Below are 242,765 nucleotides of genomic sequence, written 5' to 3'. Positions count from 1 at the left end.
CAGGGAGGTTTCTCATTGGGCAGAGAGGGAGGACCAGGCTTCCCTTCATAGCCCTGGCTTCCATCTGCCATGACTGCCCTGAGCTGTGTCCACTGAGGTCTGGATTCTGACCTCCTGTGCGGAGAATGAAGCTGAGCTATACCACCAGAGACTGTTGCTGGTCCCCAGATGGCCTGGCCTCTCCCCGGGAGGGAGCCCACTTCATTGTCCTTTTCGTGCATGGATACCCCAGCTGGACCTTCCTGTAAGTGGGGACACAGATTCCTGACTCTTGTCAGTTTGAACATCATCAGGGCAGACCCCCTGCCTGTGGGCTCTGCAGGGCACTTCTTACTCTCAGATGCCCAGGTCTTTTTCCACTGCCCGTCCAATGCCCATCTCCTCAACCAGCAGGTAGGGCTCCATTTCCATATTTCACATGATTTTAAGTTGGCTGCATGAAGAATTCCAGCCACACATGAATATTTGTCTCCTGAAGGGACAGGTGAGGGGGATTCATCTCTAACAAGGGAACTTGGCGTTCTGCTGTTCTTGTCATCTGAGGACCTGCTGAGAGGACATTTCAGAGCCAGGGCTGCCCTGGTTCAACTGAGGTCCATGTGTGTTCATTTCTTGCCATCTTGTGCCCTGAGGTGGGATGAAGAACCAGCATCCATCACAGCCTGACCTGAGCCCACCCCTGTGCTCCTATTGAACTTCGTTCCTTTGGAGTCCACAGTTTCCCTCTGTGTTAGCTCTGAGCACCCACAGGCTCTCCACATGGCCTGATCACACTCTTTTTTTTTTTTTTTCGGTAAATGATGCAAAAAGCACCACGACCCCATGTGCCAACCTGTGTTCTGAATTCATGATGTCTGCCCTGGCTTCAGGCCTTAGCCCAGCTTCCTTCCCAGTAGGAACTGTGCCTTCCACTCCTCACTCTGTAGTTCCTGAACTTGGCCACCTGCCCTGAAACCTAGAAGGTCAGGTCTGAAGAAGGATTTCATTTCCTGTGTGGCTGTCTACACTGTATGCTGGTCCCACAATGGCATCTCTGTGCCTGTCTGGACCAAAGGTGGACGGGCTCAAGTATCCACAAACAATCTTAATGAGCACCCTCTTACTCCCCCTGTCTTGTGCTGAGGAGCTGGCAAGGCCCAGGTCTTGAGCTCACTATAGAAGGTGTTGATCAGGAGGCCTGACTTTCTGGGTGCGAGTGGGCGGAGCTGGTGCTCTTTAGGACAAGAGATTAGAAAATTGGCTATCATTTCAAAATCATGGGAAAAGTGCCAGCCTCTCCTTTATTAATTCATTCTTCTGAGCACCTCACCACACAGGCACCCGTGTCTGATTCCCTGAACCTGCGGAGAACAACGTGCCCGTATGATTGACAGAGCCAGGGCCACTGTCAGTCTGCTGCTGACTTAGTCCGTGACTGGAAATGCTGAACACCAACCCCACAGCCCCCCATAAGCTATGGTACACATTACAGCCTCACAGCTTCCCAATCTATTGTGCCTGCATCTGCTTCCACGTTTTCCTAACACACATACTTGAAGAGCAGAGGTGAAATAAATTACCACGCTGTCATGTTTGGACCCAAAGCATCCATCCCAGGCCCATGTGGTGAAGACTTATTTCTGGCTAGGGGCTCTATTTGTGGGCATTCTGCAGACTGAAGATATAGGGCTGGTAGACATGAGTCACTGGGAATAGTCCTTCCCTAAATCTTGGCCTGGCTTATTCTTAACAGATTCAGAAAGACAAATTTTGCTTGTTTTCTTTCATTTGCAGAATGCACAAGTAAATATGTGCACAAATACACATGTATGTCTGGTGTGGAAGCACAAGGGGGGCCGTGTGCGGGCACGGTAAAGTCTGAGGGAAGTACAAGGGAAGAGAACAGGCAGAAAAACAAACATCACTGTCTTTCTCGTGGAGAATATGTATTTATCTCATTTGGGCACTTGTTCAGGTCGACTTCAGAGCTCTGTCTTTTGTCTATCCCACGGAGCTCTGAACACATCAGGCCATCCAGGGCGTTCAGTCCCACCAGCCTCTGCGAGCCCCAAATGGCCTTCTATGAAGATGCAGACCTGCCAGAAAAGACAAGCTTCCTGCTTGCTAGGAAGCACGTGAGCCTTTCTCTGTTCGCTCTCCTCTTTCCTGATTATCCCCATCCCTGACCCAGGCAGACACCCTGGGCTGCAGCCACACTTTTTTCCCACCAAGTGTGAACCAGGCCTTGTGGAGGGGATCCCCCCAAAACCACATCCTGCAGCCTCAACCTATTCTTTAGAGCTGTCTATACATTTGTATTGTTGATTGTTCATTACGTCAACCATTCGTATTCTATCTGTTGTGCCATTCTTTCTCCTGGTTGACCTGTTTCATGTAATTATAAATTATCTGAAAGGTCATAAATGTTACGGGGAAAATCAAACGGAACAAGTTATACAGAGAGTGTTGATACAGGGGGCGGGGGAGGGCGTTAGTTTAAGTTGAATTGTCTGAGCCAACCTCACCAAGCTGACATTTGAACTACAGTAAAGGAAACGGTTTAGGAACAACATGGAAGAACACAGGGTACAGACCTGGGGGAGAGAGCTGGGCTGGTTCCAAAAGCAGACTGGAGAGCAGGGCATCTACAGAAGATGATACCCGAGAAGACTAGCCTGAGACCAGGCAGCAAGAGGGCAGCAGCAAGGGTGGCTACGGTCATTGTAAGGGCATTGGCTTTCTCTCAGACAGACCTGGAAGGTTTTGACACAGGCCATCTGTGGCACATACTTAGCATCCTTCCAGGTGTTATATTAAGACTAGATTGGATGTAGCAAGTGTAGCATCAGGGAAAACAGCTGGAAATGCAATGATCCAGACAAAATGATGGAGTGATGTTGCCTACTTGGACAGAAGGGAAGACAAGGCATGGACGTATACACACACCACAAAGAAAGAACAACTGGGTGGGAAAGAATCTGCAAAATCTTTTGTATACATTGGGCCACAAACAGTGAAGGCTTTGAGTCCACGGACTGATTTACAATCTGAGGCCAGCCTTTGCCACAGCATCTTTAAGCCTGCAGGGAATTTGAGCACCAAAGAGAACGTACCCAACGGGTCAAGGTGTCTGACTGAGTGGAGGAAGAGACAGTGGTGGAACCTTGGGACAGGAGCAATGATCGCTATGTGTGAGACTCAAGCAGGAAATCCCCACATGCAAGAAGAGCCTGGAAATATGCCAAGGGTTCTGTGAACAGCCAAGAAAGTGCCAGATGACAGGGAAGAGGGGACAGCTCCTCGCATCAGGGAGGACAAACTCTAGTAGGAAATAATTCTAAGAACTATCAGGAGAACATCCAGCAACGAGAGAACAGATTCCTGAAGGCGTCAAGACAATTTGAGAGGGAGAGGACAGCTTCAATATATCCCTGAGACAGTTGACATCCACCCAGACTTCACACCACCATGTCGATTCCCTTGAAATGGTCCTGGCCTGAATGTGGGGGCTAAAACCAAAGCTTACACAGAAAGCACAAACCTCTGACCACGGCTTTGACAATACAGAAAACCAAAGGAGTGAGAGGCAGATTGGACTTCATCAATGTGCAGTGTGCAAAGCTGGTAGTCCTCAAGGGACTCTGTGAAGGAGCTGGAGAGATGACTCAGTAGTTCAGAGCACTCGCTTCTCTTACAGAGGACCCCAGTTAGGCTCTCAGCTCCACCAGATGCCTCACACCCACCTATAGCTCCTGCTCGGGGGAAATAGGACATGCTCTTCCGGCCTCCTCGGGCAACCACACTTATACGTTCTTATCCACTCACACAGATGCACGCATGCATACAAATAAATACTAATAAATACTTAAAAGAAAACCTCTGTGAATGAAATTAAATAACAGACTATAGACTGTGAGAAATATTCGCAAATTACACATCTGGTGAGGATCTAATGTCAGTAACATGTAAGGCAGTGGTAACTCATGGATAAACCTGATTAATAATGGACGGTGATGCCTGGCAGTGGTGGCGCATGCCTTTAATCCCAGCACTCGGGAGGCAGAGGCAGGCGGATCTCTGTGAGTTCGAGGCCAGCCTGGTCTACAAGAGGTAGTTCCAGGATAGGCTCCAAAACCAGAGAAACCCTGTCTTGAAAAACCAAAAAAAAAATAATAATAATAATAATAATGGACGGTGGTTTTGAGTAGACTTTCTCCAGAGGAGATATAAAAAGACCAATGAGAACACATCAGCAATTAGGGGAATGGAAAGCAGCACTACACGGGCATAGCTATTTCCTCCCAAACTAAGACTCTCTCTCATGTACAGGAAGGTTAAGACTCCTGGTGTTAAAGGGGAAGTGAAACAAAGATGCTTTCAGGGAGATGAAGCTTTCCATCCTGCAGGGAAGCTCCAAGATCAGGAAATAAACAACTTAAAGAGTTCAGGAAATCCCTGAAACTGACCAGACACATTAGTCTCCTCCTTCCCGGAGCATATGTATGGACTGATGAAAGATGAAAGACACCCACTGCCAACCTGGGCTCTTGGGATGAAGCTCGTCAACTGACCTGCCTAAAAGAACACTCTCCAGTCCATTGAGTTGTCTGCAAGTTATGCAGTGTGCTCTAGGTTTTCCGCTCCCCTCCCCCCATGAGACAGTGTTTCTCTGTAGCTTTGGTGCCTGTCTTGGAACTTACTTTGTAGACCAGGCTGGTCTTGAACCCACAGAGATCCACCTGCCTCTGCCTCCCAATTAAAAGCGTTCACCACCACCGCCTGGCTGGTTTTCTGCCAAGCACCGCGCCCCCGTGTCTGTGCTCTATGTGCTGGCACCCAGTTCGCGAGCTGCAGGCAAGGGGGCTGGAGGTTAAAATACACAAACACACACAAACAGAGAGACAGCGACACGGGTCATCCTTGAATGCCCCTTTTATTGTGTTCAGGGACAGATTATATAGAGATAGCCACACCCTAGCCAAACTTACCAGAAACCACTCTCCTGCCATCAGGAACTCCTGAAGGTCTCGTGCTCAGAGCAGCTGTAGGCACTCAGATCAGGGGATTACAAGAAATTCAGGATCTGGAGTCTCACTGCTCCGAACAGTTTTCAGTTTTTGTGAGCTTGTCACTCACGCTGGGGTGGACTTTGGTGATTCAGCCATCTCTGAGTCATTTCTGATCCTGTGAGTAACCCCTCACCCTTATTCCTGTAAGTAACCCCAATAAAACTCACTGGTTCACCAAGTTGGACTTCGAGGCTATCCTTGCTTTCCCTGTCTGGGAGGAGGAGGCATTTGTTCATGTCCTCTCAGGAACAGTGCCACACAGCAGCATGAAATGTCACCTCAGTCCACTGTGGTGGTTAAAATCAAAGTCATACCATAACCACTAACTGCTGGCACCATGCTTCCCACCCTAATAGACAGTATCCCTCCCTAAACTGTCAGTCACCATAAGCCCTTCCTCCATTAAATGACTTTTTGTCCAGTCTTTTCTCACAGCCACCAGAGAACTAACTAGTACAGGTACATCTGTTGTCCAGACGTAGCCACAATGGAGTAGACTCTGCCTCCATTTGGTAGATGACCGACAAGCATGTACAAAGCTTTGGGTTCAGTCCTCAGAACTGCACAAATCCAATGTGATGGTGCACGTCTATAATCCCAGAACTGGGAAGACAGAGGTAGGGAGGTCAGAAGTTCAAAGTCATCCTTGGCTACATAACAAGTTCAAGGTCAGCCTGAACTATGTAAGATCCTGTCTGGAAAAAAGTGGCAGGGTGTGGTGATTTTGATCTTAACACTCAAGAGGCAGATGCAGGCGGATCTATGAATTCAAGGCCAGCTTGATCTATGTGGCGAACCTTCAAAGGTTTGAGTCTGGTTACTCAGGTTCCTGCTCTCAGAACTAGTACCAGGCCAGCTCACTGAATTCTGTCTCTGTTTAAATCAGCCAGAATTCACTCCTGGCGTTTGGAGTCAACAACCCTGATAGCTCTAGGAGCTTATGAAGAAAAAAAAAAAAAAAAAAAAAAAAAACCCAAGCTGGAGAGATGGTTCAACGATCGCGAGCATCTGCTGCTCTTTCTAGAGGACTCAGTGTTGATTCCCAGCACCCACAATGCATCTCAGAACTGTCTGCAACTCCAGTCCCAGGGGTCTGACGCACTCTTCTGGTCTTGGTAGGTACCAGGCATATACATAGTTCACAGGCATATATGCAGGCAAAAGCCCCACACAACGTAGAAATAAATAAATAAAAATTCGAAAATCACAAAATAAGTAAATCCTTAAAAAGAAAAAGAAAACAGGTCTCCCACAGGGCTGCTAGCAGTTCATGAGGGCAGAATGTTGTGACTCTGCCAAGGTGAGACTCTACCTGCAGCACACGGGGAGAATCTGCCTGCAGCACACAGACTCTACCTGCAGCACACGGGGAGACTCTGACTGCAGCACATGGGGAAAATCTGCCTGCAGCACACGGGAGAATCTTCCTGCAGCACACGGGGAGAATCTGCCTGCAGCACACGGGAGAATCTTCCTGCAGCACACGGGGAGAATCTGCCTGCAGCACACGGGAGAATCTTCCTGCAGCACACGGGAGAATCTTCCTGCAGCACACGGGGAGAATCTGCCTGCAGCACACGGGAGAATCTTCCTGCAGCACACGGGGAGAATCTGCCTGCAGCACACGGGAGAATCTTCCTGCAGCACACGGGAGAATCTGCCTGCAGCACACGGGGAGAATCTGCCTGCAGCACACGGGAGAATCTGCCTGCAGCACACGGGAGAATCTTCCTGCAGCACACGGGGAGAATCTGCCAGCAGCACACGGGGAGAATCTGCTTGCAGCACACGGAGAGACTCTGCCTGCAGCACACGGGGAGAGTCTGCCAGCAGCACGCTATGCCAGCCACCACAGCGGAACATTCTGAGGGTGGGAGAGTTCATTCATGAGGCAGCCAGGCTAGAGGAGGAGGGATAAGGCCTCTAGACTGAAGAGATTAGAGGTGGACACTGTGATGTGGGGGGAGGGGCTGGAAATGAGAGAAGCAGTGGCGAGCCAGCTGTGCACAATAGAAAGGGTCTGGACTGAACGAGGCCCTCAGTAGGTGGGCGACAGTTTGTAGCTTGGTCTGTTTGAGGGGCCCCTGGCAGTGGAACCAGGATCCATCCCCAATATATGAGCTGACTTTTTGGACCCCATTCCCTATGGTGGAATACCTTATTCAGCCTTAATGCAGTGGTCCTGCCTCAACTCAATGTGCCAGGCTTTGTTGACTCCCCTAGGGCCTTCCCCTTTTGGAAGGAGGGGGTTGGGGATGGGTTGAGAAGGTGGGTGAGAGGGGTGAGGGGGAACTGTGGTTGGTATGTAAAATAGATAAAAAAAAATTAAAATTAAAAAATGAAAGGAATGGATAAAAATAAAAATAAAAAATAAAAGGGATGGATAAAAAATGAAATTAAAAATAAAAGAAATGAATAAAAATTAAAATTAAAAAAATAGAAGGAAAGGAAGGGAAAGAAATGATCAAATGTGGAAAGTGTCTTTTCAGCAACCTACAATTTTCGATGAGAAATAAGTGTTTGTTTTGTTTTTAAATAAACTGTCAAGAAAGAAAGAAAGGAGGGAGGGAGGAAGGGAGGGAGAGAAAGGAGGGAGGGAGGAAGGAAGGAAGGAAGGAAGGAAGGAAGGAAGGAAGGAAGGGTGGGTCATGATTCGTTGTGTGACTCACAATCAGAAGAGAGTGGCAGTGCCACAGGCTAAACAGGAGGGTGTCAAGCACCTGACGTCATCCATCAGACGACACCTGACGTCACCCATCAGACACCTGACGTCACCCATCAGACACCTGACGTCACCCATCAGACACCTGACGTCACCCATCAGACACCTGACGTCATCCATCAGACACCTGACGTCATCCATCAGACACCTGACGTCACCCATCAGACACCTGACGTCACCCATCAGACACCTGACGTCACCCATCAGACACCTGACGTCACCCATCAGACACCTGACGTCACCCATCAGACACCTGACGTCACCCATCAGACACCTGACGTCACCCATCAGACACCTGACGTCATCCATCAGACACCTGACGTCATCCATCAGACACCTGACGTCACCCATCAGACACCTGACGTCACCCATCAGACACCTGACGTCACCCATCAGACACCTGACGTCATCCATCAGACACCCACACAGGCAAAAGAGAGGAACAAGTGATTTCACAGAGGGCTGCCAAGTCCCTAGGAAGTAATCTTTGCCTGGGTGGTCAGAGGCGTTATCTCCAGCAGAACTGTCTAACTGTATAGAGACTAATAACACGCTTCTCGGCTGTGTGCTCTCCTAAATTAGTATTACTAAATCAACGAAAAGCAAGTAAAACTACAGAGTTTATTCAAGACTCCCTCAGTGTCAGGAACAGCTCCTCAGAGTGTGGTTCCCTCTGTGCAGTAGGAAAGGATCTAGTCATGAAAGGAAGGAACCTCTGAGCCACACTAAAGGGGGAACGACCTGCAGGGAATAGGCACACAGACAAGTTGCAGGACCCCAACTATACAACTGTCAGCTGGCAGGCGATGCTGGCACACACCTTTAACCCCAGTACTCAGGAGGCAGAGGTAGGCAGATCTCTATGAGGCCAGCCTGGTCTACAGAGAGAGTGTTCCAGGAGAGTCAGGGCTGCTACACAGAGAAACCCTATCTCAAAAACAAAACTATACTGTCAGGAGACACATGGCTTTAATCCCAGCCTTCAGGAAGCTGAAGCAGATAGATCTCTGTGAATCTGAGGCCAGTCTGGTCTACAGATCAAGTTCCAGGACAGCCCAAGATACATAATGAGACCCTAGAGACCCTATCTCTAAATAGACAGGCAGACAGATAAAATTGCTCACGGGACAGAAAGCAGACTGTCAGTTTCTAGAGCAGTGATGGAAGGACTGCTCACAGGCGAGGGTCTATTGTGGGGGTTGGATGGTGTGGAACCAGCTGTTGGTGGTGATTGCACACTCCTGAGCACAGCTAATATCATGGAATTGTTAATGTTAAGTCTGGAGCATCGCCCCAGCCCCTGGCATCTATCCCAGCCCCCCTGACCTGGGAGTATATTAGTCTGGACTCCAAATCCCAGCATGCCAGGTCCTGACCCCTCCCTGGGGGAAGGTCAGAACCACTCCCACGGGGTATTTAAGTGGGCTCCCGGAGGAGAAGCATGTGGTCCGGGTTTGCACGCACTCCCCGCGTTCCTTTCTCCCCGCCACGCACTCGGCCACCCGAGAGCGCCGTACTTAATAAAACGATGGGCATTTTCATTTCGTTTGATCTGACCTAATTGGATTTCTTAGCGCCGGCAAGGCTGCACCTTCTTAGGATTTTTTCTTAACAGTAAACATGGGGCTTTGTGAATTCCCTGCAACCATCTGATGGGATTCTGGAGGAAGCAACAAATCTGCCATTTGTTGAGTGAGGAATGGACGTTTGCGAAGGGAACAAATCCTCTAGTGTGCAGTTGAGCCTAGTGGGAGGACCCAGTGTGAGGAACCGGGCCTGCTCATTCCCCGGACGGGGCGGGGCGGCGGCGGGGGGGGGGGGCAGAATTTGGAGACCTGTGGTTCTGAGGAGAGAGGGAAGGTGCACAGGGCTGGGATGTGGAAAGAGCCGAGGCCAGCAGGGGCTGTGTGACATAGGCTTGAAGTCAGAAGGAGTGGAAAGTAGCCTCTTGGGCCAGGACCAGTCCCAGATGGTCCTCTGTGCAGAGGCGGCCACACCGAGGGAAAGGTTGAATTTACCACCTTGTTTTCTCCTTCAGTTTCTCCCAGGCCCTTGCTTACCTGGATACAAGGACACTTTGTAGGACAGCTTGTGTCCTGTCACAGCAAATATCACAAACACAGAAACGTGATTGGAAGCCAGGCGGTGGTGGCGCACGCCTTTAATCCCAGCACTCGGGAGGCAGAGGCAGGCGGATCTCTGTGAGTTCGAGGCCAGCCTGGTCTACAAAGGGAGTTCCAGGATAGGCTCCAAAGCTACAGAGAAACCCTGCCTCGAAAAACAAAAAAAAACAAAAAAAAAGAAAAAAAGAAACGTGATTGGAAGTTGCCCAACCTGGGTAGCATTTGGATGCTAAGTGATGTCCTTGGTCATGGTCTGGCTGAAGCTTTGCCAGCCTCACCCTGAGACACCTCACAGCCATTCCACACCCTTGTTCTAGAAAGCTGCTCCCAAGAAGGGAAGGTGCAGGATCAGAAAGCCATGGTCAGGCTCCCCAAGGAGTCAGTCTGGGCTATCCCAGGCCCCATGAGCCAATGGGGAGGAAGAGGCTTCACTTAATGATAAATCCACACTATGAGCCCAGATCTCCTCCCTGGGGTTCCCACTGTCCTCACTCTAAAGATGGGGTGGGTGAGCAGGAGGCTGGAACTCCAGCCTAACAGTATAAGAGGGCTGTGTGAGGCTCTTCTCACACGTTCTGTGTGCTCTGTTAGGTTTCCCAAACACTGTGTAGACCTGTGAGTCAAATACACACAGAAGGACTGGGCAGTTGTGAACGTTGAGACGAAATGGGTGCAGGAAAGCAGAGTTCATTGTGGCCGAAGGTGACACTGACTGTGGCTTTGTTGATGGTATCACACATCTGTTCCTCCTCCATCCTCTACCTCAGACCAGGGTCCACGCTGGTAATAACAGCCACCCCACTCCCAGCTCCAAGCATTCTCTGACTGATATACAGTGACTTGCCCCTCTGTCTATGCTGTTGGGGCTGGCCAGAGAAGCAGGATGTCTGAGAACTCCACGGGAAGACCCGTGAGAGAAGCCCAACAGTGAACCCTTGAATCCAGTCAGGAAACATTCAAGTCCCGCAAGACACCACGAAAGCTGGACCAATACCTAGATTCCAGTCCAGAGAGCAGAGGCTCAGGCTGTGGGCTAAGCTTGCGAGGCAAGCGGTGCCCGGTATGGAGGCTGTGTGTCAGAGGACAGCTGTACCATAGGAACAATTAGAGTGATGTGGATGACAGGGACAGGGAAGTGCAGGATAGTGAGGAGTCGGGAGATGGAGCTCAGAGTGGCCCCCTGAACCGTCATAAGCAGCCCTGAGTAAGGAGCCGTGACGGGCAACAGGATGTGTCTTTAAAGCGTAGCGACTGACCTTTCAAACGTCAGCAAAAGACACGCTCATCAATGATACTGTGGAAGTCCTCACCCCACACACCTATACAGTGCTTTTCGTGAGCACATCATTCCAACTTCAGCTGGCTTGGCCCTTCCACAGAGCAGTGAGTCTCCATTACACAGTTATCTGTACCTGTGGAGAGCCAGTCTCATACCCGGGCCATGCTGGCTTCAGATGGCTTGGCTCTTCCACGGGGAAGTGGGTATCAGACAATTATTCCATTTTATGCATCACTGCAGAGCCAACTTCATATCTGTGTCATGCTGGCTTAACTTCTTGTGAAGAAAAGCCCGGAGCTGGTTCACAGCTTCCAGCTCTAGTTGCCAGGTGCCTCCAGCTATTGTGTGCCCTGTCACAGAGATGGAAGCCAGAGGCTGTGGCTTCTGCCCTGAGCATTTTCCAGACCTACAAGTGTTTAGCATGTGTCAGAGGTCAGAGCTCTATCCTTACGCTTGCCAAAGAGTAGACCATGTATGCTCATCTCCTCTTCAGTGGACAAGCATAGATTCCACCAAGAGATTATTGGGAAATGTGCTACTATGGATGTAATGGATTAATTAAAAAATGCTGCAGGATCCCTGGCAGCTGCAGCGGCAGAAATGCTGCAGGTCCCTGAGTGATGGCAGTGGGCCATGTGGCAGCAGGCAGCAAACAGAAGGTTCTGAGAGCAGCCAGTCCCAGGCAGGGACGGCGCAGTTCCCCAAGTGGCTGCAGCAGGCCACGAGGAAAGACACACAGATGGGCTCGCCAAGAGACCACACCACAGATCTCCAGAGGCAGCTGTTCCCTGGTAGGGAGCCACGCGGTGGCAGGAGAAAGAGAGAGAGAGAGAGAGAGAGAGAGAGAGAGAGAGAGAGAGAGAGATCCAGTCTTTCTGGAAAGGGCGGGGGCATTGAACAACCCCTCCTCCATTGCAAACTAATACAGCAGACTCTGCCCTGAGCTAGAGATGGGGTGAGCAGGAGTGTATGTGAACTTGTATGCAGAATTTTATGTGCATGGATGAATATGTACGCACGTGAATGAATGTGTGTACTGTATATGCACATATTGTGTATGCATGATGGCTGTGTAAATACATGTGCCTGTGTAAGTGTCCAGGTGTACATATGTACACTCTGCACATATGCATATATCTAGAGGTTGTATGCAGGTGTGTGATCCACGGTGAGTGTGCTCTGTGAGTGTGTTCTGTGCACAAGATGGGGTATGTGCATTACATGTGCCTGTGTTGACATGAGGCTCTGCATTCTCTGCCTATACATCATATGTGCTAATGGAGTTGTTTGTCAGCGTGCAATGCACACATGAACATGGGTGTGCACTGCTGTATGTGTGTGTGTGCAAACTTGTCAGTGGCTGTCTGCGGCCACTGACTTTTAGAGCTGTCCCCACAGAATAAAGTCACTGAGACCTGCTCCTGCCCTGTGGCTTAGCGATGAGAAGAAACACAGAAACCCCAGCCCTGAGAGTAGCAGTCAGGGCTTGCAGGAAGCTGACACTTGTCTGCCTTGCTTCTCACTCAGAAATGCAGACATCCCAGATCACAGCGGGGGTGGGAATCAGGGGTCACGTTGATCTAGGAAGTGGGAAGAGATCCCGGAGGCTCTGGACCTGTGGGCTGAGCTCAAAGTAATGTGTCTTTCACCACAGAGTCTTTATGCCTCCTTCATCAGAACACGGTGTCCAGTCCTGTGACTGAGGCTCCCTCTGTCATCCCACGTCTCTCCTCCTCCCGACAGGAAGGGCTGTCATCACCCACACACACTGAGAACAGGAAGTGGGATGATGCCATCCAAGAGGGTTTTCCCCTCAGAGTCTGAGTCCCCAGGAAAAGCTGAGAGCTCATAGATTTAAGGTGGGCTCGTGGGTGTGGATTTGTCAGCTGGGAATGCCATAGCCTAGGACCCTAGACAGAGGCCTAAACAGCATTTAAGGCTCAGAGTTCTGGAGGTGATGGTCCAAGAGGGCTCCCATAGGAGAGAGTTCTAAAGAAAGTCTTTTCCCAGTTGGTAGGGGTCACCTCATTGTGTCCTCATGCGACTGGGCACTGATTCATTCCCATCACAAGAACCCACCTTCGCCGGGCGGTGGTGGCGCACGCCTTTAATCCCAGCACTTGGGAGGCAGAGGTAGGCGGATCTCTGGGAGTTCGAGACCAGCCTGGTCTACAAGAGCTAGTTCCAGGACAGGCTCCAAAGCCACAGAGAAACCCTATCTCGAAAAAAAAAAAAAAAAAAAAAAAAAAGAACCCACCTTCCCAGCCTCATCTAACACAAACCTTCCACAGGGTCCCTCTCCCCATCATCCCACTGCAAGCCAGAGCTCCACACGGACACTGAGGGAACACCTGTGAGACACCTGTGTCCTCCCGTCTGTCATGTTACACACAAGCATAGGTTCACCTACATGTGTCTCCGGAATGCAGTAATTCCTGCTGTCTGTCACTGCAGACGCAACGAGCAGAGACCAGAATGGATTCTTTGCATCGTGCTTTACCCGAGAGCTGGCAATCCGGGAAGCCAGGGGAGACAGCTTTGTCTGGGCTATCTCTCAATGGTTTACTTTATAGGAAACCAGGACACGGGCAATACTCATTCCAAAATCTTGTCCTTCTGGCTAGATGCTCAGCCTTGTCTCTGAGCTTTGTGTTGTTGCTGTTTTCCCCTGTCTTTTCCCTCGAGGCCTGGGGACACACATGCACCTGGGGGCACACACGCACCTGGGGGCACACATGCACCTGGGAGCACACACGCACCCAGGGGCCCACACGCACCTGGGGGCACACATGTACCTGGGAGCACACACGTCACCTGGGAGCACATACACACACACCTGGGGATGCACACGCACCTGGGGCACACACACATGCACCTTGGGGCACACACGCACCTGGGGGCACACACACATCCAGTCCACTGCCCCTAGCATTTCTCCAGAACGCTCCTTTCATTTACATTGCCTCTAGGTTCTCCGAATAAACACGGCTTGAGGATTCAATTCTGTCTCCATAGCAACCAGCATCCTGGGGCTGGTATTATAATTATATATGACTCATCAGTGATCTTACTGCGGATGGCTCTCTCTCCAGCTCCCCAGCTCTGCCACTGCCTCTGTGAAATGAGTCAGGGAAAGAGCATCTAAAGCGCTCCTGAGGCCACAATGGCCCTGGGTGGATCTAACCTTACCAGGGTCTTATGAGATCCAGGTCAGGCTGTGGCAAACAGCACGAAGATTTGCAAGACTGGTTCTATGTGACTTGAGATCAACTCTGTCCCCATCCAGCTCGTTGCTTCAAAAGAGGCTACCTTCAAGGACAGAGGGATAGATTCTGTGAGTCTACCCTGTGGGGCTTACCTAGGCACCCAGATCTACTACTGACTCATGTTCTGCCCTCTGGACCTTCCATGGCTCCCTCTTCCCAATGTCTCCCCCGCTTCTCCTCCTCTTGTTCCCCACTTCTCCTCCTCCGCCTTCTCCTCCTCTCCCCCTTTTCCTCTTCCCCCTTCTCTTCCTCCTCTCCTCTCATCCCCTCCTCTTCCCTCCTCCCCCCTTATCCTCCTTCTCCCCCATCACTGGTAGAGCCCAGCAGTAGAAAGCATCTGTCCTTACAACCCAAGAAAACAAGGCGTCCGAGGCCCCTGGAACAGGGTGGTCTCACCCACCCTAATGAAACAACAATCTAGAGATTGCTAAGGTCAGATGGCAGGGCATAGCTGTCTTTGGCTCTGCAGTGACCACCATCTGTCATTAAGAACCAAAGATATCAGAGGAAGAGACGGGAACCCCAAGCTCAGGTCCTTATGACATTCCTGGACCTTAAGGCTTAGAGGGGTGCTCAGGACCCCACCATATTTAACTTCTGGCTCCTCCCCAGAAGGCTGTAGGGCCATGCCTAATGTCAGCTGCCATCCTCCCACCACACATTGAGCTTTAGATTCTTCCCAGGAAGATGTGGAGTCGGGTCTGACATCCATTGCCGCTTTCTGAATCCGGGCTCCCGGGATCCTGTTTTCATTCATAAGCCAAAAGTCACATACAAATAAATGCCCACAACCTAAAAGTCTGGTAACACAGCACACAGGTAATGAATTGAAAAGCACAGAGGGTAAGCATCTTACAAGAGATAAGCCTTGTCGACACTGAACAGCACGATAGAATCCTGTGCCAATCGACATGGTTGGTCACATCTAAAAGAACATAGATCACCCAAAACTGCTGAAGTAAACCCAATCCACCAGCAGAGAAAGCCTTGGGACCATTGGAGACAGAAGGATTCTGTGCCGATGCTCACGCCTGGGTGAAAGGGGGTTCAGCGAGAAGTCAGTCTTCTGAAGTGAACCCTAAATGCAGCTCTGCTCTGCAGCACCTCAATGGAAGATCTGAAGGCATCAGGCTGGCTCCGTGGGACTGCGTGTGAAGGATATTCTCAAAGTCCAGCCCGTTAACACTCAGCAGCCAGCACTAAAAAGGAAACTGGTCATGTGCTCATCAGCATGGGGCCTCAGAACATCACAGCGAAATGAAAGAGGCCCGGCTTCTCTAAGCAGTGGACCCCAGAGGGCCTGGCATGTCCCATTCCAACAAACTGAAGCCAATTGTAATGGCTATGATCTTTGGGTACAGGTGGCAAGACCTAGGGGCACATCTGAGAACCTCCTGGATGATGGAGCTGGTATGTGCCAATATTAGAAGACCAGAGGAGGCTCTGAAAATAAGGGTGCTTGCTGCTAAGCCAGATGGCCTGAGTTAACACCCTAGGACCCACATCGTGAAAGGATAAACCTGAGCCGTATGACGGCATTTTGCTCACACGGTGACACAGTAGGTTTGAAGTGAAGATTGAGTGCTCAAGACTGCTCAGCATTGGTGGCACCTGTGGCGGAATTTCACTCTGGTACTGGAAGCCTGCTGCTGGTGAGAAGGCCACAGGAGAAGAAGATGCTCTTGCCTGGGACTGGAGGAGAGAGACCCACGTGGAGAAGAAAGCAAGTGATGCCGCTATCAGGCGAAGGCAAAGCTGACCCAGCCAGCAGGTGAGCCAGCCCAGGAGGCCTCTGAAGGAGGAGCTCCTGCTGCTACGGCTCCTGTAGCAGAACACAGGTGAGTGACCAGAGGCCAAAGAAGAGTACTGCAGCCACTGTGGAAGTCAGCGTGGAAACTCCTAAAAACAGAAGCTAGAGCTACCCCAGGGCCACTCCTGAGGTCACTTGGGAAAGCCTCTAAGTCAGCACGCCACAACGACATGTGCACATCTCAGCTCACTGGTACAGGCTTAGCCTAGATGCCCATCAAGAGATGAAGACAGAGAAAATACAGCATGGGACACCCAAAATGGAATTCTATTCAACCCTAAACAAGAGTGAAATGATGATATTTACAGAAAACCAGATGAAACTAGAGATCATTATATTAAGTCGAATAAACAAAATCAGAAAGAGAAATGGAGCATTTTGACCCTCATCAGTAGAGTCCAGTTCTCTTGTGTGTGTGTGTGTGTTTATGACTTGTGTTACCTATTGTAGGTCTGTGTGAGAGTGTGCACATGTATGTGCAGCTACCCATGTGGCCAGAGCATGGCATCAGATCCCCTGAGCTGAGGTTACAGGCAGCTGTGAGCCTGACATGGTTTCTGAGAACTGAATTTGGATGCTCTGGAAGAGTAGCATGTGCTCTTTGTGAGCTATCTCCCCAGCCCCAAGGTCTGATTTTAGTGTGTGTGTGTCATGAAAGTAGAAAACCAGGAAAACGTAAGAAGAGGAAATGTAGGAAGGTTGAAACATGAAAGCAAAGTGGGAACCAGTTGATAGGGACGGAAAGCAAGAGGGAGGCGGGGGAAGGAGAATGAATGAGAGCGAAGAATGATTAATAATATGCACAGAGCTTGGCATGATGGTGCACATCCTTAATCCCATCCCTAGGGAGGCAAAAAAGTACATATGAAAATAAAAACTTTTAAAAGATTTTTATTTTTAATTGTATGTATATGTGGGCAGGTGGTATGTGTGTGTGCAGTGCCCACAAAGGCCAGAAGAGGCTGTTGGATCCCCTGGAGCTGCAGGTAACAGGTGTTTGTGAGCCCCTCAATATGGACACTGGAGGTTAGACTTGAGTTCTCTGCAGTATGCACTGTTAACCACTGAGCCATCTCTCTAGTTCCCAAAATAAAGAAGCCCAGTTTCAAAGAAAGGAAGAAAATGGGAGTGTGATGAGCCTGTGGTCTATGCTCAGCCTCCCCAGGGTGAAGTGTGGGTGAGCGTCAGACTCGGCCGGGCAGGTGGACCAAAGGGAGCCATGAGCACAGCCAGTGGGAGTTTGCTGGGACTGGAGGATGCAAAGGCAGTAGTCACAGCTCGGGCTCTGTGCAGTCAGTCACTGGTCTGCAGTCACCCAACACCCACTGAATGCCACAGCCACCACCTGGAACAGCATTCCAGCATCTGGAAGACTCTCAAGGCAAGGGGGTGAGCAGAGGATGACTGGTTCTCACGGCAGGATTGTGTGTGCACAGGAATCTGTGGGCAAGAACACGGTGCTGAGAGGCCTGGCTGCCACCTCTGTCATGAATTCATATGAGGCTCTTTGCCCTGGTTGCCCGGGACTCTAAAGAGGGTAGAGCTGTGTTGTCTCCATTCGGAGTGTCGACTGGAGTCTGTATGCTCTGGGAGCCGCCTCGGACTGCTGGGGACGCTGCACACCCAATGCTGGCAGGAAGCCCACAGATACGGGGGGGATGAGGACATCTAGGCATCTTCACAGTTGACTTTGCAGACCACGTGGCCACATACGGGTATGCACACACACGCACAGGCACACACATATGCACATGAACACACATGCACGCACACACGCATGCATGCACGCACACATACACACACATATGCACATGTACACACACATACGCACATGCACACACATGCACGCACATTTCCTACGTGAACCAGCTGTCTCATGGGGCAGAATGGGGGACAGGACAATAAGAGCCGGAGGCTGTGTAGTACCGTCTTTCGGAAGGATGGTGGCCTGCTTGGTGAGCCGCAGGATATGGCACGTGTCCAGGAACTCTCGCAGACTCAGGAAGCTGGAGATGTTCTGTCTGTCTGAGTTGGGGACAGAATCACAGCAGCAGGGGTGCCCATAAGACATTTGGAGGGTTGTATCCTAATCTTTCATGCTCTCCTTCACTGACATTCTGTGCCTGGGCCCCATTTCCAAGACTAGGAGATAGGGTCACTCTGCAGTCTGTCCCTACAAACAGCCCTCCCCCGGGCATGTCCAGGTCAGCTACATTCAAAACATGCCTCTCCTCTGCTCTTTCTACAGACCCCCTCTGCATCCCAGGCCACCTCACTTCCGACACCCTCCCCAATGCCTTCCCTGACACTCCCCCTTGTTCACACTGGATCCAGCCACCTCGTCCTAAGCCTCCACTTCCCAGAGCTCAGCACTCACAGCCCGCATCTCAACCTCCTCTGGGGCAGCATCCCAACACTACACACAGGATTGTTCTATCCTGCAGCCCCTGAATCTAGACCCTCCTGGTGAGGGTCTCCCCTTGACTCTGCAGCTGCCACCTCCAACCCTACACACAGCCCTTCTCAGACTGTCCTTCACCAACTGCCCTCCCTCCCCATTGGCCAACCTTCCCTCCCCTTCACCCTCCCTTACCTCTGTGTCTCTGGTCCCTGCGCCCTCCCCCACCATGGTGCTGACACCCACAGGTGACTACACACCATACTCACTGAAGAGCAGCAGGCTCTTGTAGTTGTTGCCTGTGCGGCCCAAGCGGAGGTAGACCAGGCCATACGTGTAGTCAGTGGACAGCACATGGAAACCCTTTATCCCCTTCACTGAAAGAGAAGCACAGCAGCCACTGGTGTCTGGACAGCCACACACATCCACAGTACAGAATCTGGTGCCTGGGCACCCATGCCCACCTACAGTACAGAGTCTGGTGCCTGGACACCCATGTCCACCCACAGTACAGAGTCTGGTGCCTGGACACCCACGTACACCCACAGTACAGAATCTGGTGCCTGGGCACCCACACCCACCCACAGTACAGAATCTTGTGCCTGGACACCCACACCCACCCACAGTACAGAATCTGGTGCCCAACACATCAGCCGGTCCGGCACGGTCTTTCCTCACTGGTCTCACCTCCCAGGTCAGGTCATTCAGCCAGTTGTGGGACCTCAGCCACCCTGCTCACCCATCCTGGGTGTCCGACCACAGGCTCAGTTTCCCATGGCCCAGGCATCTTACTCACAGGTGTTCCTGAACACAGGCTTCTTTCTATCCTTCTTCAGGGTCGTCTCCATGGACTGACACCCCTGAGGCCTGGGGGACAGGTGTGAGGAGCTGCAGCCAGAAGGCCACCTTCCACCACCTTCCACCACCCACTTCTCCAGCTCTACTCAACTGCCCCCGGAGTCTAGGGGTGGGGGTCAGGGGCCAAGGTGGCCAGTTTGGGTGGGGTCCACTCCCAGTACTGCATCTCCCATGCCATGTATTTCCCCCCAAATCAGCCTTTAGGTCTCAGGGAAGGAAGAGGTAGTGAAACCATCTGTCTGGGGACTCTGCTCTGCTTCCTGTCGGCCCCTTCTTCCCAGAGAGAAGCTGTCCCTGGCCAATCTGCAAAGGCGTACCAGGACCACTGCCACATCATGTCCCCTCACCGGCTGAAGGCGATGACCACCTTGAGCTGTCCTGTTTTGTGCACCTTCACCACAGACGCCCCCAGCTTCCTCTTGTCTCTAGCCGGCAAGAATCCCCGGGTGTCCGTGGCGATGGCAATAATGTACCAGAAACCTGAAAACTGCAGGGGCATCAGGGGAGGACGTTGTTGGAGCTGCCACACCACGCTGCCTGTCCAGGCTCCCAGCTAGAGAACAGACCCAGCAAGTGGCCCTTTCCCAAGACCCAGACCACACCTGTATCTGCAGGTGGACACTACCCTGTCCCAGGCTGAAGAGAAGCTGGCGCTTAGCTGGCCAGGTGCCCAGGAGTCTGAAGCCTGGGCTGTGTCTACCCTATCCACCCCAGCGGTTCCTTCCCTCTTCCCTCCCTGTAACACTCAGCCACTTTCTTTCCTACTTGTCCCTGGGCCGCTAGCTGCCAGCTTTCCCCTGATGCATACTCCTTGATCCTAATAACTCTGTGTGTGCTTCTTACATTGTCCACCTCGCTTCTGCTCCCACAGCCACCCCGCTGGCAATCTTCCGCTTCAGGGCACCTCTAATGCTTTGTCCCTCCACCCTACTGTTTTTGCAGCAGAGGTATCTCCAAGAGGTCCCAGGGCTGGAGCAGGGGCGGGAGAGGACAGGTAACCAACACAGTTGGGCTCAACAGATGCCATGTTCTGCCCTCCTGCTGAGGACGTTATCCCAGATCACCCCACAGTTGGAGCTCTGGTCTTAAATGGTCTTTGTACCCTGTAACCCTAGTACCTAATGAAGGTACCAGGGGGCATGAGGCTTACCTTGCCCCAGTTGAGAGTGTGGGCCTCCTTAGGGAAAAACTCCTCTGTCCAGGACACCACAGCCAGAGCTAGGACTGTGGCCAGGGCCATTTCCAGCTTCATCCTTAGCAGCTCTGAGTTTAAAGCTGTATCTTGCCGTGCCTGCCCTGCTGTGGTGTCAGACTTACCCTGGAGACTCAGGCTGCTGGGATGGGAAGGCGTGACTTCAAGCTCTGCCCCTCCTTCTGAGAACGTCACCCTGGTCGTGGTTGGTTACAACAGACTTTGCCTGCCTGGGAGGTCCCTGAAGATGGACACCATCCTGTTCTCAGAGGCCATATGGAGGCTGGTTCTCACATCCCTCACTCCTGAAGGGTTAGAACTACACACATCTGCATACCATTGCAGTCTGGGCTGCCTCACCTAGCACCGGGTCCTTGGGACTCTCATAACCCTAGCCAAAGAGGGGAGGCGGAAGCCTAGGGTGTCTCTGCGACTAGACTCTTGGGCAAGTGTGCAGACAAGAGGGATGGAAACAGTGGCCTCTAGGCATAAACTTTGGAACTCCCTATGGAAGGCTGCTGATGACAGGGCCAGGAGAGAGAGAGAGAGAGAGAGAGAGAGAGAGAGAGAGAGAGAGAGAGAGAGAGAACTGATGTGTGCCCAAGCTTTGACCCTTCCCCTCATGTTACTTTCCAATAGATGACCTTGTTTCACCATTTCCTGACCAGATACCCCATTTGCAATGAGGGCCCATAGACTCAGGCCTTTGGGAATTCCATACACCACCATGTCCACCCCCAACCAACAGCCAGAGCCTAGGTATAGAGGAGCTGGGGCCCTGGGGGCACCTCCCTGCTGGGAAGCTCACGCATACTGACCTAACTCCCCTGCCAGCCAGTCTGTGAATTCTGTGTCCTCCTGCCAGGTGGCCTGTGGATGCTAACCCCCAGTAAGTTGTTGGCGGATGCTATCTGTGCTTTCCTACTGTACAACGCTCGGTGTTTCTTCCTACTAGGTAGTGCATAGGTGTTTGGACCCCGTCCTTGGATTCTGGTGGTCCAGGGCTGTCTTGATAGTGTCCTGACATACTCATATAGCTCTTGTCTAGCCCAGGCACCTCAGCTTTTGCCATTCTTGGTGGCTACATCCTATCCCCAGTGAAAAGTCAGCATCCCTGTCTTCAGGCTCAAGAATTCTCACAAGGGATATTAGTGCATCAAATTCTTTTGTCCCTGAGCTGGCTCTGTGGTTCCATGGTCTGATCTCTGGTGACGTCCTCTTCCACAGCACAGGAACCATCCCACCACCAGAGAAGACACATTGTGGCAGGTTTACTTGTGAAGTTGCTTTATTTTCAACCCAAGCCTGAGCCTAGGGGAGCAGAGAGCCAACACCAGCACCGCTCATCGCTGAGTAAAGACAGTGCCTGTCCACCTCCACCCAGGATGCTGTGGTGCTATCTCCGGCGCATGGTGTCACTGAAAACCAGGGCAAAAGTTGGCAAGGGGCTTATAACATCCTTCATCCTCACCTTCAGTGACCTTCCCACTTGCAGAGCCGTGGGCTTTGAAGAGGGTCCACCCAAAGCCCCAGGCGCTATCTGCTCCCCAGGGAGTCAAGAGTGGTGCAGAAAAGGTGGCCTACCTGGAGGATCTTGTGTGCACACGTGACTGAAAAACAAAAACAAAAACAAAAAAAAAAACAAGCCAGTTGTGAGAGCAGGGCTGCAGCAGCTCCCAGGATCCTACCCACAAGCCTCTTCCAAGGAGGCTGTCCCTACAGACTTGAGGATGTATGACAGGCGTAGGTGATCCCCTGAAACACCCACAAACCAGTCGAAGCTGAAGACGAACCACCTCCACCACCCCAGCCACTCCATGTGTATCAGACCTGCCTGCGCCCCCCTGTGGCCAGTACTAGTAACACTCACGGTCCTTCCGCAACTGGGCCTGCTGTTGGGACCGGAAACCCAGACCCTGGCTCCATTTGGTGAACAGCTTCATGGCCTCGTAGCTAGCCACCTCTGTCCGACCTGGGCATGAAGGAGCAGCCTCTGAGAGACGGTCAGAGTGTGGAGAGCGTGACTGTGTCCCCTGACCCTTTCTTTACCCCAATCCCTAGCAAACTTCAGGGTAGCTGGGGCTTGTCCCTGTATGTTCCCTACTGGGGGCTGTGGACACAGAGTACCTATGTCTGGGGCACCAGGGACCCTGAGCAACCTTGCCTGTCCCCACTTACTGTACAGCTCCACTGTGTTGAAGGCCTCATCCCCAAACTCCAGCTGTGTGAAGACGACGGCGTAGTCCTTGAAGTTAGTGCCCAGCACCCGATAATCCAGTACGCCAATAGCTAGAGAGCAAATGCAAGATCCAGGGCAGCAGGGGGAATGGGAGCATCATGCCAAAGAGGCACGAAACCGGGATTGGAAGTCAAGATGGGGAGAACCAAACCCTATTCACTTCAGCAGAGGTCTCAAGCTGTCCCCTGGTCTCTGACCCCTACACTGTACCAGCAAGAAGCAGTTCTCAAATGCTGGTGGACAGACAGACAGAAGAGCGCTTGCCCCAGCTCAGCCCGGGGTGACTGAGAGCAAGCGGGTCACCCACTCCCAGTCCGATCCTTTGCGGGTAGAGCACTACTAACCAGCACTCTGCCCTCTTAACTCATGAAGAAGCCCAGGGATTGAGACTAGGACCCCCCAAACATGTGTATCTGGGCACACAGGGGTGGGGAAATGAGGCCTAAGACCTCTGTTCAGGGGCCTCTCTCCCCTGAGGATTGACCCCAGGGCCCTGACTGTCAGATCCTTTATTGGCCCACAGAACGGTGCCAAGGGCTCTGGAGCAGAGTGATTTCCTTCCTGCCAGGCCTGGCCCTGCCAACTGTAGCCTGGGAATACACAGGAGCCGGCCTTGACGGTGATCGGGCAAGGAGGTCCCAGGGGCATCACACTCACAGGGGTTCTCAAACACCCATCGAGAATCCTGCTTCAGCAGCTCCACCATGCTCTGACGACACCCATCTGGCCTAGGAAGCAATGGCAGGAAGGCCTCTGAGATGCACACAGGCCCGCCAGCGGGGAAGGCCAAAAAGGGGGTTCACATTTCATGATGCCTGGGTTACCCAGAAAACCCACCCTGGGGCCCGAGAGACACTCATCATTCCTTTTCTTTCCCAAGGGATCCACACTGTTGGGTGCTTGAGGGCTCAAGAGACATCAACCTATATGGTTCAAGCTAGAAGACACTATCCAGACATCCCCTGAGGCGTCCCCCTCTGAGGTGAGAAAACACAAAAGGAGCACAGCAGGATCTGCTAGACAAAACATGACTGCAGAGGTGGGAATAAGACACCTTCAGTGAGCAATGCCCAGGAGGTTCTGGAGGAAAACAGCATAAGCTGGTCCAGCAGACCAGGAGGTGAACCTCACACCCACAGCAAAGTCTGGGTCAGTCACAGGAACAGAAGAGAAAGTTAAAAGCAAAGAAAATTTACCCAGACGTGTACCTCTGACAACGGTCAGAAACTAAGTCATAATTCAGCAATGTAGGCTGCGCAGCCACCTGAGTGTACCTCACACTTTCTCACCAGGCCAAGTCCTAGATGTACCAAAGATTCAAGACTTTCAGGACGGAAAGGGGAAGGAACCTCCCACCCCCACCCGATGTCCTGGCACCCAGAGCCCTCAGACGCAAAGGCCGGTGTGTACACGATGCAGAACTAAAAAGCACTTCATAGACACAAAGTCCCCCTCGAACCTGGAGAAACGGTCAGGCAGTTCAGAGCACTGGCTGGTCTCGCAGAAGACCCGGCTTGGTTCCCAATGCTCACACAGTAGCTCACCACCATTCCTAACTCCAATGTCAGGGGATCTGATGCTCCTTTCTGCCCTCTATGGCATCAGGCATGCACATGGTACACAAACATGCATGCGGACAGAATATTCACACACATAAGCCTTTTTAAAAGCCTCCCAACGTCAGAAAACAAACTGGGAAGTAGTTCTGTAGCTAGTTTGGTTTTTTGTTTTGTTTTGTTTTTGTGTTTGTAACTCAGTATCAGAAACATGAGTCAGATGTGCAGAAATAGCTACACCTGCCATCCCAGCACTGAGGGGTGGAGGTGGGGGGATCATGAGTTCAAAGTCATCCTTGTCTGCAGCCTGTCTCAGTGGCTCAGGTCCTCACTAAGCAGCCAGCCTGGCACACCAAATGAGGCACATTTAAGAGACATTCATTTCCATACAACTCCCACCAGGTGCCTCAGGGACTGCTCTGTGTTACTTCACTAGACAAGGCCAGCCTGACCCTACAGGCTAGACTGGCCTGAGGCTTTGGTGGCCTCCTTCTAAAGAGATCAATGCTTGCAACTAAGCCGGTGACCCTGAGGACCAAATGCTCCACAAGACTCACAGAGAAAAAAAACAAAAAAGTATCAAGTCATGCCGTCAGAGGCCAGGGACAGAGATTCACAGGCTGGTAGAAAGTGAATAAGTCAGGCAGGGTCCACCAGGGAAAGAAAGATAGGGCAACAGAGGCAGGGAGCGTTCTACTGCGGGGACCTCAGGAACAGAAGAGATTAACCCGAGGAGCACAAGGGAGCACGGAGAGCCAACCATGCAGTCAAGAGCTGGTCTGCAGAATCCAATCCTCTCTCTGAAGGAGGGAGACAAAGCCCGCAGCCCCTCTGGGGAAGGTGCTCCTGCTGAGGAAGCTGAAAGGGAGTCCCCAGCTGGGGGTTGCCAACTCACCCATGCCGGGAAGACAGAACTCTCAGCTTGTTATCCGGAGTGAGAGTCACCAGGACGCCTTCTACATTCTTCATGTCCTTCTCCACCATGAAGTCCTTGGCACGGGAGGCCATTGCCAGGATGTACCAGGGCCCAAGGAACTAGGGGAAGCATTGGCTGAGATACTGGGCCCTCCTCCTTCAAAGCAGTTAAACAACTCCCGCACCCTTCACACAGTCTAACTCCCTCGACCCATACTTATCCAGATTGGCTCTTGGGGATGCAAATGCTATGTAGCCTCAAAGGTAGGGCCTGGCCCTAGGACCTGCCGCCCAAGAAGGCTGTTACCTGCTTAGGATCCAGCCTTCCCAGCCACAGGGCCTGGACGCAGGACATAGAGACCAAAGCCAGAAGACTGGCAGCCAGAAACACCACCTTCATTCTTCTGGAGGCCCGGGCACACCATGCAGTAGGCCGGGATGTGACATCTCCCACCAGGAAACAGTTTATACGACTCTAAGTGCCTCAGTGTGGGTGGCCACTAACTGCCAGGATAGCATTCCGACCTCTCACAAAGCAAAATCACTCGGGTGGGGAGGGCGGTGTTAAACTGTGCTGGTCTTGGTGTCTAGCAGAGGCAAGAGAGGCCCAGGAACCTGTTCTAATCAACCACACAGTGCCGACTCCCCAGAAGTTCCAGAGTGAGCCTCCTAAAGCTGTCCACCCTGTCTTCTCCCCTCCTCGGGACCAGTATTCTCCCAAGCTTCTCTTCTCCTGATCCGTGCAGGTCCAAGCTGAGGTCAGGTCGGCCAAGTAAAAGGAGTCTGTCCAGAAACGGTAATTTCAGACATCTTTTGTCTCGATCATTAAAAAAACAAAACGCCACCCCCAAAGGCTTCCTTTTAAGGTCCATTCCCACCCTCACTGGCCACACAGCCTTCTGCTTTGCTGGCCTGTGACCTCCCACTGGCTCTAACAGCCAGCCCTGCAACCAAGCTAGGACAGCTTAGTTGTCGCTCTGTCCCCTCTGTCCCCCTATCTGGACATATTCATTTTCCATCCATCTCCAGCTGGGCCACATCTACCTGTCTGCACTCTAAGGCCAAATCCTGACTGACTTCAGTCAGACCCTGTTAAGTATTTTCTCTTAGACGAACCTCTCCCTCAATGGAAATAATCCCAATCAATCTGAATCACACCAAATTAAAAGATGCTCATGTTTAATAGATGAGAAAACTCCCAGGTAGCCCCGGGAAAATATGCAAAGGGGAAGAGAGAGAAAAGGGGAGACCACACAAAACACAGAGACCACGTGTTCATTCTCTGGGGGGGCAGTTTCAATAGTCTGTGGAAGTGAGCTCGACTTTCCCTGAGGAGGGGTTACCCTTTGGCAGGCTTTCTTGACCCTCCTGGGGAGGCACCACCTTTTGGCAGACTTTCTTGGAGGAGGAGTTTGGACTGAGGCAACTCCCAGAGGAGGGAGCTTATGACAGGAGCTGGGGTGAAGCCCCAAGCCAAACAATCCTTTATACAAACCCTTTTGTATAGAGAGTTGTTAGGGAGCTGAAGGTGATGCTTTAGACCAAAAATACCCTAAACCCCCTCAAACACTGTCTGCAGCCTGGTCCCAAAGGCCCCTCGATTGCTGTACACAGCCTGGTCCCAAAGGCTGCCCTGATTGCTGTCTGCAGCTTGAACTATCCAACATCAAGTCATGGGAGCTACTAACAGGAGCAGAAGTTTTGGGTGGGGTTTATCAGGCCCACCATACTCAAGAGGTGGGGAGGTGGTAGGCAGATCCTCCTGCCTCCAGCCAACACCATAGCCATCCACCCTGAGACTGGCTCATCATCACAGATGCCCTGCGCACTTCTGCACAAGGCTGCAGGTCTTCAGGACCCAGAACAGGGTAGACTGAAGCTCACGCTTCGCCTCCCAGCCCCCTCACCATCCCCATCCTCAATCCAAGCCAGCCTTGAGGACCCACGGGTGCAGTGTGTCCACAGCTTGAGTCTCTGCAGAAAAGACATCCTAATAAAGCTCCCTGCTGGCCCCCGCTGTGGATGGGTAAAGGTGCACGCACCAGACCCTGGGTAAACGTCAGCTAAATGTTCTTCCATCCAGCTCAGTGACCCAGAGTCAGACCTTGAACCTGGATTAGGATGGTTCCTAGCTGCTGACCTCCCAGACACCTGACAGAAAAAAGTAAGATTTCTCTTAGGAGACAATTGCTCCAAATCTCCCATCCTAATCTTCAGATCAATGCTGTCAATCATTTTTAAACATATATTCCAGCCAAAACACACAGGCCTAAGACAACCGAATGAGAAGCAGCAGGGAGAAAACAGACAGGAAAAGCAGTGACTATGCCTGGGTCTTCCACGGCAGACTGGAGAGAGACTGGACAGTACTCACGGGCGAAGCCACCTTCGGAAGGTCTCAGAGGAACAGGAAAGGAGAGAAGGTTGTATGGGAAAGTCGGGTTAGGTGGGTTACTGTGCCTGCATTTCTTCACCACCCTGCAAAAGTTATGCTGCCCCTAAAGAAGAAAACTGCAGCCATACATACCATGTAAAATACTGCCAGGCAGTGTTAGCAAACTCCTTTAATCCCAGTACTCAGGAGACAGAAGCAAGGGGATCTCTGAGTTTTCAACGCCATCCTGGTCTAGAGAGTGAGTTCAATGACAGCCAAGGCTATACCGAGAAACCTTGTTTCAAAAATCAAAAAGAAAAGAAAAGAAAGAACAAAGATTTTACTACAGTCTTATGTTTTGATAATACGATGTATTATCAATAAACTTTAAATTTTAACCTACAGCAATCTTTCCCAGGGGCTGGAGAGATGGCCCAACTTGCTGCTCTTCCAGAGGATCAGAACTCAATTCTCAGTACCCTGTTTTGACTTCTGAGGGCGCCCACACAGACATGACATCCACACGCACACATGCACACACACCTACACACTCACACATACAAATAGAATAAAATAAATCTTCAAAATAAAAAGAATCCTCTTTCAGGAGTCTAGAGCTTCATGGAGTCCTGTGGGGGCAAGTCCAACTTTGCGCAGAGGAGAGAAGACCCAAGGCAGAGCTAAAAGACCCCACAAAAGAAGCTGAAAGAACAGGCACCAACTTCAGGGAGAGCACATGACTTACATGAATGTTCCAGAAAGGCAGAGTTTAACTGCTGGTAGGATGCAAAAAGCAAAGGATCGGATGAGAGTCCCAGGAATATGAGTGTCCTAAACCACCAAAGAGATAAGAACCAGACGCTGCACTATTGCCACTATACCCTCACAGTTCAACAAGATGGTGTGAGGAGGTGGCCAAGTTAGGAGAAGTTATGAGGCTAGAGCCAAAATAGGACTAATGTGCTGATAAGAACATGAAGGAGAAGGAGCTGTTCATTCTGTCTGTCTGTCTTACTTTGTTTGTATCTGACTTTTTGTATCTCTCTCTATCTCACACACACACACACACACGCACACACTTATGCACACACACAGACAGAGTTAACCCTCCCCTGGAACTAATAGGACCTTGACCCAAATCATGAGAAATACGTTTCTGTTGTTTAAATGCTCAGCCTACAGCATTCTGTGGTGGTATACAGAGCTGACTCCCGACAGCTACAGTAAAGAAGCTGAGCACACACATGCGCAGAAACGCTCACGGATCAGGTGTGACTCTGCTGAACCACCTGCCAACCGGGTCCATGAAATGAACACAAACTGTCCTATAAAGATAATGATATCTTTATCTTTATCTCTACTTAGCTACTATAAAAAGATACCAAAAAAGAATTAAAACATTTATAATAACACTCATAACAACACTCTAAGCTGAATTGAATGTACTAACATATTACACAGTGAAAGGACCAGTATTGGCACAAGCCACCCCAAGACCAAGTTCTCAGCACAAAGAGATTTATTTGTCCCAGAGGAACAAAGGGCAGGGAATAAGAGATGAAGGCAGGAGGTAGAAGAGGGGGAAGGGGAGGGAGAAAGGGACAAGACATTTGTCCCAGAGCGACAAGGACAGCCTCTAGATGGAGAAGAGACAGAAATGGCCACAGACAAATGGCAGTTTATAAAGGGAAGGGGGAATCCTGTGTTAGGATGTGGTGTTTCATTTTAGTTGGGCATGTTAATTTGGTGAGCCAAAGGAGGCCTCTGATTGCTGAACTCAATACTTTGAGAGCTGGAACTTGGTGGTCAGCCTCAGGAGGAGGGATTGACCAAACTGGGGAATGGACCTTGGTGGCTAGCTTAGGAATGTAACCTAACAACTTTATAAGGCAGAAGGAAGAGGGATGAGCAAGGCCTACCAGAGCCATGATCACCATGCTCTGGCCTGTTAAAGCCCTTTACGCGGCGATTATCCCTAGACATCCAGGAAGAGGGAATCTTATTGAGAAAATATCTCCATCCAGATCACCTGAGGATGTCCATAGAACATGTCCTTGATTAATGGTGGATGCAGGAGGGCCCAGTCCGATACAGACACTCCCACCCTGGGCAGATGCTCCTGGGTTGTGTAAGGAAGCAAGCTGAACAAGCCAGGGAGACAAGCCAGTCAGCAGTGGTCCTTCAGAATTCCTGCTTCAGTTCTTGCCTCCTGGTTTCTGTCTTGAGTTCCTGCTCTGACTTCCCGCAGCAGAGTGGGACCTGAGAGTTAGGAACCAAAATAAACCTGTTCCTCCCAATGCTGCTTTTGGTCATGGTTTTTTATCCCAGCACCAGAAGCCTAGCTAAGAAAAGTAGTAAAGAAAATAGGGGCTGGAGAAATTGCTCGGTGTTTTAGAATACCTACTGCTCTTAGAGAGAACCTGGGTTCAGTTCCCAGCTCCCATATCAGGCAGCTCTCTACTGCCTATAACTCCAGCTCCAGGGACTCTGACACCCTCTGGCCTCTGGATACCTGAAAACACCCGGTGCACACAAACTCATGTAGCCACATACACAAACACAAACAAAATAAGCAAATCTCTTTTTTATTGATAAAGAGATGTCTCTCAGGGTCATCAAGTAAAATGAACAAATCAGTCTCAGGAGTGACTGAGACCCCCCAAGAGTGAATGAGACCCCCAAGAGTGACTGAGACCCTCAAGAATGACTTTCACAAGCATGAAAGAGGTCAGGCACGCAAGCCAGTGCACTATAGAGATGCAGGAACAGGTTGTCTTTACAAGGGCAATGACTGGAATCTGACCTGATTTTTGTTTCTTTCCACCATGTAAGAATGTCCTTTTGTCTTCTCCTGGATTGCCCTGCCTATCACGGAACACAAGGCCCCTCATCCCTGTCTGCTCACACTCCTGACTTTTCCTATTGCTACAAGCACTGACTCTGCCTCCCAAGTGCTGGGATTAAAAGTGTGTGCGCCACCACCGTCCAACTGCTTCTTTATTTTATTCTACTCATTTCCCCTAAACTTTGGAAGTCTCTAAGTTGATATTTTCATCAAGTTTAAAAATAACTTTGTACTTACAACTTTATAAAATATTTTTATCTATATAAAATTTGTAACTTGGTAATATCCAAAACTTGCTTCTTAAGATAATGCGGTGATTAACTTTGTCAATGAATTAGATCAATAAGCACCTTGGACCTCAGTGAGGTACGCCTTTGAGGTGCATCTCTGAGGGTGTTTCCACAGAGGTGTAACCTGGAATGGAGGTCACCGTCCCATGTGCTGAGGCCTCCTGGACTGCACACAAAGAGAGGAAGAAAGAAGCTGTTGTTGGCATTTCAGTGTCTCTGCCTGACCGCCTGTCAAGATGCAAGGAGTCCCTGCTGCAGACCCCACTGCCCTGAAATCTGCCACACCTTTCCCAGCATGATGGACAGGAGCCTCACAGATTGGGGGTCGACATCAACCCTTTCTTTCATAAGTTGCTTTTGTAAGGTATTTGGTCACACACAGTAAGAAAAGCCACTGACACAGACACTAGAGTCTAATGTGTTTCCGCACATTTCTTGCTCTAGTCTATTCCTCTGGCAGCTTTGCCAGTGTACATGAATGGAGAAGCCAGAGGGTGTCATTCTGTCTTAATCACTCTTTACCTTTGTGTGTGTGTGTGTGTGTGTGTGTGTGTGTGTGTGTGTGTGTATGTGGCGAGGGGTACATAGGCTCTCATTGAACCTGGAACTCAACAGTGTGGCTAAACGGTTGACCAGCTCTTCTCCAGGAAACCTCTGAGGGACCTCAGTCCCTCTCTCCTCTTTTCCTCAGACTGGGACATTGACGTTCATCTGTCCAATCTGATGTAAGCCCATGCAATGAGTTTCTGCTCTCGGGTTCCTTTCCTGCTCCCTTTTGCGGTCCTGCTGAGCTTCCCTCTCGGGTCTCTCACTGGTTATTTATTCATGAATTCCACTGTTCCTTTAACATGCTTATGATGTCTCATTAGACATTTCTCTTCTGAATCCAGCTTTGGTTCTTCTCAGGAGTGGGTTTTACTAAACCATTCTTTTCTTCTCCCATAGACCTTGCTTTTCTGCTTGTGTATCTACTCACCTTTCTGTGAAGCATCACTAATAATACATTATAAAATCCCATCTGGGCAGTGATGGTGCATGCCTTTAAGCCCAGCTCTTGAGAGGCAGAGAAAGGCAGATCTCTGTGAGTTCAAGGCCAACCTGGTCTACAAAGTGAGTTTCCAGGACAGACAAAACTGTTATACAGAGAAACCTTGTCTCAAAAAACTAAGCAAATAAATAAATAAATAAATAAATAAATAAATAAAATTTCAACCACATTCAACATTGGAGAGATGGCTCCATGGTTAAGAGCATTGGGTATTGTTCCAGAGGACCCAGATTCAATTCCAAGAACCCACATGACATCTTATAAGTGTCTACATCTCCAGTTCCAGGAGATCCAGCTCCCTTTTCCTACCTTCTTGGGCACTGTATGCACATGTACAGAGACATACATGCAGGCAAAAAACCCATACACATACAAATACTATATATATATATATATATATATATATGTATGTATATATGTATGTATATATTTATACATATACATATACATGTCCTATTATAAAGAAATAGATAATATAAAAGCCCTAAGTTCTGTAGTCTTTGCAAGGTATACTTTATTAGAGTCTAGGTTGTGTGCTCCTCAGTTCTGACCCCCGTGTTACTGTGTTGGGGGTCTCAGGAGACAAGTAAGGCTCCAATGAAGCCAGTCGCTGTGAGTCTAAGCAAGGAGGTGAAAATCCTTCTGAGGACAGGAAGACTGACCATACTGTCAGTCTCTGTGCCCCACTTCCATGTCCACCGCACGGGAAGAGAGCGCTTACCTTATAGTGGACTTTCTTGTGCTTGTGTATGTGTGAGTGCATGTGTACATGTGTGTGTGCATTCATGTGGAGGCCAAAGGTCAATATCAGGTGTCATTCACTCCCCAATGTTTTTGATTCAGGGTCTCTAATTGGACATGGAACCCAATAACTTGGACAAAAAGGTTAGGCAACAAGCCTCAAGGATCCTACTGTCTCCACCGCCCCAACACTGAAACCACAGGTATGTACCATGCTTTCTGGTACATTTTTACATAAGCTACAATTCTAAATGTTTACATGGTATGCGCTTTACTAACAAAACCATGTCCCTAGTCCTGAAAACAAACTTGCTGACCCATGATGGTGGACTGAAGGTCACATGATCATGGACTGGAGGTCACATGATCGTGGACTGGAGATCAAGCTCCAGAACTGTGCAGTAATGAACTGTGGCTGGAGTCCACAGTCTGGAGCATCTGTCATGAGCAGGAAGTGCGATCTCACACTAAGCTTCTGGGACTTGGTGCAGGTGTGGACCAGATATGTAAAAAATGACAGCGCTCCCCATGCCCTTAGCATGTCAGAAGCTCACCTGAGAATGCCTCCTCAAAGGTTTCTCTGGCAGAATTTGAGATGGACAAGCGGGCGTAGATCACCCCACATTCCTGTCTTTTCTGCTCTCCAGCTGCGGCAGCAATGTAAGAAGGTGAGCAGACAGTGGCTGTAGGCCATGACATGAGAGACACCATGATGGGCACTCGGGCACTGAATTTAAGTGGGTGAAGAGTCAGAACTGCATGGGAGGGGCCGAGCAGGGGGACAGTAGAGAACAGCCACCTCCAGGTGACACCATGAAAACAACAGCCAGGGATTTGATCTCCACACAGCAGGGAGTCTTAGGAAAACAGGGGCAGCAAAGGGGCTGTTCCACTTCCCTTCCATTTGAGAGACCTACTGAGACCACAAGGGAAGGCCTTGTCTCTGCTTGTGGCTGCTTCCAGATTTTAAAAGGACAGGAAACTGCTCCAGAATGAAGATGGGGCTGGGTGCCTGAATCGATCAGTCGATGGAACCTGCCCAGCTCTGTGAGTTGGGTCGTTAAAGAGTATTCACAGAAAGAGTGCAGTGCATTGCACTCACGTGGGTCACTGTGGACAGAAGGCAATCAGTGGTGCACGGGTGCACACCCATCCCCAGAAAAGATGCTAGGCAACATGTTGCAGCAAGGTTTATTTGGCACAGATGCAAGGAACACCTTGGGTAGGGGCAAAAGAGGTCAGGTGCACAGAGTCACGGCTTTCTCCTCACATCAGTTCCTGCAAGCAAAACAATCTGGCTCAGAGCCATGTGTGGCTTCCAGAGACCCTGAGACTCTGGTCAGGGTCACAGGCTAGGGGCCTGGTATCCTAGCTACCTGGCTTCAGCAAAGCACTGGTTCCCTGAGCCTTGATCTCTCTATCTGCAAAATGAGTCATATTGTCAATATCTGTGAGCTAGGTTATGGTAATGAGGTCATGCTGGTGGTAGACCAGCTGGATACAGGAAACCCTAAGACATCGAACAGGGTCTATATCCATCTTGACCGAGCTCCTGATAGCATCTGAAGAGACAGAGTCAATCAGCAATCCTGAGCATCCCTGATGGGCAGAATATTGAGGACAAGGAGCCTGGCACCCAGCTCTGTTCCAATATCCACAATGACACCTATCCAGGCACCCACTTCCTTCCTAGGACTTAGCCTGACAGCTTGGGCTCACATTCCTGACTGCATCTCTCTCCAAACAACAAAACAGATACCTCTCTGGACCTGTCTAGCAATGCTATTGAGAGGTAAAGAAGGGGTACACACACCCACTACCACCACCACCACCACCACCAGGGCCAGGATCTAGTACCAGAACACAAGGGCTGTGGTGTAGAATAAAGGATGTGGGCTCACCTCCTTCAGGACCTGGGATCACTTCCCTGCAGAACAGGGCAGCATGAGATGGGGGCAGGAGAGCATCAGACCCCACCACAGAGGCCTCCTCCAGCTGCTGAGGCCAGAGGACAAATGAGCTCAGAGAGGACAACTAAGCCCTGTTGATCTTTGGGCTGCCTGCATTTCATAACATATAACTGCTTGCTCCAAAGTGTGAACAAACACACTACCCAACTGCCCACACATACCAGGCCAGTGTAAGCGCCTACCATTACCGATGTGCTGAGAAGGCCATGGGAAAGGAGCTCACCAAACCCTTGGTGCCCAGCACAGCCTCAGCTTAGTCCAGAGACTCACCTATTGCTGTCTGTGAGCTCACACACGACGCTGTAGACAAAAAGACCAAATGAAGATACAAGAAAGAGACAGGGCAGACCCAGGTCTTCACCCGTTCCTGGGAGGCCCTGACCCGAGTCAGGCCTACTCACCGTCATGCTTGTAAACGTGTATGCTTCCTTCTGGAAACCCTCGTGCCAAGACCTCACGCTTGAACCTTCTCAGGGCATGATCAGTGTTGTCCAGGCTCCGGGCTGTCAGGGAGTATGGTACTGGGTTTCTGTAATTACAGACTTTCTCCCCCCAATCCTGACACAGCCCTGGGATGCTCTCCTATCCCCACGCCAGGTGGGGTGAGGTATACAAGGTGAGGTATATGAGGGTTGACACCCATCCCACCCCCAGATGAGTCCAGGCTGGACTTACTGTACAGTGTCAAGGTCTTATAGAATGGCTTTTTTGCTGGAATGCCAACAAAGGTGATGTAGAAGGTTTTGTAGTCTGTATACACAATATGAGGGTATGTGTTGTCTGTGAACAGAGCAAAATTTTAGACACCCTCCCACCTTCTCAGCCATTGTTCTCAGTTCCTAGCTGAGCTTCTGTCTGGCACATATGCACATACAAGCATGTACCCGAAACACATGAGCAGCCTTGAGAATTCAGAAGACTCTGAAGAGGAGGGCATGGTCCCCACTGACCCAGATAAAGGAATGCTGAATCAAACCTAGGATTTCAGAGAGGAAGCTGCCAAAGTCCTGGCAAAGACAGAAGCCAGCCAGGGACAGAGGCTGCAGGGGCATCCACCCAGGCTCCTGACATCTGGGCATGGCATCTTGATACTGAGCAGCCGTGCACTGAGACCTCAGTCAGGATACACCGAACAACACCTCCAGTGAGGCGGGGGATCCCCACATCCAGAGCAGTAATAAGTTCACACTGAGAGTAAACCACAATGCCCCAGATAGGCCACCACACCCACCAAACCTGGGACAGCATCCTTGCCTGCTGCTCTGCTGACCCTGAACTTCCCTGGACCGTCTTCTGCAAGGGCCGGCACCTTCTTTAGCACACAGCGTTTGTTTCTAAGAAGACAAGAAGGTTGGCCAGCCTGTAATCCCAACTCTGGGAGGGGAACTGAGTCAAGAAGATTACAGTTTGCAGCCAAGTTGGACAATATGCCCCTCAGGACAGTCTAGGCTAGACAGACAAAGGCGGAAAACACTGGGTCCCTCAGTGGCAGGGAGTGGGTCTCTTAGGTATATCCCTGGGCATATACATCCCGCATCAGCCCGGGGAAGCCTGGCCTAGACAGACAGACAAAAGGGTAAAAACTGAAGGAGAATAAAGGAAACAAGGAGACTCCTAGCCTCCTGCCTACCAGGCCTTACACAGTATGCTCTGAGGTGGTGTGCATGGTGGACAACCCAGGAGTTCAGAAACCAAGCAGATACAGGTGTCCTAATGTCTGCTGAGTCTATGACCCCAGAGAATAGGACCTCTACAGAGTGGCTACCCAGTGAGAAGGAGATGGTGTAGCAAGAGTACTGGCTGTAAAAAGATGCACCAAGTGACTCCTGAGGAACCACTCACCTGTGCTCACAGACACACAGAGACCACAGACACACCCTGAGGATCAGGAATGTACACGCAACTAAGGGAAACAAATGTCATGCTTGCCTCTGAAGGACACAGTCTTTGGAACAAGAACAAACAGACCTAAGACAGCCACTCCCCACCACTGAGGGGCACAGCCTGAGAAAGATGAGCAGACTGCAGTGAGTGACACATTCAGTAGCAGGGAAACGCATATGTGAATGACAGACTTCCTGAAGTAAAGGGTCACGTATTTGGGGGAGAAGCTCTTAAGAAACGGGGAGATGTTCGTGACTGACAAACACACTTGGAGGTACAGGGACACACATATTAGAGACACAAGGAGCAAAGACACACACGTGTGTGAGGTACATAGTCTCTGAGGAACAGGGTCGCACATGTCTGAAGAACACAATCTTCATGGGAAGAGGCTTGATTGTGCCTGAAAGACTTATTCTCTGAGAATCAGCGACACACTCAGAGCTGAGGGACACATTCTGGATGATGTACACACATTTAGGGACACACGGAGAGGTGAAAGGACACACATTTGAATGTCTACCCTGAGAAGCATGGTAACATACATCTGAAGACACACTCCCTGGGAATCAAATACATGCATGACTGAGGGAAACAGCCTCTGAGGAGCAGAAGCACACATAGAGTTGAGTGTCACTCTGGGAAGAAATGACACTTTAAAGGGGCAACTCTGAGAATAAGGACATGCACGTGTTTTTATGGACGTAATCTGGCTTCACATGTGCAGCCTGAATGTATCTACTGGTCAGTGGAGACATGGGGACGTTGGCACTGCTGGTCTGTGAGTCAGGAGGAAGAGATAGCCCGGGTCAGCCTTGCCTCAATTCTCCTCAGGTCTCATGACCTTAGAGCTAGGAAACTGGACCTTAAAGCTGTCTGGTCAGTTACTTGCTTTGCTCAGCATCCAGGGTGGCAGTCCTGGAGACCAGACTCCTATCACGACCGCAGAGTTGTATGTCACTCCATAAACTGTCTTGGTAGACTGTGGGACACCCAGGATGTCAAAGATGTCTGGTCCCATCTGAAATAGTTGACCCGCCCCATCCCTTTCTACAGCTGAGGCTGAGGTGCAGACTCGGGTAAATATTTCTCCGATGAAGCAGAGAGCACCGTAGAGGCTAGCCCACACTGTACAGGACAGCCCAACTTTCTCCCAGGGCCACAGGCAAGGCCTTAACTCACTTGTAATAGGCGGTGGTCTCGATCAGAAGGTACCTTTCCAGTCTGGCTTTCAAAGGTCCCAGTTTCTCGTTGTTCTCTGAGTCTTCGTCGTCAATTGTGGAAGCAAAGGCAATCTCATACCAGAAGCCTTTATTAGACTGGGGGATAGGGATCAGAGAAAGGAACCACCCAGATGGACCAGCATCCAGGATTTGGGACCCTGACACCATTCTACATCCCTCCCTTCCAAGGGACGCAGCAGTCTGGAAAGTTCTACGGGTAAAGGGTACCCAAAACGATAGAGTATTGAAGGCTGACTGTGGATAGGGCCGACCCCCATGGAAAAGCACTGAACTTGGCTCACTATACCTGGGATTACCTGCTTTGCATCAAAGGGGCTCAGTCCTTGAGCCCCTGTGTCAGAGGCCAGTCCCACATACAGCCCCAGCAGGGTGAAGAGCATGCTGCTTTCCATGTGCCTAGCAGGTGGGTATCTGGGTTCAGTTCTCCAACCACAGGAAGCCACAGCCCTTGGCTCAGAGTCTCTGAACTTTATATCCTTCCTAGTGGGTGCTTAACATACGCATAGATGATTTTCATTGGGTTCAGTTGGAAGCACACTGTAAACCAGACAGGTGACTCAGCCCCCTGCTGGATGGTGGGGATGCAGGGGACCGCCTCAGGGGACACAGATCTTGCCTCTGGGTGTCCACTCAGGTATGCACCAATCCATTCAGCAATTGCACTCTTCCACTCCAGCTGTGTGCAGGTGACAGAGCAGGCACCACCAAGGTCCCTTGGCAGACTTTGGTCATAGACACAGAGAAGAAGACAACTAGCTAGGGACAGAACTCTGCCAACCAGAATGAGTGGCCCAGGCAACAGAAGCCTGGGAATGGTGGGGGCAGGACTGAGGACACTGGAACCATGGATGGTGGAATCTGGCAGGTTAAGGGACTGAGCATGTTAAGGAGTGGGCCATAGACCCGTGACCCCTCCAGCCCTGCGACTGTCTTCCTGGGGACTTTGAAGAAGCCACAGCAGTCAGGCAAGGGCCACCAGATGAGCAGGCAACATGCCTAGGTAAAAGCTAGCCCTACTTCCCTGGCATTAGCTTTACCCACCACTTGTTTTTGTAAGCAGAGACCACAACCTCCAGGTTTCAGGTAAAGAGCAAAACCCATAGGGCCCGGGGTACCTGTGCAGGTGCCACAGCAAAGAGACAGCCACTGTGACATCACTCCCTAGGGAAACACCCAGGCCCTGACCCTGCAGGGCACAGGCAAGGATAGAGGAGTATTGGCAATAACAGCCAGTGTACAAATTATAAGAAGTGGGAACGAGGAGACAGGGAGAAGAAGACTGGGAGAACAGTTAAGGAACATAAAGTTGACACAGGGCTCAGAGTCCTGCAGGAAGGGACAGCTACTGCACACAGAGGCGATGGCCAGTTGGATCTTCTGGTGACCCAGCTAGTGACCTGATAAACCCTCTTTCTTTCTGACAGAAGCCACAAGCCAGTGTTCCCAACTCATGACTAGCAGTCACCAGCTATTCTGGATTCTAGACAAAGTCAGGCAGCCACTAACATTGTACCCAGAGCTCTTTGCATCTCAGCAAACCCCAGATTAGCAGTCACTGAGCAGGCCAGTCCTTCCCGACCCCTCCAACTCCGAAGAACATTGGGTCCGTTTAGAACTGAGCTATCCTGATGCTAATAATCTCGTCCTACAAACTAAGTTGTATTCGATCCCCGAAGGCCAATGAAACAAGCTGGAGGAAGCTCCAGCACCAGAACTTTTGAGTGGGTGGGGTATATGCCCATCAGTAACTGTAAGGATCTGTTCTTAGATAATCTGTGTTTAACCAGTGTTCAAGAGAGATGAAGAGCATTTTTCTTACCTTTCAAATAAATAAAAGAGTCCTCCAGGATCCTGCTAAATTGCACGCTGCCCCACTTATTCTCCAACAAGACACACACAGTGACCACTGCAATACCTTTGCCATCTCCAGAATGTGGCAAGGAACCTAGCACTGGCCTCAGGAAAGGGGTCCCGGTATGGACTCAATTCTGTCCACTGAGGGTGAGCTGCCCATCTGTCCAGTGGGGTCAGACACCTCCCAGGGATGTGTCAAGGGTAGGTGTAGAGGTACACAGCCAACAGAGTGGGCGCTGGGAGGGTCAGAGGGTCCTTCATAGCCAGAGACACACATTTCTGCATGTCTTCCCTGGAGGCTCTGCCTCCGGCATGGCCTGGACCATGTGACAACCTTTTTGAAAAGCACGACTCTGCTACCCCACTGCCCAGAGGCCCAGAAAGCTCCAGGCCTGCTCTCATGTTTCTTCAGAGCATCCTGAGGTGCCACCAGCACTCGAGAACAGGACGGACACTGTCCCAGATTACAGAAGGGACTGTGGGACCCACTACCCAGGAGAGCATGAATGGAGCAGGGCAGGGCAGAGCAGGACCTTTTCACTAGGGCAACTAGAACTGGCTGCCCTGTGTGTGAGGTGCATTCTTCACCACGTATTAGCAGAAATCGCAGGCTTGTTTCCTCCACCTGGGACACAGGAACCTTCCTGCCACCCCTCTCCCTGACCCCAGGAAAAAGGACGGGCAGCCTTTGGCAGCAGGGTTTATTTGAAGCAGGTGCAGGAGGCCCTTCGGGCAGGAGCAAAAGAGGCCAGGTGTGTGGGGCTGCAGCTGCAGTTCTGGACAGAAGCTATTCAGACCAGTCCCTGTAGGCAGAATGGCAGAGCTTAGGGCCATGTGTGGCCTTCAGGGACCCTGAGGTGCTGGTCAAGTGTCACAAGCTAGGTACCTGGCATCCCTGTTGCCTGATTTTGGCAAAGCACTGGTTCCCTGAGCCTCGGAGTCTCTATCTGCAAAGTGGGTTATAGTGTCAACCTCTGGGGTGTGGGCTGTGATAGTGAGGTTGTGTAGGTAGTGGATTCGCATGGTGTTAGACACAGGAAACCCCAAGATTTCCAACAGAGCTAAATGCCATCTCACCAGCTGGCAGGACATGAAGGGACTGAGCTGACCCAGAGCCCTGCACAGCCCTGCTGAACAGAACAATACAAAAAGGGACCTCTCTTGTCCAACCTAATTCTGTCCCGCACCCAAAGGCATAACACCCAAGCATGACAGCTTGGGGTCACACAGCAGACCGTTCTTTCCAGACTACAAAACAGATGCATCTGAAGCTGCCCATCAGGGCTGCTGGCTGTCCTGATCAGAGGACAGATGGGGACCCCTCCTCTCCTGGACCAGGACCTAGGAGTGCCAGCAGGGACTCCATGATTGTTGGGCTGCAATGTAGATCAAGGGTAGTGGGCTCACCTCTCTCAGGAGCTCAGCACACCTCCCTGTGGGATGGGACAAGTGGTTCAGTCAGGAGGGCAGCCGACCCCATAACAGGGCATGGTCCAGCATCCTCCTCAAGGTGCTATGCTCACCATGTCGGGTCAGCATGTAAAGGCCTTGGTCGGCCGTCATTTCCCGAAACCTCCAGAAGCCTGGCTCATCCTCAGTCTCAAGGCTCCGAGCTGTGGGGCACAGCAGAGCTGGGCTGGCAGCCTGAAGGAAGGCAGCCACAGAGCTCTGCCCCAACCCAGGCTCAACTTACTGAAGTACTTGAGTACATGGAAGTTTCTACCCTGCCAGAGCAGGGACAACTTGAGGATGGTGTAGTGCTCATAGTCCGTGTCCAGCACATAGATCTTCCTTTGGCCTTCAGGAGTCAGTGGTTGGGTTAGGGAGCCTTGCTCAGACCTGAACACTCTGGGGGAAGGTGTGGGGGGAGGGCTGACCTCGGAGACTGGATCTGCAGAACCTAATTTCCTTGTGTTTCTGCCTAGTGCTGGGACCTGCCTCTGACATCCGGGGAAGACAACTTTTGAAGGCCAACCCAGGACACTAGTAGAGATGAGGGGCCTGGGGTCCAGGGCCTGAGGATCCCACGGATGGCACAGAGAGCCTCAGGGCCAGGCGGAGATAGGATACAGGGCCAGGCAGCTGCAACGTTACCAACAAGGCAGGACTTACCAGGAAAAGCAAATTCCCCAACAGTGTCTCTTCCTGAACCCACTGATGTTTCTGTCATGCAGCTTCCTGAGCTGGAAAGCATCACATTGTTTGTTAACCTAGCCAGGCAGTGGTGGCACACGCCTTTCATCCCACCACTCAGGAAGAAAACAAAGGCAGAGTTTGAAAGGTGAGTTGGAGGCCAGCCTGGTCTACAGAGCAAGTTCCAGGACAGGCTCCAAAGTTACAGAGAGAAACCCTGTCTCAAAAACAAAACAAAACAAAACAGAACAGAACGGGACAGAACGGGACAGGACGGGACGGAACGGAACGGAACAGAACAGAACAGAACAGAACAGAACAATAAGAACCTACCAGCCTGCATTCTACCCGATGAGCACATTCTTGAATGGGGCATACCTTCAGAAAGAGGGCTGATAAGCTGGGGAGCATCCTAAAGCCCAGAATTCATGGAAAGGGGGCTTGCATGGAGCAGGGACCCCTAGCCTCTCACTTTCAGGAGCCAGCCAGCTACTAGCCACACATTTTTATCAACCAACAGGGCTTTATCTTAAGCCCTCGCTTATATTTTGGCAGAAATGCAGTTCTAGGAGCTGGATCTAGTTTTCTCTGTGGTGGGAGTGCCCAATAAGGTGAACTCAGGGAAGGTTAGCCTGCACGCTGATGATCTCATCAAGAGGGACAGCCGGACTGTGTTCAACTACAGACATGTCTCCTTCTTCCCAGCAGGTCACATCCCCAAATGCCCCAGACTTCTTACCTGTTGTACACAGCCTTCACAGTGATGTTCCTTCCACTGAAGGTGAGGAACAAGCCCTCTACCCTCCTCTGAGTATTCAGCACCAGGTTCTGCTCAGAAGTCACAGCCACTTCCTTCCAGAACCCTGCAATCTAGAGAACGGCACTAGAGTTAGCCTTAGCTCTGAGCGGTCAAGTCACACTAGGTCTCCCACTCCTGGGCTACAGAGGATATTTCAGGGTCCCTCCAGCAGGTCTGAGGGGTCAACAGATCATCATGACACTGGGTGGTCACTTGTCCTTAGCCAAGTTTTCCTTCCCAGGGGAACTTTCAGGACACCAGAAAGAAATGTCCCTTCCGGAAGATCCTGACCCAAGGCTAGTCTGCCAGGAGACCTTTCCAACAGGTGTGTGGAGAGGAAGCATTCAGGCATACAGCCAGCACACTGAATCAAGCATGCTTCTACCAATCTCAACTTCCCTGGGGTCATGCTTTCCTATTATAGCAATGTTCCCAGAGCACAGGATATCACCTGAAATTTTTAGAAACTGGTTACTGTTACAAGAGAAAAGAATCTGTGTCCCGCAAAGCCTGACCCCTCTGAGTTTACAATGTGAGGCTGCTGATCTCAGGATGGATCCCGGACACAGAGAGTGGAATCCAGGCAGACAAGCTGTCCACTCTGGAGAAATCCTCTTCTGGCTCCACAGTGCACAGGGAGGGGGTCATAGGAACCCCACGAACCAGGGAGCCGGAAAGGACTCTAAATCTATAAATCAACAAGAACCCAGAGGTGACTGGCCTCTACTCTCTTGACACAGGAGGCACATGAGAAAACTCAGGGAGGGGAGAGGTCCACGGAGCTCAGCGTCTCTCAAGGGTCCTATGCTGCCTGCCGTGGGGACAGGGACCTCAAGAGTGAGTCCTGTCTCTGCCAGCTATGCTGTAGCTAACTAGGAGTTGGGTGGAAGGGGAAGAGACTCCCAGTGGCTAGACACTCCCTTTCTCCCTGTCCAACTTCCCATCAAGACCCAGTAGCACCTCCAAGCTAAGAAGAAAGAGGCACCTTCTCTGGCACTAAGTCCACCCTTGCAGACTCTGCCTGCAGCAGGTACAGCAGGAAGAGTCCCCAGATGGTCCTCAGCAGCCTGGCTTCCATCTCAGGGCCTGGATTGTGGCTTCTGGTTATGGAGAGTGAGGGCTTATATTTGGAGAGAGGGCAAGCATGAACCACCCAGAGAATGTCATTGGGCAAAGCTAGCTACCAGCTGCTCAGAGACTCAATTTCTGCTCATTCTGCATCAACCCACATCCAGAGAGGGGTTGGACCAAGCTAAGGCGGCGGTCAAGCTGCCTCCATCCTGGTGTTTGGACAAGGATAGACCACACACTGAGACTGCACCATCTCAGTTTCCCCATTTGTAACAATATATTTAAAAACATCAGCAAAATTTCATCCAAAATTATTGTTGGTTTGGTTTTGTTTTGACTTAGCAAAACTATAGAATTAAAGTTACCTATCTTTAAAATATTTGAGCACCAGGCACAATTGAAAGAGCTCCAAATGGAGATAAACTGTATAGAATTTAAAAAAAAAAAAAACACAGCAAAATATTGACCTCAACATGGAGCCTTGGGTCCCCTACCAGAAACTTCACTTCGTGCAACATCCTGCCCTCCAGGAAAATCCTGCACTCTGCCTGTGGCTATGACTCTCAAGTGACACAACTTTGGGGTGTGGTGGTATATGTATGCATGTTTGTGTATGGTGTGTGTGTGTGGTATACGTATGCATGTTTGTATATGGTGTGTGTGGTGTATATATGCATGTTTGTATATGGTGTGGGGGGGTGTTTTATGCATATTTGTATAGGGTGTGTTCTTGTTGAATGAAAGGCGTGCACATATTCACATGGGTATAGAAGCCAGAGGTCAACCTTGGGTGTTGCTCCTCGGGTGCCAGTCACTTTGTTTTGATTTGCTTGGTTTATTAGTTAGTTAGTTAGTTAGTTAGTTAGTTAGTTGGGTCATTAGTTGGTAGGGTACATAGTCTTTGAGACAGTCTCTCTCACTAACCCTGACCTGCTGAGGAGACCAGGCTGCCTAGCCAGTGACCCCCCAAGATCTACATGTCTCCCTCTCCCCAGGACTGCACCACGTGGTTTCAGACACACACCACCATGCCTTGCCTTTTCCTCGGGGTCTAACGAAAGCACTTTACTAACTGAGCCATCTTCCCAGCCCCAATGACACAGTTTTCAAATACATAAAACAAACATCTCTCAGGCAACTGAGAATTTTTTTTAAGGCAGGCAACTTTTATTTTCAAAATTCACTTTATTTGCGGTCTTTATTAAAACTAAGTCTCTCACTCTCTGGAGGAAAAGCTAAAACTGGCACCCCCAAAAGGGCTTGGTCACCTTGGGACCCAATTCTCTAGCTCACAGACTGTAGAGCAGAGGGGTAGGAGCTGTTAGGCTGGTAGGGGCCCCAGGCTACCCAAAACGACTCAACCAAGGTAAGCATCCCTCATCCTGCAGGAGGGGCCTCCAATCTTCAGGACCCACATGGAGCTGCTTCAGACTGGGACAGCTCACAGGAAGGTCGCAGCCACTGAAGCCCACCCTCCACGAAGAACCAGGCTAGAGAAGACCCTAGGCTGGGCTGCCACAGTGGTGTAAGGAATGAGTTAGGAGAGGAAGCACACTGGGTAACACAAGGAACCATCCAAAGTCCTTGAGAAATCCGGAGGGAAGCTGGGCACCCACTGGTTCCAGCAACAGGCTGACAACCAGGGGCCTTGGGGACACAGAGATGGATTTGGCTGGCAGGAGTGAGAGAAAGGGAAGTGGAGTGGGTGGCATCTGGTTTTCTGGGTGACCAGGACAGGATGAGGGCAGCACCTGTGAGGGCTGACTGCTTCTGGTTCTGGTTGTCTGAGGACCACACACTGAGGAGTAATGGACCAGAACTGCAGCACCTTCCGCACCCCATCCTGGCCCTTTGCATATGAGAAGGAGACCCAGTAAAAGAATGGGGGTTCCGTGCCATGAAGACAACATCAGTGATGCTCCCTACACAGGGACCCCTGCATCCCACACCTTATTCCAGAGCAACAGAGAGCCTACACCATGGGACCTGACCACGCACCTGGATTGGCTGTCATGTGACCTTGAATGACTTGCCCAGGCTCTGTGCCTCAGTGCCTTAATCTGAGAAGAAAGACTGAAAGGAGCTACTTCCATGAGCCCAGAAGGTCTGTCATGGAACACACGTGACAGCTAGCCAAGCAAGGCCTAGGAGCACACTGCTCACTGTCCTGACGCACTGTTTAGGTTCCCAGAGATCCAAACCATTTACCCAAGATCACGACAGTAGTGGGAAGCCAAACCCAGACAAGAAACTCCATGGCTTTCCTGCTGTTCCAACTCCAGCTCCAGTTCCTGCATCCAAAGGAGCCTGGACCCATCTTCACAAGGCACCCCAGTTTCACCAAAGACACTGAGAACCCACATAAGCTATCCTCATTTTTCCCTGTGATTGCAGCAACCTTCTGGCACCAAATTTAAATGAAACCTGCTCCTCTCCTGGAGGGAGCCTCTAGGTCGCCAGAGTTCACTTCAGTCTCCCCAGGAGGGTTGGAATCAAGACAGGGCCCACTGTGCCCTGCCCAAGGGCATCTCCAAAGAGTCAAGTAGCCATGGGGATACAGAATCTGTTTATTGGGTAGAAGAAGAGCCAGGGTAGGGACATATTAGGGAGTAAGGTGGGGCCCAGAGTGGCCCCAAGAGGGCATCACTTGGATCCTGAGGTCATGGTGAGATTGACTGCTCCTGAGGTTGGATGCTCCTACACAAAATAAACACAATCACTCCATCATCAGCCCCTTGACAAATGTCCTTGCTACTCCACACAAGCCCAGCACTGCCCCCAAGGTTGTCAACCCACAAAGACAAGGAAAGATAATTCTGTCACCATAACTTCCACAAACCCATTAACACTTCATACACACACTGCTGCTGCTGCCTCGGACCACACACTAGAGATGCCTCTCCATGGCACCTGCCCAGAGACCTTACAGAACCCATCACACTTCTGTGTCCCTCACTCTCACAGGACTAGGAATCTAAACAGCCCTGCAGAACACACTTAAGCCCAACCCTGTAGTGGGGCAGTAAATGGGAAGTTGGCAGTTCTGCCTTCATGGGGTCTTGGGAACAGAAGAATATGGTGCGAGCCCTGGAGAGGAAGCCCAAAGGCTAAGAAGACATGGGGTACCCTGGACTGAACAGTATTCCCCATCCAGGATGTCTGATTGATAGCTGGGTGGTGGCGGCCCATGCCTGTAATCCCAGCACTCGGGAGGCAGAGGCAGACAGATCTCTGTGAGTTCAAAGCCAGCCTGGTCTACAAAGCAAGTTCAAGGCAACAACAAAAAACAAAAACAAACAAAGAACCACTGAATGAGATCTGCTACAAGCCGCAACATTATACAGTAAATGCTCAGCCATCATTTCACAAGCGACTCATCAGAACCAAGGGATCTGGCTAAGGCTAAACCAAAAGGCAAGGCTTTTTGGCGTTATTGCTTTGTGAGTAGAGTTGCTGTCCTTTGCTGAAGATTTTTCGTCGTAGCTAACTTCCTGTCTGTTACATACTTGGGGGTTAATTCCCACAGTTCAGAACCATTTAGTGAGAACAGTTTCCCACTGGCCAGACCTTGTTCCTCTCTCCTAGGTAAGCGCAGAGATCTGCGCCTGCAATTATCTTTATCAGCAGGCATTGGTCAGAGTTCAGGGTCCAGACAAAGAACTTCCCAACTAAGATATTCACAGATCTCCAGGGACGCAGAATCACTCCCTGCCCAAGCTGCTGCTCCGGTTTTACCCTACAAGACCCACGATCAGAACAGCTGATAACAGCATAGCTCAGAACTGACCTTCCAGAGGCCTGGGTCCCTTCTTTGTTCCTACCGCCTAGATCAGGGAGTCTAACTCCACACTTAGGCTCTTAGAAACTGCAGCGTCTGATGTAGGTGCTATCTGATCAAGAGCCATCAGCTTCTATCTGACTGTTTACACAGGTTGCTTGGTTGTTTGATTCCATGCATACTGGGAGAAAAGAAGAGGCATGCTGATTTAAAACACAATCCGTGCCCTATTCATAACATTATTGAAAATAAACCCTTTAGCTTTTACTAACCACCTAAAGCTGTAATATACCAACTAACCTTCCCTTCCCCTTAGAATGCCCTGATGATTTAATTCCTTTCTTAACTGAATTTCTCCATTAAGTTCATCAGACATGAACTAGCCACTTCCATGGATCTGTGTGTGTCAGTGAAAACCCTTATCTGATTTTCTATGGGGCAAAAGAATTCCAGCCAGGGGGCCTGATTTAAGGATATATGTGACTAGGAACATTTGTAATGGGTAGAACGAGGGACAGTGTAGAACTGGCCCAGCCCTACACCTGCTCTTCAACCCTGACACCCAAGTCACCCAGCCGCAGTGGCCCTGGCTTTATAGACCAGCGTAGCCCTGGGTTTGGGGCTGGGGAATGAGCACCTTAGAAGCCCAGGTCCTTTTGTCCACTGTATGGCATAATCACTTGTGTGTCTCCTCTGGCCCCAGGGATAGCTTCCTAGAGGGCTCGAGGCAGGCAGGCTCTCATGTGATACACCACCAGAGGATTTGTCCCCACACCTCTGGGCATGTCACCAGTCGCAGCCCCTGGACACAGAGTATGGTAGAGTCCCTCATGCTGTCTGGACTTACATCCTACACGCCTCTGTCCATCCCCTAGCCTGGTTAGACACAGGGTGTTGCTGGGAAACCCTGGCAATGCTCCCACATACATCTCTAGGATGTGGTGCGCCATCTGGTCCTCCCTCTCTCTCTCATATCTAACCCATTACTAGGTCAGTCCTGGGCTTGTTTCTGGAGCTCATTCTGGGGCACAGCTAGTGACAGCAGAACAGTGAGACAGCCCTGGGCACCCTCCCTCCAGATGCCCCAAGTCAGGCTTCCTACAAGCAGGCCTGGGACAGGAATAGCAGCACCTAAAGTGGATGACGGTATCAATGGCCGTCTTCTCACTAGTTTCAGAAGTGGTCATGTGGAAACAGATGTCAGAGGGGCACCGGGGCTGGTGAAGCCCGGAACCTGGCAAGGTCTCTCCAAGTGACCTTTGTCTCCACAGAGGACCTATGGACCCCTGCCTCCAAACACACCACCCAGACCCCCTAATCAGGATCCAGGGCCCACTAGGGTGGCCAGAGCCGTGCCATTCAGAACAAATTAGGTACTGAATCAGAGAAAGACCCTGACTGTCCCTCAGAGAGTGAGGGACAGGGCCAAGGGCTTGAAACTTCTGAGACGTTTCAGAGGAAACAGCTCACCACTGTCACAGGATAGAGCAGAGGAAGCCTTCCAGGAAAGGGTAACAAGGGACTGAAGTCAGACTTGATGATGAACTCTTTTTATTCAACCCAGCACTCCACCCCAAGGAACAGAGCCACAGACAGTGAAGTTTGACCTCCTCAGTAAAGTCAGTAGAAACCCCATCCCAGACATGTCCGGGGGTCTGTCTACATGGCAGCCTTAAATGCCATCAAGTTGACAAGATTAGACACAACACAAAGCCAACCAATATTGACCGTAACCTCATCCTCAAATATTAAAAGACATTACAGAGTTAAGCAATGTATCGGGGTTAAACAGAGAACAGTTCTGAGTAGCAGGATAAAATCCCATGAGGCCTCACTCTGTCTGACCCAGCGTGAGCGTCTCCCTCTCTCAGACGTATGTATGTGGTTGGCCTGATCACCACTGCGTTGTGGTACTTATCTCCCAGTAGCTCCCATTTTACTTCATAACGTTCCCAGTTTCAGGAGTAGTGTTGCCATCAGATTTGTTGTAGCCTGGGGCCAGCCTCCAGCAGCACGGGACTTAAAGGGAGAGCCACAGAGTCAGTGTATACTAAGACATTTTTATCTCAGGGGGCAGGGAGAAAAGGCACTCACACCCTCTCTTGATGGCTCCCTTCTTCATTCTTCTGTTTTCTTCTACTGTATACTTTTCCTCTACAGCTTATATACCCCAGCAAAGTTTCTCAAGCAATATCGGAATTACAAGGTGGTCACATTCCGTTTCTCAAGCAAATGATTACAATGAACACAAGTGAAAAACAGCATGTTTTCCATATCCCTTACATGATTAAACATTTTATATACTACAGGTGAAAAACAAATTATCCCCAAGAATCCACGTACATTCATACCCAAGCAACTTGTTCTAGATTAACAGAGTGTAAGCAAGCAAGGTATTTTTCTGAGTCAGGTTGTTTATTGACAGGCTGTGTTTTTCAGTTAAACAGAATGGACCAATCACTTTACTACTTATCTTAAAAGAAATCTTGTGCCCGCTTCGGCAGCGCATATACTAAAATTGGAATGACACAGAGAAGATTAGCGTAGCCCCTGCACGAGGCTGACACGCAAATCCGTGAAGTGAGAAGAAGAAGAAGAAGAAGAAGAAGAAGAAGAAGAAGAAGAAGAAGAAGAAGAAGAAGAAGAAGAAGAAGAAGAAGAAGAAGAAGAAGAAGAAGAGGAAACCTTAAAGGAATCACAAACTAAACTCTTATCATGAGAAAAATTAGTCAGCTCTACTTTATTTTTTTTTAAAGATTTATTTATTTATTATGTATACAATATTCTGCCTTGATGTATGCCCACATGCCAGAGGAAGGCACCAGATCTCAGTACAGATGGTTGTGAGCCACCATGTGGTTGCTGGGAATTGAACTCAGGACCTCTGGAAGCACAGCCAGTGCTCTTAACCTCTGAGCCATCTCTCCAGCCCCATAAATTCTTTTTTTAGAGTTTATAATTATATTTATGCACAGAAAAGTAGCAGTGTTTATTTAACCCAGTTTAGTGGCAAGTTCTTTGGCCTTTGCCTTTTCCAGCTTGGCAGTTCAAGCCACAGATTTAGAGACCAGGATGTTGCCTCCCCAGTGACAACAGGAGATCATATCTGTCATGGTCATTGGTCCTAATAACTTCCACCGGCTTAGCAAGAGCATCCTTGTCTTCCGAGTTAATCTGTGTAAAGGCAACAGTGGCACAGGTCTTCCTGTGGACCAGCCACCCCAGCCTGGCCTTTCCCTTGATGGTGCAGTAGGGGACCCCCATCTTCCAAAACAGGGCAGGCAGGAAGACCGCCAGCTCAATGCGGGTACATCCTGGTCAATCACGACCAGCTGAGCCTTCTCATTCGCCAAGGTGGTGACTGTATGACCCCTGCTCGAAGGACAGGTGGTCTCAAAGTTGGGCCATCCCCTTTGCCAACAGCTTTCTTCTCAGCAGGGGCCAGCAGCTTTATCTTCTTCTCCAGCTTTGTCTCTGGCCTGTCCTTGTGGGCAAGCAGCTGGGTAGCTGTTTGCTATCCAGGGCCTGGGGGAACTGGTTAATGGCAGGAGATACCTTGAGCCGCAGCAGGTGAATCTTTGTGAGCTTGAGACCAGCCTGGTCTACAAAGTGAGTTTCAGGACAGGACAAAGCTACACAGAAAAATCCTGTATTGAAACCACGCCCCCCCCCAAAAAAATAGTTAAGTCTCACTACAGAAAAATGCACTCAACACAAGATAAAAAAAAATTATCTCGCACTCCTCCAGTCAAGCAAAGACCCCAAAAGAAAGAAGGCCAAGGGGAAGGAGGTAGGAGATCCGGCACCCACCGTCATGAAGGGACAGGAAACCAAAAAGGTGGTGAATCCTTTGTTTGAGAAAAGGCCTTGAGATCAACATTGGGCAGGACATCCAGACCAAGAGAGATCTCAGAGGCTTCACCAAATGCCCTCCCTCCCAGCATTAGTCAGCTCTACTTTAAATCTTTAGGGTCAAACCCACTCATCAATAGTTTTTTATGTCAGGAAATTGAGGGCAGAAATGGGAACAAGGAATTAATCCTCATCCACCTTTGATCACCAACCCACCCTAGCGAGGAAAGCATGTCAACTAATGATAACTGGGATGCTTTGTTCTTGTTCCCTGACCTTAATGAGTTCCCCACTCAGCCATGTGCCTTTCTCAAACTTTATAATGTCTTCTTGGGTTTTTCACCTCAAAGATATTTAACAAAAACATCTTTGTCTAACTTTTAAGCTGTTTTCAAAGCTTTGTTTTAGCTTTGATATGCTCCAAAATCTGTGAACACATCTCCCAACGTTAAGATTAGAAGAGTTGAAACTAACTGAGCTACTGGGACTCAGCTGTTTTTCTTAACCATTAACCTAAGCCACAGTCTATGTGGCCCCTGAATAGCCACGCATGTGTTCTAGCTGTGTGACACTTGTTTTATCATTAAAACTCTAGTTAAACTAACATTATTATTATCAATTACACATACAGCTTAAGAAGAAATTATCTTCATAATAATCCACAGGTAAAGCCGTCCAGTACAATGGGATGTTCCCATGAAATAAACGCACCATTACAGGCAGTGGGATGCCCCACACCCATCCACACCACGCCAGATGCCGGAGAAAGATGGCAGCAGTAAACGTGTGAAGGCTCAGCAGAAGTAAAGAACATTCTGGGGTCTGTGGTCCTGGGCCTTACCTATTCGTGATCCACCCACCAGGGATTCATCTCCTGGTGGGCCGACACCCTGAAGTCAGCTGCTTTCTGCTGCTCCTCTGGCATGACCACTGGCACAAATTTATTCTAGTGCACTGTTCTAATTGCTTTATATCATCATTAGTGGTTAATGTCTCATTTCTTACTGTACCTGGTTTATAAGTTAAATTTATCATAGATACATAAGTAAAGAAGAAACCACAGTTTATACAGCACTCAGTGCTATCCATGGTTTCAAGCATCCGTGAGGAAGGGGTCTTGTTACATGCCTCCCTATGCATTCTGTATACTCTTTCTCTGCCTCTCTCTGTGTCTCTTTCTCTGTCTCTCTCTCTTTCTGTTGGAGAATTTGCTCAGTGGTTTGGGGAGCACTTGTGGAAGTCTGACTCCCAGCACACACATGGAGTCTCACCACCTCCTCAGGCTCCAAGCACATGCATGTGGAGCACAGGCGCTCGCGCGTGTGGAGCACAGACGCACACGCGTGCGGAGCACAGGCGCACGCGCGTGTGGAGCACAGATGCACATGCAGGTAAAACACTCTTACACATAAAATAACATAAATTTAAGAAATTAAAAATCTCTCTCTACACACGTGCGTGAGTGTGCACACACACACAAATACACACACAGAGCGAGTTGAAAATGAATTTCATGTCCCCAGTCCCTAATTCAGGATATGACATATGAAGATAATAAATGAACGACAGATGGATGGAGTCACCGTGACCTGCCAGTGCTGAACTACGAGAAGTGTGAACAGAAGCAATAATGGGACTGCGGTGGGTAGGGACCCTCTGTAACTCCCCAACCTCCCTTTGTGGGAGGAAGGACCCAGAAAGCCCTCCCCAGATTTTATCCATGCCTGTGGAGTCCCAGTGGTGAGGAAATAGGCTGGATGGAGTACCACACACCATGGTACTCTGAAAGCCAGGTAGTATGGCACTCCACGAGGCACAAGCTTCAGGGTACTGCTTGCCACCAGTGGAGCCCTTGATTGCACAGGAGCAAGAGGAAAATGCTTAGCCTAAAGAATACTTTCCTCCTCCGGGTACTAGCGCCCTCTACTGGCATGGAGGAGAAAGGCAGTGCCTGCTACAGGCCTCCTCTGGTGGCCCTCTCTTTCCGGATCCCCACTCCTCCCACCCACCACTAACTCAACTCTCCTTGCCTCCCATCACTGATCACAGACAGAAAGAATCTAGTATAAACTGTGCCTTGGATCTTTGGAATGCACCATAATTGTGATTGTTTGAGCCACAGTGGGAATTCTGCCACTCCTCCCCTAGCGGAAGGTCCATATCCTTAAAAGACAAATCACTGTCCTGTGATTGCTCCACAACAGAGGGGTAGACCCCAAGGCCAGATCATAAAGCATTTGGTCACCACTTACTGGTGGCAGGAATCATGAAAACAGGAAAGCACTATAGATCTTGGCCATGTCCAGGGCCTTGGGCAAACTGTCTCACAGTCGGCCCTCTCCACTCTCTGCACTGCTGGACTGGACCATCCCCCACCAGTGCCTCTATGCCTAGGCTGAAAGATAGTGTTACAAACTGTGTCCTCCCAGTTCCTTGGCTGGGCCTTAGCACCCTGCCTGCATGTGGGGATGCAGAGAGGTGAGCATCCTGAGAGGACCACAAGGGTAGGCCAGCAGAACTGGAGTCCGTAGCAACAGGCAGGCTCAGGCTAGGCTCCACCGAGGACTGGCTATGTGAGGCCACACTGGAGAGGTACCCAGGCAACCTCTGAGCTTGCCTCTGCCTCCTCTAGAACCAGAAACAACAGAGGCCAGTTGCTGAATGTGCCTAACGGTCAGATTCCATTGTGGCCTCGTAAGGAGACTGTAAGATTATCTGCTAAGGGCTGCAGTGATGTTCTGTCAATAAAGTGCTTGTTTGCAGCACGAGAATTTGACTGTGGGAACAGGAGAGGACAGAAACCTCAATCAACACATATGTCTGCAATTCCAGTGCCTTTATGGAGAGCTGGGAGGTGGAAAATTGGCCAGAAGCTCCACAATCCAGCCTGCAGTGTACAACACTGCAGTAACAAATGACCCTGCTTCAACACAGCAGAAGGCAAAAAATGACCTCCAAACGTTGTCCTCTAACCACACATGCCTGCACCCTCACAAATACACACCCACACAATAATAAATAGTAATATACACAATAAATAATAATACTAGTAAACTTTATTTTAAAAATGTATAGCTGCCAGGCATGGCAGCACGCTCCTTTAATCCTAGCATTCAGGAGGCAGAAGCAGGAGGATCTCTGAGTTCGAGGCCAGCCTTATTTACATAGCAAGTTCCAGGATAGACAGGAATACACATTAGAGAAATCATGCCTCAAAAAACAAAAACAAGGGCTGGAGAGATGGCTCAGTGGTTAAGAGCATTGCCTGCTCTTCCAAAGGTCCTGAGTTCAATTCCTGGCAACCACATGGTGGTTCACAACCATCTGTAATGGGGTCTGGTGCCCTCTTCTGGCCTGCAGACATATACACAGACAGAATATTGTATCCATAATGAATAAATAAGTATTTTTTTAAAAAATGGATAGCACCCAAAGGAATAACACCCAAGGTTGTCCTCCGGCCTCCATACCCCACACTCAAGGGGAAAGGAAGGAATTCTAACAGGTTTCCAGTTAAGCTTTTAATTCTGTTTTTGTTCATTTTGTTTAATTTTGTCTTAGAAGTAAAGGGGAGCAAAGCCAGTGCCCCCCATGTAAGGTAAACATCCACTCACTGAGCTACACCCCAGCCCAATTAAAAAGATTTTTTAAAGATAGGGTCTCATTATTTAGCTCTGACTGGTTTGAAACTCACTACGTAGACCAGGCTAGCCTTAAACTTGTATAGCTCTTCCTGCCTCTGCTTTCCTAGTGCTAGGATCACAGACATGTGACACCATTCCTGGTCAAATCTAAAAATGGAGGAAGAAAAATAACTGTGTAGTGTAGAAAAGTGATTGGCGGGGCTGAAAAGATGGCTCAGAGTTTAAGCACATATACTGTCCTTGCTGAGGTCCCAGCACCCAAGTCAGGTAGCTGATGACCGCCTGGAACCCCAGCTCACACAGACACACAGACACACAGACACACACACACACACACACACACAATTAAAAGTAAAATTTATAGGCAGGAGAGACGGCTCAGCCGTTAAGACACTGGCTGCTCTTCCAGAGGAACTGGATTCAATTCCCAGCACCCACATGGAGGTTCAGGCCTTATGCTGGCCTGTCACCTGGCAGGATGCACCAGGCAGTATCTTGGCCAGCACAGGGTCCTATGACCGCTATGCCACTACACAGTCTGTAGGCAGGTGCAAAAGATTCCTTTAAGAGATAAGCTCCCAGCTGGGGAGGTGGCTCAGCCATTAAAGGCCAGGCTCACAACCAAAATATAAGAGATAAGCTCTGCCCATTTCAAGCTCTTTCTGAAGAGGCAGCAGGTCTTTGCCTCTGTCTGTTTCTCTCTCTCTCTCTCTCTCTCTCTCTCTCTCTCTCTCTCTCTCTCTCTCTCTCCTCTCTCCTCTCTCCTCTTCTCTTCTCCACCACTCCTATCCCCAGAGGCTGGTCTCTTCCCTTCCCTTCCCTTCCCCCTTCTCTCAATAAACTCTCCACTTAAGTTCCGTCTGCACGGCATTATTTGTCTCTCGCCTGCCATGTCCTTCCCTCCAAGGTCCCTCTCTCACAGAAACACAACAACCATCAATAACTCCAGTTCTAAGAGATCTAACATCCTCTTCTGGTCTCCATGGACACCAGACATGCAATGGTACACAGACAGACATACATGCAGGCAAAACAGCCATAGGCATAAAATTACTTTTAAACAGAAATAAAATCTAAAAAATTGATTGAGGTGTGAAGTTGGCTAAAAAGGGGTAACTCTGGAAAATGTTCTCCATGTTAACTTTTAGTTTTAAAACATCCAGGGGCTGGGCTGTACCCAACCAGAGCCTCAGCTTCCTGGAGGTGGTGACCCAGGGGAAGCTACGAAGCTTGCAGTTCTGATGATGCTCAGGGGTCAGGCTGGAGACAGGAAAGAACACATTCAGCAAGAATTGGTGCCAGGGAGGACAGAGAAGAGGGAAGTCGGTGGCTGAAGGCAGGGTGGGAAGGGATGAGGCAGAGCACAGCTGGCCTAATCTGACCTGCAGGCAGCGAGACCCAGGAAGCTGCTTATGGGCCACTCAGGGAAAGGAGAAGAAATGGCCCCCTAGGCAAAAAGGAGCCTCAGAGCCCCCACCTTTCTCTGTCGTACAGAATAACTTCTGTGCTTTGATGCATTTTCTAACTCATCCACGTGGGAATGTCTTGCTCTTGAAAAAATAACTTCTTTTATAAAGTAACGGTGTTTGAAAAGACCTTGAAGTTGGTGCAAGGCACCCCAAGACCAAATTCTCAGCACAAAGGAGATTTATTTGTCCCAGAGGGACAAAGGGCAGGAAATAAGAGACAGAGGCCAGAGATAGAGGACCTGGGAGAAGGGGAAAGAGGCAAGGGAGAGGGGGGGAAGGGGTATTTGCCCCAGAGGGACAAAGGACTGCATCTGGATAGAGGAGACAGAGTGGCCCATAGGCAAATGTCAGTTTATAAAGGGGAACAGGGAAATCCAGCATTAGAATGAGCTGGCTTGATTGGGTATGTTAATTAGCAGAGCCAAAAGGGGGCTTTTGATTACAGACTTTAATACTTTGACAGCTGGACCTTGGTGGTCACTCTCAGGAAAAGAAATATTAGGCCATATTAGGGAATAGACCTTGGTGGCTAGCTTTAGGAATATAATCTAACAGTTTAGCAAGACAGAGGAAACAGGGGAAGGGCAAGGCCTCTCCGAGCCATGTTTGTAATGCTGGGGCCCTACAAGAGCTCGTCAGTGTCGGCCATGGGAACTCTGTCCAGGATTCTGAGTCAGTCCACAGATGATGGACAGGGGAAATGCACGGACAAGCGGAGAGTACAGAGTCAGCAGTTTTTTGTTGCTTTCTTTAGTGGTTACAGAAGCAAGATACAGACAGAGGCATCTGGACACTGGACATCACACAGCTAGGGAGGTGTGAGAGACCATGAGAGAGGTCAAGACTCAGCCTGACTGGTTCTAACCGGGTGACAATCAAGTGGGAGGAGACCAGTGCTCTCACTAACCTTCAGGCTCCTCCCTAGGTAGTAACAGCAAACAGACTCCTCTGGTGGCTGGGACACAGAACCAGAGACAGAAAGAAAGGAGCCCTCCGAGTCGCCAGATGTTAATACAGGGCTTCCTAGAGACCTCTGGACACACCACTGCCCAGAAACCAAGAGAAGGAAGATCAGCTAGAGGTCAGGACAACCAGAGCGGCCTCAGCGAGTACTCTGCACCTGAGCTGTCTTCTTCAGTCACCAGCTCCTGACCACTCCAGCCACGCAGGTCCCTGTCGGCACCCTGCTCGCTGGCTGCAGCGACTCTGGCTTGCTATACCCAGCCGTAGCCAGGCCAATGCCAGACTTGGCAGTAGGTCAGCATTAAGGTGCTCAGGGCAATTCAGAATAAGGGTTCTGCTGGCCTGGAGGGGCCAAGCCCAACTCCCTGTAGGCCCAGTTGCCAGCTAGTGCCTCACACCTTCTCTCAGCAAGGCTACTTCTGTCTGCTGTACACATGAATGGGAGGCCGAGGAGCACTCAGTGCAGCCTGCGGCTCTTAAGGGGCTCAGCAGCAGCAACACCCATCAAGCTGCCTCTCGAGCTTCTGAGGAGCCTGTTGTCCGACCCTGCCTTTCGGAGCTAGTTTTTCAGGAATCTTCTCTTCAATTGTCTCCATGTCTGTCAAGGACTAATGTCTTCACTAACGATGAAAAACAGAAGAGGAAGGTGGAGGAGGACGAGAAGGAGGTGGCGGTGTCCTCACGCCCACAAATCCCCAGCGCTGGTCAGGCAAGTGTGCTGAGCACAGCACCATCTGCATGAGATTCCTGGAAAGCTGAGTTTGTGAGGAGCACACTCGTGCGCTACAGGGTACCTCTGGGTGTGGAGCTGGTCATCTGGCGACACACAGGAAGTGTACCTGCCTTTAATTTGGGCTCCTTGTGGGGAAAAAAAGCTGAGCTCTGAAAAATCCAGGCAGGGAATGCCTTCACCTCATCCGTCATTCACTGGTGTCTTAGCTTTGGAGCCAGGGAGCCAAGGAGCAGCTACTGGACCCAGAGAAATGGGGTGGCCTACCCTGTGTGACTCTCTTGGCACTACCCTGTCTTGGCCCTTCCCAGGCCCTGGGCCAGGAGGGAGGTGCCTGTCCAGGTGAGAGGTGTCTGCTCTGCCATGTGGGGACACCCATACTTGTATATGTCTGCATGTGTGGCAGCAGGAAATAGGATGTATGAGAAGGGCAGTTTGGGAACACTTCCAAGGGCAGGCTGTCACTCAGCCTCCTGGGGGGACAGTGGGTACAGAAAGCTGTGACTCTTCAGTGCTGAACTAAAGCGACCCTCACAGAGACCCGCCTGCCTCTGCATCCCGAGTGCTGGGTGCCCGGCCGCGACCCTTCTTTTATCTTTTATTCTGTGCAGATGTCAAAATTGTAGGGGGCCCAGGACAAGGTGGCTGTCATCCGAGGTTGCCCTGGTTTTCCTGGCCCACCCGGAGCCCAAAGGGGATCGTGGAGCACTGCTGAGAAAGGTAGGTAGAGACCTGGATAGGGACATTCCCCTCTCATCGCCCTGGCCAATCCTTCTCCAGTCCCACCTAGGGCATGGGATCCAGTTTAGTCCTTGTGTTTCCAGGAGAGCGGTCCAGGGAAGACGGGACCCGCTGGCAGCAAAGGTAAGGAGGAACTCTCCTGTGGGTCGATATGCCCAAGATCCTGGCAGGACTTGGGAGCAGTATCAGTGGCACTTTCCCCACTCCCCCTCCTCCCCTATGCCCTGCCCAGCTGCACGATGCCCACCCTCTTCCTAGCAAGCTGGGTATTCAAGTCTCCCTCCTATACGCTCTGCTCACATGGACGCCTAGGTGTGTACACATACACACACACATACACACACACATACACACACACATACACACACACATACACGCACACATACACACACATACACACATACACATACACACAAATACACACATACACATACACACATACATACACACACATACACACATACACACACATACACACATACACATACATACACACACACATACACACACACACACACACACACACACACTGCAATAAAGAGGAGCCTCTTCCCTTGTGGAAGCCAAAACTGTAAGAACATCCCTTCTGTCTACAGGAGAGCCAGGATCCGGGGGGGGCCCCAGGAGTCAAAGGCGAGCCTGGTAACCAAAGTTTCTCAGGAAGGGACCAAGAAGGGCAGTTCTACATGAAGCAATCTCGGGTTAGGGTCTTGTTGGTTAAAGGGAGACCTTGAGGACAAAGAGGGGAGGATGTTCCAGCGGCACCATTCCAGGACTCCCCCAAAGTCTCCCTGGCTCATTATGCATACCAAGATGTTGGGGCTCACAGACCCGAGGAGGGGCTGGATGCTGGGGGTGGTGCAGGACAGAGGATCTGGAAGGATTCCAGCTCTGGGACCAGGCTGCTATGCTGTATTCCTCCAGGGCAGAAAGGCGATCCCAGAGCCTCACCATCACTGGGTGAGTACATCCTGAAGTCTCTTAAAACTTCCAGCATCGTTGCCCTGTGGTTGTGAGTAAAGGAGAACAAGCCCTGGCCGGGGCCCAAGGAACCCTGAAGGATAGCAAAGGAGCAGCAGAAAGGCATGGAGGCCCAAGGACACAGGAGGAAGGACTCAGCACCCAGCATCAGGGATTGATGTAGCCTGAAGCATCACTAGGCAAAGCCAGCCTCCCAGCTAGCCCTCCACCCTACCCCAACTCTAGACATAATCACAGAGGGCAGCCAAACACATAAAGAAGCCTGCGGCCAGCAGGGGCCGCCAGGATGGGTGTGCAGGGGCTCTTCAGCAAGAGGGGTCCAGCACCAGCTATGCCAAGTAGAATATGGGGCACTAGGGGATATGTTTATGCTGGGAAGGGACCAAGGAAGAGAATGACACTCATGTCTCCTGACCAGGTGAGAAGGAGCTAGGAGATGCCCTGTGCCAGAGAGGTAAGTGACCTCCCAGCTGGCCACTCCCACCTCCTGCCAGCAAGAATACAGTGCAGGAACCCACATTACTGGATCCTTTTGCTTGACCTGAAGCACACCCCAGGTACAGGTCAATGCTGCCTGCTTCCTCATGGTACAGGTCCGCGGAGCTGCAAAGACTTGCTGACCCAGGGGACCTTCCTGACTGACTGGTACACCATCTGTCTTCCTGACTGCTGGCCACTGACTGTGCTCTGTGACACGGATGTGGATGGCGAGGGCTGGACTCTGAGTAAGAAGCCTCAAGGTGGAGCATACGAGGTTAGCACACAGCAGCCACCCTCAGGAGAGCCAAAGGCAGAAGCCGGAGACGGCAAAGTAACACACACACACAAAAAAAATGTGGCGTACTACAAAGGAGACCCCAAGCACTGATGGACCAGAATCTAGAATTCTGTGGAGTGAGTTAAGTGGACAATAGGACCCCAGCCATGACAGCTGTATCAAAACATCTGGCAACCCTGCCTTTTGCACTGGGTCACTGGAATCCGCCAATCACATTTGTATCCACCTGTACCCCCTGCTTTCTGAAACCTTGTCCTCATCTGCTTCCTGAAGGGGGTACAAGAAAGGGGGTGGCCTAGATGTATCCCTCGTCCCTACTCCTCAGAGCCCCACACCCACAGGATACCCCGCCCACCCCACAGGTTTTTTCAAAGACGAGTGGACGGCTCTGTCGACTTCTTCCGAGACTGAGACTCCTACAAAAGGGGCTTTGGCAACCTGGGCACAGAGTTCTGGTTGGGCAATGACTACCTGCACCTGCTCACAGCCAATGGTGAGGAAGCAGCCCCTCAGCCAGAGCCTGCCTTCCCAGGCTCTTCCTTGGCTCAGTCTTCTTCCTTCTACCCACATCCCAGAGAGCCAAGACCTCCAGGTCGACTTACAAGATTTCCAAGGTCAAACTTCCTATGCCAAGTGCAGCTCCTTCCGGGTGTCTGGAAAACAGGAGAAATACAAGCTGACCCTAGGGCAGTTTCTTGGGGGCACTACAGGTAAATCATGCAGAAAACTTGAGGCTGTTGTTATTGGGGGCACAGAAGGGGACCTGCAAGCTGCCCCTGCCCATCTGGGATGGGCTCCGCCTAGACCCTGAGGGCAGATGGGTGTGAATCTTTCCAGAAGACTCCCTGACAAGACACAGCAGGGTGCCATTCACAAGCCATGATCAGGATAACGATGATGCAAACGACCTGAATTGTACAACTTTTGCACATGGGGCCTGGTGGTACATGGACTGTCACTACTCCAACCTCAATGGTCGTTACTTGCCCGGCTCCCATGAGAGCTAGGCAGATGGCATCAAATGGATGACAGGCAAAGGCTACCACTACTCCTACAAGGTCACTGAGATGAAGATCCGGGCATCCTAAGGTGTCCCTGCTTCCACCCCTATAGCTTTGCCCAGGCCAGGTGTGGACCCTGAAGGAAGGGATCATGAGAAGATGGTGTCAGTGTGCTGTCTTTTGTGTGTTCCCTACACTCCCCTCTGAACACCGTCCAGCATGTGACCCATGAGCACTAATAAAAGTCAAAGAAGCCGAAATGGCAGCTTGAACTCTGGGAGGGTCTGCAGCTGTAAGAGGAGCGGGCAAAGGAGGCCCCCAAACATCCATGGCGACCTTGAGACTGAGACCCAGAGAGTCACCAAGACAACAGCACTGGGGAGGTAGTCAGCGCAGCCTTCCGAGAACAAACCCATGAATGAGTGGACAGGCCAAAGGGAGCCAACTCAGAGACTGCTGCTGCAAGGGTCCCATGGGGCTTGGAGTTCTTTCCACAGTCTCTGCCACCACAGCAACTCCGTGGCCACTCTAGGTACAGGGGACATAGATCAAAGTGGCCAATGCTGAGTATAGCCCCAGAAACAAAATGCCATGCCAGCGCAGCTTGGATGCTGAGACTGGGTGAGGGGAGGGGGTAATGGGTGGGGGGTAATCAAGACGTGGAGGCTTTGATGCAGGAGGAAGAACAGCCTTTATTTTCCCCAAGCTTAAGCCTTTTATATCTTTAGGCAGCTGGCCCTAGCCACGCTGAGCAGTCAGAACCTGAGGTCAAGGTCAGGGCACCGTGTAGGAAGAACACCTCTGCAAAACACCACACACCAGAAAGAACACAAACATCCTTGTCAAATACAGGGTACAAGGAAGTTCAGCTATTGGTCAGGGGAGTGAGGGTGGCCAAGCCATCTGGGTGCAGCCAGATCACAACACAAAAAGGCAGATAGATGGGAGATGGTGACCTCAGGACCTCTGGGAAGACAGCCAGCTGAACAGAACCCTGATGGTGGGCACAAGGAAGCTTTAGATGTCTGAGACTCAGCCGGAAGGAGCCCAGAGGCCACTGGGCAGATATTTATGCTAAGAGCAAACTGAGGCCCAAAGGACTGAGTAGTGCTGAGAGGCTGGTTCATTCTCAAGAGGCAAGAGTCTCTCTCTCAGAAGGTTCAGAGGGTGAGGCCTACAGTGCAGCCCCGTAGCAATGGGGCAAGAGGTTACAGTTCTATGACCAGGACCAGGCCTGCCCCAGGAGTACAAAGCCAGGACCCACCATGGGAAAAAAAATACTACCTGTCAGGTCAGGAACTCCCTGACCATTGATGATCACACACGTGGCCTTGCCAAGGCTTCAGGATCTCAAAGCTCATTCAGCAGAGAAAAGTGGGTAGCAAGTACAGGAGGCAGAGATAGAAACTTGAGTGAGGCCTACTGGCATGAGCCTTCAGAAAGAAGAGTACCAAAGCATTCAAACCTACAGAGAAGGGGTAGGATGGATGCCAGTATCAGGGGATGCAAACGGTACTTTCATCCAAATAGACACACAAAGCCATAACAACAACCTAAAGTGACTGTTTGGGGCAGATCTGGGGACACCAGAGACAGCCATCGTTACCAAGATAGGGAAGCTGCATCTTATCCCTCAGCTGGGAATACAAACCCGATCATTGTCCTCCAAAGAAGAGCAGGAGCGAGGGACAGGTGCGGAACCTGATGGGAGGAGGGAGGCGACAGAGGTCTGAGTGAGAGGCTGGGGTGGGGATGTGAAGACAGAGGGATCCCCACTCAGGGGCCTTCTTCTGGCTATGCAGGGCCCCCAGGAGTCCTGGAGGGAAGAGGCATGGTAACACGGTCCGCCAACCTTCATTCTCTTTCACCGTTAGGTACCAGCTAATGCTGGTTGGTGGGACTTGGGGTGCATTTTTATTCTTAGAAGCATCTCCATTTCTCCAGACTCCATACAAAATATTACTTTAATTAATAACCAATAATCAATTTTTTATTGATATTTATTGAGCTCTACATTTTTCTCTGCTCCCCTCCCTGCCTCTCCCCTCCCCCCTTCTGCTCTCCCCCAATGTCCCCATGCTCCCAATTTACTCAGGAGATCTTGTCTTTTTCTACTTTCTACTTCCCATGTAGATTAGATCTATGTTAGCCTCTCTTAGTGTCCACATTGTTGTCTAAGTTCTCCAGGATTATGGTTTGTAGGCTGGCTTTCTTTGCTTTATGTTTAGAAACCACTTATGAGTGAGTACATGTGATAATTGTATTTCTGTGTCTGGGTTACCTCACTCAAAATAATGTTTTCTAGCTCCATCCATTTGCCTGCAAAATTCAAGCTGTCGTTATTTTTTTCTGCTGTATAGTACTCCATTGTGTAAATGTACCACATTTTTCTTACCCATTCTTTGATCGAGGGGCATTTAGGTTGTTTCCAGGTTCTGGTTATGACGAACAAAGCTTCTATGAACATAGTTGAGCAGATGTCCTTGTGGCACAACTGAGCATCCTTTGGATATATACCCAAAAGTGGTATTACTGTGCTTTGAGGAAGGTTGTTTCCTAATTTTCTGAGAAATCGCCATACTGACATCCAAAGGCGTTGTACCAGCTTGCATTCCCCCAATAATCAATTTAAAAAAAAAACTTTCCATTTTATGTATATGCATGTTTTGCCTGTATATATGTCTGTGTAACACACGTGTGCCTGGTACCTATGGAAGCTGAATGAGGACACTCAATTCTCGTAGACTGAAGTCACAGATGGTTGTGAACTGCATGCGAGTGCTGGGAATGGAATCCAGGTTCTCTGCAAGAACAGCCAGTGCACTTGACTGCTGAGTCTTCTCTCTAGCACTCAATTATCAGTCTTTTGCCTGGTGGTGGGGGCACACACCTTTAATCCCAGCATTCAGGAGGCAGAGGCAAGGAGACCTCGAGTGAGGCCAGCATGGTCTACAAGAGCAAATTCCAGGACAGAGACCCTTGTTTGGGGAGGGGGAGGAGGAGTGAAGGAAAAAAAAGAAGAAGAGGGGGCTGGAGAGATGGCTCAGAGGTTAAGAGCACTGGTTGCTCTTCCAGAGGTCCTGAGTTCAATTCCCAACAACCACATGGTGGCTCACAGCCATCTGTAATGAGATCTGGCGCCCTCTTCTGGCGTGCGGGCATACATGGAGGCAGAATGTTGTATACATAATAAATAAATCTTAAAAAAAAAAAAAAGAAGAAGAAGAGGAGGAGAAAGAGGTAAGGAGAAAGAAATGGGGGGGGTGCTGAAGCAATGGCTCAGTAGCTAAGAGCAGTTACTACTCTTATAGAGGACTGGAGTTCAGTTCCCAGCACCCATATCAGGCCTCTCCTAGATGCCTGTAACTTGGATTCAGGGGATCCAATGCTCTCTTCTGACCTATGCAGGCACCTACATACATGCACACACACCCATACAGACATATTACCTACATACATGCATGCACATCCACACAGACATATCACCTATATATATGCATGCACGCCCACACAGACATATCACCTACACACATGCGCACACACCCACACAGACATCACCTACACACATGCGCACACACCCACACAGACATATCACCTACATACATGCTCGCACACCCACACACAGAGACATATCACCTACATACATGCACACACACTTACACACAGGCATATCACCTACCCACAGGCGCACATACCCACACACAGACATATCACCTACATACATGCTCGCACACCCACACACAGACATACATAGCTGAATCTTTAAAGTGCTTGCCACACAACCACAAAGGCCTGAGTCCAGCCCCTCTCCCCTCCCGTCTCCCTGAAATAGGCCCACAAGTTTAGCCCAGGCTGACCTCAAACTCACAATCATCCTGCCCTCACCTCCTCCACGCTACGATGACTTGGGTACACACCACAGCCAGATCCTCAACACACTTTTCACCCAGGCATAAACACCTGGCAAACCCCAACCCCACCCAAACCTGCTGTCCACAGTCTCTGAGCCCAACCCATACTGATGCACGATTAATAAAAACTCAGAGAAACTGAGGTTCAGTCTGAAGATCTGAGAAGCAAATTAGCTGGCCACTGGCTCGCACCTTAACCTCAGTCCCAAATGGCCATCCTGCCTCCAGAAATTTCAGAATGAGACTGTGTCTGAGAGCTGTCTCTCCCATTGTATAATCCTCTCTATTTCTGGGATTAAAGGCATGCACCGCCCGGCTTCTATGGCAAATTACTGTGGCTACTGGAATTAAAGCTGTGCACTACCAATGCCTGGTCTGTAAGGCTGACCGGGGGGAGGGGGAGAAAGAGGTGCTGTTTTACTCTGTGATCTTCAGGCAAACTTTATTTATTAAAATACAAATGAAATGCCACTACACCATACAGCTGAGTCCTGCCAGACAATCAGCCTCTGCCACCGACAGGGCTTCCAATCTGGGCTGAGGGATCTGCTGGGACACTCCACGGTAAGTCACACAACCCGTTGCTTTTCCTGAAACGTACCTACTGCCCCTCTCTGTCCCTAGTTCTGTCCCTAGTTCTTGGTTGGCAAGGTCAGTATCAGGCAGTTCACCCACCGATCATCCCATCCGATCATCCTCTACTCTGGCTCTACTTTCCAGGAGGCTCAGCCCACCAACTCCCTTCTGGGAGCCTCCTGGATGTCCTGACCTCTCCCTGTCCAGTCAGTACCTTCTGACCTGTGGGCAACCAACCTAGCTCTATGGACTCCTCCGTAAGACTCCAGCCCCTGACAGTGAACAAGCACCAAAAGTGGGCTCAATTGAATTTCTGCAATTCCAAGTCTCTACTCCATTGTTACTTTAACCCTCAATTGTAGTCTTAAAGCAAAGCCCCGGCTCGTGTAATTAAAACGACCACTGCGCTCTTGAAGGAGTGACGAAAGCCAGGGCTGCTTTCAGGGTCACAAAACCCCAAGCTCAACTCCAAGACCCGTACCAGCCGGTACCAGACCTACAGCCTCCCCGCTCCGCCCACGTGGTGAGCTCATCTAGGTTCCTCCCCTTAGACCCGGGATTCGGGGACCTGTCCCTCTCTGCTACGTTCTGCGCAGGCCCGAGTCTTAGACTCCACCCCGCCCCCAGTCTGACTGTTCTTTCTGGTGGAACCTGACCAACCATGGTGAATTTGGGCCTGTCCCGAGTGGATGACGCAGTGGCCGCCAAGCACCCGGTGAGAAGGCTGGCCTGGGGTGCTGGATCTAGTTCTCAGAAGCTGACCTGAAGCAGTCTACAGGCAGGGGGAGCTCCTTCATGGAGTGGCGGAGCGGGGACCCTCCTGCCTTGGGGATAGAGACGCTGAAGGAGTTTAGGAGAGGGTGGGATATATCCGGTCCCCAGTGCCCCTCTCCAAACCAGGTCACGCCCAAAGGAGGAGCAGGAGGGGAGGAAAGGGAACTGAGCCATGAACACCAACCACCACCTCCATCCCAGGGGCTCGAGGAATATGCCGCGTGCCAGTCGAACGCCTTCATGAAGGGCGTTTTCACCTTTGTCACAGGTAGGCTGGTTCCAGGGATCTTGGGACACAATAAAAGAACACACCTTAAAGGGAAAAAACTGTAACCTACTGTCCCGCCCTGTCTCTGCACAAGGTGGCGCCACGTCATCTTGCCTGCGGCTGCAGGTGCAGTGGACACTAAGACCATCACCTTGCAGGCTGATCAATGATTTCTTGGCTCTCGGCAGGCACTGGTGTGACTTTCGGCCTGCAGCTGTTCATTAAGCGGAGGTTTGCATACCCGGTGCAGTGGAGCTTGCTGGTGTCTGCTAGTGAGTACTCCGTAGTGGGTACCATCCTGGGCCCTGAAATGCATCCATTGCCAGGGACTCGTCAATGTTAGTGTGTTTCCGATTAAAGACTTAACTGTGATCCAGCTCCAGTTTTGGCTGGAGCCCTACCCACCCTGTCTGCCCAGAAGTAGTTGTGCCGAGTCCCCTTGTAAAAAGTGCAGGGGCTAAGGTCCCCCAACTCACCACCCTCCTGCTTCCCGCTCTCCAGTTGTAGGATCTGTGGCCAGCTACAAAGTGACAAAAACGGAGTCTCAGAAATGCAGAGATCTCTGGATCTTCCTGGAGACAGGTCAACTCCCCAAAGACATGAACACAGGTGAGAGGGCCCCAAAGGGGCAGCAAGACATTTCAGGAAGATGAGCTCACGGGGACTCAAGTGATAGACTGGTCCCTTCCCTCTGGCTAGTCTTGCTTCCCCCTTGAGGGGCTGAGGCTCGAAGCCTCAAGAACAACAAAGACTGAGCAGTGTGTTCCCTGGAGGAGGAGCTAGGAAACTAGGGTGACCCTGAGACAGAGTGAAGGGCCTTGTAAGGTGTGGGACAGGGCACAGCAGTTAGCCCAACAACTCAGAAGAGTGTCTAGGACTGAGACCCTGAATCTGATACCAAGTTGGTGGGCCTCAAGCTTGCTTGTCCTTGTTACAGAAGTCAGGTGTTTTTGGTTTTTGTTCTTCTGAGAAAGGGTCCATCACCCAGGCTGGCCTTGAATCCCTGCTTCCACCTCCTAGGCTTGGGATTATAAGTCTGTTTAACCACATCTGACAGGAGCTCTGTTTTTCTCATGATAGAACAGAATCAGGATCCCTCAAAAACCAGACATAGGCCAGGCTGTGGTGGTGCACACCTTTAATCCCAGCACTTGGGAGGCAGAGGCAGGTGAATCTCTGTGAGTTTGAGGCCAGCCTGGTCTACAAAGCAAGTTCTAGGACAGCTAGGACTGTTACACAGAGAAACCCTGTCTCAAAAAAAAAAAAAAAAAATCAAAAACAAAAACAAAACAAAACAGAAACAGAAAAACCCACAGACGTGAATCCAGCTGTCTCCTTTTGCCTCTTACAGATCATCACAACTAGAAGAGCTCTGGCTGCTTAGGGTGTGGAGGATCTGAAGAGAGGAATCCTGGAACACTGACTGCGACACTAACTCCAGGCTGGTCCTTCCTACCTCGCCAAACACACACACACGCACACACGCACACACACGCCCTGTCCCCGCACGTGTGTTTAGGCAGGCCTGCCTGACAACCAATTCTAGGACTCGCCCAGGAGTTCAGCTCAGAAAAGGACTTGGAAGACAAGGGGTGGGGGTGGGGTGGGGGGGTGTATCCTCCAGAGCAGCAAGAAGTCGGGGTCTCAGAGAGGGTTGTATCCTGTTGCTCACAGCTGTGGGGGCAGCAGCCTGCGAGTGGCGAGAGAGACTTCTCTATTTTCTCTAGTACTTTGGGGTCCCTCTTCTGACCTCTAGGCCCCGAGTCCAAGGAGAATTGCGGAGGGTTGTAACTAATAAACGGCTTGTCCTTTTCCTACCTGAGCTCTGAAGCAATTAAACCAGTTGGTGAGGTTGTTCCATGGGTAGAGTGCCTGCTGCTAAGCCTGCTGACTGAGTTTAATCCCCAAGAACCACGTGGTGGGAAGAGTAACAACTAATCTCTACTGTGGTGTGTGGGTTCCCGTTACACATGCACAGGCCCACACAAAAGAAATACAGGTGTAGGGGCTGGAGAGATGGCTCAGTGGTTAAGAGCACTGACTGCTCTTCCATAGGTCGTGAGTTCAATTCCCAGCAACCACATGGTGGCTCACAGCCATCTATAATGAGACCTGGCGCCCCCTTCTGGCTTGCGGGCACACATGGAAGGAATGCTGTACACATAATCAATAAATATTTTTAAAAAAGAGAAAGAAATACAGGTGTAATATTAAAAAGAAAGCCCAGGCAGTGGTGGCACACGCCTTTAATCCCTGAACTGGGGAGGCAGACGCAGGCAGATCTCTGAGTTTGAGGCCAGCCTGATCTACAGAGCAAGTTCTAGGACAGCCAGGGCTACACAGAGAAACCCTGTCTCAAGAAAAACAAACAGGCAGTTCGAGGCCAGCCTGGTTTACAGAGCAAGTTCCAGGACAGCTAAAGCTACAGAGAAACCCTGTCTCCAGAAAACAAAAACAAACAGAATGTGAGGGGTGAGAAGATGTGATCATGCCCCTTTGTGGCTGCACGGCTGATCTTGGAGGATATGCAGAAGTTGCAAATGTAGAGCCCCAGAACTGGATGTTCCTTCCAGCCATCTGGGCCATGTAGTTACACCAGTGCCTATCCTCTGGAAGTCTACCAGAGGAGAACAACAGAGGTAGGAGCAGTCAGAGCCCAGGCAGGGGCATGAGTCCTGCCCACCTGCTTGGCATCAGTGAAGCCCCTTCTCCAAGAAGGAACAAGCAGCAGAGCTCCAAAGGAAATGTCTTGGGGAGAAAGGAGACCACCCACACCAACGAGCCCTCTTTAAAAAAACAAACAGAGATTGTCCCAACCTTGGTATCCCAGAGCACAAAGACTTGGTCTTGACCAGCTACACCTCTACTGAGCTTGTCAATTGGATGTCTGTGGGAAAAAATAGTGGGCAGGGTGGCAGCAGGCCTCACACAGTCGAAGCTTGAGCCAAGTTAGTTTTCTTGTAGAAACTGAGGTAGATGGTCTATCAGTGTCTGTGCTGTTGCCAACAACATACCACAGACTTGGGCAGATTATAATTTAAAAAAAAAAATGGTTTTTTTTTTTCCAGACAGGGTTTCTCTGTGTAACAATCCTAGCTGTCCTGGAACTCTCTTTGTAGACCAGGTTAGCTATCCTGGAACTTGTTTTGTAGACCATGCTGGCCTTGAACTCACAAAGATCTGCCAGCCTCTGCCTGCCCAACTAAAAAAACAAAAACAAAGAAACCACAAAAACAAAACTTGTTTTAACCCACGGTTCTAAAGGCCAAAGGTCCAGCCACCCAGTGGTGGCTGTCATTCTGGCAGAGTCCAGAAACATCACAGGTCATCACACGGTCAGAAACAGAGCATACATGTCGCTTCCTCCTTTCTATAAAGCCATCGAGGTTTGACCATGGTGGCTCTACCCTGGTAACTTAAATTCTAATAATCTCTCAAAAGCCCTACCTAAAGGACACAGTCCTGTTTCCTACCCTCTTAAAACTTCACACTGGGGGTGGGGTATAAACTCCAGCATGAGCTTCAGCTTTGGAGGACACGCCATCTTCAATCCCTGGCATTGTTTTAAGAGCTCTTCTGGGGGTCAGGGACCCAGGCGTCCTTCAGTCTCTTTCCTGTTGTAATGGCCCCCACTTCTCAATCTAGCTCATCATGCCAGGTGGCTCCACCAGCTCCAGACACTGCGTCATCATCCCATTTAACAGAAGGAAAAAGGGGGGAAGAGGACAGTTCATCTGCCATGTCTGTATACGCAGCACTGGCCAGAACTAAGTCACATGGTACATCAACCGAAAGGAAACCCAGGAAGGCAGCTTTACTCTGGACAGCCATTTATTTGCTCCACTAAAATTCAGGAGTTCTGTATCTGAGGGAAAAGAAAGAGTCAATCCTAGGGGCTATAATTTGACTCTGCCTCAGCTGGACACCAAGCTGGGCCACCAAAAGCCGTGGCCATGTCAGGTCCTTCCAGCCCTCTTGAGAATGAGGCGTTGACCAGAAGGGAGGCAAGGGGTGACCGCAGAGTTTAGACTGGACAGCAAAGTGGCTGAAAGGCAAAGGATCCATGTGAGAGGACATGGGGAGAGAACACAAATGTGTCCTGTGTTAGACATATGTGCTGACTCCATAACCTCCAAAATCCATCCACTGAAGTCCTAACCCACAGGACCTCAGAAGGCAACCATTGGAGATCAGCCCTTTAATGAAGTGATTAGGGCCGACTGATGCCATAGGGACCAATCCAGTCTTTCTGGCATCCTTACAAGAGGAGATTAGGACACAGACTGGTACAGAGGGACAACCTCACAGGAGCAAAAAGCATCTACAGCCGAGGGGAGACATAGCAGAAGAAGTAGCCATGCAACACCCTGACCGGGCCTTCTATTCCCAGACTGAAGAACAGACGCCTGAAGAAGAGTAAGCTCCCCACTGGTACTGAGTTATGCAGCCCCATGCACATCAGGATGCAGAAAGTGTCTGTCTCACAGACCCCACGGTGTGCTGGGCTGCTGCCGACTGCTAGCACACTGCTCTAAGGGAAGGGGTATGGTGTAGATGTGTGGTCTTGTTCCTGCCAATAATTGGGGACCCAAGATCCAGGGGGCTGAGGGAGGCAGGAGTCAAGCAGGGTGGTACCAGACAGGGCCAGCACAGGTCTGGAAAAGTTGGAAGACATGGAACAGTGCTGGCCAGAAGCTGGGGTGGGGTGCTAGGTCACCCAGTGCCTGGGCTTTGAACTAGGAGTATGGGTTGGAGAGAGGTCTCCCCAAGCACTGACACTGAGGTTAGATGTAGGAGGCACAGTCGAGCGCTCTGTGGCCCCTAGAGTAGGGGAGAGAACAAAAAGGTGGGGTGCTGGGTACACAGATTGCTCACCACCAAGAGGACTCTGGTGTCCAGTGGAACCCCTGAAGCAGCAGCCTCGGGACTCATTGCCCTTAGAGCAAGCACCCAGAGGTGATCTTGAGAATGAAATTCTGAAAGGATGGAATTCCAGGGTTCTCTGGGTATTGAGAACCTTAGTCCCATCACAATGACCTGAAATTCCGAGGACAATCTCAACTTAGGCTCAGTTGTGAGCCGGGAGGCTGAGAGGCACACAGGACCCTTGGAGGACCTTTAGGGCCCCACCATGAAGATTCACAATGAAGCAGCTGTAGAAGCACAGATACAGGAGCTAAGGACCATCACTCGGCTCCAGGGTGAGCCACACTGGGGATTGCCACTCTGGCCTGCTATTAGGCAGCTTGTCATCTTACAACCCGCCCAGGTCCCCTTGGGCAAAAGTTCCAGAAGGGCCTGCCATGTGAGGGGGCGGGGAGCTTTTGTGAGATTTGTGCATTTACCACAATCTTGTTCCAAAGTTGGAGGGACTGAGGAGGGATCGATCTGATTCTAGGCGCAGGGGCTGTGAAAGAGACAAGGGTTCCCCATCCCTGGTCTTGGCCTCACCCTCTTTACTGCCCCGCATCCATCCCTGGAGAGCCTTGTAGATTACCATTTGAGCAGGGAAGCCCGTGTCTTCCAGGGAAGGGGAAAGATTATGGTTGTGGAGGCAATGCCGCATTCCACTAGCCTCTCTGGATGCTTTGCTGGAATTCTCAGCCAGTCCTTCAGCCTACCGTCTGGTAATCTTGTTCCCTCCATCACCTACAGAACAATGTCGGGCGCTCCAGATCCAGGGCGTGAAGGAGAAGACGGCACAGAACAAGGCTACACTAGGCCTCCTGCGCAGCAACCTCCGTCGAGGGGCCCAGGAGTGGGCTTTGGCTAAGAAGGTGAAAAAGCCCCACCCCCTTCGCAGTCTGGGGATAAGAGGTGGCGGTTCACTTAACACGTGCACACACCCTACCCCTTTCTCTGGCCCAGAAGGGCTGCAGGGATGGGTACTTTTGTGACTGGCGTCCAGGGCAGGTTCCCCAACACCCACCCGGAGTGCTTAGTACCTGCAGGTACTCCATAGTACCACGGGACTCCTTGGGCTCTCTGACCTGCTTTCCGGACCCCAGCACACTGGAGCAGGGATGGCCCTGGAGGGGTCCTGTGCGCTCTGCTCAGGGGTCCCAGGACCAACGGTCTCCTTGCTGGATTAGCGGCGAGTAAGAGGTGCAGGGGGATATGTCTGAGTACATCAGTGCCCAGGGAAATGCAAAAGGGCCAGGCTCCTGGCTCAGTCACCGCCGCTCCACAGTATGATCAGCGGACCATCTCCAAAGCCTGCGGGAAGGACGTGTCTATGAGGCTGGCACACCGCCGTTGTTCTATGGAGGTAACGAGGCAGAAAGGATCCCTCGCCCCTTTCCGTCCCAGTCCCCGAGGCCCGCCTACAGTAAATGTAATGAGGCCGGCGGCGGGAAGGCATAGCGGGTTCCCACCTCCTGCTCCCCGTTGGGCAGCCGCGGGTCCCTGACTCGCAGTCTTCCTGGGGTCCCCGCGGCGCTCCCTCTCGCACACACGCGCGGGTGCCCTCCCTGACCCAGGTGGCTCGGGAGAAGCTGCGCAAGTACGTCTTCGACCGTGTGAATGCACACAACGTACTGATCCATCTGGCTCGGCGACGGGGACAGAAGCTGGAGAGCTTGCAGCTGGAGCTGGCCAGTCTGCGGAACCAGCCTGATGCCACAAAAGAGGAGCTAAAGCTGCTGCAGGTGCCAGGGGACCCGGCGGGGGCAGCGGAGAGCATCCGACTTTGCACTGGAGCTTTCCAGGAGAGGCATGATTCCGAAAGGGTGGTTCTATGCCAGAGGATGTGGAAATGTCTGTGAAGGGAACGAAGTCCCACCTTCAGACAGGGCCTCTGTGTCAGGGCTGGATCGCTAATTAGGCGGGGTTCTGCAGGAAGGGCATCTCCTTTGTAAGGGTGACGGTCTTTGTAAAAGAAAAAAAAAAAAACTTTAACAGGTGAGATTGGCCCCCAACAGAAGGGTGGGACTACATCAGAAGGGTGGGATCTGCGGATGGGCAGGACCTTTTGGTTAGTTTGTGCCCTTACATGGCTGTGTACAAACAGGAAAATTTACTAACAAGAAGCAGGAAACCGATGTCTTGAGGTAATGTTTTATCATACAGCTGTAAACAGAAAGTGGGATTCAAAGCCATTTTATACATGGTGACTGGGTGTATAAGATGTACAATAATAACTTCACCTGCAGGACCTGGTGCCAGGGGTAGAACTAAGGGAGCCCGACACCCTTGTGTGAAAGCCCAGCCCCCCCCCCACTCCCATCCCCCAGCCAGTGCCCTCCTCATCAGGATTCTGCCCCTTCACAGCTGATCTAAGGTTCTGGGGAGGTGGGTCTTGTTACCAAGCCTTTTCAGTGATCCAACTCCACCACTGCCATCAGATTATCCGCCAGCTGGAGAACAACATTGAAAAGACTACGCTCAAGATCACCACCAGCCGGAACATCCACATGCTGTACTCAGACCTGCTGGACTACCTTAAGAAGGTGAGCCCCGCCCCCAGGGAGCCCCGCCTCCAATCTCTTCCAGGCAGCCTGCAAAGTGGCTCGAAAAAGTGTATGGGAACATTCCTTAGAGAACTTCATTTTTGTCGTTCCACACAAACATATTATGGGGTGCGCCTATTATTTTGGCTTAAGCCTGGGCATGGTACCACAGGTCTGTGATCTCAGAACTCAAGAGGCTAAAACAGGAAGATTACATATCCCAGGGCAGTCTGGGCTACATGGCGAGACCCTGTCTCAAAAACAGATGCAAATCATCACACACACACACACATCACATCACAAAAACCACAGAATTGTTTCACATACTAACTAGTTTAGTTTGGGTCTTTGAGGGTCAGAGATGAGTGATACTCCCTTCCCAGGGAGTCCCTTAACATGGTTCAGGACAGATTCCTTTTCCACCTCCAAAAATATGCTGGACTCACATCTCCCTGCCCTCTTTGGATCTGGCTACCCTGATTTCTGTATTGGAAGCCAGAAGGAAGCAGATTCTGGCCCCTGTACATCCCAGGGAACCATGACCGTGAATCTCACTGAGCACACTCCACGGAGTGGCTCCCATAGAGCAAAGATCTGCAGTGGAAGTGGGGGAGAAAGGACTTCAGGGCAGCAGGGTACAGAAAGCAGCACGGTGGACAGGCCTGGAAATCCCTAATGCTTTAGCCCTTGAAAGGGAGGTGAATGAGCGGCGTGGCTCGCTGGAGAAAGGGTTGGAATGTGGGCAAATGCAGAAGCTTTTCCCTGCTGGGGTAATGTCCCTGAGCCAAGGTCTCGGCGTCATGCTCTGGTCTGTCCCTCTTACCTGACCCTAGTGCTGGAGGCCCAACTGGAGGCCCTGCCCACCTTTCCTTCCTGTGTCCAGCCCTCGCCACACTCCTTCACCTGGGTATTCTTGTAGGACTTTCTCTCCAGAACAAACACACCTGAAACAAATCCCAATATCAACATTTTTTTTAAAATCAGCAAAGATTCGGCATGTGCCGGTTTTAACAGCAAAATATCAAAAGCTAAGCTTCCCTGGCCATCGATGCACCTAGCCTTGTGCTAAATATGCTATCTTCTCCATCCACCCTGACAGAAACCTTCCAAAAAAGTCAGGATCACCCTAGAAAGGCTAGATGTGATCCCAAGATCACATCGCTAGCTGGTCAGAGTGAACTTCACTTTGAGCCCTGTCTCCAAGCCCATCTTTCAAGTCCCTCTGTTCCACTTCAGACCAAAGATGCCCGCAAGCAAACCCTCCTGGGTTTCAGAGTGCTGGGGTACAGCACTGAGTCATCACATCCTCTTGTCCTAGGTAGTGAGTGTCCATAGGCCACCAATGACTATCCACACTAGAACACTTCTTTCTCCTGGTTGCTCTGTGCCTTGCCCAGAGGCTAGGCCACAGACAGAACCCCTATCCTGTCTCCAGGGCTCACACAGTCTGGGAATGAAGGATGGAGGGGAATCGGAAGTCTCAGGAAAGCCAGCAATAGGGTATGATGGCATCAGAGGAATCCATGGCTTCATGACCATGCTGCCTTTGCCCATCCTGATAGGTGCTGGCGGGCTACCCCACGGAGCTAGACAAGCTTCAGAACCTGGTAACCAACTACTGCTCGGAGCTGTCAGATATGACCGTCATGTCCCAAGATGCCATGATGATTACTGATGAGGTCAAGGTGAGTCCAAGGATTGAGGAACCATCAGTAGCTGGCTTACCTGATCCTGTCTTGTTCGGGACCTATCTGGACATCCTGTGCCTACTACACTACCCATCCTCACTGGAGAAATCCACTGTTAGCCCTACCGACTGCTCTGCTCACCCATGGGACAGAGAAAGCCAATTTGGGCACAGAGGCCATAATAGAGGTGGCCAGGAAAGTGGGCATCTATTCACCTTGTCACTACCAAGATCCCTGTCTCAGGGCTGGAGAGATGGCTTAGCGGCTAAGAGCACTGGCTGCTCTTCCAGAGAGGTCCTGAGTTCAATTCTCAGCAACCATATGGTGGCTCACAACCATCTGTAATGATATCCGGTGCCCTCTACTGGCCTGCAGGCAAACATGCAGACACACTGTATACATAATAAACAAATAAATCTTTAAAAAAAAAAATCACTGTCTTTAGGGAGACAGGACTAGGGAAGCCAGCAACTCCCATCCTCCTGAAGTGGGCAATTCACCTAGTAGTCCACCACATCACATCTAGGTCAGTATGGCCAACAGAGGCAAAGGATTTCAGAAGTCTCCAGAGTGGCTTTCCAAGGAAGTATGTTTGAATGGGCTCTGAAGGACCAGCAAAGTCCAGGGATAATCAGAGCTCAAAAGGAGAAAGGACAGAAAAACCAAGGCTGTTGCCACATATTAGTGCACAGAAATTTACGTGACTTCCCTGCAGGAATCACTGGGGGCTATAGGGTCTTACAGCCTCAGAGAAGATAAAGGACACATGAACAGATTGTGCTTTATGCTGAGTGTGGTGCCACAGGCCTTTGATCCCAACACTTGGGAGGCAGAGTTGGGTCGATCCATGAGTTCGAGGCCAGCCTGGTCTACAGAGTGAGTTTCAGGACAGCCACGGGCTACACAGAGAAACCCTGTCTTGGGAAACAAACAGAAAGATATCACAGATTGTGTTTTATAATGGCACACATTAACTGCAGGTGCCAGAAGGTGCGGGAGCAGAACTACTGGCTGTGTGACCCGGCCAGCAGCAGAGTGGGGGTGGCCAGAAGCCATTCCCATGACCGACAGGGGATGGGAATCTTTAAGGGGTGACCACAGTGAGCTTTGATGATAGGAGCAGTGTGAGAGCAGGAGGGACGGAGAGAGGGAGGGGGGATAGCAGTTTTCAGCCTCAAAAGCAGAATGGGGGAGAGACTAGGGTTGAGAATAAAGGGAATGAATTACTTTTAGATACGTTAAATCTTAAATCCAGTTTAATGGATTCCAAGTGGAATAGACCAGGAAGCAACTAAAGAAAGGTAAGGGCCTAGGGGAAAGGGGGAGAGGGAGAGAGAGAGAGAGAGAGAGAGGAGAGAGGGGAGAGGGGAGAGAGGAGAGAGGAGAGAGGGGAGAGAGAGAGCTCCTGGGCTAGAGAGAAAAGTCAGTAGGCATGTGTTCACCACGAGTGTCTGCACTACAGAGGCAAAGGGGCACCCAAGAGGACAGTGGGAGTCAGTAAGAAGAAAAGAATGGCCAGCTTTCTTCCATAGTCCAATAATATAAAGACTAAAATCTGGCCACTGGCTTTAGAACCCTGGGAGGACCCTTGGTGTGACGGTATCCCCACTGACTTTCTATGTCCCCAGAGGAACATGAGGCAAGGGGAGGCGACCTTCATCGAGGAGCGAAGGGCACGGGAAAATCGGCTGAACCAGCAAAAGAAGCTTATTGACAAGATCCACACCAAGGAGACCAGCGAGAAGTACCGCCGTGTACATCTTGAGCCACGCCCCATGGCACCCACCACTCCTTGGGGGAAGAGCCGGGAGGACCCTTCATTTCTCATTCTCACCTGGTTCTTTCTTCCATCAGGGCCGAAGGGACTTGGATTTCCCCTCCAATCTGATGAGTATCGATACCATGAAGGGTGAGCTTCAGTTCCTAGCCTTGTCCAGCCAAGGTCACCAGTAGCCAGCAATGACTGGGACTGCCCAGCCATGTCATTATGAGACCAGTGGTCACTAGGGTGAGGAAGACAGACAGCCCCTGCCTCTCCCTGACTGTCCCTGAAGAATCTATGGCACAAGGTGGCTACAGAGATGCTATCTCTAGCAACTAGAACTCAGGTGCCCAGTGACATCAGAACCACTTCCCAGAGCCACATGATGCCATGTTGCTCCTGGTCCTTGACTGTCCTTGAGTTTCCCAAGGTACTCTGAAGGGTCAGGCTAAAGAGGGCAGGTACAGGTACAGGTCACACGAGGGCACCTAACATCCTGGGTGTCTTCTCCGAAGCCAGAGTGTCTAAAGCCACCAGGTAGCCATTCCTGCATGCTGACTAGGCCCTCCCTTTCTGCTCTGCCCAGTGAGGAAAAAAGAAACTTCCATAGCAGATATGGAATACCAGACAGAAGTGACCACTTTGGTAGAGAGGGTCAAGTCTGCTGTACAGTGCTCCCACCTCTGGGTAAGTCTCCCTGACACCTGAAGGGTGACTAAGCTAGGCCAGGACCTGGGGTACTCTGCAGAAAGCTCACAAAGCTTAACCTTCTCTTGGAGGCCCCCAAACACGATGCTCCCAAGCCTGGAACAAGTTTGGGCTTTTCTGAGGCATGTGGATGGCATGTCCTCACCATATTCTAGGCACAAGACAGAAATGGAAAAGAAACGAATGAAATGTATGTCCCGGCAATGCTGAAGCATGCACAGGCAGCCCGTATATGGCGCTTCTGTTGAACTTGTCCATATTGGGTTTCACGGTCTAAGTTGATGAAGACGATGACCAGCCTCTTCCTCAAGAGGGCACCAGATCTTATTACAGGCAGTTAGGAGTCACCATGTAGTTGCTGGGAATTGAACTCAGGGCCTTTGGAAGAGCAGGCAGTGCTCTTAATCTCTGAGTCATCTCTCTAGCCCCATGCATGGGACAGAGTCTGCTAGAATTTGAAAGTTCAAATGCTAAGGACATGAACCCCTTCCCAACTTGACAGCCACAGCGAACTGACCTCCTTTTGTCATAGACCTACCTGAGTTACCATTGTCAGGCCTTGAGGTCCCATCCACAGCATCTTGACTGAAGGCGATACATGGTCTCTTCATGATAGATGGAGTTACTTACCCTCTTCCCGTCATGAGAGCTATGTTCAGGTTACCCTTCTACCCAGCCCCTCATAAACTGTAGCACCCAAAAGTATTCAGTGTCATAACTGAGCCCCAAGTACACAAAGCTGCACTCTCCACTGGGAGAGGCTCAGGAGAAACAAGGGCTAGGAGGCCCTACTGCCTTTCAGACCCACACCCATTTCTCCCTGCCCTGGACTGCTTAGGACATAGCGGGCCGCTTCCTGGCTCAGAAGAACACAGAGGAGAACCTGGAGCTGCAGATGGAGGATTGTGAGGAGCGGCGGATGCAGTTGGAAGCCCTGATGAAGAAGCTGGAACTGGAAGAGGCACTGCTCAAATTCCACCAGACACCCAGTTCTGTTGGGTACGTTCTGGGGCTGCTGGATGGCCCCACAGGTACAAGTTAGTAGCTGCACATACCTATAGCCAGTAAACCTGGACATCCGCAGAAAAGCTAAGGACCCACCCGCTTGAAGCTGAATTTATGAGTCCCTGAAGTTGACACACCTGGCTCAGGACTCCTGTGGGCCCTGAGTACTGTCTGTCCCACCCTTACTGCTATGCCTACCTCTTCCCCAGCTTTAATTCGATTGAAAAAAAGATGAAGAACATGCTAGAAGAGGAAGAAGCAAGGCTCCAGCTGGCCCACAGCAACATGACCAAGAGCCAGCAGCTGCTGCTGGCCATCCAGACAGGTATTGACAACCTCTACATCCGGCTCATCGGCATCACCTTGCCAGCCACCCAGGTACCGGCCCTCGCGGGGAGCTGCTTGCATAAGGTCCTCATGTGGGGACACTAGAAAAACAAGCTGCCCCTCTGGCCTACAGAAAGAAATAGCAACGTCGGACACCCTTGATGTGTATGGCAAGCTGGAGTATTGCGAGGGGAAGCTCATATACCTAGCTGAACGTGTGCAAATGCTGACCAGAGATGAGGAGGTAGCCCCGGGCCATGGAAGGGTACCCACAAAGCCCATGTCCTATCCAAGCTGATAAGGGTGCTGCCCTGCAGGTCGACACAAAGGTGAGGGATGCCCTGGAATCATCCACTCTAAAGGAGAAACATAATACCAGGATTACCTTTGAGGACCAAGAGGAGGACATGATAGGTGAGCCCCTAGATGGGGGAAGAGGAACTAGATAGAGCCTGAACTCAAGGCAAGAGATGGCACACCTCGGTCTGAATGGAACATACTGGCAGACTGGGTGCTTAAGAGAAAGGTTTTAATTGAGGTGACAGAGGTTAACCTTTACGAGGATTTTTTTTTTTTTTGAGACAAAGGGGCATATCATGGAATGGGTCATAAAGACCATTAGTGGGATTCCTGTCGCAAAGACAGGGTAGGGTGAACGGCGAAGGACGTCTAGTATGAGTGATCCTGGCAAATCCTGGTTTCTTGGCACCTGGCCTTGGGTGACTTAGGGCAGGGGTCAGATCACAGAGTCTTCAGGCACTGGTCCATCTCTGAGAGGAGCTGCAGACACAGAAGGCCTATGGCAACAAAAGCAAACGGGTAAAGAGGGGTAAGGGGGATCTCTGGAAAGAGGGGGCCAGTCACTCCTTTTTTGCCTGTGCAGAAACCTTCCAGTTTGCCGACGTGGACCATAGCTACGTCCCTTCGCGGGCCGAGATAAAGAAACAGGGCCAGCGATTGATCGAGGGGAAGCTCAAGATGTCCAAAAAGAAGAAAAAGTAGCCCTGTCCGGGCTTTAATATACAAATAAAAATTTTTCCATAACTACTCTAGGGAAATTAGAAACCGCCTCGGACTTTCAGGGCGGGAAGGCGGGGCTTGGACGGAGAGAAGAAGGGAGGGGCTGCTCGAAAGGGGCGGGATCTAGGGCTCCCACTGCGCAGGCGGTGTCTACGTGTCCCTCTTGGTGCTCCGTAGCCGCGCCGGCGCCAAGATGGCGGCGCTGACGGGTGCTTGGCCGCCGCGCCGAGGGCCGCGGGAGCCGGAGCGGAGCCACAGAGGCTGAGGCCTCAGAGCCTCGCTCCGGGCCGCTCCCGACGCGCGCCTGCTCCGGCCTCGGGGGAAGCCTGGGCCGGCCGGACATGGTGCGAGGCGCGCTGCGCTGCTGCTGCTACCACTGCTGCCGCTGAGCTCGCGGGCCGCGCCCGGCTTGCACGTCCAGCTGGAAGATGTTCTCGGCATTGAAGAAGCTAGTGGGATCGGAGCAGGCCCCGGGCCGGGACAAGAACATCCCCGCCGGGCTGCAGTCCATGAACCAGGCGCTGCAGAGGCGCTTCGCTAAGGGGGTTCAGTACAACAGTGAGTGCGGGCCGCGCCGTCGGGCAGGCCGGGGCGGCTGGCGGTGCCTGGGGCCGAAAGGGTGTGGGAGAACCCGAGGATCGGGGTGGACGGGGTCCCGGGGCTTTGCACAATGGTCACTCCTGGAGGGCCGTACCCTGACAGGAGACCTCCAGAGAAGAGCTGTGCAGGGACACTGGCGGAGCAGCGGTGGAGGACCCCGATTGGCGCGGGGACCCTGCCGAAAGAGACCATTACATAACGCGAGGGTGCGCGCGCGGGGCTGGCTAGTGGCAGCGTGTCGCCTGCCTCCCCTGCGGACCCCCGCTCGTGCTCACACTCGAGGCTCCGGATCGGTCCGCTCAGGCCTTGAGTCGTGGGATTTTTATTGTTGTTGTTCACTTCGAGGCTAATTGGCAAACAATATCCACCACGCCACACATTCTCGACTTTTTTTTTTTTAACAAGGCTTTCATAAGAGAATATGTATTTTTTTAAAAGTTCAAAAGGCACTAACTGCATCCCCGGCCCCACAGGAAGAAAGGCCAACTCTAGCCTTCGTTATAAATAATGTATGCAGCTAGAAGCAGACCGTCTTCTTGACCTCTTTAGAGTTTTTCCATTTGCAGGTTCTTTTCTATGCATCCCTGGTCTGATAATGTTTACTTCTGAACCATTTGTATACTGCCTGGTTTTTGACGCACACACACCGCTCACTTTAATTGGTATCTTACAGGATCAGTGATATTTGAGTGATAATGTAACATTATAAAATGTATTAGGATTTGGAACATGTTTAGAACTAAGCACTTGATAGGTGTTAACTTGAAAGTTTGTATTTCTCTTGAATGTACAGAAGAAAATATCAAGTCGAAATATTCAGAGATCTGTGTTCTTTGGAATCTACATTTGGATTCCTTATTTATTAGACCTGCACTGGAAGTTTCTCATTTTCTAAACCTGCTCCCTACTGGACCCGCCCCCTGGTGGTCCTGATTGGAGGGACCTAAAAGAGCTGGTCTTCCATAGTTTCCGAAGTATCTTATGTAGAGAAACGAACCAGCCGTATAATAAATACAGATTCACAATTCGTGTCAGAGGCACAGTTAACTTGACGCTCTCCAGGCTTCGAATTGTCTGTTACAGAATGCTGTCCTCCAAGGGCACAACAATCTTTTTTCTTTTAAATGTGTCAGAATAATAAATAACTTGGCCAGGACATAGTGGCACACACCTTTAGTCCCATCATTTGGGAAGCAAGGACAGGTGGATTTCTGTAAATGTAAAGATGCCTTTCCTGGTGTACTTATCAGTTCCAGGACAGCATGGACTATGCAGTAAGACCCTGTCCCCCAAAAAATGCAATAGAAAAAGACAACTCCAAGAATCCCAGCATTTTAACACACCCACAGACCACCGCGTCATTGTGAGTTGTCTGAATTTTAAAACAGAAAGAGGAAACTGCACCCTGAGTAAAGAGACCATATTCTAAGAAACAACGCTGAGCTGATGACCCACCTGGGAGTCCACGCACTTACACCAGAATGCTGCTCAACTCACACTCAGTGCCATTGACAACTTGCTGAGCAAATATCTTTGCAAAAGTAAATACTGAAGGATATTCTTTAGATAAATGGAACTTAAGCTGAAAAGATAGCATGGGATTTAAAAAAAAAAAAGAATGGGTCCTAAGTGGTGAGACCTAAATAAGCAGTGATTATATTAGTCACCAGTAATAATGGTTTTATGGGCAATTGTGGTTTTTTATTTTTTTGTTTTGTTTTTTTTACAACACTCAAATAGTTGGAGTCAGCCCCTAATGCAGAATGGAGTTGATCAGAGTTAATGCATTCACATCTGGTGGGAGAAGGGTCCGAGACAGGATCTTACTATGTAGCTTTGGCTGTCCTGAAACTCACTATGTAGACCAGGCTGGTCTTCAACTTGGGGAGACCCACCTGCCTTTACCTCCCAAATGCTGATATTAAAGGGGTGCACTACTTCAGCTGGCGTGGCATTCAGAAAGTTGTTAACTTTAAACTATATTACAGTAGGTGTTAGTAACAAAATGCAGGTTACAACTCTTCCATCTATACGCCAGGCAAAATGAGGAAAAGCTTTGCCAACTTAACGAAAGGCAAAGATGGCTAAGAGGCAACTACAATAGTAACTAAAAGAAAATACTATTTTAAAATGTATTTACTGGGATAAATACATGCACGCCTTGGTGCACATGTGGCCGTCAGAGGACAGCTTGGAGTCCTGGGGATCACACTAGAGTTGTCAGGCCATCTCACCAGTCTTACTTTTTCCCCTCTTTTCTGTTACCAGAGAGTGAACCTAGGGTCCTGCTAAGCTAGTACACTGCTATTGCGCTACGTCCCCGGCTCCTAAGAAATTACTGAATAACTCCACTTCCATTCACAGTCACAGTGCAATGAAGACATTTGGGGGGAAATCCCCTCGAATTGGGCCATATGGTCTTTGAAAAATACATTTAGATTATAAGAGTAAAGATTTGGAATAAGAAGTTGGAAAAGGCTACTGGGTACCTCTGATTATAAGACTACCCAACTGTGGCCTGGTCAGCTGCGGCTGCAGTGATGTCGTGTAATGCACACTTTGAGGTGAAGAGAATGGGTTGTAGGAAGGGCGGTGAGGGTCTGTATTCTATGTTTTTGTTTTGAAATAGAGCCTCACTATTCTGCTCACACTGTTAAACTTGAACGCTCAACTGGTCTTCCTATATCAGTATCCTGAGTAGTTGAGACTACAGGCATCTACTACACCCAACTCTTGGCTTCTTTTTGAAGCTTAAAAGTGGTTTATTTTCCTTTGCTATACATAGGACAATCAGCTTATAACCAGTAAAGGTTTAGCACTCAGGCAGCAGAGGCAGGCAGAACTCTGCCTGGTCTACTGTAGCTCTGCCAAGAGAGGAGGGGCATGTAGAGATTCCTCATGGCCAGTTGCTTTGAACCTGTGGCAGTACATCACTGTGGGAATTCGTGGTGGAGCAAGCCCCCTCAGCTTGTGGCAGTGGATATGTGCTGGAGAGAGAGAACCCAAGTCCCACTATTGCCTTCAAGGGCATTGCCTCACATCCCACATCTCTTTTTAATTTTTTTTAAACCTGTATGATGTGTGGTTTACATGCATGTATGTCTGGGCACCACATGCCACTTTAATGCCTACGGAACCCTGAAAAAGGAATCAGATCCCCTAGAACTGGAATTACAGGTATTTGTAAGCTGCCACATGGGTGCAGGGAATTGAAGCAGGGTCTTCTGGAAGAGGCTTTTAACTACTGAGCCATCATCTCTCCAGCCCCAGGTCTCATCATTTAACACATTGGCTGAAGTTGGGGAGGGAGGGGGGATTTGAGATCCAGATGGCAACAGTTTCCAGATAGTTTATGAATCTGTGAAGAAATGACTTGGAAATCAGAAAGTACTTTCAGTGGGTACGGTGCAGGCCTTTGATCCCAGCACTTGAAAGGCAGAGGCAGGTCTGGTCTACATAGCTAATTCCAGGCCAACCAAGACTACTAGAGAGACTGTCTCAAGAGAAAGAGGTGTGGGTCTGGACAAAGCTTGATGGTTAAGACTGTTTTCCCAGAGAACCCAGGTTCAATGCCCAGCACCCCCATGGCAGCTCATAATTGTTTATAACTCCAGTTCTAGGGGTCTGACACCTTCTTCTCCTTAGGATCCTGCACACACTTGTGGCACACGAACTTCACAACCACACATACATACTCATCAAAGTAAAAGATTTTGTTTTTAAAGCAAAACACATAAAGAATCTTTATCTAGGGCTGGAAAGATGCTCAGTGGTTAAGAGTGCTTGTTGCTTTTCAGTTGGACCCAAGAGAGACTTTATTGGAGCTTACAGTGGCAGCAGGCAGGTGAGCACTGGCTCTGAGAGCTTATATTGTATCCACAAACAGCAGGCAGACTGGGCCTCCCACAGGCTTTTGAAACCTCAAAGGCCAACCCCATTGACTCGCCTCCTAATCCCCTAATCAGTCCACCAACTGTTGGACCACTCAAATATGTGCACCTGTAGGGGACCATTCTCATTCAAATCACCACAAAGTGTGTGTGGGGGGGGTAGTAGCCAGGTGGGGTCAGGCACATCCCAGGAGTCCAGCTGAGCTATGGGGCCAAGGTGGCGTTGGCTTCTGGTACTGTAGAATGGTTTGGAAATGGGAAGGGACTTGACTCTGCAGGCAGACCAGACAGCCTAGGAAAATGAAGCAGGTTGGCAGAGGGACCCACAGCTTCCCCTTGCCCCGCCTCTTAAGCTTCCATGTCTTTTTCTTTTTCTTTCTTTTTTTTTTTTTTTTTTTTTTGAGACAGAATTTCTCTATCCTGGTACTCCTCAGTATACCAGGCTGGCCTTGAACGCAGAGATCCACCTGCCTCTGCCTCTCAGGTGCTGGGATTAAAGGCACCACCGCCCTACACTTCCATGTCTTTCTCTTTCCTGGCCTGCTGCTGGAAGTCTTATGGATACTGTGGAACTCCTGCCCTTAAAGGTGTTTTTGTGGCATTATCAGCCCTCTCCATGTCCCATGGGCTGCCCAGGAAGTGCCAGCCTAATACCTGTGCCTCCCCTTCCCATCTCAGCATTGAGTCATTTATGACTCTTGTCCCACTCTCCTTGCTCCTGTTTCTCCTGGCTTTGTTGACAGTGTCGGTTTCAAACTGCTCTTTATTACCTTTTCAAAAGACCCAGTGAGCCTCTAAAAAGTGTAGGGCATAAGGACAGCACCTTATCTCATTCACACCATCGCCCCATTCGTGGAGTACATGCCTATCCCTGCCCAAAGCCAGCAGACCTTTCTGAATTCAGGCCTGGTACACGGTGGGATGAGTGAAGTAGGACACAGAAGTGGACAAAACTGCACTGGAAACATCAGTACTATGAGAAAAGCAAGTCAGTGGAAAACCAAGTGCTGGGGTACTGTCACGGCCATTGGTCAGGTCAAGTCTCTGGACAGCCCAACCCTGATCTAAGGGTCCCTAGCAGTTTCTCAGAGTATATGACTCTAGGAGAAAGTCGAGCCTGGAGAGGTCTTCTGGTGCTATCTCCTGCCGTCAGCCCTGGCTCTGTTCTTGGTGCTACTGTGCCCACTGCCAGGCACCCTTGTACTTCAGGAGAATCTGTCCTGTCAAGTCAGAACTGACCTGTTAGGGCACTGCCAGCATCCTCACCTATTCTTCCCCTGCATGCCAATCACCTGAGAAAATATGAATTCAAGGTGAGATGGAACGGATGTGATACTTTAATAAAAGTTTTTAAGTATGACTGATTAATCTTTCTTTTTCTTTTTTCTTTGCCCATCCTTGCCCCAGTGAAGATTGTGATCCGGGGTGACAGAAACACTGGCAAGACTGCTCTGTGGCATCGACTGCAGGGCAAGAAATTTGTGGAAGAGTACATCCCCACACAGGAAATCCAAGTCACCAGCATCCACTGGAACTACAAAAGTGAGCTCAGCACCCCTTTTCTCCCTGTACAGTAGAGCATCCTACCTTCCACCCTGGCTCCTGGAAGTGAAAATAATACCCATGTGGGAGGCCCCACTAATTAAAATTGTATGTGAATCACCCCATCGGCGTTTTGAATCTGTGAAGTCCCTCCTTGCTCATGACTCAGGCCCAGGATACTCACGGATGCAAGTAAAAAGGAAGGGTAAACCTTCAAAGACTGGAATTCCCTGAACACCTCCTGGAGCAGATCCACCCACGCAGCACATCAGCAGCACACATGTGGCTTTGCTCTGTAGGGGTGCATGCTATAAGCCCCGGCAAGTGCTTGTCCCTGGAGAACAGCGTGATTGTTTTACCCATGTTTCCCCTTCTGGGTCCTGGGGTCTCCATCATCCTTTCTGCTCCCTTAGCCCCTAGGTTAGGCTTCCCAGAATGGAGAATTGCTGCTGAGAAGGGTTGAGGCAATAGCAGGAACTTGGAAAGCGGTTTCTGTTCTCATGAGGCAACTCAGGACTAACAGTATCAGAGAAAGCCTTAGGAGACTGTAGAACAAATGGCCAGTAGGTGAGCGCTATGGTACACATGGCAGGGCTGCATCCAGCCTGGGTCTGCTCCGATGGCCCAGCATCAGCACTCTAGCCTCTAGCACTGACATGATTCCCTCGCTGAATATTCACCAGTCAGATGAAGAAGTAAGGTTGGGAGAAGTGACTTGGACAGCTGCATTGTATTTTCATCTGTCTAGGGTGTGAGCATCCACTCAGGTACCTGGAGTGGCCCAGGGACACACAGGCTACTGAGTGCGATGGTTTTGTCTGTGGGCCAGTAGGTGTATTGCTCATGACAGGCTGGAGGAACAGCCTTGCAAACCCTGCAGCGTGTGTTGCAGAGGCCTCAGGAAGCTAGTGGTACCAGAATGTCCCTGACCCCATTTGGGAGCCCAGAGGGGCTGTGATGCTAGGCACTAATCTGACAGTTTTCCTTGTTTCAGCCACTGACGATGTAGTGAAAGTTGAAGTCTGGGATGTAGTTGACAAAGGTAAGGTACATTTTCCCTTAATGTTTGATAGACTCTAAAAGCCCCCCCCCCACATATGCACCTCATTTGTGTGTCCTCGGGCCCATTACCTCTGGACTGGTTATTCTCCCTTGGGTCCCATGTCCTACGTAGCCCTGTAACACAGAGCCACTTGTGGTTCAGAGACATGTCACAGGCACCAGCTATATCTACTACTAAGAATATGGGAGATTTGAATTTGCTACCAACTATCACTATCTAAGTTTCATCAGAATCCCTGTCTGACACCTTCCCCGTGTCTGGCAGGCACGGTGGACGTGCAGCAGTGGGCCTGTCGCAAGCACTCTGCTGTGTTGAGCATCGCTTAGTCACTCGACAGCTGACCATTGGGAGAATGGGTGTGTTTAAAGCTCTGACCCATAGAAGCGATTTCCAAACACCTGTGTGTTCCCCTTGGTGATCCATAGTCCCACTGGTCCCTAGAGCCTTAGTGGTTTGGCAGCCATGCTCTGAGAGACAGAAGGTGCTCTGGGAACTCCCAGGATACCACCTGTCAGATATTCTTTTATTATGTGATGGCTTAATGCCAGCCATGTTGTTTGACCATGATTAATGATCCCTTGTTTTCATGCCCACAAGGCTCTTGTCTGACTCTGGTCCAGTTTATTCTACCTATTCTACCTCTGGCACTGGGGCAGCCCTAATTATTGAGATGGACAGTGTAAGTGCAGTGCACCAGTACAGTAGAAGTGTGCAAGGCTGTACCTTGAATCAGGAAGGCCGTGAGAGGCAGGGACAGAGTCAGGTAGAGTGAGAGCACGTCTTGGGCCAGCACCTTGGCTTGGTCCGGGACATCATTCAAACAGATCTCCCACAAAGAGTGTGTGTGTTTATTTTTTTGTTTGTTTTTCCCACGAGGAGTTTTAATTCGATTTCGAGAGAAGACAAGCTGGAGTTGCCTATTGTTACTTCAATCTATCTTTGTCATCCATATGATGGAGGTTAGGGACCTGTATATATATAGCATTTCTTACAGAATGGGTCACCAAGTCCAAGTACCTAGGTAGACCCAGCCACGTGGAGACCTATTCTCTTCTAAACCTGCAGAGGGCATCAGCAGAATGCCTCAGGGTGCCCTCATGACAGCATCTGAACTCATATCTTCTGTTAGGTCACAAGTTCCTCCGTGATCCTAGAGAGAGAGCTCATCGTCTTCCCTGGTGCTGACTCTGTGTATGCGTGCGTGCGTGCGTGCGTGCGTGCGTGTGTGTGTGTGTGTGTGTATGCACACAGGTGGTTCTGAGCTCTGTGACACCTTAGCCTCTGACCAAACAGGCACAACATCACCTGTTTAGCTTCTAACATGATAGACATGAACTCTGACTTCTCACAACCCCTGACTTTGTAGGCACCACCTTTGACCTGACCCTTGGCCTCATCAGCATGGCTGTACTGCATGTCCTTCAGTTCCAGGACTTTGTAGGAAGATGTTATCTCCAGGGCTCTGGTTTCTGGCCCAGGGTGTGCTTTCTCCTCCCTCCTCAGCATTCCTTTTGAGTGTGAGTTTGGGTCAGGTTTTGAAGAACAGTTGAAGCCACTTTTTTTTTCTGTGGTTCCAGCAGTAACACAGCCTAGTTGGACCCCATTCATTGAGCCTCTGTTGATCTTGTTATGTCTGTGCACTTCTGCATGCTTGTGTGTGCATCTTTGGAGCATTGATGGGTAACCTGCTATCTGAAGTCCATCACTGGGTACATTGTAAGGGTAAGGGTCACATCCACGTGAAGCCATCAGATGGCTTAGGTCATCTGTCTTCCACAAACCATGAACCCATCAAGTCATGAGATATTTGCTACTGCTACACAGGAGGGCACCACTTTGGGAACAAAGTGCCTTCCTTGACTCTTGCCTCAGCTCTTGTCTCCATGTCTATACCTGCTGCAGTGGGATGCACTGTCCTAGAGACAAAGTTCTGGAGAGTGGGGTCAGGACTTGGGGCTAGACATCAGATGGGACCATAATCCAGCAGCCTCAGCCCCTCTCTCAGGACCCTTCAAAGTGGCATACTATGCCTTCAGCTGGCCCAAGAGCCCATGAAGCAGAGGTTGACACCTCCACTGCCCAGGGGCCACGGAACACTTTTTCTGTGTGGCTCAAACGTCCTCTATCCTCCCACTCTCAGGTATCTACTCAGATCCTTGCTCTGATAAAATCAGGCTGGATCCCAGCGGGGAGGGGTCCTCACTCAGGGAGTTCCTGCGTGCTTATGGCTGGTGTCACCTATTTACCATAGGGGCAGGAAGAAAGGCCCTTCTGTTCCCTACCCCCATACCACAGTCTGCGTAGTTTCTACAGTAGCAGAGGACCTTCAGATGTGACAGACAGACATTAAAGCAGCTAAGAGCTCAAGGGCAGTGGGTAAGTTCTCCCGAAGACAGGCCAGGCTCAAGAGTGTTCACAGTACTTGTTCACAAGCTTTAAGGAGAAGATTGATGTAAAGTAGCTCTGCAAGTTTTCACTTACTCTGGCCTCCCAGCTCCTGTTCAAGAGTGGTTCCTACAAACACTTTATTTTTTATTTTATTTTTTTGAACTTTGGACTTTTTGGTTTTTCGAGACAGGGTTTCTCTGTAGCTTTGGAGCCTGTCCTGGAACTAGCTCTTGTACACCAGGCTGGCTTCAAACTCACAGAGATCTGCCTGCCTCTGCCTCCTGAGTGTTGGGATTAAAGGCATAGGCGTGCACCACCACTGCCCAGCTGGACTTTTTCTTTTATTGATATTTATTGAGCTCTACATTTTTCTCTGCTCCCCTCCCTGCCTCTCCCCTCCCCCCTTCTGCCCTCCCCCAAGGTCCCCATGCTCCCAGTTTACTCAGGAGATCTTGTCTTTTTCTACTTTCTACTTCCCATGTAGATTATATCTATGTAAGTCTCTCTTAGTGTCCTTATTGTTGTCTAAGTTCTCTGGGATTGTGGTTTGTAGGCTGGCTTTCTTTGCTTTATGTTTAGAAACCACCTATGAGTGAGTACATGTGATAATTGTCTTTCTGTGTCTGAGTTACCTCACTCAAAATAATGTTTTCTAACTCCATCCATTTGCCTGCAGAATTCAAGCTGTTATTTATTTATTTATTTATTTATTTATTTATTTATTTTTGCTGTGTAGTACTCCATTGTGTAAATGTACCACATTTTTCTTATCCATTCTTCAATCGAGGGGCATTTAGGTTGTTTCCAGGCTCTGGCTATGACAAACAAAGCTGCTATGAACATAGTTGAGCACATGTCCTTGTGGCACGATTGAGCATCCTTTGGTTATATACCCAAAAGTGGTATTACTGGGTCTTGAGGAAGGTTGTTTCCTAATTTTCTGAGAAATCGCCACACTGACATCCAAAGGGGTTGTACCAGCTTGCATTCCCACCAGCAATGTAGAAGTGTTCCCTTTTCCCCACAACCTCTCCAGCATAAGTTGTCATCAGTGTTTTTGATCTCCTACAAACACTTTATAACAATTTGTGGGAAGTTGCTGGTTGCGTTAGGCTCCTGACCTAAGTGTGGCACACCCTGTGTGGCCCACCTGCCATTCGGCCCATGAGGATCAGGCTAACTATCTACTGCACCTGAGGGGGAGAGAGGCTGACTCCCCAGGCTGACCTGAGGTAACAGGTGTTCACATAGGACTTGGAGACTGATACGGAGATTTGTGTTTTAAGCAAATGAACATGAGTTTGTTATTGGGGAATATTTGTTTGCTGTGGAATTCCCAAGGTTGTGAGCAGCTCATTTGCCCAGTTGGACATTTAGATGTGAAAAGAGGGAAGGACAGTGATGGGTCTTGTTATCTCTATAGAGTCCAGTGTCAGACTCCAGCATGGCCCCCGTGGCTGTTTGCCACATCAAACGTTTTGATAGCCAAGCGGAGTTCGGCTGCGCTGGCCTTCCTCTCTTCTCCCAGTGTGGCAGAGCCGTAGTGACACAGGAGGACTGCTGAGGGAATTCCAGATGCTCTCTCTCAGCTTCGACCCAGGGGAAGCTGTTCACCTCACACTGTCTCCTATGCCTCATGGGAACTGGGCTGTCACGAGGGACCCTTTCCTCAAGGCAGATCTGAACTGGGCAGCTTACTTTCTGGCCTGTTTGTCAGCTGCTGAGCCCTGCACTGATATCCACTACTGACCTAGCTGTTTCCCACTCCTGAGGCTGAGTGAGAGGCATCTGAGTCTGCCGGGAGGTTTCCTTAGGTTCAGAGGCTGAGTGGAGCACAGCCCTACATGGCCCTGTAGCAGGTAGGATGGGTCCCCATCCTACTCCCCCACTTGGACGAATCCTGGACCCAGCAATTTCATTCCTAATTTTTGGTTTGTTTGTTTTTAATAAGGAAAATGTAAAAAACGAGGTGATGGCCTGAAGACGGAGAATGACCCCCAGGAGGTGAGCCACATTGTCAGGTGGGTCTGTGTCAGTGTCCTGAGCAGGGTGCCTATGGTCACTCAGGGTGGTGTCCAACCCTTTAGACTGGGCCTCCTGAACATTCCAGGTATGCTACAGATGCAGCAGTCACTGCTGTCCTTAGCTACTTTCGAGGCCCTGTGCTGTGCTGCCAGTGTTAGATTGTAGGGTCACTGCTTACTTAGGCTGCCTGCCCTGCTTCGCTCCGCGGACATCGCAGGGAACTGAATGGTGTGAATGGCCTGTAAGGGGCTGTACTTTACATCTCTGCCACAGTGACTTTGTCCTTAAAAGTTCTGCGTATCTTGGGTGTGACCTTGGCACCACAGGTGGCGCCAGGTGATCTGCGTTTGCTCCCTGGAAGCTGTGGCACAGTGCACGTTTGTGTGGTCCTTGGACACACTTCCTGCCAGTTGTCTTAACCCTGCCCTGTCTCCTCTCTCAGTGAATAGAAGGCCTCCTTGCTCTTCAAGGCTGGAAGCTTAAATGATACATAACACCCTCCTTGGCCTTTTCCATGTGATGTGTATTCTGAACTCATCTTAATTGATTTTTTTTTACCATTTGCATAATTTTTTGTGTTTGTACATTTGTTGACCGTTTTATACACGTAGCTAATACAGTCTGTTTACTTTCTACTCTGCTCTTAACTCCCTCCTACCCATCATCCACTCCCCCTTCCCACAAGTCCCTTTCCGTCATTTCCTGTTTTTGCTGTAACCCAATGATTTTCAACCAGGGCCCTGCCTGACCAGGTTTGGAATAACCACCTGCGCTTGGTGCGTTCACAGTTGGGTGCACAGCTGAAGATAATACCTGCCCTCCCCAGCATCCATTAGTAGCCTGTAGTTTACCAAGTAGATAATCATGAGAGCTAACTTCTCTAACCCGTGATTGGCTCTTGGCAGCTGTGGTCTTGTGCAGGCCACCGCAGCTGCTGCTAGCATCTCACAGTCCTTCTTTCTGCTCCCTGATCTACTTGAGGGTTATGCATTCAGTTGTCATTGATTCCCAGCACCTTGAGCAGCCAAAAAGAAAAGATTTTTCTGATTAAGGATGAGAGTAGCATTTATCTCTGGATATATACACGTTTAGAATGCAGTTTGGCTCCATGCCAGTTCAGCTACAGAACAGCTGTGAACCCACCCACCCCCACCCAGGGCTTATGACTTCCCAGCTATGGGGTTTGCCTAGGTTTACGGCACCATTGTCTCATTTTTGCTTTTCCTCTCGAAGCCATCTCAAGGGGCAGCGGCAGCTCCAGCACTTGCTTTTAGGAGTCCTAGGGCCTCCCCTGTAGAGATGGAAGTTGGTGCCCCATTTCCTACAGCTAACTTGTACACACCCACAAGTGTTTCCTCATGTTTTTTCCAAAACAATGATTTTTTTAGGTCAGAAAAGGCCCTTTGCATTTTGGGGGTGTTCAAGGTCCACGGCTGTGGGAATTGGCCAGGGGCACAGTCTTACCCTTTCTTCCTCCTATTTCTAGGTGGAGTCTGAAATGGCTCTGGATGCTGAGTTCCTGGATGTGTACAAGAACTGTAATGGGGTGGTCATGATGTTTGACATCACTAAGCAGTGGTAAGAGGGGCAGGTTAACTGGCCGTGGCTGCATGCCTCACATAATACTATGGGATTCCTCTATTGGTGTGGAGCTTCCTACTGTGCCAGCTGTGGGCACAACCCTTAATCGGGGACTGAGGCATCTAAGCCACAAGATAGGTATATATTCATATCTCTGTAGAGAGTAGGGCAGGGACAGACTGCTGGCCAACAGTGGTAGAGATTAGGTGCCACCTTCTACAACCCTGCTGTCCTGAAGATACCGTATAATATTTGTCAGAATCAAGTGACTTGTTGGGGGGGGGGGCTTCCCAGAAACAAGTTCATATGCGCGCGCGCACACACACACACACAGAGTCTCTCGGTGACTCACCGAGAAGACATGACAACAAAGGACAAAGAGCAAAATGAGCAGTGGATCCAGAGGTGCAGGTCCATGAGAAATGCGATCAGGAGACTGCATTACATATTATCTTGAGACTGGGAGCCTTCCTGTCACCAACAACAGGAAAACACCCAAGAGACTCCCCAGTGCCCAAAAGGCTTGCTTGCTCTGTATACACTGAAAAACAGTCTGTTAAAAAACACTGTAGTATGCTGGGCGGTGGTGACGCATGTCCTTAATTCCAGCACTTAGGAGTCAGAGGCAGGTGGTTCTCAGTGAGTACGATGCCAGCCTGATCTACAAAGCAAGTTCCAGGACAATTTCCAAAGCTACACAGAGAGACCCTGTCTCAGAAAAAACAAAACAACAAAAAACTGTAGTAGGCTGGTCAGTGGTGGTTCATACCTTTAATCCCAGCACTTGAGAGGCAGAGGCAGGCAGATCTCTGAGTTCAAGGCCAGCCTGGTCTACAAAGCAAGTTTCAGGACAATTTCCAAAGCTACATAGAGAGATCCTGTCTCGGAAAACAAACAAACAAACCAAAAAAAAAAAAAAACCACTGTAGTAGCCAGACATGGTGCTACATACCTATAACCCCAGCACTTGGGAAGCTGAGGCAAGCAGATCTTGTGAGTTCAAAGCCGATATGGTCTGGAGAGTTCTAGGGCAGCCAGGGCTGCATAATGTGTGACATTGCTTTAAAAGCAGTCCAAAAAAAAAAAAAAAAAGCAACCTACATTAGGAGAAGGAAAGAAGCCCCGACAACCGCCAACAACCCATTTTAGAAGTAGCCTTGCCTTTTACTCTGCTTCTACAGTTCTATTATTAGTATTACGTGTATAATCTATGTTCGGATTGGAAAAGACAGAGAAAAGCATTCTGTTCCGTTTTCTTTTTTTTTATTTATTTATTATGCATACAATATTCTGTCTGCGTGTATGCCTGAAGGCCAGAAGAGGGCACCAGACCTCATTAAAGATGGTTGTGAGCCACCATGTGGTTGCTGGGAATTGAACTCAGTACCTTTGGAAGAGCAGGCAATGCTCTTAACCGCTGAGCCATCTCTCCAGCCCTCTGTTCCATTTTCTAAGGCTGTTGTTGCTGACAGCTGGAGCAGACCAGCTAGATTTCCTGGTACCACACATGTACGATGGGACCTTATCTGCTTAGGTTTTGCATTTCTCATAGACGAGCCTCCAGCACATGCCTTGCAGTGAAGTTAGCACTGTGTGTTCCACTGATTCTACACTAACATCTTTCCTACAGCCTTCTCATAGTATTCACAGGCCCAGATCCAACCCTCCCAACCTTCAGAGACCTGTATGCTTGCCTGACAGCCTAGCAACTGGCAGTGCCCCTAAGAGCAGTGAGGACCCAACAGGACTGGATAGGAGGCTAGGCCTGCTCAGGACATTGTACAGGTGCTTATTTGGGAGCCGTGAGGCTTTGTAGGCCCTTGTGCTCACAAAGCAAGCACCATTTGTCGGACCACAAGGATCACAATCATTTCATTTCTTGGTTTCTGAGATCCCTGGACACCAGGGTGTCTGGTTCAGCTAGTGCCTGGGAGACAATAGACACTTAGAACCTGAGCACTGAATGTGAACCACGAAAACACCAAGTTCACACAGCTGCCATTACAGGCCAGTGAGCACACTTCAAGTGTCTTATAGGTTAGGAGATATGGGAGACACTTCAAGAGGGTACACCAATGTCAGGAGAGGCTGCCATAGTTACAGGCATGTTACATCTTCATTGCTTTCTCTTGGCAGGGAACCTGGGTCATACTCATTTTACTGGTTGTGGGAGGTGTTTGTCAGTGGATCTCTGTAGCTTAGGCTAACTTGATACTGTGTAGCCCAGACTGGCCACAAACTCATAATCCTCTTATCTCAGCTTTCTGAGAACCAGGGTTTTTAGTATCTGTCATTTCTGGTTGGTTTTTTGGGGGAATAGCAGTGGCGAGCAGAGGGCGGATAGTGGAGATTAAACCCCAGGTCTCTGCACGTGCTAAGAAGTCCTCAGCCCTGGTTGTCTTTACAAGTCATTTGGAGACATTGGGATGACTTGTAAAGTGGAGAGACCAGCATTGGTAGGGGGTATGGTTCACTGCAGAATAAGTAAGGCCCTGGAAACAGACACCTCATCAAGGGTACTTCAGTGATGGTATCCCTGAGGCAAGAGCCAATAAGTAGGAAGACGCAGATGAACCCAGCCTCAGTGTGCAGCAGAACTGAGGGACATGTTACCCCAGTATACGTTCAGTTCAGAATGATGCTACAAACAGGTGAGGCTCCGAGCAGTTCTTTTCTGTTTTTTGTTTTTTTAATTTGGGGATAGCAAGTTGTGTAATAGAGACCAGAGGACAGGCGTCAACTCTCTCATTCTACCATGTGGCCCCAAAGATCAAACTCAGGTCAACAAGCCCAGTGACATACACTTCCATCTACTGAGCCTCCCACCAGCCCTTGAAGCGGTTCATGGAGACATAGACAGGTGGTACTCCAGTTAAAAGCAGGCGAATGGAGCAGCTTTATTTGAATGCAGGAGAACTGTGGTGTTGGGGAGAGTGTCAGCGCCAGGGATGCATGCTGAGGTTATAGTACTGTTCATCTCTGAACCCTGCCTGATGTTTTAGTGTTCTGGGGAGTTAGACCAAGAAGGTAGTACAGCATTCTAAGGGTCACATACCTAAGACAAAACACTCCCTCCCTTTTTGAAGGACCTTCAATTATGTTCTCCGGGAGCTTCCCAAAGTGCCAACCCATGTGCCGGTGTGCGTGTTGGGCAACTACCGTGACATGGGCGAGCATCGAGTCATTCTGCCGGACGATGTGCGTGACTTCATTGACCACCTGGACAGGTGGGTGCTACCAGCTTTGCTCCTGTAAGGAGGTCCTGTGTTGTGCCCTGATAGTGTTGGGGAAAGCTTATAGACACTTGGGTATCAAAGGCAGTGTCTCATCCTGTATCAGAGATAAAATGTCACCATCCTGGCCCAGGAAAGGGATTATGGCCAGAAGGTAAGGTGTTAAGGTAATGCTGTAGAAGTTGTGAGGACTGTGGGGCCTATATGGCCCCTGTCTAGTTCTCCCAACCACCCCAGACGAGTCAGCTGCAGAGTGTCCTTAGGAACCTGCTGCCAGAAAGAAGCTTAGGTAGACAGGACAGCTTAGAGTCAGGTGTGGCCCTTGACATAGGAGCCAAGCCACACCACCCACTAAGTTCCTTTTATCTTTCTTTGAAAACAGACCTCCAGGTTCCTCCTATTTCCGCTATGCTGAGTCTTCCATGAAGAACAGCTTTGGCCTAAAGTACCTGCATAAGTTCTTCAACATCCCATTTTTGCAGTTACAGGTAAGTGCTTACTGGTAGGGCAGATAAGTAGGTAGCCAACACTTTTGTGGCTCTACACAAAGATTGGCCTTCTTCCTAAGCCTGACAACACTCTAGGGCACCTTCTTGGAAGCTGGCTATCAACATGTATTCAGTGGGCTGGAGATCCGCACACACAGCACTCAAAGCAGCAGGCCAAAAGTGGGGTAGCATGTCTTGCTCCTAAGAGCATCTGGAAGTTTCAGTCCAACATGTAGAGCCCTTATGCCTCTCTGGGACACTGACTAAAGTGCAGACCCCTTTACCAGATGAACATAAAGCTGTGAAGGACCCAGTTACACAGAGCTACCTGTCTGTCGTCAAGAGGCAGGTCTCAAGACATGCACCTGTGACTCTGCATCCAAATGCGGGGCTGGATGTACTCTGAACCATAGCCCTCTGGCTATCTCATGAAGAACAGAAAACTTGCACCCATCTGAAGCATCTAGCCTTCCTGATGCAGATGAGGCAAGTAGGGTGGCCTACAGGGTAAAGAGCTGTACCTACCCTGCTTTTCATTAAGTGTTCCTCTCGGAAGTGGCATGGCTGAACATGGTGGCACATACCTGTAATTCCAGCATTCAGAAGACTGAGTCAGGAAGACCACTTCAGGTTTAAGGCTACATAGTGAGGCTCAGTGAGTGGGAGACCTCATCTCAAAGTAATTAGAGTGCTAGGTATGGTAGTACACACCTGTAACCCCAGAAATGGAAGCAGGAGGATCAGAGGTTCAAGGTCATCCCTAGCTATGTAACAAGTTCAAAACCAGCCTGGGCTACATGAGACCCTTTCTCAAACACAAAAAAACAAGCCAGACAGTGGTGGTGCACACCTTTGATTACAGCACTCAGGAGGTAGGGGCAGGAGGATCTCTGCGTTTGAGGCCAGCCTGGTGTACAGTTCAAGCTGCAGTACAGCCAGGAGAACTGTGGTCATTTTCTCTGGTCCTGAGTTATGCTGTAGCTTCTCAGACTAGGACTGCAGCAGAGGAGCAGAATAACAAGGCTCTGGATTATAAGCATAAGGACAGAGGACCAATCTTTTTTGGAACCAAGAACTGAAATAGCTTGGTGTGGGTTCTCTGGTGAACAAGAAGGCCAAACAGGCTTGGCCACCTCTCTGGACCTGTAGACCTATAATGAGTATAGGGACCCTTCATACTTTATCTAGGACACCAAAGTCAGGAAAGTAAAGCCTTCCTTTTCTTCATCTCTATGTCCTTTTGAGAAACAATGAGATTCCTGCTGGTGGGGTTATGCTGAGGAGCTGTGGGTTAGGAAGAAGGATCATAAGGAGTCTCTCCTAAAGGCCTTTCCACTGAAGATCCTGTTGTAGACGAAACACACACATCTACTCACCCCAGATGGGGATCCTAACAGACCAAAGTATGGATACCTCCGAAGTCCAACTTGGCGAACCAGTGAGTTTTATAGGGGTTACTTACGAGAGCAGAACATGACACAAAGACAGCTGCATCACCAAAACCCACCCCAGTACACGGCAACAGCTCATACAAGCTGGGAACCTGTAGGATTCTGCACAGCCTGCAGACAGCTCAGTAAGTCAGAGAGGTCTTTCCAAGTGACTGGTTAAAACTTCTTTGTAGCTGGTTTAGTCTGAGTCTTTGTAACCTTTCTCTTCTGAGTCATCTTTTCATCTCAGCCTCCTTCCTTCTAAGAGGCTTCTCAGCTTTTATTGCTTACTCAAGAAGGAAGGACCTAGTGAATCTGGTCAGTTTCAGAGGCTTCCTAAAGCGATTTTAAGTTGTTTATCTTTCTATTTAAAGCGCCTGCACTATGGAATGCTTCAATCTTGGAGGAAACTGTTATGAAACAACTCACACTGCTCTACTCTGAAAGCTTTACCATCCTGCCAAGGGAGACAAAGAGATGCCAGGATAGTCACTGGTACTAGAAGCCTGTGCTGAGATCCAGACCAACATAGCTTTCTTTCCTCCGTGGTTATTTGCATGGAATCTGATGGCCATGATCTGCTGGCAGGGTGGTGGGTACAAGATGGATGGATTGAACCATTCCATCTTGGAGGAGCTGGCTGCTCTTCTAGAAGATGGCAGTTAAATTCTCATCAGCCACATGGTGGCTTACAACTGTCTGCAACTCCATTCTCATGGGATCCAAAATGCCTTTCTGGCTCTAATGGCACCAGACCTGTACATGGTATGCAGACTAAAGATCTATATAATTAAATAATAATTTTTAAAACATGACTTTTTGGGTTTGGGATGTAACTCAGTTGTTCGATTACTTGCCTACTAAGTACAACACTCTGGGTTAGTCCTTAGTACTATATAAGCCAGGTGTGGCACGTGCCTGTAATCGCAGCAGTGGGGAGGTGGAGACAAGGAAGAAAATAAATTCAACACCATCCTTAGTCATATAGCAAGTTCAAGGCTAGACCCAGATACAAGAGGCAACCATATGGCTGGAGAGATGTTTATTAGTGGTTAATAAAACCGAAGTTCAGTTCCCCACGTCCTCATTGGGTAGCGCACAGCCATCATAACACTAGCTTCAAGAGATCCAAAGTACTCTACTAGCTCTGGGCATTCAAACGTGGCTTTCATTCAGACACACACATATGAACATAAAAGTAACAAAAACAAGTCTTAAAGAATAACTGTAAGGCCAGGTGGTGGTGGCGCACACCTTTAATCCCAGCACTCAGGAGGCAAAGGCAGGCAGATCTCTGGGTTTGAGATCAACTTGGTCTACAAAGTGAGTTCCAGGACAGCCAGGGATACACAGAGAAGCCCTGCCTCAGAAAAAAAAAAAAAAAAAAAAAAAAACTATTATTCCAGAATTATTTAAATTACCAGTTATTGGTCAATATGCAGAGTAAACTCTAAATAGACTTATATAATGTATTTGATGTGGCTTTTGGTGGTATATCACATATTTAGTTGTAAATTAGGGCCCTCATCTGTCTGTGATATGCCTGCTTGCCCTGAGTGCTGAGCTACGTCATTCTCGTGTATTTCTTTTCAAGATTTAAACAGACCCCGGTCTTGGTCCGTAGTTATTCCCACTTTTTCCATTTGTTCTGTTTCCACTGTGCTGAAAAGCACTCCTGGTATAAGCCAGGGGCATGCCCTGTGCCAGGGTAATGTTTCCTATGATAGCGGTATCTGTCCAGATAAAAACACAGTCCTGTTTGATCTGTCCCCTCACACAGCTTGAAAGCTGCTGTATTTTAAAATTAAATCTAAATGCAAGAAGACATGACAGCTGGACTCGGAGGCTTGGTCTGATCAGCTCTGGTCTCAGGCTAGAAGTGTATGGTTTGCCCAGTCTGTACCTGGCAGAGTTTATCATCCAGAGTTGCCCCTGGGACTCTCCACATGTCTTAAGCGCCTGCTGCCAGGGTTTCGTGGCCTGAGAGGTTATTGCAGCCAGTAGAAATGCTAGTGACAACCAAAGGTATGACGTGGAAACAGAAGGCTGCTCTTTCTGATGTGGCTCCACATGACTGGCCTGTATCTTCCAAGCCACAGAAGCTGACTTTGCAGCCAGCCAGATGTCATGCGTCACAGGAGGAGGCTGTACCGTGGGGAAGAGGCGTACTCAGCTATGTGCACTTCCTCTACAGAGGGAGACACTGCTGAGGCAGCTGGAGACAAACCAACTAGACATTGACGCCACCCTGGAGGAGCTGTCAGTGCAGCAGGAAACCGAGGACCAGAACTACAGCATGTACGTGAGCCAGCATCTACAGAGATGCAGGCCCTGACCATCCTGAGTGGGAAGGGTGGGTACTACACTGTATTCCCAGTGGGCTTAGTGTCCACAGAGAGGAGCCAGGTGCCAAGCTTTGGCCTGTCCCTGTGAGGCAGTGGAGAAAGCACCATATACATGGGTGGTAGACCAGTCAACCTGGGCCTTTATTCTTCAGCTAAGACCCTAGTACTCAGTGTGGAGCAGTATGGGGAATAGCTGAGTAACATGAGTAGTTCATCTCAGCCTCTTAGGACAGGTACTCCATGCCCTTCCTGTTCATCTATTGAGGTTTTTAATAAAGTATAGTCAGGTCAGCACTTGTTTAGAACAAGTACATTAATACTGTGAATTGATCTATCCTGATCTGGGGAACTGTTTGAATTTCTCTCCAGCCCCTTGAGTTCTTGTACAAAGTATGGGCAGATATTCATGAGGGTGGGCTGTGCTGGCTCTGGCACTCTGTACCCACCAAGTACTTTGGAGCCAGTGGAACCTACAAAGCTTAAACATCAGATATGGTTCCTACATGTGGGATCAGCACAAACCTGTGATTAGCACAACTACACGTGTATGATTAGTAACTCCACCCCACTGGCCATAACCAGCCACACCTCCCTCTTGGTCACTAGTTGAGTACTGTTGACCTCCACTGACCTACCCAAATTCTGTAAGAACAGTTGGTCCTGGGAAGATTAGTCATGTATCTCTGCTGTGAGACTCAGCTCCCCAGGATGGTACTAGTAAAAAGGACAGGATAAGCAAGGCCATTGGGCTGGGTACCAAAGACTGTGGGGCAGCTGATTAGCAGGCAGGCCGTCCTCTGCTTAGTATAAATGCAAAAGGGACACTGATGGCCAGAAGCCTTGCAGAAAAAGTCCAAGAGGAAGCCAGCTCTTCACTCTCTATCCTTTTGCCCCTCCTAGCTTCCTTGAAATGATGGAGGCTCGAAGTCGAGGCCATGCATCCCCTCTGGCAGCCAATGGGCAGAGCCCATCCTCAGGCTCCCAGTCGCCAGTTGTGCCTCCAAGTGCTGTATCCACAGGGAGCTCCAGCCCGAGCACTCCCCAGCCTGCCCCCCAACTGTCCCTCGGTGTCTCCTCCACCTGTCCCCAAGCACCATCTCCTGTACCCCCTTTGGAGGCCACGCCCTCCTCTGTACACGCTCCAGCCCCAGCTCCAGCTCCAGCCCAGCGTCGCAGTATCATCTCTCGGCTGTTTGGGACCTCGCCAGCTGCTGACGTGACCCCTGCACCTCCAGGTAGGCCTGGGAGCAGCCCTCCATGTGAATTTGGGGCTATCTTCTGGCATCTTGAGCCTCATATCCCTCAGAGACTAGAATGTGGTTTCTGTGCCCCTGACAAGCTTTTCCCTCTCGGGCCAGCCACTACTTGGCCAGGTTCTAAAGTAACCTATGGCCTTGAACCAGGGTGCATGATTTGTCAAGTCCCAGTCCTACAGGCTCAGTTTTGGTTCCTAGCATGGGGGCAGGGACCACATGAGGAAGAATCATCGTTTCTCTACAGAGCCAGCTCCAGCTCCAGAGGTCCCAGCAAAAGTCCAGAACGTTGAGGATTTTGTTCCTGAAGATGGCCTTGACCGAAGCTTCCTGGAAGATACAACCCTACCTAAAGACAAGAATAAAATTGGAGCCAAAGGCCCACAGCAGGATAGTGACAGGTAAGGGCAGATTGGCAGAGCTAGCACAGGGTCCACCTCAAGGGCAAGCTTCCCCATCCCATTCACACCTGGATCTCCAAGACACCACTGGGATTGTGAACAAACCTTTCATGTGCTTGCTGGATTGGCAGTTAGTGTTGAAAACAAAAACTGAGGGAAGGGCTCAGGCAATGTGTCAAAGGCCTACTTAGGCTAATCACTGCCACTGTGGGGTAGGGCAGTTTATGCCTACAGTGGACTGGAGAACACTTAGCTAGAATCTTCCTGCGTCAGCAGGAACCTTCGCAGATGGTCTAGCAAAGACGGAGCACTCTGAATACATGCTAGCCCAGTCTGTGTAAGGAAAGGTGAAGGCCGCCTGGGTCTCCCCATATGGAACCAGACAAGCAGGCCTTGGCCAGGTTTGACTTTCTACAGCTAGCCTTTCCCACAACCTTGTTTGTCTTAACAACACCCTAAAATCTGCCTACAACTGAGCTCTGAGATCATTCCCTCTAGCATATCAAATGTTGAATGGCTGTTAGTGTCTCCAGCATCACAGTGTACAATGGGGCCAAGGGTCTCCCTTCCAGAAACAGATTGGAGGCTTCTAACTGGGCTCTTGTACTGATTACCCCACTGGCTAGCGACAGGGCAGTGTTGCCTCACTCTTACTCCCACCTGTACTCAGCAGCCCCTGTGATAGCCCAAAATATGGTACTACAGACAGGCAGCTCTAAGGCAAGTGGGTGAGGAAATCAGCAGCAGCACATACCCCTCCCTCAGAACTTCTGACTTCTTACCCACTCTTTGCAGTGACGATGGGGAAGCCATCGGCGGGAACCCAATGGTGGCAGGTTTCCAGGATGACGTGGACATAGAAGATCAGCCACATAGCAAATCCCTGCTGTCCTCAGACCCCGTCCCCAGTAAGAATATCAGTCTTTCCAGTGAGGAGGAAGCTGAAGAACCAGCAGGTCACCCCGGAATGGCTCCTCAGCAGTGCTCAGAGCCTGAGACAAAATGGTATGGGAATGGGGTCCCCAGGGTATGGCTAGCTGAGGCAATGGCAACCTAGGGTGGCCTCAGAACTCAGACATTTCTTCTTATGTGAAGGTCCTCCACCAAGGCCTCACATTCACGAAAGAAGGGAGCTCCCACACGAGCCATACCCTCATGGTCAGATGGTCTCACCACTGGCTCAGGGCCTGACCACGGCAGTACCAAGCCACCCACTGATGGCACTCCTAGACCCCAGGAAGGGAAAGACAAGCAAGTGTCATCAGAAAGTGATCCTGAGGGTCCCATTGCTGCCCAGATGCTGTCCTTCGTCATGGATGACCCTGACTTTGAAAGTGATGAATCGGACACACAGAGGAGAGTGGTAAGTACAGGCTGCTGGCTGGGAAGCTGAATCCCCCATTCTTACAGAGATAGAGGACAGTCAAGAAGGTCTGTTTCAGCCAGGCAGTGGTGGCACATGCCTTTAGTCCCAGCACTCAGGGAGGCAGAGGCAGGCGGATCTCTGTGAGTTCAGAGCCAGCCTGGTCTACAGAGATACACAGAGGAAAAACCTGTCTCGAAGGGGGGGGGTCGTTTCTCAGAGCAAGGTCTGAAGAGAGGAGAGTGCTCTTGGCTCCAGTGCCCCAGACTCTTTCCTTTCTTACCGTGTTTGTGGTGCCTGCTGGAGAAAATAGACAGGAGTCTATGGGAGGGGGTCCATTGTACATATGAAGGCCCTACTGATCTTTCTAAATCTGGGTCAGGTTAGCCCCCCATTCTACCCAATCCTGGCCCCTGGATTCCCAAAGGGACTTGCTACCTTGCTTCAAAGGTCCATGACAGTAGTCAGAGACAGCAGGCCTACCAGCTACTCTCTTTGCAGGGAGGATTCCCAGTAAGAGAAGACCTCTCTGATGTGACCGATGAGGACACTGGCTCTACCCAGCCACCCCCACCCTCCAAACCCCCAGTCTCTGCTTTCAGATTGAAGAATGACTCAGATCTCTTTGGTCTGGGCCTGGAGGAGACAGGACCTAAGGAAAGCAGTGATGAAGGTAGGAGGGCCTGGAGCTTGTCCGTCTCCTTGGAACCTGATAGGACTTGGAGGGCCTCATCCTGTGGTCCCTCATTCAGGGACCCGTGATTAGAAATCCTAGCCTGCCTATGGTTTTCCTTCATCATAGCTATTAGCTATGAGAGTCTATAGAATGGGAGGAACAGTGTCACACCAGGCAAACATGTGCCCAAACCTAACATCTGCATTTTGACCCAGAATTGCCATCCAAGACTGTCACCCTGTTCGTGGTTCCTTTTGAGTCCTCTGTGCCAGCTGCTCTGCCAACATTCCAAGCTTTCAGGTGTCCCAGGCCTTGGCAGAATTAGTTTGAAAAAAAAAAAAAAATGACAGCTGCCTAGCAGATGTGCTTGGAACAACAGCACAAGGGCAGACTTGGGCCAGCTCAGCCCCAAAAGGAAGGGAAAAAAATTCATCCCAGGCTGGTTCAAGGCTTACCAGCACAAAAATGCATGGGAACCCCCTAGATTGCCGGTGGGACCGGGCTGTGTTGGGAATGGGGTATCTGCAGCAGCCTCTGCCTGACCATGCAGAGTGGTTGTAGGTAGGAGCTCAGCTGTCTTTCTTGTGCAGATAAAGACGGCAAACTTCCCTCTAAAGAGAAGAAGAAAAAGAAGAAGAAAAGCAAAGAGGTACATGCCCTGCCCACTGGTCTCCCAGCTAGCCTGGACAGTCCAGGTCCTGAAAGGTGGGATGTAGCCTTGTGGGTTGCCCATTGACTCTAGATCTGCTCTTCATGACCTTCAGGAGGAAGAAAAGGCTACAAAAAAGAAAAGCAAACACAAGAAGAACAAGGATAAGGAGGAAGGCAAGGAGGATCGGAGGAAGAAGAGGAAGCCCCCTCGGAGCAAGGAACAGAAGGCTGCAGATGAGCTGGAAGCCTTCCTGGGGGGTGGGGCTCCTGGCAGCCGCCACCCTGGAGGTGGGGACTATGAGGAGCTCTAGGCTGCCAGAGGCAGTTGGTTTTCCTGGGAAGAGGGGATCTGCTAGTGACTGATTTGGGGAGGCTGCTGCCTATGCACCCATGTTCCCAGGACCACCCTGCCACCTATGTCCCCCAGCCATTGTGTCTGCCCTCATTTGGTCTGGCCCACTCCTACATTGATTTTTGTGCTGAAGACCTTGGTGGTGGTCAGGCCTTGGGTCAGGCGCTGCAGGTGCTGGGCCTCAACCCAGTAGAAGCCTGCTCTGCAGGGAGGGAGGGGACAGAACAGAGTTGCAGCTGGCTTGGTGGACCACCTGGTCCTCCCCATATAGAGCTGCAGCCAGTCCCCGGTGTTTCTCAGGGATGTGCCTGGGGCCGAGAAGGGACCCACCAGGGTCTGTTTACAGAGGCAGGGCGTGGGACTGCTTGGCTTCTCAAATGTCCACCACCCAGCCCCACTTCCTGCTTGCCTTCCTGAGCTCTCCCAGGGCCATAGCATGGCTTGGGTTGTGGACCTTCTTCCCCATGGATCCAGAGTAGAGCAGGGTCATACCCTGAGCACACATGTGTACTCGGGAGGGTGTGGCAGCATCTGCTACTGCAAAGTGGCCCAGACCCCGCATTGGTTAAGGCTGGCAAGAGAACACAATGTACCACCTCTCCTGTGGGAGAGGCACTAACAGCTTGCCACTGTGTGCCAGCTGTGCCTCTGCCCATTGAGCGCCTGCGCAGGTGAGCCTAGAGGGCGCCTTCTTAGACACTCCGCCCAGACTATAAAGCTCTCCGATTTTACTGTTGTGTGTGGCTGTTTTCTGATTCCCTAAGGTGTTAAAGATGAAACCACCCCATCTATGGGCCAGGTCCCTGTCATCAACCTGAAGAGCAGTTTTGGAGAGGTAGCCACTCCACAATGCTACCCCAAAGTGGTCTGGACTTAGTAATGCTTAGCCATAGCACATCAGCCAGAGGACCTGCCTGGCCAGCTGATGCAGGGAAAGTACCTGGGAACCTCGGGCCCTAGGAGGGCGGTGTATCTCACTCTGCTCCGCCTCCCTGCCTGCTCCTGGGGGCGCCTGCAACCCAATATTTCGCCCCCGCTGGCAGCTCTCCACCCTCGCCCACTGCGGACACTGTTGCCATGAGAACCCTCCAGAGGCTGGCTGGCGTTTAGCACGGTTAGTGACGTTGGAGGCGGAGCACTACGCTCCGCCTACTGGGGTGGGGCTAGGCTGAGAGTGCTTTCCTAGGCCTGGGAGGGGTAATTCCCTTACTTTTCTGCTAAGGGCTATGGGGCAAGCATTACCTGGCCCTTTTACCGCCAACTTTTGGACCCCTGGTGTGGAGAAAAAGTCTACAATGAGCCGTAGCACCGAGATCTTGTCAGTTCTGGCGCCCAACAAGGCAGGTCTTAACTTAGATCTGACATCCTCAGCCCATCCTCTACCAAGGTAGAATGCTAGAAAGCCCAGGGCCTCCGACAAGGGGCAGGCAGGGTTAGAATGAGGAATGGATCGCATGAAGACCTTTCCCCCAAAGGAAGCAGGCAGTGGCAGCCCAGGCTATCCTGGACACAGAATGTTGCAGCTACACGTCAGGCTGAGCAAGCCATATGGCTCCCAGGTACCTGCCGAGATTTTGGCGTCTTCAGAGCCAAGGAGGATAATTCCTGGTGAGAGGCCAATAGGGCTCATCTGCTCCCACCTGGGTCCAACCACAGACGTGCATTCTGGAATCTCCCCAAACCCAGATTCTCTGCTGCCAAGCCGAGATTTCGGGCTCCTTGCAGGCCCCTGCCTGGAGTCTTGCTGGCAAGCTTTTCTTGGTGCAAGGAACCCGTGTTCAGACCCAAAGACTTGTGCTTTGAGGGTGCTGCCATTTGTGACCCTTTACTCTACATAGCCCAAATGATAGCTAGGGCGATCACTCGTATCTGGACCCCACTAGACATCCCCCTTCCAGCACGGCCCCTTTAAGTACCACCCTACTGATTACCACTGGGGGCAGCACTGAGCAGCCAGGCCAGGATCAGAGCTGCTGCCTCCAAGCTTCTGCCGGTACCGGCTACATAGCCGGGTCAGGTACACACCGGAACCGATTTGGGTTATGCAGCCTACCTGGGCTCAGCTCATGGAGAAATAACCAGGTAAGAGGTCAAGCCAAACCGTCCAGCATGTGGAGCTGTTGGCACGGGAGGGGGCTGCATGGAAGGATGAGTCCCCGCCCCCAAGCAACGCAGACTAGGTCCTAGCGATGGCTGCTCCGGGACAGGCCAGAAAAGGGTTGCTGTGTGGGAAGGGTCTTCAAAATACCTAGGATACAAAAGCAAGCCCTACCCCCATCCCACAGAGAGCGGGTATCACAGCGCCCAGCTGACAGCTGCAGCCAGCAAAGCGTGCTATCACCTTCCTGGGGCGGAGCCTAAGACCCTGTCATCTAGCCCAAACTCTGACCTGGCATGGAGTTTAGAATGAAAGGGGTCCGAATAGGGTCAGCCTGAACCTGGGTTTGGAACTAGCCTTGGTACTTAGTGAGCCCTGGCTCCAAAAAGGCAGCCCCTCTATCAGAAAGCCCCTTATATACCTGGGACTAGAGACTGACCCTGAAAGGCCCATCCACATACAAGTCTTGCCAGGCCCCAACACACTCTCAGCTTACTCTGGAGCAGATGTCCTGGGAGTAGGTGCCTTATGGGGGGAGGGGGTGTCATCACCTTCTGAAACCCTCTTTCTCCAGCCAGTTCCAGGCCCTGGGGACCACAAACACTGGTGGCCCACATCTGAACATTAGCCTAGATCCTTTCCAGCCCATAGCTCCAGGGATGAACAACCACACGTTGCCATGGAGCTTTCCAAAGCCAGAGTGGGGAGGACTCTGTCCTGGGGAGGGGCTCCTCCCCCCCTTTCCTCTGCTTTCCCACCCTCTCCTCTGCCTCCTCCTAGCTGACAGCCTCCTGCCTTTGGTACCTAGTGGTAGTTTGCAGCTCAGGGAAATGACACTATGAGCTTGTGGCTCACATGGCCCCCACGTGGTTCTGCAGCCTAGACCTGGCTTCAGGAATGCCAAACACACAATGGGGGTGGGGGGGTCATTGCAATTATGCAAAACAGGAGGGGCTCGCTCGCTCGCTCTGCAGCCTTCTCTGCCCTAACAAGCTTGGTGGGTTTCATCTAAGGAACTGGGATCAGAGATTTATGCAAAAAGAAAAGATATTTGAGACCCAAGAAAACTCTTTGGGGTTATTCTTCTGCCTAGGACCTCATTAAGTTGAGAGAACATAGGCTTAGGTAAAAAGGACTGTCCCAAGTGCAAGTTCACTTTCAGTGCTAGGAGAGGAGACCACTGTCTCACCTGGGACCCTGACTGTCAGAGGGGTACCTCTGCAGTGCTGGTGGGAGGCGGCTATAGTCTCACCTTAAGGAAATCTAAAAGCCCATCATTCCAGCTGTAGGCACCAGAGGGCAGTAATACCGTCACATATTCCCTCATTGATCTACCCAAGCCTAGCTAGCGGACCCTAGTATAGGGAGAGACTCAGGAGTTCCTGCTGCGCGGAGAAAGGTGGGTTCGCTGTAAGCTAAATTCCTGGCATATCTGCCCTACAGGCTGAATGGCCTGTGAGGTTTCTCCTGCAGGTACTTCTAATATAGGTATGGAGCCAGCACCAGAAGCCCTGACCAAGACCTGCAGCCAGGGCTGCTCCATCCCCTATGCCCCAGGTAAGCCGGCCCAGCACGTGGGGTGGGTGGGGGTAAAGGGTCTGGGGTGCAAAGGTGGCTGCCCTGACCGGTATCTCCTCCCAGGGCAAAATCCCCGGAAGGCCGAGTGACTGGAACCGCTAGCCTGGGGACGTCTTTTAAGATGACCCGCACGGACCCGCCGGACTTGCTGGTGTCGACCGTGTACCAGGACATCAAGGTGGTGGCCCCAGGGCTCACATCCAAAAGCCAACCATGTGAGCGATCCGTGCCCCGGCCAGCTGCGCCCGCGCCTTTCAACAAGCGCCACTGCCGTAGTTTCGATTTCTTAGAGGCACTGGACGAGCCCACCATGGAGACACACCCAGAGCCGCCACCTCCCGAGCCCGCGCCACCGCGCGCCCGGCGAGACAGCGAGCCTCGGCGCCGCACCCGTTCCAAGAGCGCGCCCCGTGGGCCCCATGGCCTGGCGCCTGCTCCAGCTTCGCCGCCAGTACTGCAGCGCAGAGGCCGGGAGGCCCAGCGTTCGGTGCGGTTGGAGGGGTCGCCGCACAAGGAGCCCTCGTACCCTGCGCTACGGGCTCTCGCCAATGAGCTGCACCCCATCAAGCTCCAGCCACAGCGTGGTGGCCCCGGACGCATCGCACCTCTGTGCGCCACTCCAGGCCGCTGTGCACCACCCGAACCACCCACAGGACCCGTCCCCCATGTCCGCTGCCGTTTGGACATCAAGCCTGACGAGGCAGTGCTGCAGCACGCCGCCCGAAGCTCGCGATCTTGCGCTCCCAGCGAGGCGGCGCCCTGGGCTCGCACCGTCCCACAGTTCCATGGCCTCACAATTCCAGGCCCCCGCCATGTGGCCCTGTCACGCACTCCCACCCCTAGTGACTTGTACTGTCCTGATCCCAGAGCAGTGTACTGCGACGGGCCGTTGCCTGGGTCCCGGGACTATTTGGAGCACCGCAGCCAACCCTTTGCAACGCCCCCAGGTCCCACCCAATTTTTCTACACGGAGGAACCTGAGGGCTACACAGGCAGTTTTACCACAAGCCCAGGCCTTCCCTTTGATGGCTACTGCTCCAGGCCCTACTTGACCGAAGAAACCCCCAGACCCAGTTCAAGGCGTGGGGGTGGCTACTATGCTGGGGAAGTACGCACCTTCCCGATCCAGGAGCCCCCCTCCCGTTCCTACTACGGGGAGGCTCCTCGAGCCTACGGAATGCCTTTCGTCCCCCGGTATGTCCCAGAAGAGTCCCGGGCACACCCTAGTGCCCGCACCTTCTACACAGAGGACTATGGAAGGTTCCGTGAACGCGACGTAATGACTCGCACTTACCCGCATCCCCGCAGCAATCCCGCCTGGGCTGATTGGGGTCCGAGGCCTTACCGCACCCTTCAGGTGGTGCCTCCTCCCGCCCCTGGACCACTGTTGGCCTCGTGGCACGGTGGCACTGGCACAAGCCCGCCCCGGCTGGTGACCGATAGCCGCCACTACTCTCGATCCTGGGACAACATCCTGGCTCCTGGTCCTCGTCGTGAAGACCCTCTAGGACGCGGCCGCAGCTATGAGAACCTGCTGGGACGCGAGGTTCGGGATACACGGGGTTCATCCCCGGAAGGCCGGCGTCCACCAGTCGTAGTGAACCTATCCACCTCACCCAGACGCTATGCAGCACTGTCGCTGTCCGAGACGTCACTTACAGAAAAGGGCCGTGGTGGGGAAAGCCTGGGCCGCAACTGGTACATCACGCCGGAGATCACCATCACAGACAATGACCTGCGCTCAGTAGAACGCCCGACCGCCAGGGGCTGGGAACTGCCTGGAGGCCGACAGCGGCAGCCTGCACCCAAAGTCCCTGAGGGCCCTGCTGCCAGCCGCCAGCGCAGCCTCGAGCAGCTAGACGAGCTCATCACCGACCTGGTCATCGACTCACGGCCACCAGGCCAGGCCCCAGAGCCTGCCACCGAAGGTTTAGGCCGCCAACTGCGCCGCCTGCTGGACTCACGGTCTGCGGGCCCCGGAGGTGCAACCGCGCTGGCTCCGTCGCGCTCACCCCCGGCCTCGGCTGGCAGCACCGAGGAGCCCACCGGTTCAGGGGAGGCAGCCGATGCCTCCCCGGAGCCCAGCGCAGACGAGGATGACTTGATGACCTGCTCCAACGCACGCTGTCGGCGGACAGAGACCATGTTCAACGCCTGCCTCTACTTCAAGTCATGCCACAGCTGCTATACCTACTACTGCTCGCGGCTGTGCCGCCGAGAGGACTGGGATGCGCACAAAGCGCGTTGCGTGTATGGCCGCGTGGGCAGCGTGTGCCGCCACGTGCTGCAGTTCTGCCGCGACAGCAGCCCAGTGCATCGCGCCTTCTCCCGGATAGCGCGTGTCGGATTCCTGTCGCGCGGTCGTGGCGTGCTGTTCTTGGGCTTCCCAAGCCCGGGCTCTGCCGACAACTTCCTGCGCTTCGGCCTCGAAGGGCTACTGCTATCGCCCACCTACCTATCACTGCGTGAGCTGGCTACACATGCAGCGCCCCTGGGTAGCTATGCACGAGAGTTGGCGGCGGCCGGGAGGCTCTATGAGCCCGCGGAGTGCTTCCTGCTTAGTGTGTCGGTGGCCGTGGGCCCTGGAGCTGCACCCCCCGGAGCCGCTGCCCGTCCAGCGCCACGCAGCCCTGGCCCTACGGTGCGCAAGTTTGCCAAGGTGGCTCTGGCCGCCGGCAGCCCGACGCGGCCTCCTCCTGCGCGTGGTGGAGAGCCAGACATGGAAACACTGATCCTAACGCCACCTCCAGGCACTGCGGGCCTGGACCAGGAGGGTGAGGCTGGCCGGCGCGCACGTGAAGTGGCCTTCATCCACATCCAGCGTGAACTGCGACTGCGCGGCGTCTTCCTTCGCCATGAGTTCCCACGCGTCTATGAGCAGCTCTGCGAGTTCGTCGAGGCTAACCGGCGCTTCACACCCACCACCATCTATCCCATCGATAGGCGCACTGGCCGCCCCTTCATGTGCATGATCATGGCTGCTTCCGAGCCGCGTGCACTCGACTGGGTAGCCAGCGCCAATCTGCTAGATGACATCATGTGAGCTTTGGGACTATTAGGCCCAGGCTCTGACCAGAGCCCTGCCTACTCAGGCCCAGCCTGATCCATCAAGACTGGCCCCAGAATCTGGACCAGCTGGTTCAGTGCCCTGCTAAGTCTCCCGGAGCCTTCCTTAGTCTTCTACAAATTCTCTGCCCTGAGCTCCACCCACTCCAAACATCTAACTTTGCCTAGGAGCCCACCCCCGCCACACACACACACACACACACACACACACACACCCTCCCTGTTCCCCATCAGCTGCTTCTCTTCCTTCCTGTTTTCAACCAGACCACCCAGATCCTACCTACACCCTGGGCTCTCAAGTCAGCCAGGGGGAGGGGGCTCCCTAAGAGCCCGGTCCTCGCCCTCGGTGCTCCCCGCTGGGAGGTGGGGTGGGCCTGAGGACCGCTGGGCTCTGCCTTCTAGTGGAAGGTTACTACTACACACATCCCATGGGGACAAACTTGATATACTTCGTGGGTGCTTGCTATAGCTCGCCAACCCTGGATCTATTCCCTTTCCTCCTAGTCCAGCAGTTCATGTTGACCAAAGCCTAAAGTCCTTACTGCAAGCACTCCCCTAACCCTCCTCCTGTGTCTGGGATGTGTCAGGTTTCAGAGGCCTGGTTCCTGTGCATCCCTAGGATGTTGAGGCAATGGGCAGGGCGGATGCTACACCCTAACAGTACTGCCTGTCCTGAGGTTCTCTCACCTCTGGTCACCTTGGTCTGGGCCCTTGCAGGACCAGTTAGAATAGTGAGGGGTCTTTAGGCCAAGGCTCAAGCCATCCAGCCAGAGGGGAACCTGGGAAGGGGAAGCAGAATGCGGATGGTGTGCTGGCCGGAATTAAAATCTGGCTGGGTGAGGGTTTGAGCTCATCCACACCCACTCAACAAGATGGCCCTAAAACAATCCACCTTCCAGAGAAGATGGAAGCTCAGACCTTAATCTCCCAGGGAGGTGGGAAGTGTGTGCTGATGAATTAGCAGGGGACCCTACATAGAGCAACACACTTACCTGCCGACTGATTTGGGAATAAGGAACAGGGGCTGTCCCTAATTAGGGACTGGTTGGGGTGCAGAGTAGTGAGCCACCCGGTGTGGGAGCTGATAGGGAGCCGGTGCTGAGGCTTAACATGAGTCCAACCTATGCACAAAAGTGCCGCATACTCGCCCTGGCTGAACTCCAAGCTGAGAATAGAAGCCAAAGCCTGATGTGTAATGGAGACTAAGCCTAGGCAGTCCTGGGTCCCTTGTCGGACCTCTGCAGCCTAACTGTACCCGGATTTGAGCCCAGGGCTCCGTGGAGGGTGTGACCCAGAGAGGCTTGAGACCAGAAGCTGGACAAGTACTCTCTAGAACCCCGAAGCCCCTTCGTAGGTAAGGGAGGTCCAACGCGAGAGCCTGGGACAACTCCCTGTGCGCGCAGTGTGCGCATGCGTCACTACCCCCCACCCCGTACCCTGCTCTGTGTCCCCGGAATAGCCCAGAGCTCCCACCTTCGCCTGTGTCTTAGCACCTGCCCCATGCCGCCCTTGCAACACTTGCTGCCGCACCGCCTGCCGCCCTCCCCAGGGGCTCCACATTCCTTCCTGCGGCGGGCTGGTAAGAACGCCCCTGGCAAGAATTCGCCCATTTCCAAAGGGCAAATGCTTTCGAACCAAGTAAAATAGAACTTGAATGTAGCTGCTGCTAACTCGGTGGTGTGTGTGTGGGGGGGGGGGGGTAGTGGTGGTGGTGGTGGTGGGAGTCTGGGGCGTAGAAGCTTGGCAACGGGAAACGTTGGACGTGAGGTTATTGTGGAGGGGGAAGCCGGACGGGAGAGAGGTCCTCCAGCTTACGGATGTTGGGGAAAAGAAGACTTCTCATTTAATGGTTTATGCTAGGAAACTGAAGCCCTAGGACCCAGGAGTGGAGCCGGGATGCGTCACTGCATCCTCTTTTGCTGCCCCACCTCCAGCAACTTGACTTAACAGCATCACTGATTTCCCTAGATCGCAGCTCCTTTAACAGCGACTCAAGATCGCAAAGCTGCAAAGAACTGGGTTGCAATTGGCTAGTCCGTGCCTCAGAACAGAAGTACAACTGGCTGAGGCTCTGGACCTCGGGAAACATCCCCTCACGGGATTGGCCGGGGCTGCCAAAGGGCCCGCCTCCCGCACGCTAAGGCCTCGGTCGGGTTGGGAAAGGGGTTCTGGGGTCCTGAGGCCAAGCGCTCTGGGGAACATGGCGGCGGACCTCGCTCAGATTCCTGATGTGGACATCGACTCAGATGGCGTCTTCAAGTACGTGCTGATTCGAGTCCACTTAGCATCGCCCTCCGAGGATCCGAAGAAGGAGTGCAAGGAAATCGTGCGTGGATACAAATGGGCAGAGTACCACGGTGAGGGCGGGGCCTCTGTGTCTGTGGGGTGGGACGAAGGTTAGGGGCGGGGCCTGAACCTTGTAGTTGCTGGTGGCGGAGCTGTGAATGCTAATGTACTGTGTCTTGTACTAACACTTAGCCAGGCTGACCTAGAAAAGTCGGGGTCTGGGGCAGAAAGGAGTGCGAGACCGGACCCTTTTTCGTCCCCTCTCCCTCTTCGAAACTATCTTTCGTTCATCCTTGTGCCTGCGGGGGAGGGGCTCATCTCCACTGGGAAAAAGACCATCAAGACCTGGAGCTTCAAACCCCTATATCCAGCCCTAGAATCCATTATGGGGTCAACAATGGCGACTAGGGCATATCCTAAGGCCCCTCTCCCCACTCCAGCGGATATTTATGACAAAGTGTCAGGCGAGCTGCAAAAGAATGGCTATGATTGTGAGTGCCTAGGCGGCGGACGCATCTCCCATCAAAGCCAGGACAGGAAGATACACGTGTATGGCTACTCTATGGTGAGCTCCGGTCCCCAGTCCCTAGGCCAGACTGACCTTGTGAGCGCGACTCCCCGACCTGCTACTCAGACCACCTCTGGGACTCACAAGGTTGAAGCTACAGAACCCTTCAAGGCTGTGACTTCCTTTCCCCACATTTCCCATATGACATCAGGGTGGTTGGAAGCCACCTGCCTTGGGCTGTACTCCCTCATCGTAGAGCCTTATGGGTCTGTGTCCTGGCTCTTTGGGGGCGGGGATGCTTGGGGCAGTCAGGGCTGGGGTCAAACTCTAAGCCCTGGCCATCTCCATCCCTGAAGCCTCAGGCATCACCTACCCAGCCCATTCAGTTCCCAGCATGGTTAGGATGGTAGGGTTTAGTTACTTTTCCCCTCCCTGCTATTACTGTGGCTGCTGGGTGGACTCAGAAAGCAAAAGACCAGGCAGACTAGTGGTCATCTTCTCTCTAGGGTTATGGTCGTGCCCAGCACTCGGTTTCAACTGAGAAGATCAAAGCCAAGTATCCTGATTATGAGGTCACCTGGGCTGACGATGGCTACTGAGGCCCTGCTCACCAGCAACTAAGTCAGGACTCTGCTCTTGCTGTGTCGTCTCTTGAAGGACTGGCCCCGTGCTTTCCTTTTGTACTTTTGGCAACATGCCACCTGCCAGGCCTCGGAAGCCAGAACAGTCTGGTCCATAGGAATTAAAAACTTTGATAAGTCTGCTAGTCCCTGACTTGTGTCTTAGCTTTGCTACCTTTGGGTTGCCCCAGGATATACCTGCTCGGCTCCAGGAGGCCCTGGGGACTGTTGGTGCATACTCAGCCCTTTGGATTGAGATAAGGGGCCCCTGAGTTGCTGCCATTTATGGCCTGATTGCTCCTCCATGAAGCTGCTATCCCCAAGGACATCTAGGAGGAGGCCCGACAAGATCTTGCACAAGAAGTTAGTTCCTGGCCACCCAAGGCCTGGGGTGCCCACAGGTGCCCCCTTCCTGTAATTCCAGGAATGCCAGCAGGAAAGGGTCCTGGCACCACTCTCCTGGCTAGCTGATAGGCCGGCTGCCTTGTCCGTCTGTTTCAGTCCCAGCCTGATATCTCTGAGTGGTCAGCCAACAGGGAAGGATCACGGTACCCACAACCCTTAAGACCCTGCGGCTGCACACTGAGTGCCTGTGTCTTACTCACTCAGGATCTCTGGCCACGTTTGTGTCTAGTCCCTGGGCCATTCACGCCCCCTGAGCCTAAGTCTCTGTACCAACGCCACCTCACTGAACAGGGTAGGGACAAGCTTAAACCCTGCTCTAAGAAGTCCCAATGCACAGTGTGCCATTATAGTGGGTACTAGGGAAAGCCTGGGCTGGGGGATCCCTTACCACACACTTGGGCCAGCCTTTGTTAGCTCATGACGTCCCTGCAGACTGCCAGTGGACATTACCGAGATACCCTTGTATAGGCCAGCAGACAGGCTCAGGTGAGACAAGCCCCAAGGTCACAGTAAAATAAGTCGTAGGCAGAGCCTAGCTCCATATAACAAGCGCTTCAAACTGCCGACATCCCTCCTGCCTCAACTGTGGGGAAATGAGCTTGTGTGTTCATCAAGACTTTCCTAGCCGGGCAGTGGTGGCGCACGCCTTTAATCCCAGCACTCGGGAGGCAGAGGCAGGCGGATCTCTGTGAGTTCGAGACCAGCCTGGTCTACAAGAGCTAGTTCCAGGACAGGCTCCAAAACCACAGAGAAACCCTGTCTCGAAAAACCAAAAAAAAAAAAAAAAAAAAAAAAAGACTTTCCTATCGTGGGCTACCTAGCACATGGCTGCTCAGGACAGGTTTTAAAGGCAAACAGGAGGCTAAAGATGGAGCTCGGTTGGTTGGAGTGCTTGCCTGGTACACGAAATCTCCATGTCCAGTCTGGAGTACTGCATAAGCTAAGTGTGGCCAAAGACATCTTTAATCTTAGTACTTGAGAGGTGGAGACAGGGGGATCAGAAGTTATCCCCATAGTAAGTTCAGGGCAGCCTGGGCCACACAAGACCTTGTCACATACACACGCGCACACGCACACCAGAATAGTTGGCAGGGTGACACAGCTTGAGTTGCAGGTGGTATCCTGACATGGGACTTGTTCTGGTCCACAGAGGCAGGCTGTCGATGCTGGACTTATCCTGCTCTGATCCCCTGAGCACAAAGTAGAGGAAACGATGTGCAGCCCTTGAGTAGACCACCCTGACATCCTTGGCCCGCACCAGGGCGGGGCTGAAGGCCCCATCTGAGAATCTGAGAGCCTTGCAAGTGGGGTCCCCAACCTCTCCACATTCCAATAGAAGCTTCCAGTGGGAAGGGCAGGGCAGGGCTGGGTGGATGCACAGGATGCTCATGACCTGACCTTTGATCAGAGAGAGCCAAGCAGGGCCCCCTTCTAGAGATACTTTTACAGCCGATGCTCAGCCCGTAATCACTGGATGGGACCCAGCTGAGGGGCTGCAGGTATAAAGGAGCTGAGCCCTTTCCACTGAGAGCTAAGTCAGCCTGTGAGGCCACTGTAGACAGATAACTGAGTAAAGGCTCCTCTGGGCTACACAGCCTCGCTACCACGGCGACATCCTCCCTCCAGCCTGGCCATGCACCTGCCTAGCCACCTCCTTTCAACCGTGGCCCTGTTTATGGGTAAGTAACTGCTGCCTGGACCCAGTTGGTGTCAGGGCAGATACAGGAACTTGTCAGAAGCAAGTTGTCTACAACGGGGGCATCCAGGACAAGCCAACTGGGCTTGACATTGTTCATGAAATCTTATCTCGCTGTCCTAGAGGAGAGGCCACAGGCCATCATAGGTGACCATCTACCCAGCTCTCTGAGAGCCTTTGCCTGCCACTTTCCCATTGTGGAACATGTGGAAGTTCCTTGGTCATCTTCAGTGTGTCTTTGTTTTTTGAGACAAGGTTTCTCTGTGTTACAGTCCTAGCAGTCCTGGAGCAAACTCTTATAGACCAGGCTGGCCTCAAACTCACAGAGATCCACCTGCCTCTGCCTCCTGAGTGCCCAGCTCAGTATGTCTTTTGGGGGAGTGGGGAGATCCACTTTCTGGAAACACTTCCAATTCCTAGTCATGTGGGCTCCTGTGCCTTCCATATGGGGTGTTTCTTGTTAAGAACCCTTTCCCCTCCCTGGCATGCAGGGGCTCTGTGGGACTAGGAAGGGGAATGCATTTTGTCTGCTTTTGATGTAGAGCCTCAGTGGCAGTTCTTGGCAGACGCCAGGTTCCTCTCTATGTGATCTCATAGGGCTTAACCCTGAAGTCACCTGCTCAGGTCTGGGGTTTCTCTGTATATAGAATTTATACTGCTCAAAATGGCCACTGATGGCTGACAAGATGGCTCAGAAGGTAAAGACGTTTGTTGTCAAGCCTGATGGCGTTTGTGCAATCCCTGGGCCCCACATGGTGGAAGGAAATAAATGGCTCCCACCTCAGTTGTCCTCTGCCCTCTACACCTGTTGCATAGCACATACATGTACACACATACATACATATATGTATGTTTAAAAATATAAAAGCAGGCCGGGCGGTGGTGGCGCACGCCTTTAATCCCAGCACTTGGGAGGCAGAGGCAGGCGGATCTCTGTGAGTTCGAGACCAGCCTGGTCTACAGAGCTAGTTTCAGGACAGGCTCCAAAACCACATAGAAACCCTGTCTCAAAAAACCAAAAAAAAAAAAAAAAAAAATATATATATATATATATATATATATAAAAGCAATCAGTCCCCTTGCCCTCTGCTCACTTAGTTCTTACTCTGCCAGCTGCACAGCCCCTAGGCAAGACCTGGGTCCCCGGCCACTGCAGAAGTCCCGTCGAAGCTGTATGCAACTTTGTGTGTGACTGCAGAGACTGTTCAGATGAAGCCCAGTGTGGTGAGCTGGTCAGGTGGGAGTGGCAGAGAGTGGTGGTGTGAAGGCAGACCCCTGAGCACTCATTCTCGTAGGTTTCCACGGTGCCTCAACCTCCCCGAGTAGCCCTTTCGCCTGCAGCTTCGAGCAGGACTCCTGTGGCTGGCGGGATATCAGCACCTCCGGCTACAGCTGGCTTCGAGACCGGGCAGGGGCAGTGCTAGGTGGCTCTGGGCCTCGTTCTGACCACACACACGGCACTGACTTGGGTAACGCCTAGGGAATCCCTGTACATGTACCCTGTTCTCCCATCACCTTCCTGGCTTGGCTTCCTGTCTGGCCGCCTAACCTCTCACCTTGGGCCAGGCTGGTACATGGCTGTGGGAACCCACCATGGGAAGGAGGCGGCCACCGCGACTCTGCACTCCCCTGTCATGCGTGAGGCAGCCCCTACCTGTGAACTGAGGCTCTGGTACCACACAGCTTCTCAAGGTGTGTGCTGTGGCTGGGCTACAGAAACAGGAGGACACTCCAGGATGAGGGCTGGGGTACAGCTGGTGGGCGGGAGGGAGGCACCGGGGGTTGAAGATGCCCCAGGACCACTCAGAAACACTGCAGATGCTGCTGAGCTGCGACTGGAGCTGATTCATGGTGTGGAGACACTGACCCTGTGGCAGAGCTCGGGACCCTGGGGTCCTGGTTGGCAGCGGCTGGCAGTGAACACTGGCCGTGTCCAGGGTGACTTCAAAGTAAGCTGGGTGGTCTTCTAGGCTGGGGACCATGAGGAGGTTCTGGACATTGGCCTAGGTCCTAAGGACCCTTCCTTTTTCCAGGTGACATTTTCTGCTACCCGAAATGCCACACACAGGGGTGCCGTGGCCTTGGACGATGTGGAGTTCCGGGACTGTGGACTGCCTGGTAAGACTAGCTCACCCTGTCCAAAGCTGGGAGACCCTCACTGCTCACCTCCCTGAGGCCACAGTGGCCTAACTATCTTCCACCCCAGTCCCTCGGGCCAGCTGTCCCCTGGGACAGCACCACTGCCAGAACAAGGCCTGTGTGGAGCCCCACCAGCTGTGTGACGGCGAAGACAACTGTGGGGACAGATCTGACGAAGACCCGCTCATCTGCAGTGAGGCTGGGGCCATCCTGGGCCGGGCAGGGTGAGGGAATACAGAATGAGACCAGGAGGCTGGACCTTGATCTCTGGGCCCTTCAAAAGCCACTCGGGCTAGTCCAGGAAAGCAGACATGGGCATAGCCATTCCGGATGGGACAGCCAGTGTCTCCCTGGAACCAGGGCCATCTGATGACATAAAGTCCTGCTCAGTGGCCCTGATAACGCCTCGACCCCACTCCTTAGGCCACCACATGGCCACTGACTTTGAGACGGGCCTGGGACCATGGAACCAGTTGGAGAACTGGACCCGGAACTGCAGTGCTGGCAGCGTGGTGAGCCCTGCCTGGCCCCACCGAGATCACAGCCGGAACAGTGCATATGGTGAGGTCTCCAAGGGACCCTGGACATGGCTCTGTCCATCCATCTCTCTCCCAGTGACCCTGGCCCACATTTGCCCTCTCTCACAGGGTTCTTCCTAGTCTCTGAGGCCAAGCCTGGCACCGCTGCCGTCCTCTTTAGCCCTGAGTTCCAAGCCTCAGTCCCCTACAACTGCTCAGTAAGATGGGTGTGCAAAACAATAAGTAACACATGGGGTTGCCCTTCCTGGTTGTTTAGATGCCAGAGGGCCCTGGCAGCCAGAGATGTCTTCTGTTTCAGCTCACCTTCTATTACTACCTGCATGGGTCTGGGGCCAGCCGCCTCCAGCTGTTCCTGCAGGCACAGGAGCTCAACGCCACCCAGGCTCCTGTCCTCCTGCGGAGCCATCGTGGAGAGCTGGGGACAGCCTGGGTCAGAGACCGGGTTGACATTCAGAGTGCCCACCCATTCCGAGTGAGGCTGGGATCCGGGGGTGGGATCCAGGGAACCCTGCTAGAGCATGCACAGGAGAACATGGCATGCCTTATCGTCACTCTTGAGAGCTGCTCAGTGGGAGAGGTTGAAAGTGTCTGGCAATTTATGAAGTACAGTGAATGGTGCAGGGGTGCGGGGGAGGGGGCGTATCAGAAAGAAGATAGGACAGAATAATGCTTGGCCCTCCCTGAGCCCTCCCTGTCCTCAGATCCTCCTAGCTGGGGAGACTGGTCCAGGAGGCATTGTGGGCCTGGATGACCTCATCGTGTCCAACTACTGCAGACTCGCTCCCGGTGATGTGCCCAAGGCCCTCCCCTGGCCTGCCCAGGTAAAGCCAGGTCCTCACCCACGCCAGCCTACCCCAGTTCTGCTCCAGATGTGTCCACTCTGCAGTCATCATGCTCTATCCCCAGACATCCATCAGGCTGCCCCAGAAAGCCTGCGAGCCAGGGCATCTCTCCTGTGGAGAGCTGTGTGTGCCCCCGGAGCAGCTCTGTGATTTCCAGCAGCAGTGCGCCGAGGGCGAGGATGAGTGGAAGTGTGGTGAGGCCGGGCAGAGCCTGGGTTCCGCGTGTGCGGGGGCCCGGGCAGGCCAGGGTCTGGGCTTTGCTGCCTTCCGGAGCAGGTTACTCTTGTTGCAGGCACCACAGACTTTGAGTCCGCCTCTGCTGGGGGCTGGGAGGACATCAGTGTAGGAAAGCTGCAATGGCAACGGGTTGAAGTCCAGAACAGGAAGCCTGCCAGGGATGCCAACTGGGATGTTCCTGGTGAGGCCACTTTCCCACAGGAGCCCCCTCTTGGAGAGTGTGTGTAAGATAGGGATACCAGAACAGTGAGGGGTACCTTGCTCTTCCCATAGGGCACTTCCTGTCTCTGCAGAAGGCCTGGGGGCAGCTAAGATCTGAGGCCCGGGCTCTCACACCTGCCCTGGGCCCCTCTGGTCCTCACTGTGAACTCCACATGGCCTGCTCTTTTCTCAGTCACCCCCAAGGTACTACATGCCTCTTGGCCCCAGGAGCCACCTGCATGTGGACAGGGTCTGAGGATGACCCACCCACACAAACTCCCTTGGTCAGGTTTCTTGGCACTGGTTGTGGTACAGAATGGCTTCCGGGAGCTGGTATGGCAGGCCCCAAGCAGCAGCAGCGGGGGATGGACGGTGGAGAAGGTTCTTCTTGGGGCACGCCATCGACCATTCCAGGTGAGGACAGCAATCTAGGATGGGGAATCTGTAATGAGCCTGCCCCTAGCTTACAGTCCTTTCCCTCTACCTGCCCAAAGCTGGAGTTCGTCGGTCTGGTGGACTTGGATGGCCCTGGCCAGCAGAGGGCTGGGGTGGATAATGTGACCCTGAGAGACTGCGACCCCACAGTGACCACTAAGAGTGACCAAGGTCTCTCCTGCCCACCTCCCATCTCTACCCAGTCAATCTCTAATCCTATCTCTAATCCTTATCACAGCTGGGAATGGGGGCCAGGGGTGGGGTGCTGACCTCACCCGACCCCACCCCACTCCCAGAGGTCTCCTGTAACTTTGAACGGGACTCATGCAGCTGGCACACAGGCCACCTCACAGATGCCCACTGGCACCGTGTAAGAAGCCATGGCTCTGAGTACGACCACACCACTGGCCAAGGTAGGGGACTTCCCATGGTCTCTGAGGCCTGGGAGGGGAGCGCAAACTGGGAGAGCATTTCTGCATCTCAGCTTTCCATCCCTTGTAGGTTTCTTCATGTTCCTGGATCCCACAGACCCACCTGCTCATGGACAAGGTGCTCTTTTGCTTACAAGACCCCAGGTGCCGCTTGCCCCCAAGGAATGTCTCAGCTTCTGGTACCATCTGTATGGGCCCCAGATTGGTGAGTCTGAGCTGTTAGACCCTCTGCATGTACCTGGTGCCCACTGCAGCCTGAGGCACCAGGAGTTGGGGGCTGTTCCCCTTTAAACTCCTCTTCAGGGACACTGCGCCTGGCCATGAGGAAAGATGGGGAGGAAGACACACTACTGTGGTCCAGGTTGGGCACCCATGGCAACCGCTGGCACCAGGCTTGGGTCACTCTACACCACCAGCTAGAGGCCAGAACCAAGTACCAGGTGAGGGTGAGCTTGGCACTTGGTAGATGGTGTAGGGTTGGCCCCCGCCAATTACCACTCTCTACCCTCAGCTGCTGTTTGAAGGCCTCCGGGATGGGTACCATGGCACAATGGCCCTGGATGACATAGCTGTGCGGCCAGGCCCCTGCTGGGCCCCCAAGAGCTGTTCCTTTGAAGACTCTAACTGCGGCTTCTCTCCAGGGGGCTTAGGGCTGTGGAAGCGCCAGAGTAATGCCTCAGGCCATGCTCCTTGGGGTCCTTGGATAGACCATACCACAGAAACAGCCCAAGGTACTGCTCTGGCTGGGGTGGGGGTACAAAGGGCTGGCCAGGGGAAAGCAAGCTGATGCTGGTCTCCCTGCCCCCAGGGCACTACATGGTGGTGGACACCAGCCCAAATGTACTGCCCAAGGGTCATGTGGCCTCTCTGACCTCAGAGGAGCACCAGCCCCTGACCCAGCCTGCCTGCCTGACCTTCTGGTACCATTTTAGCCTTCGTAACCCAGGTGAGGGGCTACAGGAAAGGGAAGGGCCCCTGTCCACAACTAGGGAACCCCTAAAGCAGCTAACCTGGCTGGTTCTCGGTGGGTAGGCACCCTGAGGGTCCATGTGGAAGAGGGCACAAGGCGTCAGGAGCTCAGCATCAGTGCCCAAGGTGGATTTGCCTGGCGTCTGGGCAGTGTGAATGTGCAGGCCGAGGAGGCCTGGAGGGTGAGTGCCTGGGCGGGGAGTGGGAGGGGGGACTGGGGACGGGGACACCTCTGTCATCCTCAAGAGTTGCTAGACCAGCCTGCGTGATCTGTTGCTCGGCACCCTGTAGGTAGTGTTTGAGGCCGTGGCCGCAGGTGTGGAGCATTCCTACATGGCTCTGGATGACCTCCTCCTCCGAGATGGGCCCTGTGCTCAGCCAGGTGAGCAGCTTGCTGTGGCCTGAGTATGTATCTATGTCAAAAACAATTCTCTGCGTTTTGCCCCCACCTGGCCCTGCCCCAGGCATAGTGATGCTTACTGGGGCAGCTCTGCTTACCTGTTAGTTCCTTCCAGGGTCCTGTGACTTTGAATCTGGCCTGTGTGGGTGGAGTCACCTGGCTTGGCCCAGTCTAGGTGGGTACAGCTGGGACTGGAGCAGCGGAGCCACCCCATCGCGCTACCCCAGACCCACAGTGGACCATACCCTGGGTACAGAGGCAGGTGCGCACTGGCTGTAGTGGGACCGGGGCTGTGTTCACTCAACTTTCCTCAAGTTAGAGACCATCACGTCAAGTGAGCCAGCACATCTACCCTCTCATTTCCAGGCCACTTTTCTTTCTTTGAAACCAGCGTGCTCGGTCCTGGGGGCCAAGCAGCCTGGCTGCGCAGTGAGCCACTGCCAGCAACCACAGCCTCCTGCCTCCGCTTCTGGTACTACATGGGCTTTCCTGAGCATTTCTGTGAGTGGCTGGGTCCTGGGTGTAGGGGAATCAGGGCTCAAGTTGGGCACAAAGGTATCCTCCAGGAAGCTGAGCTGACCTGCCCTGGTCTCTGCTCTCAGATAAGGGCGAGTTGAGGGTGCTCCTGAGCAGTGCCCGAGGCCAGCTAGCTGTGTGGAGCCAGGGAGGGCGCTTGCGGCACCAGTGGATACAAGCCCAGATCCAAGTGTCCAGCTCTGAGGAGTTCCAGGTGAGTTCCCAGGGCAGCTGTCCTCCCTCCCTCTCTTCTGTCCCTGCAGATACTCATCAGCTTTCCCTTCCCCATCAGATTGTTTTTGAAGCCACTCTGGGTGGACAGCCAGCTCTGGGGCCCATAGCCCTGGATGATGTGGAGTACTTGACAGGACAGCATTGCCAGCAGCCTGCACCTAGCCGGGGTAAGCACGGGGCCCAGGATGGCTCAGATGGCTGCAAGTACTGTGCCCAGCTCAGGAAACCAGCTGAACCAGGACTAGGTTCTGTGCTCTCCTGTCTATGCCTCACAGAGCCGTACCCACAAGGGGTGGGCTGTACATAGGGCTGCACCAGCTTTCACTGTCTCCTGGGCGAGAACTGTCTCGAAGGAGCTGCCAGGCTAAGCTGGAGACCACAATGGGATCTGTGTTTGGCAGTCACTGGCTGCCGTCATGCTGGGAGGAAGAGGTGGAGCAGCTCTGCAGTATTGTGCTGACAGATGAACAAGGGCAAACCTGGAAGCCAGCAAGGGCTGGAGGCATTAGGCAGCCCAGGCTCATTCCTTGCCAGTAGTCCTGGAAACAGAACCCTGACACAAGGACTGGGAGCTATTTGGAGAACCCAAGTACCCTCTCTGCCCTCAGGTGAAATGGCAGCAGCTGTGTCTGTGCCAGTTGCTGTTGGAGGGGCCCTCCTCTTCTTCTTGTTCCTGGGGCTCCTGGGCCTTGGGGGTTGGCGTTGGCTACAGAAGCGCTTCCTCTCTCATAGGAGTACAGATACAGCAACCTCTGGTTTTGACAATATCCTCTTCAATGCGGTAGGAACCCCCAGATGTGGGCAAGTGGGAGATTCTGTCTCCATGCTCGATGATGGGAAAGCAGTGGTGGGCTGGCCTCGAGAAGAGGCACCCTGCCCTACCTGTTCAGGTACAGGCTGCCTTTCAATGGCAGTTGTCCAATATTCCTCCTTCTTCCTAGGATCAAGTTACCCTCCCAGAATCTATCACCAGCAGCTCCCCAACCAGACAAGGCCTGGCCCCTCGTGCTAACTCCCACAGCATTCAGCCCTCAGATGCCTAACCTCCTCCATTTGGGCCTGGATGTACGGATTGGGTCATGCTTCGCTTCTACAGCTCTTTCTCCATCTGGTGACTTTGCCCTCTGGTGTGATCAAGGGTAGAGGGATCTTTGCACTGTGAATAAACGTTCTTCACCAGTGAGGGCAACCCAAGCTTTCAGACTGCATTTCATATACACTGTACTTGGCATGATATATCATGGCTGCCAGGGCTCAAGACCAGAGACAAAATTCAGGGAGTGGTTGTGGAACCCCCTCATTGCCTTTGGTGCAGCTCAGAAATTACAGGATTCACCACCCTAGCCAGCAAGGAATGGGCTCTGCTTCTAACTTACCAGGTGATTTTGTGCCATGAGGATGGGATCACCCCATAGATGCAGGAAAATGGGAGTGTAAAAGCGACTGGACATGGTGCCATGAAACTGGCGTGGTGAGAAATGCCACCTCAGATAAAGGCCTGGACAGCCCTAGGGCTGCAAGTGGTGGCACTGAGGTCAGTGGGTATGGCCATCATGTCTTACAGCAGGATTGGACTAAAGACGTGAGAAGAGATCTGGGACTGCCACCCTGGCCCAGGATCCTGGTGATGTGCTGGTGACACACCTGTTCCAGGAACGGTTTCTGAAGTGCTATCTTCCACATAAAGCCTCAGCTATGGCCTCACTGAGGACTGAGGGCCCTGAGGGAAGGGGCATGGACACCTACACCTCGGCAATCAGGAGCTCCCTTTCTGTCCAAGGAAACCTGTCCTTGCCATAGATACCGTATGTTCCAAGCTAGGCTTCTGTCTGTCCAAAACCCAGCTCCACGAGAAAGAGGTGGTGGGACATGGTATGACATGGTACCACCCTGTATCTTCAGGTATCACAGAGCTGACTGATGCCCACTTCTCTGAGCAGACAGGGAAAGAACTTTCAAATTCCTCGGGTCCCTGTGAGGTATCTACCATGAAGGATGCCTGCTTTTATCCCCTACAACGTGATCTACAATGAAGAGAGAACTGGGGACTGCAGAATGCTAGGCTCTGCTTCTCTCCAGCAGAACACGGGCTCTTAGAAGACATCACCTCCTCCCAGGCACTACCTCACAGGGAGTTCTTCAACTCCCCAGAACTGAACTCCCCACTGCAGCCAGCTGTCCAAGGGACAGAAGGTGCAAGTCCGCACCCCTGCTGAGGTCAGAAGGCAGGGAGGAAAAAGCCAAGAGGCTATCACTTTGCAAGGTTTTGCTTTGTTTGACAGCAGGTATGGGTTGAGGGGGCACACAGGCCTGACCCCCGTGTTCCGTTTAACCATGTGAGGAGACCCACGGCAGTGCTGGTGGTCCTGGGGGACCAGCCAGAAGAGCTCAGCCGGAACCACTGGCTTCGAGGCTTTGTGTTCATTTCGCCTTCGGCCCCTTCTCGATAGGCTTCCCGATGTCCTTCCCCCGGAGCTTGAGGCCTGAAACAACGAGCCAGCAAGATGCTGACCACTCTGCAGCTTCCTGCACCTTCCCAACCTCCCTGCTCTGCCCAAGCTTCCCACCATCCACTTGCCTCACAAAGCCTCCACACCGGGCCGCTTTCACATCTGACAGCACACCTGAGAGTGGGCCAGGCTGGCCATGGGGGCCCACTCCAATCCCAGAGCTCAGGAAACTGAGTAGGGGGACTGGTGTGAGTTTGAGGCCAGCCTGAGCTACAGAGAGACTCTACATAAAAAATAAAATCTAAGCCAGACGTGGTGGTGCACGCCTTTAATGCGCATAGGCCAGCCTTGTCTACAGAGTTCCAGGACAGACAGAAAAAAAATAAGTAAAAATAACAAAATCTAAAAAGATGAGAAGACAAACATCTTGATGTCTTGTCCCAGAAGAACTGGAACACTGCACTGGGCCTCATGGAGGTGCACTGCAGAGGTAAGCCATGTGCCATGTAGGCACCCTGAGAACAGTGTGTTCTGGCTGGATGTTAGCTATAGAAGGACCCAAGTCCCCATGTCCTCAGGGTTCTGGAGTCCCACCAAGCCTCAAACCTTTAGGCAGGATTCTAGTAGTTTGGCCTCAAGAAGACAGGGGCCTGCCATCTCACCCTCGCCACCCCTTACAGAAGGGCAATGCCTTGTCCAAGACTGCTAGGGAAGACACTCACCGATGGCTCTCTCAATTTTGCCCAAAACCTGGTTATTCGGAATGGCCCGTCCACTTTCATAGTCTGCGATGACTTGCGGCTTTTCATTGATTTTCTGAAGAAAAGATGCACCTTAGCCATACTAGCTCAGTAAGATGTGCTGCAGAATCCAGACGAGGTACCCACAGGCAGCCATCTTTGTTTGGGGCCCCTGGTACCCCCATACAAACAAGTCTTGTACAAGAAAGAGCCACAGCTTCTCTGACCTGGCTTTCCCAGAGGATTTGGGGTGTACTAGGGTAAGGTCCCGAAGCTGTGCAGCGAGCCCACCTTCCCTATACTGTCTAAGCACCTGTCACCTGTCCCCACTCCACAGCTGCAAAAGGCTCACCGTGGCCAGGTCCTTCTGTGTCAGGCCCTTGCTCTGCCGGCCCCGCTGAATCACTTTGCCCACCTCCAGGGTCACCCTGTCATGATGCAGCTCCTCTGTCTCCCGGTCTAGCTTGGCTGTGTTCTTAGTGATGGAATGCTGCTTGTTCTGGCCAGCAGCCCCTGGAGGCAATGTGAGCAGAACAGAGCAGAGTCAGTTTGCACAGAGCACAGGAGAAACCAGACTGACAGGGTCCCAGGCCCAGCTGACCTGGACTTCACGGACCTCAGAGCCCTGAATCTCAATCTTCCCACAGCAGTGAGAAGTTAGCAGTCCCTGCGGAGCTCACACCACCCAGAGCTACGCTGACTGGCAGGTCCCCAGGGCACTGCCCAACCATACCACCAGGCAAGCCGTCCCACAGCACATCCTGGCTTTGCGGGTGGAAACTTGAGTACCTACATTTCTTGGATGTCTCCACATCTTCTCCTCGTCTCTGAGCTGCTAAGATGGCCTAGAAAACCAGAAAGTGGTTTTCAATCAAAATGAGCTTTGGGGGAGTGTGGGGCACAATTCTGGCAGCTGTCTGCCAATTGCATGCTGCTCACTTTTAAAAGACTGATACATACTGCTGGCTAAAACAATCCAACCTCATCACAACAGTGTCCTCTGCCCCCACTCAAGTCTTACTTCCCATGTTTGGTTGATCCATGGTCAGCTTTAGTTCCAAAACATTAAATTCCATATACCAATTCATAATTTTAAAAATTTTTATGTTCTGAAAGGTGTGATACGGTTTCATACCAGCCCCACTGTCTCACCTGAGACATAAGCCATGCCTCTGTCCACGTGTGTCTGTGCTATGCGTGTTACCTGCCTCTTACTTATCTCCATGACCACCTCTTTGGTTAGCAGATAACCACCAGGGCATCAAAACAGACTTTATAGTCAAGAAATCATGATGAACGAGCCTAATGCTACTTAACAATGGCCATGTGATTGACATCGCTCTAGGGCATCATTTAGATACTGTATCATTTCACACCATCCCTAAAAGAAGGGTGAGTGTAGGACCAGAAGAGAGAAACCACATTTGCACAACTCTGACTACAGTGCACTGTTTTAACAAGTTTTTCACAACCATTAGTTACAACTGGCTTTTTAAAAATGTACTTATCTTTATTTCACGTGTATGAGTGTTTGCCTGCATATATATCTATGTACCACATGCACACAGTGCCCCCAGAGACCTAGAACTGAACTTACTGACAGATGTTCTGAGTCCTCTGCACGAGCAGCAACACTCTTAACCACTCCCAGCCACCTCTCCAATTTAGCACTATTCTTCCCGGTGCCCAATTTATAAACTCTGTCACGGTTATTTCTGAGTAGGAAAAACACAGTACATACAAGATCCAGTACAACTCAGGTCCAGGCATCCACTGAGCAGCCTCAGAAAGTATCTCCAAAGAAACAGGGACACTGTACACAAAACCCTCAATACCCAAATAATGTACATTAAACCACTCTAAAAGAACCAACTCACTTCTACACTAGACAGGCTTGAGCTGGGAATGGTGGCACACGACAGCGATCCTAGCACTCAGGAGGCTCCGATGGGAACCCAGGCCAGTGTCAGATACGGGGCAAGACTTGTTTAGTACTAAATACACAAGGTCCTATAACTGCTATCAACACCACAATAAATAAGTTTTGTGTGTGTGTGTGTGCATGCACGTTTATACACATCTACACCAACATACATAAGGCTAACAGGTTCTTTATTGAAAATAGAGCTATTCCTCTTTCAAACTCTGCTACAAAGCAGGAAAGAGTGGAATGCTGGCCTGGCTTCCTCGGCCAGTATGGCTCCTAACGAGAGATGACATACCCCGCAGATCCCTGCAGTCTCCCTGGAGACAGGACCTCTAACAGTAACATAATGTTTCGGCAAAGTGGTTTGTGAGCCATTTTCTGTGTACTATGTTCAGACTTTCTACACACTTGGGATGTGACTCCACATTCCCTTGAAAAGAAAAGGCTTGTGAAGTTGGCTTTGCCTATGCAGCAACTACACCAAAGCAGGCCAGTACTCCTCAAGGTACCACAGCACTCAGGGCTCAGGAAAGAAAAGTGGAGAGGGCACTAGGCCACAGGAGGCCACCACTGCCTCAGACAGTACTCTTTATAGGCTGAGATCGCCTGGGCACCAAGCCACCAGCGATGCCAGCTCAGGCTGATACCAGGTACGGACAAAACCTTCAGCAAGAAGACTGCCCCTACCCCGGCTCCGTAGACTCCTGTGCCTAATACCCCTGCTCCTCACCCTACATTTCGTGACCAGCCAGGTTCTGTGACCTACTCTTGTACCTGTCCTGAACCCTATTTCCATCTTCATCCAGGTCCCCACCCAGGCCTGTCCCAGTCCAGAGCTCGGGTCACATCCCATCCCCCAACCCCTGACCCTTGTCCCAGCCTCGCCCAGGTCAGCTGCCCTCTGCCCCAGTCTTTTTCCCTACTCCGTCCCCACCTGTTGTCCCACAAGGTCCCCACCCTCGTCCGTTCCGTTCGGGTCCCCACCCACTGCCGGATTCCCCAGGCTCGGCCCAGCGACCGCAGCGCACCGCGCGGCCCTGTAGCTTCCCGCCGCCCCCCACGGGCTGGGCACCTGCTTAGACTTGGCCTGTGCGGCCGTGGGGCCCTTCTTGCGCAGCACCGTCACGGTGTCCCAGTCGCTCTCGGCCATGGCGCGGCGGGAGAGGCGGTCCGTCCAGCGGCTCTGGCTCTGGCAGCTGCTCGAGACCCGGCGCGGCGACGCGACGTGCCTTCGTCGCCTCCCCGCTTCCGGCGCTTGCGCCGCGGTCCCGCCCCTGGCTCCCATTGGTCGGTGGTCCCAGGGGCCGCCACTTCCCGAGATCCGCGGCCAATCGGAGCCCGGCTAGTCCAGGGACCCTCCGGGTCCGCCCACGGGCGGCGCATGGAGGTCGACGTCTGATCTTCGCTGTTGATCAAGACCTGTGTCTGTGGGGATACGAAAGGCAGAACACCAGGGCCGGGAGGAACGTGGGGGCCGAAGGGAACGGAGAGGGACCTTAGAGAAGAGCAGGGAGGACCTGGAGAGGAGAGGGAAGGACCTAAGAAAGTGGGGGACCCGGACAGGAGAGGAGTGGGGGGAGCTGGAGAGGAGAGTGGGGCACCTGGACAGGAGAGGGAAGGGAAAGGGGAAAACCTGAGAAAAGAGCAGGGACCTGTAGGGGATCTGGGGGTGGAGGGAAGGAGCGGAGCACGCGAATCTGAGAAGAGTGGGGGACTGGGCGGAGAGGGGCGCAGGCGACGCCCTCCCCCTCGTGCTAGCGCAGGTGCTGTTCTAGTGTAGAGAAGGGAGTACAGAGCCTACTGATCCCAGCGGGTCTCCTCTACATCCCGAGCAACCTGTGCCAGTGTCCCCCACACTGGTCAGTACCCTGGTAACACGTGTCTTCCCGAACACGCCTTGGGACTGAGACCTGATAAAGAATTCAGGTTCAGATTGTTTGCTGTAGTTTTGGACTGTACCTGCAGTTTGAATTTCCGTTCCTTTGGAGGTGTGCTGGGGGGGGGGGGATAGGGGAGGACAGCAGTTGGCAAATTTCGTGAGAACCCTAGATGGCTTTCTTTGGAGTACAGGAAAACAAATTAGTTTAAAAGTAAAAGCTCATCATGACGGTTGTTGTGCACTCCTTTAATCCCAGCACTTGACAAGCAGAAGCAGACAGGTTTCTATGAGTTCGGGGCCAGTCTGGTCTACATAGCAAGTTAGAGGATAGGCAAGACTACACAGAGGAATCCTATCTCGAAATAAAGATAAAAATAAACAACTCACCTTTGTAACACCAGTACTTGGAGGTGGAGACAGGAGGATCAAAAGTTCAAGGTTCACTTTAGCAAGTTTGAGGCCACCAGGGCTACATGAAACCCTGCTTGGGGGAGACAAAAATGGTTATAGAGGGGCTTAAGTGGTTAAGAACATTTGCTGCTTTGCTGAGGACCCAAGAACACCCACATCAGGTTGTAACTCCAACTCCAGAGGGATAGATGCCCTCTTCTGGCCTCCGAGGGCACCAGGCACACATGGTATACAGACACGTGTAAAGGCAAAACGCCTATACACATGAAAACACACACACATTGGTGGGGGTGACGTTTTGTCTTTTTTGAGATGGGCTCACTATGTACTGGCCTGGAGCTCACTGTGTAGACTAGGCTGGCCTGGAATTCATAGAGATCTGCCTTCTTCTGCCTCCCAACTGCTGGGATTAAAAGCATGTGCCATCACTCTGGGTACCAAAAATAAATAAATAACACTTTTAAAATTTAAAAATGAGGAGATGACTTGGCAGTTAAGAGCACTGACGACTCTTCCAGAAGACTTGGATTCAATTCTCAGCACCCACAAGGTGGCTCAGGCATCTATAACTATAAGAGATCTGATGCCTTCTGGCCACCACAGACACTGCACACATATGATGCATAGATATTCATGCAAAATACAAATATGAAAGACTTAAAAATTGTGGGCTTTTTTTGAGACAGGGTCTCACTATATAACTTTGGCTGGCTTGGAACTTGATAAGTAGACCAGGCTAGTCTCAAAAATCACACATCCATGTCTGGGGAGACCAGAAGAGAGCATCAGATCCCCTGGAAGTGGAGTTTTATTTGAGAGTTGTAAGAGGCTGGGTGTGGTACCACACACCTTCAATCCCAGCACTTGGGAGGCAGACGGATCTTTGGGAGTTCCAGGCCAGCCAGGGAATACAGTGAGAGCCTATCTTAAAAAATAAATTATGATAATAATAGAAATATAAATTGTACACATTTCTTTGTTTTTGCTTGCTGTTTTCAGCTGTGTTCACTCTGATTGCCTTGTCACATTTTTTGTGGAACTGTTTTCTAAAAAGAATAAAGGGGACTGAAGAGACGGCTCAGAGGTTAAGAGCACTGGCTTCTCTCCCAGAGGCCCTGAGTTCAATTCCCAGCAACCACATGGCAGCTCACAACTATCAATAATGAGGTTTGGTGTGGGTATACATGCCAGAACACTGTATACATAATAAATATTTTTTGGAAAAGAATAGAAAGACGACTCAGTCATTTTCCTAGTGTTTGATCCCGTTTCTCCATTGTTATCAGCGTTAGCTTGAGAAAGCTCAAGATTTCTCACTGATGAACTCACTGGTAGCAGATACAACAGATTTGGTCCCTGTCTTAGGGTTTCTATTGCTGCACCAAAACACATGACCAAAAAGCAGTTGGAGAGGAAAGGGTTTATTTCCAGATCACAGAACCATCATCGAAGGAGGTCAGAACAGGAACTCAAGCAGGGCAGGAACCTGGAGGCAGGAGCTGATGCAGAGGCCATGGAGGGGACCTGCTTACTGGCTTACTTCTCATGGCTTGCTCAACTCAGCCCACCTTGTAGAACCCAGGAACACCTGCCCATCACTTGCCATAGTCTGGGCCCTCCCCATTGATCCTTAACTGAGAAAACGCCTTACAGCTGGGGGCAGTTCCTCAAATGAGGCTCCTTCTCTGATGACTTTAGCTTATATCAAGTTGATACACAAAACTAGCCAGCACGGTTCCTGAAACTAGAATTTTGATAAATACAAGTCCATTCATGAATGAAAAACATCCACAGTGGCGTAAGCTGTACTTGCATCTTTTGATAAGAGATTTTTGTCTGCTTTGTGTGGGGACAGGGTCTCACCAGCTCAGTTGGCCTCCTCTCTCAGGCCTCTTCCTGAGTGATGGGAACACAGGTGAGTGCCTGGCTGGTGAGAGTGTTTTTCTTTTATATTTTTAAATTTATTTTATGTGGGGGCTGGAGAGATGGCTCAGTGGTTAAGAGCATTGCCTGCTCTTCCAAAGGTCCTGAGTTCAATTCCCGGCAACCACATGGTGGCTCACAACCATCTGTAATGAGGTCTGGTGCCCTCTTCTGGCCTGCAGACATACATGGAGACAGATTATTGTATACATAATAAATAAATAAATATTTTTTAAAAAAAAATTTATTTTATGTGTGCACTCGTGTGTGGGTGGAGGGCCACGCACGAGTAATGTGATCCACTTCCAACGACAGCTCTGGAGAGTCGGTTCTCTTCCGCTGCGTGGATTCTGGAGCAGCAGGCATTTTACCCTCTCACCAGCCTGAGAGTTCTTTTTTTTTTTTTTTTTTTTTGGTTTTTCCGAGACAGGGTTTCTCCGTAGCTTTTGGTTCCTGTCCTGGAACTAGCTCTTGTAGACCAGGCTGGCCTCGAACTCACCGAGTGCTGGGATTAAAGGCGTGCGCCACCACCGCCCGGCCAGCCTGAGAGTTCTAATTCTCTTCCCTTGCGGGTGGTTTCAATTCTGTTGACATCTTGCAACCTGCATGACTGATTGGGAAAGACTGACCACTGGCCTGGCAGGTGCAAAGAACCTTTCTCCTGACCGGGCGGTGGTGGCACACGCCTTTAATCCCAGCACTCGGGAGGCAGAGGCAGGCGGATCTCTATGAGTTTGAGACCAGCCTGGTCTACAAGAGCTAGTTCCAGGACAGGCTCCAAAACCACAGAGAAACCCTGTCTCAAAAAACCAAAAAAAAAAGCCCTTTCTCCTTCACTTCTAGCTGACTTAAGTGTCCAGGCATCCTCAGAAGACATTCCTGTTCATAAACATCTTAACCCATTCTTCTTATTTGTGGGCTGCAAATGCACAGTCGTTCCAACCTGTTTGACTCCCAGAGAGTGAAACAAGAGAGAGGTCCAGCTAGATGCTGGACACAGGCTGTAATCTAAGGCATTGTCAGCACCGTATCTGGGTTCAATGTGCATGAACTCATTACGAGGCATCCCAGGCCATGGGGGAGCTCTGCAGGAACAGCTGAGCCAGTCCCACGGTGTATCCACTCCGGCTAGCTTGGGCTTGAAGACAGACCCCTCCATCGCCTGCCATGTCCCACATGGCTATCATTAGGAATCCAGCCATGGTGTCTCCTGCCCAGTCCTTGCCCCCCGACCCTCTGGGCTCAGACAGATGCCATGAGGCTGCCCTCCTTTTCTCTCTGTGGAGTCACCAGGCACTTTCAATCCCAGCTCAGGGTCTTCCGGTGTGTTCCAGGCTCAGAGGTTGCTGCTCTGGAGAGAAGCCTCAGCAGCTAGCATGGTAAACTATCTCCAGAGACAGTGAGTCCTCTGTTCGCTTATTTAACATGAGTGGCTTGCCTGCATTAGCCACTTCATCATCACACATTTCTGTAGCCTGCTGGAACACAAGTTAAAGATGGCGGTTTATTTCTTCCTTTTAGGATCTGAGTCCTCTCCAACCTCATCTCTTCAGCCCAAACACGCACCCTCTCTTCCTTCCTGTTTTCTGCTTTGTTTTAAGTCAGGCAAACACTGGAGCTCTCCCTTGGTTGCTTCCTTCCGTACTGTTTGATGCGCAGTCTCTGACTAAACCTGGAGCTCCACTGGACTGCCTGTTCAGAAAGCTCTAGGGATCTCCCTGTCTCCCCCTCCCCGGGACTGGGGTTGTAAGCACCCAGCACCTACATGGCTGCTTGGGATCCGAACTCAGGTCTTCAGACTTGCATGACAGCCACTTTACTGAATGACCATCTCTCCAGTCTGCCGTCTCTCTTTCCTTCCTTTCTTCCCCCTCCCTACTATTAAGCCAAATCCTAGGACAGCATGTACATTTTGTGTTAATATGTAAGATTTTTGTGTTATGTTAATTATATAATATCTTAAAATAATCTTGTGTGGGAAAAGTCAGTATATTTTTTAAAAAGGATACCAAAGCATTACAAAATGTAGAAAGATAATTGTATGAATAGGAGTGAGATATAGCTCAGTAAACTGGAAGCCATTTTTTAAAAAAAAAATCTATAAAGATTTTTATTTGAGACAGAAATCACTATGTATGTCTGACTGTCCTGGAACTCACAGTGATTCACCTGCCTCTATGGCAGGCTTTTTCTTTTTTCTTTTTTTTTTTTTTTTTTTTTTTTTTTTTTGGTTTTTTGAGACAGGGTTTCTCTGTGGTTTTGGAGCTTGTCCTGGAACTAGCTCTTGTAGACCAGGCTGGTCTCGAACTCACAGAGATCCGCCTGCCTCTGCCTCCCGAGTGCTGGGATTAAAGGCGTGCGCCACCACCGCCCGGCTAGGCTTTTTCTTCTGGGCCACCAACCAGCTCCCAAACCACAACAATGGAGACTTATTATAAGTTTTGAATGCTCGGACTAGCTTAGGCTCATTTCTGGCTAACTCTTTTTAACTTAAATTAACCTGTTTCTCTTTATCTACTTTTTGCCTTGGGGCTTTTTACTTTTCTGTCCTTCTGAATGTCTTACTTTCACTGCTTCTCGTCTCTGGCTTGCAGCTGCCTGGCTGGCCCCAGGCATCCCTCTCGTTCTCTTCTCTCTTCATCTGTCTGTTCCTCTTGAGCCTAGATTTCTCCTCCTATCCATTCTCTCTTCCTGCCAGCCCTGACTATCTCTCTCCTGCTTAGATATTGGCATCCAACTTTTTATCAGTCCAATCACGTGCCTTCGGCAGGCAAGGTGAAACAAATGCAACGCACCTTTTCATACTTGAACACATCCTTATATCATTTAACAAATGCAGCATAAACAAACGCAGCACACCTTTGCACAGTTCAAGCAGTATTCCAGAGCATGAACAAATGTAACACATTTTTACCTAGTTAAATATTCCACAACATGCCTCTGCCTCCCAAGATATTTTATTTTTAATTTTCTGTATATGGGATAGTGGTGGGCGGTGTGTATGTGTGTGCAGTACCTCTAGAGACCAGAAGGGGGTGTCAGATTCCTTGGACCTGAAGTTAACAGGCAGCGTCAAATTCTGCCACTACAGCTGCTCCTGTTGCCCTGGGCTCTGCCTTTGACCTCCTCAGCACAGCAAAATCACCACACTGTGCTCGCTCTCCATCCCCCTATGAGACTATTGGAGAAGCATCCTAAACAGAAAGCCAGAGAGAGCATAGGCAACCGAGGATCTCTGTCCTCAGCTGCCCCCTCAGGTCCTCCGTTCTGCACTGCCGGTTGCCCAATGCTTACAGACAGTGGCTTCCATATTCTGTCATTTCTCTACAGTTGTGGGCAGTCAGGGGCCTGACACTGTGTTGTGTAACAGTTTCCTCTGGGTTCCCCATGACCGCGAACCATCTTGAAGCAGAGAAGCTGTGATCACCCATAGGAGACCCTCAGGAGATCAGAACTATTGCCATTCCCTCATGTAGAGACGATGCTCACAGACCCCCTTCTTGATGCATAAGCAGCAAACAGCTTCTGGGGAGTAGATTACTGGTGGTATAACTGCCTGTGAGCTGCACAGGGCCTTTCTGGAGATGGAGCTGTCTTTGAATTGCCTAGACTTCTGTAAGTGACCCTCATAAACTCACTGTGCACCAAAATGGACTAGGACAGAATGTTTCCTTTGGTCTGCCATTGCTCTCTACCTCTATGGGGAATGAAAATAGCATCCCCAGAAAAAGTCACATACCACCTCGTCATGAATAAAAACGGCATTCTAGAACTTTAGTCCTCAACTGTCCCTTGGTTTCTAGATTTAGGAAAACAGTTCTTAAAAAATATTTATTTTTAGCTGGGTATTGGTGTCAAATGCCATTAATACCAGCACTTGGAAGGCCAGAGCAGGATGATCTCTGAGTTTGAGACCAATCTGGCCTAGAGAGTGAGTCTGAGACAGCCAAGGCTACATAGAGAAATCCTGTCTTGAAAACACAAAAGCAAACATTGTTTTTTAACCACGTGTGTATGTGGGGTGCACACATGTGGAACAGGTGCCCTCTGAATCCAGAAGTGGGCACCAGACTCCCCTTGAAGCTGCAATCAAAGACAGTTGTGAGTCACAGTTTGTAGTGTGTACGGTGATGGGGAAGGTTCAGGAATCCTTACCGAATACCATATTTGAGGTTCATTTCTGAACTTCTTCCCATATATCCATGACTTCAGAAAAAAACTTTCAAATTTTACTTTGACAGAAGGTGTTCTGATCCATTAAAAGGAAATATAGGAGCCGGGCGATGGTGGCGCACGCCTTTAATCCCAGCACTCGGGAGGCAGAAGCAGGCGGATCTCTGTGAGTTCGAGACCAGCCTGGTCTACAGAGCTAGTTCCAGGACAGGCTCCAAAGCCACAGAGAAACCCTGTCTCGAAAAACAAAACAAAACAAAAACAAAAAAAAAAAAAGGAAATATAGGTAGGTAGGTAGATATGGCTGGACTGTCTGCAGTGCCCGACAGCAATAGGGTAACCGTGTTTCCCCTATTAAACAGGGTCTAACTGTGTACTCCAGGCTGGTCTAGAGTTCTTCTGTCTCAGTCTCTTGAATGCTGAGATTACATGTGATTACATTGTGTGCATTACTGAACTTGGTTCAAAAGATCAGTTTCGATAAAGTTAAAGTCAAATTTGCAAACATTACAGTTCAGAAGAGCTACTGGTCTATACTGTTATCTCAAAAGTCATTACATTTAGTTTAAGTGGTTTTTTTTTTTTTTTTTTTTTTGGTTTTTTGAGACAGGGTTTCTCTGTGACTTTGGAGCCTGTCCTGGAACTAGCTCTGTAGACCAGGCTGGTCTTGAACTCACAGAGATCCACCTGCCTCTGCCTCCCAAGTGCTGGGATTAAAGGCGTGCACCACCATCGCCCGGCTTAAGTGGTTTTTGAGTCAAGGTGCTCCCGTGTGGGTCAAGCTTCTGTCACACTTGCCTGCCTCTGAGTTCTGGGGTTGCAGGCATGCGCTGCTGTGCCTGGCTGAATGAGTGTTTACTCCACCATGAAGTTTCTTCTGTGCTCTTTTCACTAGCGTGACAGCGCAGACAAGGTTCAAGGACGGTGATGGAGCTGGCCAAGTGCTGCCAGGCCAGTCCTCACCACCAGCAGCTGTGAGCCCCCGCCAGCTGCTCAATGTGGGGAGGGAAGGCAGGGGCAGGTGTGAGCGGATGAACAGGCGCGGTGAGGGTTGTGCTATATGGAAGAGTGGATCAGAGAACCTAACACCTAAGTAAGCAGCAGTCTGTGTCCAAATTCCAGGGCCAGGGAGAGACTCTCCACTTGGCCTGTTCTTTGGACCAGGGCATAAGACTGAAAGAATGTTGATGTTGTGTGAACTTTTTCTGGAAGACACATACAGGCGCCTACTCACACCAAATAAGGCACCAGCAAGAGATGAAGGTACAGTTCTACTAAAGTCCAATTCGGCAAACAATTGAGTTTATTGGGTACTTCCGAAGCATGAGTGAGTAGAGGAGCAAATCCCAAAGTGGCCGTAAAAGTCTCTCCCAGCGCGGATGACGACTTCCTTATGCCTGCATAGGTGGCGTCTCCCTTCACATAACCTCCACATTATAACTCTAGCCCTCCTGAGAACAAAAGACTACATATATCTGAGGCAGAACTGCTTATATCTGGCAGAGGGTGAAGGAAAGAGGGGCTGAGATCTCAGGTCTGTGACCATCCCCACCCAATTCTTCTATGAGGGAATATCAAGTCCCAATCTTGAGGATCACCTGGGAATAGTCACAGCTGCCGATGTAGGCGGCAAAGGCTGCTATGCTCGAAGGGATAGCATCCTACCACGGTAGGAGCCCCTGTGGAGAATGTGATAGGGAGGGACAGGGACACCCGGATGCCGCAGGTGGAAGGGGACCCCTGGGATCTCGAGTGTTGAGATTACATCACCACAGACATGTGGCTGCATGGCCTTGGAAGGATGGCTCCATTTGCTAGGTCTGAGTGGGAGCAGTGCTGGTACAGGTGTGTGGGTAACAGCGAGGCTACCCTGTCAGATGCCAAGAAGGTCCCGCTCACAGCCCTTTCCCTCTCTGGACGGCAGGTGGCATACTCGCTGTTCTCTGAGAAGCTAGGAAGCCCTGTGCTCTGCGCCATCACCTGACAGCCAGCCAGTGTGAACGATGGACCTGGGCCCTGGACCACAGAGGTCACAGTTCAGAAATGCTACCATTATATTTTGTACAAATGACGTGTTTGTGGTCATGAGAACCCAGAGTTACCAGGAAAGACAGCGGCTTTAACATGAGGCTCTAAGGCCCGGAGAAGGCCCAAGCCAAGCACAGGGAGGGTGGTACTGCCTGGTACAAAGGATTGTGGCCAAGCTGGGCCTCGGCAGGAGAGTCTGATCCCCAGGGCTCAGCTCACTTCCATAGTCAACAGTATACTTGCCTATGGCAAGACAGGAGGCAGAGATGAGAAGTGCTGCAAACTTGCCAGCCAGCTAGCCCAGTCTAAGTCAGCAGTGGCAAATGAGAGCCCCTGACTCAAGGGGAGAGGTGAGGAAAGACACCCGAGGTTGCGTTCTGACTTCCACACACGTGCGGTACACACTGTCCTGTCCGATCATCACAGCCCACCCCAACCAACTCTGTCAGCACTTGAGGTCCCAACCTGTTTTGGTGTGTCACCTCAGCTGTCTTCAGGACAAAAGCTACGGCACACGCCCATGCAGAGTCAAAGGTTCTACTGAAGAGGGGGTTGTGGTTGATCCCAGGACTCAGGGAGTGAGCAGGTGCTGTGTGGGTCCTCTTTAGTCTGCCCACGGGACACCCCCAACCTCTGCCTGGCCCTCTGGTTGTCTTGTTGGGTACTTTTGCTTTCTTTTTAGCAGAAAGGAATGCACGTGGGAAACCCCTGAGTAGTCCAACGATAAGGTGACTCACCCATTTCCCAGTCAGCGAGTGAGGTGAGTCCCCGGGATGTCACACAGTTCTGTGCTGGTGGGTGGGGCAGTAGCGAGGCCACTTCCCATTCAGGACACCTCCCATCTGTTGACCTGGTCTAAGTCTGTACACACTCTGCACACCAGTACACCACCCCTCCCCCACCCAAAATGCACACAAAATCTCAAAAGTAGAGAAGTCTAAAGGCCACATTTGTGGTGGCAGCATTGAGCCAGCAGGCTACAGTTAAGTTAGGGTAATGTCACTCTCTGGCTCAGCTGCCATTAAGGGCAGGGGGTAGTGTCTTGCTGGTGAAATCTTTGATGGATGTGGGTGAGGTGAGGTCTGGAGAACAGAGTAGATGCTCTGCTGTGAATGAGTCTTTCTCTCAGGCTAGGCTGCTAGTGGCTCAGCACACGCTCAGGCCTCTCAGGCGCAGCCTGAAGGAAACACCTCCTTACATTGGTAGAGCTGAGAGAGTTCCTGCAGGTGGGGACTCACTAGTGCTTGGGGCAAACATGCTTTAGCGAGATCATCGACCCAGTGGCTGCCTGAGTTCTGTCAGAAGACGACAACCTCGCTGCCACATTGGTGGAATTCTTGATTCGGTTAGGGGAATTCCACCTCCTGACGAAGCACGAGTGCAGTCGGGACGGCCGGATCAGTAGCCCCAGCTTCAAACAGTTTTCATCCTAAACCGTTTTCACGGTTGCAGGGGATCTCCTTGTGACCAGGATCTCACCTGGACTCCCCTTCCGCTCCCTAGTCCTTGCAATCCTCGTGAGATTGCTACTGTAGTTATTAGGGGCAGAGCCTGTTCTGGCATCCCTAGCAAGCCACGCTCAGGCACTTGTCCTCAATAAGCCAATTAAAGAGAAAACTCACCAGTGAAAAGCAAGAAAGATTTACTCATTGTGGCCAAATTAGAAAGAAAGACAAAGAGATCCAGTGACACAACCTCCCCCCAATTCACCTTTAGGGTCCTGCATGAAGTTTAACTTCAAGTAGAGGCCAGAGTTATGCATCACTAAGTAGACCGGGTTAAAGTGTGGTCCTGCAATCACTAACCCAACCCATTGTCTCAGCTCCAGTCTACCCTGCAAGATGGATTGAGGTTGCAGATCTCTTCCCAGGACACAAGTTTCTCCTTTGGTTGGTCTGGGCTTCGGCCTTTTCCTTTCTCCTGCATGAGATTCCTGGAGAGTATTTCAGTTTCTTGGAGTCCATTATTTTAGGAGCCTAATAGCCAAAGAGAAAGGCTATCGTAGAATACTGTTTTAAGACGCGTCACATTTGCCAGCTGGTCCGTAAGATCTCATCCCCTACACCACCCCGAGGGGTGCACTACCTGACTGGCCATGGACGATACCCTGTTCCAGTTGAAACAGCTAGAGAAACTGGCCAAGAAGGCAGAGAAGGACTCCAAGGCTGAGCAGGCCAAAGTGAAGAAGGCCCTCTGCAGACAAATGCGGACTGTGCCTGCAGGCGTGCTGAGAACGCCATCCGCAAGAAGAATGAAGGTGTAAACTGGCTCCAGATGGCGTCCCGTGTGGATGCAGTAGCCTCCAAGGTGCAGACAGCTGTGACTGTGAAGGGGGTGACCAAGAATACGGCACAGATCACCAAAGCTCTGGACAGGGCGCTGAGTGCCACGGATCTCCACAAGGTGTCTGCGGTGATGGACAGGTCTGAGCAGCAGGTGCAGAGCCCGGATGAGCAAACATTGGTAACGGACGATTCCAGGAGTTCTGCCACCACGCTGACCACACCTCAGGAGCAGGTCGACAGCATCATTGTGCAGATTGCTGAGGAAAATGGCCTGGGGGGTCTTAGACCAGCTCGGCCAGCTTCCAGAGGGTGACTGCTGTGGGTGAGAGCTCTGTGCCCAGCCCGGAGGACCAGCTGTCTCGGAGGCTGCTGCCCTGAGGAATTAGCATGCCCTCGGCAGGTGTTGCCTCCCTTCTATGATGCACTGGAGGCTTCTGCCCCACTTTCTCCAACCCTTCATCGCTGCCTTGGCTCTTTTCCAACCTGTCGGGCTGGGCGCCTTAGAACTGAGCCTTAGGTTGAGCAGTGGGCCTCTGTCCTGGTATTGAATTTGCACAAGTGTGGGTGACTCATATGACTTGTGGCCCACAGCTGGAAGAGGGCAAGTTCTGTGTTGTCCTTTGCCTATGTGGAGTTGACAGGGTTTGACCAGCAGCTGTGTGGACTTCAGCCCAGGGCTTCATGGCCTTCAGTTTCCAGTGAACACATACCTGCTGCTTGTTGTGGCCAGGGAGGATCAGAGCCACACCTTTGCTAGGCAGCTCCTGGGAGCCTCTCCCCGACCTCTGCAGACAGGAAATTCTGTTATGTGACAGCCCTGAGTAGGTTCCTGTGGACTTTTTGTGTACCCAAGATGTCCAGTGCCACCAACACTGGCTGGGGCCTTTACAGGTGGTTCCTCTCCTCCATCTTCCCAGGGCTGAGTTTGTTCCTTGGCTGCCACTCCCAGCTGGCTGAGTTGGCCTGGGTTTTCTGTCCCTCAGCTCCCTTCCCCAGCCCACAGAACTGGCATCCAATCTCAAGTCCAGGTGCTCCCTCCCGAGAGATGCTTACCCTTCCTCAGCAGCTGCCTCTGGAAGGGCTTGGGGCCACTTGGGCTGCGCATCTGTCTGATGGTGCCAGGCCTCCAGCGTTGTCGCTTTTCAGGACCTTTAAAGTTTCTCACTCTTGAATGTGAGGGCCCCTGACTCTTCTGTTCTTTTAGATACAGGCTGCTGCCCTTCTGCCTTCTCCAGGGGAAAGTCAGGGTGGCTAACAAAGGAAACCGGGCCAGTCATCTTAGGCTGCGGTCAGCTCTTTTACACCCTTTTTTTTTTTTTTTTTTTTTTTTTGGCATAAAACATTTTATTGGGGGAGAGAAGCAGAGAGAGAGGGAGAAGAGAAAGAGAGAAAGAGGGGAAGATAAGAGAGAGCGCATGGCCACGCTGAAGAAACCTCTTTTACACCCTTTTGTAGTGGGAAGCTGGCAGGGAGCAGGCAGTGAGACTGCCTGGGGCAACCTGAAGGCTGTGTGTATGGGCCGCTGTTGTAGTTTCTGTCTCCTGAACTTTACTCATTTTACTCATGTTCTTTTTTTTTTTTTTTTGGTTTTTTGAGACAGGGTTTCTCTGTGGCTTTGGAGCCTGTCCTGGAACTAGCTCTATAGACCAGGCTGGTCTCGAACTCACAGAGATCCGCCTGCCTCTGCCTCCCGAGTGCTGGGATTAAAGGCGTGAGCCACCATCGCCCGGCCTACTCATGTTCTTAAAACTCCTGGTGGTTTTGTTTCTTTGCCAAAGTGGAAAGGACACAGCAGATGGGGTGTGTTTGTCCAGCCCTCATCACAGGCTGAGCAGGGCAGTACTGCCTGCAGGGTTACACTCAAGCTTGGATACTTCACCTGGACTTGCTGTTCAGTTCTTTATTAGGCCAATCAGGAGTTTTAGACAGACACAGTAACAGCTTCACAGAGTTAAACTGTTTCTGTTCTGCACTTCAGGGGGCCCCTCAGTGTTCCACATTACAAAGCTGATGTTGGGGGCGGGGACCAAGGTACAGTCTAACCACGGCCCCTCAGGCTTCCTGAAATCAACCTGCGTGACAGGTGTTGAGAATAGTTGCAGTCTCTCGGGACAACTTGTGAGCTCTCTGAGTCCTGGAGGGTGCAGGATTTGTGGAACACTAGTAGATTTGGGGGTGCTGAGTTGGGTTCATCAAAATAGGCATATCTGCCTTTAAAATGCTGTTGCAAATAAATTGATTGTTGGAGAATAAAAAAAGATGTGTTACATTTGTTTATGCTATGGAACATTTGTTTAATGATATAAAGATGTTTATGTTTTATGTTGCATTTGTTTAACTCTAGGAAGCTGTTACTGTGCCTGTCTAAAACACCTGATTGGCCTAATAAAGAACTGAACAGTCAACAGCAAGACAGGAGAAAGGATAGGTGGCATTGTGAGGCACAGAAAACAAATAGAAGGAGAAATGTGGGAGAAAGGGTAGGAGGAGCAAGAGATCAAGGAGCCAGAAAAGAAGGGGCCGGTCACCCAGCTACACAGCCAGCCACGGAGTAAGAGTGAAAGTAAGATACACAGAAGTAAGAAAAGAAAGACACACAGAGGCAAAATATAGACAGGATAATTTAAGAAAAGCTGGCAAGAAATAAGCCAAGCTAAGGCCAGACATTTATAATTAAGAATAAGCCACTGTGTGTGATTTATTTGGGAGCTGGGTGGCAGGCCCCTCAAAGAGCAAAGAAAAATGAGCCAAAACAGTAAAAAGAACCAACAGCGAGCCGGGCGTGGTGGTGCACGCCTTTAATCCCAGCACTTGAGAGGCAGAGGCAGGCGGATCTCTGTGAGTTCGAGACCAGCCTGGTCTACAAGAGCTAGTTCCAGGACAGGCTCCAAAGCCACAGAGAAACCCTGTCTCGAAAAACCAAAAAAAAAAAAAAAAAAAAAAAAAAAAGAAAAGAAAAAAACCAACAGCAAAGGCCACAAGTGTCTCTCAAAGTCAGCTACAGAACGAATGCAGAGGAGACTCGGTATCGTGCAGAGGTGTCTATTCTTTTGACATTGTGATATAACATTTACAAGTGTTGGGATGCATTCACGGCCGTCCTGGGATACATGCTGCAGGCTGGACATATCTGGTGTAGAATATTGGTGAGATCTTGATCTTGGGTGGTGATGGTGCACGCTTTTAATCCCAGCATTCTGGAGGCTGAGGCAAGCGGATCTCTGTGAGTTCTGGTCTACAGAGCGAGTTCCAGTACAGGCTTCCAAAGCTACGAGAAACCCTGTCTTGAAAAACAAAACAAGGCCGGGCAGTGGTGGCACACGCCTTTAATCCCAGCACTCGGGAGGCAGAGGCAGGCGGACCTCTGTGAGTTCGAGACCAGCCTGGTCTACAAGAGCTAGTTCCAGGACAGGCTCCAAAACCACAGAGAAACCCTGTCTCGAAAAACCAAAAAAAAAAAAAAAAAAAAAAAAATATTGGTGAGATCTAATTATTTTGTGTGTATACATATATATGTGTGTGATGTTATTTATACATGGTTTGTAATGTGTGTGTGTAATAAAATAATGCATACATTCCTGCTCTCTTTCCATATCAAGGATCCCAGGGATTGAACTAGGGTCATCAGGATCGGTGGCAAGTGACTTTACCCACTGACCTCCAGAGCACCAGGTATGTACTAGGAGCGCGATTGTCCCAGGAGGACCTAAGCCAACCCGCGGCAGCTCACGTCAGCCCCTCATCAACTTCACTAGGAAGCGAGGAAACAAGCTCAGTACCAAGCCGCGCGGGGCCGGCCAATCGCCGCTCGCTGCGGCTCCCTGCTCGCTCCTGGTAGGTTCCTGCTTCCGTCCGTCAGAGGAGAGGGCCCAAGGCGGCCCATTTGACAAATCGACGCCCGCTGCCGCGCCCTGGGAGCTCCTGGTAGGCTCGAGCGTCTGTCCGTCAGGCGGGACGGGCCGCGGCAGCGGGGGTGGTCCCCGGCGGACGCTGAGTTCCGGGCGCGCGGAGACCGTTGGGTGAGGCGGCACGGAGCCGAGCCGGGGTGGGCGCTCACGGCCGGTGTGGCCGGGGTCAGGCGCGGGGCGGGAGTGGCGGTTGGGGTTCAGGTGCGGGGCCGCCGCCGTCGGGGTGGGGTTCGGAGCCGCGGGGCCGGAAACTGAAAGTCGGCGGGAGGGGGGCCGGAAAAGTTCGCGACGTCGGCAGCGGTGCGTGGCTGCGCGCGCGGCCCTGGGCGCTGTGGTTCGGGGTCACGGCCTTACGGTCCCTTCCCCCGATCTCGGCCCGGCGTCCTGGCTGTGGGACCCACGAGCCCCACTTGTTCTTGGGCGAACCCCTGGTCTCCCGGGCCACTTTCACCGCCCACCTCCCCACCTGCATCAGCTTTTGAATCTAGGGAGTCAAATTAAGCCTGACGCCCCCCAGTACTTAGGCGTCGCACTTTCAGACTCTTGACACCCGGCTCCACAACCCACGGACACCCCCTCCCTCCAAACCCCTTCCCTGTTGGTGTCTCATTTTTCCTGGTGTTCTTTTCAGATCTCACCTTTCTGCCCCTCAAGACCCCTTTCTCTGGGAGCTATCTTGATGGGATACCTAAGTGTCAGGGGATTTGGTGTGATCCCAGGTCCCTTTTCTCCTTGAAGCCTGCTTAGTGGAGGTTGGGCTTGGTGGACACTCTTCATGATGGACATGTAACCCCAAGCAGGTAGTGAGGACATGAGATTGGTTAGAACCCAAAGGCGTACTCCCTGCGGGCCCTACATTCGGAGCAGCACAGAGTTGGGGGACTCAGGAAACCTTCAGCCCCACGGACAAAGTGCAAGGTCATCTTGCGTGTAGTTCACTAGTTGGAAGTCCTCTGTTTCTGGCTACCAGTTGGTCCAGAGAGGTCACACTTGGCCTTGCCACAGTGTCCTGTGCCTGTGTGACTGGCTGAGAAAGGTGGGATTTAGTGACCCAAAATTACTGTTACCGGGTGGAGACCCACAACCAATCCCAAATTGGTGTTTAAGTCTTTTAAAAATTAGCTTTATGGCTGTATTTGTTGTGTACCACAGCATTTTAAAGCATTTGACAAAAGCTCAAGCACACACACACACACCCCGCTTACTTGGTTTTTTTGTTTTTTTTTTTTGTGTGTGTGTATGTGTTTTGAGACAGGGTTTCTCTATGTAACCCTACAACTAGTTCTATTGACCGGGCTGGCCTCCCACTCACAGAGATCCTCCTGCCTCTACCTCCCAGATGGGATTAAAAGTGTGCACCATCACCACCGACTCAAGCCTTGTGTGCACAGCTGGAAGGTGGTGTGCTTCCAGCTGTGGGGTCTCCCTGGCCTGACCTGCAGGGCACGTCTGTGAGGTGTTTATGTATTTGCTGTTTTTTTTTCCTCTGGGGACCCCCCCCCCCAGTACTCCTGGAACTGGACAGACTAGTCTCTGACAATGCAGGCTGCTGGGAACCCTATTACTCTTTCCTGTTTGCCGGTCATCATGGGGCAGACTTGGTCCTCGGCACCTCTGCACACCTGATGGCTGATGAGAGAGAGCCTGGAAAAGTCTTTGCAGCGATTGGAGTGAGGGCCCTGCCCATGCACGTCCAGTCTCACTGGCTCCTGGGCTGCAGCACTTGGGGCACTTCCCGACAGAGCCCTCCAGGAATCTCTGGACTGTGATTCCCCCTGCACATAGAGGAGTAGCGGCCTGGGCTGCACCGCAGAAACAGCAGCAGTCAGCTTGGAGAAGGCCCTCTTCCAGGAAGGAAGTGTGCTTCCAGTCTGTCATCTCATTGCTGTTTTGGGAGTTGGTTTGGGGTTTCCTTCTTGACAGTGGGATGCTAAGCCCCCCATTCCCGTGTGTTGTTATGTAAATTGTGAGTATGGCATGGCAGGTGGATCCCATGGGAAGTTGTGAACTTGTACAGGCATGGACAAGATAACCTGGAGAAGAAAAAAAAATCTAGAAAAAACTGCCATAGGTCCTGCAGATTATGCCAAAGATGGGGTGTGTAGCTTCAAGGCTTATGTTGGAGATTTCCCCCGTTTGCTGGCCCTGCCCCTTTACACTGGGCATCCATCACACTACTGTACTGTGCTTGCCCTGCTGCTAGCCATAGAGAAGGAGACCCAGCGAGTGTGCTCTGGGACCCAGGTGGGCAGTGTAGTTGGTGTCTGGGGGCAGGTTGTAATTTAGGTGGATGGGAACTGGAAATCTGAGCACAAGAAAATCAAGGATGGGCTGGAGAGATGGCTCAGAGGTTAAGAGCATTGCCTGCTCTTCCAAAGGTCCTGAGTTCAATTCCCAGCAACCACATGGTGGCTCACAACCATCTGTAAAGGGGTCTGGTGCCCTCTTCTGTCCTGCAGGCATACACACAAACAGAATATTGTATACATAATAAATAAATAAATAAATAAATAAATAAATATTTAAAAAAAAAAAAAGAAAATCAAGGATTTGGAATTTAGACAGCAGGCACATGACCCAGAGTTGGGGTGCTCTGTTTAGAGCAGAGGGCATGGGTTGGGGATAGGGTGAGTTTGTGAAGGACTGGGCCAGTTGTTAGAGAAAGGGATTTTGTGCTGTGTGCCAGAGTTAGCTGCTGGCTGTCTAGTTATTGATGTGACTACAGCCATCAGTGGAAGGCGACTTCCCTAGTAGCAGCCAGGAGGGGAGAGCTGTAGAAGCTGGCTCCCCTCCTTCCTCTTTTAGCTCTGTACTTGCCTACTGACAGCCAGTCCTGGGAGTAAGGCACTAGCAGAATGGGCATGGCGCAGACCTGAGAGAACTGGTGGGAGCTGGGGTGGGCAGACAGGTGGAGTTGGCGCAGCTTTAGCTTTCGTGACCAGAGCTGGGAAGCCATTGAGGTTCTGAGCTGAGTAGAGGCTCAGACTTCATGCTGTGATAAAGGTCCCTCTGGTCCCAAGGAAGCTATGCAGTCAGGGCTGGAGCTATCCATTTGTTTGAGTGTTGAGGTCCTAACAGAACTTAGGTGCTCCATTCACAGGTGAGAGAGAGAAAGAGACAGACAAACAGACATTTAAACCTAAATCTGGAGCTGGGTAGTCATGGCACACACCTTTAATTCCAGCACTCAGGAGGCAGAGGCAGGCAGATCTCTGTGAGTTCAAGGCCAGCCTGGATAGGCTCCAAAGCTACAGAGAAACGGGAAAAGTCTGTCTCAAAACAGAAAGGCTTGTTGAGGGGCATATCTGGGAGAAGGATAGACAGGGAGGTTAGAGCCCAACTTTGTGTTGTGGCTTTTTTTAAATGAAAACATTTTCTTACTTGGCCAGGTGGTGGTGCCTGCTTCTAAAAGGCATCACTTGGGAGGCAGAGGCAGGTAGATCTCAGTGAGTTTGAGGTCACAGAGAGAGTTTCAGGTCAGCCAGGACTGTTGTTACACAAAGAAACTCTGCCTCAAAAAAACAAAAAATAAAATACGATTAAACCTGCCCTACATTCATGTCTTTCTGGTTGTTTAGTGCCAGCTGGGTTGTTTTTGGTTTTGTAAAGGGTACTCCGTAAGTGTGTGGGGTCATTGTGCTACCTGTTGGTTCCCAGGGGTGGCCAGGGGGAGATGACCTGTTTGTAATGCTGTAGTTGTGTATACTTGAAGATCTCAAGTGTTCTGAGTTAAAATTCTTTCTGGTTGGGCTCTCTGTTAACTACTCCTGTCTAGGTACAGGTGAGAAACTTCTTTCCTCTTAGAGATGTACAGATAGAACAGAGGAGTTCTCTTGCTTTCGGACTCAACACCCTCAGCCAAGCGTTGGTTCACAGAAACCGGTCATGCTGGTGCCTGGCATCTGAAAAACAGTTGTTGGATGAGAAGGTGACAGATGGCAGCTGTCACTGCTGCATTGTGAATGTTTGAATATGTGTAATCAGAATCGAGGTACACTGGAAAGGATAGCAAGCTGCTTGTAAGTAACAGTCATCTTTTAATGAATGCTGCGTTGAAAGCCACGCTAGTGTGTATCCAGGCATGTCCTGTTGGTGTCTGGGGCTCTGAGCACCTGACTCCCAGCGGAGGCCAGTGACACTGTGTTTGAAGAAGGGCCTAGGGTTGGAGTGTTTGGGAGCAGTTGGAAGCAGTGGGGTCAGGGCATGGCCAGCAGAGTGGTTCTACAGTCGCCTCACTTCTGAGTGCGGCTTGACACTGTGATGGTGTTTGGGATTGGTGTGAAGGGGAACAGGGCAGGGTGTCCACCAGACGAGGCAGGATTGGCCAAGGTTTGGGCAAGGAATGGGCTTGATGAGTCCCTGGTAAGCAGCAGGTAACCCTGAGGGCAGTGGGCAGGGATGAGGAGGGAGAGCCTTGGCAGACTGGCCAGTAGACCTAGAACCAAGTGACTCAGGCTGTGGAACTAGACCCTCACTCTGTTTTCCTCACTGTAGCCTTCCACCAGTTCTTTGACTGCTAGATGGGGCCTTGTGCGTGCCAGGATGTGAGTGCCCAGAGGCTTTGAGGGCAGGCAAGTCAGTGGGGCCAGCAAGGTTTGAAGGAGGCAGCAAGGCACTGTCTGGCAGTTGCCAGGCTCGAAGCAGCCAGTGCTGCCGTTGTTCCTGGAGCCTGGGAATTGCCTCTGGTATTTAAATGTGGGAATGGTTCTGAGAGGTGATTGGTTAAATGGAACATGACTGGGATTTTTTTTTTTTTCTTTTTTTTTTTTCTAAGATTTATTTATTATGTATACAACATTCTGCCTCCATGTATGCCCGCACGCCAGAAGAGGGCGCCAAATCTCATTACAGATGGTTGTGAGCCACCACATGGTTGCTGGGAATTGAACTCAGGACCTTTGGAAGAGCAGCCAGTGCTCTTAACCGCTGAGCCATCTCTCCAGCCCCACATGACTGGGATTTTGCTGGGAAGAGAGAACTCCGGAGATGCTGCTGCTCCTGCTGCTATGGCCTCCCTGCCTTCAGCACACACTTCCTAGTCTGCATCCCAGGGCACATAACCTACTTCTTCCTTAAGCTCACCTTCTGAAACTGAACTCGATCTTGGCAGCTAAGACCCTGGAGGTCCATGTCCTCCCACCCCATACCCCAGACTTCTTTGCCCTCATTGGGACTGGCCTGCTCTTCTGAGTGAGAGCCAGCGGCCTTCCCACACTCTTCTCAGAGGCTGAGGAACCCTGTTTGGCAGAAAGTATGGTTAGCAGCTACCCCTAACATTTAGGCTGCTTTGGACATGGAGATAGGGCAAGGTACTCCAGGTACGAGAGGCCACTGGAAGACAGAGGTACCAGGTTGCTCCTTCAGGTAGTCCAGGCCTCTCCACACCTGCCTCAGCCTGAGTAGGCCTCTCTTCCTGGGCTCCTGAGTGTGAGGGCTCCCAGAGTGCTACCTGAGAAAATGGGGAAGCAGAAGGCCTGACTGCTGTGTGATTACTCTGGGAGTTGATTGGGAGCCCAATGGAGGCAGCTGTGCTGGAGGATGAGGGAGGAGCCTGGGGCTGGAGAAGAGGAAAACAGGATGGGGCAGGCAGGGGTGGTTCTTCTGGTATGGCGGGTGGTGCCTAGAGGAAGGAAGAGGAATGGACACTAGCTGGCTTTGAGTGGAGCGTCTTGGCGAGGATGGCAGGTGTGAGGTCTGGATGACAGGAAGAGGGAGGGGCTCTGCAGGCTGTGGGCTCAGTGCAGTGTGTGGAGAACTGATACCAAGCAGGGAACAGTGATTAATGCAGACTGACCGCGTCTCATGCCCAGGTGTCCACCTCCAGGGGACTGTTTGGGATCTAAGGACTGCCAGCCTATGGTATGCTTCAGAAGTCATCCACCGTCTTAGAACATGCTCATTGTAGGGACCATGGGTGTAGGATGAAGGATGCTGACTTGGTCTCTGCAGGAAGTGCTCCAGCCAGGATCGATTTGATGCCAAAAAGTAGGACGCTCATGAATTGGATAGTTACTGTGGGTGACATCAAGTCTTGTCACCCTTATTGTCATCTCTTCCCATATTTGTAGCAGGAGATTTGTTTGCCTTATCTTCAAGGCTTCCCAGAACTCTAAAATCTTGTTTCTTAGATCCTCTTTCAAGATCAGTGTAGTGACCCAGGCACCTCACCATGTGCCTCCTAGTAGATGTCACCACCTTCCTTTTCCCTCTAGAGTGGTAGTTCTCGTAACCGTGGGGGTGGGAGACTCACGGGGTTGCCTGAGACTATTGGAAAACATACTTATAATTCATAACAGTAACAAAATTACTATTATGAAGTAGCAACAAAAATAATTTTATGGTGTGAGGAACTATATTAAAGGGTTGAAGCACTAGGAAGGTTGAGATCCACTGCTCTAGAGGATTATTCTGAATTGAGGTGTGATGTGGTCTGTTTTCTTTAGGGCTTTGTGGTGTGTGGGGGTTAAAACTCACATGGCTGCAGCCAGTGTGGCTCCCCCTGGCTCCCTAGACCTGCTACAGCCTGGCTTCTCCAAGACCCTCCTGGGGACCAAGTTAGAAGCCAAGTACCTGTGTTCGGCGTGCAGAAACATCCTGCGGAGGCCCTTCCAGGCCCAGTGTGGTCACCGCTATTGCTCCTCCTGCCTGAACAACATCCTCAGGTGTGCATGCTGCCCAAGTGGGCAGGGGCAAGTGGGTGGGTGTGATGTTAGATTGTGCTATTTAGTATAGTGGTTGTTAGTGCAAATTCTCCTTGGATTCTGGAGGCTTAGCCCAAACTAAGAAGGTAAAATTTACCACTTAAAACCATTGATTGAGCTGGGTATAGTGAAACAGAATCCCAGCACTCAGGAGGCAGAAGCAGGAGGATCTCTGAGCTCAAGGCCATCCTAGTCTACAAGTGAGTTCTAGGGCTATGTAGACTTTGTCTCAAAAAAAAAAAAAAGTAAGAAAGAATTTAGAATTGATCTTAGAAAGGTATGATAGCATGTTCTTGTTTCCAGCTCTTGAGAGGTGGAGATTTGAAGCAGATGTTTGAGGTCATTCTTGTCTACATAGCAAGTTTAAAATCAACCTCAGAAGTCAGAGAGATGTCTCAGTTGGTGAAGGCACTTGCTACCAAGCCTGGTGACCTGAGTTTGAGCCCAGTGATCCACACACAGTGAAAGGAGGGAATTCCCACATTGTCCGCTGACCTCCCCCTGAATGCCTTGGTACATGTTTACACATACAATACATTTTTAAAATGTAATTAAAAAATTAAAGACGTAACAGTGGGGCTGAGTAGAGAGAGATGGTGAAGTTCTTACTGTGCAGTCATGGCTTGGGTTTGATCCCCTCCACCCATGTAAAAACTTGGGCATGGTAATATGTGTGTAGTGACATCATATGCCTGGAGACAGCGATAGGATTCTTGAAGCTCACTGTTTAGCCTAGCCTCATCTGCGCTCTAGGTCCTGGTGAGAGTTCTATCTGAAAAAAGGTGGGTGGTACCTGAGGAGGAATACCTGATATTTGACCTCGGCTTGCACACACGCACACACACACACATGCACCTGTATTCACACGTGATAATTCATGCACACAAATGAAAACATAGGTTATATATTATTTTTTGGACATGTGAAATTAAGTATAATCCATTATTGTTCACAGGCACAAGAAAGTTTACTGTGAGGATTATAGCTCCCTTAGGATGCTCTGGTGGATGCATTGAATGTCATGTGGGTGGGTGGCTGATGTGTCCCTGTACAGCGGTATGAAAGGCAGCAGTGCTTGTGGAGAAAATAAACACACCCACGTTTTTCTGCCATGTGTTTGGAGTGTCAGGTTTACCAGAGAGCCAATCCCTTGTTCACAAGTGAAAGAAACGAAGGCTGGAGTTGAGGCTCAGCCATAAAACACTTACCTACCTGGCATTCGCAAAGCCATGCTTTGGTCCCTGAAGTCACAAATTCAAAAAGAAAAAAGGAAGAAATGAGTTGGCCTTGCAAGTTCAAGCCCCGATACCCTTTTCTGCATTTGAATCTTCTCATTTGTAGTTTTTGAAATATCGTGCAGTTGACTGACTGGTGTGGAGCTGGGTTGCGGGCGGAGCCAGCTGTGCTCAGTTAACTTCTGCAGCAAATTTTGCAGTGGGATTTTCTGTTTCCTTTGTTACCACTAGCTCCGGGCCTCAGAATTGTGCTGCCTGTGTCCATGAAGGCCTGTATGAAGAAGGCATTTCTATTTTAGATAGTAGTTCGGTAAGTACACTGTATTGAGTTAAACAAGTCAAAACGAACAGAAAATATTTAGAAATTTTGTTTAGTAACATTGGTAACAGAATGAGAAGTTGGGAGCTAGGAGTGGCCTCTCATGATTGGTTTGGGGTGGAAAGATTGGGAAGCAGAAGCATGGCTTAGCTGGTCCTTTGTTATCTTCTGCTTCGTGTGCTGACTCAGGAGAATGGCACAGGTTGTTCTAGGTAGGGTCTCTGATCTAGATGTTGCTTCATAGGCAGTAGGGTGCTGGGAGAAGGTATAACCCAAGAATGTTTCTGTTCCAGGCCTTTCCAGATAATGCTGCCCGCAGGGAGGTGGAGAGTCTGCCAGCTGTCTGTCCCAATGATGGGTGCACCTGGAAGGGAACCTTGAAAGAATATGAGGTAGAAAGACATTTCTGTTTTGGCCTGGTGGCTGAAATCTCCAGCAGTGGACTTTGGAGAATTCTACTCCACAAACATTTTTTAAAACGATTTGTTTATTTGTATTTTATATGCATTTGTGTTTTGCTGGCATGTGTGTCTGTGTGAGAGTAGTGACTACTGGAGCTGCAGACAGCTGTGAGCTGCAGTGTGGGTGCTGGGAATTGCAACTGGGTCCTCTGGAAAAGCAGTCAGTGCTCTTAACCTCTGAGCCATCTCTCCAGCCCCACAAAACAGTTCTTATGGAAGCTGTTCTCTACTCCTGCTGGGACTGGCCTGGCTAATAGATGTGAAAAAAGCATTGCTCCTTAGAAAGTGTCCCTTTCTGAGAGTAAGCTGCCACATGACTGCAATCCCAACACTTTGGAAGCTGAGGCAGGAGAATCATGAGTTCAGGATTTACCTGGCCTACCTAGTGAACCTTTGTGGTTTTTTTGTTTGTTTTTGTTTTTCAAAATGGTTTCTCTGTAGCTTTGAAGCCTGTCCTGGAACTAGGTCTTGTATACCGGGCTGGGCCTCGAACTCACAAAGATCCACCTACCTCTGCCTCCCTAGTGCTGGGATTAAAGCCTTGCGCCACCACCTCCCAGCTTTTGTTTTATCTCTTTGTTTTATTTTATTTTTTAAGAGTACGTTTTCTGAAACCCAAATGGTGCAACATGGGCCTATACCATAGAGCTTGTCTCTTCTTTCCATGTCTCAAGTTCCTACTCTACCCCAGGGTACAGGAGATTTGTAGGTAAGGAGCTAGTGCCTTGGTGGCCTTGGTAACATCACATTTGCTTAGGTTGCAGATCTCCAGTTCTTTGTTGGAAACTGCAGCTTCTAAGGTCAGTGAGATTCTGTGTGGTATATCATACCCACAAGGTTTTCTTTTTGTTACTTGTTTTCTGGGTTTGTTGGTTTTTGTTTTGTTTTTGTTTTTTTGAGACAGGATCTTTCTCTGTAGCCCTGGTTGTCCTGGAATTCACAGAGATCCACCTGCCTCCTGAGTACTAGGATTAAAGGCGTTCACTATCATGGCTAACTCATAAGGGTTCTCTTGTTTTGATTTGTGTTGACACTGGAAATTGTTCAAGTACTGGGTATATTTGTTATGTGGTCATGGAGAGACATCTAAAAGACAGTGGCAGAGGAGGTATACGGACAGTGTGGTGTAGTGGGATATTAGTGTGAGCCCCGCGTCACCTTTACACATCTTCATTTAACCCTGCATCACAGAGACCAGGTGATTAGGAGGCCACTGGGGCCACCAAGCTACTCACTCTCCTTTGTTGGCTCAGTCAACAACCTTCAAAAAGGTTTTGTCTCAGCTAGACATGATGAGGTACACCTATAATCCCAGTTCTTGGGAGGCAGAGACAGGAGGACCATATGAGTTCAGGGGTAGCCTGGACTGCTTAGTGAGACCTCGTCTCTTCTGCGCTCTGCCATGTGTGTGTGGCTACATGTCCCATGTCCTGTGGACTGATGACACTTTGTGATGTCGGGCTTTGGGTTTCATTTTGCTAGCTGAGCAGTTTGGGCTTCACTTGGGTGAACAAGAAGCTGTAGTCTTCTTTTCTAGCGTGGTGTCAGGGCCTGGTGAGGAGCCATAGTCTCAGTATATCCTTAAAGTGAAATGCCTAGGGCTGTCTCGGGAAGAGATGGCCCCGAGGAAAGTAGGGAGGATGCAGGAGAATGTTGGTGTAGGGAATGAGGACCTTATGTAACATTTTGCCCTTGAGGATGTTTGAGAGACCCCTGGGGCAGGTGGAAAAATAGTTTCCAGCCCTGTTAGGCTCTGGATTCCTCTGGGATTTCTGTGGCCTCCAGGCCTGTGGTAATCGAGGTCAGTGGCTGTGTGGGCCTCTGACTGATGGTTAGGGACTGCAGCCAGGCTATGGGCTTGGTGCCATGTGGCTTTGCAGGCATGCAGGCTGGAAAGTCCCTGGCTGCACCCTTCGAGAGGTCTGGAAAGTCCCTGAGATGAGTTGGGTTTGGTCACGTGGGAGGGCAGGCACAGCTCTGCCTTAGCTGATTTTATTGATAAAAGCGTCTCACTGGTGGCAAATGTCACAGGCTAGGACAGAAATCATCTACTGTGTGTAGTCATTACCACCTTTGCAGATAATCCTGTCTCTTGCTTGTCACACATCTGTTTCTTGATTTTCTTACTGGAAACTAAGGTTGTGACTACAACATTTGTCTTATGGTTTGAATTATTTAAAATGTCTGGAAAGTTGGAGAAAAATCCTGCTTAGCCTTAGCTTTGTTTTTCCTTTATGGTGATGCCTGTCGTTCTGAAAACGGACCGACAGCCCTGTTAAAAATCTGCTATCTCGGGGCTGGAGAGATGGCTCAGAGGTTAAGAGCATTGCCTGCTCTTCCAAAGGTCCTGAGTTCAATTCCCAGCAACCACATGGTGGCTCACAACCATCTGTAATGAGGTCTGGTGCCCTCTTCTGGCCTTCAAGCATACACGCAGACAGAATATTGTATACATAATAAATAATAAAATAAAAATATAAAAAAAAAAATCTGCTATCTCAGGAGCTGGAGAGATGGCTCAGTGGTTAAGAATACCGCCTGCTTGTCTAAAGGTCCTGAGTTCAATTCCCAGCAACCACATGGTGACTTACAACCATCTGTAATGAGGTCTGGTGCCCTCTTCTGGCCTGCAAGCATGCATGTAGGCAGAATACTGTATACACAATAAATAAATAAATCTTTAAAAAAAAAAAAACCTGCTATCTCAGAGGCAAGGCGTGCACTGCATACCTGTTTTTCCGCACAAGGGAAGACAAAGACAAGGCAAGCCTGGTGTCTGCGTCATAAGTTCCAGACCAACCAGGACTACAAATACTCAAGAGCACCTGGCACTGGGAGGCAGGTCTCTAGTGTCCATGGCCATTGTATTTTTCTTTTCTTTTTAATCTTTTTTTTTTAATTTATTTATTATGTATATAATATTCTGTCTGTGTGTATGCCTGAAGGCCAGAAGAGGGCACCAGACCTCATTACAGATGGTTGTGAGCCACCATGTGGTTGCTGGGAATTGAACTCAGGACCTTCGGCAGAGCAAGCAATGCTCTTAACCGCTGAGCCCTCTCTCCAGCCCCCTCTTTTTAATCTTTTTATGTGTTTTATCTGCATGTGTGTGTACACCACATGTGTGCCTCGTGCCCAAAGAGGAACCAAAAGGTGGCACTGGGTCTCCTAGTACTGGAGTTAAGATTGGTTGTGAGCCCCCGTGTGTATTCTGGGGATTGGACCTGAGTCCTCTGTAAGAGCAGCAAGTGTTCCTAACTGGAGTCGTCTCTCCAGCCCACAATTATGTGTTCTTATGAAATTCAGTTATAGTCAGATGGTGGTGGCACACTCCTTTAATCCCAGCACTCAGGAGGCAGAGGCAGGTGGGTCTCTGTGAGTTCGAGGCCAGCCTGGTCTACAGAATAAGTCCCAGGTCAGCCAGAGCTACACAGAGAAACTCTGTCTTAAAAAACAGCAAAACAAACAAACAAAAACCTGAAGAAGAAAAAAAATGAGTATTGACAACTGTATCTATTTAAAATGTTCAATTGGAATCCTGGTTGAGTAAATACTGATGTGTTTGGATTGTGTCTGCCAGGACTGGTGGGGAAACAGAGCTTTGTCCTTGTTGCCTGAGTGTGTTGGGGACAAGTGTATCTTCTGCCTATGACTCTTTGAACTCAGGACCCGAGGACCAGCATTTGGCACCTGGTCCCCCTCCAGAACCCATCTAAAAAAGTCAGGGATGGCAGCATACTCCTGTAATCTCAGTGTTGGGGAGCAGAGACAGTAGGGTCCCTGGGTTTGGGGACTGACCAGCGTAGACGAATCAGTGCGCTCCAACTCAGGTCATTCTCAGGGCCTGCACTCAGCTGGGAAGTGAAGCACCCGTGCAGGGCATTGAACCCAGGGCCATGAACATAAAAAGCACATACTGGGCTGGGAGGTGCTGGCACATGACTTTCATCCCAGCACTCAGAGGCAGAGGTAGGCGGGTCTTTGTAGTCTTCAGAGTGAGTTTCAGGACAGCCAGGGCTGTTAAGACAGAGAAGACAGAGAAACCCTGTCTCGAAAAAGGGAAGAAAAAAAAAACACACATACTCTACCATTCCCACATTCTCAGCCCAGGGGAAAAATTTTATTGAAATTTGTCAGGATCAGAGGTTCAAGGCCATCCTCAGCTACATAGAAAGTTTGTGGTCAAGAACAAATTGCTTAAGATCCTATCTCAAAAACATAGAGCAACTTTGAGCAGTGGACTGAGAGGCAAGTCAGTGCTGGGCTCCCTGGTGCCCACCAGGCTCTGTTAGCTGTCTCGTCACCCTTGTTCCCATGGGGATTGCGTCAAAGCAAGTCTAAGCTACCTTGTCTTTTTTTTTTTTTTTTTTTTTTTGGTTTTTCGAGACAGGGTTTCTCTGTGGCTTTGGAGCCTGTCCTGGAACTAGCTCTTGTAGACCAGGCTGGTCTCGAACTCACAGAGATCCGCCTGCCTCTGCCTCCCGAGTGCTGGGATTAAAGGCATGCACCACCATCTCCCGGCTACCTTGTCATTTTTTAATTTCTTTTCTAATATAGAGGGTTGAATCCAGGACTGTGCATTCTAGGCTTTCTACTCCCATGTGTACAGCTTTGAGTATTTTGTTTGAATGGGTGTATGTCCATGTGGCTGCACATGTGTCAGCCTTGGGTGTTGTTCCTCAGGAGCCGCCTTCTTTATTGAGAAAGGGTTTCTAACTGACCTGGAGCTCACCAGTGAACCGTCTTACCTCAGATCCCTTTATCTTTGTTTTCCCAACATTGGGGTTACAGGAGTACGCTGCTCTATTTGGCCTTTTTTTTTTTTTTTTTTAAATGTGGAGTTTGGGGTCAGAACTCAGGTTTCTGTGTTTGTATGACAAGTGCTTTATCAACTGAGCCATCTCCCCAGCCCTAAGTCTTATAGAGCCTCTTAGCGAAATTGTAGTAACTATTTGTGCTTTAGTTTTTATGCTCTGTAACTGTTACAGCATAGTAACTCCTCCCGAGTTACTTTTTGCTTGTTTTTATAAGCAGGAGTTATGGGAGTGTGGCACACAACACATCTGTGTTCCTGTGTGTCCTGTTGTGGGGGTTGCCCAGCGTTCAGACCTAGCATGCCTTTCCTTGTCTAGAATCCCACCTCTTTCTGGGTTTTGAGTGAGGGCTCCTCACCCCTCTCCTCTCAGAGAGCCTTCCTCCAGAGTTGTGTGGATGACTTTGAGCTGCAGCCTCCATCTTGATGGCCTGGCTGATGGTCCTTCTGCCCTGCTCTGGACTTGCCTTCAGCCTCAGGAACTTAACCTCTTGCCATTAACCTTCTCCTGGCAGTTTTGCTCTTGTTTCTTCTGCTTCAAAGCCTCTCTGAGCTCAGTGAGATGAGCCAGGTCCAGGGGGGCGAGTCCATAGCGGGGGCAGTGGGTGAAGGTTTCCAGAGGCGGGGGGTGGGGGGGCGAGTCCATAGGGGGGGCAGTGGGTGAAGGTTTCCAGAGGCGGGGGGGGGGACACGAGTCCATAGCTGGGGCAGTGGGTGAAGGTTTCCAGAGGCTGGGGTGTCTATTAATGGAGAGTGAGTTAGCGTTTAGAAAGGTAGAGTTTTATGAATGAACAGTGGAGGCTGCATAGTATGGAGTCTGCTTCCTGTACTGACCTACGTGCTCAACGTAGGGTCTCAATGTGTGTGGTTGGCGCACATCTTTAATCCCAACACTTGGGAGGCAGAGGCAAGCGGATCTCTTGAATTTGAGGCCAGCCTGATCTAAAGAGCCAGTTCTAGGACAGCCAAGGCTACACAGAGAAAACCTGTCTCAACCTGCATTCTCCCTGCAAAAAAAAAAAAAGCAAGAAGGGAAAACAAAAAGAGCTAGACAACCTCTAATGCTATGTTTCTCTGGTAACTGTGTGTCTTAGTGTTGCAAAGAGACAGCATGACCAAGGCAACTCTTATAAGGAAAGCATTTAACTGGGGACTTGCTCATTGCCCTGTCTCTCCTGGTTTATAGGTAGGGTGTCCCTGTATTACTGCTCTTTGGTTGACTGGGAGGCACAGTACATCTATGTCATGGTTTGTTCCTATTCAGTGTGCTGGGCTGGGGTCCAGGGTGGTCTCTTGTGGATCAGTCTGGCCCTTCACAGCATAGATCTCAGGTGTACATCCTGTACGTTGATAACAGCTGGCTCTAGGCTGGCCTTCCAACATCTTGGCCTGGTCATTTATGTGGTACATTAGGCGTTTGCTAGGCAGCCATGCCCAGAGCTGCAGGTACTGGGAGCCATGCAACCACTTTCACACGATCTCTGTCTCTCTTCTATATCTTTTGTCTCCCAGCTCCACTGTAACAGTGACGAGGTCAGAACTGGCAAGATCTGCAGCATGGCCCCGCTGTGTGTTTGTCTTTATACTGGAGAACAATGTACTTACTTAGTTGGGAACTGACACGGGGAGGGGTGGGTGTCATGGGTGTATAGTTGAAGAAGAAAGTGTCCTTGGGGTACCACCCACACAGACCAGCTGCAATGGAGCAGCTCAGTCTAGTACAGCTAGGAGTCAGCATCCCTGGTTTCCCGAAAGTGGGAAGAGGGCACACTGACCTGTGTCTGCATAGGGAGTGATCTTGAGGAGGTGGGCAGGATAATATGGAACCAAGCAACTTAGACATGCAGCGGCTACCCGCAGGGTCTGCGTACTGTCTTCATGTCCCTCCTTTTGTTGCCAGAGCTGCCATGAAGGACAATGCCCGTTCCTGCTTACCGAGTGTCCTGCGTGTAAAGGCCTGATCCGCCTCAGCGAGAAGGAGCATCACACTGAGCAAGAATGCCCCAAAAGGAGCCTGAGCTGCCAGCACTGCAGGGCACCCTGTAGCCGTGAAGACCTGGAGGTACGCTGGGCGGGTACAGCCTGGGTGGCAGTGTCTATAACATGGGCATTCAGCTAGAGTTTGCTGCCATAGTTGGAGTTTGCTTAGCTTCTTTATACTGGTTTCCATGGTGCCATGGGGGTTAGAAGGTTCTTGGTGGGACCCTGCTTTGGTATGTAATTACAGTAAAGAGTACTTCTAAAGGACCTGGATTCAGTTCACAGCACCCACATGATGACTCAGTAATCCATAACACCAGTTCCAGGGATCCAATGCCCTTTTCTGAATTATGTGGGCACCAGGCAAGCATATGGTTTACCAGACAAAATACTCATACATATAAAATAAATAAATCTAGAATTATATACATGTGTATTTTGAGATAGGTTCTCATCTGTAGCCTTGGCTGGACTGGAACCTGCTATGTAGACCAGGCTCAAACTCGCAGATCCTCCTGGCTCTCTCAGGTGCTGGGATTAAGTGGCTTGTGCCACCATACAGGACTGAAAATTTTTTCAAGTACTTTTCTTGTTTTGTTTGTTTTTCAAGACAGGGTTTCTCTGTCTAACCCTGGCTGTTCTAAAACTTGCTCTGTGGACCAGGCTGGCCTCGAACTCAGAGATCCACCTGCCTCTGCCTCCTGAGTGCTGGGATTAAAGGTGTGCGTCACCACCACCGGCTCCTATCATATCATATACTCTAAAACCAAGATAAACCTTCTGTCTTTGGAAAGAGGTTATCTCAGGCCCTGGTGAAAGCCATGGCAAACTGTTACTGATAATAACCCTGAACTCCGCAGACGGAATGGCACAGTCCAGACTTGCTGATGGAGGAGTGACACACAGCTGGTAGATCACAGTGCTGTTTCCTCTACCTGCTGTGCTTCAACTTTTCTCAAATGAGACACATTTTTCTTGTTGTTTGGCCTTGTGAGTTCGAGGCCAGCTTGGTCTATAAGGGCTAGTTCCAGGATAGGCATCAAAGCTACACAAAGAAACCCTGTCTCGAAAAACCAAAAAAAAAAGAAAAAAGAGTAAGGGACTCAATGGCCCTAGAATCTTCATTTGGCCACACCTTTTGGATTACATCACATGCACACCTATGCTAGGGACTAAGCCTTCAGTGTGGAGATCTTTGGGGATCACGTCCAAGCAGAGCATATCTGTAATTTAACAATATTTGCTCTGTCACTTTCTGGCTTGTCCACATTCCCGCTGTGAGACCGATCACTCCTGTTGGAGTCAGGGTCATCAGTATCTCTTTTTCCAGGCCTTTCTCAGCTGCCTGCTGTTATTGCTCTGTTCCTCTGTTGTGTGGTCAGGCCAGACATCATCTGATGTTGGGCACTCTGTAGTGGCATATCAGGGTCTCTCTAAAAGATAATCTGGATAGTATAGTCTGGTTCTGTGAAAGTCGTGCACAGCCATTTCAGTCTCTACATAGAACCTTTGTTCTCTTCTTTCTTGTGTTCTCTGGAGGCTATAGAGGAAGAAGAAAGTCCTGCAGTCTGAATTTGTAAGGGTGCCTAAGGATCTCACTCAGTGTTAAACACAGCTTCAGAGAGGATCTGAGGAGCCATGAGTACATCAGTATCCTCCTAGATGCTGGCTGTTGTCTTGAGCACTCCATGTGTCCCTGTCCCCTTCTCCTTCACTGCCCTGTCCTGGTGTTGGCATCCCCATCTAATGTTTCTGGTTTTCTTTAAGGCGCACTATGAAGTCTGCCCTAAGTTCCCCTTAACCTGTGATGGCTGTGGCAAGAAGAAGATCTCTCGGGAGAAGGTAAAGTGATCCCTTCCATCTTCTGAAGCCCTTGGGTGCTAGACCTGATGGTCAGTGGTGAAGGTCTGTCATTTGGGATAGTTTGTGGCCTGCTGCCCAAAGGGAGAATAGCCACAAAGTGAGACTTACTTGCTATCACCTGGATGTGCATGTTCTGGGGCATAGTGACTAGGCCTTCAATGTTCATTTGGATTTTTGTTGTTGTTGTTGTTCATTTATTTTGAGACAGGGTCTCATTATATATCCCTGGGTGCCTAGAATTTGCTATGTAGACAAGGCTGGCCTTAAAGTCATGGATTTGCCTTAAAGGCACGTTTCACCCTGTCTGGCATTCCCCTACCCCCGTCCCTACCAGGGTTTCATGTAGCCCTGGCTGGCCTGGAACTTAATGTGTAACCAGGGATAACCTTGAATTCCTGATCCTCCTGCCTCCAACTCCCAAGTGCTAGGATTGTAGGTATACACACACAGTCGTGGTTTGTGTTGTTACAGTTGGCAAGTTCCTTTTTGGGAATGGGGAACATGTAGTGTTGGGGTTGGATTCAGGGCTTCATGCTTACCAAGCAAACTTTCTACCATTGAGCTGGGCTTCCTTCTTGTTGACAAAAAAATATACTGCTCACCACCAGGAAATAAGTAGTTTATTTTTTAGTTAAATACAAATGACCATGGCCCAAGGACCTCAAATAATGAGATTTTTGGTGTGTAGCCCTAGCTGGAATTCATTCTGTAACCAAGCTGGTCTAGAACTTGCAGATCCACCTGCCTCTGCCTCCCAAGTGTTGGGATTAAAGGTGTGCTCCACCACGCCTGGCTTGTTATTATTTTTAAGTGATGTATTTATTTTTATTTCATGTGCATTGGTGTTTTACCTGTATGTATGTATGTGTGTATGTATGTGTGTGTGTGTGTATATGTTTGAGGGCTTCAGATCCCCTGAAACTGGAGTTAAAGACAGTTGTAAGTCGCCATGTGGGTGCTGGGAATTGAACCCAGGTCCTCTGAAAAATCAGCCAGTGCTCTCAACCTCTGGGCCGCCTCCAACCTCCTCCACTCTCTTTTTTTTTAAGTTGAGTTTTTCTTTTTTTCTTTTTTCTTTTTTTTTGGTTTTTCGAGACAGGGTTTCTCTGTGGTTTTGGAGCCTGTCCTGGAACTAGCTCTTCTAGACTAGGCTGGTCTCGAACTCACAGAGATCCGCCTGCCTCTGCCTCTCAAGTGCTGGGATTAAAGGCGTGCGCCACCACCGCCTGGCTTAAGTTGAGTTTTTCACAGGGTAGGTTAAAAAAAAAAAAATGACTCCTTACCCTCACTGGATCTCAAAGAGGTGGTCTTTCTCCTGCCCTTGCCAGACACGTGGCCTTGGTTGCATGTGAAATGTGTTCAGTGGAGTGTGTGCTTAGGTTTCATGTGTTCATCTCATAACACAACATGTTGTGTGCCCCTCCATAACACAAAGGACTGGTCTGTTTTTACGCTCTATGTTTGTGAATCTGAATGTTCTGAGGCCCAGGTATTCAGTATTGTCTATTCTCAAGACTGACAGAAGTGCTGGGCAGTGGTGGCGCACACCTTTAATCCCAGCACTCGGGAGGCAGAGGCAGGCAGATCTCTGTGAGTTCGAGGCCAGCCAGGTCTACAAGAACTAGTTCTGGGACAGCTAGGATTGTTACACAGAGAAACCCTGTCTCAAAACAAAACAAAACAAAACAAAAAAACAACCCACACAAAACCTGACAGACATAACAGCTGGCTTGCTTTCTGTGTGGCATGGATCTCACCCAAAACCAGGAGGCAGACTTTTCCACAGCAGTCCTGAAATGTCTACTTCCCAGTGATTGACAGTGGAAGTGGTTTATTTTAATCTTGCATGACAATGAGAAGGCCCATAGGGTGCAACTAGTGGTTTCTTTTGTTAATTCTGACTTGATCAGTACATTAAGCAAATGGCCCAAGTGAGGTAGGGAAGACCCTTAGTAATGACAGTGACGCTGGTAACTTTATCCTCCTGATCCTTCAGTTTCAGGACCATGTTAGAGCATGCAGCAAGTGTCGGGTTCCCTGCAGATTCCACACCGTGGGCTGTCCTGAGATGGTAAGCCAGGAGTCTGCTGTTAGGGGCTGGGGGCCTGGCTGGGTCTTTCTGTTATGCTAACCTGTCTCCAGCTTTGGCTGCTCCAAGGTTCCTGAGCCTCTCTGGTATCTCCCCTGGCTATCTCTCAGTAATCCTTTTTCCTGCCCTCAGGTGTTCGGGCTTACTCTATGGAAATCTCTAGATTGCTTTGATCACTACCTATCTCTGAGAGTACCTAAATATATGTGCTTCTGACATCTCGAGCCTCCCACAGTATCTGATGGACACCTTAGAAGTACACCTTGACCTTCTAGCTCCTTGTTCTCCACCCTCTTCCCATCTTTCCCAGGGGGAAAAAAGCACATTGATTGCTCAGTTGTCTAGCTAAAGCCCCAGTGCCTCATGGTCTGCAAGATCCTTTTCTTGTCTCATATTCACATAAATAATAATAAATCCTTGGCTGTTGGTAGATGGCTCCTGTCCCTTGAAGTCCTGTTTTGTTACTTCATCTCCTGCCTGGAGACAGGCTTCCTATGTTGGTTGGGCACCTTCTGACACTCTGCTGCTCTGATCTGTTAAAGTGAAAGCAAGATATGACCCTCCTGTGGCCTCACCAAAATTTGATTCACGGTTACCATGGTCTCTCTCTCCCAAGACCGCTGGCCTCTGCCCTGGTCACTGACCTCACTGTCCTTGAAGAAGCTCCCCATTCCCCCTTTGCTTTGCTATGTTTCTGATGACTCCTTCTGTTCTCCACAGGTCCCTGTCCACATGTGCCCCTTCTCTGTTCATGTAGACCTGCCCCCTCCCTCATTTTCATCCTGCACAAGCTATTTCTCCATTTGTTAACCCTCTTTATCTGTACAATGGGAGCCCCTGGACATTATTTCCCATCGTGACTCATGACCATGTGCTGGTCCACAGAGGGCCTGTAGGGTGTGTACATTAAGGGTAAGAGAAGGCAAGCTGAGGATGTGGTGTCTGGTGACACAGCATCTCTCTCCTCTTCTGTTGGAGGTGGGGATAGTTGCTACCTCCATTTCAAAACAACTGAGTTCCCTGCAGAAGGTAGTTTAGAAGCTACCCAGAAGCCGAACTGCTGTCACCTCGGTCCTGGACCTTTTCAGTTCATAGGGTGCTCCAGTTAAGCTCTAGCTCTGTGTGACCTTGCTGGCCCCTGCAGGAGAAGCCACTGAGCAGATGGCATGTCCTTTTGTGTTCATCTTAGTTCCAGCTTCCGCCTGCCCTGTGAGGTGCACATACGTTTCCTGCTGGGCCTCCTGTTACTGGGGGCTCGGGTGTCTTGGTGTCTTTTTACTTACGTTTTGTAAATATTTTTATTAGGTTTATTTTGTGTGCTTGTGTGTGTAAGCCCTGGTATCCATGTGAAACCGTGGACAGCTTTCAGAGTTGGTTCTATCGTTCCAGCATATGAGTCCCAGGGGTAAAATTCAGGTTATCAGGCTTGGTGACAGCACAGTTTCATGCTAAGCCATCTTGCCAGCCTTGGTTTTGTTTTAGGTTGGATTTGGTTTTTGATTTTTGATGTTTTGTTTTTGTTTTTGAAACAGATTTTTACTATATAGCCCAGGCTGGTCTTAAACTTAGTATGTAGACCAGGCTGGCCTTGCACTCATAGAAATCCATCTGTCTCTGCCTCTTGAATGCTGGAATTGAAAGCAGCTACTGCGCCTTTTTATTTTTCTTAATTAGCATACAGTGTAATGATATTATTGTAATTTTGAAGTCTAACTTCTCAAAATTGTTTACATAAAGGGCTAGAGAGATAGCTCAGCGGTTAAGAACACTAGCTGCTCTTCCAGAGGGACCTAGGTTCAGTTCCTGGCACCTACATGGCAGCTCACAACTATTGTAACTTCAATTGCAGGGCATCAGACACCATCACACAGACATATATGCAGACAAAACACTAATATGCACAAAACAAAAATAAGTACATCACTTTAAAAAAATTGTGTGCACAAGTTTGAAAATATTTAGTTGTATCTTAGTTACTTTTTTTTAATTATTGTGTAATGACACCATGACCAAGGCAACTTTTAGAAGAAAGAGTTTATTTGGGACTTAACAGTTTCAGAAGAGTAGAGTCCATGACTACCATGGTGGGGCAGCATGGCATCAGGCAGGCAGGTGCTGGAGCAGTAGCTTAGAGCATCTATCTCAAGATAACAACCACATGTTCCTCAGTGCAGTGTGGCCACGGTGCCGCACCACCTGGGCTGGTTCTGTACAAACGCTGTCCTGTCCTGCAGGTGGAGACTGAAGACCTGCAGGATCACGAGGTGCAGAGGCTGCGGGAACACCTGGCCCTGTTGCTGAACTCATTCCTGGAGTCCCCAGCCTCACAGGGAAGCCAAAGCCAGGTGGGGCCGGAGCTGCTGCAGCGGTGCCACACTTTGGAACAGAAGACGGCTACCTTCGAGAACATTGTCTGCGTCCTGAACCGGGAGGTAGAGAGGGTGGCAGTGACTGCAGAGGCATGTAGCCGGCAGCACCGGCTAGACCAGGACAAGATAGAGGCCCTGAGTAACAAGGTTTGTGCCTAGCGGGGATAGCAAGTTCTGCATCTCTGGAGCCTGTACAGCATAGACATTAGACTCAGCCATAGGGTTTGATGGGCTAGCAAGGCCTAGGAGGACACAGCATCAGTGATACAGTGTGCCGGGTTGGTGAAGCTCCTGGGTACATGTAGTGAAGTGGAACGTGTACCTCTACCTCACATTTAGTATGTAGCTCTTGGGGACAGAAAAGACTCCAGAGACTTCCAAAGGCTAGCAGTGTGGGAAATGGGAGCTCAGGGTGCATAGAATATGGCAGTTAGGTCCCTGCCTTCTTATCAAAGTTAAGTCATCTCTGCTCTGCAGGTGCAGCAACTAGAGAGGAGCATTGGCCTCAAGGACCTGGCCATGGCCGACCTGGAGCAGAAGGTCTCAGAGTTGGAAGCATCCACCTATGATGGAGTCTTCATCTGGAAGATCTCAGACTTTGCCAGAAAGCGCCAGGAAGCTGTAGCTGGCCGTACACCCGCCATCTTCTCCCCAGGTGCCATTTGTGGTCTTCCCGTCCGCTTCAGAGGCTGTATGGAATGGTTCTCTGGCTGGGGCAGGGCACACACTCAGCTGGCACCAGGAGTGTCTGCATCTTCTTGAGAAGCAAATTGGGCAACATACCCTACTCAGTTGGGAACCTATAGGTATGAGGAGCTGTTGGGTGCCAGGATATATGTGTATAGAGTATGCCCCTTGTCACCTACAGATGAGTGTGGGGGCTTTTGGGTGAATAAGGAAAGACAGACCTTTCCAAGCAGGGCCATGGCTCCAAACTTGCCTGACTCCCAGTTTCAGGTTTGGTATTTGCTGCAAGCAGGGAGCCTGTGAGGATGTTCCTCACTCTCCTTTCTTATATCCACCTACAGGGTCTTTGTAGGGTGCTCTTAAGCTTCTCCTTAGGGTACCACTGGGAGCTGAAGGGGAGGGTGTGTGTTCCTGCAGGGTACAGTTTGCTTCCTTTGTGCTCCTTTCTTTGCACTCTGACCATGCCACTGTGCCTGCCTTGCTGTGTTCTTCACAGTTCCCCTGTGTGTCCTTAGAGGTGCCCATAGACCGTGTGATGGCCCAGGCCTTTGTCTTTGTCCCTTACTAGTATCTTCTTCCTGCTCAGCCTACACATACTTCATTTTACAAAACTGCTACTGTAGTAGACGTTCCGGGATCAAGGCTGGGGCCTTGGGAGACCCTCTCCTACTGGATTAGCCTTGACACTCGCCAGGCGTTCCTGCCCTTGCTGCAGAAGACTGAGCACCCCACTCAGCTCTGCAGCATGTCCTCACAGCGGTGTCAGCAAGGGCTAGAAGTAAACAAACCTACAGACCCTGTCCTCTGTTTTAGGGGAGAGCTCAAGGGACACATGGGCAGCCTGGAGTGCTGATACTATTTCTAGACTGGGTAGTCTATGTTGGCAGTGTCTCCGCTTGCAGGTGATTTAGTAGGTGGTAGCCGGTGGAGGGTGCAGGCTCAGGTTACAGGAGTTCCATAGTGAGCATGGTAAGGGAGCCTGAGGAGCCCATGTCCTTTGCAGCAGTCTTCCTGGAGCCGTAGACAGGGAAAGCTGTCTGTGTGAAAGGTCTGCTTTGGATACAGGTGGTCACCCATGTAGCAGGCAAAGGCTACAAGGAACAGGGGAGGCAGTTTTAGCGCTGCATTTGGAGCCTTGCTGCAGAGGCTTAGCTCTAGTGGGTCAGCGGAGCATGGACAGTCCTGTTGCTGTGAGGGTCACTGTAGCAGGCAGCCTTTTGGGAGCAAAGCCACCTGAATACTGTACTGTTGAGCTCTCGCACTTTGACTCACGGCTCTAGAGGTTCCAGTCCAGGGTTGATCAGCCACTCTGCTTTGACGTGCAGCAGCAGCCTGTGGTTACAGCTGTTCACTTCCCAGCTGGAGGTCCCACTGTCTCCTTCAAGGGCACGCCCTCGGGGACTGAACATCCTCTCCAGGCTGCAGCACTGTTGACAGACAGCCATGGGGTGGGCATTGCAGACCCACCTATAACTCCAGCAGGTGAGCTGCTGAGTTCTACAGTAGGCCAGCTTCATGTGGAAACTGAAAAGCCTGATGTCTGACTTCATAGGCAGGTCCTACCCCCAGGGCAGGGAGACCAGTTTGATTTTCCTTATTTTTGTTCAGAGATGATGGATCCACCTCTTTCTCATGTGGTCCGCCACTCATCTCAGTCTCTTAGAAACAGCCCTCACAGACACCAGGGTTAGTGCTGCCCCAGCTCTCTAGCTGTCCCTTGACCAGTCAACCTGACCCTGAAATTACTCTTCACCATCAGCTCTTGACGTGTTTTGTTTGCTCTTAACAGTATGTTGTGTGTCTTTTACTGGTTTTTTTTTTTTGGGGGGGGGCAGGATTTCACACTATAGCCCATAGCCAAGGTGGCCTCAGATGTATCACCCTGGCTGAACTTGAACTCGTGTTGGGAGGCTTTGTCTTACACAGCCTTAACCATGTTCTGTTCTGGCTGTTTATTACCTATAGAGCGTGGTTCTCAACCTTCCTAATGCTGTGACCCTTTATGTGTTCCTCATATTGTGGTGACCCCAAACCATAAAATTAATCTTGTTACTACTTCATAATTGTAATTTTGTTATTATGACTCATGATGGAAATATCTGATGTGTAGGATATCTGATACACTATCCCCAAAATGGTCGCGCCCTGCAGGTTGAGAACCACTACTGTAGGGGCTGAGGGACATTGACTGCTGATCTGCATTCTTGCTCCTCAGATGCTTCTGCTGAGGCAGGCTTGGGTTCCTGTGGTCTGCACTCCCTTTATAGCTCTCTGAGGACCTCAGCTACTGTCTTTTTGCCACCATAGTTTATCATTGTTAATTCTAAGGGGCGGGGATGCAGCAAGACGGCTCACTGGATTTGTGAGACTGGTCTCTGGGATCCACATTAAAAGTCGTAGGAGAGGCCGGGTAATGGTGGCACGAGCCCTTTATCCCTGCACTGGGAGGCAGAGGTGGGTGGATCTCTGTGAGTTCAAGGTCAGCCTGGTTTACAAGAGCTAGTTCCAGGACAGCTAGGACTGTTAACGGAGAAAGCCTGTCTTGGGGAGGGGCCGGGAAGAGTGGGAGACGTCAAATATTGGTGGCACAGGACTACACAAACCCTGTTTAAAAAAAAAAAAAAAAAGATGGTAGGAGAGAGCCAGATGCGGTGACACGGGCCTTTAATCCCAACTCTTGGGAGGCAGAAGCAGGTAGATGAGTTTGAGGCCAGCCTGATCTATATAGTGAGTTCCAGGAGTTCCAGGACTACCTAAAAAGACCTTATCTCAAAAAACTGGAAGAAGAAAAGTGCCTCTGCACAGTTGTCCTTTGGCTTCTACATACATGTCATGGCACACATGCTCCTTCCTGTGGTATTGCATGTGAGCATACACACTAGTAACGTTTCTGAAGATAGGGTAGGAGGAATTGGAGTTGGGGGCTTTCCTGAGCTGCATGGCAAAATTGTCAGGGGGCTGGGAGGTTTCTTCTGAGAGGAAGATCATCCCTTGATAATTCCCAAAAGCTGGATGATTACGTTTTCACGTCGCTGAGGGTGGACTGCGAGTGGACGAGCTGTGTCCTGCCCTGTCCTCACTGCCCCTTTCCATACTTCAGCCTTCTACACAAGCAGATATGGCTACAAGATGTGTCTGCGCGTCTACCTGAATGGCGATGGCACTGGACGGGGAACGCACCTGTCTCTCTTCTTCGTGGTGATGAAAGGTCCCAATGATGCCCTCCTGCGGTGGCCTTTCAACCAGAAGGTAAGAAAGCCAGGATCCTTGGGGGAATATGTGAGTGAGGTTGGGCACAGCTTCCAAATAATCAGGTAGTCCACGACAAAGTCTGTCCCGCCCAGGCCTGTTGGTGGTGTGACACACACGCCTGGCTTCATGACTGACGTGTGTGAAAGTCTCCTGGGGAAGTATGTTCAAGGGAAGGCCACACCCATAGAGCCCCTCTCTGTGGTTGTCAGAGTGAGGGTGTGTGTGAGTGTTTAAAACCAGAGTCTGCCTTAATTAAGGAGCTGAAACTTGCAGAGACCAGGCTGGACTGAGGACGGTCCCTTCACTCAGGGCCCAGCTCTCTCCCTGGAAGCCAGTGGAGGAGGCAGAGCAGGCAGTGAGGTCTAGAAGGCCCAGGGGCCTGACCAGTCCATGGCCTGCAGTCAGACCCCACTCTAGTTGTGAAGTGCTTCCAGCAAGCTTCAGGATCTCGGCAAGAAAACGTCTGTAGATGAACGCTAGAAAGGAGCAGCACCCGGGAACAGTGTGCAGTGCTAAGCTCTAGCCTCCGTTTCCAGATGCTTCCAGCATGGGCGTGTGCTGTTCCCATGCGGGAAGCTGGATGCACTGTGACCAGTGTCTAGTCCCACTGCTGTGGGAGGCAGGGTAGGACTAATGTGGGGTTTTCAGGTGACTCACAGGCACATTGTTCCCTTTCTGGATTGACTTCTCTCAGGTAACATTGATGTTGCTGGACCAGAACAACCGGGAGCATGTCATCGACGCATTCAGACCTGATGTTACCTCATCCTCCTTCCAGAGGCCTGTCAGTGACATGAATATCGCCAGTGGCTGCCCCCTCTTCTGTCCTGTGTCCAAGATGGAAGCCAAGAATTCCTATGTGCGGGACGATGCTATCTTCATCAAAGCTATTGTGGACCTAACAGGACTCTAGCCACCCCTACTATAGCAGCTCAGTGAGGAGCTGCCACACTGGGCCAGGGCCCTGCCACACATGGGTGGGCAGGCTTGGTGCGAGTGCTGGGAAGGGCCTCAGCCTAAAGCCAGTCACCATCACATGGAAAGGCAGGAAGGAGCCTCCAGTTGGTCCTCAACTGGTAGACTGAGTGGACGGTCCATTCAGCTCAGGGTCCTTGTGGGACCAGCTGGTGGGGTCTTCTCGGCTTTCCAGTAGAAAAGCTCTTGCTTTTCTGTCTGGGGAAGGGAGAGGCCCTTGGGTGGGGTACTCAGAAAGAGCCTCTCTCAAGAGCTTCAGAGCTACACCAGAGACAAGAGTGGTAGTTGACCTTACCCACTCTTGGAAAAGAGGTAGGGGCTGCACAGGAGAAGGGCATCCACCCACAAAGCATAGCCCAGGAAAGAGACGTAGGCACACCGGAGAGGAGCCTGCCTGGGCTGCACAGCCCTGCCAGGTGGCCTGTACTGGGGAGAAGTGATTAAACTATTCGATGTCTGTGACGAGTGGTGTTCATCTGACTCTGGGTTGCCTGCTGGGTCCAGCCCAGGTAGTGGTGACCCTGTGGCCTCTGCTTTCCTCTCCACATTGGCTGTCTCTGTTCCTTATACCCTTCGAGCCCCAAGGCTCCATGTGAACTCTGCGTCATGGGCCTGCCTGGGTAGAGGCGAAGGGCTGACCTTTGGCCCATGTGCAGGAGTTTTTCCTCAGGGTTCTGGACTGGGTTGGAGTAGAGACACTATGGTCTGGTCCTGGGCATCTTTATTAGTCAGAAGGGCGCCCAGCCTCCCTCAGTTCATTTTCAGGTCACCACAGTAGGAAACGGGGAGAGCACCAACTGTGAGCATGCTGTGATTGAGGAGACACTGCCCTCTCGACCTGTTCTTGTTCTCGTCTGAGTTTCCACACCACGTGTGTTGGTTTTAAAGTGTACAGAAACAGCATGGGATGGCGCCATGACAGGGAACTGGCCTCACCTGACCGCCCTGTGGCTTGCTGGTGGAGGACACATCTTGTCTTTTTCTCCTGCATTCTTAAGCTGGTCTCGGCCTGCCTGTCACCTTAGATATTTTGTACTTGCTCTGCAGAGAATTGCATCAAGTGCCTTACAGCATATAGCATGTGGGCAGTGGCCTCTCCCTGCAGCTTTTCATGAGGGCTGTGTGTGACCTGTGTGTCTTGTGACTTGTACTTCTCTGAGGACTCTGGGCATCTTTACCAGATTATTGCTTTGGGATTTGTCCATAGGAATTGGCCATTTCTGTCCATTTTTCTACTTTCTTCCTGCTTAGTAAAAGTTTCTGATCTTTCTAGTCCAGCATGATGGTGCACACCTTTAATCCCAGCACTTGGGAGGCAGAGGCAGGAGGATCTCTGAGTTTGAGACCAGCCTGGTCTACAGAGCGAGTGCCAGGACAGGCTCCAAAGCCACACAGAAAAACCTAGTCTGGGGAAAAAAAAAAAAAAAAAAGAAATTTCTGATCTTCTATCATTGATCCTTCATTGTGTTTGATCTTTTTTCTCTGAGACAAGGTTTCTCTGTATAGCTGTTCTGGCTGTCCTGGAACTCGCTTTGTATATCAGGCTGGTCTTGAATTCAGAGATCTGCCTGCCTCTGCCTCCCAATGTTTGAACTTTCTTGGTGTAGAAAAATTCAGAGTTGAGACCATCAGTTAAGTAATGGTTTTAAAGTCTGTTTCTAATCAGTGGGTTTCTATGTTTAGCAGCTCATTTGTTCATAATGTGTGTGTTTTTTCTCTAGAAGTGCGTCCATTTTAAAACTAGAATTAATTAGGTAATTCACGCTGAGGCTGAGTTTTTCTATGTGGTCCTGACTGTTCTGGAGCTCTCCATGTACACCATACTAGCTTTGAACTCACAGAGATCTGCCTACTTCTGCCTCCTAAGTGGGATTAAAGGTCTCCACCACCATGCCCCGCTCGTAATTTTTTTGTTTTGTTTTCCTAGACAGGTTTTCGAGCCTGTCCTGGACCTCGCTCTGTAAAGCAGACTGGCCTCAAATTCACAGAGATCCACCTGTCTCTGCCTCCTGAGTGCTGGAATTAAAGACATGTGATGTGCCAGCACCACTTGGTGTGATTTTTTTTTAAATATTCATTTATTATGTATTCAATATTCTGTCTCTGTGTATGCCTGCAGGCCAGAAGAAGGCACCAGACCTCATTACAGATGGTTGTGAGCCACCATGTGGTTGCTGGGAATTGAACTCAGGACCTTTGGAAGAGCAGGCAATGCTCTCAACCTCTGAGCCATCTCTCCAGCCCGATTTTTTTTTAAGGCAGTCTCTAGTCTGAGCTGGCCTCTAACTCTCCAAGTAGCCAAGGATAACTTTGAACTTCTGATCTTTCTGCCTCAGTCCAAGTGCTGTCATTCAGGTGTCTGCCACTGTCTCTGGCTTATGTGGTATTGGAGACTGAACTCCAGGCCTCCTGCAAGCTCTCTACCAATCTCAGCCCCAAACTGGTAGATTGTTCCACCAGAGTTAAAGAGAAGTAGAGGGGCTGCGGGTGCAGTAGGTGGTAGAACGCACTTGTCATGCACAAGGCCCTAGGTTCCATCCTACTGTGTGTGATTCCAAGACACAGAAGATGGAACTGTGGTTGGAACTGTGGTTGGCAAGAATAGAAAGGTATCCACAGAGGACTGGGCATGGTAGGCATGCACCTTCAGTCCCAGCACTCAGGAGGCAGAGGCAGGGGGATCTCTGTGAGTTTGAAGCTAGCCTGGTCTACAGAGCGAGTTCCAAGATAGCCAGGGTTACACTGAAAAATCCTATCTCAGGAAAAAAAGAAAAAATTGATACCTAGGTAATGTTTTCGTAGATGCATGGAATACATTTTTTTCCAAATTGAATATTTTATTAATGTGCACACACACTCGCACATTCAGAATGAGCTGCCTGGGGAAAAAAGACTATGCCTAAGGGGAAAATGAAAAATAAAATATTCCTGTAGGTTTTCATTATTGTAGGCAATTATGTCCACATCCCTTACAAAGCTATTACCAAATCTGTCCGAGGAAGCAAAGGTTGAAAGGGGAGCAAAGTCTTGGGGAAAATTCAACAGTGGTGTGGCAGAGCTCTCATATGAGAAAGCTGACATAATGTGGACTTTTGCTGTTAATTTTCTTTGCAAAATATGGGGAGAGGTTTGTCAGTGGGCAGAGAATAAGAGAAGGCAGTGCGAATAGGCTTTGCCGTCAGTGTGCCTCACAGTGTTGTGCGGGGTCATCAGGAGAATGCTTGGTCTTTCTCTGGAACCAGTTTCAGAACGTTGACAATTGCAGTGGTCTTGCTGTCGCTGTCTTTCACATCCTGAATGCTTGGCTCCTGAGTACATCCTCTCCGTGAGCTGTGAGACGACCAGCGATATGTGGTGTTTAGGAGCTGTTAGGTGTGCCGTCTGTAATAAAGGAAACCTGTATTTGAAGTCAACAAGCAGGATATTTACAAGAGCTTCAGTAGACAGTTGGATCAGTTGAGCTGTTTAGGATCTAGCATGTCAAACTTGCTAAATGTGACCCCAGCTCTAAGACCCGACACAGATCAGATGACAAAAATTCCCTTCTTCGATGATGTTGGTGCAGTTACACTTCAATATTTTGATACCTTATTCCAAAGAGATAATCTTCAGAAATCCCAGTTCTTCAAAGGATTGCTGAAGGTTCTGCCAAAGCTGCCCAAGCGTGTCATCGCGCAGAGAATTGCCTTGACTTCAGAATTTGTAAACCCTGATATGGTGCCTTTTGTTTTGCCCAATGTTTTACTGAGTGCTGAGGAGTGCGCAAAAGAATATGTCAGATTAATTCTTCCTGAACTTGGTCCTGTGTTTCAACAGCAGGAGCCAGTCCAGATTTTGTTAATTCTTCTACAAAAAATGGATTTGCTCCTAACCAAAACCCCTCTTGACGAGATAAAGAACAGTGTACTGCCCGTGGTCTACAGAGCTCCGGAGGCACCTTCCATTCAGATTAGGAGCTCCGTCTGATCATCCAACTTTTGCAAATCTCATAGACTACCTATCCATGAAAAATGCTTTGATTCTTAGAATTAAAAATGCCTGTTTATGCCGGGCGGTGGTGGCGCACGCCTTTAATCCCAGCACTCGGGAGGCAGAGACAGGCAGATCTCTGTGAGTTCGAGGCCAGCCTGGTCTACAAGAGCTAGTTCCAGGACAGGCTCCAAAACCACAGAGAAACCCTGTCTCGAAAAACTAAAAAAAAAAAAAAAAAAAAAAGACACACAGGTTCAATTGGCTATCTGCGTTCTCAGGTGGCCCGGAGAGATGAACGGAAAGCCTACAGGACCACCAGAGAGGAAGAGGGAAGAGCAGCACGTGCTTACTTTCTGAGGAACAGTTTAAATAGCCTATGGGGGCCGGGCGGTGGTGGCACACGCCTTTAATCCCAGCACTCGGGAGGCAGAGGCAGGCGGATCTCTGTGAGTTCGAGGCCAGCCTGGTCTACAAGAGCTAGTTCCAGGACAGGAACCAAAAGTTACAGAGAAAACCTGTCTCAAAAAATCCAAAAAAAATACAAATGCCTGTTTACAAACATCTTCCCTTGCTGTTCGTGTGAATTCATTAGTCTGTTTGAAGTACTTGGATAAGTGATTTGTACTTGATGCCCTACCCTTCTTACAAGGAGCTTGCGGTCCTCATGGGGATTCTAGGTATCTGTAAGTGTGCTTTCACTCACAAGAAACTAGGAATCACCAAAGAGCAGCTAGCTAGAAAAGTACTCCTCGTCTCATTCTCCTGAGTATCGAAACAATCTTAACCTCAATAAGTGCAGCTCTGATTGCTGTCATAAGGAGAAGCTGAGCAGACTGGAGTCTGAGCACAGGACTAAGCAGGAGCAGCGGAGGTCTTTGGAGATAGGAAATCAAATGATGCTTCTGAGGAGACAAGTGTTACACATGCTGGAAGTCAGATTGACAAGGTCTTCAACAACATTGGAGCAGACCTAACTGGGGTGAATCAGAAAATAAAGAAGATGGGCCTCATCTCGGAAGGTGAAGCGTCCTATCTGAGGGAAGTCTTTAAAGGTCTCCAGACAGATGGTCCCTGCTGTCCTCAAATGCGCAACGCATACTTGATCTTGTTTCACAAAATGAGATTGAGTCTTACTTTTTTCTCCTGATTTTTTGTCTACCAAGCAGATTAAGTCTGTTATTTCGACCTCCTCAGTACAGGTATGAATATGCATTGTACCCTGGGCAGATGAAGATGGATTTGTACTCTGATCACTATCTGGGCATCAAATGTGCATCCAGAATGACAGAGATTATTAAGATCACAAAGGATGCATCCTGGATGAATCTCCTCTCCAATTCCTTTCAGTCTGATTTTGAGGTTTTCACCTGGAGCTACAGAATCTGTTTTTACATCCTCAGAAAGTATTCCAAGAACTTCCGCGTTATGCTTGTTGGGAATCCTCACTAGCTGCCGGCCTTCACGGATAGATCCAGATTCCAGCTTTCCCAGGACCACAGTCCCCATATCATGTACCAGGGACAGAAATCTCATTGCTCTTTGAGATTTGCTCCCGTCAGTCCTGAGCTGGGCATAAAATGAATGTCCTTTTTGGAATTGAAGCCAACTTTTTTCCAGAATGGCACTAGTTTTTCTTTACATTCTTCATAACTCTTGTTGCTCCAATTTACTGTTGGATCACCCATCTTATTAATAAGCAGAGTTAAGTGACACCTGTCTTTGCCATCATTGCATGTTCTCTTGTCTGTCCTCCTTTTTCAAATCCAGTTTCAAGCTCCCCTTTCCTGGCTGAGATCACCAGTACAGCCAGGTCAGCCTGAGAGGCACCACCAGTCATATTTGGAACAAAACTTCTTATGGCCAGGAGCATCTGGAATTGTAAAATGCTTCTTTTCGGTTTCAAAGCAGGCACGGCCTATTTCTACTGTTTTCCTCTTGTCTCGTTCTTCCTCGTTTGTGTCTAAGGCCCAAGACAAGTACCAAGTTTCTCTGTTTTTTTTCTTTAGCTTCTCGATGGTATTTCTCAGGTGTCCTTTTGTCGACCATTCCAGTCAATACATTCAACATGCCTAGTGAACACTGCATTTACGTGTTCTTTCTTAGGAGCACCTGGTGGTGTCACCACCGACTTAGGTTTTGGTATTTCTTCCCCTTCCATCATTTCTGACAGGTTGTTTTCTTTTTTAAAAAATGTGAGTCATCATTGTGTGAAGGTTCAAATTCAGCTGTTAGCATGGACCTTTCAGAAACTGTTGTAGAAAATGGAGAGACAGAAATGTCCCCAGAGGAATCATGGGAGCACAGAGAAGTGATTGAAGCAGAGCCAGGGGGTGGTTCCTCAGGAGACAGAAGACCACCAGAGGAAAGTGCCCAAGAAATGACGGCTGGCTACAGATGCCTTTTTTTTTTTTTTTTTTTTTTTTTTTGGTTTTTTGTGACAGGGTTTCTCTGTAGCTTCTGTAGCTTTGGAGCCTGTCCTAGAACTAGCTCTTGTAGACCAGACTGGCCTCGAACTCACAGAGATCCGCCTGCCTCTGTCTCCCAAGTGCTGAGATTAAAGGAATGTGCCACCATCGCCCGGTTTACAGATGCCTTTTAAAATTTGCTTTTAATATGTGTTTGGTGTGTATGGATGGAAGTGACTTTGGAACGGGGTAATGGATGGAGCTGGGAGGACTGGAAAAGGCCTGGATTTCCATCAGGTGTCCAGGGAGACTCTGGTGCGGGTGCAGAGGAGAGCTCTGGGAACATCTACAGTGTGACGGGGCTGCCTCCTGGCCATCGTGTTGCAGGTGCATCTCATGCAGCAGCTGAGCCATGGGGACCCCAGCTAGCCGGGAATGTTGCAGAGGTAGAGGGCCCTGGACATTTTAGGGGCAAAACCACTGCAGACTGACCATTGGGACAGCACCCAGTGCAACGCCTGCCCAGGAGAACTGCAGTCAGCAGTACTGCTATGAGCTGCTAGAAGGCAAATGTAAAACAATTCTCCAGTGCTACAGTTTCACAGGGTTTGCCCTGTTACGTTTTGGATATTCTGGGGCCTGGTTCTTGCTTTGTCTCCAATGTTTTTCCCTTCTGGAATAAACAGCTTATATGATGTCTGCCCCACAGTGGTGTTGAGGGAGCTGTGGGATGCATTCCTGCCACCCGGCTCCCAGCCACCGGCTAGCTTTACCCGAAATAACAACACACAAACTGTATTCATATAAACACTGCTTGGCCCATTTCTATTCATGTGTGTAGTGCCACGAGGTGGTGACTTATCTTGCCTAACCCATATTTAGTAATCTATGTAGCACCAGTCTTACTGGGAAAGATTCAGCATGTCTGACCTGGCGGCTTGCTTCATCGCGTCTGCCCTCGAGAGCAGCGGCATGGCGTCTTACCTCACTTCCTCTTCCTCCCAGCATTCTGTTCTGTTTACTCCACCCACCTATGTTCTAACCTATGAGGCCAAGCAGTTTCTTTATTAATTAACCAATGACCTTCCCACATCACAGTGGTACCTTGGAGATGTTTCTTTTATTTGTCTCAAATTTTCTAGGTGGCAGGGCATTTACATTCTGTGAGTGTACCTTACCCAAATCTGTTTCAGACAAGACTCTTGACTGGATCCACGACTTGTGAGCTGGTATTAAGATTTGGGGCTGGGCAGTGGTGGCGCACGCCTTTAATCCCAGCACTCTGTAGGCAGAAGCGGGCAGATCTCTGTGAGTTCGAGGCCAACCTGGTCTACAAGAGTTAGTTCCAGGAAAAGCCCCAAAGCTACAGAGGAAATTCTGTCTTGAAAAACCAAAAAAAAAAAAAAAAAAAGGATTTGGAGACTTTGGGGGCATGGAGAATGGAGAGATGATGGCTCAGTTGTTAAGTGATCACTATTCCAGAGGACCTGGGTTTGAGTCTCAGAATCCATATGGTGCGCCTTTAATCCCAGCACTCGGGAGGCAGAGGCAGGTAGATCTCTGTGAGTTCGAGTCCAGCCTGGTCTACAAGAGCTAGCTCCAGGACAGGAACCAAAAGCTACAGAGAAACCCTGTCTCAAAAAATCCAAAAAAAAAAAAAAAAGAATCCATATGGTGGGTCAGAGCTCTTTAACTCCCGTACCCTGGGATCTGATGCCCTCTTCTGGCCTTCTTGGGCACTGCGTACGCCTGATACACCAAAATGCATGAAGGCGAAACACCCATACATACAAATAATTTTGTTTTTGGAGACAGGATTTCTCTGTGTAGCCCTGACTGTCCTAGAATTCGTTCTGTAGACCACGTGGGCCTCGAACTCAGAGATCCACCTGGCTCTGACTCCAGAATGCTGAGATTAATTTTTATTTATTTATTGATTTAGTATGTATACAATATTCTGTCTGTGTGTATGCCTGCAGGCCAGAAAAGGGCACCAGACCCCATTACAGATGGCTGTGAGCCACCATGTGGTTTCTGGGAATTGAACTCAGGACCTTTGGAAAAGCAGGCAACGCTCTTAACCTCTGAGCCATCTCTCCAGCCCCTGAGATTAATTTTTTAAAAATTAAAGATTTGTAAACTTTTTGGATAGAAGGAATGTTTTTTTGTTGTTGCTTGTTTTTCAAGACAGGGCCTTGACTGTCCTGGAACTTGCTTTGTAGGAAGAAGGCTGGCCTCAAACTCACAGAGATCTACCTGTTTCTGCCTCCCAAGTGCTGAGATTAAAGGGCATGTACAACCCAGCTCAGTTAAGATTGATTTATTTTATCTGAGAGCTCTACCCGCATGCACACCTTTATTCCAGAAGAGGGCATCAGATCCCACTAGAGATTTTTTTTTTTAAAATATTTATTTATTATGTATACAATATTCTGTCTGTGTGTCTACAGCCACAAGAGGGCATCAGATCTCATTTCAGATGGTTGTGAGCCACCATGTGGTTGCTGGGAATTGAACTCAGGACCTTTGGAAGAGCAGGCAGTGCTCTTAACCTCTGAGCCATCTCTCCAGCCCCCCCCACTAGAGATTATTGGGAGCCACCTCGTGGTTTCCGGGAATTGAACTAAGAACAAGAGCAGCCAGTGCTCTTAACTGCTGGACCAATCTCTCCAGCCTCTTGTGTTGAAATTTAATGATCATTGTAACAGTATTTAGCGAAAATTAGGGAGTAAAGGCCCCACCTTCGTGGTGCCATTATAGAAAGGTGAGTTCCAGCCCCTCTGGTTCTCTCTCCCACCAAACAGTGATGTGCTGCAGCTCTTACCGCATGTTGGCTTCTTCCTCCTGGACTTCCTGGCCCCCAGAGCTGCAAGCCAGTGACATTGTGGGTCACATGTTAGCTAGCCTCGGGTGTCCTTTTAGAGCAGCAAGAATAGACTACAACGAGACTAAATATTTTGTTTCACCCAAATTCATATGTTGAAACGTCTCCAATGAGACAGTGTTTGGGGGTGTTTTAGAGGTGGATCGTGAAGATAGAACCGTTGTGGGCCTGGGAAGGGTGCTCATGCCTCCGCCATGTGAGAGCTGTCAGAAGATAGCCTTTGTTTCCCAGGACAGCGCTCCCAGGGCACTGAGTCTGCAGCCTCCTGCACTGCAAGAGATAAACTATTGTTCAGGAGCCTCTTGGGCTGTGGGATTGTTAGAGCATGGAGTGGACAGAGACACAGGACTACTTGGTATTTAAAAAAAGCCTGGAGGCGCTGTGGTCTGACTTAGTGGGTTTTCTCTGGGCACTGTAGGAGGAGTATGACCTGCTAGTGGGTCTCATGTTCTGCAGAGACCTGTTACCTGCAGTTAGTTCCTTGTCAGAGGCTGAATTCTAACACCCTACATCAAAGTGGTTCCTGATCCACTTTTTTATAGCCCAAATAAAAAGAGGAGCTTCTGACATACACATAGCAAAGGTGACAGGTTATGGGGGAGGACAGAAGACAGGAATGCTGCTGCCACAAATCAAGATGGGTTCAAGTCACCAGGCAGTGGTGGCGCATGCCATTAATCTCAGCACTCAGGAGGCAGAAGCAGGCGGATCTCTGTGAATTTAAGGCCAGCCTGGTCTACAAGAGCTAGTTTCAGGACAGCTAGGGCTATTACACAGAGAAACCCTGTCTCAAAAAAAAACAAAAAGAGATTGGTTCAAGTCACCAGGAGCCAAGAAAGGGAAATCCTCTTGGCCCTGTTGACCTCCAGAGCCACAGACCCTGTTACTTGTGCCTTCTGGAGCCCTCTGTGCAGCAGCACCAGCTCTGTCTGGGACGCTGGCTGTCACTAGGCTGCCCACAGCTCTGGGCTGCTTTATTTTTTTCTCCATCTGAGGCTCTTGCTGAAGTTCCCTTCTCCACAGAGCGCTGTTCCAGACACTGCTGCTTTTCCTGTGTGCTGACTTTGATGGCACTAGGGAGGCAACTCTGGTCACCTGGGTTCTGGGGTGACATTTGTCTGTTCTCTAACCTAGCTGTGCTGTGGACTTGCTGCCAGGTTTCACAGCAGAATTGGATGAAAGCTTTTATTCAGTATGTGGTGGTACACACCTACCAACCCATCTCTCAGGAGGCCTCAGCAGAAGGATCTAAAGTGTGAGGCCAGCCTGGGCTACATAGTGATTCCTTGTTTTTGTTTTAAGTTCTTTTTTAATATCTTTGGCATGCTTATCTCTTGTGTTCCACTGGCTTGCCTGTTTGAACACTCCAGCGTTCTGCTAATTCTAACTATCTCTTTGTATAACAGTTTTGGTGTTCTAAAGAAAGAATACACATTAGAGACAGAGAAGGTTCATTCAGCAAGGTGCTTGCTGCCAAGCCTGAGGACCCGAGTCTAACCCCCAGAACCCACACGGTGGAAGAAACCCCACTCCTGCAAGATGTCCTCTGGCCCCCAAAAGTGCTGTCTGGTGCCCAAAAAGTCAAGAAAATATTAGATATGCACTTAAATTTTCAGTGACCTGCTTGGGGTTGTTACTTTGAACTTTAATTCAAAATGTAGAATTCTCACAGTGTCTGTTGTGTCTGTATTTAAAGTCTGCCAGCAGATGTTAAAATTTCTTCTTCGTGCTTTCCTGAGCTTCCCCTGTAGGCCCCTCATTTGGCCATTTAGGCAGATATTTGGGGTTCTAGTCACCTAGCTGCCTGCCCTTCCTCGGCTGAACCACAGACAGTGGACGGAGAATAGCCGCACAGTGCCCCACCTTCTTGGGACTGTCTCCCACCACTAGAGTGCCCAAAAGAGAGCCAGCAAGTGCGGGGCACTCCATGCAGCTCACTCCCTCAGTGCGTAGATCTGCCCGGTGAGTCCTGGTGCTCATTCTAGGCTCTAGCTGCATGAAGTCAGGTCCTACATGCCAACGGTTGCTGTTCAGAGTGAACACTGCCTGCTGACAGGCTGCCTCCTCCCCGTACATCTGCAGGTTCTCAGTTGTTGCGCTGGAGTCAGCTGCAGTCACATCTGTGGAGCTGGAGCCCCGAGCCCTGTTCTGTTAGCGGAACCAGACCGTTTCCCTAAGTGACGGGCTTCTCTGTGTCCCTGCTGGGCTGCAGTCTCACACGGATGTGTGCAATGTGCCGAGTTGAACACTGACTCGCCACTGCTGCTGGAGGTGCGGATGGGTGTCTCCTTTCTTTGAAAACTTATTTTTACTTGTACATATGGGGGCACACACACCACAGTAGGCATATGGAGGTCAGAGGACAACTTGTAGGAGTCAGTTCTTTCATTCTAATGCGTGGATCCCGAGGAGCAGAGTCAGAGGCTTGGTAGCAGGCTCCCTTACTGAGCCCTCTTGCCTGCCCCGTGCCATCTCTACCTCTTTATCCTCTTCCACCCTTCCATGATGCTTGGTCTGCTTGACAAGTGAAGCCCAACGTTTAAAAGGCTGAACGTGAAGTTTGGTACTGCTATTTCCCACAGCTCAGTTTTACATTTCTCGGTTTTGCTACTGTGCTGTTTCTGTTTCATAGATGATGGCTGCTTTCTTTTGACTTTAAATCAGACAAATCCAAAGTCCTCCGCAGGCAGTTGTGTGGGCGTGCTGGCCTTGGGCTCTGCACTCCTAGTGTGAGCTCCTCTTGTGGAGCATGGATCTGCACTGTTGCCTTTGTGCTAGGGAGGAAGCCCAGCCCAGTACAGCCTCTACACAGCTGCTTCTTCCTCGCCTTCCTTGCAGGCTCTGTGGACGCTTTCTAGCAGAGGCTGCCTCCTGCCCCTTGGTGCTGCGGCTCAGGCTGGAGGACACTTGCTGCATCTTGCCCTCCAGCTTCAGTAACAGGCCACAGACGAGGCCTGGCTCCCGGTGCCCTCTGCACCTGGTGTCCTGCACCAGTCCTCATGATGCAGCCAGTGTGGTTCCCACCAGACGGATGGGAAGCAGTTCCTGCTCACCTGCTAGCTTGGACCTGAGAGGACACTTGCCCTGTTCACTCAGTCCCCTGGATAAGTTTTCTCTGTTCTTTGTAGCAGGGCAGCTTTCAAATGAGATCCCAGTTTAACAGGCTACTCACCCAGCTCCTATTTGGGTCACTCTGGAAGCTGGCCCTGTCAAAGCCCCAACTCTTTCCAGCTGCCACCATCACACACAGAACCCTTTACTGGATAGGACAGATGATGGGAGCTCCCAGGATGGCCTAGGGCTGCCCTTCTTCTGCACCTTGGGTCCTCACACATTCCAGGAGTTTGTATTTTGGGGGAACTGAACCCATGATAGGCAGGCACTATCACCACTAGGCCCCAACCCCCAGCTTTCTTTTACTTTTCTAAGCCAGGGACTAACCAAGTTGCATAGATCAACCCTGAACTTGTTCTCTAGCCCAGACAGACTTTTAACTCCTATCCTCCTGCCTCAGTCCCCTGAGGAGCCAGGATGCCCCGCTCTGGGAGCTCTCTCTGATGGTACTGGTTGTTACAACCCGCTGTCTCCTGAGCATGACCTCACTCAACCCAGTCACAGACGGGCATCCGACGGGCATCCCTCAAGTCCAGAGATACAAACCTGAACAAGCACTTCCTCTTCCGCCTCCTGGAGGATCCCTGAGGTGGCACAGCCTGGGGCCCCTCCCTATAAACAGACTAGATGGCAGGTGCTGTTGCCAACTGTTTATTCATCAACCCAAACAGTTGATAAGTGTGACATGCAGCGCCCATGGTCACTGCAGGCCGCTTAATCAGTAGCACAAGCCAAATTATCAGAGGCCAGAGCCTATGGCCTGTCACCCAGGGCACACCAGGATATCCAAGGGTGTGGGTTTTGCTGAGTGTGAAAGGTATCCAGGCAGTGGTCAGCCTGGAGCTGTGGAGCTGCCAGCCCAGGGAAGAGGGCGAGTGAAGAGCAGGACTTGCACTGGCCAAGAGGCTGACATGGGATCTCTGGTGCTGCCAACAAGGGCTACTACCCTAGTGCCGAGCCTGACGGCTAAGTGAGCAGGTGCATGTGAGTGTTGGGGTCAGGCTGTCCCCTCCTAAGGCATGACTGCTATGAGCTACTCTGCCCCAGTGCAGTAAAGAACCACAGGGTATCATTTTCCCCAGTGGGTCCCAATGGCTCAAGTCACTGAAGCCTTCAGCGCCTATGGCTGGCAAACCAGGAGAAGAAGGGACGTGGGCGTGGGCGTGGGGCCTGGAGGACACGAACAGTGCGTGGTGAGCGCCAGGCTTTGATGGTGGCATCATCGCTGGCTGTCAACAAAAGCTCCTGCTCCTGGGGGCTAAAGGCCACCGAGTTGACCACGTCTTCATGCCGCAGCTTGGCTAGGCAGATGTTGTAGTGGCGGTCCCAGATATAGCCATGCCGATCTTCAGCCCCACTGTGGGATAGCATCTGGATGAGCCCACACCCACCGGCAGAAGCCCGTACCCAAGCCCAGGGGCCCACCTGAGCCCACACCTGGCCACAAAATCCCTGCTGACATCCAAGAAGATGAAGAAGCACTCGTCATTGGGCGTGTAGGCACGGTGCGCTCGCAGAGCCCGCTTCACCTCCCGCATGGTCTTGAGGTCAAACACCAGCAGGTCAATCTCCTCTGCAATGGGTGGTGGCTGCATGGGGTCAGCTACCACTGAGCCAGGAGGCCAGGCGCGGCTATTCACATACAGGTACCTGAGCAAGGGACACACGTTAGGTACAAGCATGCTATTAGATCTGGGCCTTCTGTGGTGTCCCACCCTGCACACCAGGCCCACCTGTTATCAGGAGACAGGCCCATGCCAATGATGTGCCCGTGCACGTCAATGACATGGTCCAGTGCATCAAAGAAGGCATCGGAGCCCCGGCCCTCACCCAGCACAGGCCCTGCTGTAGTCATCTGGTGTGGCAGGATCTGTTTGATGCCTGCATGGAGACCAGGGCGAGGGGTCACCCGGAGCCTGGAGGGCCAGCACCACCAGGGCACTCCCAATCCGAGAACAGCCCTCATGGTCCACACACACTGCCGACACTGAACACTCAAGCACGGCTGCCCACCTGGTCACTTGCCAACCAATCCCCTGCCTGGGTTTTCACCACTCTTACACAGAATCGAATGCGTCAAAGCCAGAGTTGGATCCCAATGCGTGATCCAAGCTGTGCTTATGGACTTGCTGGTTTGGGGAGCACCACCGTGGTTCTGACCCTCCCAGGCCCAGCTCTGCCCGGCCCACCATTACCGATCTGATGGGGTGAGTAGGTGAGGCAGCCAGTGGTGAAGATGAGGTACTTGTTCCTGGTGTCAGCATCACTACACTCTGGGGGCTTGGTGTGGCCCTGGGCCAGCAGCTCAGCCACCTTGGCCTCCAGTGCACAGTCTGATAGCTGTGCGTGTCCATCCAACACGCTATCCAACATGCGCCGCAAACCTTCCTTGACGCGGCCAGAACCAGAGGTGTGCAAACCCGGGCCAGGGGGCTCTTCTTCACTGTCCCCACCTAGGTCGAAGACTCGGCAGGGGAGCCCAGCCTGGTCCCCAGCATCCAGCAGGAGGTCCGGGCTATCAAAGCGGCTGCAGTCGGCCACCATCACCGTGCGGATGGTGCTAGCGTTGAGGTTCTGGATCTTAAAGAGCCGCTTTACCACGTTGACATTCTCCGACTCCACATCCTACAGGGACATAAGGCAAGGCCCGAAACAGGTGGGTGCTGGCCAGAGAGCCAGGCCTGGAGAGCAGCCTACCCTGGGCCCTGCGTCTGCCCTTCCACATCCAGCCCTGCCCGCACCTTCCTCTCTATTTCCCTGCCCTACCCATCTGTCTGCCCAGCCTGTCCCTGCCCCAGTCTGAACCTGGAAGGCATTGTTGAGCCACAGCACTGAACAGGAGGTGATATCTCCAATGCGGTGCAGGTTCCCCGAAATGAGGCTGGTTTCTGTGAGCCAGCAGCCAAACACATCATAGGGCTTGTTTCGCACACGGGACAGCAGGGCGAAGGAGTCTGGGAGGAAGGCCACAACTGGGCATGCTGCCAGCAGGCAGGGCACGACGGGGCAGGCAGCCCAACCCAGCGGCCACACTCACCTAGGCTGATGACAGCTATCTCGCCTGAGGAGGAGTTGTGCGGCCCCAGGAACACCCCTGAGGCCAGCAGCAGCGAGTCATCTTGGTTGAACTGCGAGAACTGGGTGTAGCTCCAGTTGTACGGCCTCATATCTGCGCTGTGCAGCAGGGAGATGCTCAGGTCGTTGTTCCAGATCTGCACCAGAGGGGCCGCGTGGTAATTACCTGGCCAGTCCACGCTGGCAGTACCGGAAGTTCTGACTCTTCTCACTGAGGTGTTGAGTCCTCCTGGGGCGAGAATCTCGCCCTAGCCCCTTACCACCCCCTCTTACCATACCCTGTCAATGCAGAGGGCTGGCGTCTGGAGCTACAGGTTAGAGCTGTTCTTAACTGGGGGTCTTGTATGTCCAGATCAGGCCTCCAGGGCCCGTCTGACCCTCTCTGCTTGCCTCAGCACTGGCTTCTCTTCCCACTGAGCTCTGCTGCCTGAGAGAGGCGCTCTCACCTTCACCGTGCAGTCCTTGGAGCAGGAAGCAAACTGGTACCCCGAGTGGGAGAAGCTGAGGTGCAGGACCTGGTCGGTATGCTCCTTCAGTGTCTGCACCTCCACACAGGGTACCATGTCGTAGAGCCGTCGGAACTCCTCATACCAGGACGTGGCCGCTGTGGGCAATGCAGTGTCACTCCTACATGCAAGCCTCCCTTGCTAGGACAGACCAAGCGCTGACGGCATGGCCTCCCCACAACGCGGCCCAGGGCTGCAGTCCCTGAGCCCCGAGCCCTTGCTCTGAGGCCAGCAGGTTGTGCGGGTACTGACCTGGGTGGCGGGGCACATCTCGAGCCACCTGGTAGTACCGGTAGAACTGCTCCCTCCATAAGAACTCGTCCCGGGATACAGCCTGCCACTGGCGGCAAACCAGCCCAGCAGCCAGCACATCTGCAGGGCCCAGGCTCAGGAAGATCTGGTAGATAAGGCTGTCGGGGAGCAGGGGCATGCCCCCCTCGTCCATCGTGACATTCTGCCCAGACGGTCCTGAAAGCCACCAGTGGCTGCTCTGAGCCCAGGCCTCCTCACTCCCAACCCTAGGGAGAGACTGAGGGTCTGGGGCTCCAGACATGGCAGCCCCACCAACTGCCCATCCGAGAATTCCACTGCACTGGGCATGTGCAGGGTAAGAGGAGGGCTTAGCAGTACTGTTCCACGCCACCCTTCTTGAAGCCCCCAGCCTCACATCCTCCAGGGTCACCAAATGACTGGCTGGACCAGATGGTGAACATCTCAGTACCACTAGGCCTAGTGCACCCTCAAGAGTGGGGGGTGGCCCCCATCTTCATACCTTCCAGGTGGGGGTCTCTGACACCTTCCCCATACTCCTGAGCCCAGGAAGACATCTGAGTGCCAAGGCAGGCAAACAGGTCTGGGCTGCCCAAACTGGCAGGTCCAAGTTCTAGCAGTCAAGACCAAGTGCCAAACACCCAATCTCTGTCTTTGACCTTGCTGCCCCAAGACTTCAAGCTAGGGCTGACTTTCTTCTGAGAAGGGGCTCCTCCTGGCCAGGGGCCCCTGCTTTGTGGACTCAGGAGAGAGCCTGGCCAGGAGGGTGGTAAGGGTGGACAGGGTTTCTGACTGTCGGAGCAGACGGCAGGGATCAACCTCGCTGCCTAGCTAGACTGGGCAGCGGGTCCTTCATTCGCCTTCTGACACTGCCGGGCGGACTGGGATGGTGACAGCCTGCCAAGACCATCCCTGGCCAGATAAGGTGACCAAAGGCTGTACATGTGTAGCCATTGCCAGGAAAAAGTTGGTGACAGTGGACAAGGCCAGTTAAGGTAGGGCAAGGCAGGGCGAGGCCCATGACCAGGACAAGGCCTGAGAAAATAAACTCAGGCCAGTGCCGGGGGTAAGGGACACCGAAAGTGGCACAAGGCTGACGACGGCAGGACTGGGAGTAATGGGGCACAAGGCCGGTGTCGAGGGGCAGGGCAGATGACACAGGTGAGCACTGCAGGGCCAAAGCCGGGACTCACCGCGGCGCCTCCGCCCGCTGCGCTGCGTCCCGCTTCCGCCGCTCTAGCCCCCGCCTCCGCGTCTTTCCCGAGGAGCCAGACTCGACGCCGCGAGCCCCGAGGCATCGATGGCCGCCTCTCTTGCGCCTGCGCCTTGGGCTCCGAGTCGGGGCCGGCGTTTCTCTACGCGCCTGCGCGCGCTCATGCTCCCGCGCTCTTGCTCTTAGAACAGTACTTGCTCCTGGCTGCTCGAAAGGGCGGCAGTAGCGAGCCCCTCCCAGCTGGACGGGTTCGAGACTCGGCCCCGGCTCTCTCTGCTGCTAAGGCTTTGAACAAGTAACTTAACGAGCACGTTGTTGTTGTCTGTGGGGATAAGAGCAGTGACTGGCGTGCAGAGTGTTGAGCACTGACCTCAAGTGGAAATCGGGGTGCAGAAATCAACGCAGACTTTGCACTTGGGGCGCAATGCCAAACCCCCGCGTAGATCAGGTTCTAGGATAACCCTAGCTTGGGGTAGGGGTTCAGTAAACGGAAGACAGATGTGGACTTCCTGGGTTGTGCTTCCTGTGGCACTGGACGGTGGACTCTGAACTGGGACAGTGCCTTCCTTCACCTCCCCGTCCTGTCGCCTGCTGTCCCTGACTGGACTGCCATGCTGTCCCCTAGGGCGGTGTTGTTCTTCACCCTGCTCTTAACAGCCATTTCGCTGGGCCAAAGGGCTCGGAAGCCCTCTAGGGCCCCTTCCCCTATCAGCACCATCCAGGCCCAGGCGAATTTCAATGTTGAGCAGGTAAAAGCTGGGAGGTAAAGGAACAACCGGCAGGATTGACCCAGGGTGCCCATTCCCTCAGTCAGTCCTGAGCCCTCCCAATTCACTCCCAGTTTGCAGGGACATGGCTCCTTGTGGCTGTGGGCTCTGCGTGCCGCTTTCTTCAGGAGCAGGGCCACGGGGCTGAGGCCACCACATTGCACACAGCTCCCCAGGGTGCAGCTATGACTGTCAGCACCTTCCGAAAGCTGTGAGTCTAGGTGCAACCTCCACCTCATCCCTGCCCCTGAGCCTCCCTTACTCTGTCCTCTTGACCCTAAACCTCACCCCTAACTCCTCTATGGCCTGGGTAGGTATCCCCATACAGCCCTATCTGGGTTGGAGTTCTAGAGCCTTGGATGCTTCTTTATATCATGATACCTTCTTCCCCTCCCTAGAGATGGAATCTGTTGGCAGGTACGCCAACGCTTTGGAGACACCGGGGTCCCTGGCCGCTTCTTGCTCCAAGGTGAGGCAGGGTCATCAAGCAAGGGGGTACAGAGCTGGAGGCGGGGGGGGGGGGTGGCTGAGGAGCTGATGGTGCTGTTGCTATGGTTCTGCCTCTGCCCCAGGGGCCCGTGGGCCAGTGCATGTGGTTGTCGCTGAGACCGACTACCAGAACTTCGCCGTCCTGTATCTGGAGCAGGCGAGGAGGCTGTCTGTGAAGCTATATGGTGCGTGCTAGTTCAGCATCCACACGTGACCTCGAAGGGCCATCCTGGTGGGTTGGGTGACACCAGATGGGCACACAGATCCCCATTCCCTTTCTATCCCAATACTGGGAGGAGCAGCTACACACAGGCTGGTGTGGAGATTAGAAGGGGCAGGGACAGACAGCCGACCTGGCTGTGTCCTGGGTACCCTGCCCCATTAAACCACAGGAACTCTGTGTGTCCCACAGTCCGCTCACTCCCGGTGAGTGATTCTGCCCTGAATGTGTTTGAGCAGCGAGTCAGAGGAGCCAACTTGACAGAACACCAGGTCTTTTTCTTCCCCAAGTACGGTGAGTGTCCCAGCCCAGTCACCCTCCCAAGTATGTGAGTGTCCCAGCCCAGTCACCCTCTGAGTACAGTGAGTGTCCCCAACCCAGTCACCCTCCTGCCCTCCCTGACTACTGCCTGCACCCCCTAGGTTTCTGCGAAACTGCGGACCAGTTCCACACCCTGAACGGTGAGTTCCGTGCCAGCAGAGCAGAGCAGGGGGACTGAGGTCAGTGTCTTTTCTGCCCCCCCCCCCCCCCCCCCCCCGCTAAGCCCTGTGTCTGCTGCAGAGGTGCGGAAATGAGGCCATGTGGTGGAGAAGCTGTGGACAGTGGACTGCTCTCAGAGAGTTCTAAGCACGCTGAACGCGCTCCTGGAGTCTCCTGTCTGTCCCCAGAAGCATGCCTTCACACAGCTCTGTTGTCCTGGGGGCTTTTCAGTAAACGTCAGATGTGGCCCTGGGTCTTTTCTGTCAACTTGGACTAGAGTTCTACCAGGCTGAGGTGGGAAGGGAAGGCAACTTGCCCCCTGGCTGTTGGATGGTTCTGCCCTGGAGAGGTGGGGCTGAAAACTGCTCCTTCTACCTAGAAGCAAGAGTCCCTGCTCCCTCCCTGAGCCTGCTTCCCTTCTACAGTGAAGGCTTACTCTGCTCTGTGGCACTTTCCTTCCCTCACTCTCCCATCCCAGCCTACGGTGCTGGCTTAGTGCCCATGGTGTGTGTGGGGGGGGGGGCAGACTCAAGGCCCTGCCTAGGGTACCTTCTCTGGAGAGGGACACAGGTTTCCCAAGTCCTCTGGGCCCCTCCTGACCCTTGACCCTGGAGGCTAAAGAGCTATTATAGGTCCAGTGATACTTGCCAGGAAGAATCCAGGGCGGCTTTAAGGGAGCAGTTGGGGCACATAGAGTGGAAAGCTGTACCCCAGGAACAAGGAACAGGCAGCCTACTTCATATGGGACCAGTTAGGGGTGAGCATGGGGCTCTTAACATGTGGGTCGAACCCCTGATACAGGTGTTCCCCCAGCAGCCCCTACTGTAGTCAAGGTTACCAGCCACAGGGAGCTAAGTTGTGCATATCCCCATAAGGAAGGACACAAAGTAGGCAAGTCCTTGCTCCTGGGAGCAAGGTTCAGCTATCTATTAATGACAGGGAGACAAAGGTGAGCTAGCCCCTGGGCTCCCCAGCCAGCCATATTGTCCCCTCTAGCAGCCCCAGGATACCCCAAGTGAGCTATCGTACTAGCAAGACTGCTGTATGATTCCTAGAGCAAAGTCAGGTGAAGTCTTGTCTGGTGGCCTGTTTTGGAGGAATGGGAGCTATAGTTATAGGGGTGGCTCTTGGGCCACAGCTGCCCCAGAGGAAGCTCTGATCACCTAGGGTCTCTGGATAGGGCAGGAAAATAGACTGGAGGGAGAGTGGACCACCAGGGGCCTTGCCTTTTTTTTTTTTAATTAATTAATTAATTTATACAGTGTTCTGTCTCTGTATATGTCTGCAGGCCAGAAAAGGGCACCAGATCTCATTACAGATGGTTGTGAGCCATCATGTGGTTGCTGGGAATCGAACTCAGAACCTCTGGAAGAGCAGCCAGTGCTCTTAACTTCTGAGCCATCTCTTCAGCCCTACTAGGGGCCTTGGAAGGAGGAATTTCGGGAGACTGTCCTATCCACAAAAAACAGAGTTCACAGGAGCACGCTGACCTTGTGGGGCCTGGCATTGGTCTCACCGCCCTGGCCCCAGGAACACCTTTTCCTTCTTGTCTTGCGTTCCCCCAGAGAAATGATGAAAGGGTTGAGCTCCCACGGCCAAGGCCCAGCCTTCTGATCTCTGCCTTGTTGTCCTGTGGGGCTGCACGGGCTGAGCCTGGACCATGCAGCCATTAGCTTTTGTGCCAACCCAAGGAGACGGCTCTAGAATTGGCACATATTTTAGTTTCCTAAAAGTGTTTTAAGAGCTCCAGTTAAATTTGAAAATTGTAGGTAAAATAATAGTGTGTGTGCGCGTATGCATGTGTGTGTGTGCATGCGCACGCGCCTGACATGGGTTAGGGGTTGCTTGTGGTGGTCAGAGGGCAACTGGCAGGTGTTAGTTCTCTCCACCTTTAATAGAGTCTGGGGACCAAACTCAGAATGTCAGGACTAGAGAGACAAGTATCTTTACCTGCTGAAATGTCTCACTGGCCCATGAATATCTTCTTTATTTTAAACTATTTCCTCTTTTTTTAAAAAAAAGATTTATTATGTGTATGGTGCACATATGTTTGCAGGCCAGAAGAGGGCACCAGATCCCATTATAGACAGTTGTGAGCCACCATGTGGTTGCTGGGAATTGAACTTAGGACCTCTGGAAGAACAGCCAGTGCTCTTAACCTCTGAGCCATCTCTCCAGCCCTAAAATATTTCTTATTGAATACTCAGGACCTCTGGAAGAGCAACCAGTGCTCTTAACCTCTGAGCCATCTCTCCAGCCCTAAAATATTTCTTATTGAATACTCAGGACCTCTGGAAGAGCAACCAGTGCTCTTAACCTCCGAACCATCTCTCCAGCCCTAAAATATTTCTTATTGAATACTCAGGACCTCTGGAAGAGCAACCAGTGCTCTTAACCTCTGAGCCATCTCTCCAGCCCTAAAATATTTCTTACAGGGGCTGGAGAGATGGCTTAGTAAGTAAGAATGCTTGTTACACAATCATGCAGACATGCGTAGTGTAAAGATTCTAGCATGGCCAGTCCTACCGTTAACCCCAGCACCGGAGGGTGGGGACACAGACAAGAGGGGTTAGGAAGCTTGCTGCATTCCAGCATAGCTCCAGGTTCAGTGAGAACCCTGTCTCAATGGAAGAAGGCAGGAAGGACACCCAGTGTCCTCTTGCTCTGCATGCTTGCACACCCACATGGAAACGTGCACATATACAGTACATACACATATTCATACACAAGTGTTATAATCTGTATGTAACTTTTGAATTCTAACAGGCAATGTATAATATCTAAGGAAAAAATAACTAAAAATCTGTAGACGCCAATATGTAACTGGCCATCTTTCCTGAGACCACAGGATTAGAGGCCTTGACCTGGGACTACAGAACAGGTGACCTGTCTTTGCCTTGCCTGGAGGTGAGGGGCTGTACCCCTTCTCAACAGGCAGGAACAAACAGTAGCGCGCCTGCCCTTGCTGTCCACCCAGATGCCCTATGGACAGGTAGTCCCCTGCATATGAAGACGGTTTACACTCGGGGGCCTCCTGCCTCTCATGACAGTGTCCTGGGAAAGAATTCTGGGGCGAGGGAAGTGAGCAGAGGCCAGCACTCAGGAGTCTTCCCAGAGAGGAGACACAGGGCAGACAGAAGGTGGTTTGCCCTGGCCGTCACTGTCGGAAGGAAAGATGGAGGTGGCTGAGGAGGGTAACGGGAGGAGTGGGCAGGTAGAAGCCTGCAAGGGAGCCAGGGAGGGGTCCTGGATGGGGAGGAGGCACAGGGCAGAAGGAGCAGGAGGGCCCTGGAAGGCAGGGATTGCAAGTGGGATGTTCTCCACTCTGAGCTGTCTGCTTCTCCAAGCTTTGCGTGGTGCTCTGTGCTGTCACCTGCCCCCTCCCTCCAATCTTGGTCTTGTAGAAGGCCATGGTCAGTTTCAGAAGACCACACAGGATCCCAGATCCGCTTCAGTCCCAGGATGACAGGACAGTTTTGTTTCTGTTGCTGTAAATCTAGGGTGGCCCACTGGGCATTGGTTGGAGGCTCCACCAATCACATCAAAGGTGGGAGGAGCTGCCCGCCCTTCATTCCAGCATACTCTTGAAAGGGGAACGGAATGAAATGGCTACAACAGCCTCCAAAACCTGAAAAAGAGCCACTTCGTGGGGCCCTGTTTCACCACGGGGCTATCTCCTGAGGACAAGTCCCCTCTGTGAAGTTTCAGCAGACCTGGGAAGGCCTGGTCCACCAAGGGCCCTGCTTGGGCCCAACCTAGAGATCTGGTCTGTCCTTGCTCTGTTCCCCAAGTCTTCTCAGTGTCCTGCCCTGCAGAAAAGACAGCCCAGGGAACAGGCTGAGATGGCTCTGCGCCTCCTTCTGGAAGCTCAGGCAGGAACTACCTACACCAAGTTTGCACAGCTCTTGGGTCACCAGCCTGTGACCAGGGAGAGCAGGGCACCTACCTCTCACAGCCTCGAGCAGGATCCTACCCAGGTTCCTGCTCCATAGTACCTTGCAACTATGGGACCCCACTTCCTTAGGGACCCGCGCCCCCAGAGCTCCATTCCCATGGGACCTCGCTCCCATGGGTCTCTACTATAGGGTCCCGCTCTCAGAGAAGGAGACTCCGAAAGGTCCTGTCCCCACTGTACCTGCTCTCATAAGAGCCCCGCTCCCAGATGGTCTTTCCCCCAGCTCCTCCCCTCTGCATGGAAGGTCCCTTTGGAATACCCCCAGCATGTCCTACCTGGCCCGGGTGTTCCGAGGCCTTTCCCTCTCCCCCTGACCAGCTCTGTGTTCCAACAGTGAATAGTGTTTATGCTACACTGCTTTCAGCACGTGAGAGGGCTATGGAGCTGCTTGGGGGCTCTCGGGCCAGACCATGGGTAAGAAGCTATGGAAACCAGGACCAGACATGCCCCCTGCCTAGAACAGGGTGTTCTTTGGCATGAAGAACAGATTAGGGTGGACGTGGGCGGACTTCTGACCCGCTTCTGGGGACACTGAGAGCAGGTGTCTGGAGTCACAAGATGGCCCCAGCTGGACCCAGCAGGCTTTCTTTTCCTTGGCTGGGACCCAGGAGACCCTGGCAGGTGTTTAGGGTCTGAGGACTACAATACCCTAGGTCAGCCCTGCCCTCCCTCCACACCCACCTGGCCCTGCCGCACTTCCCGGGGAGGAGCATTGGCCAGGTGGGCATGAAGAAACGAGTTTCTGTGCAAGTTTCACCAATATCATTCCTCAGTCAGGCCTTGTCCCTCTGGAGCCTGGTCGCTGCTGGGATGGGCCCTTGGTGGGCTCTGTGGCTGACTCTCACCCTTCCCCAAATCCTGGAGGGCCAAATTCCAAGCAAGCTTCAAGGCTTTCCCGAGCTGACTAGCTTCCACAATGACCAGGTACGGGACTTTCAAAGGAAAAGACGCAGGTTGCAGCTGGCTAGGGTCCCGGCTTTTGGGGGGAGGGTGTATGCAGGCCCATAGGCACTGCATTGGGAGGCCGGGGTGGAACCTGAACCTGGAGTTCCAGAGTGAGCCCATGACCTCCCCCAGAAAAGGGCCTAGCTCCATCTTACTGTCTGTGCTGGCACTAATCAGTCCCTCTGGGAAGGGACACAAATGGAGATTTGGGAAGGCCACCTGGCTACTGACGAAGGTCACCCTCTACCTGCTAGATTAAAAGCAGCTGCAGGGTTCTCCCAGTGTTGTTGATGAGGAGGGTCCTGGCTGAATGTGTGCTGCCCAGGGTAGGGCGGGAAACGGCCAGCTATGCCTATCGCCAGCCATGCAGTTTCAGGGGGAATGGTTTGTCCTCGGTCTGGCGGGCAACACCTACAAGAGAGAGCACCGGACCCTGCTCAGCCCCTACATCACATTGTTCGAGCTGAAAAACAACAGCCATTTTCAGGTGACCAATACCATGACTCGGTGAGTGGGGTGTCTTTCCTGTCCCAGCAGTCAAGGACTTGGGACTGTGTCCCAGGAACCTTGCATGGCCCAGCCACACTGTGGGGTGAGGAAAGACATCTAGCGACCATGTCTAGCACATCCTGGTTCATGACCATTGCTGAAGGCCAACCCAGTGAAGGGCTGGCTGTCAGAGGAGAGGCATCCGGGGAGGCACTCTAGAGACGGAGGGCTAATGGGTTTTCAGTACTCTTGTGTGGTCAGGGACCTCTCTCTCTCCCTGTCTTGGTTCTCTCTGTCCTGTCTTGCTCTCCTGGGTAGGTTCTGCTTTGAAAGTCTTAACAGTGGCAAGAAGCCCCTACTTGAAGTCTGTTCGTGGTCCTTTCTGGAGATTGTTGGATTGGGTGCCAGAGGAGGCTAGCTCCTGATCCCCAGAAGCTTTCTTTTTGGCATGACGAGCCCCTGCGAATTTGAGGACCAGTGCTGGGTGGAACAGGAGTTGTTCTTATGGCACCGAGCCAGGCTTCTTTGAAAGGAAGAGCAACCGAAAGGAGTCCAGAGCTGAGGCCTGGGGAGTCGGGAGGGTTCCCGCCCTCTGCGTCCTGGGGTGTAGGCCTCTTCAAATAAATAGCTGATTTTGTGTGTGTGTGTGTGTGTGTGTGTGTTCCACCAGGGTGGGCCTGGCTGGCTCCCTTAGCCCTCTGCCCACCCCCGCTCCTGCCCTTGCCTCCTCCTCCCACAGGGGCAAGCTCTGTGACATTTGGTCCTATGCTCTGATCCCAACAACCAAGCCTGGGCAGTTCACCGTGGAGAACAAAGGTGAGCGTGGCATGAGTGGGAGGGCACAGCTGCCTTGGGGCCCTCACATGTGTGTTCCTCGGGGTCAGGGACTGGAGCAGACAGAGAAGACATACAGGTCATCGAGACAGACTACACCAACTTCGCCCTGGTGCTGTCCCTCAGACAAACAAGCAGCCTGACCATCATCAGGGTCAGCCTTCTGGGTGAGCCCCCGCTTGCGGAAGCCTGGGCAGGGTGGTGCTGTCTGGGTTGGGGGATGGCTTGGGGGCAAATGCCTCATTACCACCAAGCGCTGAGAGCCGCGCCGTGCTCCTCTGGCCACAGGTAGAAAATGGAGGCTTCCTCATGGGCCAATAGACAGATTTGTCTGCCTGACCAGAACCCAGAACCTCACAAAGAATAACTTCATCTTCCCGGATGTGACCGGTAATGGGTTTGCAGGCAGTGGATGATGGGAAGGGGGATGGGATCTGGGGACGATGGTGGCACCTTCCCCAACCTTCACAAGTCCAGTGCCTATCCTCAGGGGCCACGTATGGGGTATTGTAGTCCCAGAGTCTTTAACCCAAGTGCTTGCTACAGAGTTCAGCCTGAATCAGCAGGGAGGTGCTCATGGCTCAAGTTCTTATCTGAGTCCCAAGCCACTCCCTCTCAACCCTGTGTCACTATCCCAGGCTGCCCCCTCCTGGCCCTGGTTCTGTCCTGGGAGGATAGTTCCCTGCTCACAGGAGACTGGAATTCTTCCAGGGAAGTCCTTGAATTTGGTCAGCCTCTTTCTGGCAGGAAAGTCTCCGGGAGCCCAAGGCCACGGGGCTTCAGGGCTGAGCCCTGTCTTCAGCCTCACTCCTCTTAAGGATGGATCAGGATCCCCTCAACTCCCGCCCTGTCCAAGGACCTTCCCCATCATGCCTCTCCATGCACACCTGCCCAGTCACATTTGCACACCAAGCACGTGCCTACAAACATGCAGACAGGCACACGCTCACACACACATACCCTTGTCATTTTGAGATAAGTCTTGAGGTATAGCCCAGGCTGGTGTGGCAATCACGATTCTCTTGCTTTAGTCTCCTGGGTGCTGGTATTTCAGGCCTGTGGCACCATGCTTGGGTCACATTCCATACGGCATGCGTATGGGATCATGTACGTGTTTGCGTTAACCTTAACACTCACTGTCACATACCAGCAGATCCACCCCAAGTCTAGGACCCTTCGGGGGCAGGCTGGGCCACAGCAGGGGCTTCTGGGGAGCCCAGACTGGTGACAGAGGTGTACTCTGAGGAGCACGCCTCCTAGCCCTTTCCCTGGAACCTCTCCTGGTCTCATCTTCTGGCCCAACTCTAATCTGCCTGCCTTCTGTCCCTCCCAAGTCTCTCCCAGGTTCTTCTTCCCTTATCCCAACACTGTCCCTCCCCACCCCTTCAGGCTGGACACCTGATCCAAATGTCTGCTGAAGAAGGCAAGGGTTCCTGCCGTAGAGCCTCGCCCTGCTTCTGCTCTCAACAAATAAACACGCTGCCCATGACTCCAGGATGTGACCACTGTGACCGTGGGGTGGGTGAGAAGCAAGAACAGAGGCTCTGACCCTGCAGGACCATGATGATCACGCTCTGAGCCACCCCAAACTGGCTTCTCAGCCCCCACAACTAGACTCCTCCCACTCCTCCCTTGCCGGCCAGCTGTCTGAGATCACAGGCCATACCTCTACCTAGCAGAGCCCTGGGACCAACACGGTGGGCCGTGGTAGGCTCAGGGCATGCCCCTGGAGCGCTGGGTCTGATGGCAGGCAGGAACAGTCAGAACCCCAGAGCAGAAGGAAGCCGATGCCCCAGGCTGGGGAAGGAACAGGGTATGCTTTCTTCCTCTGGGATATGGAGACAAACATTGCTAGCTGACGGCCATTCTAAAAAAGCTGTTTAAAAATAGAGATGCACACAGGGTCCAAAGCAGTGGGCCCAGAACCTAAGCACTCCAGTGCCAAACGCACCCCTGAAAGAGGTTGACCGCACAATGTGCACCTTCCCCAGTCCACGGCAGCAGGCCGCTGCGTGCCCCCACCCTCATCTAAGCCTTTCTCAGCCCCAGTAGACAAACAGAGCAGGCAATGGCCCAAAGCCATCCGTGGAGATGGCTGCAAAATCTGTGGCCTTGATAGAGAGCAAATAGCACACAGAGATAGCCCACTGCTCGGGAGGGTGGCGCCAGGCTTGTGGGGGGCAAGTGTGCAGAATCCCGCTGATGGTAGACCTTCCCCATCCCCTGGGCAGGGGTGTATGGCCCCATGCCCACTTCCTTCCTATTGAGCAAGTTGTACAGAAGCCAAGCACATTCTGGAAAAGGGCTGGGCCATGGCAGAAACAGACCTGAAGCCTTTCCTGATAATACCTATAAGACCAACCCCCATTCTAGTCTCAGGGAATACCACATGTAGAGCCTGAGGGTACGATTCAGCATTCAGTTGTGCATCTGAGCCTCCCCCCTCCCCCTCCGAGATCAAACTCTACAAGGGAGACAAGGTCTCTTTTATCCGAAATTGTATCCCAGATATATTCAAGATGACACCCTTCACGGAGAAAGTGACAGACATCTGTCCTACTGTGTGACTGGTCAACCAGTAACTGCAGGATGGTAGATGGGTAAATGAATGGGTTTGTAGGTGGATAGGTGCATGAATGGATAGCCAGGATCTCAGACGAGACAGGAAGGAGAGAGTGAGCTGAGCACCGTCATCCACCACCCCAGGCCATCCTACTGGGGATACAGTGCAATCAGCTGCCTCAGGTTCCTGCTGCGGTTCTTCCTCACTGTAATGGATGTGCTCCCTCAGCCGGGAGCTGAGGTAACCGGCTCCTCAGTTAAGCTGCTTCGTGTCCACTCTGTCATCGAAATGAGAAAGGCACACCAAACGCTAGAGCAGGCTTAGCCCCCATTTCTATCAACCAACCTCTCCTCATAGGGAAGGGAACTGACCATCATGTGACATCAGGGACAGGTGTCAGAAGAGTCACCCATGTGTCCATGCTGGGTTCCAACCCAGGCACGACCACCAGAGCCTGATTTCGCTGGGATGCAGTGGCAGAGGGTACTGAGTCCAGATGTAAGAGCAGCATGGGCCCTTATGTTCTCATCCTAGAACCGAGTCCACAGGATACATGGCCACAGAGCTCCAAGACGGCTCTGGCTCCTAACACAGAGAATTCCCCTTTGTGGCTGCACATCCTTGAAGCTGTGGTAAGGCTGCTCTTTCCATATTAGGAACTGAGTCATCAGGATCTTCTCCAACGCATGCACTAGCAAAAGGTCTGACCCTCCAAAGACCTGACTCTATTGCAATACCATTTGCATCCGTGGTTTTCACACTTCCTTTTGTAGGAATCATGCAGAGAAAATGCCTAAAAAGAGATAGATTCTACCATGATTTGTTAGGAAAACAGCTACTTACAACAATATGCTACCTACCTCAGAAGTATTAAAAACAGACAAACAAACCAATCTTTAAAATCCACACACAGGCTCTGCTAGGCAGCTCTCATCTCCTGGCAGCAGCAGCCCAGTCTAGGATGTGTCCTTAAAAATATCCTTTTGTGCCGGGCGGTGGTGGCGCACGCCTTTAATCCCAGCACTCGGGAGGCAGAGGCAGGCGGATCTCTGTGAGTTCGAGACCAGCCAGGTCTACAAGAGCTAGTTCCAGGACAGGCTCCAAAACCACAGAGAAACCCTGTCTCGAAAAACCAAATATATACAGCCGTCTGTAATGAGATCTGGTGCCCTCTTCTGGCATGTAAGCATACATGGAAGGAATGTTGTATACATAATAAATACATCTTAAAAAAAAAAAAAAGAATGAGGGTCTCCCATAGCAGGTGGACTAGCCTAGCCCTTGGCCATGGATCGCACAAAGAACAGAGGAAGAAGCCCCTGAGAAGCCGCAGGAGGAAGTGACAGAATTTAGATGGAAATCTGGAGAAGTAGGGAGGTGAAGAAAGATGGGGTAAGATAGAGGAAGGAGAGAAGAAGAAGGGTGGTCACAACAGCAGCCTGTCTGTCACTGAGGGCCACAGCCTGGTACCACCGCCACAGACAGAGCCCTGAGCGGTGTGTGTGTGTTGCATGGCTCTCTAACCACCTCCCTCTGAGGTACACATTTGAACAGCCACAGACCTTTAACTGCAGAGAGAGGCAGTGATCCCTCACGCAGTTGGGGGGTTCATGCATTGGCCTGTATCCCCAACTGATTCCACATCAGGAGACAATGCGTAAGGCCAGGCACAGCAGATGGCATGCGGAAGCCACAGGAACTGCTCGGCCTTGTCTTTGTAACCTGCATTTTACATTCTTTTCCTCTCAAATTCAGCTCCACTCAGCATTTTAGGGAGAAGGGAGGCTGCAGGCCAGCCTCTAAGTTAGTTCACAAGTCCCCTGGTCCAGCTGGAGCCCAGCGGCCCTGCTTCGTGCTGAGGCTGGAGCCAAGGCCTCAGGGCCTCATATGTGCTAGGCGTGTGCTCAGTACCGAGTTACTCCTTAACCCCTTGTAAGGTCCTCACTTCCAGAAGACCTCACCTTCGCTGACCTTAAATTTTGGTTGCTGGTGTCCCATAACCTTCACTAGTAGGTATGGAAGTACAAAAGGTGCCCCGGGGACCCCCAGTTACCAGGGAGCACCCTCTCCTATTCTGAAGCAGAAACCCGACTTTCTCTTGGAGATGAGAGACAACTCCCTCTAGCCAAGACAGTAACCCCTCTTTCTGCTGCTCAGCTCAGCAGTATGAAGACCCCAAACAGTCATATGGGGTCTTCACACCCCTGTGTACTCAGGGAAAGCTGGCTGACCAGACAGGAAACAAACTCTCATGAGTGTGTGATTGGGTGGGAGGGTCTTCCCACACCAGTTGACTCCCCAACTCCTGGAATCCAGCAGTGGGGAGCAACATTTAACCATCCTGGGCTGGAGAGATGGCTCAGCGGTTAAGAGCACTGCCTGCTCTTCCAAAGGTCCTGAGTTCAATTCCCAGCAACCACATGGTGGCTCACAACCATCTGTAATGAGGTCTGGTGCCCTCTTCTGGCCTTCAGGCATACAATCAGACAGAATACTGTATAAATAATAAATAAATAAATATTAAAAATTAAAAAAAAAACATTTAACCATCCTTCTGCTCTAAAAACAGAGCAGCCAGGCTCTACCACTGCTGTCAGGGAACTGCCCCATGTATCTCCAGGACAGCCTCTGGTAAGATGGAGGTGTCATGGCCAGAGCCCCCTGCACTTGTCTGTGCAGTCTTGGAAGATTGGAGCAATGTTGTGCAGAGTGCACGTTGGCTTGATGCCTCAGCCTGCTTGCTCCTCCCCACTGGGCCCTCCACACCCTTTCTAATCATGGCTATGGGGACACAGGCAAAGCAGAGGCCCACTCCCATCCCAGTATGGAGGGGCCCATGTTTGTGAGATGCAAGAGGGAAACTCTATCCCCTTCTGTTTCTCTCAGGCTTCCAGGGGTCAGTACAGGTGAGCGTGCAGGGGCTAGGATGCAGCCAAAGTCTTGCGGGGGTCAGTGTGCAAGAGGCGGGGTGTACCAGCTGGCAAGTAGTGGTCAGAGGGCAGGGGGTACTGCAAGATCAGCATGGGAGTCGGAGGTTAACACACATGGGTCAGTGTGGGTATTGGGACGTTTTTGTTTCATCTGGAATCGGCTAGATGTGGGGTGGGAATGGGGGCTTGTGCACTGCTCCCCAAATAAGGGTGGACTCCTTCTAGGCTTCACTTCTAGACCCTGCGACACATACAGCTGCCTAGTTCTCCCTGGGAAACACACCTAGCCCTGTAAGCCCTGCTGAGTGGCCAGATAAGTCTCTTTACTTTGGCCTCTGAGCAGCGCCTCCCACCACCACCTGGGCCTGCTGAGCCTGGACCAGCCTGCTGGGCTTCAGGGCTGAGCCTGCGGTTTGCTGGAAGGGAAATGGGATCAGCTGGACGAGCACCAGGCCTGTGAGCGGCCCCTCCCATTGCCACCTGGACCTGCTGGGCTCCAGGGCTGAGTCTGCAGGTTCCTGGAGGTGGAAATGAGCAGCAAGTCAGGAGACGGGCATGTGAGAGACCTGACCCCGCAGCCCTCCCTGAGACACTTCTACATTATCCCTCCCTGCTGGGTCCTAAGACCCACAGGCCCTCCGGATCTTACAGCTACCCCTTCCCAGGGGACACTGCTTACTGCTTTTCCCAGAACTACCCTTGCCCTGCCCCCACCGCGTTCCTCTTAGAGTTATCACACATGTCACACCCCGTGAAGCTCCCTGGGGACACCCACAGGATCAGGACACACGTGCTGCTGGCACGATCTAAAGGTCCCTCTGCCCTTCTTGGTCTATAGGGAAGGATAAAGAGTTGTAAGCCATCTCGCACCCAGGACTCTGTGTATATGAGACATATCTCCACCATGCTTAAAATGGGTGGCTTGGTGATCTAATCCTAGCCCTTCGGGCTGTTCATTTATGGGGTGGGAGCCAGTGGAGGAAGTAGGGAAGTAGGTCCCTAACTTAACCAATGACGGGGACAGCCCTTCCTCCCCCTAGACTGGGCAGGGGTCCTTCATCCTTCAGCAGGCATCAGATAGGAAATGCTGGGAAGCTGGAAGTTTGGGTAGAGAAACAGAGGAGGGGGCTCAGGCTTGGAAGAACATGGGGCCAGGCAGGCTGAAGCAGGCCGGAGAAGAGGGTTGGGAGGATGGGGGACAGGACCTACTCATGGGAGCCATCAAGGAGATGGGCTCCCCTTCTGAGGGAGAATAGGGCAGGCAACATCAGCAGCCCCTCCTGGGAAGACAATCTAGTCCCTAGCTGAGGGTTTCCCCTTGGTGTCTTGGGTCTGTCTTCAGCTCTTGGGCTGGGGCCAGAACCAACCCTGCCATTATCCGAGTGGGTAGGTGCAGAGTGCTAGGTCCTGGTCCCCCGGCATGTGCACTCACTGGGGACTCTCGGGATCAGACAATGTGTTCCGTCAGCTTGGCTAAAGTCTTGCCTGTGATCTGAGGGCTGGTCAGGGAGGATCTCTCTGATGCATTTCAACCCCTGCCGGTTCACCGCTGCTGTGGTCTGGAGGAACTTCACGTCAGATGGCTCAAAGCTAAGACTGATCCTGGGCTACCAGATGAGAGGACTTCTGAGTTAGGGCCTGGCCTGGGCAAACTTGGTGCTGAGCTGGAGCCAAGTCTGGTGACCAGGGAGGATGGCCTCATGGAGGGCACTGACCTTGAGGTCCCCCAGGCTGATAGCCCTGGGGCTGCCTACCTGCGGTCTGTCACCACCGCGACTCAAACTGCTACTCAAACAACTCCTCAGGGGAACTGCCTCACTCTCCGCTACTTGTCACCCGCAGGAGAGACAACTGGGTTAAAAGACTGGGCAGGGGGTGAGGAGAGGTTAGCTTCTGGGTTCAGAGAGTGTGCAGCCGCAGTCAGGGCCTAGGAAACAGGAATGAGGAGAGGGTTGGCTTCTGGGCTCAAACAGAGGATGTAGCAGCAGCAGCAGCAGCAGCAGCAGCAGCGGCGGCGGCAGCAGCAGCAGCAGGGTCTAGGTGTGTGTTTCTTTCAGCGTCCATAGGAGCCTCTAGGTGAGTAAGAGGATGACCAGGTGGGGGCGCTAGAGTTGTGCAGGCTGTCGTGGGCACTGAGATTTCAGTTGCATAATCCCATGCTAGGTCTGGGGGCTCCTCTGGAGAAGCCTGATCTGGATCCAGATCCTTCCACCTCCTGGGGCAGACCCATCAGGTGCCACTGAGACCTGGGACCTGAGCTGGGAAATGGAGCACTGGGCTATGCAGGGAGATAGTGAGGATGATCTAGAAGTGGCTGCCCTTGGGGGAGAGAGCAAAACAAGGTACTTGGGTGCCCCAAAGTCAGGCCATGGTGGGGAATTCCAGCTGCCTCTGCTCTGGTTTGATGACAGCCCCTGGATGTCATCTCAACTAGCTGTGGCCACCTGGACAGTGAGATGGGCATGAGGTTCACACCCCTTGAGGGTGGCTGGGAGGGGTGGTCCCTTCTTATGATGTGGGCCTTCAGCATGGGCCTCGGTCAGCATCAGATGGGAGATCCCCAAGCTATGACAACTTCACCTAAGTCTTTACTACAGGAAAATGATCTGAGTCTCCTGTGGTCTTGGGTGGACCAGGAACCCAATTGTGCCTCTCCACTTCTCCACTGGGTTTTCCAATGACTGAAGTAAACATGCAGCCCTTCAAAGACGTGGGCTTCGACGTTCCTGACAGCTTGGTATGGCCCCAAACCGCAACTAATACCCATGGCCGTCGGTTGATGAGGGGCGATCGGCTGTGGAAGGCGGCACAAGGTAACACCCTGGGGCCAGATGCCATGAACTGCTGGCACTTTAGTTCACGGAGCTGAGTGTAAGCAGCAAGCTAATCGGAATGTGTAGTGTGGTTTCTCTCATGGAGAGCGCCAGCGTGTCTCTAGGGACCAAACACTCTTGTGGTTGGTGAGGGAGGCAGTGGAAGGAGGTGGGAGGGAGGAATCCGCAAGAGAGCCTAAGGAATCTTTAAAAAATTATGTGTATAGGTGTTTGGCTTGCATGTATATCTGTGCACTACTTGCTTGCCTGGTGTCTTCAGAAGCCAAAAAAGGGATTGGATTCCTGGAACTGGAGGTGTAGTGAATCGTGAGCTGCTCTGTGGGTGGTGGTGATTAAACAGGGGTCCTCTGGATGAGCAACCCATGCTCTTCATTGCTTAGTCATCTCTCCAACCCCAAGGAATCTCTTAAAATACTATTTATTTTTATCTTTTATTTAAGTGTCCGCAGAGGCCCTGTTAGATCTCCTGGATCTACAGCTACAGGGAGTCATGGCCACCTGATAAGGTGCTGGGGATCAAATTCAGGTCCCCTGGAAGAGCCACTGAGTCATCTCAATCGCCCCAGCTCAAGAATTTGTTTGTTTGTTTGTTTCGAGACAGGGATTCTCTATAGCTTTGGAGCCTGTCCTGGAACTAGCTCTGTAGACCAGGCTGACCTCAAACGCACAGAGATTCACCTGACTCTGCCTCCTGATAAGGAATCTTCATGAAATGGTAATCACACTCACTGTCTTAGTTGTTGCTGTGAACAGACACCGTGACCACAGCAGCTCTTGTAAATGAAAATATTTAATTGGGGCTGACTTACAGTTTCAGAGGTCTAGTCCATTGCTGTCATGGCAGGAAGCATGGTGGCATGCAGGCAGACATGGTGCTGGAGACGTAGCTGAGAGTTCTACATCCAGATCAGCAGGCAGCAGGAGGAGAGATAGAAAGACACTGGGCCTGGCTTGAGCTTCTGAAACCTCAAAGTCCACCCCCTGTGCACACTTCCTCCAACAAGGCCACATCTATTTCAACAGGGCCACACTTCCAATATTGGCACTCCTTGTGAATCTACGGGGGCCATTTTCATTCAAACCACCAAGCTCACTCTCTCACTATTGTGGTGATGGTTTCCCGGATGCACACATGTATTATAACTTATCAAAAATTTAAAGAATCCTATAAAGCCCAATCCCACGAAGATGGAGTCAGGTCACTGGAACTGTCACCAAGCCAGAGCAGAGGCAGTCTGAATTCTCCCTGTGTTTTCAGCCACTTGCACGCCTTGTCTTTCTACTTTCTTCCCCAATGGCAGTCATTAAGGCATTCCCTCTGGCCAATATTGAAACAATTTAAGCAACACAATGAATAAGGACGTGCAAAGTTACAGCCCAAAGAACAAATACCGTCCTTGAGTCCACCCTGATGTAGATAAGTTAGCATGTGGAAAAAGGCAACACTATGAAGATGCTGGTATCCAGTAAGGCTGTGCCAACCTCATTTGAAACTCAGGCTGCCCACACCAAAAGCCTTCCAGAGGACAATGAGAAACGAGAGTGACCTTACATGGGAGGACCCAGCGTGCGTTCCTTGACTAGGTGAGACACTGTCGTGGCTGTTCCAAGAAGGCCACTTCACCTCTGCTGAAAGAATTTTCACCAGGAATCGGAGTAGGGGGAGACTAAGCAGCAGCTGCCCCCTAAAGTCCCATCATTCCTGGTTCCCTCACCCCACCCCACCCCACCCCTGGGGAACCAATGAGTTTATTGGGCTTACTGGCGGAGCCGGAGTGAGGGTTACTGACAGGAGTGTGAATCCAAAGCAGCCAAACTGGAAAGTCTGCACCCAGCATGAAAAATAGTTTCTCCTAGCTGCTCAGATGTGTTTCCCTTCCCCCAGTCTCGCCCTGCTCAGAGACCTTAGAACCATGGACAGTGAGGGAAGAATTGTATACAGCTGGTTAGGAGGGGTGGCTTGACACTTATGTAAGAGTCTGATGACCCTCTCCATCCCCTCTTCGCTGATGAAAAGCCAACGATCAACAAGGCCAGCTGTGACAATCTTCTATGAGCTGGAGAGCTGTCGGTAGGCCCGGGGGACGGTCCTGGACAACAAACTCCAAGGCCTGCCTACCAAACCACCACCCAGCCACTAGGAAAGCATAAACAATCCCCCGTAGAGAGACTTCTGCAAAACCCCTGACCAGCACTGCCCAGTACCATCGAGGTGAGAAAGAAGAAATAATTGGAAGAGTTGCCCCAGCCCAGATGGACTCCAGGGCCACATGCCAGCCAAGCACTCCACCAAGTGAGGTAGAATTTTGATTAAGACACTAACTTTACGTGACTCAGCATCTTGATAGTCGGTGTTGCTTGGCGCAGCCTCCCTAATTGTGCCAGTGCTGCACCGCTATAACAGGCGCGAAGCTAAAACTGTTTAAAGATCAGAACACATCTACGCATTTGTATCCAGCATCGGCATTGTGTGCGCAGACACACACGCAGTCCAAGGGCAGCCTCAGGTGCTGTCCACCTGTGGCTGTGGCTGTGGGTTTGTCGTTGTTGTTTCTGGCCTGGAACTTGATGAGAAGGCTGAAGTACCCGTCTCCACCTTCCTGGCACTGGAACTGGAAGCAAATACCGCTACTCCCAAGCCGGAACCTTTACTGCCTCAGCTATCTTCCCAGTCCTGATATATTTATTCTTTTTTTTTAATATTTATTTATTTATTATGTATACAATATTCTGTCTGTGTGTATGCCTGCAGGCCAGAAGAGCGCACCAGACACCATTACAGATGGTTGTGAGCCACCATGTGGTTGCTGGGAATTGAACTCAGGACCTTTGGAAGAGCAGGCAATGCTCTTAACCTCTGAGCCATCTCTCCAGCCCTGATATATTTATTCTTGTGTGTGTGTGTGTGTGTGTGTGTGTGTGTATACACTGTGTAACCTGGGCTGGCCTTTGGCTTAAGATCCTCCTGCCTCGGCCTTCTGAGGGCTGGGATTACAAGCCTGTGTCAGGACTCCCAGCTTGATCATTCCCCTTTAAAGACCTTCTCCAGCCAGCACATGGGTTATTGTGTATCCATTTTCGCTCCACCAAGCCTCAGGGCTTCCTGGTCTCTGAGCATCCCACAGAGTCTTCTCGCTTTATGTGTGTGTCCTTCTTTTCGTTTGACTGGCTACAGAACTTTTTATAGTTCATGTTGTTGATCTGTGTTGGGTCTTGTTTTACCCTTTCGTGTGCCCAGGGTTGAGTTGCCAAGGTTCCTCTTGACGCCTGTGATAGCAGGGAGGCAGGCACCTCCCTGAAGCCAGCTTCCAGGGCCCATTCTGGCCTTGAAACAAGGGACACCTGAGGGACCTTCTTTCCAGGTTACCCTGTGGGTGGCCACCTCTTTCCCTGAGTTTCCAGTGTAGCTTCCTGGATTACATATGGAGGTCTATGCAGAACCTTAGCCACATACGAAAGAGATTTGTGGAACATATTGGAAGGAAGGAGAGCCAGCCCTCTCCTGCCCCATCCAGCTACGTTGATTGCTGGGTGTCAGACCCCTACCTGGGGGGACAGAGCAGAAGCCTCCAGCTCGAGCCTGTGACCCAGGCTTCCTGAAACAATCCCAAGTCCCTTGAGGAAAGGTTCTGGGAAGTGAGCTAAGTCGCTCAACCCTGGTAGAGAAGGAAAAGGAACAGAAGTGGCCTAGGTCCTGATGAGAAGAGCAGCACCTAGGTCCCCCAGCATGTGTCCTGTCTCTACTGTGAGCATCACTAGAAAGGACTTTGAGCCTCTAGGATCTGTGCCACCAAATTTGCATGGTCCCTAGGAAGCATCTAAGCTGGTGAGCAAGGCCTGCCGTGGTACTGCCCATCTCCAGGGTGATGACGGAATTCCAGCAACCACCTCTCTCCCAGAAAATGGTGAAGTAGTCAAGAGGAAGCTACTGTGGTCCTCAGGTAACCACCACAGCCGGAGGCTGGTGGTATCAGGGAGGGCCAGCGGAGGGCTCCACCCAAGGATGAGGTCAGGAGTGGGCGAAACGCTGCAGAGGAGGCAGCAGCCCCGTGAATGGCCATGGCCCAGAGCGGTCCTGTGGCCTGAGTAGGTGGCCCTGGGCCAGCTCTGGCACAGCACACTCTGTCCTTCTTTGCCTAGCCCAAAGAACAGCTCAATCTGCTTCCAGGCAGGGGGTGGGAGTCGATTCAGAGCCTGTGCCCAACAGAGCAAGACAAGCGTGGGTGGATTCTGAGGCGGCCACTTATGCCGGGCACACAGTGGATCCTGACAGGTATCTGCTGTCATCTTGCCTGGATTTGAGCTCTGCGCTAGTTTTTATGTGCGGCGCGGGAGCGTAGGAAGCGGGCAATGGGGCAAGAAGTGCTGGGGAGGTGTTTGTGGGCTAGAGTGCTGCCTTGGAGCGAGGAGGCTCCCCTCTTGGATGTAGAGATGAGCTTGCCACTTTGAGACAGGACCAGTGCGCTCTCAGTGACAGCCCGAACCCAACACTTCACCCCTCCTGAACCTGCCAGGCCACTGCTACCAGGACTCCACTGCCTAGGATCAGCTTTCACATGGAGATCCTGTGGATAGGTCTCACTTTGCTGGGGATGATGCAGACCCAGCCCCAAGACCCAGGAAGGCATGGGGGGCTCCCTCGAGTCCCAGGCCCCATCTTGCCTTTCCACAAGATCTGTCTCCTGCCCAGTCTGGGGAAGGAGAGGGTGACTGGGAACCCAGGCCGGGCAGGCCCAGTTCGCGTGGGCAGGAGCAAGGAATGGGGAGCTGAGCCCAATGCCAACCCTACACAGACTTCACATTCTCCCGTGGCCCTTGGGACCCTTCAGGTGGGGACAGTTCTCTTTGTGCATGTGGGGAAGCCGAGGCTTTGAGAGTCAAGCAGTCTCTGCTAGATCCAGCATCGCCGGTGCAGACATAGCTTGGGACCACATCTGATGGGAGAGGACTGGCCCTGTCTGTCACTAGTCCCACAGTTCCAGGAAGAGTGGTCCACCTCAGCTTGGTGGGTCACCTTCAGGAGGGAAGATGGGGCCCCATTCCAGATATGGGTGACAACCTCTGAGCTCGGGGACAGCCACTTTGTCATTATGTCTATCCCACTCAGGTGAGACTAAGATCCCTGCCATATGAGGGAAGTGTTGTAGCTGGTGGTGACATCATAGACAGGCGAGTGGGGAAGACCCCCACAGTGATGGGAGCTGTGTCTGCCTTCAGTGAACTCCGAATACATGCACCTGCTTTGTCCTGTGACCTGTGGTTTAGAGACAGAGTCAGCAGGGGACCGAAGAGGTCTAGTGGACAGTGAAGGCTTGAATCCAGGAAGATGCCCTAGCCCAAGGTAGGGCAGAGGGCAGGACCAGATGGCACAGTGACTTCAACTGAGGTACCGATGGGAGCTCTGGGAAGTCCGGGCTGCCATGAGGGGTGACCTGTCTTGGAAAGTGTGCAGAACAGGACCCTTCTAGAAAAACCTCAAAGCCTCCTCCTTCCGAACACATCCCACAGCCCCTCAAAGTCCAGCTCCACCAAAGGACCCCTCCTCTCTCTTTTTCCATTCTCCCCAGGATCCCACCCTATGAACCGCTGTCCCTGAGGGTCAGTCAGGCCAGGGCCTTGTCAGAATCTGGGACGGTGAGTACTTCCTATGTGGAGCCCCAGGCAAGGCCCCACACAGCCCTGAGTCAACCAGTGTTCTGGTGTCATACCGAGAGGGACTGCCAGCAGCCGTCCCCTGCCACCAGCAGAGTCCCCACCCCAAAATTAGGGTCAGAAAATTATAAGGTGGACCTGGTAGAGGGCCCCAAGAGTGTTGCCGTGGTCCTCCACGTAAGGACCACGGGCCCAGGGGGAGATTCCAGGCCATGCTGCTGGTTAAGGACCTGGGTAGAAGATGGTTCAGCAAAGGGGTCCTACTGGGTGAGGCGTCATCTCCTTAGTGGGAGGAAGGGTCCTTCTCAAGGCTCCCAGGGAGTTGATTGGAAACAGAGGGTCCTCCCCAGTGCTCGCCTCTCATCCTGACGCAGGGAGGAGGAAGGAGTTGGATTCTGATGGAGGGGTGCGGTCATTAGGTCTGCTGGGACAGTAGGACCTCCAGGACCATGCCAGCTTCTTGCCTGAAACCAAGCCTAGAATGAAGGGATGGGCACTAGGCTACACAGACAACTGGGAGGTGGACTTGAGAGTAGAGGGTCCTGGGGACTGGGAGGGTGGGGAGGTCCACAGTGCTGTTGGAGAAAATGCTTCTGTCTCATTATGAAGCCAGGGAAATCTCGGGGATGGATGGTCCAGGCCTTCACAGGTGGAGCCTTGGGGCAGTCTTGGGGGATGTGCGAGGGGGGTATACAGGAGAGACCCGCCTCCAAGCCTGACACTGGAAACTACTCAGGAGGCTACACAGTGTGTGTTGAAGAATTGAGGAGACTGGAATCGGCTCCAGAAGGGACATCATAGTAAACGTGAAGTCAAAGTCTTGGCTTCACAGCTGTGCCAGAATCAGGGTGCATAAAAATGTGGGGGGCCCATGTCAGACGCTGTTGCCTGAAATGTGCCTCCTGTCAAGTTTCCGGGTTCCTTGGTCTAGGTTGCCCTTCTTCCTCCATCTGAAGGTACTAAACGAAGCCCGGGCTGAGTAGGAAAGAGGATTTGGAGGTCAGAGGTCATACAAATGTGTTCTTAGGACCCCGGGCTCCCTAACCAACATTGTTCCCGTAGAAGAATATGATCCAGGGTCCTGAGGAAACTGTGAGCATGGCTGGTAAAGATGGAGAGGCCATGAAGGAGGGGGAGGCAGGTGTTGAGACCCCACCCTTTGCCCTCTTGCCCTTCCTGCGGCTCCAGCTTCTCTCCCTGAACCCCACTAGCTCCTCTTAGACCTGCCTTTCTGGGGTCTGTCGCTGCCCAGGTCCCACTGGCTCCAGTTTCTCTCCCATTTCCCTGCTTCTCTTTCTTCCCTCTCTCCCTTAGGCCAGAAGACCACCGCCAGGACTGGCTGACCACAGCAGACTCAGCCCTCATCGCGTCCCAGCCGCGTCCCAGCTGGGCTTATGCACCTCCTCACAGGCATTCTGTCTCACCTGCTCCAGCACAAATAAACACCTGTCACAAAGGAGCGGGCCGGCTGTCCATGACTGCTGACAGGAGAAATGTGAGCCAGGCTGGCTGGGCTCTCAGCGCTACTACCTCTGTGTACCAGGCTGTGGAAAAGCTGCAGTCTCTGATTTGGGGGCTGTGATGTCCCTGTTTGCTCTTCTTCATTGATCTGTCTCCCCTTTTTGGTCTCAGAGGGACAGACAAGCTTGTACTTGACTCCAGCCTGGGGAGCAGAGACACGGTGTGACCCTAGGTCCTCCTGGGGTGCTGAAGCCCAGAATCCAGATGGGGCTGCGAACCAAGCACAGTGCCTCAGAGATGTAATCAAACGCTCATTTCTAGGTACCACTATGGCCTTGTTCAGAGGCTGTGGACCAGTTTCCTGAATCATCTTAGATCCCAGAGTAAAAGGCAGGACCCTGCCTCAGGGCTGCACTTCGATTAAGATCCAGGTACTCCTTTGGTTCTAGTACTCTGGAGGTAGATATCTGTGAGTTCAAGGCCAGTCTGATCTACAGAGAAAGTTTCAGATTAGCTGAGGATATACAGTGAGACCCTGTCTCAAAGTGAAAAAAAAAAAATTCAGGTCCTACAGCTGTTGTGAACCCACAGATAGGAGCCAGGAGATGCTGGAGGCCCTGCCAGCCAGCCTGGCCCAGGAGACCCAGCCTGGCTCTAACAGCATTCTCCATTCTTCCTGGTCCTACAGGGACACAGCAAGCTCCTCCATGAACACCGCTGATGATACTGTAGCCTTCCTAGACTTGCCTTGTTTAGCCCATCCTCTCTCTGATCTTCAATCCCTGACTGATGTCTGCTGGCTGCTTCTGGAAGCCAGAGCAGGCCTTGGCAATCTGTAGCACCATCCTCTTCATTATGCCAACACTGATAGTTAGTGTATGGGCACGTAGCTGCTGAGACCAGGCCAGGTCCTCTGGTGGCTCAACTGCTCCCTGGGCAGCCCCCTTGCAAGAGTAGAGCGGGTAGAGGTGACCGCAACAGATTCTTTGGCGGCCAGCAGCTGCCTGCCCAGATCCAATTTTCTGAGCAGCAGTTGGCCTATGTATCCTGGGGACCTTCTGGGACCTGGCTGATATGCACAAGAGACTCAAATCCAGATGCTGATCTTATCCCAACCCTCCTGCCTGCTTCTCTTTGATCCTGCTTCCCCACCCTACGGAGCTGGGAAAGCGTAGCAACCCTAGAAGTGTGGGCAGGGAGATGCAGCCATGTCCAAAATCAACAGAGGTGAACCCAACAGCTACAGAAACCAGCCAGGAAAAGAGCAGGTGGTGGCCTTGGATGGAAACTCAGAGACAGCCCGGCGAGCTGCCTGCATAGCTCCGTTAACGGGCACGGCCCTTTACATGGAGTCCCTGAGCCAGACTGTGACCTCCACACGGGCTCTAGTCTGTTCACGTCACAGACTAGGGTACCACACCAAGGTTAACAGAGCCCAAAATATTCTACTCAGCAGCTTCTCGGAGGCCTAGGGCAATGGCACTCTTCATTATAGCCCTTTGAGGGGCCTTTCTGGGAAGGGCTGTGAGACCCAGCAGGCTTGAGAAGGTGGAGGTCTAGAGTTCCCTCTCCCCATGCTTCCAACACAGAGGGGCTATGCTCAGGCATTAGGTGGGAGTCATGTGGCCCTGGTGAGTCCCACGCTAAAGCTGGGGACTCAGGGAGTCCCTCTACCACGCTGTCACTCAGCCAAGTCACTCAGCCAGCTCAGGTCCTACCAGGCCTTGAGGATAAGCTATCTCTGGGGATGTCAGGAAGCTGGCCTCCCACCCAGGGTTCTGACTGCCTGCAGAGAGGCTGGGACTCTCCCTCCGGCCTTTCAAGGCAAAGTCCACGAGAACCTCCCCCGGCTCAGAGCTAGGCCTCACACCCTGTCCTCCAGGCCAGCAGGCCCATCTACACTTCATGTGCTGATTCAGGGGCTCACTGGTGACTCGGAGCAGCCTGGAGAAGGGAGGGGGAGGCTAGAGACCAGATGGGGAAGGGGCTTCCAGGCCAGTCCACTTCGATCCCTCCAATAGTTCAGAGTCCTCCTGCAGCCCAGTTTCTATGACACTAGGTAAGGATGAGAGGAAAGTCTGGGCTAGAGCCAGGCTGTGGAGAGGCAGCAGGTCCAAGGCCCCACCTCAGCCCAACAGAGGCTCTTACTTATGGCAAACAAGTTCCCATGATCTGGTAGGCCAACATAACATTTAACAAACTTCCCAAGATCTCCTGCGAGGTAAGAATACCTCCACTCCTTTTGCACAGATGGGGAAACGGAGACACATTGACCTGGGAGACCGTGTCTTTGTCAGACACAGGAAGGCCTCTGTGTCCTGTTTATTCATTTTCACCTGTCTCTGAGCCACCCAGGAGACAGCATGCTCGGAAGGAGGGGATGCTGGGTGATCCTAAGCTCTACACTCAGTTGCCCTCCAGTTCATGGGAAGTAGGATGCCCTCAAACTGATAAGAACTTAGAAGAAGGGGGCTGGAGAGCTGGCTCAGTGGTTAAGAGCACTGGCTGCTTTTCCAGAGGACTCAGGTTCAATTCCCAGCAGCTTACAGCCATCTGTAAATCCAGTTCCAGGGAATTTGATACCTTCACACCAGCGCACATAGAATAAAGTTAAATAAGTTATTCTTAAAATAGAACTTAGAAGAAAAGACCTCAGTGACAGGGCTGGCACCTGGTAGCATGTTGAGGCTAAAGCTGGGGGACTGGGGGACTCCTCCACAGTGCTGGCTGAGTTTTGGAACGCTGGGCATTCGTGTGCTAGGACACTAATGAAAATGGACACTATGGATAGTGAGAGCAGGGAGGAGGGAACCCCAGTACATTCAAAACCACGCTAAGGTTCCTGGAAGGCTTCCTGGAGCTATGGTCAGGCTTTTCCTGAGAGGGTAGTACAGGGGGCAGGCGGTGATGCGGGCACACCCTAGGAGATGGAGCCCAGGAATTCACAGACAGGAGACAGGGCCTGAAGAGGACTTGAAAGGACCATAGGTATCCCACTCCCTGTGACTCTGGGAAGACTGGGACAAGAAGCTAGGTAGGAGAGAGGCTTCCTACTGTAGTGGGGGTTGGTAAGGCTGTGGGCATCAGAATCTTGTCCCCTCCAGAAGTGGCCCAGGACCATACTTGGTGCGACCTGGGCACAGAGCCTGGTGCTGTCCCTTCTCACGCACTTCCAATCCTGTTCCCCTGGGATCAGCACTGTGCCCCAATTTCCAGTGGATCAGTCCAGCTGAACAGCGCTGTGGATGACTGCAGAGCAAGGGGGTCCTGGGGCTGGCCCAGGAAGAGGTCTTCCCGGAAGCTTGATCAAAGAGAGGCCCTTTACTGGCTTGGAAGTGGGGCAGCTCCTACCTCACCAGGCAGGGCTGACTTTGTAGGTAGAACCTTCGCTGTGTCAACTGGAGAGCCATGGTGTCCTTCCAAGAGGCCTGTGTTATAGTTACTTTGTTATCACTAAAACCACAGTGTCTAGGCAGGAACAAGGTTTATTTTGAGGCATGGCACCAGGAATGACAGAGAGGAGAAACAGCAGGAGCAGGGACCTTCAAAGGCCCTTCTCCTGTGACCCACTTCCACCAGCTCAACCATGCCTCCTGAGGGCCTACAGATCCCCAAATAGCGCCTGCCACCAGCAGAGGAATAAACCTTTAAAACATGAGCCTGTTGGAGGCATTTCAGATTCAAACCATAAGACGGTCCCACCCTTGGAAGTACTTCAAGATTACTCTCCTTTGGGGGGACTTCGTTCCATCTGCAGGACCGACCCCCCACACGTACTCACAGGTTGATGCCCCCAGGCGTTCTACCCGAGTTCTTCATGCCTCCATCCTCAGTCCCTCTGAAGAGAACTCCCAGATCTGTCAGGCCAGGCTGGGGCCTGGGGACAGTATGTTGCGGATCCTCTCTCCTTAGGCCCAGGGCAGGGACAGACCTAAGTGAGTGATATATGGGCTATCCTGAGCAAGCGCTGATGAGAGGCTGAGTGGAAAGGTGGACTCTTGGGCCTTCTGGGTGGTTCTGGGATCCACCCCACTTCCTCACCTGGAGCTCTGTTGGGCCACTTCCTGTAGCCCCAATGTTAGTGGGAAAGCAGGAGTCCCTCCTAGCAGAGGCCACTCGGGTGATTTTGTTTGATTTAGTTGTTGTTTGTTTGTTTGTTTTTTGGTTTTTCAAGTGAGGATTTCTCTGTGTAGCTTTAGAGCCTGTCCTGGAACTCGCTCTGTAGACCAGGCTGGCCTCAAACTCACAGAGATCTGCCTGCCTCTGCCTCTCGAGTGCTGGAATTAAAGGCAGCTGCCCACTCAGATGTGAATGCTAAATAATCCTGTACCTCAGAACCCAAAACTCCTGGGCCACAGGGAAGGGGAGGAGGGCAGTACATGCCAGCCTTCTCTTTCACGGCCATTGGCTTCCCATCCAGAGACAAGGCCATGGAAGCCAGGAAGAAGCCAGACTGCAACCACCCTGTTCTTGCAGCAGCTTGAAGCCCACCATTCTACCTGGTCCCAACTGTTCCCTTGCCCTAAAGGGAAGGATCACCAGGGGAACCCCAACAGGCTGGCCATGGCAGAGGCTGTCCTCGTGGCTGCTTCTTAAATTCTCTGCAGGGTAGATTGAGTTTCTTTACTTGGTGAGGGTTTCTCATGGCCACCTGGGTTGCTGGCCTTTCAGGACCAAAAGTTCAAGGCACAAACGGTGCTTTGTGTTCCCTCCTGGGGTCATGGGACTTGCAGGAGATGACAGGTAGGGCTTGTGAGGGGCAGGTCTCAGCCCCAGGTGGGAAGTGCAGGTTCCCAGCAGCAGGGCAGCGCCAAGGTAACCTCCAGGGCCATCCGCTGCTGCTGAGGTATGTGGGCCTTGACAGGAGTGGGGCCAGGTCTGGGCCAGTTCTGTCTCTGGGACTAGGGTGGGGAGTGGGGGCATGCAGAGTCCTCTCCCGGTCGTGACCTGCCCTTTCTCCACTGAGGTGCGGGGCTCAGCTGGAACCTCTTACATAACCAGCCCTGTTGCTGATGAGGCTGCAGCCGGGGCAGCCTCCCTCCCTCACGCCAGCATCACGAGCCTCCAGTGGGCTGGCCTTGGGCCTTGGGTGGAGGCCAAGCCTGGCTCATAAATAGGGGTCTCCACGGTGCCCTCTGCTCCTTCTGCCCACTGTCTTCCTTGCTCTGCCCACACTGCTGGCCTCGGGCCCAGACACCTGCTCCACTCCAGGCAAATGGCTGCTCTTCACACGCTGTGGATGGGGCTGGTCCTGCTGGGGCTCTTGGGATTCCCACAGACTCGAGCTGAGGGGGAGAGCCATGGCTCGGTGCAGCCCAACTTTCAACAAGACAAGGTGAGGTTCCCCTACCCCACCCCAAGACAGCAGAACCCTCAGGTCAATGAGCACTTTCCGAGACAAGCTTTGTCCCACAAAAGAACGTGATTGTTCCTCCATGCTCTCAGATGCGCTGAGGTCTGAGTCAGCTGAGGGAGAAGGGAGGCTGGCCGGTTACCTAGGCCTGAAAAGAAACCCTCCTAAGCCACATCATCCCATCCAATCTCTCCTCCGAGGACACTGGCACACATGAGCCACACGGTGTTCGTGGTTTCCAAACACAATCCCCCTATAAGCCCAAGACACCTGGGACATGCCCAAGCACAGGTCAACACATCCGAGTCCCAGAATGACTGCGCATTGGCTAGCACTGACTGTCCAGTGAGCCCCTGGACATACTGGGCACTGCTAGCTATGTATGCTCGTGCACTGGCGCTGGCTGGGACCCTGCTGGCACTCTGCCTGATTGGCCCACCTGACTCCTCCAGGAATGTGGCCTGCTCTGATACCCACTCCACCCCCTAGGGGGATGGGATGAGGACATCAACATCCAGGGAAGAGGGGAGGGTCTTTGCTACCCACCTCCTCAGTGGGACAATGGACCAGGCCTGCTAGAGAGGGAGCAGTGTGGATGAGCATTGTCCCGGGTAGGTATGCTACCAGGACCAGTGCAGGGGGCGAGTCGGAAGAGGAAGACCCAGAAGCCCAAAGGGTCTGCTCATGAAGGGCATGGAGCGTTGCCAACCTAGGCATTCACTGGTTGCAGTTCCTGGGGCGCTGGTACAGTGCAGGGCTGGCCTCCAATTCAAGCTGGTTCCGGGAGAAGAAACCGGTACTGTTTATGTGCAAGACGGTGGTAGCTCCCTCCACAGACGGCGGCCTCAACCTCACCTCTACCTTCCTCAGGTGAGAGAATGGGGTGTGGCAAGTTTCTGGGACCCCGAAGTCCCCACATCATTGTCTAGGGACATTCTGGGGCTTGTTTCCTTCCTTCAATGGTGATTTGCCCACAGGAAGAATCAGTGTGAAACCAAGATCATGGTGCTGCAGGCTTCAGAGGTTCCCGGGCAGTACAACTACAACAGCCCCCGTGAGTGAGCCGCTTCCTGATCTTGATCAATTCTGAGGTCCTTGCCGGCAGGTTGGACGACCCCCTATCTGAAAACTGTGGGGATAATAATCACACCACCAGGGTCAGTCATCCAAGGACAGACCTGGTTGTGAATCTGCCTTAGGCACACAGGGCGGGCATAGGTGTTGGGGACACACAGACCTCTCTCTGGGGACCATGTCCTCCCTGAAGCCCACCCATGTTCTCCCAGGCCCCTTTCCTGCCCAAATGGAATTTTCCATTCTCTGCTGCCCAAGTGGCAGCAAATCCTACCCACGCTTCAACAGTCCCTACCCATGGACCTCTCTCCAGCCCTCACCTGAGCTATGGCTCCTGGCAAGAACCCTATTTCCTTCTCCTTCTGGCTGTATTGAAACCCAGATTTTCTGAGCCTAAGTGTTTTCTGCCTTGTCCCCAAGGCTTATAGTTTGGGGACAGTGTTCCTGGACTGTGCAGGCACGAAGCCAGAAACTGGCAGGTGGCCACCTAGGGAGGGACAAGGAAGGCAGTCAAAGTGACGGTGGGAGGACATGTCCTGGGAGCCACAGGCCTGAGACCCTTCCTACAGTGAAGCCTTCAGAGGTCACTCCTTCCAAATAGAGGAGGATAGAGTTGTGGGAGACATGTATCCCAGCCTGAGTCTTCTCTTGGGTTCCCAGACTGGGGCAGCATCCACTCCGTCTCCGTGGTGGAAACCAACTATGATGAATACGCGCTGCTGTTCAGCAGGGGCACCAAGGGCCCAGGCCAGGACTTCCGCATGGCCACCCTCTACAGTAGGTATCATACCCCACCAGGCCCCCACACAGGGGAGACCCCTTAGAGGCTTGGCATGAGGCCGGAGGAAGACCAAGACCTGATCCTCGGGGAGCATACCAAACGGGTGGTCCCCAAGACACAGCTGAGGGGGCAGAATGGAGGCTTTTCTGTCTCCTGAGGCTGGCCCCTTCTTTATCTACCAGGCCGAACCCAGACCGTAAAGGACAAGGTGAAGGAGAAATTCACTGCCTTTAGCAAGGCCCTGGGCCTCACAGAGGAGGACATTGTTTTCCTACCCCCACCGGGTGAGTAAGGCCAAGATGCGGGGGGGGGGGGGGGGATTTATAGTCGGATTAGAGCTAGAGGTCCTTTGATTGCCACAGGGTGAGGGGAGACTGGGCAGAGCGTGGCCTTGCCCTACCACCTACTAGCCCAGGGGACTGTAAGGAAATAAGTGGGTGTCAATCTGTCCCAACATCATCACCTCTGCCTGCAGCCCCCTTTACTGGGAACCCCTTTCCTGGTGGGTACCTAGCACCTCTGTCTGCCAGACAGAGGTTTAGGGGTGTTACTGGAAAGAGCCGATGGTGAGAGACCATCCCTCGTGTTTTGAAGAACAAACTGTGGAGCCGGGACGGGATAGAGTCTGAAGTTTGGGGCCTCGGCAAAAACAAACTCTTCATAACCTTGGGGGAGGCTTCTTCGAGTCAAGGGAGAAGCACAAAGCCCTGGTGATGATGAGTCTAAGCCTGACCCTGACTGCTTCCCTGGGCTTCTTTCTTGGCAGATAAATGCATTCAAGAGTAAAAACAGGTGAGAGAAGCAGTCACTGGGCGGGCTCCACTCGGTAAGTGCTGTTCTTATTCATTTACCGTCACAACAAATAACCACAGAGCAGTGGGGATGCAGCTCTCCAAGCAGAACAAGGTCCAGGTGAGACAGAAGAAATGACAGTTCCAATACCAATGGCTAGGGTAGCGTTGATGGTCAAGGGCTCATGGGCAAAGGGTAAGGGTGTGGGAGCCTAGTTCCAAACAGAATGAGGAGGAGCTTCCTCTCTGAAGCTCATCCTACAACAGGGGCCTCCAAGGAACCAGAATGGACAAGATCAGGAAAGGGAGTGGCCAGGGATGAAAATGCCAAGTCAGAGGGTTCTTCACTTGTGCCAAAACTAAGGTTTTGGGACCATAGACTCTGGAGGAATCCTCCAGAAGGAGGCCCTTGCCAGAAGTACAGTTTGGGCCCCATGAGGACAAGGACGTGCCTGTGTCCCTGATGGATTCTGTTCTTCTGTCCAGGTGATCTGGCCCTCAGGACTCCTTTGCTCTGTCACCCTTGAGATCCCAGCCCTGGCTCCCCAAAGTGCCTCTACACCCTCCAGCCTTGTCTTGACTGAGGAATAAAGTCCAAAGCAAATCAGATCTTGTCTCTCATCTGTGTGTCCTCCAGGTCCCCGGGCTGCTCCAGGCCCCTCCTATAAATATCTCAATATGATAACCAGTGGGGTGTCTGTTCCTGCTGCAGCTCTGATTAGGGATATGCTGGACTCAGGCCCTGCCCTGCTCAACCTCATCACCTCACCACATACCCCAACCCCTCTGGCCACAGCCCCTTTGAGCTGCCAGCCACAGTCAGGCCTGGGCTGGGGGAGGTCAGTCACTTAATAGCTAATCCCTTAGACATGTGTCCACCCCTGCCCTGACAGTAGCCACTCGAACAGGAAAAGCCTCCAGGGAGCCTCAGATCCCATGAACTTTCAAGGTGTAAGCTTAGAACCTTTGGATTGGGCAATAAAGCTGGAGGGACAAAAAGGTGCCATTTGTTTGCTAGGGACTAGATGAGCATCCGGGCTTCCTATGGATAGAGCTGGCTGAGGAGAGGCTGCCTGACCCTCTGCCTACCTAACCTCCTGAGGTAGGGAGTGTAGAGTCAGGAGCAAGTCAATCAGTGGTCTACCCCAGTGTCCTAGGACAGGCCAGCCACCTCAGGGCATCTTGGGGACACAAAAGCCACTCAGAGGAAGCCACCCTAGCTCTTCTGCCCCGAGGATCCTCCACAGTGCTGTAGGCTCTGCTGGTTAGCTTGCTCCTTGACCTCCTTGGAGTGTCCCTAGGCTGGGCTAGGTCACCTGTGGAGGTTAAAATTAATAAAAAGGAATTGTGGAGACCAAAAAATGCAGGCCTGTTTCCACCTTGTCTGACAATCGAAGAGTTTGAAGATTTGACAAGCATAGTTTCACGTCCTAGCTCAGGAGGTGATTGTTTGGTTTTTTTGAAGTTAAGATAGCTCAATGCCATTCTAACAGGTGGTCAGGAAGTGCAGATGTGGTAGTCGGGATGTGCAGATGTGGTAGTCGGGATGTGCAGATGTGGTAGTCAGGATGTGCAGATGTGGTGGTCAGGATGTGCAGATGTGGTGGTCAGGATGTGCAGATGTGGTGGTCAGGATGTGCAGATATGGTGGTCAGGATGTGCAGATGTGATGGTTGAGATGTGAGGATGTGATATTCAGGATGTGCAGATGTGATGGTCAGGATGTGCAGATGTGGTGGTCAGGATGTGCAGATGTGGTGGTTGGGATGTGCAGATGTGGTGGTTAGGATGTGTAGATGTGGTCAGGATGTGCAGATGTGGTAGTTGGGATGTGTAGATGTGGTGGTCAGGATGTGCAGATGTGATGGTTGGGATATGCAGATGTGATGGTCAGTATGTGCAGATATGATGGTCAGTATGTGCAGATATGATGGTCAGGATGTGCAGATGTGATGGTCAGGATGTGCAGATGTGATGGTCAGGACGTTCGGATGTGATGGTCTGGATGTGCAGATGTGGTAGTCAGGATGTGTGGATGTGATGGTCAGGATATGCAGATGTGCTTCTGCTCTTTCTTTGTAACTATGCCGTCACCTAGGGAAGGGTGGTCTTCAGCGTACATGACCTAGAGTACGCGACTTGGGGCACCTCACTACCTAGACAACAACCCTACCCATCTTTGTCCCTGCCCATCTACGCTCAAGAACTTCCTTGCCTACCCTCAGTCCATACCCCACAGATGTTTCCTGAAGGTGCACAAAAGACGCATCAGCTGGCAGCCCAAGTAGGCCTGCACCCACGTCAGGTGAGCGCTGCCTCCAACCCCGCTCAGGGCTGCAGGAGCCAGGACACTGAAGACCCAGACTGGTCACATAAGCCAGAGTTACCCTACAGACGACAAACCAGGACAGATGTGCCAGAGGCCACCCTTTGTCTGTTCAGGCCAGGGGAGGGAGACACACAGGAGACCGTTAGTGGCTGAGGTGGAGAAGGGGACCAGTATGTGGGTGCACTGGCATAGGTGAGTGCCCCTGGAGTTCCCTCCCCAAACCCCACTCCAACCTAGGACTGCATTGGGCGTGGTCTCTTGTATGGAGCAGGCAGGAAGGCCTGGTCACCCAGCCCACGACACCCTCACCCTCACCGTCAGTCATGCTTGGGGAATGGCTACACCTGCTGCTGCTTCTGCAGCCAGAGGTCCAGACACTCGGGAGGCCCATTGCTGTGCTGCCTATGAGCTGGGTCTTTCCCCGAAGAGCTCCTGGTCTCTCTCTATAGTTCCCCAAGCACAGTAAATGTCTGAGGAAGCTGGTGGAAGCGGCGTTTCACAGGGGAAGGCAGAGAGTGGGCGATGAGAGGCAAGGACTGACCTGAGGCTCCCAACCACATGAGCTGACTTCCTCAGGGCAGTACCTGCAGGGTTGGGTGCAGGGAAAGGGTGGAACCCTGGTTCTGCAGGAGGAAGACCCAAGCAGGCCTGAGGGTCCTTCTTGGATCCTGTAGTCTCCAGAACACAACCTAAGGACAGTACTGCTGGCTTAGCTGCCCAGAAGCTCCTGGCCTGGGACTGCAATTACATGTGGCAAGCCATACCCACCCGCCGCATGTGTGCCCTGGGAGTCACTGCAGACAGATTCAACCTTCAAGTATCTCAAATACAAGGCTGTTGAGATGTCTCAGATAGTAACAGTATTTTCTGACTCGTCTCATGACCTGACTTTGATTCGTGGGACCCAAGGATGGAAGAAGAGAACCAACTCCCGCAAGTTGCCTCTGCCCTCCACATGCACACCATGGCATACACGCACCCACACACGATAAAACAGATAAACATGTAAAACAATAATAATAAGGACGATGATTGAGGAAGGCACCCCGTATTGACCTGTGGTCTCTGTTTACATGTGTAGACATGCGCATTTACACACACATGTGTACACTTGAATACATACAACACACACAAAAAGGCAAGAATACTACTGCTGTGCTTATACAGGACAATGTGGTCCTGTTTATTTAATCTTTCATGCATGTGCTAGGGCCCTGCTGTCTATCTGAGCTGAGCAGGTGCCTGAGGTCCTCTGGCTTCAGTCTTTCTCACTAGGTTTACTAGTGTGTACCACTGTGCCCTACAGCGCCGTTGTTCTGAAAAGACAAAATTGTCCTGGAAAATTTGAGGGCTGTCTGTAATGTACATGTTCTTCAACATTTAATAAAATTAAATTTTAAAAACGATGATTGTAAATTTGTCAAAATGTTGATAATTCTCCCATCTGGGGATCATTATGCTATTATTTCTGCTTTTTAGTTGGTTTGAAATTTTTCAATCCAAAAAAGGAATTCCTGTCTTTCCAGACTATTTTTCTTGACTGGGGCTGGGGCTGACTGCGATGAGAGGTCACAGAGAAAATAAGCGCACACACACACGCACATATGCACACACATGCACACACGCGCACATACATGCATACACAAACTCTCATACACACGCGCACACACACATGCACGCGCACACACACTCTCACACATGCATGCACACACAAGCATACACACACACACATACCCATACACACACATTCATACACTTTTGTGTGTGCACTCCAGTGGTCAGTCAACCCCTTTAATGCCCCAGTACCATTTGGTCTCCAGGTCTTGGCCAGTGGTGAGCCCCGTCACTAATATGAAGGCTTGGGGTCTGGACAGTGGGGAAGGGCCTATCAAGTTGGAAACCCTGCTCCCATCTGCACCCATGGCTACAGCACCTGCAAGGCTTGGGCAAGGTACAGTCAGCCCACCAAAACCCCGAGTTCCCAACCCCAGAGGTGTTTACTGAGAAATGTCGCCTGAGCTGGGGATGTCACTTGATCAATGTTCTGTCTGTGGTCATTCAGCCTCGCCATAGCCCAAGAGCAGAGACAGAAGATCTCATAGGCCATGTAGCAACAGGGACAAGTCATGTCTTCCTCCAGCCAGTTTGGCTTCACCTCCATGGACTCCCAAAAGGGTCTACAGTGGGGAAAAGCAAGGTGCCCTCTGTAAGCCTCAAGGACACCATACCCTTCCTCTGGGGTTAGGAGCCCTGGGTCCTGGGAGTCCAGTAGATCATTCCCTGCTGTCAGCAGTTAGTTCACTTGTCGTATACTGCACCACCCTAGTGTGGCCACAAGGGGCAACCTCAGCCGGTTCTTCAACCAGAAACAAAGTATGTCAAATATTACAAGTTATGTAAAATCTTGCCCTTAATGTTTAAAATCCCTGGATGCCAATAGGTCCCACCCTAACCAGAGTGGTCTTGACATGGCGGATCTTTTTTTTGTTTTGTTTTGTTTTGTTTTGTTTTTCGAGACAGGGTTTCTCTGTGGCTTTGGAGCCTGTCCTGGAACTAGCTCTTGTAGACCAGGCTGGCCTCGAACTCACAGAGATCCGCCTGCCTCTGCCTCCCGAGTGCTGGGATTAAAGGCATGCGCCACCACCGCCCGGTGGACATGTTGGATCTTGATATGCTGCTGCTGGAGATGTTCTCAAATTTCTTGGTTTGTAGCCGGTTGGTTGTGGCACTCACCTTTAATGCCAGCACTTGGGAGGCAGAGGCAGGTGGATCTCTGGGAGTTCAAAGTCAGGCTGGTCTACAGAGCTAGTTCCAGGACAGGCTCCAAAGCTAAAGAGAAATCCTGTCTCGAAAAACAAATAAAAACAAAACAAAAAAAATTCCTTGGTTCAGTGGGATAGAGAGATAGTTCAATACTTAAGAGTAGTTGTTGCTCTTCCAAAGTAACGGGGTTCAATTCCTAGCACCCATATGGTAACTCACAACTGCCTGTAATTTCAGCTTCAGGGAATCTGACACCCTCTTTTGGATTCTACGAGTACCTGCATTCACATGTACACAGGCAGGCACACACACACACATATATATATAATTTTAAAATTAAAGTACATAAAATATTCCTTGGTTCAAACAGTGACCCTGCCTCCACCCCCAGCGTGGTCGGGGCCACTGCCATGCACTGCTATGCCTAGCTCACTGCCTAAGCACTGAAGACACAAAATTGGTAAACAAACAAACAAAACCCACAACCACCACCACAAAACCCCCGTGGCTTCAGAGGAGACTGAGGATCAAATCACTGCCGAATTTAGCAGTTTAGGACAATAGGCTGTCTTATCTCTGGGTCTGATGCAGGCCCTCTAGTGGAAGGGGATGCAGTGTGCTGTCTCCCAGACCTGCCACCTGGACAGCACTCTGCACGGCTCTGCCTTCTAGCTCCCTCGCTAGCACTGGCCGGCCTCATCCTTTGCTAGTCAAAGGTGTCACCAGCTGCCTTGTGTTGTGGTGAGCAATACAATACGGTTGGGAGAAACGACAGCCATCGCTTCTGCCATATTCCTGTGAGCAGAAGCAAGACTTTAGGTGCAGCTTCTGGGAGGGGTCATTTGAGGGAGGAGATGCAAGCAGACATTAGGGCTGTTCTTGAGAATCCTAAAATCACAGGGACAAGCAGGGAAGATAAGTCATGACGTGGGAGAGATGGAGAGAGACTTGGGCAGAGCTGAAATGTCCTACAAAGAGCCTCAAGAGGACTCTTTCAAAAGATGCTGTTTCAGCAAAGAGCTAAGGGTAGTTAGTATACAGTTCTGGGGACATAAACAGCCCACACAAAGGCTCTGAGATAGGAATCTCGGCAGGCTGAGCAGAACTAGAAAGCAGTGGGAACTGGCATGTGTTTGACTGACTGAACTCTTCAAATATGCTAGCACAGCTCGAAAAGTCACTAGCTGCTCTCACGGGGCTCTCTTACGGTCACGATAGCCCTCTTACACAGCCTTGGGAAGGCTTCTGTTCCCATTCCGCCATTCAGGCCTCCATCCTCTGCCCATAGCAGCTCAAACAACATCAGCTCATATCCTGCAGCCCCTGTTGTGGATTCTGACCAGCACTCTGCGGCAACCCCAGTGTCGCCCTGTTGATTATCCATCTCTCCCAACAGATCTCACGTCCAAAAGGCCTTGTGTTGGTCAAAGAGTCCTCAAGGCTAAGGCAGCAGGTAGCACGGGAGGGGGGATGGGGTGGGGGATTCAGATGATGGGAGGGTATCGCATGGAGCAGGGAGGCTTCACTGTTTGCACTGTCTACCAAGCGTACTGCACTCACTCTTGCGTTTTGGTTTGTTACAATTCAGCATGGAAAGAGGTGTGTTTGTATCTAAAGTGACATGAAAGACAAGTGGCTAACAGACTGAGGCCTTGGGAATGTTTAGGAAAGAGGACCAGCATTGAAGAGTGACAGATGTGAGCAGGGTCGCAAGGAGGCACAAGAAGTGAGGCACTGCCAGGCGGTGGCCCACGCCTTTAATACTGGCACTCGGGAGGCAGAGGCAGGCAGATCTCTGTGAGTTCAAGGCCAGCCTGGTCTAGAGAACGAGTTCCAGGACAGTCTCCAAAGCTACACAGAAAAACTAACAAACCAAAGCCAAAGCCAAAAAAAAAAAAAAAAAAAAAAAAAAAAAAAGGGGCTGGAGAGATGGCTCAGTGGTTAAGAGCATTGCCTGCTCTTCCAAAGGTCCTGAGTTCAATTCCCAGCAACCACATGGTGGCTCACAACCATCTGTAATGAAGTCTGGTGCCCTCTTCTGGCCTGCAGACATACACACAGACAGAATATTGTATACATAATAAATAAATATTTAAAAATAAATAAATAAATAAATAAATAAATAAATAAATAAATAAATAAATATTCTTAGCCGGGCGGTGGTGGCGCACGCCTTTAATCCCAGCACTTGGGAGGCAGAGGCAGGCGGATCTCTGTGAGTTTGAGACCAGCCTGGTCTACAAGAGCTAGTTCCAGGACAGGCTCCAAAACCACAGAGAAACCCTGTCTCGAAAAACCAAAAAAAAAAAAAAAAAAAAAAAAAAAAAAAAAAAAAAAAAAAAGTGAGGCCCTAATAGATTTCCGCTAGGGTGCAAGGTTGCCCAAGGGCAGAACCCGGTACAACACTAAGGAGCCTACTAAAGTTCTAAGTCCCGCCCTCTAGTCCGGCCCCGCTCTAAGCCCCGCCCTCCGTGCCTCCAGCCCTGCCCCACGCTCTAAGCCCCGCCCTTTAGTTCGGGCCTGCGCACCGGGCCTGATCTCCAGCAACACTGGCCGTCCTAGGAACCGCCCCGCCCCGCTGCCTCGTTCTTCCGTCTCCCGCGACACCAGAAGTTCCGCCCCGAGCGGACTCCGGAGCTTGCAAATCGCCGAGTCCGTACTTCTGCGCAGGCGCCCTCAACCCACATCTGGCTAGGTTCCTGCAGCGAAACCGCTTTGCGGCCATGGCCCCTCCGCCGCTGTCGCCGCCGCTGTGCGTTCTGCCGCCAGGCTCGGGCCCTCCCCGCTTCGTGTGCTACTGTGAGTCGGAGGACAGCGGAGACGGGGATGGCGGCGGCTTCAACCTCTAGTGAGTGGGGTCTAGGGATGTGGGGTGCGGGAGCGCAGCGGACGCCGAGCCTGACAGCCCCTCCCGCCCAGTGTGACGGACGCCGTGGAGCTCTGGAGCACCTGCTTCTCACCTGACAGCCTGGCGACGCTCGTACGAACCGCGCTGGGGATGGGAGACATCTGGGAGCCTAGCACCCCTTACGCCCCGCCCCTTTGCCTGTGGTCCTAATAGTATTACAGGGTTGGGCAGTTTGGAGCGTCTTGTGGGTCCAGGGTCCCGGACAGGTAGTGACAGTTCCGTGTTCCCAGTAGAAAACCCGATTTGGCCTAAGTGGGACCGAGGACATCCCTTCCCGGTTCAGGTGAGTCCCAGTTAGAGAGGCCATGTGGGTGAGGAATTTGGGGTAGGGTTAACACACGTCCTGTCCATAACACACACGCATCGTCTCTCTATTTAGGGCAGCTTGCCAGCAACAAACAGTGACTGTAAGCCTGCAACAGGATAGGGCCTCGATGACGCTTTCAGGGGACACCTCCGCACTAGCCTTTGACCTCTCCAAGGTGCCCAGCCCAGAGGCAGCGCCTAAGCTCCAGGCTTTGACTCTCAGCCTGGCAGAGCGAGTGTACAACCTAGAGAAGCGGCTAGCAGGTAGGATGTACGTGGGCACCTGAACCCTCACTCAGGGACCTGCTTTCGCATACCCTCGTCGCATTGAGTCGGGTGCCCATGCTTTCTCCCGGCTGCAGAAGAGACTAGTCCCAAGAAGAACACCCATCCAGCGGGCCCTCAGTTCTTCTTACCAGGTAAGAGGCGGGCCTGGCAGGTAGGTTGACTGGGCTTTCTCTGGAACTGCCTCCCCTGACACCCCATGTTCTAGAGAGAATCTTTCAGAGTGGACAGAGTTCTGCTCAGGGTTCTTTTGGGTTCAAAGTTTCCCTGATCTGATTATCCGGCAGAACCTGATCACCAGAGAGGCAGCTCTGGACTTGGGGTCAGGAGACGGTGTCCAGGGGAGTCTCTCATCAACCCTGGCTTCAAAAGGTACCTGCCCTCGTGTCTTTCCTACCCTGGTCCTCTCCCTTTCCTCTGTGCATTACATACATCGTCTTCTAGTAAGAAGCCAGCTGGCGGTGTAGACTTCGATGAGACCTGAAGATACAGCAGAACCTGTGTCCTTGCCAGAAGCCTGTCTACGAGGAAAGGGGTAGATCCAAGACCCCCACCAACCAGAGAAAGCCACTGCTTAACTTCCACCGACTGGTCTTACTGTTTGGCAGGAGCGCCTCTCATCTCTTCCTGGTTAAATAAACTGTTCTCTTGGGTAGAAATGCTAGGCCAGACTCGACTGGTGAGGAACCGCCTTGGGGAGGAAGCCAGAGAAGGGCCTTTTGATATGGGGCCCCAGGGTGCAAACAGGTGCATCAGGCCGTGTGCACCCAGGAGGCGCTCCTGGCTGGGTCTAGGGTAGAGCTTTCTTAGACTGTCTATGTTGTTTCTGCATGGCCAGCCCAGAAGCTGAAAAGGTCCCTGCCTGGTAGGGCTAGGACTCCCTATGGCTTGGAATGCCGCCCCACGCTTCTAAGCTCCACCCACGCAGGACACGTCACACCTGTCGCATACAGAGATGCACAGAGGGCTTGTCTTGGGGAAGATGCATGTTTGGAAGGCACCCACAGAGCATCAAATGGTGCGAGCCCCTCAGAGGAGGAGATGGGGCTGACGCGCAGTCCGTGGTGGGGCTAAGGAATGTAGGCCTGCCCCCACCCACCTGGCCGGGATCCCGGAGGCTGAGAGCTCCATGGAGCTAGCTCTTCTCCCCACCCTTCTTGGCCATCCAGGGCACCCCGCCCAGCTCTGGCCTGACTGGTTTGGGAGACTAATCCAGTCCCCTAGATCTCTGCCGGCCCCAGGCCTTTGAGCCAGCACCACAGAGGAGGAGGAGGAGCTGTGCCTTGCCTGCCCCGTCATTTTAGGCTGTCATCTTGAACTGTGTTTCTCACCGTGGGGTTGGGCTGGCGTAATTGTGGGCCTCTGGCCACTTGGATGTTCAGGACACGCTTACTTGGGGCACAGATACCTTTATAGGCCGCAGAGGAGTGTATGGAGTTGGGGGGCTAACGGGGATGCACAGCGGGCCGGTAAGCTGCCAAGATCTCTGCACTGTGGGGACACGTGTACTTGAACTCCTTCTCCTGCAGCGCGCTGTCCAGGTAGCGGCGGACAGCACCCAGGTCCTCAGGGATGGGCATCTGGCGGAAGTGTGCACACACGGTCTGTGGGTACAATAGTGTGATGAGGACCTCACACAACGGCCCTTCTCCCCACACCTACCAGCTGGCGCCCCACTCACATCCACAATGTGCAGCTTGGGCAGCAGGCTGCAGTCAGCCAGTGTGAACTGGTCACCATCCAGGAACCGGCGCTGGGACTCACGAAGCTGTGGCTCCTGTGCCAGTTCATGGTCTAGTGGGGTGCGCAGGTAGGCGTCCAGCTTGGTCAGGGCCCGGAGCAGCTGCTGACACAGGGCTTGGGAGCAATGGCACAGTAAGGACTTAAGCTTGGCCTTGGGTAACCCTCCTGCCTGTCAGGGCTGGGCTGGGTCTCACCATTGTCCTGTGTAGGCACTGGGTTCTTGATGAAGGCAGAAAACTTGTGGAAGATGTCATTTCCTGCCGTGTTGGACTCCCGGTACCTCGGTGCCAGGCTAGGGAAGCTGTAGGTGGCAGTGGTTTGAGAACACCAGTCAGACCCTCACACCACGTCCCAACACACCCTTCCTAAGCATTCTCCCAAGCGTCCCCCAGGGAGTCCCATCCTTGCTTTGCCGCCCCGTCAGGTGCTCACTCAGGCGGCCTCAGCGTCGCCTCCAGAAACTCCTCAATCTGCAGCGTGTCCGTCTTGACATCCCCATCATAGAGCAAGATGGGCAGCTGCGAGCCTGGCGCAAAGTCCTTCAGCACATCCAGTGCCCTGTGGACACCAGGCAGAAGGGAGGTGGCTGGCCCAAGGTGGGAAGAAGCCAGGGAGGGGTCCAGGGCCGTGTCTCACCTTCGTGTGTCCACTGTGGTGAGGGTGAAGGGCACACCCTTAAGGAGTAGGACCATGAAGAGCCGCTGACAGGAAGGGCAGTGTCCAACGCTCTCGCCATCTTCGCTGGCCTGGGTGGGTGGAGCAGGGGTGTTGGGCTGGGAGCAGACCCAGGAATCCTGACACCTGGTTGGGTGGGAACCTGCCTCCCACTGCCATTGGCTCTGGAGGCACGCTAGGATTCTGGCCTGGTTGGGCCTGGCATCTACAATAGTGTATTGAGGGCCCTTGACCTGAGCCCTGGTATGGGGAAAGCAGGGGAAGCCAGGAACTTGGAGGCAGGTAGGGACAGGGCCTGAACTTAGGGTCCTGCCACAACCTTTTCTTTCAGCACCAGAGAGTTCTAGACACAGAGACTGGCTACAGGGTGGGGTAGGCCAGAGAGTCTTCTAGGTGATTAACCCACACAACTAGGTACTGAGGCTAACAACTCAGCTCAGGGAAGTGGCCAAAGAGGAGCCCAGGACCTTCCTACACTCAGATCTGAGCTCTGGCCTGAGAGCCAATGGAGCTATCCGGCAATACCCCCTCCTGGCACATGAACTTGAATCTCTAGATAAATGTCTGGTGCAAGCTACCGGATTGACAGCTCCCCACCGTGGGGCTTTCTCCCAGGGCTGAGTCAGGTCTAGGAGCCAAGGTTTAGAGACCCAGGCTATCTGATCCCCCTCCCATATGGAAACTCCTCCCCCAGGCTGCCCGACTCTGTTGAGCCCTGTGTGGGGCAGCTTCAGCCCTACACGGGGGGGGGGGGGGCACCCCTAGGAAGACCCACCCCTTAGCCAAACAAGAACACAGAACACCCCGTCCAGCCCGGCCTGCCCAGAACCTTCACAAACAGCTGGAGCTTGGTGGTTTCTGCCATGGTAGAAGTTGAAGCATCCGGCAGCAGCTCAGGGCACACACAGGGTGTGCCTTGGGAGCTCTTTAAGTCTCCCGGGATGCTCCACCCTCCACAGTCAGTGGGCCCGCCCCACAGAGCCACCTAGGCAGCAGATAGGTTGTCAGGGCAGAGCCAGCTGTCTGTATAAGAGCAGGGTGTCCGTGCTTAACAGTGACCACAGGGAGCCTGAGTCTCAGGACTGGCGGTGTAGGAAGCTGACTCACAGCAGAAGCCTCAGTGTGACTGTGATGGGGCCAGCGAGGTGAATACAGACGGGAGAGGAGAGACAGGGGCATTGGGGACTACTAGCCTGGGAAGGACAGCTCTGAACTGGAGCTGCCCTACACTGACCTCAGTCCTCTGAAGTACATCTCCATTGTCCAGTCCTTATCCCAGGAAGCCAGGGAGTAGGGATGAGTGGGAAATGCCTCAGTTTCCCCATCTATATGATAAGCTGTTCAGGAAGAGATGCCCCCTCCCTCCGACAAAGCCCAGTTAGGTAGGGTCCTCTGCCCTCAGGGCGGGTCCACATTCCTGACATGTTCCTGGCTGGCCAGCTGATAAACGTGGTTTTGGTGTTTAACCCAGCTGGGCAGAGGACTCCATGCCACCATCCCGTCCACACAGGCTCAGAGTGGGTTTCCTGCTCTTAACCTTCAGACGGCACCAGCAAGGGTTAGCTACCTGCTGGCAGAGGAGCTGGGGATGTGGTCCCCGGCGGGAAGGAAAAGGCCAGGGTGATCTGACCCCACCAGGCACACACCTGCCGCTCCCTCAGGCTTTCCGAGCCCACTGGGGTCCACAGCGTGCTTTGCCTTGCATTCCTTGTGTCTCTGCCTGCAGTTGCTATCAGGCAGCCAGCCCTCCAGACTTGGTCTTCAGAACATGTTCTCAGAGGACTGGCTCTGCCCACGGCTAAGACCAGACCTGATGATTGCTTCCCCCTCTCTGGTACGTTGGTGCCATCCAGGCTGGGTAGTGTAGCCAAGGTGGCTCCATACCTGCCCACTCACCTGCTCTCATGCTTGCCTCTGGTCAGTGCCTCAGCTGTCCCACGTGCCCCCCTTCCTCAGCTGTCTGGTCACTTCCCAAGCCTCAGTGGAGCTCCCAGACAGGTAGAATGCAGCTCTGACATCCGTGGGGCTTGACTCTGTGCCAATTTCTCCTCCTACTCTCGCCTTAACTCCTAGAGCCATATTTTGGCTTCTCACTGACATGGCTGGCTTTTTGCTTTGTGGTTTTCTCTTCTTTGTAGACAGCACAGTAGCCCCTGAAGCCTTTCCCAACTGCCAGTGGTCACTGGACATGCCCTGAGTTTACCTATTTCTGCAAAGCTGCCCTTTATAAATGCACGAGAAAAGGTGAAGTGGACAGACAACATGGGCAGTGACATGGAGAAAAAGAAGCAAACACATCTCAAGAAACAAGGCCGAGAGATTCAGGCTCTACTGTGACGAGCAGAGCTGTGGACATGTCCTGTGTCAGCCGTGGGTGGGAGGAGTCATCAGAGTTCTGCTCTCACGCTCACAGACACAGGGGTCGTCGCTTCCTCACTTGTGTCCCTCACAGGGAATGGGACAGGAGATGGCCCACATATGCATGCCAACAGAGCCTGGTATTACAGGGTTGTCGTGTTCCCCCCAAAGCTTCATGTATTGGAATCTTAATCCCCAGGACCTATAATGTCCTTAATGAGACAATCAAATTGAAAATGAGACCATCCAGGAGGCTCTAATCCAATGTGACTATGTCCTTTCAGAAGGAGAAATGTTAGCTGGGCGGTGGTGGCGCACGCCTTTAATCCCAGCACTCGGGAGGCAGAGGCAGGTGGATCTCTGTGAGTTCGAGACCAGCCTGGTCTACAAGAACTAGTTCCAGGCCAGGCTCCAAAGCCACAGAGAAACCCTGTCTCAAAAAACCAAAAAAAAAAAAGGAGAATTGTTGTAGCTCAGGTATTTTCCAGTGGTAGAGAGCCTGCATCGTAAAGGGGGCAGGGGAGATTTGAACACAGAGACAGGTTCACAGAACATCCTGTGAACACGATGGCAGAGGAGGGCAGGATGACACACCTGTGCTCCAAGGATGACGGAAGACCGCCCAGCAAAGTCCAGGAGTCATGGAAGGCGTGAAACACATCTTTCCTCCAGCTTTTAGTGGAGCCAGCCTGCCCTAACCCCAGTCTCTCTTCTCGTTGTATGCAACCACAGCAAACCAACAGGAAAAAACAGAGAACTGACAAAGAGCATCGTTAGCACGCGAGCTTGTGAGCCGCTGCTGGCCCACGCTGAGCTGGAGACACCTTTCGGCAACTTCCGACAGGAACACGCCAACTTTTGCTCTGTCCAGACACCATGTGCACTTGTGTGGCTTGTAAGTAGTTTATTGATTTATTTGTTTTAAGATATCTGTTTATTTGGCTTTTTGAGATAGGGTTTCTCTGTGTACCTCTGGCTGTCCTGGAACTCTCTTTGTAGACCAGGCTGGTCTTGAACCCAGGTAGATCCAATCCACCTGCCTCTGCCTTCTGAGTGATGGGAATAAAGGCGTGAGCCACTGCGCCCAATAGTTGTAAACATTTTAAAGGAATGAGAAGAGCAGCCAGGCCTGGTGATGCTGAGGCAGGAGGATGATAAATCCTGCCAGAGGGACTGCATGAGGCTTTGCCTCAAACAGAGAAACACAGGAAAAGGGTTGGGTACAGCTAGCTCAGAGGTAGAGCAATCCCTCAACGTGTGGGGCCCTTCAATCCCAACTCCACCAGTACCCTACCTTCCAAAAGATGTAGTGCTACGCACCTTAACTGACCCCATGACTTAACCAGGCCATAGGACCTTGCCCAGAAATCTCTCCTGCATATAGAATACCTTCTAGGTGCTGCTAGACCCAAGACTGGCTCATGTCTCCCTGCTGTACCTGACTCCCCGATGCAATCAAGATTGTCTCTTATACAAATCCCATTGCTGTACAAAGTTTCAACCTTTTTTTTTTTTTTAAAGATATGGTCTCATGTAACCCAGGCTGGCCTTGAACTCCTGATCCTCCTATATTCATTTTTCAAGTGCTGAGATTACTAGGTTTGTGTCACCACACCTGGCCCCCAGCAGCTGTTTTGAAGGAGACACAAGCCGGGCGGTGGTGGCGCACGCCTTTAATCCCAGCACTCGGGAGGCAGAGGCAGGTGGATCTCTGTGAGTTTGAGACCAGCCTGGTCTACAAGAGCTAGTTCCAGGACAGGCTCCAAAGCCACAGAGAAACCCTGTCTTGAAAAACCAAAAAAATAAAATAAAAAATAAAATAAAATAAAATAAAATGGAGACACAAACTTGCTAGGGGTTAGGGTGCAGGGGCTAGGGCACATTTGAGTATCGGTAGGGATGAGCTCAGATACTTTTGAGTTCTGCCTGTAGAAAGTACCTAGGTGTGGTACCAAGATCCTTGATCTCCCCAAAGGGCTCTACCATGCCATGTCTCCCCAGACTTCATATGCTGAAACAAACCCTCACAGCCATGGTAAAGGGTTAGGAGGTGGGGCTCATCAGAGCCGATTTGAGTATAAGGGTGAGCCTTCATGAGGAGGATCTGTAATCTTACCAAGGAGACCCGCCAGGATCCCACACAGAGAATTCTGGTCTTAGACTCCTGGTCTCCAGAACTATGAAGAATTCATGTATCTTTCGAGGGCCCCCAGCCCTCTGAGCTGCTAGAGAAGCCCAGAGGGGAAGATAGGAAGAGCTGATCTGTATGTATATGGTCCAGAAAGCAGAGGCAGCTCAGAGCAGAACAAAGCGACACAGGCCAGACCAAGCCAGGCACGGTGGTGTCTGCCTATAATCCCAGAATTTAGGAAACAGGCTGCCTGAGCTACCCACAGAGATCCTGCCTCAAAAACAAACAACAAAAAGTAATGGCCACCAAGACATGAACTAGTGGTCAAAAGCACTTGCATTCAAACACAACCCTAACAACCCTCCTCTGACCCCTGGAGCCCATGGTTGAAGGAGAACCAACTCCGAAATCATGGCATGTGCAGGCACACACACACACTCATATTCTCCCTCTCTCCCAACTCCAAAATCATGCCACATATAGGCCTAAACATACACACATTCATATTCTCTCTTCTCTCTCTCTCTTACACACACACACACACACACACACACACACACACACACAATTGTTAGTGCATAGGTCCACAGTGACACAATCTTTAAAGCAGAGGGGACTCTGAGAATGCCAACTAACACACAGAAAAGGAAATAGTCACCAGCCCCAGGCAACCTCATTGTCTCTGCTGAAAGAGAAAGGTTCCTTGGCCAGGTGGTGGCATACACCTTTAATCCCAGCACTTGGGAGGCAGAGGCAGGCAGATCTCTGTGAGTTCGTAGACCAGGCTGGTCTACAAAGAGAGTTCTGGGACAGCCAGGGCTATACAGAGAAACCATCTCGAAGAAAAAAAAAAAGATAGAACTTATGGGGCTGGAGAGATGGCTCAATTGTTAAGCGCACTGACTGCTCTTCCAAAGGTCCAGGGGTTCAGTTCCCAGGACCCACATGGCAGCTCACAACTGTCTATGATTACAGTTCCAGGGGACCCAATACCCATGGCAAAACATCTATACACATGAAAATAAAAAATAAAAATTAAGAACAGAGAGAGAGAGAGGAGGGAAGGAGGGAGGAAGGGAAGGAGAGGGAGGGAGAGAGGAAGAGAGGGAGGGAGAGAGAGAGAGAGAGAGAGAGAGAGAGAGAGAGAGAGAGAGAGATCCCTCCCCCCAGTGGGATGCTCCAGAATAGGCCATCATCTGCCACCATCACTGGGACTCCTGGCTGTGGGCGTGTCACAGCCCACACTATTCCTCCCAAAGACATCCAGCTGCAGCTGACCCAGGAAATGATCAGATCCACCCAGATCTCAGCACTGACCAAACCTGTCCTGGCTGAGGGGCAGGAAGAAAAAGGTGAGAGACTGTGTCAGACATGCCTGTAGTATGAGAAACCACAGCTCTAGCTGAGTGGTGGTGGTGCACCTTTAATCCCAGGAGAATCTCTGTGAATTCAAGACCAGCCTGGTCTACAGAGCAAGCTCCAGGACAGGCTCCAAAGCTACAGAGAAACCCTGTCTCGAAAACCAAGGAAAACCAAGAAAAAGGAAAAGGAAAGAAAAGACGACTCTAACTGGTCCTAGAGGCAGGAGATTTTCTTTTCTTTCCTGTTTTTTATTTTAGACAGGGTCTTCTGCAGCCCACAGTCTCCTTGAACCCCCATCCTCCTCTGAGTGTTGGGGCTACAATTATCACCACCGATCCTAATATGCTGGTTAGCGACAAAAGCCAGGGTCATCTAGGAAGAGGGAGTCTCAATTCAGAAAACATCTCCATTAGACTGGCCTGTAGGCAAATTTGTGGGACATTTTCTTGATTCCTGGTTGATATAAGAGGGGTGCCCAGTCCACTGTGGGTGATGCTATCCCTGGGCAGGTCCTAGATCGTATAAAAAAGCAGGCTAAGCAAACCATGGAAAGCAAGCCAGGAAGCCATGTTCCTTGATGGCCTCCACTTCATTTCCTGCCTGCAGGTTTCTACCTTGGCTTCCCAAAATGACAAACAATTAGATGAAATAAACCTTTTCGTCCCCAAGTTCTTTTTGGTTGCGGTGCTTACCACAGACAGCCACAGGAAGCACACTGGACCACCTCGCTGCTCTTTCCTGTTTGACACTGCGTCCTACGAAGCTCATTTCTTCACCATGGTATTTCGCTAACACCAGATGGAAAATGGCAGAAAGCAAGTCCCTCAGTATCCTGACTGCAGGCCAGGCCACCTCCAGTGACCACGGAGTTGGCGGGCGCTGGGTCACTGTTCGGCTGGTTGATGGGTGATTTGGGACAAAGTCAGGGTCAGGGCAATAGTGATGGCTCTGCAGCCCTGCAGGCTGCACACATGGCTGCCCTGACTGGCCTCCAGCCTGTGGCCGCGGCTGCTCTTACAGAAGAAGCTTCCAGTCACTGGCCACCCAGCCACTTCTGTTCCTTCTAGGCCTGCTCAGCTCCTCAGCCTACTGGGCTTGAGGTGGGGAAGGTGATAGCCTCACAGCTTCCTGTGTCCTGGAGTGTTTTTTTTGTTTTGTTTTGTTTTTTAAATATTTATTTATTTATTATGTATACAATATTCTTTCTGTGTGCATGTCTGCAGGCCAGAAGAGGGCACCAGACCTCTTTACAGATGGTTGTGAGCCACCATGTGGTTGCCGGGAATTGAACTCAGGACCTTTGGAAGAGCAGGCAATGCTCTTAACCACTGAGCCATCTCTCCAGCCCTGGAGTGTTTTTTAATAGCTACATAGGGAATGCCTCAGACTGGGGTGTCAGTACTGTCCTTGCCCCCAGAGAGAAGTCCTTGCACTCAGGGGAGAGGGGCAGCTGCGAGTTTCTGGGCTGCTACTTACTTTCTGATGGGTTAGCACAAGAACGGTGTTTACAGATTGTTCCAACAACCATAGGTTAGGCATGGTGGCACACGCATGCCTTTAACCCCAGCACTCAGGAGGCAGAGGCAGGTGGAGCTCTGTGAGTTCGAGGTCAGCCGGGCCTACAGATCAAGTCCCAGGAAAGCCAAGCTACACAGCGAAACCCTGTCTTGAAAAAACAACAACAAAAAATGTGTTCCAAATCACGAGCTTGTGCAGAGGGCACAGGGTGCACACTGTTCTTTTCTAGCAACTGTTTTGGAAGCTTCAAAGATAGTAGGGTACACCTTAGGGTTGTCACAAATTCGGAAGCTTAAAGCAGTTCATCCAAATTCATGCCCTTTCTTCAGGACAGGAATTAGTGCACTTCACTGGCTCCTGGGGCCCAGGCTCTGGATTTTCTTTTGGAATTCAGGATCTGTGTGTGTGTGTGTGTGTGTGTGTGTGTGTGTGTGTGTGTGTGTAGTCATCCTCAGGTGCCTGCCACATTTGCTGTTGTGTTGATGGTATTGCAGATTGAACCTCAGGATGTGTGTGTGTGTGTGTGATATGTACGTGTGTCTGAGGAGGCCAGAAGAGAACACAGGATCCTCTAGAGCTGTGGCCCACCTGACATGAGGGATGGAAACTAAACTCGGGTCTTCTGGAAGGAAGATCAGGAAGTGCTAACCACTGAGTCATCTCTCCAAAGTCCTGGAATCAGTTTTTATTTATGTATATGTATATGTCTGTGTGTACATACCACATGTGTGTGTGTATCTGGAAGTCAGAAGAAGGAGTCAGATCCCTGGAACTGTAATGACAGACGGTTATGAACAACCCACACGGGTGCTGGACTCTAAATTCTGCTTCCCCGTAAGACTATCAAGCACTTGCTTCTGGCCCTTAACATGCTCATCCTCCTGCTCCTGCCTGGCCTCTGTGGCCAGGGAAACCTCCACCCACTAGGTACCAGCTCTGGGCCCAGTCTCTGGGGACTGCAGTGGGCTTGCAGTTTTTGTAGCCCACGGGACACAGCACCTTGGCCCCCTGGCCACTCCCACCCTTCCTCCTTCACTCCTTCCCACCCCCTCACGGTGCCAGTGAGCCCTCTACCCTTAATCCAAGGGCACTTGAAGAGTCTGAGGTGGGACCCTGAACAAGACAGAAGTATGAGTCTGAGAACCCTTCACCCTGGTGCCCTGACTCCCGCCTGGCATACACAGAGCCTTGTCACCAGTTAACCTCAGAGTTCCCGGGCCCCGTTTCTCCTGTGTTCTGTTTCCCCGGATATTGTTTCCTAAGCTCTATGTCCTAGGGCCTTTCTGTACACTCACTGA

At 51.5% G+C, this 242,765-nt stretch overlaps 17 protein-coding genes, 1 non-coding gene and 4 pseudogenes across 31 annotated transcripts; 15 read left to right on the top strand and 7 right to left on the bottom strand.

Annotated features, from left to right (window-relative positions):
* Positions 1–17,336: 17,336 nt before the first annotated feature.
* Lcn10 (lipocalin 10) lies at positions 17,337–20,756 on the bottom strand. The gene is made up of 6 exons (XM_057755755.1): positions 20,655–20,756; positions 19,852–19,991; positions 19,443–19,513; positions 18,916–19,023; positions 18,175–18,273; positions 17,337–17,688 (listed from the first exon to the last, which is right to left on the bottom strand). The coding sequence occupies exons 1-6, from the start codon at positions 20,754–20,756 to the stop codon at positions 17,660–17,662; spliced, it is 549 nt and encodes a 182-aa protein (XP_057611738.1). The 3' UTR covers positions 17,337–17,659.
* A 1,336-nt stretch (positions 20,757–22,092) lies between these two features.
* On the bottom strand, positions 22,093–25,806 carry Lcn6 (lipocalin 6). Its single transcript, XM_057754609.1, has 7 exons — positions 25,714–25,806; positions 25,387–25,526; positions 23,593–23,663; positions 22,875–22,985; positions 22,567–22,668; positions 22,281–22,306; positions 22,093–22,236 (listed from the first exon to the last, which is right to left on the bottom strand). Exons 1-7 carry the CDS (start codon positions 25,804–25,806, stop codon positions 22,093–22,095), a joined length of 687 nt encoding a protein of 228 aa, XP_057610592.1.
* A 10,372-nt stretch (positions 25,807–36,178) lies between these two features.
* Positions 36,179–43,666, bottom strand: Lcn8 (lipocalin 8). Its single transcript, XM_057754608.1, has 10 exons — positions 43,574–43,666; positions 42,529–42,659; positions 41,769–41,839; positions 41,350–41,454; positions 41,180–41,269; positions 41,064–41,089; positions 38,918–38,988; positions 38,099–38,198; positions 37,741–37,877; positions 36,179–36,230 (listed from the first exon to the last, which is right to left on the bottom strand). Exons 1-10 carry the CDS (start codon positions 43,664–43,666, stop codon positions 36,179–36,181), a joined length of 876 nt encoding a protein of 291 aa, XP_057610591.1.
* A 6,261-nt stretch (positions 43,667–49,927) lies between these two features.
* On the top strand, positions 49,928–50,032 carry LOC130864983 (U6 spliceosomal RNA). The gene has a single exon (XR_009056027.1). It is a non-coding gene; the product is annotated as a U6 spliceosomal RNA (small nuclear RNA).
* Positions 50,033–58,348: 8,316 nt separating this feature from the next.
* Positions 58,349–61,683, top strand: LOC130864848 (ficolin-1-like; annotated as a pseudogene).
* A 5,026-nt stretch (positions 61,684–66,709) lies between these two features.
* Positions 66,710–68,740, top strand: Tmem141 (transmembrane protein 141). 2 transcript variants are annotated; one of them, XM_057754526.1, is made up of 5 exons: positions 66,710–66,798; positions 67,059–67,125; positions 67,314–67,397; positions 67,627–67,734; positions 68,477–68,740. In XM_057754526.1, exons 1-5 carry the CDS (start codon positions 66,745–66,747, stop codon positions 68,488–68,490), a joined length of 327 nt encoding a protein of 108 aa, XP_057610509.1. In that variant the 5' UTR covers positions 66,710–66,744; the 3' UTR covers positions 68,491–68,740. The 2 variants fall into 2 exon arrangements, with proteins under 2 accessions (XP_057610509.1, XP_057610508.1); XM_057754525.1 differs by lacking the exon at positions 66,710–66,798 and having other exon boundaries at positions 66,812–67,125.
* A 2,889-nt stretch (positions 68,741–71,629) lies between these two features.
* Positions 71,630–81,200, top strand: Ccdc183 (coiled-coil domain containing 183). Its single transcript, XM_057754527.1, has 14 exons — positions 71,630–72,326; positions 72,781–72,902; positions 73,316–73,393; positions 73,605–73,772; positions 74,469–74,573; positions 76,136–76,258; positions 77,890–78,015; positions 78,116–78,170; positions 78,610–78,710; positions 79,570–79,730; positions 79,946–80,114; positions 80,197–80,307; positions 80,381–80,477; positions 80,947–81,200. Exons 1-14 carry the CDS (start codon positions 72,257–72,259, stop codon positions 81,063–81,065), a joined length of 1,605 nt encoding a protein of 534 aa, XP_057610510.1. The 5' UTR covers positions 71,630–72,256; the 3' UTR covers positions 81,066–81,200.
* Positions 81,201–81,260: 60 nt separating this feature from the next.
* Rabl6 (RAB, member RAS oncogene family like 6) lies at positions 81,261–107,109 on the top strand. Of its 2 annotated transcripts, XM_057754523.1 has the most exons (15): positions 81,262–81,641; positions 86,981–87,115; positions 88,110–88,157; positions 92,518–92,570; positions 94,078–94,169; positions 97,259–97,399; positions 97,788–97,893; positions 101,518–101,621; positions 102,569–102,903; positions 103,169–103,322; positions 104,118–104,327; positions 104,418–104,685; positions 105,187–105,358; positions 105,952–106,010; positions 106,126–107,109. In XM_057754523.1, exons 1-15 carry the CDS (start codon positions 81,512–81,514, stop codon positions 106,321–106,323), a joined length of 2,205 nt encoding a protein of 734 aa, XP_057610506.1. In that variant the 5' UTR covers positions 81,262–81,511; the 3' UTR covers positions 106,324–107,109. The 2 variants fall into 2 exon arrangements, with proteins under 2 accessions (XP_057610507.1, XP_057610506.1); XM_057754524.1 differs by lacking the exon at positions 88,110–88,157 and having other exon boundaries at positions 81,261–81,641.
* A 703-nt stretch (positions 107,110–107,812) lies between these two features.
* Positions 107,813–115,195, top strand: Ajm1 (apical junction component 1 homolog). 4 transcript variants are annotated; one of them, XR_009055998.1, is made up of 3 exons: positions 107,813–108,446; positions 109,906–114,685; positions 115,075–115,195. XR_009055998.1 is itself a non-coding variant. In XM_057755397.1 (3 exons), exon 3 carries the CDS (start codon positions 110,162–110,164, stop codon positions 113,081–113,083), a length of 2,922 nt encoding a protein of 973 aa, XP_057611380.1. In that variant the 5' UTR covers positions 107,813–108,446; positions 109,906–110,019; positions 110,104–110,161; the 3' UTR covers positions 113,084–114,775. The 4 variants fall into 4 exon arrangements, 2 of the variants coding, with proteins under 2 accessions (XP_057611380.1, XP_057611379.1); XR_009055997.1 differs by lacking the exon at positions 115,075–115,195 and adding an exon at positions 114,967–115,035; XM_057755397.1 differs by lacking the exon at positions 115,075–115,195 and having other exon boundaries at positions 109,906–110,019; positions 110,104–114,775.
* A 57-nt stretch (positions 115,196–115,252) lies between these two features.
* Positions 115,253–116,666, top strand: Phpt1 (phosphohistidine phosphatase 1). Its single transcript, XM_057755398.1, has 3 exons — positions 115,253–115,463; positions 115,833–115,957; positions 116,407–116,666. Exons 1-3 carry the CDS (start codon positions 115,307–115,309, stop codon positions 116,497–116,499), a joined length of 375 nt encoding a protein of 124 aa, XP_057611381.1. The 5' UTR covers positions 115,253–115,306; the 3' UTR covers positions 116,500–116,666.
* A 1,580-nt stretch (positions 116,667–118,246) lies between these two features.
* Mamdc4 (MAM domain containing 4) lies at positions 118,247–127,822 on the top strand. Of its 2 annotated transcripts, XM_057755370.1 has the most exons (29): positions 118,247–118,604; positions 119,735–119,845; positions 119,917–120,090; positions 120,188–120,313; positions 120,440–120,570; positions 120,655–120,739; positions 120,828–120,953; positions 121,184–121,321; positions 121,408–121,496; positions 121,598–121,771; positions 122,001–122,120; positions 122,206–122,335; positions 122,434–122,559; positions 122,652–122,783; positions 122,869–122,993; positions 123,074–123,185; positions 123,311–123,427; positions 123,516–123,650; positions 123,749–123,885; positions 123,957–124,176; positions 124,254–124,391; positions 124,478–124,596; positions 124,706–124,796; positions 124,930–125,076; positions 125,181–125,315; positions 125,417–125,544; positions 125,623–125,731; positions 126,173–126,345; positions 126,506–127,822. In XM_057755370.1, the coding sequence occupies exons 1-29, from the start codon at positions 118,559–118,561 to the stop codon at positions 126,605–126,607; spliced, it is 3,696 nt and encodes a 1,231-aa protein (XP_057611353.1). In that variant the 5' UTR covers positions 118,247–118,558; the 3' UTR covers positions 126,608–127,822. The 2 variants fall into 2 exon arrangements, with proteins under 2 accessions (XP_057611353.1, XP_057611352.1); XM_057755369.1 differs by having other exon boundaries at positions 126,173–127,822.
* Positions 127,823–127,831: 9 nt separating this feature from the next.
* On the bottom strand, positions 127,832–131,932 carry Edf1 (endothelial differentiation related factor 1). The gene is made up of 5 exons (XM_057755371.1): positions 131,754–131,932; positions 129,548–129,599; positions 129,107–129,267; positions 128,737–128,830; positions 127,832–128,047 (listed from the first exon to the last, which is right to left on the bottom strand). Exons 1-5 carry the CDS (start codon positions 131,829–131,831, stop codon positions 127,986–127,988), a joined length of 447 nt encoding a protein of 148 aa, XP_057611354.1. The 5' UTR covers positions 131,832–131,932; the 3' UTR covers positions 127,832–127,985.
* An 11,258-nt stretch (positions 131,933–143,190) lies between these two features.
* LOC130864348 (charged multivesicular body protein 1a-like) lies at positions 143,191–143,758 on the top strand (annotated as a pseudogene).
* A 3,582-nt stretch (positions 143,759–147,340) lies between these two features.
* On the top strand, positions 147,341–174,494 carry Traf2 (TNF receptor associated factor 2). 3 transcript variants are annotated; one of them, XM_057755117.1, is made up of 11 exons: positions 147,341–147,399; positions 153,732–153,950; positions 155,456–155,534; positions 155,837–155,935; positions 162,718–162,879; positions 164,565–164,639; positions 166,657–166,731; positions 168,984–169,265; positions 169,596–169,773; positions 172,906–173,054; positions 173,752–174,494. In XM_057755117.1, the coding sequence occupies exons 2-11, from the start codon at positions 153,763–153,765 to the stop codon at positions 173,968–173,970; spliced, it is 1,506 nt and encodes a 501-aa protein (XP_057611100.1). In that variant the 5' UTR covers positions 147,341–147,399; positions 153,732–153,762; the 3' UTR covers positions 173,971–174,494. The 3 variants fall into 3 exon arrangements, with proteins under 3 accessions (XP_057611100.1, XP_057611101.1, XP_057611099.1); XM_057755118.1 differs by having other exon boundaries at positions 147,376–147,425; XM_057755116.1 differs by lacking the exon at positions 147,341–147,399 and adding an exon at positions 147,977–148,088.
* A 2,671-nt stretch (positions 174,495–177,165) lies between these two features.
* LOC130864347 (eukaryotic peptide chain release factor GTP-binding subunit ERF3A-like) lies at positions 177,166–180,823 on the bottom strand (annotated as a pseudogene).
* Positions 177,319–179,003, top strand: LOC130864668 (SCY1-like protein 2; annotated as a pseudogene).
* A 6,219-nt stretch (positions 180,824–187,042) lies between the features above and the next one.
* On the bottom strand, positions 187,043–191,576 carry Fbxw5 (F-box and WD repeat domain containing 5). Of its 2 annotated transcripts, XM_057755811.1 has the most exons (9): positions 191,452–191,576; positions 190,241–190,456; positions 189,929–190,086; positions 189,445–189,619; positions 189,213–189,361; positions 188,603–189,032; positions 188,141–188,288; positions 187,845–188,057; positions 187,043–187,764 (listed from the first exon to the last, which is right to left on the bottom strand). In XM_057755811.1, exons 2-9 carry the CDS (start codon positions 190,431–190,433, stop codon positions 187,521–187,523), a joined length of 1,710 nt encoding a protein of 569 aa, XP_057611794.1. In that variant the 5' UTR covers positions 190,434–190,456; positions 191,452–191,576; the 3' UTR covers positions 187,043–187,520. The 2 variants fall into 2 exon arrangements, with proteins under 2 accessions (XP_057611794.1, XP_057611795.1); XM_057755812.1 differs by lacking the exons at positions 189,929–190,086; positions 191,452–191,576 and having other exon boundaries at positions 190,241–190,360.
* Positions 191,577–191,652: 76 nt separating this feature from the next.
* C8g (complement C8 gamma chain) lies at positions 191,653–193,686 on the top strand. Its single transcript, XM_057755530.1, has 7 exons — positions 191,653–192,220; positions 192,313–192,449; positions 192,637–192,707; positions 192,811–192,912; positions 193,140–193,241; positions 193,370–193,408; positions 193,509–193,686. The coding sequence occupies exons 1-7, from the start codon at positions 192,083–192,085 to the stop codon at positions 193,520–193,522; spliced, it is 603 nt and encodes a 200-aa protein (XP_057611513.1). The 5' UTR covers positions 191,653–192,082; the 3' UTR covers positions 193,523–193,686.
* Positions 193,687–198,145: 4,459 nt separating this feature from the next.
* On the top strand, positions 198,146–201,682 carry Lcn12 (lipocalin 12). The gene is made up of 6 exons (XM_057754606.1): positions 198,146–198,306; positions 198,698–198,834; positions 199,556–199,638; positions 199,701–199,817; positions 199,939–200,040; positions 201,642–201,682. The coding sequence occupies exons 1-6, from the start codon at positions 198,193–198,195 to the stop codon at positions 201,680–201,682; spliced, it is 594 nt and encodes a 197-aa protein (XP_057610589.1). The 5' UTR covers positions 198,146–198,192.
* An 18,536-nt stretch (positions 201,683–220,218) lies between these two features.
* Positions 220,219–223,698, top strand: Ptgds (prostaglandin D2 synthase). Of its 2 annotated transcripts, none has more exons than XM_057755194.1 (7): positions 220,219–220,425; positions 221,174–221,313; positions 221,421–221,497; positions 222,178–222,294; positions 222,481–222,582; positions 223,065–223,090; positions 223,576–223,698. In XM_057755194.1, exons 1-6 carry the CDS (start codon positions 220,306–220,308, stop codon positions 223,082–223,084), a joined length of 576 nt encoding a protein of 191 aa, XP_057611177.1. In that variant the 5' UTR covers positions 220,219–220,305; the 3' UTR covers positions 223,085–223,090; positions 223,576–223,698. The 2 variants fall into 2 exon arrangements, with proteins under 2 accessions (XP_057611177.1, XP_057611175.1); XM_057755192.1 differs by having other exon boundaries at positions 223,065–223,124.
* A 7,028-nt stretch (positions 223,699–230,726) lies between these two features.
* On the top strand, positions 230,727–232,355 carry Paxx (PAXX non-homologous end joining factor). 4 transcript variants are annotated; one of them, XM_057755150.1, is made up of 7 exons: positions 230,727–231,029; positions 231,101–231,161; positions 231,323–231,372; positions 231,469–231,659; positions 231,728–231,814; positions 231,968–232,052; positions 232,125–232,355. In XM_057755150.1, the coding sequence occupies exons 1-7, from the start codon at positions 230,905–230,907 to the stop codon at positions 232,162–232,164; spliced, it is 639 nt and encodes a 212-aa protein (XP_057611133.1). In that variant the 5' UTR covers positions 230,727–230,904; the 3' UTR covers positions 232,165–232,355. The 4 variants fall into 4 exon arrangements, with proteins under 4 accessions (XP_057611133.1, XP_057611134.1, XP_057611136.1 ...); XM_057755153.1 differs by having other exon boundaries at positions 230,729–231,029; positions 231,758–231,814; positions 232,129–232,355; XM_057755152.1 differs by having other exon boundaries at positions 230,729–231,029; positions 231,758–231,814; positions 232,125–232,354.
* Positions 232,356–232,658: 303 nt separating this feature from the next.
* Clic3 (chloride intracellular channel 3) lies at positions 232,659–234,995 on the bottom strand. The gene is made up of 6 exons (XM_057755470.1): positions 234,928–234,995; positions 234,060–234,169; positions 233,856–233,981; positions 233,618–233,724; positions 233,362–233,537; positions 232,659–233,284 (listed from the first exon to the last, which is right to left on the bottom strand). Exons 1-6 carry the CDS (start codon positions 234,961–234,963, stop codon positions 233,126–233,128), a joined length of 714 nt encoding a protein of 237 aa, XP_057611453.1. The 5' UTR covers positions 234,964–234,995; the 3' UTR covers positions 232,659–233,125.
* Positions 234,996–242,765: the final 7,770 nt, after the last annotated feature.

Source organism: Chionomys nivalis, chromosome 22, assembly GCF_950005125.1.
Source record: "Chionomys nivalis chromosome 22, mChiNiv1.1, whole genome shotgun sequence".
Lineage (NCBI taxonomy): Eukaryota > Metazoa > Chordata > Mammalia > Rodentia > Cricetidae > Chionomys > Chionomys nivalis.
This window is presented reverse-complemented; position numbering and strand designations above follow the sequence as displayed.

Excerpts from the sequence above, each read along its gene's own strand:
- Lcn10 (XM_057755755.1), bottom strand. The coding sequence starts at position 20,756 with ATGAAGCTGGAAATGGCCCTGGCCACAGTCCTAGCTCTGGCTGTGGTG. Across the intron at positions 19,514-19,851 it reads GTGGTCATCGCCTTCAGCCG|GCCTCAGGGGTGTCAGTCCA; the intron begins GTGAGGGGACAT and ends CCTGTCCCCCAG. Across the intron at positions 18,274-18,915 it reads CAAGAGCCTGCTGCTCTTCA|ACAGACAGAACATCTCCAGC; the intron begins GTGAGTATGGTG and ends TCCCCAACTCAG.
- Lcn6 (XM_057754609.1), bottom strand. The coding sequence starts at position 25,806 with ATGAAGGTGGTGTTTCTGGCTGCCAGTCTTCTGGCTTTGGTCTCTATG. Across the intron at positions 23,664-25,386 it reads GTTCTGTCTTCCCGGCATGG|GCCAGATGGGTGTCGTCAGA; the intron begins GTGAGTTGGCAA and ends ATTGCTTCCTAG. Across the intron at positions 22,986-23,592 it reads ATGGGTGTTTGAGAACCCCT|CTATTGGCGTACTGGATTAT; the intron begins GTGAGTGTGATG and ends TTTGCTCTCTAG.
- Lcn8 (XM_057754608.1), bottom strand. The coding sequence starts at position 43,666 with ATGGAAGCCAGGCTGCTGAGGACCATCTGGGGACTCTTCCTGCTGTAC. Across the intron at positions 38,989-41,063 it reads GTGCTGAGCTCCTGAGAGAG|GGTCAGGGCCTGGGTGTTTC; the intron begins GTGAGCCCACTA and ends TGTGCCCTGCAG. Across the intron at positions 36,231-37,740 it reads GAGACCACCGCCTATTACAA|GCCAGGCTTCCCCGGGCTGA; the intron begins GTGAGTTAAGGC and ends CTGTCTGTCTAG.
- Tmem141 (XM_057754525.1), top strand. The coding sequence starts at position 66,879 with ATGGAGTGGCGGAGCGGGGACCCTCCTGCCTTGGGGATAGAGACGCTG. Across the intron at positions 67,126-67,313 it reads CGTTTTCACCTTTGTCACAG|GCACTGGTGTGACTTTCGGC; the intron begins GTAGGCTGGTTC and ends GGCTCTCGGCAG. Across the intron at positions 67,398-67,626 it reads GAGCTTGCTGGTGTCTGCTA|TTGTAGGATCTGTGGCCAGC; the intron begins GTGAGTACTCCG and ends CCCGCTCTCCAG.
- Ccdc183 (XM_057754527.1), top strand. The coding sequence starts at position 72,257 with ATGAAGATTCACAATGAAGCAGCTGTAGAAGCACAGATACAGGAGCTA. Across the intron at positions 72,903-73,315 it reads AGTGGGCTTTGGCTAAGAAG|TATGATCAGCGGACCATCTC; the intron begins GTGAAAAAGCCC and ends GCCGCTCCACAG. Across the intron at positions 78,016-78,115 it reads CCAGCGAGAAGTACCGCCGT|GGCCGAAGGGACTTGGATTT; the intron begins GTACATCTTGAG and ends TTCTTCCATCAG.
- Rabl6 (XM_057754523.1), top strand. The coding sequence starts at position 81,512 with ATGTTCTCGGCATTGAAGAAGCTAGTGGGATCGGAGCAGGCCCCGGGC. Across the intron at positions 103,323-104,117 it reads CCACAGCAGGATAGTGACAG|TGACGATGGGGAAGCCATCG; the intron begins GTAAGGGCAGAT and ends CACTCTTTGCAG. Across the intron at positions 104,686-105,186 it reads CGGACACACAGAGGAGAGTG|GGAGGATTCCCAGTAAGAGA; the intron begins GTAAGTACAGGC and ends CTCTCTTTGCAG.
- Ajm1 (XM_057755397.1), top strand. The coding sequence starts at position 110,162 with ATGACCCGCACGGACCCGCCGGACTTGCTGGTGTCGACCGTGTACCAG.
- Phpt1 (XM_057755398.1), top strand. The coding sequence starts at position 115,307 with ATGGCGGCGGACCTCGCTCAGATTCCTGATGTGGACATCGACTCAGAT. Across the intron at positions 115,464-115,832 it reads CAAATGGGCAGAGTACCACG|CGGATATTTATGACAAAGTG; the intron begins GTGAGGGCGGGG and ends TCCCCACTCCAG. Across the intron at positions 115,958-116,406 it reads ACGTGTATGGCTACTCTATG|GGTTATGGTCGTGCCCAGCA; the intron begins GTGAGCTCCGGT and ends TCTTCTCTCTAG.
- Mamdc4 (XM_057755369.1), top strand. The coding sequence starts at position 118,559 with ATGCACCTGCCTAGCCACCTCCTTTCAACCGTGGCCCTGTTTATGG. Across the intron at positions 121,322-121,407 it reads CAGCCGGAACAGTGCATATG|GGTTCTTCCTAGTCTCTGAG; the intron begins GTGAGGTCTCCA and ends CCTCTCTCACAG. Across the intron at positions 124,597-124,705 it reads AGGCCGAGGAGGCCTGGAGG|GTAGTGTTTGAGGCCGTGGC; the intron begins GTGAGTGCCTGG and ends GGCACCCTGTAG.
- Edf1 (XM_057755371.1), bottom strand. The coding sequence starts at position 131,831 with ATGGCCGAGAGCGACTGGGACACCGTGACGGTGCTGCGCAAGAAGGGC. Across the intron at positions 129,268-129,547 it reads TGTGGAGACATCCAAGAAAT|GGGCTGCTGGCCAGAACAAG; the intron begins GTAGGTACTCAA and ends CATTGCCTCCAG. Across the intron at positions 128,048-128,736 it reads CAAAATTGAGAGAGCCATCG|GCCTCAAGCTCCGGGGGAAG; the intron begins GTGAGTGTCTTC and ends TCGTTGTTTCAG.
- Traf2 (XM_057755117.1), top strand. The coding sequence starts at position 153,763 with ATGGCTGCAGCCAGTGTGGCTCCCCCTGGCTCCCTAGACCTGCTACAG. Across the intron at positions 155,535-155,836 it reads CTATTTTAGATAGTAGTTCG|GCCTTTCCAGATAATGCTGC; the intron begins GTAAGTACACTG and ends TTTCTGTTCCAG. Across the intron at positions 164,640-166,656 it reads AGAAGATCTCTCGGGAGAAG|TTTCAGGACCATGTTAGAGC; the intron begins GTAAAGTGATCC and ends CTGATCCTTCAG.
- Fbxw5 (XM_057755811.1), bottom strand. The coding sequence starts at position 190,433 with ATGGACGAGGGGGGCATGCCCCTGCTCCCCGACAGCCTTATCTACCAG. Across the intron at positions 189,033-189,212 it reads GGCTCAACAATGCCTTCCAG|GATGTGGAGTCGGAGAATGT; the intron begins GTTCAGACTGGG and ends ATGTCCCTGTAG. Across the intron at positions 187,765-187,844 it reads AGCAGGGATTTTGTGGCCAG|TGGGGCTGAAGATCGGCATG; the intron begins GTGTGGGCTCAG and ends GCTATCCCACAG.
- C8g (XM_057755530.1), top strand. The coding sequence starts at position 192,083 with ATGCTGTCCCCTAGGGCGGTGTTGTTCTTCACCCTGCTCTTAACAGCC. Across the intron at positions 192,221-192,312 it reads CGAATTTCAATGTTGAGCAG|TTTGCAGGGACATGGCTCCT; the intron begins GTAAAAGCTGGG and ends ATTCACTCCCAG. Across the intron at positions 192,450-192,636 it reads GTCAGCACCTTCCGAAAGCT|AGATGGAATCTGTTGGCAGG; the intron begins GTGAGTCTAGGT and ends TCCCCTCCCTAG.
- Lcn12 (XM_057754606.1), top strand. The coding sequence starts at position 198,193 with ATGGGCCCTTGGTGGGCTCTGTGGCTGACTCTCACCCTTCCCCAAATC. Across the intron at positions 199,639-199,700 it reads CGTGGAGAACAAAGGTGAGC|GGACTGGAGCAGACAGAGAA; the intron begins GTGGCATGAGTG and ends CCTCGGGGTCAG. Across the intron at positions 200,041-201,641 it reads CATCTTCCCGGATGTGACCG|TCCACGGCAGCAGGCCGCTG; the intron begins GTAATGGGTTTG and ends CACCTTCCCCAG.
- Ptgds (XM_057755194.1), top strand. The coding sequence starts at position 220,306 with ATGGCTGCTCTTCACACGCTGTGGATGGGGCTGGTCCTGCTGGGGCTC. Across the intron at positions 220,426-221,173 it reads CCAACTTTCAACAAGACAAG|TTCCTGGGGCGCTGGTACAG; the intron begins GTGAGGTTCCCC and ends CACTGGTTGCAG. Across the intron at positions 222,295-222,480 it reads CCGCATGGCCACCCTCTACA|GCCGAACCCAGACCGTAAAG; the intron begins GTAGGTATCATA and ends TTTATCTACCAG.
- Paxx (XM_057755151.1), top strand. The coding sequence starts at position 230,905 with ATGGCCCCTCCGCCGCTGTCGCCGCCGCTGTGCGTTCTGCCGCCAGGC. Across the intron at positions 231,030-231,100 it reads GGCGGCGGCTTCAACCTCTA|TGTGACGGACGCCGTGGAGC; the intron begins GTGAGTGGGGTC and ends CCTCCCGCCCAG. Across the intron at positions 231,162-231,322 it reads CTGACAGCCTGGCGACGCTC|AAAACCCGATTTGGCCTAAG; the intron begins GTACGAACCGCG and ends TGTTCCCAGTAG.
- Clic3 (XM_057755470.1), bottom strand. The coding sequence starts at position 234,963 with ATGGCAGAAACCACCAAGCTCCAGCTGTTTGTGAAG. Across the intron at positions 234,170-234,927 it reads AGCTCCAGCTGTTTGTGAAG|GCCAGCGAAGATGGCGAGAG; the intron begins GTTCTGGGCAGG and ends CCACCCACCCAG. Across the intron at positions 233,538-233,617 it reads AGTGCCTACACAGGACAATG|CCCTGTGTCAGCAGCTGCTC; the intron begins GTGAGACCCAGC and ends ATTGCTCCCAAG.